Source organism: Pinus tabuliformis, chromosome J, assembly GCF_031772625.1.
Source record: "Pinus tabuliformis cultivar Carrire ecotype Pingquan chromosome J, CPIR1, whole genome shotgun sequence".
NCBI lineage: Eukaryota > Viridiplantae > Streptophyta > Pinopsida > Pinales > Pinaceae > Pinus > Pinus tabuliformis.
In genome coordinates, this window is record NC_142295.1 from 1,461,634,462 (window position 1) to 1,461,922,819 (window position 288,358).

Here is a 288,358-nt window from a genome sequence, read left to right on the forward strand (position 1 = left end):
TACTAGATGCAGAAGGACATGGAGCATCCTGGGGCACATTCAAGGAAAGTTACAAGCCCGAAAGATACTCTGCATATGCAACATACATGATAAAGTTGATAAAAGCAAAGCCATCCATCTTTGAAGAGGTTTTCAAACATAAAGAATGGAAGGATGCCATGAATGAAGAGTATCAATGGATAATGAAAATTGGAGTTTGGGAAATCATATCAAGCTCGTATGTAGAAGTTAGAGCAAGTCAAAGTTCAGATTTGACTTGCTTACATGGCATGATTGGATAGTGTGACAAGGTCTTTCAACAAATGAGGAAGCACCAAGTGGAAAGCTTCCATTGGCCGCCGCATGTCACAAATCACAATCGCAGGTAGGTCGGCATTAAAAATCGACCCCCGAGCAAGGAAGGGTGCAATGTGATAAGGCGGGCGAGAAGGTTTTCAAGAAACTGCTGGGGATGCAATGCGATGGACCACAATCGTAGATCGGCAAAGGGTCAACATTACAGAATCAACCCCCAACAGGTTTGGGTTGTGATGCGATATTGAAATCACAAATTGCAACATGGTGCAATGTCTCGCATATATAAGACCCCGGTTTTCTGTCGATTAGGATATCCCAGATGTAATAAGTTATGAATTCTGGTTAATACTCCCGTCAAGTCCACCACATCGTAATCGTACATTGTCGCCTTTTTCACAGACCATAAGCTCGCAGAACTTCACAGATTGCGATTTGCGATAAGACAGTCAGTGCCGACGAATTAAGGCCCACCGCATGGAAAAATTCTCGCTCAGTTAGCGAATTTTTGAGCAAAATTGTGGGTTCCTATCAGATGTGGAGCATTCTGTGGAACGAATAGTGGGAAAACAACGAAAAGTCATAACTTCTTTAGTTTTCCACCAATTTGGTTGCAAAAAGAGGCTAGAAAGCTATTTTTTAGTATTCTGGACTCATTAGAGCATATTTCATAAGCATTTGAGCATTGTAAACAAAGATTTTTACACTTTTGAGCATAATAGAGAGGCCCAAGCCATTGGAAGCTGGACCAAGGAGACGTAGCCCAAGAGGGGTGAACTCCTTTATCATGTGCTTGTTGTAATGTATTTTTGATGATATTCTGTACATGTTTATTTTGTTGTTCAGTTTCTGGTTTATGTTAAATTGATCATAAAATTAACATAAAAACTCTTCACTTTACTTGCAAAAATTTGATGAATCCTTAAGCAAAATGAAAGTATTTTATTTATAATATGAGTAAGATCTTAGCACCATAAAATAATATTCTAAATCAGATCAATTTGGTATCAGAGCACTAGGTTTGCTTTGTGAAAGAAGGATTTAATTGTTTGCAAGTTTATGTCATGCTTACAAGGTTAAAACTCAAAATAGGTGAAGGAAAGCTAGTTGGAAGCCCTGAAGTTGGGTCAAGGGGAAGAAGAGCAAGGTTGCCACAATCTTCAACACCAGTTCAACCTCAAGTTGCAGTTGAGACTCCAAAGATCATGTCTCATGAAGGAGAACCTACAAACATGACAGAAGATGAGAAGACCTTCAGAAAGGATTTTTTTGATATGACAGAGATGGTGAAGGTCCTCTATGAAGAGAGGAATAGTAGGTTGCAAGGAGAAACTTCCAAGCCTCCCAACAGAGAAGGCACTTCAGGAGGATGTAATGGAAAAGGAGGCAATGGTAATGGAGACAAACCTCCACCCTCTCCACCATCTTCTTCATCTTCTTCTTCACAAGCATCTTCACACTCTTCCACTAATACAACCCTTACTCATACTCATCATCATTCTTCAAAAGGAACTGGTAAATCACCTTTTTTAAAACTTGATGTTAAATGCGAGTTGCCCATGTATAATGGTGAAGTGAATGCAAAGAAGCTTGATAAATGGATTCATCATTTGTAGGTCTATTGCGGGATTCAAAACCTTCAAGAGGATGACATAAAAATTTAGTTAGATTCCTTTAGAATGGAGGGTGCAGCACTAGTATGGTGGGAATCAAAGACCCAAGAGGAGATTAAAAAACACGGTAAGATCTCTATTTCTTGGAATGATTTCTACCCTCTAGCTTATATGTAGAAAGCCATCATGAATTGGCAGAACTTTAGACAGCTTGAAGGTCAAAATGTGCAAGATTACACCCAAGAATTCAGAAAAAGGTCTTTGATGTTAGGTGTAGATTTGCAATCATAGGACACTTTGCTAAATAAGTAGGTGGTTTACACAATTACCTTAGGCATACTATATTAATGTTTAATCCCAATAATCTAGATAATGTGTGTGTGCAAGCCACTCATCTTTAGGCAAGAGGGAAAAACACCCCAGAAGAAGGTAGTAAAAATCCATTTAAGGGTAAACAGAAAGAAAAGGGATTCAAGAGAAAGAAAAAAGCATCCATTAAAAAGGAAGGAGAGAAAACAATATGTAAACATTGTTCCATAGAGGGTCACGATGAAGCTCACTGTTGGAAGCTTCATCCTGAAATGAAACCAAAGAAATTCAACAACAAAGGAAAAGAAAAGACAGTTGTAATCACTCAATAAGAGGATTTGGGATCCGAATCAGGTGATGAAACAAAAATCATAGCCATGGGGTTTCAAGGAAAGGAATCCATTGCCAACACTATTTCTTCAAACTCGCATAATGAAACTCCAAATGAAAAAAGGATAACATAATTGTTTCACATAAGGGTGATATCGAAACATAACAAGATTGATACATTGTTTGATAGTGGCTCTCAAGACAATCTTATCTCTGAAAACATTGTCAAGAGTTTAAATCTGGAAATTGTTCCACATCATAAACTGTATCCACTTGGATGGATATGTGACAATGCGCAATTGCAAGTTACTAGAAAGTGTAAATTGCGATTCGCTATTACTACAAATTTCATAGATGAAGTGGAGCTTGACGTTGTGTCGTTAAATATCTATGGCATGGTTTTGTGCAGCCCGTACCTTTATCACAGAAAAGCTATCTTCCATCGACATGAAAATAAATATCATTTATTAAAAAATGGAGTAGAATATATTGTGAGAGCTCATAGCAAGAAAACAAATCTTTCACTTGTTAATGCAGGGAAGATGAAAAGACTGGTGAATTCGAGCAAGAATTTTGTGCTTCTCATGATCAAACCCAAAAATGATATTGATTATGAAGTGTTTGATGGTTGTAATTCGAATTTGAAAACTGATTTGGTTGATGTTGTTAACCAATCTGATGAAATGTTTCAGGAATCAAAGGGATTACTTCCCAAGAGGGGAATCCAACCTGAGTTATAGTTGCAACAAAAGTGTCTTCTTCCTAACATTGGCATGTACAGGATGTCAGTGATGGAAAGCACAAAAATTAAGACGCAAATCCAGGGATTGTTGAATAAAAGGATCATTCAGCCTACTCCTTTACCATGTGGTGCACCTCTTGTTTTGGCACCCAAGAAGAATGGTAAGCATTTCCTTGAATGGGATTCAAGAAGTGGTTATCATCAAAGTAGAGTTATTGAAGGAGATATAGGGAAGACTACATTCAAAACCAAGCAAGGTTTGTTTGAATGGCTTGTTATGCTTTTCAGTCTTTGCCACACTCCTACTACTTTTACGCATATGAAGAAAGATGTGTTGAATCCATTTCTAGACAGGATAGTCTATTTGGATGACATTTTCATTTTGCAAAAAAATTCATTATGAACATGTCATGTATGAGAAAAAAAATACTTGATGTCGTATGTCAAGAACATTTGTTTCTGAATATGTCAAAGTATATGTTGGATAAAAATTCTTTGATGTACTTGAGCTGTGAAATTGGTTCTGCCAAGCATGTTTAGGTTCCCAAAGGCTTTTTGGCAGTCTGTTTGGGACGTGGAGAAGGTGAGCTGAAGTTAGACCTCTCCAAGATTGATGTTGTAACAGTCTGTGGTGGTATTGACTCCATGATCCGGATTTAAACAGGAACGCAATAAAATACAGAGATAACCATAAAGACAAATATGCAGCGGAAATAATACTTCATTTCATTACTGTAAAATACTGAAACATGCTTACAAATAGAAATGGAAATAACCCAGCTAGGGCGATGGTAGCTTATCTATGAGAAGAGATGTGTCGGCTACATGCCTCTGAACTGTTCTCCAAAAAATGTGTTACAATGAGGCTCGAGGGCCTATTTATTGTTGAGAAACAATGGAAAACCCTTCACATTCCAAAACGTAACCCTAGAAGATGAAACGCCAAATTGTGGGCCCCGTTTTTGGGTAAGTTGGTACATCAACTTCCCGGGGTCGCGAATTGGTCGTACTATCTTTGTTTGACGCGCATGATAGCCCGTTGGAAAGATCTCTCTGAGGACTACGACGAAAAAGGTGATTTTTAGTCAAACAAATAATTGGTGGTGGATTTCCCAAAAAATGTCGTTTAGGGCCTCAAAACGGCTCCGGAAGTTTAGGACCCAAAAAACTGCTAAAAATAGTAAATTGTGCTATAATTAAGGAAACAGAAAAACTGAAAGAGACAGTTGTGGGGGTCCAAATGGGATAGGTGGGTGGCCACCAACATCCACCTGGATCATTCCTCCCCCCTTAGGAAGCAATGGTCCCCATTGCGTTGAGTTCCTCCCTGAGATGAGGAAGCTTCTGCTGAGCTGGGTCTTTGGTGAGCTGTTCTGCAATCTCTGATGTGTCCAGAAATGGTGGGGAGCATGGTCGGCGATGGTCCACATTGAACACTCGGTGAAGGAATGGAGGAATGCTGTGCTTCAAAGCATTGTTTCCCGTAGCCTTGTTACTGGTGTAAGGACCATGTCGAAGTGGTCTGAGTTTCTGATGGGTTCTGGTAAGGCGCTCCCTCTGCAAATGTAACCAAACTTTGTCGCCCACCTGAAACTTGTGTGGTACCCCTCCGGGTAAGGAGAAGTTGTTCCTGTGTTCTGTCACGACTGTATCCCTCTGTTGCTGCTGTTGTGTGGAGGAACCCTTCGCGGGGGTCATGGATGTAGCAACGATCTTCCCCTTACTTTGGGAGCGAACCAGACATAAAATAAATTTCCTAGTCTGTGAGATGAGCTTGCTGCCTTTATTAGCAGTGATCAAAGAGATGGCGGTAGGTGGGGCTACCTCCGGTATCTTGTATAATGAATTATCCAAAGAAATGATGACAGCGCGAGGCCTTGACTCATACACAGCATGTCGCCTCCACAAGTATGGCTGGCCTAATAGTACATCACAAACATCCACAGGTGTAACATCACACAATACCTCATCTGTGAAGGGCTTGATGCTGTAGGGAAGGCGGCACTGCTGGTGAACTTTGAGATCTCGTCCTTCGTGAAGCCAACCGATATTGTACGGCTGTAGGTGTGGTGTAGTTGGTAGGCCCAACCGCTTCACGACCTCTGTTGAAATGAGGTTCTTTTGGCTGCCACTGTTGACAATGAATTGCAGCGGCGAACCCTTCACCCACATCTGTGAGTGGAAAAGACGTTCCCCCTCCTCTGGATCTTCGGGCTCATTTTTCTGGATCTTGGCAGTAGAAACAGTGGTGCTGGGATCTGCATCAATGATCTGCTTCCCTTTGTCATTCCCCTTGTCGGGTTCTGACTTAGAGTCAGAACATGCATCTGATTCGAAGCCTTCAACTCGGCCACCAGCGACTGCTTGGTCTGACACTCACTTGTGTTATGAGTGGGACCCTTGTGGAACTCACACCACTTTCCTGTGTCCTTCTTCGGCTTCGTGGTGTTGTTCTTTTCCTGCAGCTTCGACGGGTTGTCTTGGGTCACCCCACCTTGGCTTTGTCCTTTGGGCTTTGGATTTGCAGATCCAAAGTCTCGCTTTTTCTGTTTGAACTTTTGCTCGATTTTGACAGCGTATCGGTATGCTGTGCCGAGTGAGGAGATGTTCAAGAACTCCATCTCTTCCTGGATGTATCTGTGTAGGCAGCCGCGGTATTTGAGTACCAGATGCAGCTCAGAATCTTTGATACCCAATTGTGTGCGAAGGGTATGAAAAATGTTTGTGAACTCCGTCACATCTTGGTCTCGTCCTTGCCGCAGTGTGGTCCATTTGATGTATTTGTCCTCATAGCTTTTGACAGGGTAGTACTGCTCCTTGATGGCATCTCGGAAGTCATTCCAAGTGGGTGCGGCTAAAAACAGTGAGCCTGTACTTTCATCCTTCTGTTTGCAGTGGGTTTCCCACCAGTCCTTGACGTGGGGGGCTGCTTTGAGAAGAGCGAAAACAATCTTTTCCCGACTTGAAAATTCATGTACAGAAAAATACCCATAGAGCAGATTTAACCATTTATCTACGGCATCTGCACCTATTTGACCCTCGAAGATGGGGATTTCAAAATTAACTTGTACCTTAAACAGTGTGGCATTTCCAGAGTAGCTGTTGGAAGTCGTTGCATCGCCTCTAGGTAGCCGCTGAAGGATTTGGACAAAGCTGTCCATCATCGCGTTCTTTTGTCACTTGAGGGCTTCTTCGAGCAAGATTTTGATGGGATCTCCTGCCCCCTCGTTTTTCTTCTCATCCGCCGTGGGATGTCGTCGAGATTTGCGAGGCTGGTCTTGCAAAGGTTCGACCAGTTCCAGACCTAACGCCTTATATCCCGACCTCGTTGGGGACATGCAAAGAAAAACAGAGAAAAAGCAGACCGCTCTGATACCACTGATCCGGATTTAAACAGGAACGCAATAAAATACAGAGGTAACCATAAAGACAAATATGCAGCGGAAATAATACTTCATTTCATTACTGTAAAATACTGAAACATGCTTACAAATAGAAATGGAAATAACCCAGCTAGGGCGATGGTAGCTTATCTCTGAGAAGAGATGTGTCGGCTACATGCCTCTGAACTGTTCTCCAAAAACTGTGTTACAATGAGGCTCGAGGGCCTATTTATTGTTGAGAAACAATGGAAAACCCTTCACATTCCAAAACCTAACCCTAGAAGATGAAACGTCAAATTGTGGGCCCCGTTTTTGGGTAAGTTGGTACATCAACTTCCCGGGGTCGCGAATTGGTCATACTATCTCCGTTTGACGCGCATGATAGCCCATTGGAAAGATCTCTTTGAAGACTACAACGGAAAAGATAATTTTTCAGACAAATTGCTGGTGGTGAATTTCCCAAAAAACGTCGTTTAGGGCCTCAAAACGGCTCCGGAAGTTTAGGACCCAAAAAAGTGCTAAAAATAGTAAACTGTGCTATAATTAAGGAAACAGAAAAACTGAAAGAGACAGTTGTGGGGGTCCAAATGGGATAGGTGGGTGGCCACCAACATCCACCCGGATCACTCCATTCCTGCAGAAACAGGTGAAAGAATCATACATCCCAGTAAAGCCGTAGATGTCTTTTCTATGCTCGTAATTTACGCAGGCAGGCTCAAGATAGTCATTTGGATAAGATGCTTTTTGGGAGCAGCCCAATGTTGGAGGAGAAATTTTGTTAATTTTTCTTCTATTGTAATTCATTTGCATTCATTGGTAGTTGTGCAAAAGGTCTTCTAGTGTGGAGGCAAACAATGAGAGGCATTTGATGATTTAAAACAAAAGATCAGTACAGTTCCAATACTTGCTTTTCTAGACTTGAGACAACCATTTAAGTTTCAAGTTGTTGTATGTGACTATGCCATGGCCGCAGTCTTTTTGCAATGTGGTAGGCCCAGTTCTTTTGATTCAGAAATTTTCAATGATAAAGTGTTCAAGTTGCAGCGACAAAGGCACTTCCATTGGATGGGTTTTCTTCCACTATTCCACTCGGTCAAAAGGTATAAGAAAGGTGTAAGCAACAAGTTTGTTGATGTACTTTCTAAGCATATAGTTTGTATAACTACTTTCCTCAAGAAACATTTTATTTTACATGAAAGTTATGTTCAGAAAAATACATATTTTCAAGATGTATATTCAAGCTTGAGTCAAAGGAATCAAGTGGAGGAATTTGCTTTCCATTTGCATCATAATGTATTGTATCATCTTGTTAAGAATTATCTTGTTGATAGTAACATGGACGAGGCCAACGAGTTCATTGAATTACTTCAAACGGTACATCAAACAGTGCAAGAACAACTTGAAAAGGTTAAAGGCAAATACACAGAAAGCACGACACGAATCGTGGAGATCACAAGTTCCAATTCAGTGATCAATGGATCAAGATTGGAAAGGTGAGGAAACTGTACCCTCACCTGTTGGTCAATTGAAAGTGATCTTTTGGGGTCCAAAAGACCACTGGGGAGGAGTGATCAGGTGCTCAAAATTATGCTCAAAATAAAAGTGTTAGAATTCTGTTAAACTTAACTTCAGATCAAATAGCTCATCATTCTGATTCCAACGGTGCAAGCGAAACTCAAATCCGATCTCGTATGCAGAAGTTAGAGCAAGTCAAAGTTCATATTTTGACTTGCTTACATGACAGGATTGGATGAGCGACAAGGTCCTTCAGTGAAAGAGGAGGCGCCAAGTGGAAAGCTTCCATTGGCCCATGCATGTCACAAATCATAATCGCAGGTAGGTCGACGTTAAAAATTGGCCCCCGAGCAGGGAAGGGTGCGATGCCATAAGGTAGGAGGGAAGGTTTTCAAGAAACGATTGGAGCCACGATGCAATGAATCGCAATCGCAGATTGGCGAAGGGTCAACGTTACAGAATTAGCCCCTGAAAGGTTTGGGTTGTGATGCGACATCGCAATCGCAACATGGTGCAACGTCTCGCATATATAAGACCTCGGTTTTCTGTCGATTGCGATATCCCGGATGTGATAAGTTATGAATGCCAGTTAATACTCCTGTCGGGTCCGCCACATCACAATCGCACATTTTTGCCTTGTTCACAAACCATAAGCCCGCAAAACTCCGCCGATTGTAATTTGCGATAATACAGTTGGTGCCGACGGATTAAGGCCCACCGTGCGGAAAAATTCTCGCTCAGTTAGTGGATTTTTGAGCAAAATTGTGGGTTCCTGTCAGATGCGGAGCATTTTGTGGAACAAATAGTGGGAAAACAATGAAAAGTCATAAATTCTTCACTTTTCCACCAAATTGGTTGCAAAAAGAGGCTAGATAGCCATTTTTTAGTATTATGGACTCATTGGAGTAGGGTTCAGAAGCATTTTAGCATTATAAACACAGATTTTTACACTTTTGAGCATAATAGAGAGGCCCAAGCCATTAGAAGTGGACCAAGGAGACAAAGCCCACGAGTGGTGAACTTCTTTATCATGTGCTTATTGTAATGTGTTTTTGAGGATGTTCTGTACATGTTTATACTATTGTTCAATTTTTGGTTTATGTTAAATTGATCATAAAATTAAAATAAAAACTATTCATTTTACTTGCAAAAATTGATGAATCCTTAAGCACAATGAAATCATTTTGTTTATAATCTGAGGAAGATCTTAGCACCGCAAACTAATATTCTAAATCAGATTACCTGAAGACTAATACGTGGTAACTTCCAAATGGATCTATAAGATTAAACATGCGATAGATGGAAGTATTGATAAGTATAAGGCAAGATTTGTGGTTAGGGGCTTCTCTCAACAAGAAGGCATCGATTATGAAGAGACATTTGCTCCTACAACAAGGTATATAACTATACATTCACTGGTCTCTTTGGTAGCGTCGATGGGATGGAACATTCATCAAATGGATGTCAAGACTGCATTCCTGAATGGCACGATTGATGGAGAAGTCTATATAGAGAAATCTTGGGATTTGAATTCAAGAATAGAGAGACTTATGAAGGTTGAAGAAGGCATTATATGGCCTTAAGAAAGCACAAAGGGCATGGTATGCAAGGATTAATGCATACCTACAAAGATTGGGCTTCACAAAGAGTTTTGTTAATCTGAATCTCTATATCAAGGTTGTGAAGAATGAGCCTAAAATCATTCTTCTATATGTGGATTATCTTCTCTTGACAGGTGTGGAAGGTTGAATCGAAGAGTGCAAAAAGCATTTAGTAGAAGAATTCGACATGAAGGATCTAGAGTTGATGCACTACTATCCGGGACTAGACGTTTAGTAGGGACCTGATGAGATTTATCTAGGTTAAGGAAAGTATGTGATGGAGATGATGAAGAGGTTTGACATGATGGATTACAAACCTATGACAACCCCCATGATCACAAACTTGAAAAGACTAAGGATTTCTTAATCGAGACCAGTAGATCCGACCAAGTATAGACAATTGATTGGCTCACTAATATACTTGGTGAATACTCGACCAAACATATGTTTTTCAATGAATGTTCTCATTAAGTTCTAAGTTGATCCAAAGCATGATCATTAGATAGCATCCAAGCACATATTGAGATATCTTCAAGGTACAAATCACTACTTCTTAAAGTTTGACAGGAAGAATGATGTTTACTTGATTGGATAAAACAAATTATCATTGGGGAGGCAATGAGCAAGATGGAAGAAGCACTACAGGAGGATGTTTTAGTTTGGGATCTTCCATGGTCTCATGCATGAGAAGAAAGCAAGAATTGGTTGCTTTGAGTAGTACCAAGGTTGAATATATTGCAGCCTATGAAGTAAGTAGAGAAGTTGTCAGGTTGAGGAAGTTGTTGTCTGACTTGTTTGAAGGACCAATGGATCCTATAGTGATACATTGTGACACCACCAATTGTATAAGGTTGTTTGAAGACCCAGTGTTTCATGGAAATACAAAGCATATAAACAACAAGTATCACTACATTCAAAAATTGGTGTAGGACGGTGTTTTGTAGCTACGATGTATCTCCACTGATGAACAAGCAGCTGACATCTCGACAAAGTCTCTTCCTAATAAGTAGCTTGTGTATTTGAGGGACAAGCTTGGATTAGTTGATATAACCTCCCTAGTTGAGAGAGAGAGATAGACACATCATTCTTTTCTTCACTTGGGAAGAAATAATGGAGGATTGGGTAAGCATATGACATATGATACTCTTTGAGGATGAGGTAGGGCATCCAAGATAAGATTAGTCATAGAATATCGATATTATTTGAGGACTAGGAATCCAATATAAGAATAGTCCTGGAAAGTCAAACCCTGTGAACACCCGGGTGGGGTATGTACCTTGAGAGACAATTATTAAGGTGTCTATAATTCATTGTTCTTACCAACATTGTGTTATGATATTTTGGATAGATAGAGTTGTTAGTCAAGGCCTTTCTATGTGACAATGTTGGTTGTTATGATGCTAAATAGATGGGTTACCAATCAAACTCTTCTTATACGATCTCTCAGGTTGAGAATGTCCATGTACCATTTATGAATACCTCACTAATTAAAAGGGAGTGTTGAAAAATGTATAGCTAGGTTCAGTCTTCATAAAGATGAAATGTACTTTTTGATTCTTGTATATTGTAAAATGAAAGAAAAAATATTATTGTTATTTTTGGTGCATGGGTTTCATGCTCAAGGTCTTTTATTTTAGAGGTCAAGCACCCATTGAGTGCTTTTAGGGTTTGTCTTAGGTCAAGAAGTCAATAGAGTCATTGTAATATGTTGAAGACCACATCAAGCACATTGTCACTTATAAAAAAGAATTATTTTTGTATTTAAAAGTGTCAAAATACCCTTCAAGGCCAAGTTGGCATGCTAGCTAAGAAGTTGACCTATTTTGAGGATCTTCATCCACCTTGGAAGCCTATATATAAGAGGGAACTCGACCTCCTAGAGACACAATTCATCTCTCATCAAGCAAGCAAAGGAGAAGAAGAAAGAGGCTACTAAAGAAGGAGAAGGACAAGGATCAAGTGTTTGGGATATTTTCTCTTTGTCTCTCTCCACATGTGTGAAGAAAGGAAGCTAGGGTTTTGTTGTTGCGGTATCAAACTTGGAAAAGGAGCAGGAAGAAGGTTGAATTAGGTCATCCTCAAGCCCTAGAAGAAGGAGAAAGTTAAGTGAAGGTCTGAAGAAGTCTTGGAAGCCCTAAATAAGATCACACGTGTGGAAGCTACTATTGTTGGGAGGGTTGAAAATTTCATACATGCAGTAGAGGCCGAAATTCTGTTGTTGGGGTCGAAGTTGTGTTGCTGGAAGAGATTTGAATAGGTTTAACTTGGAAAAAAAGAAGAACATCATCAAGGAGGTTGGACTTGGTCTTGGAAGGGTATTGGTCATGGTCTAGAGGCCTTGGAATTCATCAATAGAAGAATCTATAAGAAGAGAGGAGATTTACGGGTTTTCCTCTTAGGTGGAGAAATTTTGGTCCTGGCTTGCAACCTATATCTTTTGTTCTTGTGTACTACTATTCTTCTTGTTTTGGTAGTTGTTTGATGATAAGAACGAACATTATAATAAGATAAGAAGCTAATAAGTAAGAAAAAGTAAAAAGATATCACAAGAAGTTATCAAGTAAAGAAAAATTATCCTAATGATTTCCCTATAGATTTCTCAACAGGAGGCCAAGAAGGGCTACTAAGCAGGTCATTATCACTATAAGGAGCCATGCATAAGAGGCCCACATACCTCTAGAGGATCTGAATCAGCTAGAAGAGGAAGGTAGTTTTGTTCTTTGTCTTGAGTGTTGGATTGGACGAGTTAGAAGGTTTGCTCGTGGAAGGGTCCAGGCATAAATATGAGCATCAACTGGCCACATCCATTCATATTTGGAGAGGAGGACTGAGGCCCTGCTATAGGAAGTCTAGAGGGTCGTAAGGCCTAGTTTTGGAGGCCCACAAGGCCTAACCTATTGCAGAAGTGGAGTTGCAACTCCTATTGGAACCACACTAGTTTTAAGGGAAACATATGATGTGACTGAGGTTAAAGAATGACTAAAGTGACCCTACCAGAGGGAGGTCGTAGAGATATGAGTATTAGGCATGGTCTTCTGTCTATGCTTGTGCCCAAAACTATGGATACTTGGAGATGTGTTGAAGGCTTTAGGAAGGCTAGTTTGCATGCTTCATGATGGTGAAATTTGTTATGGAAAGGAGTTGTTCTTAATAGGTTTAGGACAGTAGGTCCTTGATGCCCTAGTTAGGATTTTCTAAATGCAAGTACAATCTCCATAGATGAACTGCTAAGTCTATCCAAGAAGTATGTATAAGGGGACAAAAGTAGAGTAAAATGTGGATTATGATAAGGTGAGGAGAAGTGGGTAGAGTTAAGGAAACATTGAGGGTTAATGAAGTATGTTCAAAGTGTTTGAACAATAGTCTTTGATGCCCTAGTTAGGGCTTCTCTTTATGCACAAAATCACCCTTAGATCTATCTCATAAGTCTGGTATTATACAGATGTATAGATGGTACAAGAGGTTGCAATAACAATGGGAGAACGGCAAAGTGTAGGGTTGATCGTGCTAGGAGAAAGTGTTTGTTTGAAGAGTTGTCCATAGGAGTGTTGAACAATGGTTATATGTTCCCTACATCAATAAATGAGTGATTATATGTGGGTAGATATGAAAGTCGTAAGAGGGGTGACAAAAGCAGTTGATATTTCATAGAGGTAGGGTAGTTTTGGAGGCCCTAGGATCAACATTTTGAAGTGACAAAATTGTTGACAAGTGGGAAGATCTAGAAGGTTGAGCATTGTTCACAAACGAAGTTGTGAACAATGGTTTTTCATATGCAGTATGTAGCAACTTGAAGTCCTAAAGTACAATGTTCATGGGCCATGGTTAAGGAGTTGCAGATGGGAAGAATTTAGTGAAGGGCAGTTCCAGAAGACCCAATGAGCAAGAGGGCTACTAGTGGGGATATCGTTGAGCCAAAGTTCAATGAAGTAAAAGGAGTTGTGATCATTGATAGTGGCAAGATAAGCAACTAAAGATGTAGTTGCAGTGATCAACAGATGGGGAAGGCAAGAGGACCCGTTGTATGTGTTCAAGGTACGTGGATTGAAAGGATTGTGTGTGACCACCATCAAATAGTTGTTCAAGTGTACTTTGGTCAAGGTAGATTGGTGGTCAAAATGGCTAACACCAAGCCCTAGTTGTGTCCTTTTATTAGGGTTTTATGTAAGGTCCAAGATCCCCGGTATGGGAGCCCTAAGACTATTGTATTATAGATTGTAATATAGCATGTAGTGGGTTTAAAAAGTTAAAAATGGTCTTGTGCACTAGTAGATTCAGTGATGGTTGTTGTTATGTTGTGCAAAGTAGTATTGTTGTGACATTTGAGTAAGTTTGTGTCAGAGATTTTAAGACTCAAACTAGATTCTTGAGTGTCGTGGAAAATCAACAATTAGCGATCCATCTCAATATTGCAAACTTAATTTTTCCTCCCCCAAGGTTTAATTTGGATACTTGTCTTATAATAATCATTGGGTCTCCTAGAACCACCATTCTCTTTATTCCTTTGCTATTAGCTAATTCCATTCATTTCCAAAGAGCCAAAAATTTAGCCTAGTTGTTTGTTTGAGTGCCCAACCCCCAGGAAAAATGAATCTCATTATGTTCAATGAGGCAGAAGATCACCCCTCTCGTTCCTATCGCCCCTTAAATGATATGAATTAGTTAAAAAGGATTATATAAAAAAAATTGAGTTTATATTTTTTTTTTGTCAAGTTGTATGAGTTCTCCATACATCATGTCAGACTTGACCCATGGCTTGAGAAACCATGACCCATGGGCATCTAAGCCGTCAAAATCACCCGAGGATCGCACCCAACCTGGCCCACATCAACCCTTAACATGGTTGGATTTTTTCTCATGGAGTTTCGAACAAGTGACCTTCACATCATGGAGTGACTTGATAGTACACCCCATCACCATCTATTCTACGGCCCATGGGAAATTGAGTTTATATTTTTCTAATAAAGTTTTAGTATGTCTTTTTTTAAGTAATTTGGTTTTTTATTTAATTTAATTAAAATTTCAAAGTCAATTTTTTATGGTTAAAGTTCTCATCAATTAAGTGAAAACATAATTTTTGGAAAAAAAAGTATATATCATATTTAGGGAGAATTTTGATTGGAAAATGGTTGAATTTATATACTTTTTACTTTGCTTTAAATTTGCTACTTTCTTAATTGTTAAAATTTATTAGGAAGTTGTGTAATACTAGGAGGCGAAATCTAATTTTTCTATGTTTTTACTTGTTTCATCAAACTTCAATGATATGATTCATGGTGAGATCACTATTTTTCATTACTTGGAATGCATTTCTGAATTCATAAACAAATTTAGAGCCCCCAAAAACCCTGATGGCATGCAACCTATACAATTTTAACAACTCAAATATGTTATTCCAACAATTTTTGGCCAGATATTAAGCAAAAATCATCAGAAAATATGACCGTAAAGTAGTTTTAACATAGAATGTTTTGACTACGCGATAAAAAGATCACCACTGTGTGGTTCATGCCTTTGATATTCTGGTTAAGTTCCTAGCTTGGAAGGTAGATAATAATAGGGAGGTGGCATCATTTTTTAGAAGGATATGTTTTCCTTAGGCCTGGGTTTTTCTACTATTAGGTCCTCTACAAAGCATACACTTCCTCACTGTCGATTTTCCTTTCGGGCCTTATGTTCTTGTTATTGGGCACGAGGGATGAAAAGCTCATTGTTTTTTCTAAGTATCCTTTCTGCAAGGTCCAAACATGGGCTATAGACTGCCCACATTGTTCACTGATCAAATCACAAGGATTCTTGTGGTAGTTATGATCTATTAGTTCGGGCACAGACTCAAGAGAAAGGACATTCCCGTTTTCATCATTGTCTACTGACAAGCCCCATTTGGGCCCTTTGCATGTTAATTCCCCCTTATCACAATCATGTTGGTGTGTACCATGTCCCATCATAATCCTACTCCCATTTAGGTATGCTTTAGAGTTTTTCCCCTCCCTTAGACATGATATCTTGTAGTGTTCCTCGCACCATTTCCATAGTTGCTCCTCCTCCACCATATTCCATCATATAATCCTTGTTGACCCCTAACTCTTAGATAATTTTATTAGCAGTTTCCCAACCTTGGCCATGTTTACCAACAACATTGACATAGCATTGCACAACACGCCAAAAATTGACTAAAAGGTTTCGCTTGTCAAGGCCCTAGCTCAAAATAAGAGGAAATGTGTAAATTGTGAAGTGAAGGAACTAAGCCTTGTCTTTAGTGATGGAATGGACCAACCAGATTTTTTCCATTCTCCTAGGTTATTCTCCCTATTATATAATTCTTGCTAGAGGATAGATGGCATGGGTTTTGACATCGAGGGAGGACACTCAAAAAATTATATAGAAGTGTTGGTTTTGGGGCACATAAGCATTATTCATGAAACAATGAAAAATCAACTTTGACACCTGCTTAGAAAAATTGGAGGTAATATTGATATGGGTTTGATTGCCTAAATTACCAATGTCATTTTGCTATGAGGTTTTTTCCTGGGAAATTGACAACACCCTTGGGATTTATTATGAAGCTAATTTATCCTTCATGGAGGCCGAGGAGATGGGTATGGTGTTTATTCTTGTTGGAATGAACCTATATGAAGGGTTTGCATATTCCATTTCCATTAAAGGAGGGAGTATCTCCCTTCACTGGCTCATTGACTTTGAAGGCATGTCATTCAAATGTGGAAAATTCCATGCATGTGGACATTTATGACTATATTTCCTTCTCCTTTCCAATTGAAAACATTGGGTCAAGAAGGATTCATTATAGCAACAATAATTTCCCCCTCAATCGTCATTGGACTTAGATCCTTAGCTACCGACCTATTCTCTAGTAGGTTTCTCCTAAGCTCCATAGGCTAGACTCATCCCCCCTTTGGTCATCAATGGTACTTTGCCACCATCTACATCAGTTTTATCCCCATATCCTCTTGTTGCTTCATCAAGCATGCTCCCCTCCCCTATTTTTCCTTCCTTCATTTTAGTCCCATCAGTCACTTCTACTCGTTTGAATGACTCATAATCATCAACTTTGCTTATCAAATACCCCAATTTCCTATCAAAACTTGGGGGATATCCATGTCACTCCTCCCCCTGAACATTCCTCTTTCACTTTCCCCTCTAAGGGAGAATCCTATGCCCCCCTTAGTTGTTCCCCCCTAATACCTCCTTGCAATTCTAATGACTCCTCAGAAACCTCAGGCATGGGATACTAATACAATATATACTAAAAAAGGAAGGGGGTCTCTCTCTTAGATCCTAGTCATGTGGACGACTTACCCCCAAGACTTAACATTGTTGGGGGCCTAAGGTCTTTGTATGGCTCAATCCCAAAATGCATAGTTCAAGGCACAAGTCACTTATCACTTTAGCTCAACAACAAGCAAACACGAAAACTTGAGTTGGAAAACAAAAATCAATCTTTGGGGCCCTACGAGTACCTACTCATACAGGGGGTTCCAAATGAAACTTATTTATCTCAATTGCAGGGGCCTAGCCAATGCCAACAAAGACTGGTAATTTGGAAGCTAATGGAGTTGCATAGCCCTCAAATTGTATTCCTATAGGGAACTATGCTTGATGGGTTCAAAGCATCTTAGATATTATCACAATCCTTACCTGGATGGCATTTCCTTGTGATTGACGCAAATGGAATATTAGAAGGTTTGGTCACCTATTGATGGCAAAATACCCTGAAGCGTCATAATGCATGGTTGATCAGATCTAGTCAAGATGTATACCTTTTTGCCAAAGAATAGGATATGAATTTCCTTTGTTTGAACATGTATGGCCCACATGTGGACTAAAAATATTTATAGGAGAACACTTTACAAAACCCACTTCTATGGGAATGTAGAGTGATTATCGAAGGATGTTTAAATTTTACTCTTTGGGCCAGTGAAACATGGAGGCTAGGAGCATACCTGGACCCCCTCATTGATTTCCTTCTCAATCTCCTAGAAAGGGTGGGGTTGTAGACATCCATCTTATAAAACTTACTTCCACTTGGGAAAACAAAAGGGTGGGACAAACTATGATTTTTAAGTGTTTGGATTGATTCCTCTTTTTAAAATCCCTCCTCAAATATAATCTTAGAATCCTCCACTGGATATCAGTGGGAGGTATCTTAGATCATTGTCCAATATTATTGGAGATAGATCTCTTCAAAAATAAGCCTCCAAACACCTTCAAATTGAACCCCCATTGGTTTGAGGACCCTTTTTTTTACAAACTTTAAACACGTATATAGATATCTTTCAACCCATCTGAAAAGGCCTCCCCTCCAATCTAGTTCCAATAAAACCTTAAGCATGGTAAAGTCGTAGCTATATTTTGGGAAAAGCTCAAAAAATAGAAGGATTCAAAACTCCCCAAGGATATTGAAAATAAAATCAGAAAATTCATTGAAGGTGATGGTCACAATTACTCATTCATCAATAGTAGGGATATACTAAGATATCTGGAGGACAAAAGACAAAAAAAAACCTACTAGATAGAGAGAAATAGTGGCAAATGAAAAGGAAATTCCTTTGGCTATATATTGGGGATGATAAAACAAAATTTTTCACCACCTTTCCCATCATAGGAAGGCTATAAATTCTATATGGGAAATCTCGTAAGCTAACATATTTGAAGCTACTTCCTTCTAGGATATAACAGTTGGGGGAACCCTATACTTTCAAAATATCTTCAAGGCAAAAGCAAGGGCAACCACAAAAAAATCCAAATGGACTCACATTTCCCCAACTTCATAGACTAAGAACGAAACAACCAAATGATGTCAAAAATTATAATGAAGCAACTTGAAAGGGTTCTTCATAGTTTTAGTAAGGATAAAAACCAGGTTCAAATAGGTGCCCAATTGAATTTTTCCGAGGTTGTTTTGATTTTTTAGGTGGCAACCTTCTAAAAGTGGTTGAATATTCCAAGACCTTGGGATCAATTCTTTCCCCTCCTCAATTCAACCTTCATTGCCCTTATTCCAAAATTTGACAACCAAACTACCTTCGAATAGTTTAGGCCAATCTCCCTTTGTAACTCTATATACAAGATCATCTCTAAAACTCCCCTTCACATCAAGGATTTTCCTTTTGATCATATCTATCCATGAAATTTGGTTTCTTAAATTAGAGGCAAATACATGATGTTATTAGCCTAGCTCATGAAGGCCTTCACTCAATTCAAACCCATAACCAGAAAATTATGGTTTTTGCATTTGACCTCTTACATGCTTTTGATAGATTCGACTTGTCATACAATCATTTGATTCTCATCCATCTAGCTTTATGACATCACTTCATTTCTTGGCTATTGAACTGCGTTAGTTTTGCTTCTTTTGTATATTAGATTAATGGAGAAACCACCCTTTCTTCCATGTGGAACAAAGTTTGAGTTAGGTATGCCCTCTCTCCCCCCTTATTTTCTTCTCATTGTTGAGGGCCTTAGCAATCTCACCAAGGTTCCTTCCTCTAGGAATGTTTGCAAAGGTACTTTATTGGGAATAAACATCATCCTCTCCCAAAAACTTTTTATTGATGACATTTTGATATTCTATGGGGGAAATCTTAGATATCCAGAGCATTTAGAGACCCTTGTGGGCATTTTTTGCTCTACTATTGCTATTTCTATTAATAAATCAAAATAGTCTATCTATTCTTATGGCTTCACTCATGAAGAAAAACATTTTGTTTTGAATTTCATCTATATTTAGTTAGAGGATATTGGGAATGAATTCAAATACCTAGGATTCAATCTAAAACCAAACAACTACTTGGGGATAGATTTTGGGTTCTTGCAAAAATAGAAAAAAATAATTCATACCTAATGTAATCGATGGATTTCTGGTGCACGTCATCTAGTCCGAGTAAAATCTATTAGAGAAGGCATTCTAATTTATTGGTCAATATTGGCTTAGGTTCCAAAAGGAATCTTGGATGAAAACAACAACCTTCCACCACATTCCTCTAGGTAGAACGTGAAGAAAGGAGTCCTCTAGTTCTAGCATATTGAAAATAGATTGTTGTTTGAAAGGCCTAAGGCATATGGGGCCTCAAAAACATTTTCATTTTCTCAAAATCCCTTGTTGCAAAAATTTTGTGGCATTTGATCCAAGGGGAAGGCCTTTGGGCTTTGATGACCAAGGAAAAATACATTAAAGAATCCCCAATTTTGGATTAGATAAGATCCCCAATTAAATCCTCTTGGAATGGCTTTATTTTTTGGAAAGAAATAATTTGGGATTTTCCCTTAATTGGCCAAGCCCGCGCTAGAAAATAGGGGATGGTTCTCAGGCTCTCATTGGGAAGGACCCATGGATTGGGAGCTTGGACAATCACCTTCTCCAGTATGATGTTATCCATGGGATGAATAGGGGTGGTTTTTATTTTCTCAACCAAGTGACCAAACAATATTTCTTTGGTGGCATCACTGAATGGATGACAAGTATAGATCTAAGCCTAAAAGGAGACATGGACAGATTGTGGGACCTATACACCCATGCCCTCAAAAACTCATTTATTTCTCTGATATATAAGCTTGACATATTAATTTAGGACCCAAATCCTGCTAGTATATACACAACCAAATCAAGTTATATAACTCTAGTTGTGGAGAGCTTTTTGCTCCCCCCCTTGGTGGGGAAATAATTTATGGAAACCTAAATGCCATACACAAGCCAAACTATTCACGTGGCTCCTACTTAGGAACAAAGCACCGACTTAGAACAATTTGCATAAATGATCCTTTCAAGCCCTAAATTTTGCATACTATGTGGACAAGATCCAAAGTCCATCTACCATTTGTTTCTTACTTTCCCTTTCATCCAATCAGTTTAGTCATAAATTTGCAAAGGCCATGGCCATAATTATACTTGGGAAGGGCCCTCCATTGACATTTCCCTCTCAAACTCGTTCTCTTCTCATCATAAAAAGTTTTACAAAGCACTTCCCCTCATTATCACGTGTGGAGTTTGGCTACATCAGACTCATGCTATATTTGAAATAAGGAGCCTTTTGCACTCAAAAGAGTCATTCACAGTGGAAACAATGTTTGACTCTTTCAAACAAATCCCAAAACTCCTCTCTCGCTCTCACCAATTTGACACTTAGATTTAAAGAGACTCCCCTTTGACGTTTTTTAATGGTGTTACACAAAGAGACTCATATTAGGGAGGTGTTGATGGGATTCTCTTCCTCTTAGATTCCTATTCCATATCTTTATTTATAGGCATTCCAGCAACCACAAATAATTTAGCTCAACTTATGGCTTTAAAATTGTTACTTCACATTGTTTAGGAATAGGGCCTCATAAAATTGCCCATACATGGAGATTCAATGTTGGTCATAAAATGGATGAAGGGCCTCTTACAAATGCACATGTATCATATTTAGCCACTTTCCCAAAACATTTAGTATTTATGCCATTCCTTTACTCACATCACTTTGACTACATTTTACAGGAACATGAACCAAGATGCAAACACGCTCTCAAATGATGGGTTTGCACTGGACAGAGGCATATGGAAAATCAAAGAAACCCATGATGGTGCCTAAAGAAATATATATTTAGGATGCTTGGATCCACATAGTCTCTTAGCAATTGATTGTATACATACACTTTTTCATAGGGGAAATTTTAGGGGATGATATTCACGAGTGGGTTAATTTTCCATGTTAAAAAAAAGATTCACTAATTTCCAATTTTCTAGAAATGATTCCCCAAAATTTATAGTATAAAATTATTTTACCTTTAAAATCGCAAAAAAATTATAGGTACAATACAAAATCATTAGAAATTTGAATATTTTAACAAAAAAATTGCTAAAATGTTCACAATTTGCATAATAAGGACTAGTAATATTCGCCAAGGTTTATAAACATAAAGATAAATTTCCATCCTTAAAATTTTCCTTGCTTTTTCAGCAGATTTTTGTTCTTAAATAGCCTAATATAAATGTGTCAACTTGCGTTTGATTCTTATTATGGTTTTTTTGTTTTGTTTTCTGTATTTGTATTGTAAATATCGAGGAGATATATTGTATCCACTTTTGTTGGACTTTGTTTGGGAACCAAGTTTCTTAAATATAATTTTGTCATCTATGATTTAATAAAATTATGAACTTTTTTTAAATGGAAAAAAGGATCTCCACTATGTCACTCTTATTTTTATTAGGTAATCATATTTGCGAATGATAATTATACATAAAATAATTTTTGTATAGATATTTACAATGGTGTAATAATTTGAACCCCAAAGTTTGATGTCGAGTGGAAATGAGTATGGCTTAAGCATAACAAATCAAGGAAGAACATGTCCACTAGCACCTTGTTCACAAAGCTTATCTTTGCTTGGGTACTATGTCAAGGGGGGCGATCATAATGGATCCCAAGGGTAATATAAAATTGTCCTTTGCTTATGGTTTAGGGATTGCATCTAACAATGAAGCTAAATCTCGAACCTTGCTTCAAGTTTTCATATTTGTGGAAGGTAGACAAATAAGTCAAGTATTCATAACTGGAAACTTGGCCCTAATTATTGATGCTCACATAGTATTGATAGGTGGAGATTTGGCCCTAATCATTAAAGCTTTCACAAATAATTTGAGTATTGATTGTTGAAGACTTCACCCTAATTGTTAAAGCTCTTCATCTGCAAAACCCATCAAACATGATGTTTCCAAAAGGGCTTGTCCAACGAATTCTCATCGAAGTTCAACAAGGAATGGATTATATCAAGTTTCTTCATATACTTTGAGGAAAAAACAAATATGCTACCATTTTAGCATATAGGGAGCATGTAGAAGGGAGTTGTGAGGTGAATGATTAACTCATCTCATTACCGCCTTTACAACTTTGACCTTAAATTTGGAGAGTGCTTAATCATTTAATACATGACAATTCATGCACACAAGTCTATCTAAATAGATAATTAATGTTTTTCCATGCTTATTAGTCATTTCTATATGTGGCTTGACAAGGATTTGTGATAGATAGTAGTACGGTGACGAGAACGATACATGTCAAACATTAGTACATAATTTTTTGGGGAAAGTCATAATTTGTTTATTCCATTAATGTTGTAAACATGTAGATAAGCAATCCTTGGGAGATTCATTGTTATTATGGTGTTAGTGCCTCTAGTGAAGGTTGATAATTTGGTTTGTGGTTTTTATGGACAATAGTTGAAATGTGAAGTCAAGAGTCAAGCCAATGTTCTTGCCTTTACTTTCATTGAGGAGATAGTGCACAATGATCCTTGGATGGAAAAGATTTTTTGGGAGAATATTTTGGAATATGTAGGAGGTATCCACTGGTGTAAAGATATGATGGCTCATTATCATTGCCAAATATGTTGTTGTGTGCTATGTGAACTAAACACGGTGCAGAAGGATGTAAGCAACAATAAAAAATACATTGTGAAGGCATAATGCAGTGCGCTAAGTTGGATGGTGCACTCAAATTCTTCGAAGGACAAGTTCAGTAAGTAAAGAAAAACATAGAATAAGGCTTGTGATATTTATGTATTAAACTCTACCAAGCATATTCTACAACTTTGAGATTGGGAAAAATGGTGGAAGATTTATGGATATTCACCTAATGTAGCATTTTGAAATCAAATTAAAGGTTGGTACTCTATGGCGACAAGTCATGAGACTCTTGGTCCACCTTGATTTGCATATGATAATTCCTTCTCCTCCTTCATCCAAAGAACCAAGTTTGTTTGAGGACTCACTTTGGAGTGACCATGATGTGGGCTTGACAAGAGTAGTACCATTGCATATTCATGGCTTAATGGCAAGTACAAAAGGCTCAATATTTATTTCCAATTATGGAAATATATAGTTGGCATTTGGGTTTGGGTTAGAGACACTGGAAGAAATACAAGGTGCCTAGTGGGCTGCTTGTTTAGTTTTTTCCCCTTTATTATGACTTATTATGTTGTGTAGGGTTATTTTGTTGCTTAATCAATTTCACCAATGATATCCTTGCTAAGTTTTAGTAGCAATTATAGGAAGGATAGAGACATCAAGAGCAAGGATGAATGATGTTGTATTTTGGACATGTGGCCACGACCATGTTTAATCTCAAAGTTTACTTGTATTGCACAATTGATTGGCTACACAGTTTACTAATATAAAACTAATTGTTATAGAGGAAAAAAACAAAAGAAAAAGGGAAAAAACTAAAAACTTATTTGTAAAATAGTGGTAAATATTTATATTGGGGTTTTAATTCTTCAAAAATGATTTTAAATAATATTATTGGAGAATTGGTTGTGTTAATATATAAATTTCAATATACCATGGTCTTTATGTTATATGGGTTTCTAAACAAGCTAATCAACCTTGTACCAACATAATGGTTAATTAATTAATTGCAAGGTGATTAATATTGTTTGCTTGATGCTTGCCTCTTCCTTTACATGGCCTATATGTTTATTTATTTTTTTTCCAAAGGAAAAAACAACAGACTCTTATTTGAAAAAAACAAAAGTTGTTACATCTTTCAAAGTTCATCAGTGACCAATATCTACCTACAGTGATCACACCCTCAAAGCCAAAAACTCGGGTCCAAACAACCGAGCACATATATACCTCTCAACGTGGATGGGCGGACCCCAGAAAATGAAAACATCCCGAATCAAGATAACATGCAGAACAGTGAATGCAAAAATCAGAAACAAAAACCATCATCGCATCCCAGAGGAGAGAAAGGTAGACAAATCAAACCATAATGCAAAAAGAAGGAACCCGAGTCGATGAGAGAGCCCTGTTCCAGGCACTCATATTGAAACTGCCTAGGCAGCGCAAATATCCCTTGCTTGGAGAGTTAAATCTAAGTTTATTTAACATAGCCTTTGCTGCCTAGTTCCAGAATCTCTCAAAGAGGCTAACGTTTGGCTTGAATTTCTGAAACGCCTTGACACCTGGATGAAATCAGTTGTTGCAAGAATAGAAACTTTTTGGTCCAGAAATCACTTAGCCATGCTCCAACTGTAACTCTCAGAGACAGATCTCTGTAATACGAATTTTAAGGAAGTTATATTGCCAGCCAATGCAAAATTTCTGAGGTTATTCTTCTCCATGGAATGCAAGTTAATCCTTGTGCTATAACAATGACTGATGATGCTAGTAATACCTCTGTGCAAGAAAGACCAGATCTCCTATTCCACATAATCGTTGGGTGGCTTGAAGAATTCATCTAAGGTGCATTGCGGTCCTTTTGATTCCATAAAGACAGTTTGTTACATGTCCTGAACTGAAGTTTCTTTGAAATAGTGTGAACCCTGGTAGTTCCTTGGGAATGATGCTTGATCCTTTAAGATAGTTTGGATCTCCCATAAGAAGCATATCAGTTCTGATTGGAATCTTGTTTCTCCGCCTGGTCCTGTGCCATATCCTCTGCACAAATTTGAGACAACTTGTGGTTTAAGCATTGATACACTTACATTAAAGGATTCAACCTCCATATACCATGTAGATCTGATGTTGGGTGTTATTAAATAAAGTTGTGGTTGTTTTCAGAATTGCAAACAAATTTGCTTACAGTAAGGTTTTCAGTGTGAGACAATAAAACATGATCTATGTGACACTTGCTTGAATAATGATTATCATATGTATGTTGGTGTCCTTGTTGCCTTATACCGAACCTGGTACACGATGATAGCAACCCTTGAAATCTGAAGGTTTGATCCTGCAAAGAGATTGCTATAGAATTCACCTCGTTGTTAGTTGTATGTATTCTTGTGATTCTTGCTTGGGCAATGATATTGCATAGCAGAGACCCTTGATGAATGCAAACTGTTATGATATATGGTGCATGGCTATGGAAGATGGCAAAGATCAGTGGTTTAGCCCTTGCAACTACAATGATATATACATATAAGTGAAAGAATGACAGTAACACTTTGAGTTTATGACCCTGAGATACAACAGTGACACTTTCGGAAATGACATGTATGACAGTGGCAACTTGATGAGCATGAACCCTTGGCTGTGATATTAGCGACATTTATGAAAAATGACCCAGATATATATGACAGTGATCATCACAGTAATAAGAGTGAATGGATAGCAGTCACCTTATAAGGTAATCACCCTTAACAATGACTTTGGATTATGTTGGTGACTTGAAGGCATGACAATATTGCGGTCACACTGTGAGAGTGGTTGCAACAACAGAGATAACGATTGTGGAGCAGTGGTAAGCTAAGCTAGCAGTGAAGAAAATGAAGAGTATTACGGTGGCAACAATAATTAGTGGAGTAGTAGACAACAGGAGCAACATAAGCAACATACAGTGGGGGCAACATACAAAGAGGCAGTAGTGGAAACAAATGTGGCAACAACGACAATAACATTGTTGATAACAACAATACAGTGAGTGTGGACACCAACAGCAGAGGTAGTGAGAGCAACAACAACAGTAACATCAATAGTTGTAGCAGTCGGAGCAAAAACATTGGTAGTGGTAGTGACTTGAGTGCAACTCATTGTAACTGGGCCATTATCCTTGGTAAGACAACCCAACCTTCAGGGAGCATTTGTTTCCTTCCAGATTGCTGGAAAAAACCCTTTGGGAGTCTTATACTACCTTCTAGGCTTGTTTGGTAAATGTTATATGTACATTATACCATGGTTGCGGGGGAGTGGCTCCCCCTTCTCGAATCCGCTCCCGAAGCGTGCTCCTTTCAGGAGCGGATTGGGAGCGACCCTGGGAATGTGCTCCCAAAATTCGCTCTCTTGTTTTTTTTGCAATTTTTTTTATGCAAACACGTTCCAAACACAATTTTTTTTCAAGGAAACAATAATTTTTAAGTGGGGCAACCTAATGATCAAGCCTATGGCCCTAGTATTGATATGCAACATTCTCCTTTATCTTTCATTTTCATCATTTTACTTAAATTTTTAGCATTACCATGAAAGGACTTAAGATGTTTGGGAGTGGTTCTAACCTCATTGGATTTCATATGGAGAATATAGAATTTTGGATCTCACTCAAAATCAGGTAGACTTATCTATTTTTTAGGATTTTAGGATTTGGGGGATTGCAATGTTTCCATTGTATTTTGTCATGTACTAGGATATGGAACTCATCAAGAGCACCAATCCCTCTATGTACCTTGATGTTAGTGACATTGGTTGTCGAAATCCTCTATCATGACCCTACTAAAAATGTACCCATCACTCAAACAAAATTTTGACTTGACATGCTACGTTTTTTTCTATCTTATGGTAATGCTTAGAGGATGATATTAATGACAAAGATCCAAAGATATGCAATGATTTTGATGATATGTAGTTATTTGTTGTAGCATGATTTTTTTGGATGATAGAGGCCATCTAGAGCTTGTTTATTGATGTATTTTCGGTTCAGAGATGGATTGCACTCAATGCTATTTTGGTTATATGCACCCTTACATGCTATATAAATCAAAACTTGTATCTTATGGACTTGTGGTTGACGAAGATTGTAGCTACTAGATGATTGATGCTATATGGTTTAATCCATTTTTTAATGCTTTTTATAACTAATTCATCATTCTACATGCTTTCTCATAAATTATAAATTTCTCATGGCGGAAAGAGGCCCAAGCATTAGCAATAGATAATAGATTTACTTGTCTTTTCTAGTTTCTAGTAGTTTTTATAACTATTGACTCTTTCATATTTATTATGATATTTTTTGTAAACTATATATGACAATTTAAGTTTGAAGTTTGAAGTTGGCAATTATAACTCATTGGTGATGAATTATGAATATGATGCTTTGTGAAAGTTGAAACATTTCATTTCATATTAGATATTCTTTGTTATTGTTTGGTTACTTGGTAATGGTAATGGTTACAAGTACAAGCTACAAATTTAGTGATCAATGATGATAAATGTTATATATCGAATTTTAAAATCTTGAAAATTTAAGATTGATGAATCATGAGACTCGATATGTTGTATGTTACTAACTTGTAGATGTGGTTGATGATGATTATAATTTCTAGATGATTGATGTTATATGTTACTAACTTGTGGATGTGGTTGATGATGATTATAATTTCTAGATGATTGATGTTATATGTTTTTTTTTTTTGTTATATCTAATTCATCATTCTACATGCTTTTGTTGACATATATGCATCAAAATATATAAAAATATACATTATATAAAAATTCACTCTCGATTCGCTCCCAAACTGGAAACTTTTGAAAAAATTTCTCCCCGCTCTTGCTCCCAAGTAACCTTGCGTCATACATAACACAAATTTATTTGGACATTAATTTTGGTGTACTATCTTGATGTGATGTGGCTTGTTGTTTTAATCCGATGCTATGAAGTTTTAATTATTAAACTAACCTAATTATGGAGCATTGAGGGAAATATTGATTCACCACCCACTCAGTATTTCCAACAATTGGTATCAGAGCAGGTCCTCCATTTGAAACTTAACCGCTTGAAGGCAGATCCATAACATTTAGAGTTAACTGGTGGAGTTTGATAAGATGGTTGTTGATTCAGAAGATGTTAATTCCCTAAAGGACAAGCTTTGAACAATGACATTGGACAGGGATAGGACCACGAGGATGTATAATAGTCTTTATAAGGAACATGAAGACCTAAAGGACGAGAAGACAAAGTATTACGATAGATGGATATTTTCCATACTTGATATCAAGCGACTTGAAAAAGAACTACAAACATCAGGAAAGGATCAGGAACTTGATGAAGCAAAGAAGGAAGTAGAGCATCTCAAATGCATGTTGGAAGAGGCAAACAAGAGAGAAAGCACGCTGACAAGCCAACTCAAGGAAAAGGAAAAAGAAAAGCCAAACAAATGGAACAAGCAAGATAAAGGGAAGCATATCACCTCTTTGAAGAGGGAACTTGAAGAAGCCAAAAGAATTGAGGATGTCTTGAGAAGTTAGATGAAGCAAAAATAAGAAGATTGCATAAACCTTGAATAGGAAATTGTCATATTGAGAGCAACAACAAACAAGCTGAAACATAAATTGAGGAGTTCACATGTATTGGATGACATTATCAATTGCTAGAGATCACCACTTATCAAGATAGGTCTTGGATATGTTGGTAAGTCCTCCTGCTCCAATAATGAAGAGCAACCACATGTCAAAGAAGAAGAGAAACCTCATCCCAATGATGAAGAGCAACTACATGAAAATAAATCTCATCCCATAAATGAAGAGTAGTCACATGTCAAGGAAGAGAAGAGAAGAGGTCTCATGAGAGGAAGCCTCATGCCAAAAATGGAGAGAAGCCTCAAGTCAAAGTCTTACACAAATCAACCAACACCAAAAGTTGGAAGACCTATGCCAAAGAAATCAGGATGAGGCATTTAAGACACCAATTCACGATAGAGCATTTAGAAGTGGAGAGCAACAAAGATACTCTCAAAGGCGAGACACCTTCAACATATCTTCACCCTATACACCTAAGTATATAGGCACATTTTATTGTTATTGTTATACATGTTTCTAACTATGGACATAGAGCTGCAAATTGCAAGAGATATAGCAGAAGTATCAATAGAGGGTTTCATCAAAGCCGTAGAAGAAAATTTTCTGGAAGACAAGACAGAGTCCCTTACACCTATGACAATAGAAGTCACAACACCTTTGCTCCATTATTGAGGTAAAACATAGAGTGTTATTTATGCCATAATCTTGGCCACTTTGCTTGAGATTGCAGAAGTGGCTTGATGCGGACCCCACAGAACCAGAAAGGAAGGACCTTCACTAGGGAGGAAGACAAGACAACTAGGGTATGACAGAGAAAACAAGTTTCTCAATGATCTTTGATACGTTTGGTAGATGCACAGAGATAGTGGTAGTTTCAACACAGGATATGATGATGTTATATGGTGCAATAGGAAAGCATGTTGACAAGGGGAGTTAGATCATAGGTCCATAGGATCAGGAAGATAGTTAGGGGGAGTAACAATTTGCCATTACTGTCAAAGGGGAAGAGAAACTTGGAGGAATCGAGGGAGAGAGAGATGCAAGATGCAACATACCTCATCTTGCTAGGTATGTTGACATCAATGACAAAGGGGGAGATTGTTGAGTATGTTGTCATTGATGTCAAAGTAGGAGCAGGTGCAACAGGTACAAGCTAGTGTAGGACACATAATGAGTGAAGATATCATCATTGATGTTAGCATTTGGAGGTCATTGATGTGAAGGGTTCACAGGATGATGCAGGTTGACCATGAAATCCTAATTGCTTGGACGAAACCCTAACCCTAGGGTTTGACCTTCTTGATGTAGATATTGATGATACAACTTGATAAGGCAAAGTGTTGAGGTCATGGATATTGTTGCAGATGGATGATGGATGATGGATGATGCAGGTAGTTGAAACCCTAGCTATTGAATTTAGGGTTTGGGTTCATTGGACAATAAGGATACTCCACAATCGTTGGAGTTTTTGGAGTAGTAGGTTGTCAGTATTCTTGTGAAGACCCTTGTCATTAGATTCTACTCATCTTGTTGATTCTAGTGGTATGTGGAGTGTGCCGTGGGCCTTCACGCTTTGTGAGAAATGCTTAGTCAAAGTGAAGTTACAAATTAGGGTCCAAAACCCCAAGGCTGCTGAGGTGGCAAAGATGGATGATGTGGCATGACAAGTTTAGTTGTTGTTGTGGCATAACTATTGAAGAACTAAAATTAACTTAAGGAGATATGTCCAAATTTAAAGTTGGAAGGGTAATGTTAACTATCACAAGAAGAAGAGGAAATCATTAATTAAATTTAATGCTATAAGGATATAACAGGCTACCCAAATTTTTAGCTCAATTAGATTACAAATTTAAATCTGATGGGTTTCCCTCTAAACCCTTAGTTAGTTGGGCCCATATGAAATCTATATAAATAAGGCATTTGGAGACCTTTTGAAGTAATCGAAGTAGATGAGCATAAATAAGGCATTTGGAGACCCTTTGGAGTAATCGAAGTACATGAGTTTTTATCCTTGTACATTTCGCTATATGTCTGTGACTTCCACCTATTTTGGTGATCTGATTGTGAAAGGGTTAGCGTGTTCAGTTGAGGATTATCTACGCCCTCTTTAAGCATGAATAAATATGCCATCTGATATGATTAATTTGTTAACTGAATGTGGCCCTGGTGGAAGTTTTGTTTGGTTATGTCTGAGTTGATTGGATTCGTTGTTTCGAAGTAGCCCTCGTCACAAAATCTAAGTTAACATAGCCTCTGTTTTCTATTTCCATAATCTCTTAAAGAGGCCGTAAGTTTGGCTTGAATTTCTGAAACATCTTGACACCAGGATGAAATCAATTGTTGGAAGAATACAAACTCTTTGGTCCAAAAATCACTTAGTCATGCTCCAACTGTAATTCTCAGAGACAGATCTCTATAATAAGAATTTTGAGGAAGTTATATTGCCAGCTAATGCGGAATTTTTGAGGTCATTCTTCTCCTTGAAACGCAAGTTAATCCCTGTGCTATAACAATGACTGATGATGCTAGCAATACCTCTGTGCAAGAAAAAGTGGACTCCTATTCCACATAATCATTGGGTGTCTTGAAGCATTCATTTAAGGTGCATTGTTGTCCTGTTGATTCCATAAAGACAACTTGTCACATGTCCTAAACTGAGTTTCTTTGAAATAGTGTGAACGCGGGTGGTTCCTTGGGAATGATGGTTGATCCTTGAAGATACTTTGGATCTCCCATAGGAAGCAGATCAGTTCTGATTGAAATCTCGTTTCTTCGCTTTGTCTTGAGCCATATCCTCTGCGCAAATTTGAGACAACTTGTGGTTTAAGCATTGACTCACTTACATTAAAGGATCCAACCTCCATATACCATGAAGATATGATGTCAGGTGTTATTAAATACAATTGTGGTTGTATTCAGATTTGCAAACAAGTTCGCTTACAATAAGGTTTCATTGTGAGACAATAAAACATTATCTCTGTGGCACTTGCTTGAAAAATGATTATCATATGTATGTTGATGGCCTTGGTACAAAGTGATAGTAACACTTGAAATATGAAGGTTTGATCATGCAAAGGGATTGCTACATAATTCAGCTGGTTGTACCTGGTTGTTATATGTATGTATTCATGTGATTCTTGTTTAGAAAATGGTATTGTATAGCAAAACCTAATTAATATTGTGGGAGGAAAGAGTATGCATTTTTTGTTCTTCTCGAAAAATGGAAACAGAAAAATATTTCATTTTAGAATGTGAAGCCTTAAAAAACAACAGGGAAAGTTATGAAAGTACGCTGACAACTAGCTCTTGGGATAATCTCTTTAATGAGGAGTTTGTAGAGAAGCTCGGAGCATTTATTTTGAAGCTTCACAGAAAAATGATTGAATACATCAAGTAGATGAAGAAGCAATTTGTCCCATAGGCTATCTTTAACCTCATGAACATTAAAAAAATTTATTTCTTTCTTTTTTCTATAAATTGTTGAGTACAAATAACTCACCGCTCTTAAGTCAAATTGCTTCACATTAAACATCACATTACTATACCAGCTATAAAACATTAGCTTATTTTATGGATCCTCAAGTTACTTTATGATGAGACATTTTTATTTTTTGGCTCATTAATTTATACATTGAGAATAACATCTTTATTTTTATAGCAAAATCAAATTAAAAAAAATAAATTAAAATAATCTCAAAAAATAATAAATTTTAATATAAAAAATTAAACTATATAAAAGTACAAATTTTTAAGTCAACCCAAAAGTAATATGATATGAGTAATATGATAAAGCTTACTACTGGTATTGAAGTTTGGGGCTGGCTTTCTCAACAGTATAAGCTACTGTCATTGCAGGCGATAGACGTGTGGGCGCAGACACGAAATTGAAAATGAGGGAGGTGGTGAAAGATGCAGAGGAACTTGTTCATTCCGTAATGGGCAAGTGGGACGCTTCTCACGATGCATTCCATGCCCTCAGAGTTCGTAAACTTGCCCTCACTCTTGCTGCTGAAGAACAATTACCTCCCGAGAGCATGGAAATCGTAAGCCCTTTAATTTACTTCTCATCTTCTTCTAATGGACTTACCTCGTATTTGGAATTTTTTTTAATCTTTGCCAATGTTGTAACAGGTGGAGCTCGTATCCTTGTTACATGACGTTGGTGAGTCTTTCCTCTGCTCCATCATCATTAGTTTTTTGTGATATCCACAGTTTGTATCAGTGCCCAACGTCTCAATATTCTTATTGTGTTTTGATCCCATTTATGGTTTTCATTGCCCCGCTCTTCACAGGTGATCACAAGTATGCCAGGTGAGTGTTATCACTTTTTATAAATGCAGTTTTCTGTTCTCATGTTTTACTGCATTCATGGCACTTTAGTTGAAGACAGTGCACTGGTTTTGTGCAGGGTCTAGGGTTTAAGGATTGATGGTTGATGCTCATTTGTGCAGCGATGAATCCGAGTGTAAGGTGGTTGAGCGGTTTCTGGAGAGCCATGGAGTGGAGTCTGTGAAGAGAGACAAAATACTGAGCATCATAAATAGAATGGGTATGGTTGTATTTTTATATACAACGAAGCATGAGGCCTATGTCGAATTTCATGTCAAATTCCGAGCTGTTGTTTTCTTATTTGGACTTTCATGGTTATATTCTTAAGCAGTTTAAGGAATTTATATTTTTCCACTTGTGGACGTCGTTTGCCTAACAAAACGACTAATTCTTGGTTCTAGTAATCCTGGTTTGAAAGTGTCAGATTCCTTAAACAGAGGGCTTCTCCTGCTGCAATTGGGTCCTTTTATGTCTAAATCTAACTGGAAAGAAGAAATTTCTTCAAACGGGTATATTTCCCAATGATGCCAGTCTGTATGGTGTATTATTCAGAACAGGACTAGTGCTCTCGTGTTGTTGACAGTTTGATTTTCCTGAAATTTAAACCCACTTTGTTAGTCCTCTAAGTTATCTGTAACTTGACTGTGCCAGGCCCATTCCCGTTTTCCTTCCTTTTCCGTCTGGACACTACATCAGTACATTACTATTCAGTTTTGTTTCGACATACAGAATATGCTGTTGGAGGGGAGTTCATGTTTCTTATCCCTCAAAACTCTCTAGCCCCAATTTTTTGTGCAGTTCCCATTTCTGATAACGTAGTCAGTTCATTCTGTGGTTGTCTAGCTTTTGTTAGATTTTCTAGACCACAGTAAGACTGTTGATTTTACAAGTACAATAGACACAAACACTTATTTCTGAAACTGATAATTACTTCCATGATATGGTGATTATCGTTAGCACTTATAGTAAATTATTAAGCAATTGTACTTCAAAATTTCAACCATAAAGCAGTAGGACAGTAGAGATCTCAATGAAACAATGATACACATCCTCTGCACTGTTGCTTCTTGTACTGCTGCCCATGGTTCTGCCACTGCCACTGCCACTGCTGCATTTGTACGAAAGCTCCCTCTGCATCCGTGCTGTTGCTGGTCCTTTCTCCCAGCACTGCATCCGAACTGCACCTCCTCTCATCATGCTGCATCGTGCTTCCACCGCTGCACTGCAACTCAGTTACTGAGAATTAAGTAACTGATCTCCCAACTAACCTCCCTGTTGGGCTAGAAACACCCATTGATGTTGAAACTCCCTCTGCCGCTGACAAGTGCTCCCTATCTCTGACCTCTGCGCTGCTGCAACAACTCCCTGCATCTCGCATCGTTGCACACCTCTTTGTGCCATCTTGCACTCGTGCAACACTCTTGTGCCTCTCGCATTACTGCAGCCTGCTAGCTCTGCACTGTCTCGGGACTCCTGCATTGTAGCTCTCTCTACCGCTCCATCCGCATCTGTCTCTACCCACTCATCCAGTTCTGCTACTCCTCGTCGGGGCTCCCGTAGCAAGGTCTAATCCAAGAGGTTGTGTTAAAATTGGCAACCAGGGCAAAACTTCATGTGGGTCATCTTATTCATGGCTGATAATATTTTTATTAGATTCCTCTCGTCGAGAGGTGTAGGATTGATATAAACATCATCCGATTCCGATAAGTATTCATGGAGATATGAATTTATTTTGATTATGGAATTATTATCAAGCCGACCTACAACTCATGTAGGCTCAGAAGCCCAACAGTCGCATCTATTCACCCACCAACGTTGTGTATAAATATAAGAGGACCTTTTCTCATTTGGACTCACTAATCTCATCACATCTCTCTCTCTGTACTACGCATAAATGAGTCTCTTCTCTACTACGCTGAAATGGGTCTCTCTCTCACACATGTGAAGCCGGAAGCTGTTGAATTTGAAGCTGCAACTGCAGAAGTAAAGATTGACTTGCGTGGCCTAGAAGATTTCCTCTTTGGAATTGCACTGTAGGTTCATCTGAACCTCCTCTAAAAGCCGCAACTTTTGGTGGTGGAATGAAGTCAATCTGATGAACGGTTTGCAAGATATCGACTGCCCTAGTTTGAAGCCGGAAACTGCTGAAACTGAAGCTGCAACTGCAGAAGTAAAGATTGACCTGCGTGGCCTAAAAGATCTCCTCTTTGGAACTGCGCTGTAGGTTCATCTGAACCTCCTCTGAAAGCCGCAACTTTTGGTGGTGGAATGAAGTCAATCCGACGAACGGTTTGCAAGATATCGTCTGCCCTAGTTTGATAATGAAGCCGCTAATGCTGATGCTATTGATCTAGGGTTTGCTACTGCTGATATGAATCCGATTTATTGTACTATTTCTCTCTGCTGAATTATTGAAGATAAAAGAAGATTTGATCAAAGGTTTTCCCCACACATTGTGGGGTTTGTCCCTAGCTAGCCGCCACATCTTGTGTCTCTTGTCTTGGCTTGTTTTCTGTCGATCGTTTAATGTTCTATCTGCACTTTACTTTATGTACGTGTGATTGCTAATCTTTGGAATATAATAAGGAAAAGAAGTAAACTGTTATAAGCATAGAGCATACCATAACTTAACAGGTTGGGTACCTCAAGGATCTTGCTCCTCATCGTCTGTAGTCCGCCTGACTACAGCTCGATGTCTCCCCACTTCTGCTTAAGTGGTGTGTGCGCACTCATGGCACAGTCATCATCTGTCAAAACTTCCTTCTCTGCTCGTGCTGGCGTTGCCTTAGTCTCGGAAGACTCTCCCTTGCTCTTCTTCCTTCGGCATTGGGTCACATAATGACCCATCTCCCCACAGTGGAAGCACTTGATCTTGGAGAGATATTTCTTCTTCCGCTTCTCCTGCTTTCCCTCAGATGATAGGGCCACATCCTCCTCCTCCTGCTTGACCTTGATCCCTTTGCTGCTGCTACCTGTCTTCGACTGCCGTCTGATCTCTTCCTGGCGAAGAGTTGCCCACATCTTGTCCCAAGGTAGGAGAGTCACTTTGCCCAGGATACTTTGGACAAACACTTCCCACTCTTCTGAGATAGCATTCAGGGCTGTCCTCACCATAAGCTCCTAATCTGGTGTCGCTCCTACAACAGTTAACTGGTCTCAGATCTCATTCAGTCCTCCTAGGAAGGTGTCAATCGATTGACCCTTCTTCATTTGATACGACTTCATCTGGTTCTCAAGCAACATTCTTCTCTGCACAGAAGTATGCTAGTACAGGTTCTTGAGAGCCTCCCACATCTCAACTGCCGTTTCCTTCTCGGTTATATGTGGTACCACATGATCCTTGACCCCGTCAAGGATAATGCACTTGGCCCTCGCCATCGCCTCTTCGTACCTTTCATTTTCATTGGGGTCGACTGGGACAACTATAACCTTCAAGGCGAAGTTCTTGACACGATTCCTGTCAAGCACTGATAAGATTTTGGCCTTCCAGACTGCGAAGTTCGATGCTCCGTCCAGTCTATCCTGGTCTCTTACCCCGTGTAGTGCCATGATGCTCCTCTACTTCCCTCCTGGAAGTTCTCTGTTCGACTCCTCTGAGTCTCTACTTCCCGTCTAGAAGTTCTCTTCTGGACTCCCTTTGAGTCTTGATTTCCCTCCTGGAAATCCTTTTGTCGCTTGTCGAGATGTCCCTTACTCTGATCGTCTTGTGCAATTGCACTGCTGATCCAGGTTCCTCTGCTAGAAATCCTTGGTAACAACTTCTCTGGCCCTGCTCTGTCAGGTACTGTTCTGACTACAGTACGTCACCAGCTCCACTCTGCAATATTTCTGCAGCCTTCTAGACTCCAACAATTGCCTCTCTGTGAACTGCGTCAACCCCTCTGTGCCTCACGCTGGCTCTGCGTCAACTTTGGAATGCCCTGCGTCAGCCCTCTGGACCTCTCGTCAACAATGCTGGCCTCTCTGAGGCTCTGCGCAACTCCCGACTTCTTCTGCGTGGCTTTGCGTCACATTTCTTGGTCTTTGCGCTGCTAGAAGCAACTTTTGTCACCTCAGGGACAACTGTTTTCTGCTGCTATTGCTCCGCTCGGCTGATGTCTCTTAGTCCTCTTGTGATCTGCAATCACGCTCTGATACCATGTTGAAGTTTCTAAATTTACTTAGTTTAGAAACCCTTCATGCACTTTTTTTGATTTATTCCTACCTACTTGTTATTTTTCTTTAACAAGTTATTTACAAAGTAAATATTGAAAATAAACACCAGTGCATGCTCAACATATTACAGATCAACAATTAAAAGAAACAAGAACAAACACACCACATAACACCATTATTTCCGGACCAATGTCCCCAGAAGAACCCAATGCGGGAAAACTAGTGCAACTATTCTGAGGGTTTTCTTATTAAGCAATATCAGAGTACAATCTGAGTGCCGAAATTGGCTTACCCAAAAGAGAATTTCCTTAGCAGCTATACCTCACAGTTTGAGAGAAATCTCCTGGCTGAAACAATGTTGCATGAAGCGGGAGCGAAGCGGAAGCGTTTTTTGGAAGCGGGGACGCCGAAGCGTCATTTTCCAAAAATCTAGGAAACGAAGCGTCCGCGGAAGCGTCTGCTATATATATATATATTTATATTTTTTTGCATTTATACTCAAAACAAACATCCCAAATACCAAATTAATTGTAGAAGACATGAAAACATGCATATTTTTGCATAAATCAAGATAGATATGGCATCCATGATTCCATTGTAGTTACTAGTATGTACAACAATCATCTATATTCTAGCTATTACAAACATACATCAAATTTTTAAGCATATTATAAAACATAAAACATTTAAGCATATTATAAAACATAAAACATAGAGCATATTATGATTTATCTAGCAAGTGAGCAACTGTCAACATTTGTCATGTCCAAAATTCAAATAATAATGTTTACAAAAATATGTCACTTGGTCACCGCCAAGCCAAAAAGGTTCAAAATTCAAATTCACAAGTCTACAAGTCTAATGAGTAATCTATGACAAAAAGTAGTAGATTGTGAATATATCTACTAATCTCTCCTCCTTCCACCACGAATAGAACGTGGTGGCGGGCCTCCACGTGGTGGCAATGAAGAAGATGGTGCCTGTGGAAGTCGTGGCACCGAAACTGATGAAGAAGAACCCCCTGTTGTTGGTGTTGAACCATGGAACCTAGGAACCAAGGGACCAGATGGGGGTGGGGGTGGCATATCAACACGGTCATCATCATCCTAGAATCGCTCAAAAAATTCATGCAAAAAAAAAACACTAGTTAACAAAAAAATTAAAAACATGAATTAGAGAAATGCTTTATAAGGGAAAATTGGAAAATTCATACCACAATGGACATACCTGGATAAGAGCATCCTCTAATTGCTCTAATCGCAACACTTCATCCTCCAAATTGGGCTCCTCTGGATTCTTGTCCCAAATCAACAAGTCTTTATTAGACTTTGCATCTTCACAATAATGGGACAACAATCGCAAGTTGTAATGAACATAAACCAAGCTCTCTTGCCAGTCTAAATTCAACCTGTTCCTTTTAACACTGTGGATGAAAGAATAAGAGCTCCAACACCTCTCTGTAGAAGAAGTGTTTACCACCTGTGATAGCACCCGCAATGCCAAACTCTGTAGAAGTGGAGTACCCCCTCCATGCATGTTCCACCACTCAAGAGCAGAAAAAGTCTCTCGATCTTTAATTGCATGCATGCTCCCAAATGGACCAGTGTTGAGCGTATAGTTGCTCATCTGTCTCTGTACCAATGCAGCCTCCTCCTCATCAGGGATTAATTTACTCAATGCAGCCATATATTTTTTGTGAACCTCTTGATCTTGGTGTGGTTTTCTCCTGCTTTCCCCCCCCAGGTGTTGGTGTTGAAAGCCATGATGGATGATAGTATTTAGGTGTCAAAACATATGCTAATGCATGCAATGGAACATTTAGCATTTCCCATTGGTTTTCCACCTCTACACGAATATAATTGTACAAGGTGGTATCTCTAGGCTCAACAATGTCTTTAATCTGCCCCAACATGCTATCCATTTGCTCATACACCTCCCCAATTACTGGTCGATCTGAATCTGCAAACTTGATCATGTAATAAATCGGTTTGGTGAATTGCAAAACATATTTAACCTGTCCCCAAAAGTAACTGTCAAGAACAGTGTCCTTGACTGCATTAGCACCATCTATGTCAGTGTTAATTTCATCCCATGTTTCAGCACACACCAGATTAGTTAAAGCTTGTCTCACCTTCACTAGCCGCCTAAAGGTGAGGTAATAACTAGCAAATCTTGTCTTTGCAATTTTAAGCAATTGCAACTTGGAGTAAGTGCCATAGAAGTAGTTTACCCTTGTATGCCCTGTGATGAATTTAATGAGCTGCTTCCCTCTTCTGTAAACCTCAACAATCCACCCACATTCTTTGTGTTTCACAATATCATGCATCAAAAGGTTCAATGTGTGAACCAGGCACCCAGACCAAAAGATGTGTGGATGAGTACGCTCATTAATTTTTTCTGCTGCCTTACAATTTGCTGCATTATCTATGATCACTTGAACCACATTATTCGGACCAACATCTTTGATTGATTTCAATAGGATATCTGCAATGTTTTGTGCAGATGCAGTGATGGAGGAGGAGTCATGACATGCAATAAATACTGCACCACTAGAAGAAACACCAAGAACATTTATCAAATGTTGGTTTCTAATATTTGTCCACCCATCTGATACAATGGATACCCCAGAATCTACCCACTCATTTGTAAAACGTGTCAAAGCTCTTTGAACCTTAGCTTTTTCTCTTTCTAATAACACTGTTCTAGCTTTCTCATAGTTGGGGGCCTTGTATCCTTTTAGGGCTTCATTGATGGCCTTTACCATTTCATGCCAATAGGGAGAGCGAAGCACATTGAATGGTACACCGCAAGCACAAAGAAAACGGACTATCTTTCCATCCACATCATCCCTCCCAGCAACATTAAGGAAATCCCCTATCGTTCTTCTACCTCCAGAGCTTGCAGAAGTACCATGAGGAGATGAGCAACTACCAAATTTAGAGGTTGCACTTGATTGAGAATGAGTTCTTTGTTTCTTGTTTTTTTGTTGTGCAGCCATCTCTATTTGGATGTATTTTCTTCTTTCTTCAGTTGAAATGTTTGGGCAAATTTGTACCCTCACAAGACCCTTTTTTTCATCACTGTCCAGCACCCCACAAAGATGCCTCCTCAGACGGGTATATGAACCACAATATGGTTTTCCTCCATGACAACCATGAGGGCACACAAATTTGTAAGATCCACCACCCTTTCCCCCATCAAGTTTGGTCACATAGTTCCACAAGGGTGTTGATGTAGCTTTCCCATCTTGTGTTTCAGTGTCCCCTTCAGGTTCATCCCCTTCCTCTTCAAACCCTTCCTCCTCATCATACATTGGGTCACTCATATTGGGACCATCACCACTGTCCTCTTCTGTTTCTTCCCTTCTATTCCTATTCACCTTTGCCATCATTAAAACCAAGAGTGGAATGATATATAGAAGCCAAAAGAACACCATCTTGGAATATGGATATAGGTGGTGGACAACCTGTAAATAAAGGAGCAAGTAGAAACAATGGGAAAGAGTAGGAGAGGGAGGAGAAAAATACAAAAAAATTGTCAAAAAAATAAGGGAGTTTGGGGTTTGAACTTACCTCTTTAGCTCTTGTAGATGAAGTCCTCCAAGCTCTTGCTCCAAGCTCCTCCTCCTTCTCCTAGCTCCTCCTTCTTCACTCCTCCAAGCTCTCCTCTCTTCTCCTCTCCTTTCCTCTCTTCTCTTCTCCTCTCTTCTCTTCTCTTCTCCAACTCTCATAAACTCAAAGTGAGAAAATGAGGAATGAATGGGGGCTTTATTCTTTTCATTCCTCACCTTAACCTCACTCTAACCTCACCCTAACCCACCCCCTTAATGCTAAGTTAACATAACTTAAAAAAAAAAATTAAAAAAAGAGTGTCTTTTTCCCTTGCGCGCGCCCTGTTTGCCCGAAGCGTATGGAAGCGTGCGCTTCCTCCTCCGAAGCGCCGCGCTTCTGAGGCCCGAAGCGCCGTACGAAGCGCGCTTCGGAGGCATGGAAGCGGCGCTTCCGTCCGGCACTTCGGAAATTCCAAGAAGTGGCTAAAAAAGCTGAAGCGCCGCTTCCGAATTCGGAAGCACCGCTTTCGATGAAGCTTCCTAGGCGCTTCTGTACGGGACGCGCTTCGGGGCTTCGAACCGGGGGGGGGGGGGGGCGCTTCGTGCAACACTGGGCTGAAACCTCGGAAGACCTTTCCGGCTGTTCCTCAGCACAAAAATGCTCTGCAACCCCAGCATCTGCGCAATCTGGACGACGTCAGCCACTCCTAGTCCTAGCCCAGCGCTGGCCCTGCGTCAGCCTTCCTTGGCCTGCGTCAGCGCAGGGGGCCTTGCGTCAGCTCTGGGAGCCTCTGTGTCAGCTCTGGGAGCCTCTGCGTCAGCCACGCTGGCCCCTCTGGTGCTCTGTGCAGCACTTGGCTGCCTCTGCGTGAGCCCTTGCTGGCTCTGCATCACTCTCCTTGGCTGCTGCGTTGCTCTCCCGGCACAATCTCTGCCTTCTCTGTTTCTCTGTACTCGATGCCCCTCAGTTGCTCTCTTGATCACTGATTCTATCTCTCTTCGCAAACCCCGCTCTAGAGAATAGAATGACTGATCACTCTGGTGTATTCTTTAAGTGACCCTCAAGCCTCCTCTTATACTTTTCCTGTTAACATCTCAACGGCCAAGATTAAGTCCCTAATCAATGACTAGGATTAGATCTGGCGTGATCCATGTCTTTTGGACCATTCTAACACAGATTTATATTAATACACATTAATATTTTATTTTCCTAAGTTTAGACTTAGGGACTCCATTAAAAATATTAATTATTTTAATATCTCCTAATCTGTTTAGAATATGCCCAAACCCTTTCTAGGTATTGGAGATCTCATGTGCCTTAGCCTCTCCCCCAATTTTTATGGCTAGAGCACATCCGATGCTACCCTAAATCAACAAGCACCCTAGCTGCGTTTCTAGAAAGCAATTTCCGAACAAAATTTCTGTGAAAGCCAACGGTTCATTTTGACCATCAAAGGGAGTAACATTGTGCTTCATATACCTCTCAGACAACACTCGAATTTGGTTGCTTCTGCCCTGATATGGAAGCCATAAATGTGACCAGTCTGTAGCAAAATATCCTTGCAACTTGCTGGACCAGTCTCTACTGAGCAGTAAGCCATATGCTTCCGGTATGTCCACTATCACAATGTTGATGCATTGGTGAACTCGTCCGTTGGACAATAACTGGATGATCACATCCTAGAGTTCACCAATGGCTGGTACACATGTTCGATCAAGTTGGATGATCTCTGCGGTTGTACTGCTCCATTGCGCATTGATCCTTTTAGCAATGGAGAGTGGCATGACATTGATTGATGCACTAGAGTCAACCAAACAGTTGTGGACATTGAAGTTGAATATTTCGAAAGATAACAAAAATGGTGGGCAAAGCGAGTTCGCTTCTTCTCTGCGAAGCGCGTTGAGTACAGATGCGAGTGATCCAGGAGACTTACTTGATCCCTTGCTGGAAGAGGCAACATTGTCTGTGGAGGTTTGCCCCAGTGCGCGCAACAAAATATCCCGCTGACCCGTGAGTTTGGTGAGTTCGTATAAAGAGATGTTCGCACGGGTCTTCTTCATGTCTTCAACAATGTTGTAGTCCAAAGCGGGAAGACTCACTGAGCTGTCTAGGGGAAGACTTGTGTTTGTGTTGTCCGGTGGAGTGTTCTGAAGTGAGCTGCTCATGGACATATCTTTCGTTGGAGCTGTCTTCCCGGACTTGTTTTGTGTTTTCTGTGTTGAGGGTGGTTCAACTTTTTTGAACATTTGCTTGAATTTCTCTTTCAGTACGTCAATCACAGTAGGAGCCCCTTGACTTCTTAAGTTATATCAACTGTTCTGTTTTGGGGCCTCCTTCTCGGTGGTTGTTTTCTTCTGGGCAGCGTTTAGACACTGATACATGTTAACCACGTGCCCAAAACTTGGGGCTTCATCAGATGCAACATCCTCTTCATCATCTTCATCTTCCGGCTGAACCTGCTCACTGGCATTAAGATGATCATTCATTCTTGAAGCCACAGAGCCCACAACTCGGTTCCAATCTGTACAAGTCTTCTTTGAGTGCCGCGCTTGGTGGAAATCACAGAAGTTATCCTTACCAAGCTGTTCCGCTTGGAACACAACATTTGAACTCTGTGCAGATTTAGCTGGGTGACTACTGCTGCTACCTGATGTCCCATTCTTTTTTGCGCGCAAAACTGGAAGGTTTGCTGCTCACTGCTGTCTCGTTTGTTTGTTGCTTGAGTTTTGCTACTTCAGTTGTCAAGGACTTAAGGAGACGAGTAAGGGTCTCAATTTCACTTGTTTCTTTTCCTTCACCTTACTCACAGCAGCCTGGGACTTCTTGCCTGCGTCTTTGGAGTCCTTCGTTAATTCATCATTTACAATGAGTCCAATCGCGCGCAGGTGCTTCTCCACATCAATTGTTTCTTGGCAATTTTCAGATAGCGTTGGTTTCGCAGCTCGCTTGACGAATTGCGCAATGTTGGTTGGCAGTGTAGATGTGTAGTAGTCGACTGTGATAGAGTCATGAGGTTTAGTATCTGCAATGAACTTGTTCAGGATACGGTTAAACCTATGGTTGAAGTCTTTCACTTTCTCTTTTGGTTCCATCTTAAGACTACCCATCTCTTTCAACAACACGGCAGGGGTTTTGTCGTCAACAAATTTTTCAAGGAAAATTCTTTTGAACATACCCCAGTTTTGAATGGAGTTGACAGGAAGGCTGTGGTACCATAGAGTTGCTCTACCATCCAAAGGACATGGAAATAATCTACATGCAGCATCATCATAACTTACCTCGAGTGTCTGCAGATGTAGGTAGAATGTGTCTAGATGATCTTCTGCCTTCATTGCTTTGTTAGGGTCATATTTTGTTAACATTTTCTCCGTGTGCCTTGGCATATTGTGCAAGGCACCGCGGAGTGCCAATGGGCCCTGGGTCATCCATTCCAAATTTTGATTGGCCATGTCTTCTTCTTCTTCGTACTCCTCTTCTTTTGAATTAGACGGTTCAGCCTCCGAATTTGTTGGTTCGTCTTCGCCTCTGCCTCCTCTGCTGCCTTAGCCGGAACTTGAGCCCAAGAGTGGGTTGTTAACTTCTTCTCCTTGTAAGAAAACATTGGGTTCCGCTTCATTCTCGACAGCTTCAACCTGTTCTTCAAGAGTGGCGAGGATTACTTCTTCAATAGACGAGACTACCACTCCTGTGGGTGTAGTCTTTTGCTTCCTCTGCGAAGAGGGAAGATTATGTACTTCTGGGATCAGTTCAATCGCTTTGGCAAACTGACGGGTGATGGGACAGACTGAGCGAAGGTGATGATACGAGATTTCTTGTTCGGGTTTGGGAGGCGAGGAGTGACCAACTTTAGAGTTGCGCGTGGGAGGGAGGGAGTTGGTGTTATTGCCTTGACCAGATTATAGATGCATGGCGTTGAGAGGACATTCAGCCATAAACAACTCGTGGCCCTCCTTTTAGCGCCAAAAATGTTGATGGTGCTGGACCCGCCAAAATTCAGGTGATCTCCCCGGTATGAAGTCCCAACTAGACCTCACACCGTTTGGTGTAGGAGTCCCATTCGGTACGATGGCCCGATTGCCTTTATCTTAGAGATTTGCCTTGGCTCTTGCTGTTCAACACATGAGAGTGTTATGCTTGTAACTTCAATAAAGTGAGGTGAGTGTCCCTGGTGAGTGCTTAATGTAACTCTGTGTTTGGGTTCTCTTACTGTTAAAGGGGGGTGGGGGGGTAAAAGTGAGCCTCTTGATGAGAGGGAATAGTCCCAACCCAGGAAGAAACACAGGCGAACAACAAGAAGGGTTTGTCCAACATCCAACAAAATAGTCCACAACGGATATGTTAGTCGTGAAAACCAAAGCTAAAGGGAAAACAACTACACCATCCATTGGAATAGTCCACACGGTGGTGATAGTCATTAACACCAAGAAATACACAACGATGGTCTGTCTAATGTCCGTCAGAGTAGTCCACACGGATGGGACAACAATGATACACAATACAACACATCTTCAACAATATGAGTACTAAAATAACTGAAGTAGTTCAACTATCTTAGTATAGGTTAAGCAAACATGCATTACAAACGTTTAAAGAATAGTCTTACAAACGGATACAAAACATGCGTGAAAACGTGCTGGCCTGAGACAAGCTTCTAAATTAAGCAAAAGATCCAAGACACATCTGTACATCATACATCACTAGTCCTAGTATGTGAGAAGGTCACCCAATGGGTATTCTGAGGTTAGGGTACGAGGTGACACAATAAGACTTTCCACAAAAAAGGCACAATTTAGGTTCAAGGCTCCAATGGGAGAGAATTTGCTTTCTTGGTAGAGGCCTATTTGATGAAGCAACAGACTTAGGGTTTGATTGATGAGTTGAGTGTTGGTATAACCAAAGGTCAAGGCTAGGAGAAAAGTTTTCCAACAATGTATATTAGTAAGTCCAAGGTTCATGAAACCTTCAAAGAAACCCCTAAGTTGAAGCAAAACTAGTCTAGGGTTCCCCCTTAGGGCAAATAACTAGGGCAAGAAAATTTACGGACAAAAATGAAGTGGATGCCCACCAAAAGGATAGATTTTGGGGCAAATGCAATCCCCTTGATGTTTAGGCTCTCCAATCCAACAAACTCTCCTTGCATAGGGATTCACATCAAGCCCTAGGTAGCTCACTTGGCCTTGAGGAGGCCGAAATTAGAGAAAGAGAAATTGTGGATTAAAAGAGAGTTTGATCACCAACCAAATGGACCAATCCCTTATTCCTTGGGAGCATGGAGTCTATGATGTGTTAGATCTACCAAATAATCACCAAGAAGGCTAAAATTTTGATGCCCTAGCACCAACACTTCAAGCAATTATCTACGCAATGGAAAAATGGAATTTTCATGGGAGGGCTAATGAAAGATCACCACTAGTACATTCATTCACATGTTATATATGAGTAATGCATGCAATAGATCATCTAGAATGACATTCAATATATCTTCAACAAATCAGGGCACAATTGCAAACCCTAGAATCAACAATATCCCATAATTAGACATGTAAATGATAGATATTCAACAATTAGGTGCACTTACAATATGACATGCAAAAGATCCATTCATTCATCCAAAGAATAGCTCCAAAGCATAACGATTTAGCTCAAAATATCAAAATGCATGAATAGATCCAAATTCTCCACAAGTACAAGAGGCTGAAAATGCACAAGAAGGCCGAAAATCCAAGTGTGATGTGATGAGTTATGAGGATGAACGATTCCTTTATTTATATGAGGAATTTGGATCCTAAGTTAGGCCCACTAGCCCCCAAAACAATAAAATAATGTGTCATAACATGTCTAGGTCACAAATTGACCTAGTAGCCAATGCAATGAATCAAATCTAACTCACACGTGTGAGCCAAAATAGTAGATATGTTGATGTTATGCATGCATGAGCCTTTTAGGGCTAGTGTTGAGGGCTAAGGGTGCCATATGATATGTAGAGGCCTTTTAAAATGATCTCCTAGGGGTTGGCCCTTAGGTCTCTGTCAATCTCCCTCTATGGACCCCAATTTTGGTTTTGGGGCACAAAAGTGGTCTCATGGGTCTCCAGGTGGTCAAAATGCTTATCTCTACTCCAACGTTGAGGGCTCTCAAGGTGGTGCTAGCCCTCCCATGTCTCAAGGTATGAGACCATCCTCCTTTGGGCCCTAGATTCAATTGCCAACCCTCATGAAGTGCTAAGCTGGATGGGCCATGCTTGGTCCAAGGGCATCATCATAAAAGTCATCAATGTAGGGCAAAGTGTTGGAATGTTGTGGGTTTTGGAAGTGCCCATGGCTATGTGCAATGCTCTGTTACAGCTCGGAAGCCCATAGCTCTCAATGTCTCACCTGTGGGTGTGAATATGCTCCTATGAACGACTGGAACCCTAGTTAAGTTGCCCAAGCCATGGTGTGGAACCATCTGACAATTACACACAATATCCAGTGCTAGCATCTACATCATCAGGTAGATTTAATCATTTTTGCAACTAAGTGAACCAAGCTTGCTATCAATGGGCAATTTGACACTTCAAACAAGGCTCCCCTTCCAAAATTAAGGCTTTGAAGTCATTTTAGTGTTAGTTCCCTAGGTAGGAGTGGCTAATAGACCACCCTATTTGGTGTTTCCAACCCTTAAGGGGAAATGACATGTTCTTGGTCCACCTTTCATTTGTTAGGTGTCATGTGAATAATGATGGAACAAAGGGGAGAAGACTTCATGGCCAAGTGCCATGGTCAAAGGGCCAACTATGATGGGCTCCTTATTCCAATTGTATAGATGTGCCGAGGGAGCAATCGTGGATGCATTGAGTTACCGACTCTGTCTTTGTTTTTCCACCCCTCTTGTGCTCCTTTTACTTTTTCTTTGTATCACTGCTCGCAACTCAAGGGTTAGAGCTTGTTTTGTATGATGTATAACAATGATTACGCCCTCAAGGGTGAGGCATCTCATTGCCCACCAGGGGTTGGGACATGCAAGGGTTCCTTCTTATAATATGACGAGCAACATGTGCTCAGGAATTGGGTGATGGCGATAATGAGTGAAGTAGAGCTCATGCTAGGCTTTTGCCCATGTGCTAATGTGTATGTCCCGACCATCTTTTGCATTTTGATCTTCTTTTGTTTTTTTTATTTGTGGCCATTATTTGCTTTTTCCTTCTCTTTTAGTTGGATCCACCTCCAAGGGCCAAGTTTTGAGCCTTATCCAAGAATGAGGATGTATGGTGTTGATCTCAAAGAACCAATGGTCAGTTGAACCTAAAGAAGGGAGGTGGAATATGAGGCTCGTAATGTAAAATGGAAAGTAGTAAGTATGGAATACAAAGAGATAGGACTACTCTATCTCAATCGGGGTCTCCCAAGTAGTGCCCCTCCTATTCCCATTGGGCCATTAGGGGAGGTCCCACTGGAGTAGGATGAAAGATTAACCCCCCATATAAGGTGAGGGAACAAAATGACGGTCAAAACCCCTCCTCCTTCCAAGTCACCCCATGATCCATGTCAAATGCCCAAAATACAAACAAGCATAAGCACCCGATTGCAAAATGAATAAAGTACCTTTTGATCAGAAGCCCACCTTCCAATGTGCGCTCTTGCCAAATGGGTGAGGAAACATATGACTGATGCATGTGGCAGAGAAATGCATGGCACATCATCATCATTGACTAGTGGCTCTCAGGGGTTGCTGGCTAGAAGAGATGGAAGGAGAAAAAAAAATTCTCCTATGGGGTCACCCACTTTTGGTGGGTAGTACATACCATCCAACAACTAAAATTGTGTTGGTGGAAAGACATGGCACCATGGCAAAGGTGTTATCAAGCCTAATAGTCATCTTGTCCACTCTTGACTTTAAAGGCTTCTAAAAACTGTATTTGTAGGTGTTTCTTACCCATTCCTTTCTTCTTCTCAGACTTTGAGATTCATAATGGCCATGCTTGTTGCATTTGAAACACTTGGCTTAAATTCTTTGTTTTATTTATTTATTTTTTATCCATGTTGCAGTAATTGTTATTGGGATATTATCGGCGAGGGGAAAAAATCGGAAAAAAATCGGGAAAAAATCGTAACATACAAAAATATTCATTTTTTTTTCCAATTTTTTTAATATCTAAAGCATCTACAACATAAAATAAATACATTGACACATAAATATGATAAAAGAACTAATATATAAGATGTGTAATATCATTTCTAGTGCTACATCACACATAACAGTGAAGCATGTCCTGCATAGTAAGTCTTGACTCCTGAGTCCCAACTCAGCCTCAAAATATCAACAAAAAATATAATAATGTATCTCATATCATGAGTCATAATGTCATATACAATGAAATGAACCAAATAACTAAAGTGTAATACTATTGATTTCCTCTGCCCCTTTAGATGTAGATGCCGGTGGAGTTGGCAGTGGACTCTGCTGTGCTCTAGAAGCTGAAGAACTAGGAGCTACAGGAGGTAGACCACGTCCTCTACAGGTGACAGGGGTAGCCTGGGTAGGTTGTGTCACCTCCTCATCAAAAAATTGGAGAATTTTTATTTGTTAAATTATTTTTTAATTTTTTTTTTCTTCATCGCGATTTTTTGTGAAAAAAAAATTTAGCGTAAAAATCGGATGATAATATCGACAAACTCAAAAAATCGCGATTTTCGCAACACTGTTTTTTATTTTGTTGACTGGCGGAATTGGCAGCTGGTCTGGACTTGTACTCACATGACACGGGGTTGATTTCGATTGCTACCTCTATAACCTCCAACTGTATCGACACAGCCCCACACATGATGCATGAGATAGTCGAGGTTTGAACTAGCGATGTTGCAAGGAGTGCCTTAATAGTGCATCTTGTCGCCAATTGATCTACACCCCCAGGACCAAATCCTTTGTTTGCTTGTTAGAAGACACTGCTATATTATTATATGTTTTATTAGTTACATGTTTATATTGTTTGCTTGAAGCAATGAACATTTTATTGTCCAAAAATATGTTAATCAAGAGTCGAATCCATAATTAGTAGGGCCGATAATTGGGAGGTACGGGAAATGTGTTTTTTGAATAACAGTAAGGTAGCATCAGCTGCCCTGATTTGCTGAGATATGCTTAAATATCTTTGCATAATTAACAAAGTAGTGATCCATAGCTTGGCAGGGTATATTTTCAGAATGAACTTGGGATAAGGAGGTAAAAAATTATCTCAAACTAGGATTATCTTAGGAACTGTAACTGTCAAACCGTTTGAACAGTTCTTTCAGTAGTAATTGCCAACATGCATGTGTGAGAATTCATTTGGAGTACACATATTGTGGCTGAAGAATATTGGGGTCTCAAATGATACAAATTCAATTATAGGAGATGAAATATTTTTCGAAGTTTGAAACACTGACACCACTGGAATGCTCTAGTACTAAAGAAAATTCAAAACATTTTGTTATAGACAATTAACTTAAAATGAGGCTTCTCAAAAGAAAGTTATTTCTTGTAGTTCTTTATTCTTACTAACCAAGATACGTTGTACTTGTTTACCAAAGGGTGCATAGAATTAAAACTAAATAGATGCATATTTTTTGGTATAATTACTATTGCAGGTTTTAAGGATGAACTGGCAGGAGTTACACCTTGTGAGTTTGTGCCAGAGTTTGGGGTGGTTCAAGATGCTGATCGTCTTGATGCTATTGGGGCAATTGGTATGTATATAGAAGCACGTTTCTGCATAGTTAAAGCCATTCTTCGCTTTCTTATTTTTGTAGTAGCATTTTTTAACTTTAATTGTTGTCACCCTTTTTGGCATTATTTCTTTTAGTTCTTGCCTATATCATTAAACAATTGAACGGTCATTCTTACATTCTCAATGAATTTTTACAATTTTCATGAATTCAATATCTGTCATTGTTATGTTTATTTCTCTATGACACTTTTATGATTTTCAAACTATTTTGAGTCATATTCCCCTCTTCTAAGGATGCAAAAAAAATATTATTAGTTGACATTCACATATTAATGTTATAAATGGAGGCAAAATATAGTCAGGCGTTAAAACATTTGTAGGAAGAGAATCATCATTAAAGTGCGCAGAGAGATCTAGTAAATCTAAATTTGTCTATAAAACATCTCTATAGAACACAATGTGAAAGATCCTGGCGAATGGTGAGAAAAGACTTCTTTGAATACCACATCCCTTTGTTATATCACTGTGGAGGGATCAAACAGATGACATGCCTTTGAATTTCACTGTAACCTACCAGAATACAACGGTAAATTTGGGTGTGTTTCGCTTCACCTTGGAAATATGAGCTGATACACTAAATATTTTCCACATCGAGGGCAATTAATGCAACTCAGAAAATTTCACCTTTTTCCTAGAGGCTGTACTACTGTAGAAAATGCACGAAAATTCTGTTCTTGAATGAACAAATGTGAGCCTAACTTGTAACCCAAGACACAGAATTTTCTCTACTCAATTTGCAGTGGAATAGGAATAGAAATAACACAAACACAATATAAAAACACAAATTTTCTAGGGAACCCAACTGGGAAAACCCTCTGCTTGATTGAGAATTTTATTGATATAAAAATGAGCAATAAGATCTCTTACAAAAACAATCTTGTTTCAATAGAAACCAATCTAGCTTTCTCTGCTTGTACTACCCTGAAACACCTGCAAGACTCGGATCCCTGCTTCCGTATTTCCTTGCACAAATCCCGAGGAAATTCTCCTATAAATCTGCGCACAAGCCTCTCTTGGTACGCTGATCCTCTGACAAGCTCACACACAAACAGAAATCTGTGTTCTCTACTGCCTTGTCTCACCAACTCGTGCTCACAAGACAATGAATAACAATGTGCCTTGATCCTCCTTTCAAGCTTTTTGAATAGGCTAAATCTGACAATTCTTTATTTTATGAAATTGAACTGCTGGTTGAAGAGACAACAAAGACTATCAAGCTGTTGTAACTCATCCTGCCTTCATTTAGAAGTAAAGACTCTCTTAGCTTGTCCTTTCCCAAATTAACTCGCACTAGAGGACAACAACTGAGCCTTCCACATTTGCACTAGTCAAATTGCTTCATGCACATGTCCTAACTTTTAGGAATTTGCCCTAAATTTTAGGAACTCGTCCTAATTTTTAGGAATTAGCTCTTAACTTATAGGAATTGGTTCCTAACTTATAGGAACTTGTGCATGCTAAGGAAAAACTGCTTCTGGTCTCTTTGACTAAGGCACAAGTCAAAGGAGGACCTTTCTCGCTACTATTTTCAACACTCCCTCTTAGTGAGGAAGGTGCTTCTGGAAGAACCTCGTCCACTTGGATCTGTCTCCAACACTATCACGTTCACTGCGGCTGCAACTGTTCCCACTGAACTTGGAGACTTCCCTACTTTGTTTTGTGGAACCTGATCTAAAAACTTGTTCTTTCCCACCATGCTCTGAGTCTATCACCTCAGTCATAAGTGCCATGTACCCTTTGTACCTCTGTGGCTGCTTCTTCTGACTGAAGGTGGTATTGGGAGATTCAACTTTCTTCTGATCTCACTTAACCAAATCCTATGCTCACTTGGCTCAAACTCTCCTTATACTGGGAGTCTCTGACTGAGTGGATGCCTCCACTCGTCATGGGCTTTGACTAAGGCAAAAGTCAAAGAAGGACCTTTCTCGCTACTATTTTCAACACTCCCTCTTAGCGAGGATGGTGCTTCTGGAAGAAACTTGTCCACCTGGATCCGTCTCCGACACTACCACGTTCTCTGCTGTTGCAGCTGCTCCCACTGAACTAGAAGACTTCCCTGCTATCTTTTGTGGAGCTCGATCTGAAAACCTGTTCATTCCCACCATGATCTGCGAGTCTATCACCTTAGTCATAAGTGCCATGTACCCTGTGTACCTCTGTGGCTGCTTCTTCTGTATGAAGGTGGTATTGGTAGATTCAACTCTCTTCTGATCTCACTTAACCAAATCCTCTGCCCACTTGGCTCGAACAGAGTCTCTAACTGAGTGGATGCCTCCACTCGTCCTGGGCTATGCTCCTCATCATCTTGTTGGTCAACACAACTGCCTAGTAGCTTAGACTAAAAGTGAGATACTAGTTGAGGCTCCATCTTGAGAGCTCTATTCTGCTCTCTCTCAACCACCACTTCTCTACTCTGAGCTCTCCCTACCTTACTGCTCAAGGCTGCACCTGTCTCTACCTACAACTTGTAGAGGTTCTTCACCCTCACACCTATCTGCATCTTACATTTAGAAGCTAAGTGCTGGAGGTATGCCTTACCTCTACTGAAGATGATATCATATCCTTTATCCTCAAGGGTAGCTACCAAAACTAGATTCTGCCTCAATCCTGGAACATAGAGAACATCTCTGAGATGAAGAGGATTACTTGACTCCCTCTGAAAACCGACAATACCAACTCTAACTGCATACTGACCATCATCTCTTATTGAAACTGCATGTCCTTCTCCTTCAAGTGGCTGATGTTGAAAAGTGTAACTAGGTTTGGTCTTCATAATGTCTAATGTAATCATTATTCTATGTATTTGATGAAAAGAGATTTTTTTTATTATTATTACTTTGAAGCATGGGTTTCATGCTCAAGGTCATTTTTTGTTTTGTTTGTCAAGTTGTCTGTGATCCTTCAGGCTTGACCTGTGGCTTGAGAAACCATGACCCAAGGGCATCTAATTTGTCAAAGTCACCTGGGGATCACACCTGGATTGGGCCACACTAACCCTAATCTTTTAACATGTCTTATTGTTAAATTATGGTATGTTCTATGCTTATAACAGTTTACTTCTTTTTCTTATTATATTCCACCGATTAGCAATCACATGTACATAAAGTAAAGTGCAGATAGAACATTAAACGATCGACAGAAAACAAGCCAAGACAAGAGACACAAGATGTGGCGGCTAGCCAGGGACAAACCCCACAATGTGTGGCGAAACCCTTTGATCAAATCTTCTTTTATCTTCAATAATTCAACAGAGAGAAATAGTACAATAAATCTGATTCATATCAGCAGTAGCAAACCCTAGATCAGTAGCATCAGCATTAGCGGATTCATTATCAAACTAGGGCAGACCATATCTCACAAACCGACAGTCGGATTGACTTCATTCCACCACCAAAAGTTTCGGCTTCCAGAGGAGGTTCAGATGAACCTACAACGCAGTTCAGATGAGGAGATCTTCTAGGCCACGCAAGTCAATCTTTACTTCTGCAGTTGCAGCTTCAGTTTCAGCAGTTTCCAGCTTCAAACTAGGGCAGTCGATATCTTGCAAACCGTTCGTCGGATTGACTTCATTCCACCACCAAAAGTTGCGGCTTTCAAAGGAGGTTCAGATGAACCTACAGCGCAGTTCAGATGAGGAGATCTTCTAGGCCACACAAGTCAATCTTTACTTCTGCAGTTGCAACTTTAGTTTCAGCAGTTTCCGACTTCAAATTAGGGCAGTCGATATCTTTGCAAACCGTTCGTCGGATTGACTTCATTCCACCACCAAAAGTTGCGGCTTTCAAAGGAGGTTCAGATGAACCTACAGCGCAGTTCCAAAGAGGAGATCTTCCAGGCCACGCAAGTCAATCTTTACTTCTACAGTTGCAGCTTCAGTTTCAACAGTTTCCGGCTTCACATGTGTGAGAGAGAGAGACCCATTTCAGCGCAGTAGAGAAGAGACTCATATCTGCGCAGTAGAGAGAGAGAGATGTGATGAGATGAGTGAGTCCAAATGAGGAAAAGTCCTCTTATATTTATACACAACGTTGGTGGGTGAATAGATGCGACTGTTGGGCTTCTGAGCCTACATGAGTTGTAGGTCAGCTTGATAATAATTCCATAATCAAAATAAATTCATATCTCCATGAATACTTATCGGAATTGGATGATCTTTATATCAATCCTACACCTCTCGAAGAGAGGAATCTAATAAAAATATTATTAGCCATGAATAAGATGACCCACATGAAGTTTTGCCCTGGTTGCCAATTTTAACACTCCCTCTCAACCATGGAGAACTTCATCTGCAATCTGTCTATCGGTCGTTACTATTCATCCATCAAATGCACTGCCTTGTACAGCCTGACCCTTGCCCTGCTCTGCTCTATTTTGCCTGTTCTGCTTTGTCTTGTTCTGCCCTGCACTGATCTGTACTGTTTTGTTCTGTTCTGCTCTGCTCTTGCATTTTTCTGTTCTACTCTGCTTTTGTCCGAATTATGAAGAAGAAGAAATGATCGAGGATGTATCATACTGACTCAAAGTCAGTCTCAGAGTATGTACCACTGGTCCCAGACCAGTCTCAACCAACCCAAAGTCAGCGTCATAGTGAGTACAACTCCAATGGTCCTAGACCAATATCATCCTCCACTGACTCAAAGTCAGTCTCAGAGTATGTACCACTGATCCCAGACCAGTCTCAACCGACCCGAAGTCAGCGTCATAGTATGGTACAACTCCTACCACTGGTCCCAGACCAGTATCATTGATCCCAGATCAATGGAGGTCATCCTAGCGTAGGGAGTACGGTAGTTACAACGATGCGTCCATCGGTACTACTATGGTCCCTAACTTCATTTCCCTGCTCATTGATCAGATGAGAGGTACTTCCCATGAGTCCCAGACTGCATGGGTAGGATGCCTCGACAGGAGAACTAATCAATCCTGTCCTCACAGGAGAACACATCAATCCTGCTACAATTGCCATGGAGAACACATCAATCCAGGCCTCACAGGAGAACACATCAATCCTGCTACAATTGCCATGGAGAACACATCAATCTAGGCCTCACAGGAGAACACATCAATCCTGCTACAATTGCCATGGAGAACACATCAATCCAGGCTGCCATGGAGAACTCATCAATCCAGGCCTCACAGGAGAACACATCAATCCTGCTACAATTGCCATGGAGAACACATCAATCCAGGCTGCCATGGAGAACTCATCAATCCAGGCCTCACAGGAGAACACATCAATCCTGCTACAATGTCGCCATGGGGTGTACATGTATACCACCAGGGGATAGTGAATAATCCTGTGGTCATATGCTGCTCCAAGAAGCACACTGCACCCCCCTGGAGCTCTCAGAGCTCAATGCATCATACATGACCCTCATTGGAGGGTCTTTGAACAACTCCAAGTTGTTCACGGAAAGTCAGAAATTTTACTTTCCCAAGGGGTTTTGTCAGAATGTCGGCGACCTGTTCATCTGTACCGATATGATGGAGTCTTATAGCTCCCCGTTGCACCATATCTCGTATAATGGTATCTGATATCAATATGCTTGGAGCGATCATGGAATACGGGATTCTCTGACAAACGAATCCCACTTTGGTTGTCACAAAGGATCACAGTGGTATCCAATGTGAATCCAAACAACTCACTGAAGAGCTTTCGCAACCAAACTGCCTCACAAGAAGCCATGCTAGCAGCAATATACTCTGCTTCGGCGGTGCTCAAAGCCACCGACTTTTGTTTCCTGCTCATCCAGGATATTGAAGCAGATCCCAAGGAGAAACAACACCCGGAAGTGCTCTTACGGTCCTCCACATTGCCCGCCCAGTTAGCATCTGTGTATCCAAATAGTCTCACATCTCTGGCAATGTATCTTAACCCATAAGTGATAGTGCCACGAAGATATCTCAGCAGATTCTTGGCACCAATCCAGTGTATGTGGTGGGGTTCAACCATATGCGGGCTCAACGTGTTGACTGCAAAGCATATATCTGGACGGGAGTTCACTAAGAACATTAATGCTTCGACGAGTTGCCGATACTCGGTAGCATTTCGTAAAACAGGTCCAGCAGCACTACCGCTTAACTTCTTGAAGTCAAGCTCCATCGGAGTAGTTACAGGCCTGCAGTCCACCATTCCGAATCTTTCTAATATCTTCACCACATATTTTCCTTGAGATAGGAAAATTTCTCCTGGCTTTTGCCACACTTCAAGTCCTAGGAAGTAGTGCATCAGTCCTAGGTCTTTCATTTCAAATTCAGAGGCTAGCTCCCTCTTACATTTGTGAATGAGAGGGTCTGCACCTGTTAGAAAGAGGTCATCCACATACAAAACCAGTATGAGAGGCTTGTCATCTTCAACCTTAAAGTAAAGGTTAGGATCGGCTTCACTCCTAGTGAATTCCAGCTTCATCAAATAGCTATCGATCCTCTCATAGCATGCTCGGGGTGCTTGCTTCAGCCCATAGAGAGCTTTCTTCAACCTGCATACATGAGATTTTCGATCATAAATCTCAAATTCTTCGGGTTGCTCCACGTAGACCTCTTCTTTGATCGAGCCATGCAAGAACACAGTCTTGACATCCATCTGATGTAGGTTCCATCCTTGTGAAGCGGCAAGGGCTATGATCGAGCGGATGGTCGTATATCTGGCAACCGGTGCAAATATCTCATCATAGTCTATACCTTCCTTTCGAGCAACAAAAACGAGCCTTATACTTTTCCGTGCTTCCATCTGCTGCATGCTTTATCTTGTAAAGCCATTTGGAAGTAACAACAGTCTTGTCTTGGGGTCTGGGAACTACTTCCCAAACATCATTCTTTATGATAGACTCATATTCTTCGGTCATAGCATCCTTCCATACTTGATGCTTGACGGCATCTGAGAATGACGAAGGTTAATTTTGTATGATTGTGCTCATGATGGTCAGGTATCCTTGATACCTATTAGGTTTCTTACTTTCACGAAAGGTTCCTCGGGGTGCAGCATGTCCTTCAGCATCATCAAGTAACCCCATAAGCCATGAAGGCCTCTTCCTAGAAGAGGAAGGTTCATATGGAGGAGGATCAATCGGATCCATGGGTTCTTCTACATCAGGCATTGATTCATCATCCTTTTCTTTCGGTTCCCTAGTGTCGGCTTTTTGAAAGCTCCTCAAAGTTGGAAGATTGATCACCTTGCTGAGAGCCATATCTTCGTCAAAGGTGACATCATGACTAATTATGACTTCCCTTTGACCGGCTACATAGATTCTATAGCCTTTAGTATTTTCACCATAGCCCACGAAAATTCCCTTCTTTCCAGATGCTCCCAATTTATTTCTTTTCTCTTTCGGCACATGAAAGTATACAGGGCTTCCAAAAATTTTAAAATGAGAAACATCAGGTTTCTTACCGGTGAATTTTTCTTCAGGAGTCTTGGAACCCAATGCTTGATGAGGGCATCGATTTTGTACATATGCGGCAGTGTTTGCAGCTTCAGCCCATAGAAACTTAGGAAGACTTTGATCATGTAGCATGGCCCGGACAGCTTCCATAATTGTGCGGTTCTTCCTTTCTGCCACACCATTTGTTCAGGAGTATATGGTGTAGTAGTCTCCCTCTTGATGCCAGCCTCTTTACAAAAATCATGGAACTCATTAGATTCATATTCAGTGCCATTGTCAGTTCTTAAGATCTTGATCTTCTTTTCGGTTTGATTCTCGATTAGGGCTTTGAAGTGTCAGAACCAAGGGAACACTTCATCCTTCTTTTTCAAGAAGTATATCTAGGTCTTTCGAGAATGGTCATCTGTAAAAGTGAGATAATATGAGTATCCTCCCAAGGAGTTCATAGGCATCATACCTGATATGTCTGAGTGAACTAGTTGTAATATATCGGAGGTCTTGCTTTGACTTGAAGGGAATGGACCCCTTTTGAGCTTTCCTTCGGCACATCCCGGACATGCACCTTCTTTCTCTACTTGGAATTCAGGCATCCCTGTTACCATCTGTCTTACATCGGGTAGAGCTTTGTAATGAAGGTGGGCAAACCTCCGATGCCAAAGTTCGGACTGAAGTGTTGTGTCACAAGACATGACACCTAGCGGACTTCCACCGACTTGATATAAAGAATCAACTCGAAACCCAAGAGTGAAAGCATCTTTAACATTATTTTTCCATATGCGTACCTTACCATCGCTGAAGGTTACCTTATAGCCTTTGTCTTCCATTGCCGAGATGGATACCAGGTTCTTTTTGAGATTAGGTACATATAATACATCTTGTAAGTGAATCGTATTACCTTGATTCAGTTTAAGAGAAACATTGCCTACACCTTTCACTGGGTATTTCATGTCATCTCCAAGGACAATTTCCAGGTTAGTTTCTTTCTCTACCAGATTATAGAGTACTTCTTTGTAACCAGTGAAGTGTCTCGAGGCACCACTATCAATGAGCCAAATTCCCATTGAGTCCGAAGGAGCGGAGGTAGATAGAGCAACTGGTAGATAATATTCAGCCTGCTTATCGTCAACAGTGTTAGATTCATACCTGGAATTTCTAGCCTTCTTGAATTGTTGCCCTCTTCCTTGATTTCCCGCATCACTTTTTCCTTTGTTGTTGAATTTTCCATTCCTTCAATTACCATGAGAGGGATTTTGATCATCGTCATGGTGAGAGTCCTTTCTATCAAGGCATTCCCTTGCATAGTGACCTGCTTTATTGCAAATGAAACATCGTCCTTTTCTTCCACCCTTAAATCTAGTCTTTCTTTTTGATTTAGACCCAGAATTATTTCTTTTCTTAGCATGAGAAGAAAAAGCAGCAGGAGGACCTTTAGGCAAGGGCATTTCCTGCTCTTCTACCCTTGTTTGTTCTTGAATGCATCTAGCCATTAATTCCTTGAAACTAGGAATTACATTATTGTTCAGAAGAGTAGTCCTGAACACATACCATTAAGATGGTAATCCTCCGAGAGTTGTGAGTGCCATTTCTCTGTTAGTAATGGTTTCCCCAATAGATAGGAGATCGTTCTTGATCTCGGTGATTCTTAAGAAGTATGCTTGCATACTTTCATCTTTACCCTTCTTGATTTCCCTCAACTTATTTCTAAGAAACAAAACTTGATTTGCATCATTAACTTTAAATAAACTCACCAGTCTGTCGTAGATTTCCTTGGAGGTGTCTAGATCAGAAATGTAGGCCACCAAGTGCTTGTCGATAGAGTCCCGGATGATCTTCTTTGTTTTGACTTTTCCATTTTTCCATTTGTTCCAGGCAACAACAGATGCATTTGATGAAGGCTCAACAATATTGCCTCTTACTTGGTCCATCACTCCTTGATTTTCAAGGGTTAGATCGATAGACATCTTCCATCCGTGATAGTCAGCTTTCTCACGGAGCTTGTCTTCGGCAGGAAAGAGTGTTGAGGACCCCATAGTTCTTTTAGGATAGCCTTGCCAATCTTCTCTTCAATGATTGCTCTTGCTCTTGCTCGGGCTTTGTCTTCACCTCAGCTCTGATACCATGTTAAATTATGGTATGTTCTATGCTTATAACAGTTTACTTCTTTTTCTTATTATATTCCACCGATTAGCAATCACATGTACATAAAGTAAAGTGCAGATAGAACATTAAACGATCGACAGAAAACAAGCCAAGACAAGAGACACAAGATGTGGCGGCTAGCCAGGGACAAACCCTACAATGTGTGGGGAAACCCTTTGATCAAATCTTCTTTTATCTTCAATAATTCAGCAGAGAGAAATAGTACAATAAATCTGATTCATATCAGCAGTAGCAAACCCTAGATCAGTAGCATCAGCATTAGCAGCTTCATTATCAAACTAGGGCAGACCATATCTCACAAACCGACAGTCGGATTGACTTCATTCCACCACCAAAAGTTTCGGCTTCCAGAGGAGGTTCAGATGAACCTACAGCGCAGTTCAGATGAGGAGATCTTCTAGGCCACGCAAGTCAATCTTTACTTCTGCAGTTGCAGCTTCAGTTTCAGCAGTTTCCGGCTTCAAACTAGGGCAGTCGATATCTTGCAAACCGTTCGTCGGATTGACTTCATTCCACCACCAAAAGTTGTGGCTTTCAAAGGAGGTTCAGATGAACCTACAACGCAGTTCAGATGAGGAGATCTTATAGGCCACGCAAGTCAATCTTTACTTCTGCAGTTGCAGCTTCAGTTTCAGCAGTTTCCGGCTTCAAACTAGGGCAGTCGATATCTTGCAAACCGTTCGTCGGATTGACTTCATTCCACCACCAAAAGTTGCGGCTTTCAAAGGAGGTTCAGATGAACCTACAACGCAGTTCCAAAGAGGAGATCTTCTAGGCCACGCAAGTCAATCTTTACTTCTGCAGTTGCAGCGTCAGTTTCAGCAGTTTCCGGCTTCACATGTGTGAGAGAGAGAGACCCATTTCAGCGCAGTAGAGAAGAGACTCATATCTGCGCAGTAGAGAGAGAGAGATGTGATGAGATGAGTGAGTCCAAATGAGGAAAAGTCCTCTTATATTTATACACAACGTTGGTGGGTGAATAGATGCGACTGTTGGGCTTCTGAGCCTACATGAGTTGTAGGTCGGCTTGATAATAATTCCATAATCAAAATAAATTCATATCTCCATGAATACTTATCGGAATTGGATGATCTTTATATCAATCCTACACCTCTCGATGAGAGGAATCTAATAAAAATATTATTAGCCATGAATAAGATGACCCACATGAAGTTTTGCCCTGGTTGCCAATTTTAACACTTATCCCCCTAGGACAAGCACAACCACCCTGTTGAGGTTTGATCCTGGGCCGCCTTGCTAACGAGGCCCATCCTCAACCGGTTGTGCTAGTGGGACTTGACATGCTCAAGGTCATTTTATTTATAGGTCAAGCACCCATTTAATGCTTCTAGGGCTTTGTCATAAAATCCAGGAGTCAATTGAGTCATTGTAATATGTAAGACCCCTTTGGGCATCTTGTATTATGTAAAAGAAATTTATTTGAGTCATAGAAGATCCTCCAAGACAAGTCGACCTTGTTGCAATAAGTTGGCCTATGTGAAAGATCAAATCGGCCTTGTTATTGCTCAAACTAGCAGGGGACCTAAAAGGGATCCCTAAAGGGCAAATGCTAGACCAATGGCAACAAATGGAGACTTAGCCCACTGCCACTTCAGCTAAGGCTCCCTTCTATTTACGGACTTTCACTAATGGAAGGAGATCCGATATATTATGGAGTCATCGATGAAGGATAAATCAATGAATTGATATGGAGTGACCCAAATAATCCCCTTTCGGGAAGAGTTTGAAAGATGGAGCTTTCCAGAAGAGTTTGAAAGATGGAGCTTGCTTACTTTCTAAGCAAGGTACAATGTCTTTTAGGAAAAGGAAGGGAGGATTTGAGGGTTAGGTTTATGGGATACAACTTGTGAAGGATTTTCCCAATCCCTGAAATCCTTGTTGAAATTGGTATCCTGGATGGTTCTTTAAGAATTGTCTTCCAAAGGAACGAGACCACACAGGACCAAGTGGACACAGTCTAGGTCAAGAGGAAAGAGTTTAGCAACCAATGGTGTCCTTAGCCTAGACACGGTAAGGGAAAGGATCAAAGAAAGAATATTCACTCAAAGGTGTTGAATTGATCTATTAAGGTACTAGCCTTTGGGGATGCTAGGGAAAAGTTTGATGTTGGAGCTAGGGCTTGGCTTTTCTCACAATTCCACTACCAGAATGGCCTCAAATTTGGAGGAGTTCTTGAGGAAACACCAACGCAAGAGGGGCTAGGAGATCAAACTTTTTGGAGGGCTAGTTCATTGGGAAAATGATGTCCTAGGTGACCCAACTTGGCTAGATCCAGGAAAAGGTGAAAGAAATTGGTTTAAGGTGACCACCTTTTGGTAGATTATTGCCTTTAGTCCTAGGAGAATGGAGTCTATGATGAATATGAGTGAGGAGCTTTGGTTCTTGGTCAAGGAGGCCTCAAAACTACTTCTTAGCCTTCTTGGTCAAAGAGAAGCAATCTTGCAACTCTTATACTTCGATGTGCAAAAGGTGATGGCTTATCAAGATCAATTCATTAATAGAATTACCCCTAGGAGATTTCGTTCACATTACATGGCCCATACATTAAGAGGTGCTATAATAGAGACAAAATTCCACAATTTAAAGCCGTTGATGCATGCAACAATTAGCCCTAAGAATAGCGAAAATCCCAGTCCAATGTATATGACAAAGTAAAACAAGAATAACATTAAAAGAATGTACTTACATGTAATAGAATATATCCAACCATCCACAATTGACAAGAGAGAAACTCCAATATAAGATAGACCCAATCCACACATCGAAATTTATCCATAAAGCTCCAATTCATCCACTACGAAAAAGTGCAAAATTCTCAAGAGAGAGAAGAGATCCAATCCAAAGTGATGATGAGCAAATGAACTCATCTCACTTGTATTTATACACTAATGAGGAGTTCGAATTAGTCTCCTTGGCCTACATAAGCTCCAAAAATAAAATAATGTTCTAATAATCTAACTTTTGGTGACAAGCCCTCTAAACTAGCTCACAAATGAAAGAATAAGCCTCTTAAGAGGTCAAATAATAATCTATGCATGTCGTAGGGCCCTCTAAGAGGCCTAATGAGGCCCATGGGTGCCATAATGAAGAGTAGGACTTGCAAAAGTGATGGACAAGGGGTTGGCCCCTTGTTCTCCAAACAATAAACCTATGGTGCTCCCAATGGGTGTGGGGCACAGTGATGACCTCATGGGTCTCCAAATGAGTCGAGGATGCCTGCAGATCGTCTGCAAGGGCTTTGATGATGGGCTAGGGGATGCCACATCGTCTTACAAGTCCTGGGTCAGCTGCCAAGTGCACGGTACATCTGTGGGGTCGACTGGGCAAAGGTGAACCAGGTGCATCTTCCTCGTCCAATGGGAGTATCTTGAGCATCTCTGACCATTGTTGGGGATCCATGGAGTGGTCTATTGCGGTGGAGGCCCATGGCTCTCGACACACACCCTGCATGTGTCAATGTAGCCCTCCAGAGGATTAAGACGTCGTATAGGGAGACCAAACCCAAGATGGAGACCATCTACAATCTTGCATAAGATTCAATGCATCCCATAGCCTTCTAGTACAACAAGTCATTAGAGAAATCGAGTAAATGAGCTTACCAACCATGGACCACAAGTGGGGACTTCATAATGGCCCAGGCCTGCCCTTCCATAATGGGCTTTGGGATGTGCCAATGTCTTCTAAACTCCAAATAGGGTTAACCAAGTTCCTATTAGGTGGTTTCTACTTCTAAAGGGGATAATATGCTCAAGGTACATCCTTCAAAAGGTGGTGGTGTTAAGTAAACTTGACTCGGGATAGAGTCAAAAGAGGTGTTAAACAGTGATGGTTTTGGGGCACATGGTATTGTGCCCCCATGGTATTCTGCCCGTGGTATTATATGTAATGGAGCCTATAAAAGGCTCGAAGGACTTCATTGTAATGTAAAGACCTGGAGGTAAGCGGTGAAAGCTCACTTGATTGGATTGGCCAGGGTTTTGGCCAATGCTAATGAGATCTTATTAGGTTGGGTTTTTCCCCAGATTTGGGGTTTTCCCGAATAAATATTTGTGTTTATGTGTTTATGGTTGTTGTTGGTTATTTTTATATTGTTCCTCTCGGTAATTATTTATGTTATGCAGTGAATTTCTTAACAACTGGTATCAGAGCCAGATATTGGCTTCAAAGGGATTCTTTGATGCCAGGGGTTTATAGTGCCTGATGAGATCAATGTAGCCTTTTTACAGATCTGGGTTTGAAAATAATGGTGGAACAATCGTACGCGGAAGAACCTCGAGAAGAATGCGTAGAAGATAGTGCCGTAATTGCCAGGGATCGCAGTGCATTTGCGATATTTACCAGTTTGGAACACGCTGACGAATTGTTCGGGATTCATGTGGCTATTTAAAAAAAGGTCCCGGAGGTGAGCGGTGAAGGCTCACTTGGCCGGATTGGCCAGGGTTTTGGCCAAGGATAATGAAATTTCATTATGATTGGGTTTTTCCCCGGATTTGGGGTTTTCCCGGATAAACATGTGTGTTTATGTGTTTATGGTTGTTGCTGGTTATTTTTATATTATTCCTCTCGGTAATTATTTATGTTATGCAGTGAATTTCTTAACTTGAGCATCTCTGACCATTGTTGGGGATCCATGGAGTGGTCTATTGCGGTGGAGGCCCATGGCTCTCGACACACACCCTGCATGTGTCAATGTAGCCCTCCAGAGGATTAAGACGTCGTATAGGGAGACCAAACCCAAGATGGAGACCATCTACAATCTTGCATAAGATCCAATGCATCCCGTAGCCTTCTAGTACAACAAGTCATTAGAGAAATCGAGTAAATGAGCTTACCAACCATGGACCACAAGTGGGGACTTCATAATGGTCCAGGCCTGCCCTTCCATAATGGGCTCTGGGATGTGCCAATGTCTCCTAAACTCCAAATAGGGTTAACCAAGTATCCTATTAGGTGGTTTCTACTTCTAAAGGGGATAATATGCTCAAGGTACATCCTTCAAAAGGTGGTGGCATGTGATAGATAGGTGAATGAAGTAGGGGATGAGAAGGGGCAACCCTGGGCCACATGCTAGGGTACAAGGGTGGCTAATAAAAGGGAAGCCCACTCTTGGGTTTATAATAAATAAGTGGGAGCAATCGTGGTACATGAGGTGCCATGGCCTTGATTTTTCCACCCTTCTTTATATGCCTTTTGCCTTATGATTTTTTTTGATTAATTGCTCGGGGCTGAAGGGGTAAGAGCATGATGCATAAGATATAGCAGTGAATACCCCCTTTTAAGGTAGGGCGGTTCATTTCCCTCCAAGGGTTGGGACAATCATGGGTTCCTATATGATGAAGGAGGCTCATACAACCTGTAGGAACCAAGGTGATGGCCATGATGATGGGGTAGAGCTCATGTATTGGCTTTTGCCCACGTTCTAAACATGTTTGTCCCAATCATCTTTTGCATTTTGTGCTACATTTTCCTGTTGAATGTGGCCAAATATGCTTTTACCTTTCCTTTTAGCCGCATCAACTTCCAAGGCATCATTCTAGGCCTCACCCAAGGTGTGGGCAAGGGGAAGGGGTGAACCAGCCCTATGTGGACCTAGTGGAGGAATGTGGACCCAAGAAGGAAACATGATGAATGGGGTAATAATGAGTGGCAAGGGGGTAATATATGCGGATAAGGGAGCATGACCACACAACCAAAGTCAGGGTTTCACGTGAAATGCCATCCCTAAAGCCAAATGGTTAGTAAAAGAGATCCCACAGGACTAGAATCCAATGTTAATATCCAAAAGGGGTCTAGGGGACAAAAGCACAGACCTAGCCCATTCTTTTCGCGAAATCCTCCCATTAATCCATGCCCATAAGTGTCCATGATAAGCAAACTACAACACTGAATTACCAAATGACAATGCATACCTTTAGGTTCAGGAGGCCAACCTTCAAACATAAAATCATGTCAGATGGGCAAGGGACCACATGGCTAGCTCAGGTGGCGGAGAAATGGCACAATGAGGTAGCTGGTGGTTGCCGGCTGAGGACCATCTTGGAAATTTTTTTCTCGTAGGGATATCACACACAAAATGGTGGGTAATAGGCCTCATGGAGGCAATTTGTACCCCTGGAAAGCCTATATATAAGAGGCATTCGACCTCATTTGGAGCACACATCCAAGACATACGAAGAAAAAAGAGAAGAAGTTCGATCTTAAAAGGAAGAAGTACTAAGACAAGCAAAGTTCAAGAAGGAAGTTAGAGTTGAAGTTTTTGGGTCTATCTCTCTCTCTCATGTGCAATGGAATTCTGAAACTGCTAGGTCAAAGTTGCTAGGGTCAAAGTTGTTGGGGAAATTGCTGAAATCGAAGTTATTGGGGTCAAAGTTGCTGGAAGGTTGAAGTTTGTTGCTATAAGCTGTGTAAGGAAAGCTCATTAAGAAAGAAGGTTGACTTGGTCTTGGAGGGGTCATTGTCAAGGGTCATAGGTCTTGAAATTCGTCATCTAAACATTATATAAGAAGAGAAGAATTCTTCTGGGTTTTCCTCTCAAGAGGAGAGGTTTTGGCCCTGGTTGGCAACCTATATTTTGTGCCCTCTTGTCTCATTGTTTTCAATTGTTTGGTAGTTGTTTGATGATAAAGAACACAATAATAATCAAGTGAAGGAAGAAGTTAATAACAAGTACCTCAAGCTAAGTAAAATAACATCCCGAGTAGTTATCAAAGTAAGAGAAATCGCCTAATCTTGCTGCCCCTAGATTTGTCAACAACTGAAACTCTTCTTGTTCCCGGTCATGTGGAAGGATGCTCCTGAACCAATATACCAAATACTACTATCTATTGAGCTTGCCATGCAAGCAATTAATGAGAAATCTTTCTCGAACTAGGCAGAAAATGTATCTACCTCCTGTTGGGTTGTGTTATATTCTTTCCACGACTAGCCCACGTAGTTAATCGGGGGGTTAGAAGGGGGGCGGAGCCCCCCTTTGTTGTGCCGATTGCGTAGCGAGGGGAGTCATAAGGGGTTTGAGAGGTGCAGGTAACCCCACTCTATGGGGTCGTGGCTATGGGGTCTGGGGCAGCGCCTGAATTTTTTTGTTTTTGGACCCTATATTAGGTTGGGCGGACCTACCTATGGTTTTGTGTATGATTTTTCGCACATGGTTTTGGACGCGATGATTTTCGGTCCATGGTTTTGGACGCGATGGTTTTCGGTCCATGGTATTGGATGCTTCGACATGTATAAATATGTATTGTAACATTGAAAGGAACATAATGAAAAATCAAGCTGGTAGTCCCGGTTGTGGGATTCAGGGGAAAATCTCTGTGTGTATGTGTTTTATGTGTTATGCTCTCGCATTGTTTATTTTCTGTGTTATAAAATTTGTATGCAGGGAATTTCTGTACGGGGTTAAAACCTACATTTGGTATCAGAGCTATTTTGGTTTCAAGGGGACGCCTTTGCTGTTGAGGGGTTTTGCTCGGGTCTGTGGTAGACCCTGTTCAGTGGGAGATCTGCGGGATCGATTCTGGTGGTGAAAGAAGATGGCGAGCAGTGGAAAGATAGAGATCGAGAAATTTAATGGTTAGAGTTTTGAGTTATGGAAACTCAAGATGAAAGATCTGTTGGTGGATAAAGATCAATGGATCGCGGTAGATCCAGGTACTAAAGCAACGGGAGTGTCCGATGAAGAATGGAAAAAGTTGGATCGGAAGGCAAAGAGCACAATACGATTGTGTGTCTCAGATTCAGTATTGCTGAATGTATCAGGGGAACTACGACAAAGGCTTTGTGGGACAAGTTAGGGACTTTATACCAATTTAAGTCTCTGGTGAATAAACTTTTCGTACGGAAAAAGTTGTATAACCTGAGGATGAAAGATGGAGGCTTGATGACAGAGCATCTGAACGCATTTAATACTGTGGTAAGTCAGTTATCATCTGTTGATATTAAAAGTTCAGATGAAGATAAGTGCATCAGTTTGTTGTGTTCTCTACCAGATTCGTGGGATAGTCTGGTTATTGCAATAGGTAGCAATGCAACTACCTTGCAGTTTGATGAAATAGACTCATCTTTGCTGACGAAGAAAATGAGACGGAAAACTATGGAGAGCCAGAATGTTGATGCCTTGTTTGTACGAGGACGGTCCCAGAACAGAAACAAAAATAAGTCATCGAGTGGTAGGTCTAAATCTAGAGGGAGATCTAAATCTCCAGGAAAAACTGTAAAGGTGGTGTGCTGGAAATGCGGAAAAGAAGAGCACTACAAAAGGGACTGTAAATATAAAGCTCCTGATAAAGGAAAGGGATCTGATGATGCTTCTTCTGTAGAGGCGAAAACCACCTCAGATGAAGGTGGGGATGTGTACTTGGCTTCTTCAAGTACACATGTAGATCACGAGGTATGGTTGATTGACTTAGGTGCATCTTTTCACTTCACTCCCTATAGAGAGTGGTTCTGCGAGTATGAGAAGTATGATGGTGGTGATGTCTTCTTGGGGGATGATAGGAAGGCTAGAATCGTTGGTCGCGGGAAAGTAAAGTTGAAGTTGCAAGGTGGAAGGGTTAGAACACTTCTGGGTGTTCTGCATATTCCTGCATTAGCCAGAAATCTGATTCTGTAAGCAAGATGGATGATGCAGGTGTAAAAACAGTGTTCGAGAAGGATACCTGCAAGATGGTTCGGGGGGCACTGTATTGATGCGGGGAGTTCGAATTGGAACTCTGTATAAGATGCAAGGTAGCACTATTGTTGATGGGTGCAACAGTTCAGTGGTTCCTGAAAGTGGAGCTGAACATCTAGTGGTATCTGGAGAGAAGACCATGCTGTGGCATCAAAGGCTTGGACATATTGGAGAGAAGAGCCTTCGAATACTTCATGGTAAAGGTATGGTAGAAGGTATTTGTAATAGCTCTCTGGATTTTGATTTCTGTAAAAATTGTGTATATGGGAAGCAAAATCGGGTGAATTTCCCCTCTGATGGTAAGAGGGTGAAACAGATATGAGAGCTTGTGCACAGTGATGTGTTTGGACCTGTGAAGGTTCCATCACTCGGGAAGTCTGTGTACTATGTATCCTTTATAGATGACTTCTCAAGGAATACATGGATATATCTCCTTAAGAAGATATCTGATGTCTTTGACAGGTTTAAAGAATTTAAGGCTTTGGTGGAAAACTAGACAGAGAAGAAGATAAAGGTGCTGAGAACAGATAACGGTGGAGAGTTTTGCAGTAAGGAATTTGAAGAATTCTGTAAGAAGTGTGGTATAGCACGATAGAAGACTACTCCATACACTTGAGCAAAATGGAGTTGCAGAAAGAATGAACAAGACGTTGATGGAAAGGGTAAGAAGCATGCTCAGTGGTGCTGGGTTAGGACAGGAATTCTTGGCAGAGGCGGTGGAGACAACATGTTACCTGGTCAACAGATCACCTTCATCAGCGTTGGAGGATAAGAATCCACAAGAGATATGGACTGGTAAGAAACCCTCTCTTTTACATCTGAGGGTATTTGGATGTGATGCATATGTACATGTTCCAGAAACAAACCAAGTTGGATAGTAAATCTGAAAAATGCATCTTTATTGGGTATAAGGATGATTAAAGGGTTATAAGCTTTGGAACCCAGTAACAAGGAAGGTTGTGTACAACCGAGATGTGGTGTTCAGAGAGGTAAAATATGTTATTAAACATGAAGTCCAACCAAAGGAACCTGAGAAGATAGAGTTTGAGCTAAAGGAGGAAGAATTAGACTCTACAACAGAGGAGGAATCAAAAGATGAAGAGCTATAAACTCCGGGTGTGAGAAGATCAGTTTGAGAAAGAAGGCAGCCAAAAAGGTATACTCCATCTGCTTTCTATTCAAATTTTGCTTTATCTATTATTGATGATGATCCCAGAACTGTGAAGGAAGCACTAGATTCAGAGGATGGAAAACTCTGGAAAGAGCCCATGGTTGATGAAATGATATCTTTGCACAAAAATGAGGCTTGGGATTTGGTGGAGTTGCCTATTGGAAGGAAACCCATTGGCAACAAATGGGTGTTCAAGAAGAAGACAAATGCAGAAGCAAAGGTGGAGAAATACAGAGCTTGGTTGGTAGCAAAAGGTTATTCTCAGGTGTCGGGAATTGATTTTGGTGATATTTTTTCTCCTGTTGCGAAGGTAGGTTCTATTAGATTACTTTTATTTGTTGCTGCTGCTTTTGATTTTGAGGTAGAATAGATGGAGGTAAAGACAACATTTCTTCACATGGATCTGGAAGAGGAGATCTACATGAAGCAACCTGAAGACTTTGTGGTGAAGGGTAAGAAAGAACTGGTATGAAAGTTAAAGAAGTCTCTGTATGGGTTAAAACAATCACCAAGGATGTGGTATCAAAAATTTGATACATTTATATGGGGACTTGGCTTCACCAGAAGCAAAGCAGATCACTGTGTGTATTTTAAATTAATTGGTGACCGTGTTATTTATTTGGTCTTGTATGTGGATGATATGTTGTTGGTTGGAAATGACAAAGAAATTATCTAGGATTTGAAGACCCAATTGTCCTCCAAATTTGACATGAAAGATCTTGGTGCTGCAAACTATATTTTGGGCATGGAAATTAAAAGAGATCGGACAAAGAGGAAGCTCTGGTTAAACCAGAGGAAGTATGTTGAGATAATATTGCAAAAGTTTAATATGCATGATAGTAAACCGGTGAAGGTTCCTATTCCTGTAGGTGTAAAGTTATCTACTGAACAATGTCCCAAGACACAAGAAGAGGAAGAGGACATGTCCCGTGTTCCATATGCAAGTGCAGTCAGTAGCCTGATGTATGTGATGGTCTGTACTAGACCAGACATTGCACATGCAGTGGGAGTATTGAGCAGTTTTATGTCAACACCAGGGAAGGAGCACTAGACAATAGTGAAGCGGGTTTTCAGGTATTTGCGTGACACTAGTGATTATGGTTTGTGCTACCAAGGAAGACCAGGATGGGACAGAGTGTTGGATATTCGTGGCTTTGTTGATGCAGACTGGACTGGAGATCTGGATCAGAAAAGATCTACAAGTGGGTATGTGTTTAACCTCTTTGGAGGTGCAGTCAGTTGGATGAGTAAGAAACAATCTGTAGTGGCACTATCAGCTACAAAGGTAGAATACATGGTAGCCACTCATGCAAGCAAGGAAGCAGTTTGGTTGCAGAGATTGTGTTCAAGTATGGGGTTAGTATAGGGAGCTATAAGGATAGACTGTGACAGCCAAAGTGCAATTTTCTTAGCAAAGAACCCTGCATATCATTTAAAGACAAAGCACATTGATGTTCAGTATCACTTTGTGAGGGATATGATAGAAGACAAAAAGGTGTTGCTGGTAAAGGTGGACACTTTGAAGAATACTGCAAATGCATTGACAAAATCTGTGAGCTCTGAGAAGTTCTCTTGGTGTAGAGAAACAATGGGCGTTGCAGCGCTGGATAAATGACTAAGCTCTCTTGTGGCCCCCTATGGAAAGAAAACAACAAGTGGGAGAATGTTGGGTTGTGTTATATTCTTTCCACGACTAGCCCATGTAGTTAACCAGGGGTTAGAAGGGGGGGCGAAGCTCCCCCTTCGTTGTGCCGGTTGCGTAGCGAGGAGAGTCACAGGGGGTTTGAGGGGTGCAGGTAACTCCACTCAATGGAGTCTGGGGCAGCGCCCTGGAAAAATTTGTTTTTGGACCCTATATTAGGTTGGGCGGACCTACCTATGGTTTTGTGCATGATTTTTCGCACATGGTTTTGGATGTGATGGTTTTCAGTCCATGGTATTGGATGCTTCGACATGTATAAATATGTATTGTAACGTTGAAAGGAACATAATGAAAAATCAAGCTGGTAGTCCCGGTTTTGGGATCCAGGGGAAAATCTCTGTGTATATGTGTTTTATGTGTTATGCTCTCACATTGTTTATTTTCTGTGTTTTAGAATTCGTATGCAGGTAATTTCTGTACGGGGTTAAAACCTACACCTCCGCTGATGCAGCGACATGATCCTTACTGGACTCCTTCCGCTTAGGATACTTAGTGGCATAATGTTCAAACTCATGGCAATGGAAGCACTTGATCTTGCTTAGATCTTTCTTCTTTCCATTCTGACTAGACTCAACCTCTCCTTGGCCCTTCTTGCCCTTGGCCTTACCTGCAAGAGAAAAATTCTCTTTGTTATCAATCTTGACTGATCTCCCTTCTATGGTTCCTCTTCAGATCTCTTCATATATGCAGTCAGTCCAAAACCTTTCCCAATTGGGAAATTTGTCTCTCCCACTAACAACATCTTGGAACCCTTTCCAAAACTTGTGAAGTCCAAGTAAGGCAAGACTCACACGGGCATGATTAGATATAACTTCACCCACACCACCTAGTTCATCTTGACCTTGAGTGAACCTTGACAAATAGGTGACATTGGGGTCATCTTGTCTCATCCGGATACTCCTTAGCTTCTCCTTGAGAGAAAGGCTCTTGGTATCGCTGTTACTCTGATACAACTTTAAGATGGCTTGATACATATCATAAGCTATCTTCTTTTCATGGATATGAGGTACTATATGATCTCTGACCCCTTCTAGAATAATCCTCATGACATTGATATCATTCTTATTATGCTGGGCGAATTGCTGAGGATTGTGAGGTGGTGCTATCGCCTGCTTGATGAACTCTCCCACCCCATTATCTTCCGACACTATTGTGATCCTCCCTTTCCAAGAGATGAAGTTCGATGCTCCCTTTAAGCAATAATCAACTCTCTGTCCTTGACACGCCATTCTGCCTACTTAGAGAGCTCTCCAACACTTGCCCAATAATAACCTTGTAATCCTTCACAAGAAGCTGTACTTAAGGCTCAAATAATTTTGCCTCTCCTATCAGTCTTGTAGTCCTTCACAAGGACTGAACTTAGGGGCTAAATAGGGCAACTACTAACAACCCTCCAACCTATACATAAGCTGCCCACAAAATAGTCCCAAACATGGACAATCAACCTAGCAAACAACACCAACTTAGAACAAGATTTACCATACCCGAGACATTAACTTCTGTCCCAAATCTCAGGTATTGTGCTTGCACTTGAGACTGCAATTTTCAGCCCTCTGGTTAGGATTGACTATAGCACTACAAAACAACAATAACTCGACCTTGAATTGCCCAAAAAAAGCTTCGCTCCTTCTCTCTTAACAAACGTTTGTTCCTGCGATGCCCTTTGAGCTCACTTGACCACTGTTCCAGCTCCCTTTTAGCCTTGCGGCCATTCCAAACAGAGCTATAGGAGTCGACCTCCTGCATAGAACCATGCGACCTATTCTTGAGAGAATTAACCCACAAAACTATGCACAAAACTGTCTAGAACTCATCCTCCAACCCTCTTCCTTAACTCGGCGTAGTCCGATCATAAGAGAGACCAAAATAATAGACTCCTCAATTTTGGATAGACTCCTTGAGGTTGTGACTGATCAAATCTCCTTCTCCTTAGACATGTTGCACTTGTGATGTGCTGGTCCTTATTCTGATCCATGCTCTAACACCATGTAGAAAATCCACGAAATTTTTGGTTTGCTTTAATGAACAAATCCGTACCTAACTTATAACCCAAGATGCAAAATTTTCTCTACTCAATTTGCAATGGAATAGGAACAAAAATAACACAGTGACACAATATCAAAAACACAATTTTTCTAGGGAACCCAATTGGGAAAATCCTCTGCTTGATTGAGAATTTTATTGATAGAAGAATGAGCAATAGATCTCTTACAAAAACAATCTTGTTTCAATAGAAACCAATTTGGTTTTCTCTGCTTGTACTAAGCTGAAACACCTACAAGACTCTGATCCCTGCTTCCCTATTTCCTTGCGCAAATCCCAAGGAAATTCTCCTATAAATTTGCGCACAAGCCTCTCTTGGTATGCTGATCCTCTCACAAGCTCACACACACAAACACAAATCTGTGTTCTCTACTACCTTGTCTCACTAATTCGTGCTCACAAGACAATGAATAATAATGTGCCTTGATCCTCCTTTTAAGCTTTTTGAATAGGCTAAATTTGGTAATTCTTTATTTTAGGAAATCAAACTGCTGGTTGAAGAGTTAACAAAGGCTATCAAGCTGTTGTAACTTGTCCTGCGTTAATTTAGAAGTTTAGTCTCTCTTAGCTCGTCCTTTCCCAAATTAACTCGCACTAGAAGCCAACAATTGAGCCTTCCACATTTGCACTAGTCAAACTGCATCATGCACACATCCTAACTTTTAGGATTTCTCCCTAAATTCTAGAAATTCATCCTAATTTTTATCAATTAGCTCCTAATTTATAGGAATTGGTTCCTAACTTATAGGAACTTGTGCATGCTAAGGAAAAATTGCTTCTGGTTTTTTTGACTAAGGCACAAGTCAAAGAAGGACCTTTCTCGCTACTTTTTTCAACAGTGGCTTCACGGATGTTAACCATGTGAATTTCAACCTTAGCAATGTGAAGAAATATACATAAAACAACAACAACAATAGACAATATTTCACCTCTTAATGACCCTAATCCACTAGGAAATTCATGAGAAAAGATATCAAAGTGTGCCAAAGCTTCAATCCTACAGGGTAATCTTATCTTGTATTAAATGGAGCTGAAATTCACTTTATACCATTTGTAAATACAACAACAAATCTACTCTATCCTCTTCAGTATTAATGTTAAATCACTTCACAGTTGTAGCCTTAATTTATGTCAAATTAGCGAGACATACAAGTGCTAGAAATTATAAAACCATGAAGAAATAGATCGTTGAAATTCAAATCTGGAATAGGGACAATATTGGGCTGTTGAGAACTTAATAAATATGTATAAAAATGAAGTCCATGTGCATATTGTTGCCTCAAAATCTAGCAGGTTTTGTTAGGGGAGCTCACAATGTAAGAACTAGACTAAGGGACAACAATAAGAGGTGTGGCCCACTATCACCACAACCACTACCTTACCAGTAAAGAGGCTTCCTTCTAGAAGGTCGCATAGAAAGATATGCTAAGTACAAGGGGTAAGTGTTGAGAAATCTAGGGCATGAATAGTTAAAAGATTTATCTACTTGATAATTGCTTGTGATATACTTTTACTTCTTAGCTTATAATCTTTTCTTTGTTATGTTATTATTGTGTTCTTTTCATCAAGACAATTACCAATATGCACAATAAATGACAAGTGACACATTATGTAGGCTTGTCAGTCAGGGCCAAAACCTCTCACCTCTTGAGAGGAAAACCCGATCAAAATTCTTCTTCTAGATCTTCAATTGATGAGTACCAAGACCATGACAAAGACCCTTGACTCTAGTATCATCCCAAGAACCCTGTCACTAACCTTGATGCTCTGTGTTGAAGAAATCTAGAGCATCGGCATTAGGAGATTTCTTCTTCATTAGTAATTGCTTGTGAATGCGTTTTTAACTTCTTTAGATTAGGTTCTTCTTCTTGTTTAGATTATTAACATTCTTCTTCATCAAACAGTAACCAATGCATGAACAAAAGTAGACAAGAGACACAACATGTAGGCTATGAGCCAGGGCCAAAACCTCTCACTCTTTGAGAGGAAAATCCACACAAATTCTTCTTATAGAGATTCCAATTGATGAATACCAAGACCATGACCCTTGACCTATTAGGCCACTCCAAGACCAAGACACCAATCTTCTTCTTTGTCACTACTGAGATCATCATCATCACTATTGCAACACCGAGATCATTACTATTGCAACCTCACCGAGATCTTCACCATAACAACGAGATCTGAGATATATATGTGTATGAGAGCTGCACTTATATTCACCGAGATAATGATTTTCTCCATCAAGGTCATGACTGTATCTCTACAGATGTTATGAATAAAATATATAAATAATATAAATATAAGTAACGAGGAAAATTGTAATAATGATTAGTTAATGATAATTAGTAGTTAGGTTGAAGAGGCATTTCTAAATGAGACATGAATCTCTATGAAGAGACACTTGCTTGATATATAAGCAAGCCTCTCGTTCTCATTGTAAATCATTCTTATTCTTATTCAGATATTTTAATATATAATATTTGTATCCTCATGGATATCTTTATATTCCAAGTCTTCTGGAGCATTTAACTCGAAGAACGAACTTTGTTCATTTCATTTGGTATCAGAGCAGTCGACCCTTTGGCCACTTCACTGCTGCACAAAGCTCGTTCTCCGGTCACAGACCCTTGGTCATCAATCGTCATCAACCTTGTTGCTGTCAAAATTGAAGCGTTTTGATACACATTGGGAGATTCTCCATTTTTCAAGCCTTTGGCCATTTTTAAAGAAGAAGAAAAAAAGACCTCTATTAAAGAGAAAAAAAGAAAAATAAATAAATTAAATTGATCATATCTAAAGGAAGTGACGGATAGTATTAAAAAGGGGATTTATTAAAAGTACATGCAAGTTAAATAAAATTATTAATTTACTATATATATATATAAATAAAGAGAAGGAAAAAAAAAGGGTGAAAAAAAAAGAAGTTAAAAAAAAAACTAAGGAAAAAGGTATATAAAAAACAAACCTCGACATACTTGTGGTCGTGACCATCTGCAGCCATCATCGACGACCCGATAGCATGCAGACGTTGATTCTGCCCCCTCCTGCAACCTTGTCGTCAATCGAATTTGTCCTTCGCTGAAGACCACCGTTCTTAAGCCACCGCATCTGCAACTACAACAACCCCGCACAACCACTCATCTGCCATAACCATAACCTCCAATTCGTCCAACACTAGTCGTTTCCCACGTTAAGTGCCGCTGCCATCCAACTAATCAAACAAATAGTCGTTGCTTAATCTATCTTTCAACTACCAACAATGTCATTGTATAACTACACCACAACTATCCCCACCTGATCGACATAATATTTTCAGCACACTTGAAATTTGTGTCTACAAATCCATACAATTGGTTTTAGTAAGAAAAAAATAATATTTGCAAATTTTGTACCAGCCGCCTTCAAAAAGTCGTACACTATTTAAGAATTGAAAGGTTGAAAGGTTGCGTTGAGTTAAGGAGAATGGGCATGACTTTTCATGCATTAAGACGTGACTTTTTTTAGAAGTAAAGAAAGTTATAAAGTGAAAATAATAATTACTAAAGTTATTAAGGAGGGGATCTTAATATAAAGAAAGGTGAAGAATTAAGTAAAATAAAATTTCCTAGTCACAAGTTTGGGGAACTATAAAGAAAGTTATATTAAAAAGTGAAAAATCAACATATCAAAAAAGATTAAAATTAAATAATATTAAAAATATATATATAAAATTTTGGAAAAAAAATATACGAATTCATATAAAAAAATTGGAAGAAAAAAAAATTGAGAAAAAAAAATATAAAAAAAAGGGAGCATAAAAGATAAGTTTTGAAGGAATAATTAAGCCTTGAAGGTATTTAAGAAAAAGGAAAAAAAAAAAAAAGTGAAAACGCTGATCTATATATTCATATAAAAAGAAATAATTAAAAAAAAAAGAAAAAAGAAAAAGGGTTTTGTATTAAAAGAAATATATATATATATATATATATATATATATATAGATTAAGAGGAAATTAATAGAGTCAAGGCTATTTAAAAGAGGAGAATATTTGAAAAAAAATATATAGAAAAAAGGGATTTATTTAAAAAAAGTGATATAAGTATTTAATATTCAAGAAGCAAAAATGGAGTCTAATACAAAAATGAAGGCCATAAGATTTCCAGAAACCTTACACAAAGACGGTAAAGCGTTATTTAACAGTAAAGGAAATCTCACAGAAAAAGATGTTATTATTTCTGTTTCTTCGGTAGAAGATGCAAATTATATAACACTTAAAATCGCAAACCAACTAATGATTCCGGAGTCAAATATGACTGAAAAATTAGACTTTTTTGCAATAAAATATATGACATAGCCAATTTACAGTTAAACATTGAAGATTATACATTTGTATCGCAATTCTTAGTTCAGACCCTATGGAACAATCAAGGTGACATTATTTTGGGATCACCCTGGATGGAAACAGTAGGATCTGTCATCTTAAATACGAAGAAAAGGTTTTTAACATTTTCTTACAAGAAGAAGAAAATAACACTGCAAGATGTTACACTGAATCCAAATTCAGTAATGCCAGAAGATATATTAGATATTTCAAAAGTAATTTCTCAAGAAGGTAAAAAAGTATTACAAGTTATGCAAAATGAAATTGACAAAATCAATGTTGACAAAAATGAAGAAGTTTCTCGACTTAAAAACCATAGTGAAAAATTACTGACGCAAATTAAGAAACTTAAGAAGGATAAGAAGTCATTAGAAAACAAGATACAATAACTTATCGAGAAGGAAGCATCAAATGTAGGAATTCAAGTTGATGACAAAACAACAGATACCAATCCAGTGAATGTCACAACTCAAGAAGAAGACAAGCAAGTTGAAGAAAAGACGCGCTTGGATGTTGCAGTTCAGATGATAAACACCCCAAGTGAAGGTTTGGTAATGAACTCAACAACATCATCCCCTGAAGTAAATCAAAAAATTTCCACACACCTAATAAGGGAAAGTAAAGTCCCATATCGACATCCGAATCATGAGAGTAGACAACTCAACCAAGCTATGTATCGGGACCATTCAGACCAGAAACAACAAATTGATGTTTCAGAGAATAATGACGTAAAATCAATCTCGTCTTATGCTGACAAGTCGTTACAAAATTCCAGTGATCAGAATACTACACAGAAGATTAATCTAGGATGGTCTGATCCCTTCTCAGTGCGACAATTTTGTTTGTCACTTAGAAGATCATATCAACTTGTATCGACAAAGATGATTGTTTCGAGAGAGAAAGTCATTTGAAGCCGAAAAAGAGATCAAGCCTTTTTCATCGACAAGCTTTGAGGACAAAGCTTTTTGAGGAAGAAGGCAATGTTACGAATAAAATATATAAATAATATAAATATAAGTAACGAGGATAATTGTAATAATGATTAGTTAATAATAATCAGTCGTTAGGTTGAAGAGGCATGTCTAAATGAGACATGACTCTCCATGAAGAGACACTTGCTTGATATATAAGCAAGGCTCTCGTTCTCATTGTAAATCATTCTTATTCTTATTCAGACATTTTAATATATAATATTTGTACCCTCATGGATATCTTTATATTCCAAGTCTTCTGGAGCATTTAACTCGAAGAACAAACTTTGTTCACTTCAACGGACACCATGATAACATCTATGGCGAGATCATGACTTCATCTAGAATGTAGGTCGAGACAGAGTGTTTCCTGTGAGATCACCGAGATCTTCATCATCTGAGACTGTGACTGTGTCTAGAGATTATGCCGAGGGTGTATTACTCTTCATTACACATGAGACTGTCACTGTGTTTTTTAGTATGCTGAGGCAATATTCACTATGAGGAGGCCGAGACATCATCTTCTGTGATACCCATTCAAAAAACATAGAAATGCTCCTTCATCCGAAACACTGAACCTCACTGTAATGCATAGAATCTCAGATCCGTACCTTCCGAAAATTATAGAGAATCTGAGTTGTTGCGACTGTACTTTTGCACAGACCCTCGCTGGGTATTTATAGTAGTTTCAGCTCCATAATAAGCCGACTTGACCGAGTGAACCGATGTGTCTCCTTATATGAGCCGACATGACTTCTTTTAATTCTATTTGCTGGTCGACTTCTTCAAGAGGGATTGTGCTTGTCTTTGGAGGGCTATTAGACATTTCTATAGACTTGTATACATTTAACATAGGCTTAAGAAGAGCTCTTCATTCATGACTTTGACTCTTTGACTCAATAATAAATCCTAAGGCTCTCAATGGGAGCCACTAATATATAAACCTCTTGCTCATGAAACCCATGCAGCAAGGCATACAAAAATAATTTTATTCCTTTTATTTCATCATTTACAAAGATCATGTCATTATAAAGACTGAACCTAGTTACACTTCAACACTCTGTCTCTTCCCTTTCTTGATTTTCTTCTTGATCTCGAACTACTATCCTCGACTCCTAGAGAAACTTGGTCTCCATCCTTCACACTGCTTGTTCTCGACTTCCTTTAGAGAAACTCGGTCTCTATGATCTCACTGGCTTCCGCTAGAGAATCTCGGTCTCTAGATCTTTATCTCTGTCACCTAGAAGAAGTATCCCAGAAGAACCCGTCCTTCGCTGACCCCAAAAGAACCCTTCCTTCGCTATCCCAGAAGAAACTCTTCCTTCACTATCCCAAAAGAAGCTTCTCCTTTGCTCTTCTTGACACTTCTCTTTGTAGCCTTCTTCTTCGCACTTCTTCTTCACCTCTTCTTCACACTTATGCTTGATCTCTTCTTCACACTTCTACTTGTCGAGTTACTTGCCTCTAAGTGAGGCCGAATGTGGCTATATATACACCTTTCCTCATGTCCTTTAGGCCTACATGATCAGAAGTAATTAGGTTGACTTCTTCTAGCATGTTCTTTCATCGTTGTAGGCCGACTTGAAGAGGATAAGTGACAAGGTCTTGGAGGATACTTTACATAGACAAGTTTGACCTTTTACAAAGTGTAACATGACTTCATTACATGACAGTGACTGTAACATTTTATGACTAGATGACGAATAATTCCTAAAGACTCTCAATGGGAGTCGTGACTCAAAAATAAAATCTCTTGCTCATGAAACCCATGAAGCAAGTAATACATTAATTTTATTTATATCTTCTACATCTCTTTACATAAAATCATAATTACATGTCATTATGAAGACCGAACCTAGTTACACTTTTCAACAGTAAGGTGACAAGAACGGCTTATGGAGGACAACTCTTCTTAAGAACAAGGTTTATCAAGCATGATATGGCAATTCACATCCTCCAATATGCCTAATTAGGGCACAAAGCGATCTAGGGTTTGAGAAATAGCAAGTCAAAAGGATTCACCTAGAACCACGAGGCTAAGAAAATACTTCCAAACAATGTATATCTTCAACCCATGGAACAAGAAGCCTTCAATAAGCCCCAAGTTGAAGCCTAGGGTAAACTGAAGCTTTTCTAGGGCAAAAGTCCATCTAAAGCAAAAGACTTTAGCCTTAATATAGATGGATTAACCACCATAAGAAGTAGATTTTGAGGGAATCAACCTTCAAGTGTTGAATCCTCCCACTAGCCAACAACATTAACCCTAGTTGAAATTCGTGCCCTAGCCCTAGCTAGTGGCTTATTCTTGAGGGGTTGAAAATCATATTTAAGGAGAAAAAGTGAGATTTTTGTGGGAGTAAGTGGATGACCGGCAAAGTGACCAAGGCCAGTGCCTAGTCCTTGGGTGATGGAGTCTATGGGATTGTAAGGTTTACTCATCTTAGCAAGGAGTAAGGGAATAATGAAACACTAGGTTTCAAAACCCTAATTGTCAGTTTTGTGATGGAGCAAAATCAACTGGGAGAGTTAGTTTAATGGATCACCAATGGGATTTCCATTCACATTCTATAAGTGAATAATGCATGCAATACTATCATCTAGAAGCCACCAAATAGATTGTTTAGACAAGATTGAGATAAACCACCAAATAGATTGTTTAGACAAGATTTAGATAAACCACCAAATAGATTGTTTAGACAAGATTTGCTAGCTATGTCATCTTCAAGAGATTGAATAGTAGGAGCACTTCATCTTATTAGAATATATCTCTATTTAGTAATGCTCAGTCTTTTAGATGTTTCTATTCTTATTCTTTTAGCAGTTTCTTAGATGAAACTGTTTGTTCGATATTCTACATAGAAACCTGATGTTTCTATTCTTGTAAATATCTTTGTATTATCATTGAGCTGTTTGCTCCATGTGAATTAATTCATTCAACATTCTTTTATGGTATCAGAGCACAGGGATTTTTCGAAATAATTTTTCATAGTTTGAAAAATTCAGGAGTTCATTTCGAAACTGCTCTCAGGGTTTGTAGATTTCTTGATCAGCTATCCTCTTCATTTCTTTCTAAGGTCGAGCCCTCTGTAAGCCAGGTAGCCTTCACTGAGTCTTAGCTTCGGCTTTGCTCATTGTGATAAAAGCTTACAGTCGTCAATCTCGATACAGAAAGGGATTCTGCTTCTACATTATCTTTATTATGAGGAATTAACTTTGTGGCGATACTCGGGATCGTGAAATTCTCTTGAAATTAAATCCGGCATTTTGAATCTGGGGACAGCAGTCGATTTGTAGGTTGAACAGTTTATCTGTGTTGAAGTCTTGTTTATTTTTTTTTGGCCCGTGAATTCTCAGTCTCGTACCAGCGTTTTCAGTCAGTGAAGTATTGTGAATCGATAACCACGGGAACATAGCATCTTAGTATTTTTCTGTCACGATATCGCACGCATATCCGGTTATTTTCGTGGGAGCGGGATTCTGTTTTGGCTGGCGAATCCGGTTATTTGCTTTGAAGTTGTGGAACCTGTATTCAATCAAGCTCTCGTATATTGATTTCTAAAACCCTCACGGCTTCCAGCGTTTTGGTATCTGCGTTCTCGGCTTCGAGTGCTTCAAATTCTCGCCTCGGTATGCTCAAACCCATCCATTTTTCATGGTCAGCTATCTTAGAAATGCGTGGATGAACATTCAGTTAGTATATACCTCCCATATCTATGCTGTTTGATATTCGATTTAGAAGAAATTGTTTATCGATTTAATATTCCGCGGCACTGTGGACGTGAAGCCGGAACAAATTAAATCAGAGCTGCGACGTGAAGACGTGGGTTCTTTTCTTGTGGTGAGCCGTGAGCAATTAAACCGTGGCTGAAGACGTGGGTCCATTGTGAGCCGTAAAATCTGAAAATCATAACTGCTTTACCTTAGAACTGTGGACGTGAACCGTTGAAGCAGACGTGGGTTCATTTTTTATTTATTTTGTGAGCCGTAAAATCTTAAAATCATAACTGATATATCTTAGATCTGTGGAAGTGAAGCGTTGAAGCAGACGTGGGTCCCTTTCCTTGTCTCAATCTACGTATTTTTCAAACAGTTTTTGTCTGCCGGCAGTTGTTTTCCAGTCAGCAAATTTTTGTCCCATAGTGATCCTGACAGCCTCCAGTACAACTCAGATTTGAAGGAAAATTACCTGCTTATAGCCTGGACATTGCAGCAGTCAGACCTGTGCTTCCCTTAGGAAAAATCTCAGAACTGGACAGAGAAAGGAATCTCGAGCTTTATCTTATGATTTGGACCTGTTACATTCATTAAATTTCTGTCCTGTGGTATTTGCCTAAAGAAGGATACAGCTACAGCCGTATTGCTATTTTTTTAGACAGGGAGAGATATTTTTGCTGGGTAATTTTTTTTCCAGAACAAAATCTGTTTTGATTTACATCAGGATAAAGAGGCAGCTACAATTTTTTGTGTATCAGACTTCTGTATTTTCTTTAAGAAAATGGCCACGCTCACCAATTTGATGTTAGAAGGAAATCAACGCTTTAATGGCAGCAACTATAACATTTGGAAACAAAGACTGCTGACCATTTTTGAGTACAGGCGTCTTGATCAACTCATTTTGGGCAAAGAGCTTCGTCCAGGTACAGCCGGGACCGATCAAGATAAATTTGATGATAGAAATCGAGAGGCTGTTATGCTTCTCAAGCTCTCTGTCGCTGATGATCAGTTACCACAGATCCCTTCTGGCAAGACAGCTGCTGAAATCTGGCAACAGTTGAAAGAATTGCATGAGACATCTGATAAAAGCAGAGCTTTTTTTCTCAAAAATCAGTTGTTCTCCATCATGATGGATGAACATATGTCTTTACAGGAACATCTCAACAAAATTAAAGACATTCGAGATCAGCTCGACGCCATTGGTCGGACCATGGAGGAAGAAGATATGGTAGTCATTACCCTGAAGAGTCTACCAAAATCTTATGAACACTTCATTGAAACACTCAACATTACAACCACAAATGTTGATCTGAAGTTTTCAGATTTATGTACCAAACTTCTGCAGCAAGATAGGTGGAAACAGCAGTTTGGTAGTGGTACTGCATCAGTGCCCTTGGAGAATGCATTTGCTGCAAAATATCAGTCCTCTCAGTCTTTTCAGCAGAGAGGATCATCTCAGTCTTTTGATCCTAACAGGAAGAAGAGTGTACAGTGTAATTACTGTCACAAGTTCGGTCACATGAAGAAAGACTGCAGGCAGAGGATTGCTGCTGAACAAAAGAAACAGGGAGGGTCACGTCAGACAGCGAATGTTGCAGAACATTCCGAGCAGACAGATTCTGCCTTTTACGCCTTTATGGCTAAAAGGTCTTCAGAACATGTTCCTTCCTCTGCATGGTACATTGATTCTGGTGCATCACGCCACTTCTCTCACAGGCGTGACTGGTTTATTGACTTTTCACCTTTCAGTGATTCAGTTGTATTTGGTGGAGGTGAAAAGTACACTGTTGCTGGCAGGGGTACAGTTCAAATTCAGTCTGGTGGACGCACGCTCATATTTCTAAATGTATACTATGTTCCTGGTATGGAGATTAATCTGCTCTCTGTCAGTCAGATTATGAGGAATTCTCCTCAGCTTGATGTTGTGTTCAGTGCACACAAGTGTTCCATCATTGACAGGGAGACCAGTCTGACAGTTGCTACTGGCCTCGAGGACCATGGTCTATACAGGCTACTTGACACCGGTGACTTTCCAGAAGTGGCACTAGCAGCTCGTGTCTCTCCCATCAGTACTCTATGGCATCAACGATATGGGCATCTCAATATGCAGTATCTCTCTCAGCTCTCTCGGGAGGGACTTGTGTCAGGATTACCTGATATTCAGACTCAGCAGTTGGGGGTATGCAGCGCCTGTCAAGCAGGAAAGCAACATCGGTCGTCATTCAAAAATGGCGAATCTTGGCGCGCATCCCAGGTACTTCAGTTACTTCATGCTGATATTTGTGGTCCTATGAATACAGCTTCTATAACTGCTTGCAAATACTTTTTACTTATTGTAGATGACTTCAGTCGAAAGATGTGGGTGTATTTTTTAAAAAATAAATCTGATGCTCTTAGTACCTTTCAGAAGTTTAAAACTTTAGTTGAAAACGAATCTGGTTGTAATATCATGACCCTTAGGACCGACAATGGGGGGGAATTTTGTTCCTCAGCTTTTGCCAACTTCTGTGATATTCATGGCATCAAACGTCAATTCACCACACCTTACACTCCCCAGCAGAACAGTGTTGTCGAGCGTCGCAATCGCACGGTTGTTGAAATGGCTCGTTCCATGTTACAACACCGGAGTGTTCCAAACAAATTCTGGGCTGAAGCAGTATTTACTGCTGTTTACCTTCTTAACCGATCCCCTACTCAGGCTGTTAAAGGGAAGACTCCTGAAGAAGTGTGGTCTGGTCGTAAGCCTAAAATCAGTCATCTCAAAGTTTTTGGCTCAGTTGCATATGTTTGGATTCCATCTGCTAAGCGATCTAAGTTGGATTCCAAAAGTCAGAAACTCATGATGACAGGTTACAGTGATCATCACAAGGCTTATAGGCTGATAGATATAGCCACTGGTCGACTTAGCTTCAGTCGAGATGTAGTATTTGATGAAGACAGAGGATTCTTTCAGTCTTCTTCTTCTGAGCAGCGTTCTGAGGATCCGCCTCACAGTGTTCTTCTTCCAGTCAGTCCATCTGATGGGAGGGATGATGTAGCATCAAGATGTGATACTACTCTATCTGAGCTTCCTCCAGAAGCTAATCCCCCTCTTGCTGTCCCTATTGCTCTTGAGCCTGCCTCTCTTCCTCCTGATATTGGTCCCTCTAATCCTGATATTGGTTCTTCTTCTCTTCGGCCAAAATGGTGGGCTAAAACCATAGGTGATCTCCGGGATGATGAGCTCCTTGAAGGTAGAACTTCTAGGCATAAGAACAGACAACAGTCTACAGTCAATTTTGCTCTTATGGCTAACCTTCACAGTACTTTTGAGCCTCAAACATATTCAGAAGCTAAGGGTATATCTGAGTGGGAACAGGCTATGGAAGCAGAATTTCAGAGTCTTCAGAAGAATCACACATGGACTCTTTCTGATCTTCCTGCAGACAAAAAACCCATCGGCTGCAAATGGGTGTATAAAGTCAAATACAAAGCTGATGGAACCTTAGACAAGTATAAAGCTAGGCTTGTGGCTCGAGGATTTTCACAGCAGGAAGGCATCGACTATGAGGAGACTTTTGCTCCTACAGCCAAGATGAGTACTATCAGGCTTGTGCTTGCCCTAGCAGCTCAGTTCAATTGGAAAGTTCATCAGATGGATGTAAAAAGTGCTTTCCTAAATGGTGATCTCCAAGAAGAAGTCTACATGACGCAGCCTCCAGGATTCAAGGTTGCTGGTCAAGAACAGAAAGTGTGTCGGTTAGTTAAAGCAATCTATGGATTGAAACAAGCTCCTCGGGCTTGGTACATAAAAATTGATCAGTATCTGACAGATCAGGGTTTTCAGCGGAGTCCATCTGATGCAAACCTGTATATCAAGCATACTGATGATGATATCTTGTTTGTAGTTGTCTATGTGGATGATCTTATCATTACTGGCAGCTCTGCACATTTGATCCATGGGATCAAACAAGATCTATGCAGAACTTTTGAGATGACAGACTTGGGACTTCTTCATTACTGTTTGGGGGTTGAAGTGTGGCAGACTGAAAATCAGATCTTTCTTTCTCAGTCCAAGTATGCCAAAAATCTTGTGGAAAGGTTCAGAATGCAGGATTGCAAACCGGCCACGACTCCTATGGAACCAGGGCTCAAACTTTCAGCACAGTCATCCTCTCCTCTTGTGGATGAAACTTTATTCAGGCAATTAGTGGGCAGTCTCATCTATCTTACTGCTACCAGACCTGACATCAGTTTTGCAGTAAGCTACATTTCTCGCTTTATGTCAGCTCCTAAAGCTGATCATTGGATAGCAGCAAAGCGGGTGCTACGATATGTGCGTGGTACTTCTGATTATGGCCTCTTATATACTCACAGCTCCACTCCTATTCTCAGTGGCTACACTGACTCTGACTGGGCCGGTTCGGTTGATGACCGTAAATCTACAGCTGGGTATGTGTTTAGTCTAGGATCTGGAGCTGTTACTTGGACTAGTAAGAAGCAACAGGTAGTGGCTCTATCCTCAACAGAAGCAGAGTATCGGGGAGCAGTTAAGGCCGCCTGTGAGGCAGTTTGGCTTCGTCGTATGCTTGCAGATATGCATGTTTTTCAGACAGGGCCTACTTCTTTGTTTTGTGATAATCAGGGAGTGCTCAAACTTGCCAAGAATCCTGTCTTTCATGAACGAACAAAGCATGTGGAAACTCACTGCCACTACATTCGACAGCTGGTTGAAGACGGCTCAGTTCAGTTGCACTATGTTCCCACCACAGAGCAGCCCGCCGATATTTTTACCAAGCCTCTTGGTCCTGATAAATTTGTAAAATTTCGCGGGTCTATTGGTGTTGTAAATAGATTGAGCATTAAGGGAGGGTATTAGAATATATCTCTATTTAGTAATGCTCAGTCTTTTAGATGTTTCTATTCTTATTCTTTTAGCAGTTTCTTAGATGAAACTGTTTGTTCGATATTCTACATAGAAACCTGATGTTTCTATTCTTGTAAATATCTTTGTATTATCATTGAGCTGTTTGCTCCATGTGAATTAATTCATTCAACATTCTTTTACATCTTCCATTGCCCCATTTATCATGAGATCCATGGGAGATTTCATTGCCTGTTTAGGGGGATCTAGATCCTTTCCAGCTTCTTCTAGTACTTAGACTAGACATGTCTAGCACTTTACATGCAGGAGGTCCTCATATTTCGTGCACATACTCTCCACGTGTGATCTTGAGGTGACCCAAATTTCATATAGTCTCATGATGGCTACCAGAAGGGTCTCAGATATGCCAACATATCGAAGCCTCCAGAATAATGCCTGCTTAGGCACAATATCAAATTCTTTCGGAAAGTGAACAAAGCAACAATAAACATTCGAAGAGCAGTGGTGAGCCTCCTCAATAATCGTTCAAAGCGTGAAGATGTGGTCAATCGTCTGGTAATTAGGGTAGAAGCCCTCTTGTCCTCTAGCTTTGAGATGTTGTCTCTCTGTCTCCTCAAAAAGCCACTGATGTAAGACTGTTGCATAAAACTTAGACATGTGGCCACCATGATAGTCCTGTAGTTGTTTGGGTCACACAATTGCATGGATCATATGGACAACGTGTTTGTGCGGGGGTGGGGGGCGCGGGCAAACTACATGGTTGAATAAATCGACAATATAGGAATCGAGATTGGATGCCATGCTTTATGAATTTAGCTTGAAAGCCTTACTCTTCCGCTCCTTTGTTGGTGCTCATAGCTTTGATTGCTCTCTTGATATCCCACTTAGAGAAAATATGACATGAGGAGGGCGAAGAGGGAATATGTATTGGAGGTTGTCTAGAGATGTCGTCAAGGGAGGTGGTATGGGAGAACATAGCCTGAGGGTCAAGGTGAGATGGGGTATCATGGTGTTTAGGAAATAGGGCACGCCATAATGCTTTTGGAGAGTGGTAGATCACTGCAAAAAGTTCACATCTTCCCTAGGAAAGAAATGCTTGCTTTTTATAGCAAAGAAGTTGTGGTAGGCGGTGTGGAGGTGAGGAGGGGACGGGGAGTCATGCGTGAGAGTAAAGTGGAGTCACTTATGGAAGGATTTGCATTCATTGTCAAACCAACGGTTCATGGGATAGGATCTTGGGATAGGTTTATGGACATACTGATGGGTCGAATGGGGGTAGGAACTGAGGGCAACCTCCTTAAGAAACGTGGAGGGGCCTCGTACTTGGTTGTGGGCATGTCCATTGATTTGAAGTGGGAAATGGGGTGAAACAACTCTTTAAGGCAGGTGGTGTAGGAGATGATGTAGTCTCGGTCAAAAAGGAAGGTGGTATGAGAGGGGCGTGGACGGTGGGGGGGGGGGATGTAGAGAGGGAGAAGACGAGGGGGGCATGTTCAACCAAGGGAGGGTAGGATATGGAGAAATATTTTATGTGTGGGAGGAAATCATGGCTAGTTAGAACATAATCCACCACATTGGCCCCCCATTGTGGGGGAGGCAAGTGAAGTCCCATGAACCTGGGAAGTAAGGGAGCCCATTCTGAATCAATAGGTCGTGGGATTCCCATAGTTGTAGAAGATGCCTCCGATAACCTGTGAGGGGCCTGTTCGTGTCTTGTGAACACCTATGGAGACCCATGGACTTTGGCTCTATCTTTTAGGGTAGAGTGTATCCTGAGCTTGATAATGGAGGGATACATAAAGGCTTTTGGTGCAGGAATTGAAGTCACCTAGAAGGATGATCTCCCCAAGAGTGGAATAGTGAGAGATGTTTGCATAAAGATCAAGAAAAGGGTCCATGTCAAAGTCCCCATGGAGCGCAAAGTGTGACAAGGTAGGGGGAAAGTAGCAAACTGCAATGTAGCTGTCTCAAACCAGGGAACTCTTCTGATGGACCCAGACCCATAGAAATCTAGCATGATTGTTCGATGACATCATAGTAATTTGACCCTTAAGGGAGTCTCGTACAAGACAAGCAACCACCCTTGAACCTCTAACACTATTGGATCGTGTCTCTTGCCTACATGACCATATCCAATGATGCCCTTGAATTGGGGGTGGTGTCCTCATGTGACTCACATATGTCTTGGTGAGGAAGAGGAACGTCATGCAATTCGATAGCATCATGAAGTGTACCTAGTGAAGACCAAAACATACCATTGTAGTTCCAACAACCAATGGAGATGGTGGGGCTGCTCCCCCTAAAATGTCCCCCATTTGAATGAGACTGTCATTTGGCCCAAGGTCAGCAGTATCTCGCGCGGGGGGGGGGGGGGGGTGAATCACAAATGACTGCTTTAAGATCTCAAATAACTACCCACTTTCCATCTTTTCGTGCAACTGCAACCCGATCTCTAGCTTTCTTGAGTTTCGCCTGGTTGGTTGTGGTGTGGTTAGCATCTAAGAAGATCCTTTGTGCGGATGGGGGCAAAGTCAGCTTTCTCTTAGCCCAAAAGGGCTTTGAGCCAGTTTTCTAGTGTCTGAAAATGGAGGAAGAGTGTGGAGTTGGGTCCCATCCAAGCACGCTCAATAGTAAGGTCCTTTAGGTCTAGGGTGTTGTGGAGGAAGGCGATGCCTATTTGAAGGGGATCTTATGGGGTCACCGAAGGTGGGAGCCCACATGCTCCCAGATTGAGTTCGCGAGATTTATGGAGGCGCTCATTGTCCAAATTTGCTTGTGCCATTCAGTTAACCATAGTGAGTGGGGGTGGTTATTCCCTTTTTTGGACCACCTCAACCTAGGAATTAAGTGTTGTTGTCGCATTTTGTGTTTCTTGGTTAATGAAGGCTTGTTGCGATCTTCTTTCTGTAGACTTTTAAGGATCATAAATTTTGTTCAGAGTGTAGGGGAATCTATAGTTGGTTGCTGTAAGTGTAATATTTTCATGTTGTTTCATTTCAAAGACCAGAGGCAAGATGATATTGAAATTTGATCCTACTATTGGATTTTTTTTCTATTGCAACTTCATCTCTTCTAATGTTGCAAGGTCACCTCTGTTTATTGAGCTATGCCAAGCTCTAGCTTGATGGGCTCCAATAGGGTACATGCCTCCTATTTTAGAAAAGCTTTGAGCACATAGTTGGTTAAGGCAAAGAAGGAGGTGGATAAAATGTTAGATCCTATTAAATCATCATGGCCCTCATTTGGTATTGTTTCTGATGGATGGACATTATGCAACACATCAACATGCATCGACTTCAGACTGTCTTCCTTGAATGGACTGGTCTTCTTGAAAGCGGTGGGTGCGCTTAGAAAATAAATGGATACACAATATATAGGTGAGTTGTTTATTACAATTATTGAAGATGTATGTGTTTATTCTTGTGTGTGAATTATTACAGATAATGCACATGTTTGCAAGGTTGTTGGCATGATTGTGGAAGCTAAATATCAACAAATATTTTGGACACCTTCCATTATTCATTCTTTGAATTTGGCACTTAAAGTCTATTTCTTTGGATGTCACATGGTTTGAAAGTTTTATTGAGGATGCAAACTATTTCCGCAAATTTGTACAAAACTATACCAATGCCTTCACAATCTATAAAGAGTACACACATCTATCATTGTTGAAGATTGTAGATGTGTGGTTTGCTGCTCCATTCATCATGCTTAAGAGGTTGAGGGAGGTCAACACCGCTCTCAAGTTCATGGTTATTTCAGAGTTATGATTATTTTGGAGAAAGTTAGATCAATCTTCTTCACAAAGGGTCAAGGATACAATGCTAGATGATTGTTGCTGGGAAAGGGTAGATATTACCATTAAGATCATGGACTCTATCATCTCTTTGTTGCGGTTTGTAGACACAGACTAACCCATCTTAGGAGAGGTTTATGAGGGGTGAGATTCCATGATTAAGTTTGTGAAGATTGTTATTTTACAAAATGAGTGACTTGAGTATGGGACATGAACAAAGATTTTTTTCATCACCATACATGATATTCTTGACAGTAGGTGGGATGAAAAATTGCACACCTTTGCATTGGTTGGATTGCTCATTGAATCCCAAAACTACAATAATGGTTGGCTCAATGGTGGGGCTTCATATAGATTCCCAGCTCACATGGATGGTGAGATTTTATAGGGGAGGTAGGATGCATTTAGATGGATATCTCAGGATAGATCATCCCTTAGTGAGGTGGAGGAGGCCTTCATAGAGTTTTCCATGAAGATTGGGGGAATTGGAGGCTATGATATGCTCAAAGATAGGGGGGCTAAAAAACCTTATGCTTAGTAGGCAACTCATGGGGCAACATGCCCTCTTCTATAGTAGTTAGCCATGAGGCTCCTCTCTTAGGTTATTTCATCATCTTGTTGCAAGAGGAGTTGGAGCACATACGGGAATTTGTACAATTTGAAGAAGAGTGGGCTTGAGCAGTCCACAACAGAGATAATGGTGTATATAGGCAAAGGGAGGAGTGGTTGAAGGGAAAAACAAAGATATGGGATGTGTTTCTTGATGATATAAGTTTGGACAACAGTGTTGAGTTGGCATTGGCCAACTTGGATCTTAATGAACTGGTGATATAGCCGGTCACTTTTGATGACGATCATCCTCTTGAGGGGCTATCCTCCCATACTTGCAGATGAAGATATTGGATTGGATATAGAGGAGGAGGATCTCGATGCAAGAGAGAGCAGGGGTATTGATGTTGATGACGTGGAGGGCTACCGACAGTCATGAGCTATCAAATTTTTCCATCTACGAATCTAGTGTCTACCCTATTTTGTGTTTTCCATCAACATTCCCACCTATAGTAGCAATAATTTAGTATCTATGTAATACATTTTGCTTTTGATGGCCTAATTAGAAAACTGGAGTTTATGTTTCTAATTTCTCATGTGTTTGTCATTTTTCATCATTGATGTAGTACTAGTTGTATGATTAAATTTGTCTCATCATCATGTAAAATTGTAAATGTTTTAGTTTTTAAATTATAAAGAAATTTGAATCTTTGTCTATATTTCATTTTTATATATGTAATTCACTAATGTGTTATAAATAATATATATATATATATATCCTCAGTGTCCTATTTCTAGGATTACTGTGTCCCATGTTGGATGCTTGTATTTCCATGTCCTATGTCATCATGTCATCTCTCTCTCCCTCTACACTTACATATCTTGAAAATTTTAATAGTGGAAGGTAAATATTTATACAAAAAGGGGCCACAAACATAGCCTACACAAACACTATCAAAACACACAATTGCATTAACCATGGTATATTGGTTTGACCTTTGTTAAACTTTTTCAATCCTCATTCTTCATCATATGTCATATTTTAATTTCTTACAACTAATTGTTATTATTTATACCTTGTACTTTGTGTAGGAATTGCTCGATGTCTCACTTTTGGTGGAAGTAGGAATCGAGTGCTACATGATCCAGAGGTTAAAGCACGGATAAATTTAACGAAGGAAGAGTACAGCAAGCAAGATGGTAAACAAACTACAATGAATCACTTCCATGAAAAGCTTCTCAAACTCAAAGATCTAATGAAGACTGAGGTAATCTAGTAGAGATATTGATAATTTACTTTGTTAGGTTTAATGAATTATATATCATGGTTAACTTTCACGAAATTAAAGTTTAAAAGTTGAAAACTTGAATATATATATTTTTTATGCTTTTGTAAGAGTGTTGTGATATATAACATTTACTAGATGTCTTTGAGCTAACTGGCCTAAATCATTAGAAGGATTTATATAATGTGCAAACTTAACGTATGCAGAAATTTGGATGAGTTAAGAGATTTAGAGAAAGAATAACTCTAAAGTCATTGGAGAGGAATTTTAGGAATTTAAGATCGAAAAGAAGCTAAGAGTGTAGGAGCATTGGTTTTTGGCAAGGTAGCATGCAATATAAGCCCTAAAATTTAGCTAAGTGAAATCATCCACCTTGCCTTTGGAGCCAATTAGGGTTTCAATCCATCAAACCCTTCAAACAATATAGTTTGATGGGTTGAAAACCTAGTTTCTCCAAAGATGTAAACTAGGTGATGGTTTTAATGGGTTTCCATGTTGACTTAGTTTTGCACAAGTAACTCTAGACCCAAGTCAATGAGGAAACCCCACATGGAATGCTCTACCATACATGGATGACAAGTGTTACACTAGGGTTTTACTCAAACCGAAGGTGGTGTTCCTTGGCCCCGAAGTGCATGATGCCTCTTCTTCAAGATGGTGTACCATCGAACAAGTTGTTAGCCCAACACTCCCTCTTTCCTATGTGGTGGTTTGTTCTATAAGTGTCCTCAATCAAAGTGCTCCTCTTGTAGTTGTGTACCATACGTCCTCTTATGCCCAATGCTCCTTAGCATTTGTTCTAAGGTAGCTACTTGTGTAATGTTCCTAATTAGGAAATACAATGAATATCAAATACATGCACTAGCCACAACAAAATAAAGTTTCAAATAACATAGCCACAATCAGTTCACACAAGAAATAGAGCCAAAAATCCGAGCCATGGCATTAGTCTAAGAGATAGTACATCAATGGTAGGAAATGGAATTTGGGCTTGCTACTGCAAGCTATGGCAAAACCTAGGTGTCAATACAAGAAATCCTAGTGTCATAAAGATGCCCAGAAGAAATTGTGGATTCCCTGGAAATTCTACTACTGTTGGTTGGAATCAACCTTGCGTTTTGGCCCTAAAAAACACTCAGAAAATTCTACCAAATTAATTGGAGTCTTCCCACATAAAACCCACAAAAACCCAGAAAGGGTTTATGCTAGATCCACAAGTCACTAGTGACCCCAAAACTGCATGTTGCTCCCACCAGTCTACCAATGAAGCTACAAAAATCAAACTGCTGCAAAAATGCCCAAATCTCCCTCAATGGTACTTGCTCCAACTCTTGCGAAATTTTTCTCCCAATCTCCAAGTGATTTCCAGCTCCAAAGGTCTCCTAAGAACCTAGTCTCAATGAGTGCGCAAAATTTGCCAGTAAACCCCTGCTCATGCCCTGGAATAGACAAATTCGGCCCTCCAAATGGCAGCTCTTTCAGCCCTGCAAATATCCAAGAGAAAACTCATTCTCCTTGTGGGAAAATATTTAGAAAACCTCTCACCCAAACTCCACTGTTTGCTTGCCTCTCTCAGCTCCAAGAATTTCTTTTGCACCCTCATGGAAGCTCGCACCAGCTGGAGAATATTCTTTCACAATGTTCTATGCTGTAGCAATCACTTTTCCATTTTTTTTTTCAATCACCCAATAGTAGTAAGCAATTATAGATAGAACAATAAACAATATGCACAACAGAAGACAACCAAGATCAATGAGACATAAAGATTTAGGTCAAAGATCAGGGAAAAACCCCACAAGAGGGAAAACCCATCCAAATTCTTGTTGATTTGGGGTAGCATTGGATGTGCTCTAAGCCTCAAATTTTGCAGGGAGGCTTGGGCATAGGTATTCCAAAGAACCTAGAAAGCGTTTTGGGAAATTCCACCTAGAAGTGATTTTATTAAAATAATTAATATTTTTAATGGGGTTCCTAAGTCTAAACTTAGGAAAATTAAAATATTAATGGGTATTAATCTAATTAGGGGTGAAACTTCTAGAAAAAGCCATGGATCAAGTCAAATCGATCTGAGCCTTTGATTATGTTTTAATCTAGGCCGTTGGTTGTCCAACAGGAAGATATAAGAAGGGACTTGAGGGTCATTTGGAAAACACACAGAGAGATTGAGAAAATCGATTTTCTGAAGTGAGAAGTTCTCAAGAGGAAAATCGATTGAGGAGATCTTGCAGCAGAGGGGCAGTGAGAATCCGGGAGAAGGAATTTCCGGAGAGTACAAGGCAGAGAGAGGACAGAAAGACGTCTAGAGGAAGGCTGACGCTGGCCTACGCAGAGGCAACGCAATCAGTGAGGGGAAGTCGAGTTCCTGCTGAGGGAAGTCAAAGTTCAGTTGCCGGAAGCCAGGGTGTGAGTTTGGGAGGCAGAAAAGTCGATTTCTCAGCCAACAGAGGATCCAGAGGAGAGGCAAGCGTAATACCCAGGAGAGGTGACGCAGAAGCTGCCTAGGGTGACATAGTTCTGCGTAGAGGCCACACAGAGGGTGATGCAAACCCTCCAGAGTTGAAAGATCAGTCACTAATTCTCCAGTGACAGGGTGAGAACACTTCACTAGTCTTTTGTTCAGTATTCTCTCTGTATCAGATTACTAGTTCAACATCCTAGAATTGTAATCAAAATTTCTCCTGCATAATAATAAACCCTCAGCACTGTTGCATCGGTTTTCCCGGGGACTATTTGTCCAAAAATAATTGTCCTATGTGTTGCATTGTTCTTTCTTTCTCAGTATTTTGTTTCCGCATATTTGTAAATTAAATGAAGGCTGCAGATGTATTTACTTTGAAATTTACTGTAGAAGGCATTAAATAACTTGTATGTTTTAATCAAGTAGGAGAAGTAACATCAGTTTGCTACAGTAGGGATTCTAGCTTAGGAATTTTCACATGGTAGCAAAGCTAGTGCAGGAGAAACAAGAGGAGCAGAACCATAAACCCCAGTGCTGAGCAGAAGGGGAAATCGAAAAGCTGTAGGAGGCAGCGAGTCGAAACCCCAGAGGGTTTGCGCATTTCTAGCCGGAGGAGCGAAAATTTGAGGCAGTCTCTCTCTCCGACTGAGTTGACGGAGAGAAAAGAGCTTCTAGTTCGAATTTTTGTAGTGGCAGAGGGAGCGACGCTGAGCCTCAGCGTGAGGAGCAGTTGATGGACACAGATTTTTCAGTAGGCAGCGTTGCCAGGCTGAAAAGACGTTAGAAGAAAGAAGCAGCAGAGCATAGTGAGGGAATCCTTCCTCAGTGATTTCTTACTGAGGGAATCCTTCCTTAGTGATTCCTTACCAAGGAGCAGAGGAGCAACAACTTACCAGCTCCATCAAGGAGTGCGTAAGTCAGCCCAGGAGCTACGCAGTAGGGAGAAAGAGGGAGCAGTTCGATAGTTTTCGGAGGAGATGGCAATCCGTGGCTTGAGAGATCAAGACAGGTTGGACGGGGCTTCCAACTATGCCATCTGGAAGGCTAGGATGACCTTCCTGCTAGATGAGCACCCCCTCAAGATGTACACTGATAATGTGGTGGCTAAAACTGCAGATGCAGATCTGCTGAAAGAGTACAAAGGTGAGATGGCTAAGGCGAAAAGGATGATCCTGGATGGAGTCAAGGATCACGTGGTGTGCCACGTTGCAAGCAAAGGGACCATTAAGGAAATGTGGGATGCCTTGGCCACATTGTATCAGGGAGCTTTCAAGTAGCGAAAGATGTATTTGGAGCAGAAGTTGAGATCTGCTCAGATGCAGGGCGGGAGCGAGTGGATCCGTTCCTTACGAAACTGAAGGAGACCCGTGATGAGTTGTCAGTTGCGAGACATACTCCTCAAGACTCTGAGTTAGTGAGATTGGCTCTAAATTCAGTCTCAGATGATTGGCAGATCTTTGTCCAGAGTATCCTAGGCAGGGCAACATTGCCAAATTGGGATGAGATGTGGACAGCTCTGAAACAAGAAGAGTTGAGGAGAGACCTACTCAAGGTCAAACTTGACGAGAGCAACAACAATAGTGGGTTGAAGCCCAAAGTGGAGGAAGAGGATAACACAACCCTTGCATCGAAGGGATAGTTGGGGCAACAGAGACGTAAGAAGGATGTCTCAGAGGTGAAGTGCTTTAGATGTGGCGAGATGGGCCACTATGCATCCTAGTGTCCTTTGAAGAAAAAGGACAAGGATGAGAAGAATGATCTGAAAGTTGCAGCAGCGAAGATCGACGAGGAGGAGTTCGCCATGACAGCTGAGATACCTTTGGGGGGGAGATGGGCTGATATAGAGCTGTAGTCGGGAGGATTGCAGATGGTCAAGATCCTTGAGGAGCCCACCTCTTGGATCATCACCTTGCTATGGGTGCCCATGATCAGGAGTAGCGGGATGGCGGAGTTTCAGTTGGTGCCATGGAGTGTTGATTCGACAGATGCAGTGGCTAGGAGAGCCAGAGACTGAGTAGCACAGTGCAGAGAGGCAACTGTGCGAGGAGGCGTAGAGCAGAGCTTCAACAGCGCAGTGGCTTCAGAGGCAGCATGGATTAACGGGAGTTAGGATTTCAACACCGAGGAGTATCCATTGGATACTTATCCAGTAATAGGTATTTTCAGTTGCTTCTCTCAGCAATTGAGTTGCAGTACGGATGCAGTGTTAGCAACATAGTAGATGCAACATTTGAGACGGAGCTGCAGTGCAGATGCAGTGTTGGGTAGCAGGACCAACAGCAACACAGATGCAGAGGGAGCTGTGATACTGATGTAGCATTGGAAGTGGCAGTGTCAAAGGAAACAATACAATAGCAGCAACAACATAGTGGTTGATGGACAACATGTCAGGCATCAACAATGCAGAGACGATGCTTCAGAGTCAGAGCAGTATGCATAGAGGCAGTGTATTGCTAGAGCACATTCCTCGCTAAGAGGGAATGTTGATTTGGGGTAGCATCGGATGTGCTCTAACCCTCAAATTTTGCAGGGAGGCTTGGGCACAGATATTCCAAAGAACCCAAACATCAAATAGGGAAATTCCACCCAGAAGTGATTTTATTAAAATAATTAATATTTTTAATGGGGTTCCTAATTCTAAACTTAGGAAAATTAAAATATTAATGGGTATTAATCTAATCAGGGGTGAAACTTCTAGAAAAAGCCATGGATCAAGTCAAATCGATCTGAGCCTTGGATTATGTTTTAATCTAGGCCGTTAGTTGTCCAACAGGAAGATATATGAAGGGACTTCAGGGTCATTTGGAAAACACACAGAGAGATTGAGAAAATCGATTTTCTAAAGTGAGAAGTTCTCAAGAGGAAAATCGATTGAGGAGATCTTGTAGCAGAGGGGCAGTGAGAATCCGGGAGAAGGAATTTCCGGAGAGTACAATGCAGAGAGAGGACAGGAAGACGTCCAGAGGAAGGTTGACGCTGGCCTACGCAAAGTCAACACAGTCAATGAGGGGAAGTCAAGTTCCTGCCGAGGGAAGTCGAAGTTCAGTTGCTGGAAGCTAGGGTGTGAGTCTGGGAGACAGGAAAGTCGATTTCTCAACCAACAGAGGATCCAAAGGAGAGGCAAGTGTAATACACAGGAGGGGTGATGCAGAATCTGCCTAGGGTGACATAGTTCTACACAGAGGCCATGCAGAGGGTGACGCAGATCCTCCAGAGTTGAAGGATTAGTCACTGATTCTCCAGTGACAGGGTGAGATCATTTTACCAGTCTTTTGTTCAGTATTATCTTTGTATCGGATTGTTAGTTCAACATCCTGGAATTTTACTTAGAATTTCTCCTGCATAATAATAAACCCTCAGAGTTGCTGCATTGGTTTTCCCGCTTTGGGTTTTTCTGAGGACGATTTGTCCAAAAATAATTGTGTCTTATGTGTTGCAATGTTCTTTCTTGCTCAGTGTTTTGTTTCCTCATATATGTAATTTAAGTGAAGGTTGCAGATGTATTTACTTCAAAATTTACCGTAGAAGACAATAAATAACTTGTATGTTTTAATCAAGTAAGAGAAGTAACATCAGTTTGTTGCAGTAGGGATTCCAGCGTAGGAATTTTCACAATTCTTCTATTAGATGTTCATCAAATGTTCAAAAGAGATACATAGTCCAAATACATCCATCAACTAGTCGAAGGTCAAGGCCTTGACCAACCAAGTCAACAAATCAATATCCAATCAATGATGAGCATAAAAGTCAAATATGGTCAAAGTACAAGTCTTGCAATTTCCGGCCCTGTCAAAGTTCAATGAACAACAATAAACAACAATCCTAACTAGTCAAAGTCAATGGTCAAAGTGCTTAGAAAAGTTTGGTCAAAGCAACAAACAATTCTGCCTGTCTTGCTCAGTAAAACCTAGTCAAAATAGTCCTCAAATCTACTTGCAATTTCGGTCAAAGTCAACAGTCAACCTATGATAACCCTAACATTAAATATGTGGTCAAAGATGGTCAAAGTTCCCAGGTCAAATTGGTCAAATTCTCCCTGAATTCAACCTTCCAAAAAAGATCAGGAAATTTGGTCAACCAAGACAAATCAGCCCCAAGTCAACGTTGGTTAAGGATGCCCAAAACATAAAGTCAACACAATCAAAACAAAAGTATCCTCTCTCATTCACACATGTGAACTCGACCCTGCAATTTCAGAAGTGATTGAAACAAATGAAGAAGATTTGATGTGTGTTGAGATGCCTCCAAGTGATGTCAACTTAGGTCTATTTATATGTGATCTTGTGGGTTGAATTTCTCTCTCTAGGCCGACTTGTACTTTTCAAGTTGACTTGGACCAACATTAAAAACAATATTTTTCCATGTGCAATTTTTTTTTTTTTTTCAATTGCAAGAGGGGTCTCGTTAGGGGTTGTTGGGCTTCTCCAAGGAGGGAATTGCTCTCTTAATTACCAATATTCAACACTCCCTCTTAGCTAGGGAGGAATTTCCTATTGCATCATAAGTCTTTTTGTTGCCTGAAGTGTACACCTAAGGTGCAACACTTAGAGTAGGGGCTGTCACTCTGATCCCTACTCACTCCGTTTAGATTTTCTCCTAGCTAAGTCATGGGGGGTAGTCCCTAAAGGTGATAACGAGGGGAAAACTTGTTGTAACAAGAAGTCCTAGGAGACTAAGGGCAAGATCACTACCTCTTTAGACAACTTGAATTTAGATTAGCAAGTGTGATTATTAAGTGAGCAATGTATGAACTCAATTAGATCAACAAGATTAGCAAAGATAGACCAGTGTCCTAAAACAATGCTCAATAAAGATTAAACCAATTGTAAAATGGAACTATTTCAAGTTAAGAGATAAGCAGTGTTGCAAGGAAAGTGTTAGTGCAAGAAAATGACACAATATTAAAATATGAGCAATGATATATAACTTGCAAGAGCAAAAGGAAAATTGTACTTGTTTAAAAGGGAAGTGCTCAAATAAAGATGACGATATTAGAGACAATGAGCGATATGATTAAAAGACAAGTACAAGAGCAATATTATAACTTTGCAAGTGAAATAAATATGCTCACAATTTAACAATATGCCCAAGATAGATGCAAGTTAGGTGAATGAAATGTAAGCCTATCTAGGTGAAATGCAAGATCTTGGTTACTTTTAGTTTAATGCTAGTCTAGATGAATCCTTCTTTTCAATTGTTATGAAGTTAGTCACAAACACAAGTTGTAGAGAGAAGGTCCGAGCAAGAAAGCTGGGGATTTATTAATGATGCCTCCCCTTGCTTCTAACAACCCAAGTGGATTCGACGCTGCAGGGACTGTGGCCTTGATGACTGCAAGGTCACCTGTGTTAATCGTGAATGAGGGTCTAACTTCTCAAATTAGATGAAGAAAGTGGCCCTAAGAATTTCTATACAACCAAGATTATGCTAGGAGGTTAATATTATGGATTCACAACTAGATCTAGGATGGAAATGAAAATGCTTCAAGAAATAATTAAATTAACATGCTTCAATTAGAGATGTAAGATACACCATTCTACTTATAACCAATACTATGATAAGTGCTTAGAACATAAGATTATAGTTAGACCAGTTTGTAACAACGATTTATGAAGCAAATGAGGATCACTCAATGAAACAAAATCAATAACACAAGTGCCTTAAATAGAAATTGCTCTTTGAGTGAAATGTTTATTGATTAGATTTAGGATACCACGTTACTTATGATATGACTTCAATATCGCCAAGAGCATATATGGATCACAAAGGCACAAGTAATTATTTCAATGATGATAAGCAATTTCAATAGATATATAACTTATTAGATCTATGAGCCAAATGGAAATTATTCAATGATAAACAAGGCTATTTAGACCAAAAGAGTGACAATGAAATGAAATGCTCTAATTAATGCAAATTAGACACAATGATGCAAGCTAGAATCAATGAAAATTAGATCTAAAAGCGTTAGGGAACTACTCTAACTAATGCAAGAAAGGAATTAGTGCAAGATAAGAGAGGCTCCTCCTAGAAAAGGAGATAGGGATACCAACGGGTTGAAACCCTAAGCTCCCTCAAAAGGGAAGATATTTTATTATTAATGTTACAAAGATGAAAACCTCCTTAAGACAAGAGAAAGGGAATTTTTTGAGACTTTAAGGTTTACAAATATAATAATTTAAATACCCCTCCTCAAAAAATAATGAGATAAATTCTCTTTATAATGATTTTACAATGTATTTCAAGTTAGAAAAATTTCTTCAAAAAAAGGGAAACGACTTCCCAAAGTGAAACCGCTCCAAAATTATTACGTCTGAGCTCAAGGAGCAAATTAACGGGAGATGTGAAAGAAAATCCCTGCGGCAAGAATAGAAGCGTCAAAGATTTAAATTTTAACTTTAGTATTTTTCTATGCAGATTTTTACGCTAAGACGTCAAAGGAATTTCAAAATTCGTTTAGAATATGAAGGTCCTTCTTCAGTCCCGACACATATAAGACATCATGTAGATGTATAATTTGACCATAATTCAAATGAAAAGAAACAAATCCGAACCCCTTCACAGGATATGTAGAATTGTCTCCAAGTATTATCTTCAAATCAAACTCCCTCTCAACCAAGTTTGAGAGGACTTCTCTATAGCTAGTGAAATGTCTAGAAGCCCCACTATCTACCAACCAACTATCAAAAGAATTCGGAGGAGAGGAACTAGAAAGAGAAAAAACAAGAAAGTACTCAGATTGAGTTTCAACTACATTATTATCATACCTTGGATTTCTTGATCTCTTTTGAGGACAATGACCTTCTTCATGAGCAACAAGAGCTTCTCTTCTTCTTCTATTGTTAGACCTGTTGTTGTTGCAACCACGATTATTGTTTTTTGACCTTGGAGCACTTTCATTTTCTAGATAGTCTCCGACATGATTACCATGCTTATGGCAATTGTAGCATTGAATTTTTGACATGTCCCTTCTAAATCTTCTATTGGAGTCCTTGGATGCTGGAGCAGGCTTTTTGCTATGAATATAATTCATATAAAATTAATAAATATAAATATAAATATAATAATAATAGTTAATAGTTAATTAACTAATGGTTAGTTAGTTAGTAATAAAAAGGCATGTTTTAGAGACATGACCATTCATGAAAGGGCACCTGCCTAGGGTATATAAGCAGGCCCTCATTCTCATTTGTAATCATCTTACATCAATTCAATATACAATATTGAATATACAGTTACATGTCTTAGAATGGACATTTACATCTTTGAAGTATTTAAAGATTTTCGCTGCGTATACAACTTTTTGTTGTTACATTGGTATCAGAGTCATGTTGGCAGATCTCGACCTTTGGCCATCAACTTGTCATCGCAACTAAAGCGTTTCGCTACACGAGTTGGAGTTTTTTCATTTTCAGTTAGGGAAAAAGAGTTAAAAAAGAATTGGAAAAAAGATCCTAAAAGAAAAGAGTTTAAAAAAAAGTTATTTAATTAAAAATAAAATAAAATAAGGCCTTTGGCCATTGACATTTCAGCGATTCTAGTAAAAAAAATAGTTCGATGTAAATTTTGAAGAAGAACATTCATATATATAAAAAGGTTCTACATTATTGATAAAAAGAGCATGGTAAAGTCAAAAGGGAATCTTTCCAAATATCTTTAAAACTATACGTAAGAGAAGAGTAGATAAGATTATCTTGATTCTTCATTAAGTGGTTTACAAGCTCCTGGTTTTAGCAACCCATGGTAATTGCCCATGGTATTTTCAAGGTAAAAGAAGAACAAAAGGAATACAAAATCTATTTATGTGAATGGTGAGTTTTACTTTTTACATGGAGAAAATTAATCGAGTCAAAGGGACATAAGTGGACATATATTTTATATTATACCCTAAAGAGGCGAATAGCGACGTTTCACTAGGGTTGTAATTTTTCAAAAACAAATATATATAGAAAAAAAAGTTTATAAAAAAATAAATAAAACAAAATAAGTTAAAAAAGAAAAAGAAAATTAAAAAAAATTATAAAAAGAAGAAGAAAGCTTAACAAAAAAAACAATTGTTGAGAATTTAATTTGAAAAAGAAAACAAAAATAAATTAATTACCCTGGAAGGTTATCAAGTCAAGAAAAATAGAGCCTAATTCGAAAATAATGAAGGAAGTAGTCAAGATGAGTCCCACACAACAATTGTTATTTTGGACTAAATGTCCATTTTGTTTAAACCAGTGTTGCGAAAATCACGATTTTTTCGCTGAAACGATTAAATCGGTGATTTTTTCATTTTGAAAAAATCGTGTTTTAATCTCAATTTTTTCGAAAAATATCGTGATTTTTTGGGGAAAAATCTTGATATATATATAGATATTTTTAAATTTTGCCGATTTTTATTGATTTTATCCCGATTTTTACGATTTTTTCTGATTTTAGAACCTCGTTGATTTACTCCTGATCGCGATTTTCGCAACATTGGTTTAAACGAAATTGGATATACTTATATTAAAAAAATGCAATCTAAGATGTCCAAGTTGTGGTCAAAGATGGTCAAAGTGCCCTAGCTTCAGATATGCAGTCAAAGATGGTCAAAGTGCCTAGGTCAAATCGGTCAAAGTCTCCCTGAATTCAGCCTTCCAAAACAGATCATAAAATTCGGTCAACTAAGTCAGATCAGCCCCATGTCAATGCTGATCAAAGATGCCCAAAATAGAACGCCAATGCAGTCCTTAGAACATCTTAGTGTTTAGTATGACTCTAAGGTCAGCATGAACCTATAGTCAATTGGGAGCTCTACTAAGGCTAAAGGCTAGTGTCCGTATTTGCTAGTGAAACAGGGTCCTTTCTTAAGGGCAGGCTCCGACAACCAATTTTCATGTGGAAGCATTAGCCAACAACAATAAGAGTAATTTGAGAAAGAGGTCTTCTGCTTTGTTGGGGTGAAACCAGACAGGTTGAGCGCCTCCTTAATGTATGACGTTGAGGGGCGGGACCAGACAGGTTCGGTGCAGACACAATGTTCGCTTGGTGCAGATTCAGGAAAACCTTCTCAGTTCACGTTTCGCCTTTGTCAAAACCTATTTTTGAGGGGTACGAGCTCATCAATTGATTTTCTTATTAATGAACATAGCCTTTTCCAGATGTTTACCTATGATCGGGGGGATGCAATCGATTGCCTTTTAGGTCGGGCGCCTTTATGCTTTCTTGCTTTGCAGGCTAGAAGAAGACGGATTTTACGCTTGCTGGCGGCCGGCTGGAAGAATTGATTTGGTAGGGCCAATGAAAATATGATTTTGAAAAGGGGGAAAAGTCAAGTTGCTTAGCTTATTTTGTGTGTATATTCACGTATATAATGCAATAAGGAAGGAAGTAGTTTGAGTGAGGTGCACCGACTCTCTCTCCTTCACATGTGTGAACTTGGCCATGCAATTTCAAAAGTGATCGAACCGAATAAAGAATATTTGATGTTTGTTGAGATGCCTCCAAGTGATGTCAACTCAGGTCTATTTATATGTGATCTTGGAGGTCGAATTTCTCTCTCTAGGCCAACTTGTACTTTTCAAGTTGACTTAGACCAACATTAAAAAATAATAATTTTCCATGTGCAATTTTTTTTTTTGAATTCAAGAGGGGTCTCCTTAGGGGTTTCTGGGCTTCTCCAAGGAGGAAATTGCTCCCTCAGCTACCAATCTTCAACAATATGACAAATGAAAGGAAATCTAAGCATATCTTTATAAATGGCCAAATTTTAAATGTGCTAAGTTTCCACAAAGCACAAGAATAAGGGTTAAAATTTTTGATGCCATACATTAAACTTATATAGTTTCTAATGTCAAAGTTTGAAAACCTTTCTTGTAAGCATCTCCAATGCAATTTCACATTTATACTATATTGTTTTGTTTCCTATGGTCAAACACAATCACTGCTGGAGAGTTTTGAATGGTTACATAACACTTTTATATGGTTTTGTGGTCGTAAGTTTATACACCCCATGCATAACAAAGGTTGGCAATGTTTTATGCAATACTTATGGTTACAAGGTTGGGAGTATTGTTTATATAATCGTATTATTGTATAAAGTTTGCAAAGCACATATTGCATGTCATAACACATTGTGGTGGCAAGATACATATCTGAGTGATAAAATATTGGAAGCATTGACATGTCTACAGGTAAAACGATATATCTCTTTACAAGGCTTAATATGTAGCAAATGATTCTGGTGAAAAATTGAGAATTCATAGCATACGTTTGTTTGGTTTTTACATGGCACCACTTGGTAATATAACCTAAGGGTTTGGCTGGAGATGACTGTGTTCAAGCGGACAAGTTATAATTCTGACATGCCTTTCCATGTATGCTAGCTTACATGGCGTCGAGATTTTTTTATTTATGATGCTTATGATAACTAATCCTTCCCATTATCTTTATCTGATATTGGTTTTTAATGTCATATTCGACCCTTCCTTCGTTTGCCGACATAATATAACAATAATTTAGCTCATGTCAATTCCTCATTAAAAGAGAATGCCAACATATCACCTTGACTGTGTGAACGTTGCCTATGTGGTACACCCATGTTTGTGATAACCAGAGGTCAGTGCTATTGTGAATCCTACGTGACATTCTTATTATGATTGCCTTGAGAACATAACCATCCATGTTGGCGATCCTTACACTCGCCATTACACCCGTCATTTAGTCTCCATCACTCGTCGAGCCTCGATCATTGCATGACATTTTTCACTGCTCGCGAGAATTCAAGGACGTATGCATCTAGCCATCCTTTGTTCAGTTGTTCCCTCTCAAACTGTCTCAAACTACTGTTGGAGGCTGAGTAAGGAAAAGAAGATTCTTGGACCATAGGGTAATTGTTCTTTGACATGCGAAACCTCTAGGTATGCCTACATACGAGTAAACTATTTTGGTTTTTAATGGGTCGAATTTACATTGAGTTTTATCATCCTATCCTTGTTCTTCCTTCAGTTTGTTTGCTAATTGCTAAATGCTATCTTAGAACTCGTCTGAAATCCATCTATTGAGAATAAAATCCCCTTCTCTGTTCATTCAAATGCATCGTGAAATTTAGAAAATTAGCCTCTGTTAATTTAGACTTTCCACTCCGTTTGCTTTCATGAAGTCAATATTTGTCAAATTCGAGCTTGCATGTAAAAAAGAAACATTTTCACATCTATGATTGAAGTATTTACATGAACTTGTGTTGGAGATTGTAACTAGTCTTGGTCTTCATAATGTAAGTTTATCATTAATGTATTTATTGTATTTATCATATTTTTGTCAAAGCATGTTCTTCATGCTTAAAGAGTCAAAAAGAGAAAATAAAATGTATTTGAGTCATGTCCCATTTGGACATTTGTAAGAAAAAGAAAATTGAATTTTATGTTGAGTCATAAGTCCACATGTTAACCAAGTCGGCCCTCCTTGGACAAGTCGGCCTAGTCCTCCAAAAGACACCTATTTGACTTGCCTAGACAACTATATATACGAGACAAGTTCGATCTACTTGGAACTCATTCATTCGACCAACAAGAAGAACATCTGAAGCAAGTGAAGGAGTAATAGAATCCAAGTCAAAGGAGAGAGAAGAAGAAGTCAAAAACAAGAAGAATATTCCTTCATTTGATCAAATCTTTGATTGCTAGAATTGACACATGTGAAGACTTTTGATTTCTGTGGAAGAAAGGCCAAAATTTTTCAGGTGACCATAGGCAGAATTTCATCTTTCTTGTTGCAGATCCAAATTTCAGAACTTTGACCAGTGTTGACTTTGACTGTTTGAAGTTGACTTGGAGGAGCATTGGACTTGCTATCTTGGTGGTAGTTTGGTCTTGGTCTTAGTCTTAGATATCTCTCATTTGATCTGATTCTATAAGAGAAGGATTGTTGGGTTTTGCCCTAGCTAGTAGCCTAATTTTGGCGTCTCTTTTCTCTTTGTGATCTCTATAAGATTGAACATTTGTATAATTTCTTGATGAAGAAAACATAAGAAGTAATGAGAAGATATCTAGTATTCACAAGTAATTATCAAGAAAAAGGGAAACAAGCATTGAACTATATTGCACTTGATTTTCCAACACCTTGTTTTGCCCTACGATTGTTTGTATTCAATATGCTTGGGCCATGCAATGCAAACCCTTGAGACTCTAGGGTTTCTAGCACAAAAGAACTTTGTGTTCTTCTCGACTTCCTATGTATATGTCTATCCTCCACGATTTCAAATGAATCTTATTGATATAATTACATGTATCGTTTAAACTTTAAGCAAGCCATGCAAATTTCTTTTGCCGTGACCCATTAGGGCCATATGCATCTAATGCTACCAGTCTAAAAAAATATCGTTTTTTTTCACAATTCCTAGAACTGGGCATATTGGCTTGTTTTCTTATCACGCTTGTTTTATAATGGGGGTCCTTTCATTCAAACTTGCGACAAGATTAATATAATGAATGAAGTTTTATCTCTTTTTATGATGGTGCAGTCGCAAGGATTTTCATATATTCAAGGTTTATCATTGTCTTTTGTTTGACCTACAGTCTGCTGGTTCTTTGTAATAAAGGGTAATTCCTCCAATGTCAATTAAAATACCTACAGTCTGCTGGCTCTTTGTAATAAAGGGTAATTCCTCCAATGTCAATATGAGCATATTGTCTATCCTTTGCCACAGGCATAAAATAAGACCCTACATTGCAAATTTATTCCTTCATTGCATAATAGATATCGCAGTGGGAACCCTCAAGACCTTAGGGTCTTGAGCACAAAACCACGTCGATGTTAACATGGTGCTAAACCAATGTTTTTCTCTTCATGGCTTGGGAAAAACAAGTTTCCCATAACATGTATCTGTTTACAAGTCCGAAATTTCCTCATTACATTTTGCTACAGGACAAAAGAAATTGTGGTTGTTTTTTATGTCTTTGGCCGCCCAAAGTAAAATGGAATTCATTTGTCTTTAATTGTTTCGATGCACTCAACGCTTTTTTCTTTGGTGAACCATTTTAAGTCTGTATCACTCTAGGTCCACGATTATAAGAATACGATCCTCGCGTCGCTTCCAAGGGTTTTTACTTGTTATGTTTGCATAATTATATTCACCTCTCAATGTCATACTCAACTCGTGTCATATGATTTTTCCTACTAAAAAGAGGCCTTTGTGTATGCACAATCACTCTTAGTTCATTAAATCTAAGATTTATTCTATCAGTAATTTGCTATTACGATGCACTAGACCTCTGTAAGATTGAAAAGGATACCTAGAATCTTTCTTGATATCACCACCCCATCACTCTTTTTTATATAATGATAGTATACAAACTTTTTTTTTTATCCGATTGCCGATGTGTTTTGATGATGCATTAAGTAGTTATCCCTTCCCCTGCGAATTTCTTTTTCCCAGTTGTATGTTATTTTAAAAGCTCATGTAATATTAGATTTATTGATATAGAATATTTTATCTTGTCATGCCCTGCATAATATTTCTTTTACAACATGAGTTTTTATAATCAAAACAGAGGAAGGGGAAGAAATAATAGAGATAGAGGGTTGGGGATAAAAAGGGATAAAATGCCTATATTTCGGTGCATTTTGATGGAAACTCAGAGGAGTTGAGACAACTACTCCAAACTAGTATTGTGAATTTAACTAGTCAGCCTGTTTCTTAGCCCCCACAACCATCCTCGTAATAGGCCTAGTATCGGTATTCTAATGCCACCTCATATTTCAACCCCACTTGCCGTCCTTGCCAATGATGGTTGGAAAAACATCATTCAGCCACAACCATTACAATCTATCCAGGGATGGCCAACAACTTCATTGCATCCTCCTCCACCCCCTCCTGATGCTCATATCACATCAACTACAATCTGTTGCCTCATGTGTTGTCCCCACTTCTCAACCAACAAGTCAACCTTCCAAGCCTGCTAACCAACCTCCATAATCTGCTACTCAACCTTCTAAGCATGTCATTAATTCTCCTCAACCCTCTGCCAGCCTTAAGAAGCAAAAGGCTCAAGTTACGAGATCAAACTCCTCACATGGCTTTGCTCACCCTATTACATCCCATCCCCGCCAGCAAGAGAAACAAGTTGAAAGTGCACCTTCTCACAGGGCAGAATGACAATTTATGTGTGTTTTAAGATTGAGTTTTATTTATGGATGAACCATGCTTCATTTTTTCTATTGTTTTAGTTTATTTTCTGAGCTCTTACTCACAGCATGACTACAAACTTGTGACATGATTTTGTATGCATATATGGATGGTTAGACAACACTCTTCTTTGGATAATGTTGAAATATGTAACTAAGTTCAGTCTTCATAATATTCTGTTTTATGTAAAGAGAACAGAAAAAAATATTATTATCATTTTTGGCATGGGTTTTGTTGTAACTTAATTTTACCTGTGCATTTGATTCTTTTAAATGCATAAGTTTCTTTCAAAAATTTAGTTAAAATTTATTTTCTGCACTTTGTAATAAGCGAGCAAGTCCAAATGCCGCTTTTAAAATTTGTATTGGCGTGAAAAAAAATGGTTTAAATTATTATTTTATGCGAATAGTGAACTGTCGCTGAAGGAATTAAAGGGCAAGCACCTTCCAATGACCAAGATTGTGCCTGCCCAGATCAACGGCTAACAAGCAATTGTGGGACCCCCTGCACTCTCGACAGAGAACGAAGGGGGGGGGGGGGGGTCTGCAAAATTGTTTTACCTTTACCGCCTTTCATTATGTGGCGCACTTCCATGCATTGCAGGACCTCCCCCATCCTAAATCACTTACCCCCTACCCACCCCCGCACACTGCTTCTGCCGCCTGCCAATACCTCCGCTATCACTCCCGCTAAAATAACCATTGCCAAACCTTTCGATAACTTAGCAGATTTAGTTGTTAAGCTGTTTAATGCTCCTGCCAACGTTCTGATTAATAAATGTTGACGCGCTAATAACAATAATTTGAATTAAACCGTTGAAAGCCATTCCAAATTTAATTTCTGCTATCGCTCCATTACTCATCCTTTCGCTATTTTTGCCCAAAGAGCTCAGACAGATCAAATAACAACCAGTGCAACAACCGTTTGTGCTATCAACCATCAATTCGACCAGGTAATTTCTTAAGTTATCCTCTGTTCTATTAATTTCTTGAAATGGCTAGTCAAAAGGGAAATCGAAATAGTTGTAGAGAGTTCGACCCTACCCCTTGTGATTAACCTGGATGAACTCCCTTTGATCGATACACAGTACAAAATTACTGAAACCCAATGTGAATTTGATCTCTACGAACTCCATAATTGGGCATATCAAAAATTTGAGGATGCCAGTGATGAATTTTGCTTATGGGAGTCAATGTTGCCCCAATTTTTTCTTCCCCAAACCTATCATTTTCCCGAATTCATCACCTGGTGCGAGAGTCGTTACTTACCAAGCCAAAGAGCCATAGTGGCTAGAAACAATGAAATTTTGTTCTCAATAACCCTTGAATCCATTTTTCAAGCATTGTAGATCAATCCCCAAGGCCCCCTTCATCCTTTTTCGACTGATTCCCTCATGGAAATTTACCAAAATCTTACCTTTCAGTAGGAGCCCCCACATATTTGAGTCTTTTATGCTTGAAAAGTCAGAATTGCCCAGAACCAATCCACCATATTCTTCTGCAATTTTTCCAGAGATGTCTAGGCAAGTTATTTCTATGGTTTCTTGTCTTTTAGGGTATCAAATTGATTAGTGGGTAGATGAAGTCATCCTTGGATTTCTGTTAGTATTTTCATCTGGAAAGAAACCCTCAGTTCTTTTTAATTTTAGCCAATTTTTATCAGATGTTATCCATGACCAGTTCCTAAAATTCAGTGTTGAAGAGCCTTTCAAACATCAGTCTGTTCTAGTCTATTTGTTTTTGTATCATCAGTTAGAAATGTCTAAATTTCCGTTACAAAAGATCTATTCGCAGGGCAAACCACAATCCGTCATCCACTGGACCTCTTTGGTTAGAACAAACATAGAGGAATACTCTTTCAGTGATTTTGTTAATCAATTTTTGCATATGGTATTATGTCTTTTGAGCAGTGATGCAGTTCCTAGAGTCTCCACAGAAATCAAAAGAATTTTGCATGTCAGTTAACAATCTAAGTTTCGAGATTTGGTATCTCTATCAAAATTTTACAGAAATTAGATTTTATGGTTGTGAACTTTCTCCTTATAAGCTGCCAATTTTCCCACCTATGAGGATTTTTGCTTTAGAATTCATTAGGCAGAGGATTAAGATGGATGAAATTCATTTTGTGTCAAGGAAACTAAAAGCTCAGTTCATGTTAAAAGCACAGATTGGTCCATTTGTTCTTAACGTCAGAGCAACAGAGAAGGAAGTGGACAATTTACTCAAACAAATGAAATTCAAATTAAGTTTCAGTTGGCCTTATGACCCACTAGGAATAATTTCAAAGATAAGATCTGAGCAAAAGTCAACGCCTTATGTTCATATAGCAAAGCTAGAGATTGAGCAGTTTGCAAATCGAGAAGAATGGGAAGAAAACACACTGCAAGAAACTAAAGAACAAACCTCCACTCAAACAACATTGGAAACTCCAAGATTAAAGGAAAAGGAATTGAAAAGACCAAGAGAAAGTGTGTCACCTACAAGTTCAGGACTTAAAGCAGTTGGTTTCAAAGTTTTCAAAAGGAGGAAGTCAATGAATATAGAAGAGGAGTCATCAAAAGGTAGAAATTCAGAAGAACACACTACAATAGTATTATTAGGCAAGCTTGTATTCTCTTTTCAACAAACTGAAGAAACAACCATTGATTCTCCTACTTCTCATGTTTCTCATTCTGCGGGACAAGAAAGTATATTTTCCAGATTTAGAGAGATGAAGAAAAAGAATGAGGCATTGAAAACTTCCACCTATATTGAGTTTTGGAAATAGTCATCCACCACTCAACACAAGCTCTTATCTGCAATAGACCCTGATAGAGGGCAATTCCAGTTGGCATTAATTGAGCCAAAAGAACTAGTTCCTAAAAGTGCAGATGACTATAAGACTTATGTGTTTTCTTTTGATACCACACAGATACACCCAATAGATCAGATCGATCTCCACAAACAGACAGGGGAGATGATTTATTCCTCACTAACAAGTTCAGCGATGGCAACTTCTAAATTGCAAGCATCTTTAAATAATATGTTGAGAAATTTTTGGCATTAGGATTAGGAGATTTCTCTTCGATGATAACTGCTTGTGAATGCTTTTTATTTCTTTAGATTAGGATCTTCTCTTTGCTTAGATAATTATAGTGATCTTCTTCATCAAACAGTGACCAAATCATAAACAATAAAGAGATAAAAGACACAAAATGTAGGCGATCAGCTAGGGCCAAAACCTCTCCAACTTGAGAGGAAAACCCAAAAGATTTTTTTTTCTTATAGAGACTTCAATTGACGAATAATAAAACCATGACCAAGACCCTTGACACAACAACCTCTCCAAGACCAAGTCACAAGTTCCTTCTTTTCTGCTTCTTCTTATTGCTCAGGTCAACACAAGTCAAATTGCCTTTATGCATTGCACTTCTTGGCTATCCTGAAATTTATGTCCCTTTCCACAGACCTGCAGTCCGTACTTCTGCAATTTCGCATGTGGGAGGAGAAAGATAGAGTTTGGAGATGCTTTCTTTCCTTTGCTATACTTGGAGACTTCTCTAGGTGAACTTGGCTAGGAATGGGGCTGATTTGGAGACCTTTTGGTGACTTCCTCAAGGACTGTTATAACGCCACTGCAGAAACCATAGTTTTCTTGCCACACATGTGAAGAGATTAGCTCAAAAATAGTGCCAAACAAATTCGATTTGGTTCCCGCTTCCTTCGCTTGATGATGATCTCTTCTTCTAGTGATTTTCACACTCCTTTTCTGTTCTATATGCTTGACCGAAATTCTACCCTTAATTGAGGCCAAGCTGCCCTATTTATAGTGGGTTGTCCATCAGAAATAAACCAACTTCTCCTAGTGACAAGGCCGACATGCCTTTCTAGAATTATCTTTATGTCGACTTCAAGGTGAGCTTGTGACACAGTCTTAGAGGATTAACAAATTTTCTTTTACAATGAATTACATGCCCAAATGGGTCTTCAAACTTTGACATTGACTCAAGAGACCTTTATGACATGATGACCAACCCTAAAGGCTCACAATGGGAGCCTACTATAAAATAAAATTCCTTGAGTGTGAAACCCATGACTCAAGTATTACAAAAATAATTTTATTTTCTTCTTTACATCAATTACATAAAATCACAATTACACGTCATTATGAAGACCGAACCTAGTTACACTTTTCAACACTCCCTCTTAACTAGGGAGGTAATCATAATCCATACAAGGTACTTGGACATTCTCAATCTGAATAATTCTCATAAGAAGAGTCAGATTGGTAACCCATCTATATAAAATCATATCAACCAGCACTGTGTTGACGGTGCTGGTCTCGACAACATTAAGGGGATCTCCCCTGTATGAAGTCCCAACTAGACCTCACATCGTTTGGTGTAGGAGTCCCATCCGGTATGATGGCCCGGTTGCCATTATATTAAAGGTTTGCCTTAGCTCTTGCTTGTTAGCACATGAGAGTGGTCCGCTTTGTCTTCGAACAACGAGGTTCGTGTGCGTGGTGAGTGCTAGTGTTACTTGTGTCAAAGTTCTTTCACCGCAAAGGGAGAGGGTGGAAGTGAGTCTCTAGTCGAAAGGGAAGAGTCCCAACTTTGTTAGAGACACACAACACAATAGGACATGTGTAGCTTCCAGCGGAGTAGTCCACACGGATGCGGCAGTCACAAACACACAATGAAGAGATAGCACGTATAACACTCAATGAAGTAGTCTGCGCGAGTGCGACGATCATTATAACAAGTTTATGGCAAAGGTTCTGTCTAGTGTCCGGCGAAAACAACATTAACAACTTATACAACACATTTTCATAAACATATGTATTAGAACAACCAAAATAGTTCAACTGTTTTAACACAGGTTAAAGCAACATGCATTACAAGTGTTCAAAGATTAGTCTTACAAACAATTACAATACATGTGTGAAAACGTGCTGGCCTATTATCAGGCTTCTGAATTAAGCGAAAGTTCCAAGACACATCGGTACACCATACATCACTAACCCCATAAGCGGGGCATTGGAGCCACTGCTCGCTCCTCAAAGAAAAGACTACAAACTCTCAAGGCTATGTGGGAGGAGCCAAGGTGAAAAGTCTTTTGCATGTACAAATGAGGGGTATTTATAGCCAAGGGTAAAACTGGCCCTTGTGACTATTCGACTTCCCTCATGACTGTTTGACTTATTTGACTCTTCAACTTTACATGACTCTTCAGATTACATGTGGGTCTCTTGGACTTCCACATTACATTACATTAATTACAATAGTGTGATCCACAGTAGTGATGTGGACGCGATGACTCATGACACGACTCGACACGATAGTTCTGGTATGTTCATGCTGATGGTGGTGTGCATGTCGAGTTGCAGTGCTGTTGAGTGATGGATGTGCTCTTGGTGTATCATGGCTTCACCTCTGCATGGCAAGGTGTGTGGAGTTCTCGATGGTCTTGGTGTTCGCTTGATGTTGCATATGGACGTTGCTCCTTCGCTTGTACCTTGGCATGCTTCATGTGTTCGTCCATTCGTGAAAAATCTCCTCGCATGCATTCGTTCGTCCGTTCGCAAACAAATTTTCTTGCATGCATTCTTCGTTCATTCGTTCGCAAACAAATTTTCTTGCATGCATTCTTCGTTCATTCGTTCGCAAACAAATCTCCTTGCATGTGCTCCCCTTGTTCATCCTGTTTGTCGTCGCATCATGTCTCATCCATGTACTTGTATCTGCAATTACTCATGACGAGACGACATCAAATCCAAAAATCTCCTAGTCTACCTTGATGCATTATCTTTCACTTTTGAATGTAGGTGACCGGGAGAGAGGACAAGGCCCTTGAAACTGCGCAAGGCAGATTTCAAGCCTGGATGCATGGTCCGGGCACTGCCAGTGAAAATTGCGCAGAAATTACTGTGAGGCTGAGATGGACAACCCGGATCACTAGTGACTGTCTACGGGATTTGGCTTGGCTGGATGGTAGATCTGCGCAATTTTTTGAGGGAAGCAGTGCGGGTAGCAGAGGGGATTGGTAGCAAAAACTGCGCAATTTCTTCAGGGGGCTGGCTGCAGGAGTGTTGTTGGCAAAAAACTGCGCAATTGCTAGGAGGCTGGCCTTTTGAACATCCCTACGCAATTTCTGAGTTGAGCGGGATGCTAGGCAGCTGGGTGACTGCTCGTGAAAACTGCGTAGTTTTTCGGGTGAGTAGCAGGCCGTCTAATTGGGTGACTGGCTCGAAAAACTGCGCAATTTTTTAAGGGAGACAATGACAGACACAGGGTGTCTGTTCGACATGTCTACGCAATTTCTTCAGTCAGTGGAGCGGGCATGCTTTGCAGCTTTTGTGCAATTTTTTGGGGGAGTGAGTCTCGAGGTCACTTATCGGTCAAATTCTCCGATTGACTAGCTGGAGGCTTGGTTGATGTGCTTGCGGGCAACGCAGATTGAAATGGCTTGCTGGGAAACTTTTGTGCTATTTTGGGTGACAAGTTGACAATTGGTCAAGTTGATTCCAGGGTTACGTAGTGCAGACTGCTTGGGAGGCAGCCTCAAGCTCTGCACAATTTTGGGCAGCAGTACATAATCACTGAGAGCTAAAACTGCGCAATGCAGCTCAACGGATGTCCGACTGTTGCAGGATGGTCAGGTCGACAGAGCTTCAACAAAATGACCAAGTGTGTGAACGAGTGACTTTGCACATATGCGACCTTGTGAACACCCACTCAACATGACTCGACGACAAGACGCCTCAAATCATCAAGACAACATATACCTAGTGTGATTGATCGACGGTGTAAGCGACAAGCGTGACACTTGTGATAGATTGTTGAATGACCGCAACAACTCTTGCGCGACAGTCCATGCAACTTTGTGTGTGAGTGCGACATATGTTTACATAACGAATACAACTTGTACACATGAAGCGACACCTTGTGCATGCCCAGAACATGGCTGCAAGCATGACATTGTGACAAACTTGCTAAAAGATGTCCATTGAACGGTCAAGCGATGAGGGTGCAAAGACTCAACACGAGCTCACAGGATGAGCCCGAATGCTTGCAAACATCAAGGGAAAAACCCAAGGAAGGCTTCGAAATTGGATGCAGGCTAAAATTTTGGAGGGTGTTGCAGCCGCTATAACACTTGGCGACACATTGGTTGAACTCCAACTTGTCTATTTTGGTCCATTGACAACATAGGCCCTTGGTCTTTCAAGGAGTATTGAATCGCTGAGTGGGTTACTTCGGCTTCCCCACTTACCCCATGGACAAACATGGTTCAACTTTCGCCAACTTAGTCAAACACAACAAGAAGTTTCAACTTGATCACAATGTTTCGAAATCGGGAAGGGTAGTTTGGTTCGCGAGTTAAAATTTTTTAGAGTATAAGTTTTCATCTCTGGTGTTGCTCTGCTGCCAGTAGGCATGGACAATACCCTTGACAGAGTCACGCAGGAACACATGCATTGCTCTACTGCTAGTGAGCCTGGTCAGTACCCCGGTGGAGTTGCATGCTTCACCTCTTTGCGTATGAAGCCTTTCTCTTCTTTCGCCTTTGCATTTTTTTTAAGAGGATTGTGCATACACTTATTTATTTTTGGTGCGGAAGAGGGATCCTGACTTATTGAGATCAGAAGAGGTTGTTCCTTCAGAGAAGCATGTAAGGCCTTTGACATATGTTTTTTCGTTTAGATTTTCCCCTTCTCTGTTTCTACTAGTTGGATGAGCTTGAACACATAGAGCGAAAGGCTGAGTACATGCATGGGGTTTCTCATGCGTGGGGTTTCTCAGGTTGGACCCAAGCTTCCCTTGCAGATGACTCGTATTTTCCAATAAGACTTCATCAGCTGAAGGTTATAACCAAGCACAGAGAAGATAGATGCAGGATTGGCCAAGTGTTGTAGTGTCACAAGGCTCTTTAAATTTCAGCCACATACTCATTCAAAAGCCAAAACTCAGTAGTGGGCAACACTTATTGGAAGAATAAAATATAGCAGGACACTATACAAACAAAACAAAACGAAACAAAAATAGTAAGCAAAGCGAACAAACAACAAGCAGTAAACAAACTATGTACATGGCGCGGGGCGCGTCCTGGCCTACTAAAAACAGAGTTTGAGATCTTGGCCATTGACAGGAAGGTTATCAATCCTCCCGTTAAGTGATTGCAGATGGTATGTGTGAGGGCCAAGCTTCTCGTGAACCAGTATCAGACTATCAGGTTCCACTATCGGAACCTGGTGGTATCCCGAAAGACCATTAGGTGAAGACAACATTCCTGCTCCAGATACTGCGTGTAACATAGGTTCCGATGATGGCACGGGGTAGTTGTTTTTGTTTCGGGAGCAGTTCAAGTTTCTGAAATCAATGCATAAGCAGATTTCCCCGGATTTCTTACGTACAAAACTTAAATTAGAAACCCATGTAACATAACGAACTTTGTAAGTGATCTGAGCATCCAACAACTTAGTCAGTTCTTTCTGTATAAGGGGTTCAAGCGATAGATGTATTTTACCCAGTTTTTGCTGCAATGGCTTGACTCCTTCTTTGATTGGAATCCCGTGTTGGATCATTCATGTATCGTATGTACTCAGGTCATCATATGCCCATGTGGACACATCCCGGTACTGTTTGAACAACCGAACACAAACTTGCCGCTCCTGCGATGTGCAACACGTATCGAGACTTACAAACTTCGGATCGTGGTCTGTTCCCAGGTTGATCTGTTCGTTCATCATGGTGGAACTGTGGGTTTTGCTATTTCTTGACCCTTGACAGCGGTTGTACAAGTCATAGAGCTTGTTGAGAGAAACCACACCCTTGGGGATGAAGTTTCCTTTCTTGTCATCGGCTGCAGCTTGCAGGGACTGCTCGTGCTTATTTTCATCAGCTGTTGTGGCCTTGAAGGCATCAACGCTGTCCATGAAGCATGTAGTATCTGTTGATCATCATAAAAAACACATAGATTAGTTATGTTATCAAGGATAGAAGGCTTATACAAAATTTCAACAGTAAATCTATTAGTTGCTGTGTTTGCTAAGGTATCAATAACTGCGCTGCGCGTTCTTGGCACATCAATGATATTGAATGCTTGGAAGTTAGAGATTAGTCGCCATACCTCTCGCTGGTAACTTTTGAGATGAGGTGATAAATAGTGTATGGTATTACGTACCTGCCGTACCACGAGTTCTGCATCACTTACCACTTTGAGTGCAACAACGTTGAGGCTAATGGCTTTTTGGAAGCCCAACACAAGTGCTTCATATTCAACAATGTTGTTTGTGCACTCGAACTCCAACAATGTTGTTCGTGCACTCGAACTCCTAGCGACTCGAGATCAAGTGTTTCTTGTGCTTTGGGTCAATCAAGACACACTCGGCCCCAGAGCCATCCTGTGTCTTTGGTCCGTCAAAATACATGGTCCATAGCTCATCTGTACACAGACTGTTCAATGCATTTGTACTACTGCTACTACTGCTACTAGTGTTACAATGTACTGTACAAGTTTCATTTCCGTCAGTTGGGCAAGGAAGGAGACCCAACTGCATGTCTAGTGGGGTTGAAGCTGGTTGTGCAAGATAACACCCCAACGTTGCTTCCAAGAGGCAGTGGCATAACATGAGCTCTGCGAAGGCCAACGGTTCGTTTTCGCCGTTGATGGGAGTGACATTGTGCCTCATGTATCTCTCGAATAACACCTGGATTTGATTTCTTTTGCCCTTATATGGAAGCCACATGTGTGACCAGTCTGTAACAAAGTATCCATTCAACTTGCTAGACCAGTCTTTGTTGAGTAGTAAGCCATATGCTTCCGGTATGTCCACAACAACAATGTTTATGCACTGGTGAACTTGACTGTCATGAGATAGTCGGATGATCACATCCTGAAGTTCACCAATGGTTGGTACGCATGTCCGATCGATTTGGATGATCTGCGCATATGTCTTGCTCCATTGTGCATTGATCTTCTTGGCAATGGAGAACGGCATGACGTTGGCTGACACACCAAAATCAACCAAACAATTATGAACATTGCAGTTAAAAATTTCAAATGAAAGCAAGAATGGAGGGCAAACAGAGTTTGATTCCTCCATCCAGAGTGTGTTTAGCACAATTGTGAGTGAACTGGGAGATGTGCTTGCTCCTTTGCTGGTAGAGGACCAGAGGTTGCACTGTCTGCCCTAGTGCGCACGACAAGATGTCCCGTTGACCTTGATGTTGGGTTGTGTTATATTCTTTCCACGACTAACCTACGTAGTGAACTGGGGGGTTAGACGGGGGGCGGAGCCCCCCCATTCGTTGCGCCGATTGTGTAGCGGGGGGGGTAGCCCCACCTATTCGGGGGGTTTGAGGGGGGCAGGTAGCCCCCCTCTACGGAGTTTGGGGCAGTGCCTCGGGAAATTTTTTTTGGACCCTATATTAGGTTGGGTGGACCTACTTATGGTTTTTCGGTCCATGGTTTTGGACGCGATGGTTTTTGGTCCATGGTATTGGATGCTTCGGCATGTATAAATATGTATTGTAACATTGAAAGGAACATAATGAAAAAATCAAGTTGGTAGTCCTGGTTTTGGGATCCAGGGGAAAATCTCTGTGTATATGTGTTTTATGTGTTATTCTCTCGCACTGTTTATTTTCTGTGTTTTAGAATTCGTATGCAGGGAATTTCTGTATGGGGTTAAAACCTACATTTGGTATCTGAGTTGTTTTGGCTTCAAGGGGACGCCTTTGTTGCTGAGGAGTTTCGTTTGGACCTGTGGTAGACCCTGTTCAGTGGGAGATCTGCGAGATCGATTTTGGTGGTGAAAGAAGATGGCGAGCAGTGGAAAGATAGAGGTCGAGAAATTTAATGGTTAGAGTTTTGAGTTGTGGAAACTCACGATGGATGATCTGTTGGTGAATAAAGATCAGTGGATCGCGGTAGATCCGGGTACTAAACCAACAGGAGTGTCCGATGAAGAATGGAAGAAGTTGGATCGGAAGGCAAAGAGCACAATACGATTCTGTGTCTCAGATTCAGTATTGCTGAATGTATCAGGGGAAGCTATGGCAAAGGCTTTGTGGGACAAGCTAGGGACTTTGTACCAATCTAAGTCTCTAGTGAATAAACTGTTCCTACGGAAAAAGTTGTATAACTTGAGGATTAAACATGGAGACTCGGTGACAGAGCATATGAATGCGTTTAATACTGTGGTAAGTCAGTTATCGTCTGTTGATATCAAAATTTCAGATGAAGATAAGTGCATTAGTTTGTTGTGTTCTCTACCAGATTCGTGGGATAGTCTGGTTATAGCAATAGGTAGCAATGCAACGGCCTTGCAGTTTGATGAAATAGTCTCATTCTTGCTGACGGAGGAGATGAGACGGAAAAATATGGAGAGTCAAAATGGTGATGCCTTGTCTGTATGAGGACGGTCTCAGAACAGAAACAAAAATAAGTCATCGAGTGGGAGATCTAAATCTCCAGGAAAACCTGTAAAGGTGGTGTGCTGGAAATGTGGAAAGGAAGGGCTCTACAAAAGGGACTGTAAATCTAAAGCTTTTGACAAAGGAAAGGGATCTGATGATGCTTTTTCTGCAGAGGCGAAAACCACCTCAGATGAAGGTGGAGATGTGTACTTGGCTTCTTCAAGTACACATGTAGATCATGAGACGTGGTTGATTGACTCATGTGCATCCTTTCACTTCACTCCCCATAGAGAGTGGTTTTGCGAGTATGATAAATACAATGGTGGTGATGTCTTCTTAGAGGATGATAGGAAGGCTAAAATCGTTGGTCGCGGAAAAGTAAAGTTGAAGTTGCAAAGTGGAAGGGTTAGAACACTTCCGGGTGTTCTGCATATTTCTGCATTAGCCAGAAATCTGATTTTTGTAAGCAAGTTGGATGATGCAGATGTAAAAATAGTGTTCGAGAAGAATACCTGCAAGATGGTTCGAGGAGCACTGGTATTGATGCGGGGAGTTCGGACTAGAACTTTGTACAAGCTACAAGGTAGCACTGTTGTTGATGGGTGCAACAGTTCTATGGTTCTTGAAAGTGGAGCAGAAAATCTAGTGGTCTCTAGAGAGAAGACCATGCTGTGGCATCAAAGGCTTGGACATATTGGAGAGAAGGGCCTTCGAATACTTCATGGTAAAGGTATGGTAGAAGGTATGAGTAATAGCTATTTGGATTTTGATTTCTGTGAAAATTGTGCATATGGGAAGCAGAATCGGGTGAGTTTCCCCTCTGGTGGTAAGAGGGCGAAACAGATATTAGAGCTTGTGCACAGTGATGTGTTTGGACTTGTGAAGGTTCCATCACTGGGTAAGTCTGTGTACTATGTATCATTTATAGATGACTTCTCAAGGAATACATGGATATATCTCTTTAAGAAGAAATCTGAAGTCTTTGACAGGTTTAAAGAATTTAAGGCTCTGGTGGAAAACCAGACAGAGAAGAAGATAAAGGTGCCGATGACAGATAATGGTGGAGAGTTTTGCAGTAAGGAATTTGAAGAATTCTGTAAGAAGTCTGGTATAACACGGCAAAAGACTACTCCATATACACCTCAGCAAAATGTAGTTGCAGAAAGAATGAACAAGACGTTGATGGAAAGAGCAAGAAGCATGCTTAGTGGTGCCGGGTTAGGACAAGAATTCTGGGCAGAGGCGGTGGAGACAGCATGTTTCTTGGTCAACAGATCACCTTCATCAGCGTTGGAGGATAAGACTCCACAAGAGGTATGGACTGGTAAGAAACCCTCTCTTTCACATCTGAGGGTATTTAGATGTGATGCATATGTACATGTTCCAAAGGAGAAACGAACCAAGTTGGATAGTAAATCTGAAAAGTGCATTTTTATTGGGTATAAGGATGGTTTAAAGGGTTATAAGCTTTGGAACCTAGCAACAAGGAAGGTTGTGTACAATCGAGATGTGGTGTTCAGAGAGGTGAAATATGTTATTAAACATGAAGTCCAACCAAAGGAACCTGAGAAGATAGAGTTTGAGCTAAAGGAGGAAGAATCAGACTCTACAGCAGAGGAGGAATCAGAAGATGAAGAGCCACAAACTCCAGGTGTAAGAAGATCAGTTCAAGAAAGATGGCAGCCAGAAAGGTATAGTCCATTTGTTTTCTGTTCAAATTTTGCTTTATCTATCACTGATGATGATCCCAAAACTGTGAAGGAAGCAGTGGATTCAAAGGATGGAAAACTTTGGAAAGAGGCCATGGTTGATGAAATGGCATCTTTGCACAAAAATGAGGCTTGGGATCTGGTGGAGTTGTCGGCTGGAAGGAAACCAATTGGCAGTAAATGGGTGTTCAAGAAGAAGACAAATGCAGAAGGAAAGGTGGAGAAATACAAAGCTCAGTTGGTAGCAAAAGGTTATTCCCAGGTGCCGGGAATTGATTTTGGTGATATTTTTTCTCCTGTTGCCAAGGTAACTTCTGTTAGATTACTTTTATCTGTTGTTGCTGCTTTTGATTTTGAGGTAGAACAGATGGATGTGAAGACAACATTTCTTCACAGGGATCTGGAAGAGGAGATCTACATGAAGCAACCTTAAGGCTTTGCGGTGAAGGGTAAGAAAGAACTGGTATGCAAGTTAAAGAAGTCTCTGTATGGGTTAAAACAGTCACCAAGGATGTGGTATTAGAAATTTGATACATTTATACAGGGACTTGGCTTCACCAGAAGCAAAGCAGATCACTGTGTGTATTTTAAATTAATTGGTGACCGTGTTATTTATCTGGTCTTGTATGTGGATGATATGTTGCTGGTTGGAAATGACAAAGAAATTATCCAGGATTTGAAGGCCCAATTGTCCTCCAAATTCGACATGAAAGATCTTGGTGGTGCAAACTATATTTTGGGCATGGAAATTAAAAGAGATTGGGCAAAGAGGAAGCTCTGGTTAAACCAGAGAAAGTATGTTGAGACAATACTGCAGAGGTTTAATATGCAGGATAGTAAACCGGTGAAGGTTCCTATTCCTGTAGGTGTAAAGTTATCTACTGAACAGTGTCCCAGGACACAAGAAGAGGAGGATATGTCCCGTGTTCCATATGCAAGTGCAATTGGTAGCCTGATATATGCAACGGTCCGTACTAAACTAAACATTGCACATGCAGTGAGAGTATTGAGCAGGTTTATGTCAAAACCAGGGAAGGAGCATTAGACAACAGTGAAGCGGGTTTTCAGGTATTTGTGTCGCACTAGTGATTATGGTTTGTGCTACCAAGGAAGACCAAGATTGGACATAGTTTTGGATATCTGTGGCTTTGTTGATGCTGACTGGGCTAGAGATTTGGATCAGAGAAGATCTACAAGTGGGTATGTGTTTAACCTATTTGGTGGTGCAGTCAGTTGGATGAGTAAGAAACAATCTATAGTGGCACTATCAACTACAGAGGCAGAATACATGGCAGCCACTCATGCAAGCAAGGAAGCAGTTTGGTTACAGAGATTGTGTTCAAGTATGGGGTTAGTACAGGGAGCTATAAGGATAGATTGTGTGAGCCAAAGTGCATTTTTCTTAGCAAAGAACCCTGCTTATCATTCAAAGACAAAGCACATTGATGTTCAGTATCACTTTGTGAGGGATATGATAGAAGACAAAAAGGTGTTGTTGGTAAAGATGGACACTTTGAAGAATATTGTAGATGCATTGACAAAATCTGTGAGCTCTGAGAATTTCTCCTGGTGTAGAGAAACAATGGGCGTTTTAGGGTTGGAAAAATGATTAAGCTTTCTTGTGGCCCCCTGTGGGAAGAAAACAACAGGTGGGAGAATGTTGTATTGTGTTATATTCTTTCCATGACTAACCTACATAGTGAACCAGCGTGTTAGAGGGGGGGCGAAGCCCACCCTTCGTTGTGTGGATTGTGCAACCAGGGGGGTTTGAGGGGGGCGGATAGCCCCCCTCAACGGGGTCCGGGGCAGCGCCCCGGGAAATTTTTTTTGGACCCTATATTAGGTTGGGTGGACCTACCTATGGTTTTTCGGTCCATGGTTTTGGACACGATGGTTTTCGGTCCATGGTATTGGATGCTTTGGCATGTATAAATATGTATTGTAACATTGAAAGGAACATAATGAAAAAATCAAGCTGGTAGTCCCGGTTTTGGGATCCAGGGGAAAATCTCTGTGTATATGTGTTTTATGTGTTATTCTCTCGCACTGTTTATTTTCTGTGTTTTAGAATTCGTATGCAGGTAATTTCTGTACGAGGTTAAAACCTACACTTGAATCTTGGTCAACTCGAACAAACTGATGTTTGCGCAAGTTTTCTTCATATCTTCTACAATGTTGTAATCAAGGGCGGGTAGATTCACCGAGATGTCCGGCGTTAGACTTGTGTTCGTATTGTCGGGCGGAGTGTTCTTCAATTTGTTGCTCATGGACGTACTCTTGTCTGCCGTTGTCTTGCTGGACTTGCTTTGTGTTTTCTGCTTTGGGACGACTGGTGTATCAACCTTCCTCATTAGTTCAAGCCTTTCTCGCATTTCCCCAATTGTAGGGGGAGCCCCTTGACTTCTGAGATTGTAACGACCATTTTGCTTTTGGGGTTGCTTCTCGGTGTTTGTCTTCTGCGCTGCTTGCGAGCACTGATACATGTTGATCACTTACCCAGTGCTTGATGTCTCATCAGGCTCAGCATCTTCGTCATCGTCTGTGTCTCTCGGCTAGCATTGCGTACTGCTCACTACGTTTGGCATATGTTTGCATTTTGAGTTTGCAACTTGTTTCCAATCCGAACAAGACCCTTCTGGGTGATCATCTTCATGAAATGAGCAAAATTCATTGTACGCGCATTGTTCTAACTGGAACACTGAACTAGAGCTCTATGCAGTTTTAGCCGAGAAGCGGTTGCTGCTTGATGACATGCTTCCATTTTGTTGTCTGGGCGACTGGATGCTTGCAAATGTGTCAATCGTTCGTTGTTTCAGCTCAGACACTTATGTTGTCAAGTTCTTGACAAGACGGTAAGGGTTTTAATGTCACTTGTTTCCTTGTCTTTGCCCTTGCTCGTTGCAACCTAGGGCCTCCTACTCACATCTCTAGAGTCTTTTGCAGGTTCATCATCCTTGATGAATCCAATCGCATGCAGGTCTTTCTCTATAGCGATTGCCTCTTTGTAGTTTTCTAATAACATTGGTTTCGCAACTCACTTGACGAACTGCACAATGCTGGTTGGTAGTGCGGACGTGTAGTAGTCGACGGTGATGGAGTCATGAGGTTTCGTGTCCGTTACAAACTTATTCAATATGCGAAAAAACCTCTGATTGAAATCTTTTACCTTTTCTCTCGAATCCATTTTCAAACTGCCCAACTTTTTGAGCAACATGGCCAGGGTCTTGTGATCAGCGAATTTTTCCAAAAATATTTGTTTGAACATAACCCAGTTATGGATGGAGTTAACAGGAAGACTGTGATACCATACTGCTGCGCAGCCATCCAACGTACATGGAAACAATCTGCATGCAATGTGGTCGTGCCGCACCTCGAGTGTTTGCAGCTATATGTAGAAGTTGTCCAGGTTGTCTTCTGCCTTCACTGTGCTGTCGGGGTCATACTTTGTGAGCATTCTCTCCGAATGCTTTGGCATCCTGTGTAAAGCACCCGGGAGAGACAATGGTCCCTGAGTCATCCATTCGAAGTTTTGGTCAAATCTGACGGTTTCAGCTCCGAGTTTGTTGGTTCGTCTCTGCCTCCGCCTCCTCCGCTGCCTTCCCCTCCACCTCCTGTACTGCAATCTAAGCCCAAATCACGAGGGTGTCTCGTTCTCCCTGTCAGAAGAGTGGAGGTTCCTCTCTGTTCTCAATAGCTTCTGCAAGACCTTGAAGTGTGGCAAGAACTGCCTCTTCCACTGATGATACAACAACCCCTGTGGGAGTGGTTTTTGGCTTTCTTGATGCGTATGGAAGATGTTGCATTCCTGGGATTAGTCCGACTACTTTCACGAACTGACGGGTGATGGGACAGACGGAGCGGAGGTGCTGATACGAAATTTTGTGTTCACATCTGGGAGGTGAGGAGTAACCAACTTCAGAGTCGCGCGTAGGTGAGAGGGAGTGCGAGTTATTGCCTTGACCAGATGATTGATGAGTGGGGGTGAGAGAACATTCAGCCATAAACAACTGGCAACCCTCCTAGCACCAGAAATGTTGACGGTGCTGGACTCGCCAACATTCAGGGGATCTCCCCGGTATGAAGTCCCAACTAGACCTCACACTGTTTGGTGTAGGAGTCCCATTCGGTATGATGGCCCAGTTGCCATTATCTTAAAGGTTGCCTTAGCTCTTGCTTGTCAGCACATGAGAGTGGTCTGCTTTGTCTTCAAACAACGAGGTTCGCGTGCCTGGTGAGTGCTAGTGTTACTTGTGTCAAGGTTCTTTCACCGCAAAGGGAGAGGGTGGAAGTGAGTCTCCAGTCGAAAGGGAAGAGTCCCAACTCTGTCAGAGACACACAACACAACAGGACATGCGCAACTTCCGGTGGAGTAGTCCACACGGATGTGGTAGTCACAAACACACAATGAAGAGATAGCACGTACAACACTCAACATAGTAGTTTGCGCAAGTGCGATGGTCGTTATAACAAGTTTATGGGAAAGGTTCTGTCCAGTGTCCGACGAGGCAACCCACACGAGCAAGACAACATTAACAACTTATACAACACATTTTCATAAACTTATTTATTAGAACAACCGAAATAGTTCAACTGTTTTATCATAGGTTAAAGCAACATGCATTACAAGTGTTCAAAGATTAGTCTTATAAACAATTACAATACATGTGTGAAAACGTGCTGGGCTGTTATCAGGCTTCTGAATTAAGCGAAAGTTCTAAGACACATTGGTACACCATACATCACTAACCCCGTAAGCAGGGCGCTGGAGCCACTGCTCGCTCTTGAAAGAAAAAAATTATAGACTCTCAAGGCTATGTGGGAGGAGCCAAGGTGAAAAGTCTTTTGCATGTACAAATGAGGGGTATTTATAGCCAAGGGTAACACTGGCCCTTGTGACTGCTCGACTTCCCTCATGACTGTTTTACTTATTTGACTCTTCAACTTTACATGACTCTTCAGATTACATGTGGGTCTCTTGGACTTACACATTACATTACATTGATTAAAATAGTGTGGCCCACAATAGTGATGTGGCCAAGATGACGCATGACATGACTCAACACGACAATGCTGGTATGTTCATGCTGGTGGTGGTGTGCATGTCGAGTTGCAGTGCTGCTGAGTGATGGATGTGCTCTTGGTGTATCATGGCTTCACCTCCTCATGGCAATGTGTGCGGAGTCCTCGACGGACTTCATGTTCGCTTGATGTTGCATATGCACGTCGCTTCTTCGTTTGTACTTTGGTATGCTTCACGTATTCGTCCGTTCGCGAAAAAATCTCCTCTAATGCATTCGTTCGTCCATTCGCGAACAAATCTCCTTGCATGCATTCTTCATTCGTCCATTCACGAACAAATATCCTTGCATGTGCTCTCCTTGTTCATCCTGTTCGTCGTCGCGTCATGTCTCATCCATGTACCTGTATTTGCAATCGCTCATGACGAGACGACATGAAATCCGTAAATCTCCTAGTCTACCATGATGCATTATCTTTCACTTTCGAATGCAGGTGACTGGGAGAGAGGACAAGGCCTTTGAAAATGTACAAGGCAGATTTCAAGCCAGGATGCGAGCTCCGGGCATTGCCGTTGAAAATTGCGTAGAAGTCACTGGGAGACTGAGATGGACAATTCAGATCAGCAGTGACTGTTCGCGGGATCTGGCTTGTTGGAGGGAAGATCTGTGCAATTTTTTGAGGGAAGCAGTGCGGGTAACAGAGGGGATTGCCAACAAAAACTGTGCAATTTCTTTAGGGAGCTGGCAATGGGCCGCAGGAGTGCTGTTGGCAAAAAGCTGCGCAATTGCTGGGAGGCTGGCCTGCTGAACATCCTTGTGCAGTTTCTGAGCTGAGCGGGATGTTGGGCAGTTGGGTGACTACTCGTGAAAACTGCGCAGTTTTTCGGGTGAGCAGTGGGCCGACTGACTGGCTGGAAAAACTACGCAATTTTTTGAGGGAGACAATGACGGACACATGGTGTCTGTCCAGCATGTCTACGCAATTTCTTCAGTCAGCAGAGCGGGCATGGTTTGCAACTTTTGCACAATTTTTTGGGGGAGTGAGTCTTGGGGTCACTAACCGGTCAAATTCTGCAGTTGACCAACTAGAGGCTTGGTTGATGTGATTGCGAGCAACACAGATTGAAATATCTTGCTGGGAAAATTCTGCGGTGTTCTAGGTGATAGTCGGTCAAGTCGATTCCAGGGTTGCGCAGTGCAGACTGCCTGGGAGGCAGCCTCAAGCTCTACGCAATTCTAGGCAGTAGTACATAATCACTGAGAGTTGAAACTGCGCAATGCAGCTCAACGGATGTCCGATTGTTGGAAGATGGTTCAGTCGACAGAGCTTCAACAAAATGACCAAGTGTGTGAACGAGTGACTTCGTACATATGCGACCTTGCGAACATTCACTCAACATGACTCGATGACAAGACGCCTCAAACCATCAAGACAACATATACCTAGTGTGACCGACTGACGATGCGAGTGACAAGCGCAACACTTGATCTTGCTCTTGCTTCTCTTGGATGAATAATCTTCAAGATACTTTGATTCATAAGTCTCTTCAACTTGAGTAGGGTCTTTGTGGTCTTTTGAGGATCCCAAGACTTCTTTAGGTGTAGACTTCTTCTTTGATCTAGGGTTTTGACACTTCTTTGTAGATCTTGACTTTGTGTTGATATCCTTCGAGATTTGATCCTTGAGTGCTTGCATGTCCCTTGATGAGATGCCCTTTCCTTGATTTGTCACCTTAGCTTTGATACCATGTTGAGAAATCTAGGGCATTAGGATTAGGAGATTTCTCTTCGATGATAACTACTTGTGAATGCTTTTTATTTCTTTAGATTAAGATCTTCTCTTTACTTAGATTATTATAGTGATCTTCTTCATCAAACAATTACCAAGCATAAACAATAAAGAGACAAGAGACACAAAATTTAGGCGATCAGCTAGGTTCAAAATCTCTCCAACTTGAGAGGAAAAATTAAAATAATTCTTCTTCTTATAGAGACTTCAATTGATGAATACCAAGACCATGACCAAGACCCTTGACACAACAACCTCTCCAAGACCAAGTCACAAGTTCCTTCTTTTCTGCTTCTTCTTCTTGCTCAGGTCAACGCAAGTCAAACTGCGTTTATGTACTGCACTTCTTGGCTATCTTGAAATTTCGGTCCCTTTCCACAGACCTGCAGTCCGTATTTCTGCAATTTCGCATGTTGGAGGAGAAAGATAGAGTTTGGAGATGCTTTCCTTCCTTCGTTATACTTGGAGACTTCTCTAGGTGAACTCAGCTAGGAATGGGGTTGATTTAGAGACCTTTTGGTGACTTCCTCAAGGATTGTTATGACATCACTACAGAAACCCTATTTTTCTTGCACATGTGTAAAGAGATTAGCCCAAAAACAGTGACAAACAATTTTGATTTGGTTCCTCCTTACTTCGCTTGATGATGATCTCTTGTTCTAGTGATTTTCGCACTCCTTTTCTGTCCTATATGCTTGACTGAAATTCCACCCTTAAGTGAGGCCGAGCTGCCCTATTTATAGTGGTTTGTCTGTCAGAAATAAGCTGACTTCTCCTAGTGACAAGACCGACATGCCTTTCTAGAATTATCTTTAGGTCGACTTCAAGGTGAGCTTGTGACATGGTCTTGGAGGATTAACAAATTTTATTTACAATGAATTACATGCACATATGGGTCTTCAAACTTTGACATTGACTCGAGACTTTTATGACATGATGAACAACCCTAAAGGCTCACAATGGGAGCCTCTACTATAAAATAAATTTCCTTGAGCATGAAACCCATGACTCAAGTATGACAAAAATAATTTTATTTTCTTCTTTACATCAATTACATAAAATCACAATCACACGAACCAAGTTACACTTTTCAACATAATATTCATTCACGACTCAAGTTAGAAAGAATGTCTTCTTTAGCCAAGGATACCAGAATAAAAGGGGTTGAAGATCTGGTGATAAAGCTAGGATTGGATCCTAATGATGTCAACGCTGTTGAAGGAATAATCAAGAGGAGAAATTCAGATATACAAGCGCTTAGAAAGCAATTGAAATTACCTACAACAGAGCATCCACAAACTAAAGAAGTAGGGCAACTTGAGAAAGAGAAAGAAAACATGTTGAAGATGATTGTGGAGCAGAACATCCAAATACAGAAAATGGAGGCTGATATGGAAAGCTTGTTAAAAGAAAAAGAACAACAGACAAGTGCAGGGACCTCTACAGTATAGACAGAGACAACTAGTGAAGAAGCCACAAAAAAATTATCAAAGGCCATGGGAGATTTATCCCTCAGAAATGTGGAGATAGAAAAGTTGAAAGCAACACTGCAGAGGATGGAAGAAAATAAAATAAAATTAGATAATGCATATATATCTAAAATACAGAAAAATTTCAAGCTAACCAAGCAACTTGAAAAGTATGCAGATGAATCACTCACAACACAAACATTATCTAAAGCAAAGGAAAAGATCTGGGTTGATATCAATTCAACCATTTCAGAGCTTTGGACATCTATTGAGATTATCTTTGAACAAGAAGAACTGGTAAGAAAAGCAAAGGCAACCATAGGGGAGGCAACGAAGATCATCAAAGTGCTGAATTCAAAGACCAAGGATGAATTGGAAGACTTAGGAATTGAAGATAAGACTGACACAGTCCTAGAAGTCAGAAAAGTTTTGACTAAAAGAAATTTAATGTTACAATTAGAAAATAAATGTCAAAACTTAGAAATGTAGATAAAGAAATTTCACAGGAAATTTACCATCCTACAGCAAAAAGGGCTTCCATCTTTGAGAGATTCTAGTGGCCAATTAACTCGGATAGAAAATTACAAGCATAAATTGCATGACATTGCAGCAGACAGGTCAAAATTTGCTAACGTAAAGGGAGTCATAAATGGTAAGGCTTTTCTAGAAGGTATAGAATATGATTTATTTATCCAACATGAATTTAAACATTTATTTATTACTAGGCCAACTTTTGAAAAGTACATAAACTTGGATGAAGCATACAGAAGAGTGGTTAAATTCTCAATTCTAGATGATGAAAGATGCGACAAGTTACTGGAGCTTATTGAGTAAACTAAATGCAACATTTAAGGGCAGAAACACAGGAAAACAAGAGATGAATACATATTTTCAGGTGCCAGTATAGCGAAAGGAGCATAAAGAGCAGAAACAGGTTTTCAGGACGCAATTACAAACAACACCCACGAATAAAGTGTTGATTATGCAAATCAGTTGCAGAAAGTCTATTTTTATATTGTATTAGTGTGATATATCCAAATCATTTTGGATAAGATTTTATTTTGTAAAAGATTGTAGTAGATTAGATATTTTTGAATTACACTCTGTAAATATTTTGTAATTCGAAGTAAGAAGGGTTGAACTCTTGTGATAATCCATATACATTATTGTACTCTTCTAAATTTTTTTGAAGATAATCAAAGGATTCTGACTCCGCGTTAACAATATTTGTGTTCATGTGAGTTTTTCTGGTATATTCATGTCTATTTTTCATCATATATTCAAGGTAACATAGGAGTTAGGGTAAGGCTAAGTTAAGTATTAACTTCCTTGACAACCCACTACAAAGTTATCATCATTATGGAGATTAGCTAATTGAACAGTTTGTTTGAATTAGTTCCTCTGCACCTTTAAATTGTTGCCTTTTGTCATCTCTTGAATATATATTTGTTTGGCTGTAGAATTCTTCTGCACACATCTACTATATCTGGTGGATTAAGTATTCAATATGAATGTTTAATTTTCATATATCTTCTCCCTTTTCCACTTTCAAAATCAATTCAAAGATTATATGCTGTTATGAATGAAAATCAACCCTTTGAATTTCTTAGGAGTTTTTGGATTATACAAGTGTTAATGGTTTAATGCATTGGTCATCCAATTCAATTAAAATCCTTACATAGATGCTTTGGCACAGTTCTTAAGCCTAGAACTGCCTACAAAGATACAACATGTTTCATGCTCAAGGATAATTTGTTTTAGGTCAAGCAGCCATTGTGTGCTTTTAGTGCTTTGTCATAGAGTCAAAGAAGTCAAAGAGTCATTGTCATATGTAAGAGACCCTATTGGTCATTTTGTATCAAGTAAAACGAATTTATGTAAGTCAAATTTGTGTCATAAAGTCCCTCCAATATCAAGTCAGCCTACAAGAAGGCTAGTTGATGAAGTCGGCCTAGTTAGGGCTCCCTAGAAGCTTATATATAAGAGGCACTCGACCTCATTTGTGACACATCCAACAAGTTCGATCAAGACAAAAAGGAGACCTAAAAGGAGCAAAGAAGGAGAATAAAAAGAAGATAAATTTGAAACTTTGAAGCTTGTTTTTGGGCCACATAATTCCATACGTGCGAAGATCTTAGGGCACATATTACAGTTGCAAGAACGAAATTTCAGTCCTCTAAAGAAGTCGAATTTTGGCGCCATAAAGATTAGGTTTGCACGCTGAATTACCAAGGAAGAAGAAGCACCCTAAGCGACGGAGAGAGAAAGACTATTTTACCATCTTCTTCCACACATGTGAGTTAGGGTTTCTGCAGTATAGGTTGAAAATTGCAAACTTGAAGCAGTTGTTGAAAATCTGAAGTAGACGCTGAAATCTGAAGGTTTGGAGTGGTTTGACTTGGGTTGACTTTGTGAAGAAGAAGTTCATCTAAAGAAGTTGACTTGTTCTTGGGTGGGTCTTTGTCTTGGGTCTATAGGTCTTGGAATTCGTCATTTGAAGATTCTATAAGAAGAGAAGGATTCTTGTGGTTTTCCTCTCAAGGGAGAGGTTTTGGAGCTGGCTAGCAACCTATATCTTGTGTCTTGTTGTTCTGTTGATCTTCATAGTTTGGTAGCTGCTTGATGATAAAGAACACTATAATAATCAAGTAAAGAAGAAGCTAACTACAAGTACATCAAATTGAACTAAAGAACATCACAAGCAATTATCAAAGTAAAGAGAAATCACACTAATCTAGCTGCCCTAGATTTCTCAACATGGTATCAGAGCTAAGGTGACAAGGAAAGACAACTTGAAGATCATCCAATTGAAGAAGGATACATAAGGACTAAGCATAAGGAGAGCATCAAGGAAATCAAATCATCAAGGAGAACTAAGAAACATCAAGGAGATCTAAAGACCCTATCATCTCGAAGAAAGAAAACTCTTGGAAAAAGACCTCAAGGACCCCACCTCCATTCAAAGAAAGGACTCTACATATTTGAAGTTTTTTGGGAAGTCTTCCAATTCTACATCATCAACCAAACAGAAGCAAGAAAAAGCACTTTAACATCATCAAAGAAATCAAAGTGATCTCCCTCTCATTGAAGAAATGATCACACCTCAAACATCTCTCCTTATATTGAAGAAAAGGCATTGCCATTCTTGAGGAAGGAAGATCATCATCAAGGACGCATCTAGTGGAAAACATCATCAAGTAGGTATCTTCATTTGACAAGTACTTTATTTTTTATGTCTCAATCTATAAACCAAATGACTTCTTTTTGCAAGGAGGACAATAAACTTGTTGTGATATCAAACTACCTTGCATGGAAGAAGAGAATAGATTTAATTCTCATGGAAAATGAAGTTATTGAATATGTCAAGGGCTCAATCTCCAAACCACCACAAGCACAATCTCAAGCACCATAAAAGTATATGAAAGCAGATTTAAGGGCTCAAAGAATCCTCATTGAATCAATCAAGGATTCTCTCATCCCCTATGTAGCAAAGTTGAAGACATTGAAATAAATCTATGACAAGTTGGTGGAACTGTTCTTTGTTATTACTGCAGGAGAAATAATATCGTTAAGAACTGAATTATACAAGAAGAAAACTTCAAGGGAAGAAGGGGTAGCCTCACATCTCATGAAAGTATCTCAAATAAGAGATCAACTACAAGAGCTGGAGAAACTATGTCAAATCTAGAGATGATCACTCTTGTACTCAATGCATTACTAGATGAATGGGGCAACTTTGTATCAAGCATCTATGGAAAGAAGGAAGCTGTTAGAAAATCAAAAAGGCAATTTTTTTTCTTATGTTGACAATTACTTGTGATATCTTTGTGTTCTTATTAACTTTTTTATGTTCTTCTTTTATCTCTGTTTCATCAAGTAATCATCAAAACAAAACAAAAAGTTCAATGACCCAGGGATAAAACCCCTCTATAGGGGGACACCTAGTCAAACTCTTCCACTAGCAAATTCAAGTTGAGATAGACCAAGACCCTAGACTAAAAGACCTTCCTCCTCCACCAAGTCAGCCCTTCCTTCCAATAGATGATCTCTCCCAAAGTCACCAAATGTCAGCTTCTCAAATGTAGCTTCAACCTAGAGTTTCGACCCCTAGCATCAGGACTGCAGTTTCGACCCTTCCAGTAGCTCAACAACTTCACATGTGTGAGAGAAAGAGAGAAAATTTCGACTTCTTGTGCTTGAAAAAGTCCTCCTTTTTTGCTAGCCCTCTCCTTGTTCCTTGAATTTCACACTTTTTCTTGTCCCAAAAATTGCAGATCGAACTTGTTGAGTGAGTGCTCCAAATGAGGTCGAGTTGCTGCCTTTATATAGGAGATTCTGCCCCTCAATTAGGCCGACTTGTCCAGTTTGAGGCCGACTTGGTGGAGGAGGCCTAGAAGACCTAATTTACATCAAAATAAATTTGTTTCTTGATTGACAAAGCCCAAGAAGGGTCTATTACATCATGACATGGACTAGGACACTTGTCATAAACCCTAGAAGCCTACAATGGAGGCTTTGACCTAGAAATCATTGACCCAAGCATGAAACCCATACTTTAATAAGTCAATTTCTTTGATAATAAAAATCATTTTTCTTTCTTTTGATTAATACATTAAATCATGACTTAAATACAATTATGAATACTAACACTAGTTACATTTTTTCAACAGAAACCACTCCATTCAGTGATCTGTGGTCATTATGTAAGAATGAAGAAACCGGATCAAAGACAAAGAATGATGTTGGGTCAAATGAACAAACACAAGCATGTGCAACTATGACAAGGAAGAAATGTAAATTTGGAAAGTTTGAGCCTCGAAAGAAATTTCAGAAGAAAATTGACATGTCTAAGATCCAATGGTATGAATGTAATGAATATGGGCACTTCAAAAGGAATTGTCCTAAAGTCAAGAAGTTAAACAAGAAAAGAAAGGAAAGAAGTGAAGCCCATGTGACCAAGAAGTAGAAAAACTGAAAGAGAAGAAGTCAAAGAAGGAAGTGAAAAAACTCTATTATTAAAAGGTCTCTCACACATTTAGTTTATTTTCAGTATATAGAAGTTAGCAAGTCATGGTAGGAAGCATTACGATCATGATAAGATGCAGTATGACAAAATTGAGATGACATCATATTAGAAGCATGGAAGGATAGCCGAAGTAGCAGTCTGTATGGTTGAAGCAAGTCATCTAGCAAGAATGGAGTTTGTCAAACCTCATCATCATTAGGAAAAAACATTTGCAGAATAAGGATCATCAAAATCCTCCATTGGAATCTTTGTTAAAAGGTTCACCTCTATTTAGAAGAAGCAAGTGTGACATAGATAGTCCACATTCGACCTAGTGTGGAATCCATAGTTTAGAAGGATGAAGGTATGGTGATAGAGAAGTGCAACATGCCAAGTTGGTTGAAGCATTTTCATCTTCAAGCAAAGTAAAGGGATGTTGCTGAAGGAAGCCTAGGTGACCACATGAAGGAAGACGTATGCATATATTTGTTAACTTTAATAGATGGATAAAGTCATGTCATCACTTGATTGTATAGAAAATGGTTAGAATGCTCTATCTCATGAGCATGATTAAAGTAGAAGGGACTCTTCCTTATGAATAATACATGAAGGCATAAATACAATATGCCTTGAACTCTTCTATAAAATGACATGCTGGAATCAACATATCATAGGACCTCATAAAGAATATGAGGTGGTGGGCAACAACTGCTCCTTTGCAAGAGGAGCTATGTATAGATATCCCAAGAAAGCAGTATGTGAAGAAGCCGAAAGAAGAGTTCGTAAAGATATACCTATAGCCGCCTGAGATAGGATGAGTAATCAACATCTAAGGACGATTAGAAGGATTAGCTATGACATCTCCATGGGAAAGGTATGAAGACCCTAAGGAAGGAGGAGAACCTTGATAGTAAATGTCTTGGAGATGGATTTGTACAATATGCAAGATGTTGATGTTGTGAAAGCAGAAGTCATGACGAAAGGCCATCATGAAGAGGTAATTATATTTTTGAAGTTTGCTTTTTGATTTTTGAAAGAAAGCATCTGGTTGGGTTGAAACATGGCTATCGGAAGAGGGTTGTAGAAGTTCACTTACAACTAGTACACATAGAATTGGATGAAAAACTCTAGAAAGAACACAACTTAGAAAGAGGTAGTAGTATGAAGGATAGCCATATGATGACAAACAAGGTCACTTCCCGATGAAGAGAAGGATGACATGACTATTGGTTCAACACTATGTTTCATTGAAGGGAAGCATTGTAGAAGATGTTGAAAAGTGTAACTAGGTTCGGTCTTCATAATGACATGTAATTATGATTTTTGTAAATGATGAAAATAAGAAAATAAAATTATTATTGCAATGCCTTGCTTCATGGGTTTCATGAGCAAGAGGTTTTATTTTAGATGGCTCCCATTGAGAGCTTTTAGGATTGGTCATAAAAGTCATATAGAGTCAATGCCATTTATGAAGAATGTATATGAGTTTATAAAAGTGTCTAGAAGCCCTCCAATGACAAGCACTAGTCCTCCTCTTCATGTCGGCTCACCTATTTGGAGACACACCTATTCGATGTATAGGTCGGCTTATTTATGGGACAACCACTATAAATAGGCGTGTAGAGGATTCACATTTCTACAGTGAAATTCACATATATCTCTGAGATTTTTAGGTGAACAAAAGCAGTGATAAGTGCGGATACAATCATAGAAGGAACTCGGGTAAGATGATGATGGAGTAGTGTAGACGTTTAAGGGCTAATTACAAGAACAGTGGTTCGGATTTCAGAAGGAAAGTCTCAGTATCATCGCAGAAGATCACAAATTAGAAAAGGGTATATAAGCACAGTTCGGTGCTATAATGATACCACAATTAGGTGTTATGTGTTGAAGAATCTAGGGCAATTTAACATTAATGATTCTTCCTTCAATGATAACTGCTTGTGATGTCTTTTTCTTACTTGAGTTAACTTCTTTATGTTAGTGTGTTCTTCAATCATTAAACAGTTATCAAAACAAGAAGATCAACAAAATGCAAGTACATAAGAAGTAGGCTCCAAGCCAGGGCAAAACCTCTCCTCTTGAGAGGAAAACCCTTCAATCTCTTCTTATATATATTTAATTGATGAATACCAAGACCCTTGACAAAGATACTTGACACACGATTACCTTCAAGACACTTGTCACTATCTCATGCACTCTTCGACCTTCATATCACAGTCTTCCTTCTTCGCACTGTATCACTTCAATCCTTCTCCTTCTCACTGTTATGTCACTGCCACTTGGAGATTCTCGGTCTCCTTTTTCTTCACAGTCCTATACACAGTCCTCGACTTCCAATGATCTCTTCCTCTGGCCCAAGAGAGCTTCTCTGACTTTGGTCTTTTGTTCAACGATTAATATAACCCTTAATGTCTTGTGACAGTCTTCGGTCCTTCGCTAATGTGACGATGATAAGACATACTTAGCTCAAGAACTTCTTGAGATATGTACACACTTCCTTACTCACTATAATACTCCTCTTCTTCGCTATTGGATTAGAGATGTCCGAGATTACTTGTCGTTTATGAGGTGAGGTCACTCCATATATATAGTGACTTATGTTTGCAATTTAGGCCGACATGAGATCCTAAAAATAAGCCGACATTTCCTTGAGGAGAATATTGTCTTCCTTTTAGCCAACTGCAAGAGGGATAGTGACAATGTTTTGGAGTGCAATTTTGACATGTGTAACATGACTTCATGACTTCTCTATTATATTTATGACAAGACAACAAATCCTAAAGACATCAAGAAGAAGTCTTTGACCTACGAAAAACACTTCTTGCTCATGAAACCCATGATGCAAGGAATACAATAAATATATTTGTTTCTTCTTTACATAAAATCATAATTACAAGTCATAATGAAGACCGAACCTAGTTACACTTTCTTCAACATTATGTATACCATAGTTCTGTGTAGTCATACCATAGTTTGGTGTTACACAGTAAAACAACCTCTATACTTACACGAAGAAAAGGTCACAACTAATGAGATCTCAGTGCCTCTACTATGATAAGATCAAGGTAGAATTATAATGATAAAGATCTCAGTTTAGTGATGAGGCTTTCAATGATACAAAGAAGTAGTCCTAGTGCTCAGAAGGTCGAATGCGAAAGAGGAGTCACAAAGAAGAATGGAGCAAAACACTGTGTCTTGGTCTTGGAGTGGCTAATAGGTCAAGGGTCTTGGTCTTGGAGTGGCTAATAGGTCAAGAGTCTTGGTCTTGGTATTCGTCAAATGGAATCTCTATAAGAAGAATTTGTGCGGGTTTTCCTCTCAAAGAGTGAGAAGTTTTGGCCTTGGCTGATAGCCTACATTCTATGTCTCTTGTCTATTTATGTTCTTGCATTAGTTATTGTTTAATGAAGAAGAACATTAATAATCTGAGAAGAAGAAGATTCTAATTCAAAGAAGTAAAAAGCATTCACAAGCAGTTACTAATCGAAGAGAAATCACCTAATGCTAATGCCCTAGATTTCTCAACATGGTATCAGAGCTAAGGTGACTAAGTCAAAGGAAGGGCATCTAATCAAAGAGACACTCAAGGATCGATTTTCAAGAAAGGCATCAAAGCAAGTCGAAGGATATCAAAGTGAAAGTTCAAAGATCTACATTGAAGAATCAATTCCTAGATCAAAGAAGAAAGTTTACTTCAAAAGGAAGTCTTGGGATCATCAATCAAATCAAGGCAACTAGAAGTCTACACCAGCAAAAGTGTTGGATCCTCTAGTCATCGTCAAAAGACCACAAAGACCCTCATCAAGTTGAAGAGATCTACAAAGCAAGGTAGCCCAAAGTATAGACATCCAAGAAAGGCACTTCAAGGACAAAGATCACATCATTTTGGAGAAAGTCAAAACATTTCTAGATTTGCACACATTCACCACCAAAGAAGTCGAAGTATCTTGAAGGTTGTTCATCCATAGAAGGATAGAATGCCAAAGGCATTATTATCATCTTCTAAAAGGTTCCAGGGCAGTCTCCCCCTTATTGAAGCAAGGATCTCCTTATCCTTAAAAGGGATCATCCGAGAAGCATCAAGTCATATTCATCGATCATCATCAATGAAGAAATCAAGTTGAAGATTTCATCTTCACTTAACATGTAAGTATCTTTATTTTATAATCAAAATCTGGTAAAATGACTTCGTTTTGCAAGGAGATCTATAAGTTGGTTGTGTCATCGAAATTCCTTGCATGGAAAAGGAAGGATAGACATATTCCTTGAAGAAAATGAAGTCATTGATCATATCAATGGAAAAGTCTCCAAACCATCTAAGAACAAGCATTATCTGAATACATGGAAAGGGATCAAGGGGCTAAAGGGATTCTTATGAAGTTAACCAAAGGTCCCCTCATTCCCTATATAATAATATTGGAGACATCAAAGAGATATATGATAAGAACTATTCTCTGAAGATGCGATAAAGGAGGTCATATCACTTAGATCTGATCTACACAAATTGAAGGTATCAAAGGATAAAAGGTTATTTTCATTAGATCTAAATTGCAAGATCTGGGATGAGATAATCTTCATTGTTCTAAATACACTAACTGATGAACAAGGTAACAAATGTCTATGAGGATAAGAAAGCTATTCCATTCAACAACTTGTGATTTCTATGCAAGATAGAAGAACACAGGTTGAGGACAAAAATTATTCAAACAATTGTCGAAAGGAAAAGAAGAACATAGCTAAGATTCAATGCTATGAGAATTTAAAGAAAGATTGTCCTAAGCTAAAGTAGGGCAATAACAAAGAATATAGAGAAAGAATCCTAGAAAGAGGAAAAATCATTAAAAGTAAGAGCTCGTGATATCATCATAGAGAACATGAAGGATGTCTGGAACAAAGTCTATAACATCCAACTATGAAGGATATAGCTCTAGGGAACCTCATTGAAGGTTCAAGGAAACACTTATGGGAAAAAGGTAGTCATCCGGGACAAGGCTCATCATTCACCAGTCAAAAGGTAACATCTGTTGGATAGGGATATGCAAGATCCTCAAGATTTTCTGTTGGAATCTTCATCGGAAGGTTCACCAATATAGAGAGGAAGCAAGTGTTTCATCAGGAACTCCATCTTTTGGAATTCATGGGATGATGTTATGATGACATAAGAGATGAAGTAGATCAAGGGGTTGAAGCTCTTTTCAATCAAGGAAGCTGTTGAAAGAAACCTAGATGACCTAAGGTAAATGTGGTATGTATGCTTGTATTCAATATTATAAAGTCATGTTGTTTTGGTTGCAGGTAACATGGATCACTGCTCTATCTTGAGAAGCATGATCAAAGGAAAGGAATCTCCTCCTATGAAAGGATGTCGGAAGGCATGGGTCACACTAGATGAAATCAACATAATATGTCCTCATATGAAGTATGAGGTGGTTGACTACAATTGAGGGACTCTGAATGAAAGCTCATGGGGATGAAATGTGTGAAGAAAGGAAGGAAGAGATCATGAGATATGCAACCATGGTAAAGGAAATCAACGTCCTGAAGGCCAAGAAGATTTGACTAGGAAATCTACTAGAAAGATATGAAGACTCTGATGGAAGTCTGAAAAAGATGGAGACCCTTGACAATGGATATCTTTGGGAGATATGTCAACATGTATGTAGGATGTTGATGCAAATTGGAAGATGTGATGACAAAAAACCATCACAAAGGTAATTTTGATTTAAGTGTTCATTTCTTATTTTTGAACAAATATTTGGATGGGCTTATGTAAGATTGCCAAAGGAAGAATTGTGGATGTTTTCCCAGAGGACCATGTAGAAGGATGTAAGATCCTTTCGAAGAAAATGGTATGAAGAAGGCAGCATGACATGAAGCAAGGCCAGATGTAGAATGATGGATCACTTTATGATGAAATGAATTATGACATGAATGAGTCTTGAATGACTCATGAATGAAAGTGATGGATGGTCTATGTGTGCCCTATGAAGAAGTCCCAAAAGATGAAGACTCTGTGACAAAGAAATTCATGACATCGAAGGAAGGAGTTCTTCAAGCAACTGGTTATGAAGAACTGTTGTAGGTCCCTAATTAAGAGGGAGCATGGAAATAAGTTTCTTATTTGGAAGAAACTTGGAAATTCCTAGAGGGAGCTTAGGTACATTCCTTCCGTAGGAATGAGTACATTCCTTTATTGGAATTGATATGTCCTCCCTAATTGAGAGGGAGAGATAGACACATCATTTTGGTCTTCACCTGGGAAGACAGGATGGAGGATTGGGTAATCACCTAACATTCGATACTCTTTGAGGATGAGATAGGGAATCCAAGATAAGAATAGTCCTGGACCAATATTATTTGAGGACTAGCTATCCAAGATAAGAATAGTCCAAAGAAGGTCATACTTAGTGAACACCCGGGTGGAGTATGTACCTTGAGAGACAATGATTATGGTGTCTATGAATCACTGGTATTGCTAGCATTGTGCTCTGATCATGTGGATAGAGCTATTAGTCAAGGCCTTGTTATGTGACAATGCTGGTTGACATGATGTTGTACATATGGGTTACCAATCCGACTCTTCTTATGAGAAATTCTTCAGATTGAGAATGACCAAGTACCATTATGAATACCTCCCTAGTTAAGAGGGAGTGTTGAAAAGTGTAACTAGGTTCAGTCTTCATGATGACATGTAATTATGATTTTTTCAAAATGATGAAAAGAAGAAAATAAATTATAATTGCAATGCCTTGCTTCATGGGTTTCATGAGCAAGAGGTTTTATTTTAGATGGATCCCATAATATTGGTCATAAAAGTTATATATAGTCAATGTCATGTATGAAGAATGTATATGAGTTTATAAAAGTGTCTAGAAGCCTTCCAACGACAATCACTAGTCCTCCTCTTCATGTCGGATCACCTATTTGGAGACACACCTATTCGATGTATAGGTCGGCTTATTTATGGGACAACCACTATAAATAAGCATGTAGAGGATTCACATTTCTACAGTGAAATTCAGATATATCTCTGAGATTTTCGGGTGAACAAAAGCAATGATAAGTGCAGATACAATCATAGAAGGAACTCGGGTAATATGATGAAGGAGCAATGAAGAAGTTTAAGGGCTAATTACAAGAATAATGGTTTGGATTCCAGAAGGAAAGTCTCGGTATCATAGCAGAAGATGACAAATCGGGCAAGGGTATATAAGCACAGTTCGGTGCTATAATGATACCACAGTTAGGTGTTATGTATACCATAGTTCGGTGTAGTCATACCACAATTTAGTGTTACACAGTAAAACAACCTCTATACTTCCATGAAGAAAAGGTCACAGCTAGTATGAGATCTCAGTGCCTTTACTATGATAAGATCAAGGTTGAATTATAAGGATAAAGATGTCAGTTCAGTGATGAGGCTTTCGATGATACAAAGTAGTCCCAGTGCTCAAAAGGTCGAAAACGGAAGAGGAATCAAGAAGAAGAAAGGAGCATAAGACATCGTCTTGGTCTTGGAGTGGCTAATAGGTCAAGGGTCTTGGTCTTGGTATTCATCAATTGGAATCTCTATAAGAAGAATTTGTGCGGGTTTTCCTCTCAAAGAGTGAGAGGTTTTGGCCTTGGTTGATAGCCTACATTCTGTGTCGCTAGTCTATTTATGTTCATGCATTAGTTACTGTTTGATGAAGAAGAACACTAATAATCTAATAAGAAGAAGATTCTAATCGAAAGAAGTAAAAAACATTCACAAGCAGTTACTAATCGAAGAGAAATCACCTAATGCTAAGGCCCTAGATTTCTCAATAGAAGATGGCTGAAGCCCTATGAAGAAGTTGGCTCCATGATGAAGAAGTTGAAGTTCATCCATGACATGATGATGCAGAAAGGAGAAGCCCTACAAGCAGTGGATAATACCATGATCTCCACTGAAGAAGCAAATAGTTGTTGTTGGATACAAGTCCCTAGTTAAGAGGGAGCTTAGGTATATTCCTTTTATAGGAATGAGTAGATCCTCCCTAGTTGAGAGGGAGAGATAGACACATCATTCTTGTCTTCATGTTAGGAAGAAAGAATGGAGGATTGGGCAAGCATCTGAATTCTGATACTCTTTGAGGATGAGGTAGGGCATCCAATAGGCAAGAGTAGTCGAAGAGGAAATTCCACGAGGATGTGTAAATCCAAGATGGGAATGGTCCTAAAAGGGCATACCTTGAACATCTGGATGGGGTGTGTGCCTTGAGAGACAATGATGAAGGTGTCTGTAAATCATTTGTCTCCCCAACATTGTGCTCTTATTTAGTGGAGAGATAGAGCTCTTAGTCAAGGCCTTGCTATATGACAATGCTAGTAGATATGATGAGATGTACTGACATAAGTTGATAAGATAACTTAAGAGACGGCTTACCAATCCGACTCTTCCTATGAGAATTCTTCAGTATGGGAATGCCCATGTACCTTGTATGTATTATGAATACCTCCCTAGTTAAGAGGGAGTGTTGAAATATGTAACCAAGTTCGATCTTCATAATATTGTTGATTTGGGGTAGCATCTGATGTGCTCTAGCCGTGAAAATTGGTGGAGAGGCTAAGGCACATGAGATCTCCAATACTGAGAAAGGGTTTGGGCAGATTCTAAACAATTTGGGAGATATTAAAATAATTAATATTTTTAATGGAGTCCCTAATTCTAAACTTAGGGAAAATAAAATATTAATGTGAATTAATATAAAACTATGTTAGAATGGTCCAAAAGTCATGGATCAAGCCAGATCTAATCTTAGCCGTTGATTAGGAACTTAATCTCGGCCGTTGATCTATCAACGAGAAAAGTATAAGAGGAGGCTTGAGGGTCACTTGGAGAACACACCAAGACATCAAGATTTCAACTTTCTGGGGCTGGGTTTGTTGAGAAAGTTGAGAGAGTGATCAAAGTTGCAGCTGAGGGGCAGTGAATACAAAAGCAGAGAGGCAGAGATAGCAAGGGGAGGATCAATGCAGTAGCCGGAGAGAGGGACACAAAACCAACCAAGGGTTCATGCAGAGCCAGCTAGGGCTCACGCAGAGGTAGCTAGGTCTCACGTAGAGGCAGTCAGGAGCTGCGCAGTGCCTCAAAGGGCGAGCGTGAGTGATGCAAAGGGCCAGAGGACTGACGCAATGCCTCCAGAGGTTGACACAGGCCAAGCCAGAGTGACACATCACGCTGGGCTAGAAAGAGCTGACGCAGTCCCCGCAGTCCCTAGACTTTGACGCTGGGGTTTCGTGGGGCGGATTGGAGCTGTAGAGCTGCCAGAGTGTTTATTCGGGGTTTCAACCGGAATATCTGCTTCCGAGTAGAGAGGTACTACTGCCGAGATTTTTCTCTGTTGGGTCAGTCGGATTTGGCACCCAGATTGTATTCTGAAACTGCTTAATAAATCAAACCCTCAGATAGCTACACCGATTTTCCTGCGTTGGGTTTTTCCTGGGACATTAGTCCAAAAGCAACGGTGTCACTTGTGTGCTTGTTTCTGTTTCCTTCAGTTGATGATCTGTAATGTGTTGAGCATGTACTTGTATTTATTTCCAATATTTACATGGTAGATAACTTGTTAATTAACAAAACAAGTAGTTAGGAATAAATCAGTAAAGTACATGAAGGGTTTCTAATAGTTAGACTTAGAAACTTCAACTAATACTCTATTTTATGTAAATAGAAAAGAAAAATTTATTATTATCATTTTTAGCATGGGTTTCATGCTCAAGGATAGTTTGTTTTAGGTCAAGCACCCATTGTGTGCTTCTAGAGCTTGTCATAGAGCCAAGGAAGTCAAAGAGTCATTGTCATAGGTAAGAGACCCTATTGGGCATTTTGTATCAAGTCAAAATAATTTATGTAAGTCAAATTTGTGTCATAAAGTCCCTCCAAGACCAAGTTGGTGTGTAAGAAGACTATTCGATGAAGTTGACCTAATTAGGGCTCCCTAGAAACCTATATATAAGAGGCACTTGACCTCATTTGTGACTCATCCAACAAGTTCGATCAAGGATGAAAAGGAGACCTAGAAGTAGCGAAGAAGAAGGATAATAAAAAGAAGAGAAAGTTGAAGTTTTGAAGATTTTTTTTGGGCCACATAATTCCACACGTGGGAAGATCTTAGGGCACATATTGCAGCTGCAAGAGCGAAATTTTGGTCCTCTAAAGAAGCCAGATTTTGGTGCCATAAAGATCAGGTTTTCAAGTCGAATTACCAAGGAAGAAGAAGCACCCTAAGAAAAGGAGAGAGAAAGCTTATTTTACCATCTTTTCCCACTTGTGCGAGTTATGGTTTCTGCAGTATAGGCCAGAAATTGCAGACCTGAAGCAATGGCCGAAAATCTGAAGTAGAGGCCGAAATCTGAAGGTTTGGAGCAGTTTGACTTGGGTTGACTTTGTGAAGAAGAAGTTGACTTGGTCTTGGAGGGGTCTTTGTCTTGGGTCTATAGGCCTTGGAATTCGTCATTTGAAGATTTTGTATGAAGAGAAGAATTCTTGTGGGTTCTCCTCTCAAGGGAGAGGTTTTGGCCCTGGCTAGCAGCCTATATCTTGTGTCCTGTTGTTCTATTGATCTTCATAGTATGGTAGTTGTTTGATGATAAAGAACACTATAATAATCAAGTAAAGAAGAAACTAACTACAAGTACATCAAATTGAAGTAAAGAACATCACGAACAGTTACCAAAGTAAAGAGAAATCACCCTAATCTAGCTGCCCTAGATTTCTCAACAAATAGCACTTTTGGGATTTTATTATACATGTGTTATATATTTTTTGAGTATACATATGCATTTTTTAGAGTATATTTATTTGTGGCTTTTTCTGATTATTATAATCCTTGATGTAGGCACAAGGGGGGAATTATGGGAGACAAATTGTTTATCATTTTCTGTTTGATGGTGATTATTTTTGCATGGATATACGTGGATGATGTTGTGTTGTTTTCGTATTGGAGGCATGAGGGAAGCAATTACTTATGCAGCATGTTTTATGACAACATTATTTAATCTGTTGTATTTTGATTGGAAGCATATGGCGCATGTGTTGTTAATGATTATTTAATTACTTCTGAACAAAAAATTTATGTCGGGAAGTCAAATGATGGATTAGGAGGGTCTTACCTACTAGGAGATTAAAATATAATAATTTGTAAAGTTAATTTAATTTAACTTTCCCTTCAGAAACCCCATACTCGTATTTCAATCAACATTTGATTAGAAAATAAAACATAATGAACCCCAAAGGTGGTTCTTCCAAACTGCTTTGAGGAGGCATAAAAGAGGAGGGGGCCTATGAAGGGAGGGGAGAGAATACTACACTGAGAGGTATGCATTAAATCTTAAGTTGTCATTCTTTTTTTCTTATTTCAATATTCGAAGGGAAAATATAGTCAAAGGAGCAACTCCTCTCAACCTTTGGACATGTAGTTTTAGGTAACTTGAATTTTTGTTATTTTATTCGCTATTTGAATGTCTGGTGTTGATTTAACCAGTGCTAACAACCATTAATCTTGCAGAGAAAACACACTATCTATAATTGTGTCGGATCATTTGAAAGTGTTTGAAGACTGTCTCATGATTTATTGTCTTTCCAGAGTGTCTGTATATGACCTCTTTGTATCACAGATACTTAGAATCTGATCTGGTCAAGATTCTTCTCAGGAATCTGCCCTTTGATTCTGCTGCACTCATAGACATTCAATTAATAAATCAGCCTATTTTTCTCTATATTTGTTGTGCATATTTCTAACAGAAATTTATATTTTTCACAAGCAGTTTATTCTATTTTATTGACAAAATTTAACTCAGTTGAGGCTCTACAATTTTTGAGGCTGAAAGGCTTCAAAATACTAATTAGTTTGCTGCCTTTTTATGTCTGATTTTATTTCGATTCGCTGATTTTTGGTATGTACAGCCTTTTATTTCCGATTTTTCATGAAATTTCGGTTTGTAAATATTAGATTTAGTATTAATTTTCTGTTTTAAACCCCTGTAAATAACTTTCTTTCATCATAAAAAATCATAAATTCTTTTCAAACCAACCACAGCATTAGGGCATAAAATATTGTTTAGACTTGCCCCATTATCTCACCTGCCCTGTGAGATTTGTGTTGAAAAAAGTAACTAGGTTTGGTCTTCATAGTTGTATTTGAGTCATAATGAAATGTATTTTCAAAAGAAAAGAAAAAATATTTTTACTATTATTGTTATGAATTATTAAAGCATGGGTTTCATGTTTGGGTCACCATGTTTTAGGTCAAAGTCCCCATTGAGGACTTCTAGGTCTTGTCTTAAGTCATTAGAGTCATTGTCCATTAAAAGAGACCCTTTTTGGGCTTTGGAATCATTTAAAATAATTATTATTGAGTCAAATAAGCTATTTGTCATCTCCACACCAAGTCAGCCTCAAATAGGGTAATTTGACCTCACCAGAAGCCTATATATACAAGTAGTTCGAATTCATTTGGAGATATCACTCACACAAGTTCGATATCAAAGAGGAGGCAGAAAAAGTGCGAAATTCCAAGGGAAGGAGAATTGCTGGAAAGGACAAGATCGAAGTTTTTGGGTCATCTCTCTCTCACACGTGTAGTTTTTCTGGTCTACTACTGGAGGATTGAAGTTGCTGCTGCTAGATCGAAGTCTTTCTGCTGGGTCGAAGTTGTTGCTACGTCAAAGTTGTTACTGCCAGTTGTTGCTACTAAGTCAAAGTTGTTGTTGAAAGGGTTATATCTACAAAAGGAAGAAAGCGTTGATTTGGTGTGGAGGAAGTTCGTGTCGAGGTCAAGAGTCTTGGATCATCTCGTGAAATTATTAAGGAAGAGTTGTTGACTGGGTTTTCCCCTAGATAGGGGATTTTCCATGGCTGTCCGCCTACATTTGGTGTCTGTGATCTTTGTGCTATTGTTTTGGTAATTTCTTGAGGAACTTAAGATAAAAGAGGAACATAAGAAAACATAAGAACATCTCAAGTAATTATCAATATAAAAAAAATCTTTCTGCCTATTTGATTTTCTAACAGTTTGAGGGGTTGGTTGAGAGAAGTATAAAAACTTCTCCTCGGTTAACATGACCCTAGGCTTACCATGGTGGTGAATGATACACTGAAAAGTCTATGTACTCTCATTGATAGAGGGGTAACAAAGGCCATTTCTTAATTGCATGTAGTATGACCAACATTTCTTTTTCGTGTAAGTTCTTTCCTTTAAGTTGGCTACATTCAAATGCAAGGGGCTTTCCTTCTTGCATAAACCTTGCTTTAATGCCATGGTTTGAGGCATTGTTGAGAAATCAAGGGCAGCTAGATTAGGGTGATTTTTCTTTACTTTGATAACTGCTTGTGATATTCTTTTACTTTTCCTTATTATTAGCTTCTTCTTCTCTTATTATTATGTTGTTCTTATAATCAAACAACTACGTAAACATGAAGATCAATAGTACACAAGGACACAACATGTAGGCTGCTAGCTAGGGTGAAAACCTCTCTTAGAGAGGAAAACTCACAAGAAATTCTGTTCTTCTTATAGAATCTTCAAATGACGAATTCCAAGACCTTTAGACCCAAGACCAAGACGCCTCCAAGACCAAGTCAATCTTTCTTTCAATGTACTTCTGCTTCAACAAAGTCAACTTATAGTCAAACTTCTCTAAGTCTTCAACTTTGACCCCTGCAACACCTTTTTGCTTCCTTCTTTAGACTTGCAATTTTCAGCCTTTCTACAATACTTGCAACTTCGCATGTGTGGGAGTAATATGGTTAAATAGGTCTCTTGCTTCCTTCGCTTAGGGTCCTCCTTTATCCTTAGTAATCCGGCCCTCAAACTTGATCCTTATGACCCCAAACTTCGACTCCTTTAGATGAGTGTAATTTCGGTCTTGTAGCTGCAATGTGTGCCCTAATTTCTCCGCACCTGTGAGACAATGTGGCCCAAAATCAGACTTCAAAACTTTGATCTTTCTTCCTTTAATTCTTCTCTTGTTCACTGGCTTCTTTTTCCTTGTGTGCTTCAACGAGCTTGATTTTTTTTTTGTCTTCCAAATGATGTTGATGGCTTCTTATATATAGGCTTCCAGGTGGTTTGAATTGCCTTTATGAGGCCAACTTCTTCTATGTAGGCCGACTTGTCTTCTTGCTGGCCGACTTGGTCTTGGAAGGAGACTTTTGACACATTTGACTCACAATAGATTCTTTTGACTTGATACAAAATGCCCAATAGGGTCTTTTACATATGACATGTTGATTTGGGGTAGCATTGGATGTGCTCTAGCCATGAAAATTGGTGGAGAGGCTAAAGCACATGAGATCTCCAAGACCTAGAAATGGTTTGGACAGATTGTACCTTGTTTGGGAGATATTGAAATAATTAATATTTTTAATGGAGTTCCTAAGTCTAAACTTAGGAAAAATAAAATATTAATGGGTATTAATATAAAACTGGGTTAGAAGGTTCAAAAAGTCATGGATCAAGCCAAATCTAATCTCAGACATTGATTAAAGATTGAATCTCGGTTGTTGAAGGACCAACGAGAAAACTATAAGAAGAGGCTTGAGGGTCAGTTGGAGAATACACCAGAGTGATCAGTCATTCGATTTGCTAGAGCAGGGTTGTTAAGCAAAGTCGAATCAGTGATCAACAGCGAGGGGCAGTGAGTACTGGATTGAGAGGCAAATATAGTGCCGAGAGATCAACGCAGAGGCAGAGAGGTAGACACAAAAGCCAGAGCAAGCCACACAGAGCCCAACAGAGACAACGCGGAGGCCAGAGGGCTTGCGCCATCCATGCAGAGGGCAGCAAGAGTGACGCAGAGGGTCCTAGAGGCTGTGCAGTGCCTCAGAGGGTCCCAGAGGCTGCACAGTGCCTCAGAGGGCTGACGTAGAGGGTTCTGAGGTTGACGCAGAGGGTTCTGAGGTTGATGCAGAGGCTAGAAGGGCCAATGCAGTGCTTCAGAGTTGCTGGAGAGGGTTTCGTGGGACAAGTTTTCTGAATACCTATTTCCAAATAGAGAGGTATTACTGCCGGTTGTTTTTCTCTGTCGGGTGAGCCAGTTTGGCACCTAGTTGTACTCAAGGAAATACTGCATATTAATATAACCCTCAGAATAGTTGCACCGGTTTTCCCTCATTGGGTTTTTCCGGGGACGAGTTGTCCAAAAATATCGGTGTCACTTGTGTGTTTGTTTTCTGTCAGCTGTTGATCTGTAGATGTTGAGACTATATTGTGTTTATTTTGTTATTTATATGTTGTAAATAACTTGTTCGAAATTAACAAGTAGAAGAAATAAACCAGAAGAATATAGATTAAATTTCTAACAGATAGACTTAGAAATTTCAACATGGTATCAGAGCGTGGTTGCAGATCACAGGAAAGTTGAAGGCATCAGCTGAGCATAGCATTTGCAACAGATTCAGCTGTCCCGAGTGACAACGCTAATCCTTGTAGAAAGCGACATAGGAAGGGTTGACGTAGAGGCACTGCGTCATCAATCTGGGCTAGAGAGAGGCCAATGCAGAGGCTGAGGAGGGCAGAGAGAGGCTCATGCAGAGCCACGCTGAGGCTAGGAGGGCTGACGCAGTTGGCTGAGGGAGCTGTTTTGCTGGTGCTGGGATTGCGCAGAGCCTAGAGGCTCAATCCTTCAATTGCTGGGGCGAAGGAAGCTATGGGCAGTTTGTGGGAGCGAAGCTGGTGGGTACTGTGGTTAGAATATTACCTAACAGGGCAAGACCAAGGTAGAGGGAGTTGCTGCCGAGGCAAATTTCTAGCCACGGAATCCAGATCAGCGTTGCAGTTGCATAAAAGATCGGAGAGCAGCAACTTGACAGTTGGTAGGAAGATTTCTAGGAGGGAAATCGGGACTCAGAGGGAGTCCAAAAGAGAACTTCCAGACGGGAAGTAGAGAGACTCGGAGGAGTCGAATCGAGAACTTCTAGACGGGAAGTAGAGAGACTTAGTAGGAGTCGAACTGAGAACTTCCAGGCGGGAAGTAGAGAGACTCAGAGGAGTCGACAAAAGAGCAGTGAGATGGAAGTGAATGGATTGAGATATCAGGACAGGCTGGACGGAGTGTCCAACTTTGTGGTCTGGAAGGCCGGGATCTTGTCCATTCTAGACAGACATCGTATTAAGGGCTTCGCCTTGAGAGTGATGGCTATCCCAGTTGACCCATAGCTAATGAAAGGTATGAGGAGGCAATGGCTAAGGCAAAGTGTATCATCCTTGATGGGGTCAAGGATCATGTGGTCCCACATATTGTCGAGAAGGAAATGACAAAGGAGATGTGGGACACTTTGAAGAAATTGTACCAGCGTACTTCCGTGCAGAGGAAGATGCTCCTGGAGAATCAGCTAAGGTCATACCAGATGCAGAAGGGAGAGCAGATAGATGTCTTCCTCGGTCGATTGAGGATATCTGTGACCAGCTCATAGTTTTAAAAACCGGCCTAGCTAACCGGTTACTGGTCTAACCGGCCGGTTAGTAGGCCCACCGGTTGGAACCGGTGAAAAAACCCGGTTTAATAGGCTGTGTGGTGGAAAATTTGACCTAACCTGTCCTAACCAGTCCTAAACTGGCCGGTTACCTGCCATGCCCACTGAGGACCCACAGTGCAACTTTTCCAAGGTAGTTTAGGGGTTTTAGAGGGAAATTAAGGGTGTTTTCCCTCCAAAAACACCCTCTCCAAGCCTTTAAGGAACAAAAACAGTTAAATGATCTTGTTTTCGTGCAATACAACCTTCGACTGAGGAGGAACCAAATGATGAAAAAAGAACCTGATCTAGATCCCATTGTGTTGGACGATATTGATCCAACATCAAAATGGGTGGAGGAGATTGATGATCCTGTGTTTGAGGCTGATTTTGATATTGACATGGCTTTAGTGGGGGATGAAGCAGATTTTGTGGCGGCATCAGAACCAGGATCAGTAGCGGCATCAAGGAAAGGCAAAGAACCAATGGAAGGCACTAGTCGTGTAGGTCGACAAACTCGTGCTTCCATTAGGTCCACTTCTATTGTTATTGGTGGCATTGCTACTGAGGTTGCAGATTAGGCTGAGGCATCCTTAGACTCTAAACCAGATGATGTCTATGTAGCTCCCGATGATGATCCTGTGGCTAGTAGTGGTGATGAACTTGATGATTGATCATGTGTACCCCATAGACTTGTAGTAGGCCAATGGCCTCATAGCTTGCAACATTGTTTTTGGACTTTATAGGCCATTTAGAGCCTCATTGCTTATGTATTTTGCTATTTTGTCGATGATATGTATTGCAATCGGTGCCATTTCGATATATTCACCTTTACATGGTATATAAGTGAGCAAAATTTGCGCATTTTGTCTCTATTCGCTTGGAATCATGGTTTTAAATCTTAAAAATAGTTTTGTTTCATTAAAAATTAACTATTTAATGTATTTTTCTAAAACCGGTTCGTTTAGACCAAACCAGTCTCGGTTACACTGGTTTCGGTCGGTAAACCGATTCATTAGGTGGACTGGTCCGGTCACAGGTTCCGGTTTTGAAAACATTGCACTAGCTAACTTCCATAGGGGCCACGTCGGATCAGGAGTTGATGGTAAGGACCGCACTTAACGTAGTCTCCAAGGATTGGGAGACATTTGTCCAGAGCATACTGGGTAGGATGAGTCTTCCGGATTGGGAAGAACTGTGGGCAGCTCTTCGTCAAGAAGAGATCAGACGGCTAACCAAGGCGGGGAGTAGCAGAAAAAGGGTTAGCATCAAGAAGGAAGAGGAAGAGGATGCGGCTCTAGTATCTGCGGGAAAGCAGGAGAAGAGGAAGAAGGACCTCTCCAAGGTCAAGTGCTTCCATTGTGGGGAATTGGGTCACTATGCGAACTAGTGTTTGAGGAAGAAGAGTAAGGGAGAGGTTTTTGACCCAAAGGCAGCACGAGCGAGGGTGGAGAAAGAAGTCTAGGAGGATGACGATTGTGCCATGAGTGCTCATGTGCCACTTGAGAAGAAGTGGGGAGACATCAAGCTGTAGTCAGGAAGACTACAGGCGATGAGGGGCAGGATCCTTGAGGTACCCAACCTCTTGGATTATACCTTATGGGAGCCCCGAAGAGGAGTAGCAGGACTGGTGGATGTAGGTAGAGACAGATGCGGATGAAGCGGCAGAGAGTGCTACAGTGTAGGAGTCCCTGGGCAGCACGAGGCTAGTATGCCGCAATAGTGCGAGAGGCACGGTAGTGTTGCAACAGTGCAGGATGGCACAGACAGGTTTGCAGTGGTGCGAGATGTAGGAAGTTGTTGCAGCAACGCAGAGGTCAGTATAGGGAGCACTTGTTAGCGATGGAGAGAGCTTTAGCATCGAGAGTGTTTCTAGCCTGACAGGGAGCTTAGTAGTTGGGTGGATCAGTTACTTATTTCTCAGTAACTGAGTTGTAGTGCAGTAGCAGTATGCAGTAGCACGATGCAGCATGATGAGAGGGGGATGCAGTGCAGATGCATTGTTGGGAGGATGGACCAGCAGCAGCATGGATGCAAAGGGAGTTGTCGTACGGATGCAGCAGTGGCAGTGGCAGGGCCATGGGCAGCAGTACTGGATGCAGCAGTGCAGAGTATGATGGGCGGGGAGGCCTAGCATCAGCACAAGGACTAGTGCCGGATAATCAGTGTGATACTCAGTGAGGAGTATTACTAGAGCACAATCCTCGCTAAGAGGGAATGCTGATTTGGGGTAGTATCGAATGTGCTCTAGCCATGAAAATTGGTGGAGAGGCTAAGGCACTTGAGATCACCAAGACCCAGAAATGGTTTGGATAGATTGTACCTGGTTTGGGATATATTAAAATAATTAATATTTTTAATGGAGTTCCTAAGTCTAAACTTAGGAAAAATAAAATATTAATGGGTATTAATATAAAACTGTGTTAGAAGGTTCCAAAAGTCATGGATCAAGCCAAACCTAATCTTAGTTGTTGATTAGAGATTTAATCTTGGCTATTGAAGGACCAACGAGAAAAGTATAAGAGGAGGCTTGAGGGTCAGTTGGAGAATACACCGGAGTGATTGGTTATTCGATTTGCTAGAGCGGGGTTGCTAAGCAAAGTCGAATCAATGATCAGCGGCAAGGGGCAGTGGGTACTGGACAGAGAGGCAAAGATAGTGTCGAGAGACTAGCGCAGAGGCAGATGCAGAAGCCAGAGAAAGCTATGCAGAGCCCAATAGAGACAGCGTAGAGGCCAGAGGGCTTGCGTTATCCACGCATAGGGCAACAGGAGTGACGCAGAGGGTCCCAGAGGCTGTGCAGTGCCTCAGAGGGTTGACACAGAGGGTTCTGAGGCTGACACAGAGGCTAGAAGGGCCAACGCAGTGCTTAAGAGTTGCTGGAGAGGGTTTCGTGGGACAGGGTTTTTGAATACCTGTTTCCGAATAGAGAGGTATTACTGTCGGGTGAACCAGTTTGGCACCCAATTGTACTCAAGGAAATACTACATAATAATAAACCCTCAAAATCGCTGCACCAATTTTCCCGCATTGGGTTTTTCCTAGGGACGAGTTGTCCAAGAATAACGGTGTCACTTGTGTGTTTGTTTTCTTTCAGCTGTTGCTCTGTAGATGTTGAGACTGTATTGTGTTTATTTCGTTATTTATATGTTTTAAATAACTTGTTCGAAATTAACAAGTAGAAGAAATAAACTAGAAGAATACAGATTAAATTTCTAATGGATAGACTTAGAAACTTCAACATGACGCTGCACTTCTCTGTCACCATACCTTCGTCCTTCTAAACTGTGGATCCCACACCATGTGGAATGTAGACTATCTATGTGATGCTTCTTCTAAGTAGAGGTGAACCTTTTCAACAAAGATTCTATGGAGGATCTTGATGATCCTTATTCTGCAAATGCTTCTTTGTAATGGTGATGAGGCATGATGATCTGTTATCTTCCTATCTTGCTCTATGACTTTCTTCAACCATTCAAAGTGCTACTTTGGTTATCCTTCTATGCTTCTAATGATGATGTCATGAGCTATTTCCTTTCTATCATGTAAGATCACTGCTTCAATCATATAAATTGTTGTTTCTTCTAATGTGATTCCATTCAGTCACTACTAAAATGCATCTTATCATAACTGTAATGCTTCCTGTCATGACTGCTATCTTCTACAAATTGAAAAGAACAAAATGTATGAGAGACCTTCAATAGTAGATGTCTTTCACTTCTTCCTTCTTTGACTTCTCTTCCAGTTCTTTAACTTCTTTTGTTACATGGGTTTCACTTCTTTCTTTCTTTTTCATGTTGCCCTTCTTGAGTTTAGGACAATTCCTTTTGAAGTGCCCATATTCATTACATTCATAGCACTGAATCTTAGACATGTCAATTTTCTTTCGAAATTCTTCCAAGGCTCAAACTTTCCAAACTTACCTTTCTTCCTTGTCATAGCTGCATAGGCTTGTGCTTTTTCATTTTATCCAACGTCATTCTTTGCCTTTAATTTGGTTTCTTCAATCTTACATAATGACCATAGGTCACTGAATGGAGTAGTTTCTTTCTTTCCATAGATTCTTGATACAAAGTTGCCCCATTCATCTGGTAGTGCATTGAGCACAAGAGTGGTCATTTCTGGATTTGACATTGCTTCTCCAAGTTCTTGTAGCTAGTCTATAATTTGCTAAGAAACCGGATTCGCTTAAAACCCCTACCGTTACCCGAATCCCACGAATCAGACACGATTCATTGGGATAGGTGTCCTCCGAGCATGTTCGACTTGTGGGATTCGACAAACATGCGAATCCTCCGAGCGTGGCCAATGTGTCCCCTAGAAATGCGTGCCATGCGACCCATAAAGCCCGGTTTTGGCTCATTTCTCTCTCAGTATTTTGTGTCTCTCTTGCTGTGGGTGTGTGGGAGCGACTAGCAGAGGGTTTGGGAGCATTTTAGAGGCGATTCAAGCAACAGGTAAGTGCATTTTGCTTCTATTTTTTTGCATTTTTATTGCAATAGTTTGCATGTGCATTTTTTCTTTATTTTTTTACAACATTCATGGCTCAATCAAATGCAGCAGGGAAGGGACAGAGGAAGGGGAAGAATGTCCCCATTGGTGATGCCCCTCCTATTCCAATTTCATCAGGGTCTGTAAGTGTTCCCTTAATTGGAAGTGGGGCTGCAACAACAACTTCAAATGTTGAGGGAAGAATTAATTTAGAAAGACAACAGGCTCAAGAAAACAAATATCCCTTGTGGAAGTATGTCACTAGAGATCAAGGGCCAGACAACAAGTTGAATGGAGGAGGTAATGTTGCTAGGAAGAAATGAAACCATTGCAACAATCATTTCAAGGGTAGTTATTACCATGTGAAAAGTCTTTTGTTGGCTTTACCAGGTTGTGGAATTGGAGCATGTACACATGTGCCTTTAGCTAAGAGGAAAGAAATGGAAAAAGAGGTCAATGTTGGTGTGGCGAGGGTGGCTGCATCATCTAAAAAAACAAGAATGATGATCCCCTTCCATTCTTGAGTAAAAGCAACAACACATTTCCTTTTGAGAGTTTTGGTGGGCATTTGGGTCAAGCAACAAAAACAAAGGCAATGGCACTTGGTCCAATGGACAAGATTTTTCGGAAAGAGAAGCGGGAAGAGCTTGATCTCGCCATTGCATTCTTTTTCTATCAGAACTTCATATCTTTTAATGTTGCATGCTCACCTTTATTTATTGAGATGTGTCGAGCTCTAACTCAAGGGGCTCCATTAGGGTATGTGCCTCCTGGGTCAGAGAAGCTTAGAACCACATTGTTGACTAAGGCAAAGAAAGAGGTGGACAAAATGCTTGAGCCTATTAAATCAACATGGCCAACATTTGGGGTTAGTATTGTTTTTGATGGATGGACAGATCCAGCATGCCACCCACTCATCAACTTCATGGTGTCTTCCTTGAATGGACCGATTTTCTTGAAATCAGTGGATGCACTTGGACAATACAAGGATGCACAATATATGGGTGAGTTGTTCATTAAAGTTATTGAAGATGTAGGTGTTGATTCTTGTGTGCAAATCATTACAGATAATGCACCTGTTTGCAAGGCTGTTGGCATGATTGTGGAAGCTAAATATCCACAAGTATTTTGGACACCTTGCATTGTCCATTCCTTGAATTTAGCACTTAAATCTATTGCTTCTGATGTGCTTTGGATTGGAAGTATTATTGAGGATGCACGACATATCCGCAACTTTGTACAAAATCATACAAATTCCCTCACAATCTACAAGGAGTACACCAATCTATCATTGTTGAAGATTGTAGATACACGGTTTGCCTCTTCATTCATCATGTTGAAGAGGTTGAGGGAGGTCAAGACCGCTCTTGGGGCCATGGTTATTTCAAAGTTTTGGTCTTTTTGGAGAAAGACAAATCAAGGAACCTCAAAAAGAGTAAAGGAGACGGTGTTAGATGATGCTTGGTGAGAGAGGGTAGATCTACTTATTAAGATCATGGACCCTATCATTGCTTTGCTACGATTTGCAGATATAGACCAACCCATCCTAGGAGAGGTTTATGAGGAATGAGATTCCATGATTGAGCTGTGAGGATCATTATTTTATAGAGTGAGTGCCCCAAGCATGAGACATCATCAAAGGCCTTCTTCACCACCATACATGATATTCTTGTCAACAGATGGGGCAAGAATTGCACACCTTTGCATTGTTTGGAATCTGGATCATTCATTGAACCGAAAATACTACAACCATGAGTGGCGGAAAGGTGGACCTTCCCACATTTTCCCTCCTCACATGGATGGTGAAATTTCACAGGGGAGGAAGGATGCATTGAAGCAGATTTTTCATAATAGAGCATCCTTGATGAGGTGGAGGATGCCTTTGCAGAGTTTTCCACTGGCACTGGTCGATTTGCAGGATATGATGTGATTAGAGACAACGGGGTTAAGAAGCCCTATTCTTGGTGGTCAACTCATGGGGAAACAAGCCCTCCTCTACAACAGTTAGCCATGACGCTCCTCTCTCAGGTGACTTCATCCTCTTGTTGCGAGAGGAATTGGAGCACATATGGGAATTTGTATAGTGTCAAGAAGAGTAGGCTTGAGCAGTGCAGGGCAGAGACAATGGTGTATGTGCACACCAACCTTCGTCTTATTTATAGGCAGAGGGATGAGTGGTTGAAGGGAAAGACAAAGATATGGGATGTCTTTCCTGATGATATGGGTTTGGACAACAATGTTGAGTTGTCATTGACCAACTTGGATCTTAATGAGGCAGTGCTAGATCCTGTCACTTTTGATGATGGTGATACTGTTGAGGGGTCATCCTCCACACCAGTAGATGCAGAGATGACATTGGATACAAAGGAGGAGGATGCAATAGAGGAGAGCAATGGTGACCATGACAATGATGCTGATTTTGATGATGATGATTGATGACTCATGAGCTACCTACTGCCTTGTATTTGTTTTGTATTTTCTATTAGCCCATTTCTATTTTCCGTTGGCATTGTTACTACCTATGTAACACATTTTGATATTTATGACTTAATGAGAAAACTGCAATTTCTTGTCTTTCTCATGTTGGATCATTAATGAATCTGTCACAATTGTATTTGTATGCATAATGTTACTTTGTAAAACTTACAAATTTTAAATTTACAATGTAGAATCTAGGTCTATGTCTGAATTTGTGTCATGAATGAGAATTTCTGTAAGAAATATCTATATATATATATATATATATATATATATAACGTGTCTTATGTGTCATGTTCTGGGGGGTCAACGTGCCCGTTTGGACACTCAAATTTTCGTGTCCTGCGTGTCCCATGTCCTATATATATATATATATATATATATATATATATATATATATATATATATATATATATATATATATATATATATAGATATATATATATATAACGTGTCTTATGTGTCCTGTTCTGGGGGGTCAACGTGCCCGTGTTGGACACTCAAATTTTCGTGCCCTGCGTGTCCCATGTCCCCGTGTTAGGTGACTTAGCTAATATGAGATACCTTCATGAGATATGAATTTACCCCTTCTTCCTTTGAAACTTTCATCTTGTATAATTATGTTCTTAACGATATTATTTCCCCAATTGTATTTACAAAGAACAACTCTACCAATTTGTCATAGATCTCCTTTGGTGTCTTCAATTTTGCTGGATAGGGAATGAAAGAATCCTTGATAGGTTCAATGAGGATTCTTAGAGCCTGCCCTTCTCCTTTCATATATTTTTGATAATGCTTGAGATTGTTCTTGAGGGGGCTTTGAGATGGAGCCCATGACATAGTCAAGAACTTCATTTTCTATGAAAATTATATCTATTCTTTTCTTCCACGCAAGGTAGATTGATGTCCCAACAAGTTTATTGTTCTCCTTCCAGAAATAAGTCATTTGGTTTGTAGATTGAGACATAAATATAAATTACTTACTTGAAAAATGAAGATGCCTCCGTGATGATGATGTCTTCCACTAGATGCTTTCCACTAGATGTCTTCTTGAGGATGTCTTCTTGTGAGCTTTACAAGAAGGGATGATCTTCCTTGTTTCAAATGACAATGCTTCTTCTTCAAGGTAAGGGGAGATGTTCTTCTTCTAAGATGCTTGAGATGTGCTCTTTTCTTCAATTTGAGGGAGATCACTTTTGATGATGAATTGCTCTTCTAGCTTCCTTTGGATGATGATATAGAATGAGGAGGCTTCCCAAAATACTTCAAATATGTAGAGCCCTTCTTTCTTTGATATGGAGGTAGGGTCCTTGAGGTCTTCTTTTTCTTCTTCTAAAAGTTTCTTCCTTCAAGATGATAAGGTCATTGTGATTTAATTACTAGATCTTCTTGATGCTTTTCTTATTTTCGACCCTTATGTATCCTTCTTCAATTGAGTGATCTTCAAACCTCCTTTCCTTGTCACCTTAGCTTTGATACCATGTTGAGAAATCAAGGGAAACTAGATTAGGGTGTTTTCTCTTTACTTTGATAACTGCTTGTGATATTCTTTCACTTTTCTTTATTATTAGCTTCTTCTTCTGTTATTATTATGTTGTTCTTATCATCAAACAACTATGAAAACATGAAGATCAATAGTGCACAAGGACACAAGATTTAGGTTGCTAGCTAGGGCCAAAACCTCTCCTAGAGAGGAAAATTCACAAGAAATTCTTCTCTTATAGAATCTTCAAATGACGAATTCCAAGACCTTTATACCCAAGACCAAGACCCCTACAAGATCAAGTCAATCTTTCTTTCAATGTACTTCTGCTTCAACAAAGTTAACTTATAGTCAAACTTCTCTAAGTCTTCAACTTCGGCCCCAACAACACCTTTTCGCATCCTTCTTTAGACCTGCAATTTTTGGCTTTTCTGCAATACCTGCAACTTCGCACGTGTGGGAGTAATATGGTTAAATAGGTCTCCTTCTTATTTCGCTTAGGGTCCTTCTTTATCCTTAGTAATTTGGCTTTCAAACTTTATCCTTATGATCCCAATCTTCGGCGCCTTTAGATGACTAATTTCGGTCTTGTAGTTGCAACGTATGCCCTAATTGTTTTGCACATGTGAGACAATGTTGCCCAAAATCAGACTTCAAAAACCTTTTGTTGGAAATACTGAGAGGGGGGTGAATCAATAATTCTTTTCAATTGTTATGTTTACTAGTTAAGATTCTTCACAATTATAATTAGAAAAATAAATAATAAGGATTTTAGTATAAACAAGTGAGGACATCAATCCTCTTTTACAAACAATTGAGTACAATGATGTTTGAGGGCACCAACCCTTCAATCTTCCAGGCTCTAACCTGTTGCCAAGCACCAACTTGGACTTTTGTGAGGCTCCAACCTCTAGGGCTCCAACTCTATTCTTTTCAAGGCTCCAACCCCTAGGGCACCAACCCTTCAGTCTTCATAATAAAAATGAATAATTTACTTACCTGAATATCTTCACAAGATTCTGCATTGTTCAATGCTTCACATGTCTAATAACTCCAAAAACTCTTAATGCTTCACTTCTCACTTATTTTTACTTCACTATTCAGAGTTATGCCTTCAAGTTCATCATTGTCTCAACAGCTATGCACCTTCATCGAGATATCTATCACAATAAGGAGAACATAGCTGTTGCACCATATCTCCATCTTCTCTTAGATCATTATCATGGAGGCCCTAGAACTTGATAGTATTTACTTGTCATGACTAGCTGAGAATAAATCACTATGGGATTACTGAGCTCCTTCTTAATAGAGTTTGTGAGAGTTTGTTGAGAGTGTTTACCCTTGTAATGCCTGCTCGAAACCACAGGGATCCTTCTCCTAACTGAAAACACTGTACTTCTTCATCCGAGATTTCTGTGCCTCTTAACTTGACCGAGATTTCAGAGAGATATATGCGAAGTTGCAGAGGCTTATGCGAAGTTCTCTGCACTCCTGTAATGCAGATTTTAGACCTTGTAACTGACCTTCGAAAATCTCAGACAAAACGAGTTCTTCACTGAGTTTTTGCAGATACCCCAGCTAGGTATAAATAGTGGTTATGTCTCCATTTTTGAGCCGACTTTAACAAGTGAACCGTTGTGTCTTTTATATGAGCCGACATGACATTTGTATATATATTTGAGGCTGACATGATGTTCTCCTTATCGTTTTGCTTGCAAAATTCTTTGTGCTTGTTTTGGAGGATTGTGCTTGGTCTTGGAGGGTTGCTCTAGGCTTGTATACATTTTACATAGGCTCATGAAGCTCTCCCTATTCATGACTTTGAATCTTTGATCTTAAATATAAATCCTAAGGCTCTCAATGGGAGCCATCTATAAAACCTCTTGTTCATGAAACCCATGCAACAAGGAATAATAAATTTATTTTCTTGTTTTACAAAAACACTCATAATTACAATGTCATGAAAATCGAACCTAGTTACATTTTCTTCAACACCTGTGGTGTTCGAGCCCTTGTAGTTGCTTCAGAGGTCAAATGGTCTGTCCTTTTTCTAACCCAATCAAAAGATTTTCTTCGGCTCCTAACTCTCCTATCTTTTATGCCTTCAAGTTCACAAGTTGTGAACTATATGTATCTTTCTGTAATAGGATGACCAAATTGGATGGTGTTGAAATGAATACCGAGTTCTTATTTATATGGATTTGACTTAGAAATGAAGGGACGTGACCTATGGAGGGAGGCCGACTTGAGAGACAGAGTATAGGTTGGCTAGACTACAAAAATAGGATATGTGACCTTCAAAAATTGATTTCTCTTAGAGTATTTGGAGTTAGGAGCTGAGTGAGGGCTCGTTGGAAAGAGGAAAGAGTCCTCTACAAGATGGTGAGGGAGCCATTGTGATAGGATGCCTCCAAGATGACAAAAAATAATTTTATTTGTGACTGTTCTTGAAATAAGAGTGCCCTTCAACAATTATCCATGATTATCCATTTCATCTATGTCATCAAGTCCTTCAATAGTGCTCATCAAGTGTCATCAAGTCCTTCAATAGTGCTCATCGAGTGTCATCAAGTATAGTCATCCATGCCATCAAATATAGTCCTCCAATAGTGCAACATCCATCAAGAGTGCTTATATTTTCATCAATGACAATTATTGACCAACAATCTCCCCCTTTGTCATTGATGGAAATCTTCTTTCTTCCAACATTCTCTCCCCCTTTGACATCAATGGCAAATGGGGTGCCCAAGTACTCCCCCTATCAAGCTGCTTCTTGTCATGTTGCTCCCCCTGTCATGGTGCTTCTACCCTTGTCGATGTGTTCTCTTAATGTGATGCAAGAGCAATGACCCCCATCTTTTGGCGAAGATATTCAAATGCTTCTCGTGGTAGGGGTTTTGTAAAGATATCTGCAATTTGCTCCTTTGTATTGACGTATTCCAACTTGATATTTTGTTCAACAACTTGTTCATGAAGAAAGTGGTATTTAATTGGAATATGTTTGGTCTTTGAGTGCATTACTAGATTCTTTGAAAGACTGATGGCGCTGGTGTTGTCACAATAGATGATGATTGGTTGATTAGTCTCTATGTTGACATCTTTCAATGCTTCCTTCATCCATAATATTTGTGTACAACAATCTGCAGTAGCTATATATTCGACTTCAACTGTGGAGAGAGATATAGAAGATTGTTTTTTGCTGAGCCAAGATACTAGACAATCTCCCATGAAGAATGCATTTCTGCTGGTACTTTTTCGATCATCTACGCTTCCAGCCCAATCAGCATCGATGTAAGCTGTCACGGTAAGAGTTGTGCTTTTGGGATACCATAGACCAAAATCTGGAGTACCTTTCAAGTATCTGAGAATTCTCTTCACAACCAACAAATGGGATTGCTTAGGAGCTGATTGAAATCTTGCCACCATTCTTACTACTTGCACTTCACAACCAACAAATGGGATTGCTTAGGAGCTGATTGAAATCTTGCCACCATTCTTACTACTTGCATAATATCGGGTCTTGAAGCAGTTAAGTATAGGAGAGCTCCAATTATTGACCCATAAAGAGTTGCATCTACGGAAGAGGATTCATCATCTCTTCTTAATTTGCAATCTATAGTCATCGGTGTGCTCATAGGAGCGCATTCTTCAATCCCATATTTCTTAAGCATGTCTTTAAGATATTTTGCTTGGGATATGAACATTCCTGCTTTAGTTTGAGTCAATGTTGCGAAAATCGCGATCGGGATTAAATTGACGAGGGTCGGAAATCGGAAAAAAATCGTAAAAATCGGTAAAAATTGGCAAAAAAAAGGCAAAAAATCGGCAAAAAAAAAACAGAACTACAAAAAAATACAAAAATCAAGATTTTTTCCCAAAAAATTGCAATTTTTTCAAAATGAAAAAATCACTGATTTATTTGACCGATTTAATCGTTTAAGCAAAAAAATCGCGATTTTCGCAACATTGGTTTGAGTTACTTGAAGTCCAGGGAAGTAAGATAGATCACCAATCATAGACATTTCAAATTCCTTCGACATGTTTTGAGCAAATTCATGACTTACTTCATCATTGTTTCTGGTAAAAATTAGATCATCAACATATACAAGGGTAATTAGTAATTTATCCTTGTCTATTTTCATGTAGAGATTACTTCCTGCCATCTCTTTTTGAAGCCTTCTTGTTGTATATAATGATCCAATCTTGCATACCAAGCTGTAGGAGCTTGTTTCAATCCATACAATGCCTTTTTTAACTTACATATGAAGTCTTTTCCTTCAGCTAGATCAAACCCTTCCGATTGCTCCATGTAGACTTCTTCCTTTAGGTCACCATTCAGGAATGCTGATTTCACGTCCATTTGATAGACTTTGAATCCTTTTGAACAAGCAATCCAAAAACATCCTTATAGCTTCCAATTGAGCTACTGGGGCAAAATTTTCTTGAAAGTCAATTCCCTCAATTTGTGAGTATCCTTCACAGGCAAGCCTTGCCTTATGTTTGATAATCTGTCCATCTTCATTCATTTTGTTTTTGAAGACCAACTTGGTTCCAATAATATTTCTATATTTTGGATGAGGTACAAGTTCCCATGCTTCATTTTTTTCGATTTGAAACATTTCTTCTTCCATAACATTTACCCAATGAGGATCCTTACCAGCTTGAGCAAATTTTTATGGTTCTATCATGGATAATAAGGCAACATTATATTTTCTTGGTGTATTTGTCATCCTTCTTTGGGTCTGTATTCATCTGTATTCCCAATAATCTGTTCTTCCAGATGGTGTTTTTGAACAAATTTTACTTTTGATGGAGTCTAAGATGGTTCCTTTTGATTTTCTTGACCCTTTTCTTCCTTTGTTGTATCTTCTTCAAAATATTCAAGAATAGAATCTTCTTCAGAGACTTCAATTTCCTTTTCTGGGAGTGCCTTGTCAATCGTCACATCAATGCTTTCTACTATCTTTCGTAGCTGATTGTTGTAGCATTTGTATGCTTTGCTCTTTGTAGAATATCCAAGAAATATTCCTTCATCAACACGAGAATCTAACTTTCCTGGTGAGTCATCATTGATCTTCATAAAGCGTTTACTTCCAAAAATTCTGAAGTATTTTACCGGAGCAGGTCTTCCTTTCCATAATTCATACGGAGTTTCGTCATTATTTGGTCTTAGTTGAGCTCTATTCAGGGTATATACTGTTGTCCTGACTGCTTCTCTCCAAAATTTAGCCTGCAAATCAGCTGCTAGTAACATTGTTCTTGCCATTTCTTGTACATTTCTGTTTCTTCTTTCTACAACTCCATTTTGTTTAGGAGTTCTAGCAACAGAGAGCTCTCTCTTGATTCCATGCACTTTGTAGAAATCATCGAATTCCTTTGAAGTGAATTCTCCTCCTCTATCTGTTCTAAGACATTTAATATTTTATTCTTTTTCATTTTCTACAAGGGCTTTGAAATTCTTAAAACATTCAAATGCTTCGGATTTGAATTTTATAAAGAATACCCACATCATTCTAGTATAGTCATCCACAAATAGAGCAAAGTAGCTTTCGCCTTGTAGAGATGGTCTTCTGGTTGGTCCACATAAATCTGCATGTATGATCTCCAAAGGTTTTGATGATAAGAACTCCTTAGTCTTGAAGCAAGTTCTAGTTTGCTTTCCATGTTGACACGAGCCACACACAACTTGATCTGGCTTTACAATTTTGGAAATGTCCCTTACTGCATTTGTTTTGCTGATATTAACCAAGTTATTTGTTTTGCTGATATTGACCAAGTTATCAAAGTTTAGATGTCCCAATCATTCGTGCCATAACCGGCTTTCATCTTCTCGGCTCATATAGCATTTATCTTCTTGAATTTTACTCAAAATGTATACATTATCAGGTGTTCTTACTCCTTTTCCCACAAGTTCTCCTAAAGAGGATTTCCTTATCTCACAGTGTTTAGTACTGAAGATAACATAATGCCCTTGGTCACAAATCTGGCTAACATTTAGAAGATTGTGTTTGAACCCTTCCACCAGCAATGCATGTTGGGCTTTTCCCTTTCCATTAACAAGAGAAACCGTTCCTTTCCCGGCAATTTTAGCAGACCCACTTCCAAAGGATACATTTCCATCCTTTTTATTTAACGAGATAAACTTCTTTTGGTCACCTGTCATGTGTCTTGAACATCCACTATCCACAAACCATTGATTTTCATCACTATGTGCACATAAAGCTAGACCACATTTATCAGTAGTGGGTTCCTTCTCCTTCAATTCTTCTTTTTTGAATGGACAATTTTGTGCATCATGGCCAAAATCATTACATTTTGAGCAAACTAGATCATACTTAGCCAAATGATCAAATGAATTGTAAGTCTTGATTTGTCCTTGTTCCCTTAGGCTACATAACTTGCTTTGATAATTGATCTTATATCTTGAAGCATTATCCTTATGAGCTTTGCAATGCTTACCTTGATGACCAAAGTTTTTACAATGGAAACAATAACCAAGAAAGATAGTTTGATACCTGTTAGGATAGCCTTGACATGATGTAGTATTCTTCCTTGGAGGTAACTTCCTTAATTCCTTGGGTTGTTAAAGGTGGACCTTCGCTCTTGGTGGGATGACTTCTCCTCTTTTGGATGATTGCAAAGGATGTCAGCATAACTACTTTGGATTTTTCATTTACATTCTCCTTTGTACTTGATGATTCTCCTTTGAAACCAATTCAGGACTTGTCATGTTGAGGTCTTTGAGTGTTAAGGATGTTATCAAGAGTTTGAGAGCTTTGCCAACTCTTTTTAACTTGATGGAGAGGCTTTTGGTATATGCAACTTTTGGTAATGCATGTATGCTATTTTTGATAAGCGTCACCAATCTTATAAGCTATCCATTTTTACATGAGTACTTGGTGTGTGATTTGTGTGTGAACATATGTATTTCTCGAATATTCTCCCAACTGATTCAAACCCCATATTATCATGTGAATAGGCACTATCATGCAGTTTGGAATGTGCAGCAACACATTTTGATTGCTTGGGCTCTAAATATCCATTTTCTATAAGATTCCCTCTTTAGAGTCAATCGTTGAGAGAATATGAAAAGGTGTCAAGTTGTCAAGTAATTAAAAGCGATTGTTTACAAAATTTTCCAGAGCTTTCTGTTATACCTGTCACTTCACTACTATGTAAATAACAACTTTGGGTTGAAACGTTGTCTGGAATAAAAATGGGGGCATTGTTGTTGCTATTCGTGGTGTGAAAGAGGTTTATGCAAGATACTTATCTCTCTCTTTGTTTTGAAATAGGCTGGCAGAAGACGGGCAGAGAGGAGGCACAAATTTATGCAAGACTTTCTAACCGAGTTTTATGAAGAATGGGAGGGCAACTTGTGATTCAAAGTTTCCATTCTTGTGTTTATTGTGGTTAAAATGTTGATAGCTTGTCGAAAATACTCCATTTTTAGCAATTGTTTTAATTCAGGCTTTTTATAAAAGCGGTAACTTATTTAATATGCTTATTATACCGAGGAGTTAGATGGTATTGGTGCTAGGATTCATTCATTTGAAATTTCGGATTTTTCTTTTGCAACGAGGGTAATCAATATAAAAATATTTTGTTTCAGAGAGATTTTTAAAGAATCAATCTGACTATTTATAGGAAAAATGACTTTGGATGATCACAATTTTTTCTCTGGTCTTTTCTATATTGCTTGATTTTTATTCAAAGTACAATAACTGATTCATGATGATGATATCTCTCAATTGAAAGACGCGTAGTGAATTACTTTGGGTACTAGATTAATAAGATAGGTTATCCTTGGATGTTATAAAAAAATATTTTGAATATATTCAACTATTAATTTTAATATACTTTTCTGGCTGAAAGCCTGTCCATGCACTTTAATAAATGATTTAGCGTTAATTATATATAATTTCAGTCATAAAGAAAGATAATTACACTCTGGATTCCTGAAAAAAAATCACATGAGCAAAAGACTATTACAGATAAGCATTCCATGATTCCTGAAGAGGAATGACATGACCAAGAGGGTCATATAAGACATACAACTCCTCAAAATCCTCAGAACAGTCCGAAATATTACATCAGAAATTTATCCACCAGGGCATCCATAAATAATTCCTATCCTCTATCAAAATTGTCTAAAGTATCCATAATCTGTCCCAATGTCTGTAATACATAAACCTGAAATGCATCTGTATAGAGCATAACATAACCAGCATTTAAAAGCTGAAGATACGTATGACATACTGCCCAAGCAGCCAACCATAAGGCAAACTTAAAACTGAATCGTGAAAGTACTTAGAGAACTGATCCTCTATAATCTCCTGAACATGCCACACATTCGGATCCATCGATAATCCTGATTAAAGTTGATACAGTTGTTTATTTATCTAATAAATATTAAATTATTGTCAATAAACTAGTAAATATTTTTGACATTATCTAGGATGTTGATCTTTTAACTACACACATTAACTAGACATGAACACATAGCCTAACAAGATCAAATTACGAGGGAGGAGGGTAAACAAGTGCATATACCCAAGAAATTAACTTATTGCATTCAAATCAGCCATGAAAACAGACCCAAGCACAAGTAAACTCCCCGGTGATCATCAACTTGGGGTTAAAAGGTGAATAGTGAAATCTTAGGGATTTCCATATGTCATATGATTTAACCTTATTCATTATTTTTCCTGGAGTAATATGAGAGATTCTAAGAAAAAAGATGCAAAAATCACCGGAAACATTAACTTTACTTGAAGAAAATAATAACCATCAAGAACAAGCACCCAACGAGCTTCACCAAAAGAGAACAACAAGAAGTGAGTCAATTTGGGCAAAAGAAGCATGCAACAAATTTGATGCATGTCTATTTTTAGATGATAGAGTTCTCAAATTACCTTCACCCTGAGTGGGCCTAATGGTCAAGCACATGTTTTACCTTCTCTGAGATCAATGGTTGAAATCCAGAAAGAGGTAGGTTATGCACACCTGCATAGACTTTAATGGTCAAATAGCTATGTAGAAGGGGTTCCTTGTCCCACAAACAAGGGGATCTCATACACCAATTTGTGTATGGCTTGACTATGACCTTCAAATTACATTATTATTATCATTATTATTATTATTGAAGTGTCTTAGGGTAATGAAGGAAAAATACTTTATAGAACGGATGAAAGAAGAAGGGCAGCCCAACCCAAGTAGTGCCAACAATGGAATAGAGGAATAGTCAATAAAGTCTCCATATCAATGTTCAAGAAACTTTCGATGGATGCTTAAGGAGGAGCTAATAATATGCGAGATTATGAAAGCAAACAAATTTTAAAATGATAGAAAATAAAACCTTAACTTCTACTTTTAGAAGCACACAGATAGCATAAAATTAAGCCATCAAGGACAAACACATAAAAAAATTCACTAAAAGATAACAAGGACGGAGTGCACCATGCAAAATAAGAATGAATGTAATATATTTGATGCATGCTACCTCATTCTAGAATGGTGGAGTCTCCGCATTGTCTTCAATTAGTCAAATATAGGGAGGTATGGTAGGGTGGACAAGGAAAATAATTTTCATGAAATCGATGAAAGAGCAAGGTATCCTTTAAGTTGGCTACTTTTGAAGGCAAGGGGTCTTCCTTGCATAAAGACTACACCAATGCCATGGCTTGAGGCATCACACTCCACAATGAAGGTTTTTGTAAAGTTATGAGTTATTATGATGGGAGTTATACGTATAGTGTCTTTAAGTATTTCCAAAGTTATGGTTGTTTTTTTAGTCTAATGCTTCATTTTTCAATAATTTTGTTAGAGGTGTTTCTATTTGACTATAATTCTTGACCAATTTGCGGTAATATCCTATCAATCCTCTGAGTTTATTCAACATATTCGGGATTGGCCATTCCTTCATAGTCTTGATGTTGTTAAGATCCATTTTGACACCCTCATGGGATTTAATATGACACATATTCCACTTCTTGAACCCCAAAGGAACAATCGGAAAGGCTTTGCATATAGTTATTGCTCTTCCAATAGTAGACCCTATCAATGTGTTGTACATACCTTTCCCAAGATTTGTTGTAGATTATTATGTAATAAAAAAATAACACAAAATTTCCAAGGGTGGGTTTGAAAATAGAGTTCATTAAGCTTTGAATTGTTGAAGGTGCAATTGTAAATCCATGTAGCATAACCAAAAATTCATAATGAAATTCATTTGTTCTAAAGACTATTTTGGGAATGTCTTCTTACCTCATTATAATTTGAGGATATCCTGAATGGGGATCCAACTTATTAAAAGAAAATGCTCCATGCAATTCGTCTAATAATTCATTAATGACATGAATAGGAAACTTATATTGGTTGTCATTTTGTTGAGCTATCTATAATCTGGGCACATATGCCATGAACCATTTTTTTATAAACACCACCATTGGTAAAGAGAAAGCATTGGCTAGGTTGAGTGATGTCAGCATCTAACATTCCTTGAACCATACACTCAATCTCACTCTTTTATGCATATGGATACATGTAAGGCCTAATTTGAGGTGATATACTTCTATGTTGCAAATGAATAGCATGTCATGATCTAGAATAGGAGGAAGACCTTTAGGCATCTCTACAAATACCTTGGAATGATAGTTGATAACTTTTCGAAGTTCCACTGGAGTAGAGGATATAAATGTTTGAACAACTAGTGAACACAATTGTGCAATTACTCCTTGGTGTTTTTTTAAATCAATTTTGTCATGCTAGTAGAACTTATCACTTTACTAGGTTCCCTTAGATACCTCTAAGCTCAATTTCCTTTCCTTTGGAGGAAAATCTTATGAAAAGATCTTGAAAAGATGAGCCACTATTTGTTGAAGAGTGTAACTAGGTTCAGTGTTCATAATTGTATAATGTGATTTATTTGTCAAAAGAAATTTTATAATGGCTTATTAAAGCACGGGTTTCATGCTTGGGTTGCCATGTGTATAGGCCAAAGCCTCCATTGTAGGCTTCTAGGTTTTATATTGAGTCAATAGAGTCATTGTCAATTTTATTATACCCTTCTTGGGCTTTTGTATTATGTAAAAATAATTATTTATGAGTCAAATAGGTCATTTGACACCTCCACACCAAGTCGGCCATATGATGATGATGAAGTCAGCCTACATTAGAGCAATTCAACCCATAAAAGAGGCTATATATAGACAGGCAACTCAATCCATTTTTTCACTCACTCAACAAGTTCGATACACAAAAAAGAGAGGTAGAAAAAGGTGAAAAATTCCAAGAGAATGAAGAAGACAAAATCGAAGTTTTGGGCTATCTTTCTCTCACACATGCGAAGTTACTGGGCTATTGCTAGGGCTAAAATTCTGAATTCTTCTACAAGTTGAAATTTTGTTGCTAGGGTCAAAGTTTTGCTGCGGGAGAGGTCGAAATTCTGCTGCTGTGAAGTCGAAATTCTAGGTTGAAGTTGATACTGGGAGAACATAACTTCAAGAAGGAAGCGCTGACTCGGTGATTGGGGGAAGTCTGTGTCTAGGCCAAAATAGTCTTGGACTATCTCATTTTGTCTTTGAATCTATGGAAAGAAGAGTTATGATTGGGGTTGCCCCTATAAGGGTTTTTCCCTAGTTGTCCACCTATACCTTATGTCTCTTGTTCTTGTGATCTTCATATACACATAAATTGATAATTGCTTGATGAAACATAATATAATAATCAAGTAAAAGAAACCAATATAATTCACAAGTAATTATCAAAGAAGAGGAATCAAACCCTAATTACTACTGGTATTGATTTCTCAACATGGTATCAGAGCTAAGGTCAAAAAGGGTTGGAGATCACTTTGTTGGCTTGAAAAGGAACGCTGCTACCTCTATGACAAGTTACTTGAAGACGGGGTTCAATACCATAAGAGTTGTAGGAATCTAGATTGGAAGGATCTTCTACAACCTATCTAATAAGGCCAAAAGCGAAGGATTCTTGGTTGCACTTACAAGTACTCTTGATGATGCCAATGCATAGATCTTCGATTGTGGAGCATCAAGACATATAACAAGAGAAAGCGGACAACTTCATACTCTATCAAAGGAACAATCGTCTCATACAGTGGGGCTAGGAGTAAATAACAATTATGCAGTCAAGGGCCTTGGATCTACATCTTTGAAGCTAGAGAATGAAGCAAAACTACACCTCAACAATATACTCCATGTTTCAAGTTTGAAAAAGAATTTACTTTCAATTTCTGGTTTAGAAGATAAAGGAGATAGGGTTGCTTTTGTACATGGTAAAGTCTTGGTTTGTGGAAAGGATTCAAGCATTGAAAAGGCAAAAGTTATTGGAGTTCAGGAAGGAAGATTATATATAATTATAACACCATCTCCTCAAGCTCTAGTTCACATGGAAATCAATCCCATCAAACTATGGCATAGAAAATATGGGCATATACACTAGAAGATCATTCCCTCTCTCAATGAAATGGTAAATGACATCCCTAACATCAGAGAAAATCACGAGGGAGTATGTAAGGGATGTGCCTTGGGAAAGAATACAAGGAAGCCTTTCACAAGCAGTGACACAAGGTCTAGAAAAATATTAGACCTCATTCATTCCGATGTGTGTGGGCCTATGTCTAACATATCACTTGGAGGCCATCTTTATTACGTGACCTTCATTGATGATCACTCTAGAAAGACATGGCTCTACCTTCTCAAGACAAAGGATGAAGTATTTGAAAAATTTAAGAAGTTTAAATCTAAAGTAGAGACCTTAATCGAAAGAAAGATAAAGACCTTGAGATCTGACAATGGTGGGGAATACACTTCAAAATAATTATTTCATATTGTAAAGAAACAAATATGAAAAGGGAGCTCATTGTTCCCTACAATCCTGCACAAAATGGAGTTGCAGAAAGGAAAAATAGAACAATTGAAGAATGCATGCAAACTATGATATTTGATCAAGACCTTCCAAAGTTTTTGTGGGGTGAAGCAACTATGACAACAATATATATACAAAATAGAAGTCCTCATAGAATTCTTGAGCATATGACACCTGAAGAAGCATTGACAAGGAAGAAGCCAGGATTGCATTGTCTTCAAATCTTTGGGTGTCCCACATACATCCATGTTCCGAAGGATAAGTGAAAGAAACTAGATTCTACAAGCATCAACGGGATCTTCATTGGCTACAATCTTTCTTCAAAGGCATATGGAATCTACATTAAGGAAGGAAGCATTAGGGGATTTTTGAGGTCTAAAATGGGCCTCCTAAGAAAAATGTACAACCAAAATAAACTTTATAAGAACCAATAGGATTCAAGATGATGACGTCAACCATGGGGGATGATTCACCATTTTTGGAGTAAAAAAGTAAAAAGATTAAAAAATAATAAAACTACTTTTTCAGCTCGTATTTTCAACTTATCTCCCTAAGGTTTTACTCAAATTTTGAGTGAGTACTCGTTGGATACAAAATTTAATTCCTCATCCAAAGAGTGCCCATGTTGCATACTTTCGATGGACCTTGCTACACGAAAAATGAGAAAAACATGAAAAAGCGTGATTGAGAAATACATGAAAAAGCGTGATTGCAATCACGTTTTTCATGTTTTTCTCATTTTTCGTGTAGTAGGGTCCATCAAAATTATGCAACATAGGTACTTCTTGGATGAGGAATCAATTTATGCATCCAACGAGTGTTTTCACTCGAAATTTGAGTAAACCCATAGGGAGATAAGTTGAAAATACGAGTTGAAAAAATAGTTTTTTCTTTTTTTCCCTCTAAAATTTGATGATGTCATCTATTCTTATTTTATTATTTCCACTATTATTTTATAATTTCCTTAGGAGGCCCATTTTAGACCTCAAAACTCCCATAATGACAAATTGAAGTAAGTAGGGATGTTATATTCGATGAGAATCATGCCTACAAGAGATCCAATGATATTCCAATTGATTCCGATCACAAAGATTCACCATTATTGAAGAAGAAAAATATCATTATGAGTCAATTCCTAACCAAGAAGAAGAAGATGAAGGACCAAGTGAACTGATTCAGCCTATGATCATACCCGAAACAAGGAAGAGGCCAAATTGGTTGAAAGCTACTCTTGAAGATGTCGAAGGACATGGAGCTACTAAAGGAACTTTTAGAGAAAACAAAAGACCAACAAGATATTTAGGATATGCAACATTCATGACAAAATTGATACAAGCTGAACCAACTACTTTTCAAGAAGTTGCTCATCAAGAAGAATGTAAGAAGACAATGCAAGAAGAATGTCAATCCATCATGAAGAATGGAGTCTGGGAAATCATTCCTAGGCCAAGGGACAAATCAATTGTCACTTAAAAATGGATTTATAGAATCAAACATGCGATTGATGCAAGTATAGATAAATAAAAACCTAGATTCGTTGCAAGGGGTTTCTCTCTAAAGGAAGGTATAGACTATGAAGAAACCTTTGCACCTATTGCTAGGTATACTACTATAAGATCTTTGGTTTCGCTAGCTTCTGCAATGGGATGGAATATTCATTAAATAGACGTAAAAACAACTTTTTTGAATGGGACCATTGATGAAGAAGTATACATTGAACAACCAGAAGGCTTTGAAATAAATAATAAGGACACACATGTTTGCAGACTCAAGAAATCCCTATATGATTTAAATCAAGCTCCTAGGGCTTGGTATGCAATAATGGATGCATATCTCTTAAGAATTGGGTTTGTCAAAAGTTCTACAGATCCAAATCTCTACATTAAGGTAGTAAACAATGAACCAATCATTATACTACTTTATGTAGATGATTTTCTTATTATAGGCGTGGAGCAAAGAATACAAGAATGCAAGAAGATGTTGGCAGTTGTATTTGAAATGAAAGATCTGGGACTTATGCACTATTACTTGGGTTTGGACGTTTAGCAGAAACCTGGAGAAAGATCTTTGGTTCAAGTTAAATACATAATCAATATTTTACAGAAATTTGGTATGATGTATTCCAAGCCTATTACTACTACCATGATCACTATCTCAAGAAGTTGAGAATCTCTGACTCTAGTCTCGTCAATCCTACTAGCTATCGTAAGTTGGTGGGGTCTCTAATGTATCTGGCACATACAATACCTGGTATATGTTTTGATGTAAATATTCTTAGTCAATTTCAGTTAGAGCCTCGTCATGACCATTGGATAAATGCTAAGCATATTATTAGATATCTTTGTGGCATTATACATCACCGCGTAAAATATGATGGAAATAAAGTTAAGTTGATAGGTTTCATAGATTTAGATTAGGGTGGCAATGAGACTGATGGCAGAAGCACTATCGATGGATTTAGTTTGGAGCTGTGGATGAGTAGAAAACAAGATCCTTTTGCATTAAGTAGTGCCAAAGTTGAATATGTTGTTGCATGTGAAGTAGGAAAGAAAGTTGTTTGGTTAAGAAAACTCTTGTCAGATTTGTTTGGAAAGTCTTTGGATCCTACTATAATAAATTGTGATAATCAAAGCAACGTCAAGATGTCTGAAGACCTTGTATTCCATGCAAGAACGAAGCATATCAACAAGAAGTACCACTATATTAGAAGTTTGGTACAAGATGGGGTCATAAAGCTACAATATATTCCAATGTTCTGACAAAGTCTCTTCTAAATCAAAAGTTTGAGTATTTTAGAAGCATGTTTGGTTTGGTTGACATTGCAGGTTTGGTTGATAAAGAGAGATGAAGCATCTAATGGTGGATGCTTGGGAGGACATCCGGTCGACCTATGTGTGTTTGATGTCTTGATCCCAAAGAGGGAGGGTGGCGTTTCTCTTGGAGCTCTGACCTTGGATACACAACTAGATCTTTGGGTTGATGGTTAGTTAGTAAGCCTGATGGTACCTAGAATGGCTGAAAATGTTAGTCCATCTTAGTCCCACCCGGATAGATAACCCTAGTCAGGTATCTAGTCCGTAGCACTGAGTGTGCGTGAACTCTTCATAGTTCATGTGTTTTTGAGATCTTCCATATATATATATATATATACCTCCCTCGTTAAGAGGGAGTATTGAAGAATGTAACTAGGTTTAGTCTTCATAATTGTATAATGTAATTTATTTGTCAAAATAAATTTTATAATGACTTATTAAATCATGAGTTTCATGCTTGGGTCATCATGTTTATAGGTCAAAGCCTCCATTGTAGGCTTCTAGGCTTTATATTGAGTCAATAGAATCCTTGTCAATTTTATTAGACCCTTGGGTTTCGTATCATGTAAAAATAATTATTTTTGAGTCAAATAGGTCATTTGACACCTCCACACCATGTTGGCCCTATGATGATGAAGTCCACCTACATTAGGGAAATTCAACCCATAGAAGAGGCTATATATAGATAGGAAGTTTGATCCATTTGCTCACTCACTCAACAAGTTCGATACACAAGAAAGAGAGGCAGAAAAAGGTGCGAAATTCCAAGAGAATGAAGAAGATTGAAGAAGACAAAATCAAAGTTTTGGGCTATCTTTCTCTCACACGTGCGAAGTTACTGAGCTATTGCTAGGGCTAAAAGTCTGAATTCTACTGTAGGTTGAAGTTTTGTTGCTGGGGTCAAAGTTCTGTTGCTTGGGAGGCCTAAATTCTGCTGTTACCAGGTTGAAATTCTAGGTCGAAGTTGCTACTGGGAGAACATCACTTGAAGAAGAAGGAAGGGTTGACTTGGTGATTGGGGGAAGTCTGCATCTAGGTCAAAAGAGTCTTGGATTATCTCATCTTGTCTTTGAATCTACTGAAATAAGGGTTTTGACTGTGTTTTTCCCTTTATAGGGGTTTTTCCCTGACTGTCCACTTATATCTCGTGTCTCTTTTTCTTGTGATCTTCATATACACATAAATTGGTAATTGCTTGATGAAACATAATATAATAAAGAAGTAAAAGAAGCCAACATAATTCACAAGTAATTATCAAAGAAGAGGAATCGAACCCTAATTACTACTAGCATCGATTTCTCAACATTGTTCCCAATGATTGTAAGCATTGGACCCCTAATACAACATCAACACCACTCATTTAGATTGCAATGATGATACTATCTAATAAATACTCCCTCATATTTAGTTTAATATTATGGCACTTCCCTTGAATAATTTATGATACCTCTTTGAAATTTTGGTGCTGGATATACAAAGCAATTAATAAGTGTTTCCACCCATGAGGTGTATACAAATTGGTTTGTGTGGAGTTTAGTCCTCACCAGATCACAAGTTCAAATCGCACGGGAAGTGGTTGACGATGGGAGCTACCTTTGTTGGAATGAAATTATCCCAAGAGGCATCCAAGCTCAAATGAGTTTTGCACAATCTTGGTGATAACATCCCATTGGTGGGTAGATCATTCTTCCATCCAGCATTGGGGTTGGCCCTGGTCTAGGCTCAACCTAGTTTGGAAAAATAAAAATAAAAATAAATAAAGTAATAAATCAATAAGCATTTCAATTTGTAATTGATGAAGTTATGGATGCTAACTAAATCAATCAATATTTTTCCCTTTTCTTTTTGATATATCCTTATATCTTGAGGATTTGTGGAATATTTATGTTGGCCAATGCATGACAAAATAGTAATAGAGTAGCCTCTTCTAGCTCTAGATCTTGTGATGGTTCTGCTTGATCTTCTTCATTTTCACAGTTTACGTAGAATAATTTCTCGTCTTTGCATTAGGCCCCTTACTTTACTTTCTATCACAATTAAAACATATGCCCTTTTCTCTTATTTCATCCATTTGTTAATCACTGAGCCTTGTCAGTTGGGGAGAGGAAGCACAATTTTCTCTACAGTTATTAGTGACCAATTTTCTAGTGGTAATATTTTTACTTTCAACTTTCCTTTCTAGACTAAAAGTATGCTCTAGAGATCTAGGTTCAAAGAGATGCATCTCATCTTGGATGCATTCCTTTAAAGTTTTCATAAATAGGTCTAACAAATTATCCTCTGAAATGTTTTTTACCCTGAGACTTAACTTTTAAAATTGTTAAATGTGCTTTGTAATTGGATCTCTTTGTTAAAGATTTACCAATTTAATAAAGAATTTATTTCTCTTAATATCCCCATATTGTGCTATCAATTCCTCTGTAAAAATGGACCAAGATATAGCATAATCCTTTTTCTTTTCACAAAGCCATTGGTACCATAAATGTTGGTTTTTTTCTAAAAACGTTGTTGCAATATTTTTACTTTTTGTAGGGATGCCAATGATTGTAAATCCAAGTATTGCTCAATGTAAGATATCCATGTTATAGGATTGTTATCAGCAAATGATCTTTGGAATGTAGTAGTTCCTTGGTGTTGATCTTGGATTGAAACTTCATGATTATCATTTTGTGATTAAATATTCGTGCTCTCCAATTGTGATAACATAATCCCTATATGTGATTGAGTCTCATCACCATGCTTCTTCTTATGTTCATGATTACCTTAGATCACCACTTCCCTTTTAAGGAGATCTTTTAATAGAATGGTTTGTAATTTTTGTATTTCATCTATATATATATATATATATATATATATATATATATTTATTTTCATCCATTCTCTTTTCCATTTCATCCATCATTTCTATTTTAAGTTTTCTTGAGAACTTGATAAATCCACCCTTTTCAACATACAATCCATTTCATTGACTTTCTTCTCTAATTGGAGAACCTAAATTCTAAGTTTTCACTTTCTTTATAAGTCCTAGATGAGCCTTTAGGAAGTTTAATTGATGTAGTATTTTTTGGATCTTTCGTTGAATCCATGTGAGAAAATAATAATAATACTTCTCTTTATCACAATTTATAGTCACCCTAAAAATATATCTTATAATCAAAAGTTATGTGAATTATAAGTTACGTACCTTTAAAACCTTAATTTGGAAAATGTTTAAATGTCTGGTTTATTCTTGATATATTTATAAGATTTGAATCTTTATAAATCTAAAACTTTTTTTATAATATTCTGATGTCTTATTTTCAATTCCATAGGTCTGACCAGAATTTGATGTGCCGAGTGAAATTTCTTGAAATTTTCCCAATAGTTGTTGATTTTTGGTCTCTTCCCATGAACAAACTTGTATAGCATGCCACATGTCTAATTCTTCAAATATAATCTTGAAATTTTTATCCAACGTACTTTTGTATGACTTCTAAGATATTTGAAGATTTTAGAGTCTGAAAAGCCCCATGAAGAAGTTATGGCAAAAATATCAAGCTGACCTGCTTGAAACTGATTTAAGGATCCTTTACAAATCCTAACTTCCACAAAGTATATCTCAGAAATTATAGCCAACCAAACTCTCAAATTTTAACCAAATGTTTTCCAATATCTTGCTTCAAGGTAATCCAAATTTCACCATAAAATATGTCCCAGGAAAAAATATTGAAAATGCCAAATTGATTTGTTTGACATTGATTTCAGGAACATTCAAAAACCCTAAATTCCTTAGAGCATATCTCTAAAAGTATAGTGAATCAAGATCTAAATTTTTAACCATATATTCCACTAGATCTCACTCAATATGGTCCAAATGTCACCATTTAAAATGTCCCAAATAATAGCAAAAATGTTAAACTAACCTGCATGAAGTAGCAAAACCCTAGGTTCGTAGGCTCTCATACCAAATGTTATGAACCTTGCACCTTAAAAATGATAAGAAACCAATAAGTACAATCCTCTTTGGGGGTTAAACCTCCTTTTATAATGAATACAATGTATATGACAAGATTGTGTGATCATAATATTTAGTCTACTTAGTATACATATAGGGGGAAAAGGGTACAACTATAATGAAATGGGGCCATGCAAAGTTCTAGCCTACATAACAATATAACAATAAAAATGTAATCACTCAATATCTAGGGCTCAATATGGGGTTTTAGGTTAACATGGGGCTTATATAGGGCTTAACATAAAAATTTCTTCATTATTCATTATTTAATACTCACTATATTTGTATAATGGTTTGAAGGCCATTTCATATGATACGTATATTGTATCATACCAAATCAGTAATGAAATGAATAGTGTTTTCTATACTAGTCACTTAAATGCAAGAAGGTTGTGGTGATGACATGGCACATAATGGTTTGATAAAGTGGTTTGTTCCATTTGGTTGAGTATGATTCTTTGGTGTGATAGGTAGTTATGCAATGAGTGGAGTAGTGTTTTTTAGTATCATGTATGTGGTGTCAATATTGGCAACACCTACAATATGTGGAGGTCTCATAACTTATTGTGCACAAAGCTCATATTTCTATTGTTATAACTTGCACATTCACTTGGGTACAAAGTGTCTATTATTTGTAGCATTATTTATTTTAGCTATGCAGACAATCCTATACTTTTGAAACCTTGCACATTATCTATGCATTGGATTTGTGCATGTTATCTTTTTTTTTTGTAAGCTTCATGCATTGATTTTTATTAATAATAAAAAAATGTTACATTGATAGTTGTTCATGCTTCAAGAAAAACCACCCTGGGAGGTCAATGCTTCAATCGGGGTAACCAAAATAACACCATTTCTACCAGTGAGATCCAAAATACAAAATTTTGACTGTCACAGAGACATAGCGACCCTTATATGCTTGCCAAACTTTCCCATTGATGCCCTGAGACTTTTACAAAAACTAAGGAAGATGATATTGAGATGAGGGCATTGAAAAACAAGCCTACAAGTGCTATACCATCCTACAAAAAGCAAAAACATATATTTAAACACATTCGAAGAAAAGAAAATCAACTACATTCCATCTGCATCCATAATACTATGAAGAGAACGAGGAAAAATCAAACTGTGTTCCAAAGTGCCATGTATCAACCTACTATAAAAACTAGTTGCAAATAAATCGAATGCCCAATTGTAGAGGCAAGTGCGTAAAACGTCAGAGACCATTAGTAAAAAATAATGACTGAGGAGAGGGGAGATGAGTTTTCTTGTGGAGAATTGCTAGTGGGAGTGTTAATAACTTCCAGAGCTTCATGCGACTCATCAAACTCAATACCTGAATCGAATACCACACACCGTTGCACCCTTTCTAGTCTGGACATGATGTCATCTAGGCTATAACAAATGTTCCAATGAATTCGCTTAATATCTTCCCGACCTGCAAACAATTTTTGGTTGTCTACCTGCTTGTTGCGAATAACTATACAAAGAAATGTTTCCATCTGTTGGTGCAGACTAAGTGAATGAAGAAAGTGAAGCCTATGCTTCCTGAATTTCCCTGGATCAGGAATCCACTTGAGGCTATTGCCTCCAATCTCAGAGTCAAAACATTATATACAATCACCAAACTCCTTTGCCTCTAAGAGGAGAATTTCACTCCTCACTTCAAGAGGGACTGAGTCAAAGTAGTTCGCCACTGACTGCCATCCAAACAAATGATGAGAGAAATATGAACCAAGTGCACGACGATGAAGACTTGGCATTATCTAGTGAGGATCCATAATTACATACAGAATGAACTGATAGAACAAATAAAACAAATACACTGAGGCAAGAGGTAAGCACTTTGAGAGATATGTTTTTAAGTGAGGGGTAGACACTTGAACAAGAAGGACATCATCTGCTATGTAAAAGAGAACGGAGAGCATATTCAGTCAAGAGGAGAGATGTACGAAAATTCCATAGGATTTTAACAAAAAAGCCAACCCTAACTCCTAGTAAACCACAATTTGTGTGTGAGAAAGAGAATGTTATATACCTAGGGGGGATAATATGGGGTACCAAGGGAGTTACCCAAGGTACTAATGTAATAAGGGGATGGGCCATAGTAATAAATGAGGTGGTTAACCCATTACATTATTACTAACTACTTGTGGACCAATGTTATATACCTAGGGGGGATAATATGGGGTACCAAGGGAGGTACCCAAGGTAATAATGTAATAAGGGGATGGGCCATAGTAATAAATGAGGTGGTTAACCCATATCATGTAAGGGTCCACAAGTAGTTAGTAATAATGTAATGGGCCCATGGTATTAGTTTGATGGTATGAGGGAACCATGGTAATAACCCATGGTATTGTATGTATGAGGCTTATATAGAGGCTAGAGACTCCATGTCAAGGAATAATTGTCAAGGATTATTGTATGAACATGCATATGGCTTGTGAAGTGTTCTCCTTCCTTAAGGAGTGAATGTATGGTGTTGCCCTACCTTAAGGGTTTGATCAATAAAGAATCAATTCATATACTTTCTGGGTTCATTTGCATTATCTTATATTTTCATATCAGATCTATAATATTTATGGGTTAGATCCATAACAAGTGGTATCAGAGCTATAACAATTGGTATCAGAGCTATAACAAGTATCAGAGCTATAACAAGTGGTATCAGAGCTATAACAGGGATCTATAGGAAGGTCCTCTCCGCCGGGAGTGCAAGGTTTTAAATAACAAAGACAACAGAGTTCAAGAGTACTTCAACTCTGAGGGCACAAGTCAGACTCTCAAATAGGATCGGTACAATCTCCCCATCTCATCATTATGATTTCCTCCACGAACATCATTCCTAATAATCTGCATGAGGGAATGAAATCCACAATCGTAATTATCTCCCATAACTGTCACCTCGCTAACCCCTCGACTAATAACTTCTCCTCGCTCTCTCATGACTTCTATGTACCTTGCTACGGTCATAATCAATAGCACATCCATTGCTGCCTCTTTCCCTCCTCCCTCGGCCACCCACTCTTCCTATAAATACCATGACCCTCTCGCGTATCCTCATCATTCTCTCCACCCTTGAGCCTCTACTGCCTTCTTTTCCCCTTCCCCTATTCTATATTTTTCTCCTGATTCCCTTCCCATCATCATGACTCCTCATCGTGGTTTGGATCCTTCCCACCACCGCGGTCGAGGTCGCAATAATGGAAGATGGGATAATCCCAGTATGCAACCTCAAAATCGCTTTGAGGCTTCGACTAGGAGAGTCACCCTCAATATCAATGTCGCAATGGTCCCTAAGAACTAAGAACGCATCCAAATTTTGGAGCTCCAGGCGCACAACATCAGAAGGAGTGTGACCATAGAGGAGGTGGATGCTCATTTTGAGTGGATACCTGATCTCGACCTCACCAGGGCTAGGGATAAATTTTACAACTGAACCATAGAGCTCTCTTGGAATCTCAAAACTATTCTCGTCCTTGCGTTACAGGAGCAAGAAGAAAACACCACAACCCTGGAAGCCAAGTTAGATATGTTGAACGATAAAGCTCTCTTGGAATCTCAAAACTATTCTTGGCCTTGCATTACAGGAGCAAGCCGAAAACACCGAAGCCCTAGAAGCCAAGTTAGATATGTTGAACGACAAATTTACAGTATATGTGGAAGTTGTTCATCACCAACATTTTGTCATCAAGGATTTTCCTCACTATGCCTTGCTAAAGCGCCACACTGCCACCATGCAGGCCAGCGGAGGAGGCTCACCAAGAATAAAGAGAGAGATAGTCGACACTTCCATCATCCACCACGCTGATGGGGATTCACCTGCAGGAAAGACTCCTAAGAAGCCTATCAGGCTGCAAGAGGATCCTTCCGATGACCAAGTTTAAATTTTTTCTACATGTTTTTGGCACTCTCTGTGTTTTGGGTTCTCGACGAATATTAGTCTACGACAATTTCTAGTAATATCTCTCTCAGTATCTTCAATGTAAAAACCAACACAATAATCTTATTACATGTTGTTGTTGGGACAAACTTTCTCTATCTCACCACTCAACCCAGAAGGAGGGGCACCTTTTGTAAATTTTATAAGAATTGTTAGCATGGACAATTGTGAACAATGATAAGGCGAATCAACTTTATTAAATAACTTAGCATTCCTACCTGATCTCCTGAGTGGTGGGGTAGCTTCAAACCTTGTCTGATCATCATTTTTTGGACTTGACTTGACAGCTACATCATCTTCTTTCCCTTCCTGCTATTGTTGTTGCTGCTCATTGCTGTCACCTAATTCATCACTTCCTTCTTCCACCAACAAGGGCACATGCCATTCTTCCTTAGCACTCTCATGGCTTCCATCATTAACCTGCTCATGAAACACTACATCTCTGCTCACAAACACTTTATGAGTAGAGGGATTAAACAGTTTGTAAGCCTTAAATTCTGTACAATACCCAACAAAAATACATTTGATGGCCTTTGAGTCAAGTTTCTTTCTATCTTCCTTTGGGATATGAGCAAAGGCTTTGCTGCCAAAAACTCTCAAATGCTTAACTACAGGCTTATAACCAAATAAAGCTTCAAAAGGAGTTTTGAAATCTAAACTTCTTGTTGGACTCCTATTCTTTAGATATACTGCAGTATTAATCGCTTCAACCCAAAAGCCGTTAGAAAGATTCTTACCTTTTAACATATTGCGAGCACACTCCACAAGGGTTTTGTTTTTCCTCTTTGCAACCCCGTTTTGTTGAGGAGTGTGGGGTACTGTAAACTGCTGTTGTATCCCATTATCTTTGCAGTATTTGAGTACAAAAGCTTTCTTGTACTCTCCCCCTTGATCCGAGCGGAGAATCCTGATGCATTTACCTGTCTGCTTTTCAACCATACTTCTGAACTCCTTGAAGTATTCAAAAGTGTTGCTCTTCTTCTTGAGGAAATACACCCAAGTAAATCTAGTACAATCATCAATAAACAATAAAAATAGTATTCACCGCTTAGCGATCTTGTCTGCATAGGCCCACATAGATCTGTGTGTACCAGCTTGAGTATATCTCTCTTCTTTCTATCAGGATTCACAGGAAATTCATCTATGTGCAACTTTCCCAGTGCACATGCATCACAATCAATATGAGTAGATTTTAAAATAGGCAGACCTTTGACCATACCTCTTTTCTGTAAAAGAAGCAAATCATTGAAGTTAATATGGTCTAACCTCTGGTGCCATACGTCTACTGTAGTCATGGCAGATGATGCCAATGCTTGATGTGGTGTGCTTTTGACATTTAGCTTGTACAATCCTCCCACATGAATACCTGATGCAATAGGCTCCATATAATCCAACAGGTCTTTAATGACACAATATGATTTATAAAACTCTGCCTTGAGGTTCTGATTAGTTATAATAGAAACAGAGATAAGATTCTTTTTTATCCCCGGTACATACATCACATTGTGGATATGTCTAGTATTTCCATCAGGCAAAACAAACTGAATATTACCATAACCTTTGATTTGGTACCCTCTATCATCTCCAAGATAGATGTTTGCTCCACTGCTGGTCTCTTTGAAGTCTTCAAACCACTGTTTGTTCCCTGTCATGTGGATGGATGCACCTGAGTTGACAAGCTAGGTATCTGCTTCATCTTCCTTGGTTGAAAGTGCAGAGTTAGATATGAACAGTTTGATGTTTTGACTATGTTCCTCGTCAACAAAATGACCTGCATGCTCCTTATGTCTCTTCCGACCGTCATCAAATTTCTTTTCATACAATATCTGGCTATATGGCCGATTCTACCACAATAAAAACATTTGGTCGTAGAGTCATTTGTATTGAAAGACGTACCTTGAGGTTAGGAAATCTTTCTCTGTGGGGCTGCGTTGCTCTTCTGTGCTGGATTTGGCTTTCCTCTGAAGGGCTTCTTCTTCGCCATTAAGGCCAGATCTGAACTTTGGGGTTTATGAGTCAGTCACCTTTCCTCCTCTTGCATGAGGATTCCTACCAATTCTTCAAATACGGGGCATTTTCTCTTGCATTCAAGCCAGTGATGAACATCTGATACTCGTTAGTCATACCATTCATGGTAATCATGACCAGATCTATATCTGACATAACTTCACCGATATCACCCAGCTTGTTCTTGAGCTCCTTGATCTGCAAAATGAATGCTACAACTGTCTCATTCTCCTCCATCTTGATGGAGAGAATCTTGCTCTTCAAGAACAACAATCGATTGGTGTTCTTGACCTCATAGAGATCCTTGAGCGTCTTCCAGATCTCTGGTGCAGTCTTGCAATCACGGATATGGGGAATAATGCAATCTTTGACTAACAATTTCAGGAGCATTCTCGCCTTAGTCTCCCGCTTGTCCCAGTCTTGGATTGTTGCTGTTGTTCCTCTTGCAACGAGGTTTGGCTTCACTTCATCATTGTTCACAATCGTCCATGCATTGTGTCCCTCAAGCAGGGTTTGCAGCTTGAATTTCCAACCAAAGTAATTGGATCCATCCAGCTTGTTGTTTTCATTGAGGTAAGCTTTTGCTACTTGATTATTCATGTTGAATGAATAAAAAACTTCAACCCCAACAATTAAAAAAAACAACCCCAATATTCTTAAAAATAAACTGTCTGAAATGCCCGATAAAAAAAAAAAAAAGCCGAAATCCAAAACAAAGAAAGCCCAAATCTCCCTTTTCTTTCAATCCCCTATTTCAAATGAAGAACCCCTCCTTATTTTAATTCTTTAATTAAGGAACTTTAAATTAAAAAACCCCATATTCGTTCCTTAAAAACAATGGCCCCTTTTCTTTAATTAAAGAGTTAAATTAAAAAACTTTAATTAAACTCCTAAGAAAACATCTCATTCCCTTTTATTACTACCTTATATCGCTCCCTTTTAATTAAACTTCATACGAATGGCACGTATGAATCAAGGGAGGACCGTATCAGGCCAAATGTCACGCCGTTGTATGAATCAGGCCAAATGTCACGTTACTCTATGAATCAGGCCAGCAGAATTTACAAGCAGCAAACAGCTTCACTCCTCATGGCAACCAATTCACGTTCCTCATGCCAACGAATTTGAAGAAATAAGGTGCCCCAATCGCAGCGGCTTCCTCCTCGGTGCCCGTCGGTCTTCAACTAGATTCAATCTTCTTTGTCGCAAATAGCAGTTATACCTCCTCCACGCGGCCTCCGACTGATCGCCTTGGTGCCATGGGATCTCCGTTGACAAAGTTGTCTCAATGACAAAGCTTTCACATTTTGCTCGACGCAGTGCCTTCAAACAGGCTACGGATCACAAAAATACGAATCAGACTCGATTCATCTCTACACTGCCCCGAAAGCACGCCTCTTCCACGGCGATCCGACAACGAATCACCTGCAGCAACGATCTGCCACCTCTTCTCACTCAGATGGCAGCGTTGTGGACATGACCCAGGCTCACATTAATGTTTATGATCTTGCCGGCTTGAATACCCACCAAGTTTCTCCATGGATCACGCAGGCTTCATTTTCACGCAGAGATCTACTTTGGTGCTGCGATCAACGGGGACTTCAATTGCACATGGCTTTGGATCGCGCTTGCAGCTGTCCTTTTCCCAAATGGCACCCCACCACATTAAAAAAAATAAACGCAGCATGCAAAGACAAAAAGAACGTAGTGTTTTCACCTCACGCAAGGTCGGCGTGATTTTCCTCCGAGCACTCGCGCCGATCTGAAGATAAAAAATAGCATAAGTGTAGAAGTGAAATCAACACGGTTTTCTCGCCAGAGTCCGCGCTGATTTCGCCTCGTCGGCCTATTTCCACTTAGGCACAGGCTTCCTCGGCCTCTTTCCACTTAGGCACAGCCTTCCTCATTCCTCAGCTATGTAGCTCTGATACCAAAGGTAATCAATTTTATTAAACAACTGAGCATGTCATTCCTCAGCTATGTAGCTCTGATACCAAAGGTGAATCAATTTTATTAAACAACTGAGCATGTCAAAATAAGGTGAATCAATTTTATTAAACAACTGAGCAGCTTATAGGTGGTGTTTCACACCAGATGTAAAATTGCCTCTGCAGCCTCTGCAGTACACACTCTATACTTCATACATTACATGCGGAATATATATAACAATCACACATATAAGGAAGTTAAACTGAATGCCTCTGCAGTACACACTCTATACTTCATACATTACATGCGGAATATATATAACAATCACACATATAGGGAAGACTTAAACTGAATCCTATAAACTAGAAACAAAATCTTAATCTAGGGTTCAATTTTAACAGTTTCTACATTAATCTCAACATCTTGTGTATGATCTATGCGCTCAAGACACCCCACTCTGACTATACTCATACCCCACTCCGACTATACTCATCATATTTTGATATAATAGAAACTTTCTTATTTACAAAAAAAGATATCCCTGAAATGGATTTAATTCATTGTAATGGCACACATTCTTGAAAAATGCAGTTTTTAATACCAATTATCACCTTCATGTGAAATATGAATATGCATACAGTGGCTCTTAATGATGATATCTTCTTGTTTATGCAACAACTATGCTAACCGTAAGACTTTATTCCTTTTTGAAAATAGTTCTTTATATGATGTCAAGGATGCAAAAGAGACTATGTATGGAATGTGGAATATGGAGAGTGAAATATGGATGTTGCGGAATGTGAGGATGTGAAGATGTGTGGAGAATATTAAAAGTGAATGTTCACATTATGCATATAAAAGGAATGACTAAGTGAAAGTAAAATATTGGTAAGTGAATGGAATTATACATTCTACAAATCATAAAATGACTGACAAACTATTGAGAGAATGTAAAATATATAGATGCAAGAAATTTACAAGGGAAAAGCATGTTTTACATTTTTCAAATCATAACATTGCCTAGGAGTTGAGGATTGCAAAGATATGTTAATATAGAAGAAGTGAATGCAAAGGATTTTCATTATGATTCCCTTTTCACACTATAGATACTTTGAAATAAATTAAGGGGAAAAAGAAGTAGGTATTTAATAAAGAGAAATAATTATAGGGATTTCATATTGATCAATAAATGTTGATTGATAGTCACTGAGATCAATATTTTGACTTGAACATTGGAAAGTGGACATAGACATAACATTGATATGCCCCAAAAAAAGGAGATGACAACATTTAGAGATGATAGGAATGACTTTCTAAGACTCAAAATTCTTTCACACCATAACCTTAACCATCATAACTAACATGTTTCTATTATGCGACTACATTTATTGAAAAAAGGATTCAAAAGCTCAAAACCATAAAACATGAATGTCAAAATGATAATTTTAATAATGCAAGTTACAAAGGCGTGGATTCAAAATCATATGTAGATATTTGAAACATAATTTTTCATCATGAGGATTAAGGTTATTCTTTCCTAAGATAACCTACCCTAGCCTATGAATGACCATGAAAGCTAAGTGAAGCAATATTTCTAGCATTACCATTCAAAGGAAAAACCAAAAACATATATTCAAACCTTATGCTTGATGATGAACTAAAATAACGATATTTTCAAATGAATCTAGATATAAGCATGTGCTTCAATCAATCTACTTTTGAGAATTAAGAGTGAAAATCCACATTCCATACTTCTAAAAATCAATGCTATAACTTGCTTTTTGTGTTGATATTATCCCCAAAAATGGATTCCCTCCAAACTAGAATAGAGATATAACTCTTATTGCTTGCATCATGACTAATAAAACAACAACATCTAACATATTTCACCATTAATATTAGTACAATATTTAAATATCCATTTATTGATGGTCATTGAAACTAGGAAACAAATTATCTTTGATGAGAAGACAAATTTCTTTCAACATGGAAAAATGAACTCATGAGAGAAAAAAATACCATATGTGAAACCCCATACTCTATTGTTCTAGGTGATCTCTTTAGAACTCGATATTACTTAACATATTATGCTACTTACAAACAATAAGTAAACAAAAGTTTTCCATATTTCTTTATGGGTGTCATTATCATTTACTCTCCTTTGCCAGTTTTCCATGCCCCACGCTATCTAAGTAAATAATAATATATCTTGCATCCCTTGCTTTTCCTTATAATCAAAATGATTTCACTCTAATGTATAAGGTACATATAAGGAGGTAGTAATGCATTAGTTCAATTATATTTCTCTAATTTTTTTAAGAGAAATCCTTATAAAACATTCTTTTAACATCTATATTGATATCAAATTTATAACAAGGAAGAGTACTGCAAATTAAAAAATGTATAACTTGATCTATAGGATCATCAGCAAGATCATTGACTACTTAACATGTTGAACATACCCGTTTGGGAAGTTGTGTTGCTCATGTAGGTTCATGCTCAATGGACTCATCTAGATGAATGTGAGTAGATAGAGGTGGAATTTCATCCTCTATGTCATCATTTGAAGAAGAAACCATATTATGAAGAAAAGGTGGCACAAATTCGAAAGATGGCTCACAAGCCAAAGAGGAAACACCTACCAAATTAGGCCCATAGGCCAAGATATTTTCATCAAATTTAGCATCTCTTCTAATGATTATTTCATTGGAGTGAGGTTGAAAAAGTCTATAATATTTTAAATATCAGAGTAGCCAACAAAAATACACTTCCCACTTTAGGTTTTAAATCTTTCCTTTTTTCACTAGGAATGCGATCCCATGCTACAATACCAAAGATCCAGAAGTGGATTACATCTGACTTAATGTTAGTCCATGCTTCTTCCATTGTATATTGCTTAAAGTATTTGTGGGAGTGTGACTTACTATGTAATTTACATAGTTGATTACTTCCACCCAATAATGAAGACTTAATCCCTTAGATTGAATCATACAATTATCCATTTTCTTTAATGCAAGATTCTTTCTTTCAACAACACCTTTGTTGCCATGTATATGGAATAGTATGCTGTAGTGGCATTCCATGTGTAGTGCACTAAGTTGTGAATTTATTGTTGACATATTCACCTCCATTATGTATTATTAACCTTTGTAGTTTATGTCCAAATTGTCAAGTCAAAAACATTGTTCTTAAGTTTTAAGAAATAAACGCAAGTGCATCTAGAGAAGTCATCAATGAAATTCAAGAAGTACTTGAAGCTAAAGAAGGAAGGAGAAGAAATTGGACCATTTAGATCACTGTGAACAAGCAACAAAGGGGTTGAGGCGTTCCAAGAGGCATGTTTGTCAAAATTGTCCCTAATGGTGTTTACTAAGAACACAATCAACACAAACACCATCTCTGCAAGAAAAGAGAGGAAGACTAGTCACCATATTTTTATTACATATTTGTTATAGTGAGAAATAGTTTAGATGAAAAAATAATTGATGTCAATGTTTGCTCAAGTTATCACTATTATAAATAAAAAATAATGGAAAATATGATGACCTAAAGTAATCCAACTTGTACAATTGAGTAATATCATAAACTATTCCAATGGCAAGGACATGCTTAAAATATTTTAAATCCTTAATTACAACTTGGTGAGATGAAAACTCTATTGTTTCACATTCACCTGAATGAGTGATCTGATATATTGATATATTGTTACAAGAAATATTTGGAACACATCATACATCATTGAAATGAACATTATCTACTTGAACTATTAAGGACCCTGCAACACTAAGAGATATATCATCACCAAGAAAGATTTGTTTGGTGTTATAATCATTAAGAGGAGAAAAAATGGCTTAATTCTTAGCCATATGATAATATTATCTAGAATCAATAAGACATAAATAAGAAGAAGAAGTAGAGGTTGCATCGAAGGAGAAACCAAAAGAAAAAAGTGGATTCCCACGAGAAGAAGTGTTAGGAGGAGAATCAAGGTTAATGTTGTGCTTCTTCGTTGGTGCTTCCAAGACTTCCATATTTTTAAAACATTTGGACTCTAGATGACCATTTTTCGCACAATATTTGTAATGTTTGTAAGTCTTATTACTCCTTAATTTTGGTCCTTTGTCAACATTAGTAGTAGAGGCTGGTTGAGAGGGTTTGGGGCCTTTATTTTTCTTGTTGTTTTGAGGTTGTTTCTTCTTTGGATGCTAGGTTTTATCTTTATGTTGGGCTATTGGGGAATTATTAGAGGTAACTATAGTTCTAATTGATCCAAAAGGCAAGAGCCTGTCTTTTTATCTAATCAAAGAGTCACAAAAATATTTAAGATAATGCTTCTTATCGGTAGCCCCTAAAGCTTCTCTACTGGCATAAAATGTAGATAAAAAAAATAGCATATGTAAAACCAAGATTTGAAAGAATAATATATATGCAATATTCCTCATCTAGATCATCATTACAATATTTAAGAAAATGTGTGAGTGTTTTAAACTTCAATAATTACTCTTCCATGCAAGAGAACTCATTAGGACTTAAATACATGATCTTATTTTCAAGCTAATGAGATATAATAATAGGAGGCTCACCAAATATATATTTCAACTTTTCCCATGATTCATTTGGAGCATTGATTCCTTAAATATGAAATTACAAATCATGAGAAATGGACATTCTGATTAATCAGTGTGCTTGTTCATTCCTATTATTCCATTTTCCTCTCTTACCAACATCAGAGGGGAACTTTTCTCGTCCCAAGATAATCCAATACAATTCTTTACTTTTACTACATCCTCCATGTGGGGTTTCCATGAGAAGTAATTAGCACTGGTAAGCAAAAGTTCACTTGTAGTGGCCACATTAAACTATGTAGACAATATGGTTTATGTTGTAGTCACTACAACACTTGTTGACACACTAGTAGAACTCCATCTTCTCTGTTTTGGTTAACTCTTTCATGTAGGGCCTTGGTTCTCCAGGGAGTATTGATTCATCGTGCAAATTATTTTGGCCTTCTCAAATTACCCCACGAACAGACATGGTCCCCTCTATACCTTCCTGGTTGACCACAACATAATATTTAGCATAATCACAATGTTTCGAGTTGGGAAGGGTAGTGTAGCTCACGAGCTTAAGGTTTTGTGAGTATAATTTTTCATTTCTTGTGTTGCTCCGCTACCAGCAGGCCTAGAAAGTACCTCGACGGAGTCACACAAGAACACAAACATTTCTTCGCTTCCAGCGAGCCTAGACAATACCCCGACGAAGTTGCTTGCTTCACCTCTCTATGCATGAAGCCTTTCTCTTCTTTTGCCTTTATTTATTTATTTAAAGAGAACTGTGCATTGGAACTTATTTATTTTGGGGTGGAAGAGGGATCTCGACTTATTGAGAGAAAAAGAGGTTTTTCCTTCAGAGAAGCATATAGGTACCTATGATTTAGGTTTGCTCATTTAGATTTTTCCCCTTCTCCATTTCTACTAGTTGGATAAGCTTGAACACACTAAAATAGAAACACCGAGTATAGGCATGAGGTTTTTGGACTAGACATAGGTTCATGGTTGGACCAAAATTCTCCTTACAAATGGATCATATTTTCCATCGGAACTTCATCGACCAAAAGATGTAACCAACACAATGAAGACAAACAAAAGGCTAGCCAAATGTTGAAGTGTCACAAGACTCTTTATAGTTCACCCACTCACATACTTAGAATCCACAACATTTCCAAGCATGACACTTATTCACATGATGGAAACAAAAATATATAAACAACAAGGAACAAAACGAAGGAAAGACAACACACAACAATGGATCAAAATAAAAATACAAACAAAAGGGGTTAAACCAAAGCCTAATGCAAGAGAAAGAAAGAAAATAAAAGAGAGACTAAAGAGAGCAACACGGGATGGGTGCAAGAGAAGGAAACTAAGGTGCAACTATTCCTACTCCTAAAACTAACATCTAAGAGGTCAGGGTCACATATAATGGAATTTTCAATGAAGCCACTGTAGTTTTTCCTGACCTACATCCACAAAGATATGAACAATTAAAACATATACAAAGTAATGTGCAACAGAAAAGATAAAAACTTGAATAACTTGCACAATCATTTGAAGGTCTTTCCTATGGGTAGAAAGATGTGTCACAACCACTACTTTCATCCAATCCACATTCGTATGTCTATGAAGGATAGCATAACCAAACAAACCTTGAAGACTTCTTGTGAATGTTAGGATATTCCGACACATAGGAAATAGTTAAGTACAACTTGGTCTAGTATAGAGTTAGGTATAGAGTTAGGTAAAGTGTGTTTCTTTACCGTTGTACATTTTTTAACTTACAATCCGACGGTCACGATATGAAGTGATCCGACGGTTCATTCTCTCCTCGGCATTACCGACACTTGATCCGTGGCTTGACACCCGATTGGTCCATGAATTCTATTTAAAGCGCATGGAGGGTCATTTGTAGGGTAATCCGTGCATGAGAGAAGCTTATGTAAATTTTCATTCTTTGATTAATAAATTGCCTGAAGTGGCCGCGTTGGCTCAGGCCGTGGACTGTTTCCCTCTTTGAGGGTTTTAACCATGTCAAAAATACTGGTGTATTGATCTGTGATCTGGTTGTGAGCGGTGTCCTTTTGGTGTTCTTTCTGAGGAACTTACCCTGTACATTCCTACATGGTATCAGAGCTATTTGAGGGCCGCGTCCGTTGGTGATCCAAATCTGAAGCCAGTAGAACTGCATCCGACTGCCGTTTCCTAGATCTGTTGTTTCTGACTGCTTTCGGGCCGAGAGGACTGCTCTGTTGTGTTCGGAGCATCTGTTCCAGTGACGAACCCCTTTCGTTTCACGCGAAAAGGTTTCCGGTAGCCCTAGCTGCGTCATTTTTAAGATCTGGAGGTATACAATGTTTATTTGCAGTTTACTGTTATTTTCTCTCTGTTTATTTCGGTTTCGGTTTAATTAGCCTTTTTATTACCGGATCTATACCTTTCATTTCTGCGTATGCTCTTTGCCCTGTGACTCTGTGCGATCTGGGCAAATCAGAAACAGAAAGGAAGGATTTTTCTCATGCGTATGCTCTTTTCCCTGCGCCTTAGGGTGATCTCGGAAAATCAGAAACATTGAGGAAAATATTTATTTTCCGGCCAAAGCTAACTTTGAGCCGCAAGGTTCATTTTTGAAAATATTTAGTTTTTCGGCTAAAGCTAACTTCGAGCCATAAGGTTCGTTTTCTTTGCATGTCCGTGTTGGGTTTTGTGTTTTTTGTTTTGTAGGGAAAAAGAGCTTTCTCAAAGCAAGCATGCAACCCAAAGCCCCCCCCCCCCCCCCTCTCTCTCTCTCTCTCTCTCAAATTTTTTGTATAGATCAATTGGTTCAAAGCTATTTTAAGAGAGTAGAGGTCTTGGGTTCAAGTCTCCATTTTGTGGGGGCGGACTTTTTCATTTCCGCACATTCCCGCACTTCGTCGGCAACTTCAACAACTTTTTTTCAAAAAGCCATAACTTCTTCATCCGGAAGCCTTTTTCAGAGCCCTTTTTTTTAAACCAGCCTAATTTTTCGAGATCTATCCATTGGAACACTTACTTTCAGCATCTTCAGCTTCAGTTTCTATTGAAATGGAAAGTCAATACCAAGTTACCCTTGACAGCACCAACTACTTCCAATGGTTGTCCTACATTGAGGATTTACTTAGAAGTAAAGGTCTCTACAGAATAGCCACAGGCCAAGAGAAGAAATCGAAGGATGAAGATAAGGTTGCTAAATGGGAAAATAGACAAGATCAAGCATGTGGTTTGATAGGGATGTCTATTTCTCCTGATCTTAGATTCCATATTGCAGAACTTGATACTCCTAATGAAGCATTGGAACAAATCACTAAAGTTTTTGGGATTAAAAATGAAATTAGAGCCCATCAACTTGAAAATGAGTTGCTTACATTGGACCCTAATAATTTTTCTTGCATTGAATATTTCTTGTCCAAGTTCAAGACCCTTAGATATCTCTTGGAAAGTGTTAAGGTTAAGAAAGAAGATAGTAACCTTATTTATTCCATCCTTACTAAGTTGGGACCAGCCTACTCTGTATTTGTTTCCACCTTCCATTCTACAAGAGAAGCCTTCATTTCTCAAGGAAAAGACTACAAGCCCCCTTCCTTTGACTCTTTTTGTGATTCTTTAATAAGAGAACAAGAAAAACTCTTACACCTTGGTCTTCTTAATCTTGGAAACTCTTCCAAGAAAGCGTTAGCCGCCCAACAGCAACCAAATTCAAAGAATCCTAAGAAGTCATATCCTAAAAAGAATGGTCCTAAACCAAACAAGGGTCCTAAGCAATTTCAGCCCCAAAATGAAAAATCATTTCAACAAAATGATAAGACAAATAAAAACAAAGGGAAGAAGACTGATAGACATTGCAATTTTTGTAATCGAGATGGCCACTTAGAATCAAAATGCTTTAAAAAGATGGAAGCCTTGGAAGCAACAATGAAGAAGCATAACATCCATTTGGGGCAATCTTCAACTTCAACTTCATCTTCAGGAATGGCACTTTCTGCATGTGGTTGTCAAGCATCTCGGTCTGGCTATGCATTAAATGTATCTTCTTCTTCTCATTCTCATGAGTGGCTCATTGATTCTGGAGCTTCTTATCACATGGCCAAAAACAAAGCCATGTTTTCTTCTTTAAATGATTGTAACACCAAAAATATATATGTTGGTGATGATAGATCTCTTAATGTTGTAGGGACTAGAACTGTTCATCTAGACAATGGTCAGTTTAATGATGTATTATGTGTTCCAACCTTATCCTGCAACCTTCTATCTGTATATCAGATAACTCATTCAGGTGAAGGTAAAATCGTTGAATTTTCACCTCATGATGTTGTAATCAAGGACTTAAAAGATCCTAAATAGATTTTGGCTACTGGCATTGCTGATGATTCTACAAGGTTGTATAATTTTCACAACTTTGGGTCATCAAATCTTCCCTCAGTATTTGTTGCTCATAACGATGAAGTGAGCAAACTTTGGCATGAGCGATTTGGTCACTCAAACTATCACTCCCTTCAGCATCTATGTAAAGAAAATATGGTGACAGGTCTTCCTATGGTATCTTGCAGAGATGGTGTTTGTTCCGAATGTGTACTCGGAAAACATCATCGGGACAATTTTGAAAAACGTGCCTCTTGGCACGCCTCAGCCCCTTTACAGCTTGTGCATAGTGATTTATGTGGTCCACTTCCAGTTGCTTCATTCTCTGGCTGCAAGTATTTCTTAACTTTCATTGATGATTTCTCCAGACGCACTTGGGTATACTTCTTAAAACTCAAGAGCGAAGTATTTAACACATTTTTGGCCTTCAAGGCCTTTGTTGAAAAACAATCTGGACATCAAATTCTTAAGCTAAGATCTGATAATGGTGGAGAATATGTTAAAAACACATTCATCAACTTTTGCACTGAGAATGGAATTCAAATGCAACATACTGTTCCATACACTCCACAACAAAATGGTGTAGCTGAAAGGAAGAATCGCACCTTAAAGGAAATGGCTAATTGTATGCTACAATCTAAAGGACTTAGTCTTAGTTTTTGGGCAGAAGCAATTAACTGTGCAAATTATATAATAAATTGTACTCCTACTAAGGTTCTAAAGAATATCACTCCAGAAGAAGCATGGAGTTCAATTAAACCAGATGTAAGCCACTTTCGTGTTTTTGGAAGTGAAGCATGGGCCCATATTCCAGATGAAAAGCATAAAGCCTTAGAACCTAAGAGTGAAAAATGTACTTTTGTTGGATATTCTGAAGATGTAAAAGGCTATAGACTTATTCCATTTAAGTCCAAAAATGTTATCATTAGAAGAGATGTAAAATTTGATGAAAATATATCGGCCTGCGAGCCTAGTCCGGCGGATGTGCCACCTCTCTCTATCTCTTCTACTTTTGAAAACATTTCTTCTTCAGATGATGAAAGTGAGGATGACAATCCTCCCCCACCTTCTCAGGATCCTCCTTCAGCTCCTCAGCTTCCAAGATGGGTCCGTACTACTCGGGATGCAGCAGGTGATCTTGCCGGTGATCCTACAGATCAGCGCCGTACACGTTCTCAGTTTGAAAGAGCCTCTTCTTTACTGGCTCAAGCTCCAGTGAATTCTGATCCTGACACTTTTGCAGAAGCTTCAGGACATCCAGATTGGGAAGCAGCTATGAATGAAGAATATCATTCATTGTTGGCAAATGATACATGGGATCTTGTTCCTCTACCAAAGGGACGAAAACTTGTTAGATGCAAATGGGTTTACAGAACCAAGTATGGACCAGATGGGAAAGTTGATAAACATAAAGCTCGTCTTGTTGCTAAGGGTTTTTCACAGGTTGAAGGCATTGACTACACTGAAAGCTTCTCCCCTGTTGCCAAAATGAACTCTATCCGCCTTGTTCTTTCCCTTGCTGCCTCGTTCAAATGGGAAGTCCATCAGATGGATGTTAAATCTGCCTTCTTGCATGGAGACTTGCATGAAGAAATCTACATGGAGCAACCCATTGGCTTCATACAAACAGACTCCAGCCTTGTATGTCGACTTAAGAAATCTCTTTATGGTCTCAAGCAAGCTCCTCGGGCTTGGTATGCCAAAATGGATAGCTTTCTTTTAGAATCTGGCTTTTCTAGGTGTCATTTTGACAATACTGTATACACCAAGAAAGTGGGCACCTCTCTTCTCATCCTTGTTCTTTATGTTGATGATCTTATCCTTACTGGTAGTGATCCCAACCTTATAAACCATGTGAAGTCCAGCCTTAAAAAGAAATTTGAAATGACAGACTTAGGACACTTACACTATTTTCTCGGTCATCAAGTCTTGCAATCCAAGGAGGGTATTTCCCTTTCCCAGTCCAAGTATGCTTGTGATATTCTACGTCATTTTCACATGGAAGACTGTAAGCCAGCCCCTTCTCCCTTTCAGTCTGGAGTCAAACTTTCAGTCACTTGTACTTCTCCTGAAGTTGATGCTACATTATACCGTCAACTTGTAGGAAAACTCTTGTATTTAACCCATACTCGTCCTGACCTTTCCTTTGCTGTTGGCCTTGTTGCTCGGTTTATGCAAAACCCCCGTGAAAGTCATTAGAAAGCAGCTAAAAGAATACTTCGTTATGTTCGAGGTACAGTTCAGTTTGGGATTCATTACAGTGTCGAAGCATCTCCTCTATTGGTTGGTTTCACTGATTCCGATTGGGCTGGTGACCCTGATGATCGGAAGTCTACTGCCGGTTATGTGTTCACTCTTGGTTCAGGACCTATTACATGGGCTTGTAAGAAACAAGCTGCCATTTCTCTTTCATCAGCAGAAGCAGAGTATCGTGGTGCCGTAGAAGCTAGTAAGGAAGCCTTGTGGCTTCGTCAGATCCTGTCAGAGTTTGGCTTTCAGCAGCAGCATCCGACTACACTTTGGTGTGATAATCAAAGTGCCATTCAGCTATGCAAAGATCCAGTTCAACATCAGCGCAGCAAACACATTGAACTGCGCATGCACTTCATCAGAAAGCTCATTCACGACCATGTTCTTGAAGTGCAATATTGTTCAACAGATGATCAAGTTGCAGACATCTTCACAAAGGCTCTCACAGAGGCGAAGTTCACTAAACTTCGATTTATGGTTGGAGTTCAGGAAGTTGTCACTAAGGGGGGATAGGCTCTAGTGCCTCCTTCCTTCTCCTATTGTGTCATATTTGTAAATCCTTCAATCCTATCCCAAGTTGTTCTTAAGGGGGGATGTTAGGATATTCCGACACATAGGAAATAGTTAAGTACAACTTGGTCTAGTATAGAGTTAGGTATAGAGTTAGGTAAAGTGTGTTTCTTTACCGTTGTACATTTTTTAACTTAAAATCCGACGGTCACGATATGAAGTGATCCGACGGTTCATTCTCTCCTCGGTATTACCGACACTTGATCCGTGGCGTGACACCCGATTGGTCCATGAATTCTATTTAAAGCGCATGGAGGGTCATTTGTAGGGTAATCCGTGCATGAGAGAAGCTTATGTAAATTTTCATTCTTTGATTAATAAATTGCCTGAAGTGGCCGCGTTGGCTCAGGCCGTGGACTGTTTCCCTCTTTGAGGGTTTTAACCACGTCAAAAATACTGGTGTATTGATCTGTGATCTGGTTGTGAGCGGTGTCCTTTTGGTGTTCTTTCTGAGGAACTTACCCTGTACATTCCTACAGTGAATGCACCTTATTCTATGTCATCTTTCTTAGCAAGCATGAGAAAAGGATGAAACATGTTTACTGTAATCGAGCTTGTCAAGTAAGATTGTTCTCACCATTGAACGATTGGATCATAAAATACATGATGATCCTCTTGAAAACCCTGAAATCTTTGAAAAGATGGATTTTCAACTAGAGGCACGGGATTATAACGAGAATCATGTGAGGGAAAATAGATCTGATCATATTCAGTAGTCATGTCGAGATGACAAGAACCTGACATAACCATCAGTAGATACTAAAGTACCTCAACCGCTTGACAAAAATATGAATAGTAAGATGTTGAATAATGAAGATCGAAGGATGTAAAACAACTGCCATTGGATATACTGGTGGGAAAATGATAACATGAATGACAGTCATCAAAGACAGAATAATGATCAGATGAACTAATTAAAGCATTAGATTCCCAGTTTGTGATGAAGGAAGATAAATCAATTTGAACAGCTCTACGAATGCTCTGAACAATCAAACTGAGTTCCTCGCAAGCCAAATGTGATACATTGTTTTCCTGTAACTGGTGATAAACCGTGAAAGCATCGTAATCATGAAATTAATTTATAAGGGATGTCAGCACAACAAATACATGAAACCATTCAAGACATGGTGAATGGAGAAGAACTTAATTTGTGCGATAACTCATGCATTGATTATTACTAAAGAGGAACTCGAGTGTGATGAAGACAATTATTTGCGATATGATATTCGTAAGGAAAGCCAGATTATGCTCATCATGAAATGAACCTGATAGATATGATTCCTTCAGCCGAAGATGGTCTTTGGAATGATCAACTTTAGAATTCCATGACTCTATGATAAAATGCACATTCCCAAGCAAATTTTGTTGGGAGATATTTTCTTACTAGAGTTGCAAGATCCTGACATAACCATCAATAGAAGTTGAAGTGCTTCGACTCCCTAGAAGGTCCTGAAACTTTCTAAAATTGTAAAAATGCATTTTGAATATTTTACCAGATTGTGCATGGTGTGAGGGAAGCTGCTACTACCAGTTTCAATAAGCCCAATGCTCACGGGATGGAAACCATCTTTGTAACTGGTTTGACCGGATTCTTCAACTTCAATAACCAGATTACTCAAGTCGAAAGGTTCTTCTAATCATGAATTCAAAGATAAATGAAACTAGGAATTTTCATGAGAAAGTTGATTTGAAGAGTTGTCTTCATGCAAGTGAAGAGATAATGAGGGATGGGAAGAGTACTCAAATATTTTTTTGTTTTCATTTGCTTCATATATAATCTCACCGACTTGGGCCAATTGAGAGGTTAACTCATCGAATGATGGACTTGAAGAACATCGATTACACTCGTCGCAAGTAGATGCATCGCATATGGTAGAGCATAAAGGATAGTGAGATGAAGAGGAAGCTTTGATAAGAAAATATTCTTTGACTGAATCAAATTCTGGATCCAAAGTAAAATACTCATAAGAAGCTAAGAGATCAGTGGATGCACCTGGGCAATCATGATCATGTACATTAGCAAAGTCATCATTTTTTGAATGAATGTTGCTCGAGGCTACGGATTGATTGAAAGAATTGATTTCATTTGAGAGATTATCATATTAACAATCACTAAAGAATGGAAGCGCATAATATTGACACAGAGGATCTTGAAAAAAATAAGAAATATTAAGAGAATATTCACCTTCCTAATCCTCTTCATGTGTAAAGTGATTGCCTTGCACCTTATCGTAGTTTGGACCAGCAACGCATAAATCAAGAGAGTGTGAAAGATCAACCGATGGAGCAGATTGATTGGGGGGGTCACAATACAAAGAGTCAAGGCATGTAGATGAGAAAGGATAACAAGAATTCAGACTAGAGTTATGAATAGTTAGATCACCTTGTCGAATGGAGGAGTTGTTCTTCACCATAGGCTTCATGAACCATTCTAGAATTTCCCCCATTGGATCTAAATCATGAATTGAAGAAGAATGAGAAGGTGGATTAGGAATTTGATTTGTGAATTTTTTAACTTTATTGCTATCACACAGAGGCACCCACATTGGGACTAGAAAAGGAGGAGAACAAGGCACAAAAGGAGTAGTAGATTCCTCCTCTGAAATAAGAGGTGTCTCATGATTCACAAGAGTTGGGGGAGTAGAAAAATCAGGGGGTTCAGGTTCGTCATGTAAAGAGATAAGAACTAAGAGCTCAAACTCTTGTTTCAAGAAATCCTGGTTCATGTCTTCTTCAGAAACTTCACAACAAAGGTAAAGGAATCGATCAATAAAATCTTGAACTAATCCATTAGGCTTCATTCTTAAGAGATTGATTCTTTTACAAACATCTCGGTAATTATACCTGTCGAAGGCTTGATGGAGCTTCCTAAGGAGCTGATGAAGGAAATGGATGGAAGTAGGCGGCAAGGTATGGCACCATCAATTAACATGACCTTCAAGGGTGAGGAAGAAAATTACACAAGCAAACTTTTCATCATCGATTTCGTAATATTCACAAAATTTAAGAAAATCAGAAATGTGCTCGGTTATGGGTGTTCCATCCTCACCATCAAACTTTAACTGGGACAAGTGATTGAGAGGCTCATTGGGGATTGAAAATTGATAAAGGGAAAAATTGGAGAAACACCTCAGGAATAAGATTTGTGTATGAGCCATTTTAGATAAGAGGTTCAAACCAGATTCAACAGGATCATCTTGTCATCCAACCCTCCTTCTAGCACCAAAGTGTTATAGAGGTTGTAGCACCCTCCAAAATTTTGGCCTATGCTTAATTTCAGAGCCTTGTTTGGTCCTATACATTGTTTTCACAAACACTAAGACTCATTTCATGTATCTTTTTGGAGTGTTTTGGTCTCGTTTGTTACTTAGGAAAAATGTTGTGTTTTCACATGTGGGTTGTAACATCAAGTGTAAAAGCTTATTCTGTGGGTTTCAAGGGTCCATATTTGTGTTTATTAGTTTTCCTAACCATATAAACACTTGTCTCACTCGTTCACAAAGTTTTGAGCATTGCTGCACAAGTGTCGTCACGGTCGTCGTAAAGTGTATTTGCGGTCTCACACTTGTCCTAATTGGTCATAGAGTAGTCACACACAAGAAAATGTATTATTTATCTATCATAGTGATATATTTTGTTGATTCATCAAGTATTCTAAGTGTTAGGTCACAGTTGAAGCTTTATCACTTCGCACATTAGTCTCATTGGTCTAACACTTAACCATTTCCGAAGAGGCTTCCTGAACCAGCAACTTGACCTCACCCAACCTGCCTGGATTGTGTATTATGCAGTTCCAATCCTCTAGATGTTACCTTAAACTTTGGTTATATGCAATACACAGTTCCTGCCTCCTAGGACTACCGCATTATGCAATTGTTGAGCCCAAGACCCAGCCTTCGCCTCCAAAATTTTGTAATCCTCTCAGACAACCTGGCCTTAACTACGTATTGCGTAAACACAAGACCCAATACCTCTCCCTGAGCCTCTAAATTGCATAATTCCATAGTGGACTAGCTTCCCTTACCTCTTAGAATTGCGCAGAGTTCTCCCATAGTGACCATCCCTCAGCCTGTCCCACTGGTTGCCAAAGCTATGTAGATTTGTCCCTCAGCCTGTCCCACTGGTTGCCAAAGCTATGTAGATTTGTCCCTCAGCCTAGCTTGAACTGCGCATTGTGCAGTTCCAAGACTCAAGCCACAACCCTGGCTACTGGAACTATGCAATGTGCAGAAGACCAGTCTCCCTTGACAACCAAAACTATGCGGTTGGATTTCCCAATGTCCATTCCCTCAGGTAGACCCCACTGTCTCCTGAAACTGCATAGTATTGTCCTTCGAGCCTCCTTGAGCTATGCACTGTGCAATATCAAAGCTCAATCTCCCCCCTGACTTTTGGAACTGTGCAATGCACAATCCTAAGACCCTCTCCCTAGCCTGTCACTTGTCCTAGGCTCAATTGATGGATTAGAATGCATCATCTTATACTAGGAGGTTTTCCAAGGTGATGTTGTCTCCTCATGAGTGAACCACAGATGAAGGTATATTATCATACGATGGCATGATGATGAAGAAGGGGATGAAGGAGGAGGACACACAAAATACATTCCTATAGATAAGCATGCAAGTTGATCTACCAAGGCAAAGCAAAGGGACACCAACTCGCGACCACAACTCAAGACGTGAGATCATTGAATATTCCTATCACCAAGCCACGAAGAGGTGGAAGAAAAGAGCACTCTCAAGCAGACATCATTCACAATAGCAGTAGTGGATTAACATTTCCACATCATTCAAGAAGTTCATATCAGCAGTGCCATGTCATGTCTTGTCATGAGTTGCATATGCCACATCATCATTTTGGACCATGTATAGTGTATTCATTGTAAAGTGAAATTCCAAAGGATACATATGTAATATGGAGAGTCATGTAAGCTGAAAAGTCATAGGACGTCAAATAGTCATGAGGGTAGTCAAAGAGTCACAAGGATGGGAAGCATCACCCGTTGGTTATATATACTCCCTCATTGTATGAGAAAAGGAATTTTCACCTTAGCTCCTCCTACAAAGGCATCAGAGAGATAAGCTAGTTCTTTGAGGAGCAAGGAGTGGCTCCAATGCTCCACTACTGGAGCTAGTGATGTACATTGTAAACATGTGTCATGGAAATTTTACTTAATGGCAGAAGCCTCTAAGGCCAACACATTCTTCATGCATGGATTATGAATGTTTGTAAGACTATTCTGCATATGTTTGTATTTCATGTTTGCTTTCACATGTGCCAAGATAATTGAACTATTTCGGTTATTTTAGTACTTAACTTATTAATAATGTGTTGTAATGGTTGTTATTTTTGTCCCGTCCTTATGCACTATTTTGCGGGATACTACATAGACCTTTCTTCATTTTTTGGTTGTAATAGTTGTCGCATCCTCTGTGGACTATTCTGCTATATGTTATACAGATCCTCTGATTCTTGTGTGCCTCTTCTTGGGTGGTAATACTACCTCTCACTTATAGGCTTCCTTTTCTCTCCTCTCTACAGTAGAAAAACCTTGTCACATTTACAACTAAACACTCACTGGGCACACCTCCTCGCTTTTCGAAGACACCATTGCATCGCTCTCTCATGCGGACAGTTAGATCCAAGGCATATCTTTGAGATATATGGCAACCGGGCCGATATTCCGAATGGGGCTCCTACACCAAAAATTGTGAGGTCTAATTGGGACTTCACATCAGAGAGACCCTTTGGTTGACGGATTTCCAACACCATCAACAGTTTCAAAAATTGAAACTACCTATATAGAAAGCTATGGAAAAAATAGGCTATTTCAAAAAACATGGTACTGAAATGGATTTCAGATGTGAAAGTGATGCCCCTTAAAAACAAGGAATTAATGGTAACAAAGAGCCATATGGAAGGTGTAAGTTGATCCATGTGGTGATGGATGTTGATTAAAAATATTAATTTCCCTTGCTAGCTTTTCCTATAAACCCACTTTTACAAATAAATTGCTTTATGAAGTGACCCACTTTTATAAAACAAGTGGAAAATACTTTTACAATAAAGTTTCTTTATAAATGAAAGTTGCATGCAAAAAAAGAGATTAAAGTTATCATATAGTGATTCACTTTTATATGACAAATGAAATACACTTTATAATATAGTTATGAAATGACTTAAGTTTGTGTGAACTTTTCCAAAAAGCAACTTAAAAGAGAGAGAGAGAGAGAGAGAGAGAGAGAGAGAGAGAGAGAGATTTTAACTCAATACATTTTACTAAATAAAGTAGCATTTAACTAAGTAAGGTAGTGCAAAAGACATAAAAATAATAGTGGAGGGTGGGGATCATGGTGGTGTTGGATCCCTACCTTGAACTACACAATTACTAGAAAAGATGTAATCAACCAAAAATGAACAATAGTTTGAACAAAAAATTTCAAAACTCAACAACAATGGGATTAGATCTAGGTCGGTTTACCCAAGAAATGCAGTTTTTCATTGTCTTTTTATTTTTCGAGATCACATAAAGCACGTGGTAAAGAGCATAAATAATCAATAAAACATTTCCCATCATTTATGATTTTTTGAGATTGCATAGAGCATAAGGAAAAGAGCATATGCATACCAAAAAGAGTAGAAAACCAAGAATATAAACAAAAAAATGAAATATGAACTCTGTAAAAAAAGATAAAAATAAAAAAATAAAAAAAATAAATCAAAAAGGGCCTATTTTCTCTATATACCTCTAAATCTGACAAAAAATGTTGTATCCTGGGCAAACGAATACCCTTTAGGATGAAACGAGAGGTGTTATTAGTTGAAAAAAAAATTCAGACAAAATGGAACAGCTTTTTGAATACAAAATAGTATAGAAATAAGAGATATATGAAATGAAACAACACAAGCTTCAAGATCTCGATCACCAATCGGAGCAACTCTTCAAACGAGTTGTGATACCATGTTCAGAGAAACATGGTATTCCACACAAGATGACCACCTCAAGTAACCACTCACACAACAAGATTAAAGATCATAATGCCAATATTTTTACGTGGTTAAAACCCTTTGAGGGGGAAACAATCCACAACCACATACAACATGACCATTTGAGGTAATTTTATTAATCCAAAAGAAAATATTTTACTTAAGAGAGTTCTCACAATCAATCATCATGCATGACCCTATATTCCCTTTAAATATAGATCATGGACCAATTTAGTGGTAAGCCACAGATCATTAAATATTAGTACAGAGGAGAAATGAGTCGTCAAGTCACTCTATGACTAGAAGATATCATGACCATCAAATTATACTACAACTAATGCATACTAATGAAACACCTAGGAAACACACTTTTACCTAATTAGACAGATTATACAAGGTTGATATTAACTAACTCCTATGTGTCTAAATATCCTAACATCTTTTAGTACAAGGATATATCATTGTTGCCTCCCATGTTTGTTTTAGACAAGTATTTTGTTAAAGTCAGTAACTAGTATCATTCCTGGTCAACTCTACTTGACAGGAAAAGGAAGAAATAGTTTATTTCATTACCATTTACTATCGAAGATATTATAGTAAAAAAAATACACATCTCATATAATTTTATAAAGTATTAAATCCTTTCAATTTAAATGAAGTTGAAGCGACCCAAGGATTCAATCTTGAGGGCATATTTTCAATGGATTTGGAAACTATACAATATTGCAATTTACTCATAAAAATTACTAAAGTAAGTGGAGAAAATTAAGCACGGAAGAAAATGTAGGTAAACCACTGTATGAATGATTTTTCTGCTTTTCTTGGCCTGGCCATACCTAATGATTATGTAGTAGCTTAAGTGATGACACCAATTCTGAAGAAAAGACCAAGCAAAGAAGGAAAAATCCTACTAAATAACAACCCTTTTAGCCCCACAAACACATCAAAGTTCCTCCTTAACCCCAAAAAGACTTGAAAAAATTACAATCTAGGGAGACAGTAATGAAATATGAATGGATGGAGATGATGGAGAAGAACCACCCCCTTGTGTCAACTTTGAAAGGTATGGTATTCTTACTTCTTCCAAAAGCAAAAGTTTGAGTAAAAAAGGGTCACAACAAGCAAAGGGACCCACAAATATGGAAGTGGACAATGCTACCATCCCAAAATGGGTAGCATCACATTTGGCTAAGATTTAGAAGTTAGTTGAAGAGCTAGATGCTGAAAAGATAGTCATTTTTGAAGAACAATAATTAACCATGCATAACAATCATTACAACAAGGTCAGTAGACAAATACAATTTGAAAAGGTGCATGTTAAAAAAAAAAAAATTACTAAAATGTGGAAGTCATAAGTTGATGTCTTAGGAGTAGGACCTATTGGACTCCTGATGTTATACATTACCACGAGAGATGCACTTTCTCACTCTGTTACTAAGCAAGAGGTTTAGAATATGACGTTAAAGAGAAAGACAAGTGAGTTGGAAGAAGCTCTTAGTCACAAAACTCTATTTATCTCCTTTAGATCTTCAAACACTTGAAGCTACAACGGTAATCACCCTCAGAACACCCCACAGAGTTAAGAAATAATAAAAATTGTTAAATGGTATGAGATCTTATGCCACAACAAATATTAATAAGCGAGTAGAAATAATCGAGGAAATGTGAGAGATTTATTTACACTTAAGAACTTTTTCTTAAAGAATTACTTCAATTTCTGAATATTTGAAGAAAGATTTGGAGCATGATGAACAATTTGATGGAAATATTTAATGACCTTTATTAATAAAATAAATACTCTTAGTGATCTCTAGAAGAACAAACAAGGCCTTCCATCAGGGAAGATAATTAAGCATATCAAAGCAGGTTGGCACGCAAGGATTAAAATGTTCAAAGATGTTATTTATAAATATTATAGTATTGGTGACTGTAGGAGAAATAAATTCTTCAAGGATATAAAAGTTTTAGATGAATTACACGGGCCCATAATGATTAGAGATTCTATGCTTATTCCAAATGACATGTTGCAATAAGAGTTGAATATTATTAAAGCATCATTAGCTAACGATATTAACTACTTTACTAATTGTTTAGAGGATGAGATCAAGGAGTGGTTTGGTTACATTCATTAGTGAAAATGAATACCAACTAGCAACTATTCAAAAACTATGGTCAGATGCAAAGTACATAGAGGAGCAAATATTAGTGCAAAGAGTAAAGCAAGCCATAGTCATTCCACCAATGAAGGAGTACATTGAAGAATGGCCTAGAAAATATTTAAATGAAATTGTTAATCCTAAATAACTATGTTAGCAATTAGATTAACAAAACTTTGAAAGCTAATAAATAATCTGATAGTAGTTGTTTCTAAGAGGAGGAGAAAATTCATTCCATCAGTCATCCTTCTATAATCTTGTAAGTGTCCTTTACCTTGTTCTGAAGAAATTCCTTTTTTTTCTTCCTAGTCTTTGATCATCCAACTTTATAAGTTATATTATATATTTGTAAACTCGATGTATAATTGAAATTTCTCTTTTTCTTCAAGGTAACCTCATATTATTTGGTCCATATGAACTGAATCTCGGTCTCTTATGGAATAACTCCTTTACTTTTACACTTAATTCTCAATATTTTATAAAGTGTTGTAGGTAGTTACTTTAGTCAAAAGCTCAAGTCTGTAAAATTACTCTTTGACTCTCATAGATTGTTATTTTTGGGGGTGCATGTCATTTGTGGTTTGTATACTTTTAAATGAACAATGAGCTCTTGTGAATGTTCTCCTATGACTCTTTATGATTTTTTAATGTATGCAATTATTTTAGATTTCTCTGGATATCTAGACCATTTCTCTACTATCTATCTATTGATTTGCTTCAAATGTGTTTTCCTCATAGTGTACGAATGGATTTGTAATGTGGAATTAATCATCAAATTATATTTATTTCTAATATTATTAGTTTAATTTCCTTTTAAAACACTTGTTCCATTCATAGGTGAACGTGTTGAATGATTATATTTCTATGCTTTGAGTTATTTTGAATTTCTAAGAGAATGAAAATAGGAGTACCACTTTTGTAAAAAAACACAAAGGGAAATTGAACAAAGCCCTATATGGTTCACTATTTTTCTTGAGCAAAAAGACATCAACAACCTACTACCTTGTGTATCAAGAAAGGAATCAACTCTAGGCATCTTCAAATTCTTATTTGTGTGGAGTAGCCACAAGGTATTCTTAAAAGGGATAGAACTCAGTGGAACAAGGATCCTCTCCTAAATTTGTACCACCCTTCCATTTTTATTGAAATTTTATGCACACCAAGGTATTATTCCTTGAAATCACAAACTTTGGGCATATAACCAGTTTTAGCAATTCCAATAGTCCAAATCTTATTAGAATTTTTCCTTTTTGTTGTAGTTCTAAGTACCATTTGTAAGAAACTTACTTGTGAAATTTAGGGATCTCTTGTATGAAAGTGTTAATACTATCTCCACAAAATTGTTCCCTTCTTTTATTCACCATTATTGTTTAGTTATTTTCAATAACATTTGGTGGTGGCTATACTATAATATCTTTGTATGAGGCTTTTTAGAAGCATTTAAGTATCCATGAAATGGATTTAATTCATTTCAATGGGGCACGTTCTTGAAAAAATTGAGTTATTAATACCAATTTCCACCTTCATGTGAAGTATGAGTATGCATATAATGGCTCTTAATGATGATTTTATCTTATTTGTGCGCAAATTATGCTAATGGTAAGACATTTACATTTTGAAAACAGTTCTTTATATGACTTCAAGGATGAAAAAGAGACTTAGTATGGAAGGAAAAAATTGGAAAATGGAGAGTTCAATGTGGATGTTGCAGAATGCAGGAATGCAGATGTGTGTGGAGAATATTAACAACAAATTTTTGCATTCTACAAAGTATAAGGAATGACTAAGTGTTAAGCAAAAAGTGGGAAGTATAATATTGAAAAGTGAATGGTGTTTTGCATTCTGAAAATCATAAAATGAATAACTATTGATACAACACATAATATATATAGATGCAACAAATTTACAAGGGAAACTCATGTTTTGTATTCCATAAATCATAAAAATGCCTAGGTATTGAGGATTGCAAAGATATTTTGGATTGTCATTATAATTGATTTTCACACTTAAGAGACATTGAAAGAAATTAAGGCGGGGTGGGCGGGGGGGGGGAACAAATAAGCATTTAGTAAAAGGAAATAATTATAGGGATGTTCATATTGATCAATAAATGTTGATTGACACCTAGTGAGATTAAAAATTTTGACTTGAACATTGGAAAGTGGACATAAACATAACATTAGCTTGAATAAATGAAATAGGAGATGGTAAAATTTAGGGAAGATAGGAATGACTTTCTAACACTCATAACTCTTTCACACTATGACTTTAACCATCATAACCCTCATGTTTTTACTGTTCCACTACATTTATTGATTGGAAAATGACTCAAAATTTTAAAACCTTAAGGCATGAATGTTGAAATGATAGTTGTAATAAAGCAAGTCGCAAAGGTGTGGATTCAAAATCATATGTAGATATATGAAACATATTTTTGCTTTTTTTTTTTTTTTAACTTTATTTGTATTACCCGAAAATATCACATTACATGATTCTTTCCATAAGAACGTACACAATGATATATTTACTTCCTTCCTAGTTTTAGATCCCAGAATTGTTCATGGGTTTTTCCTTATTTCATTTTCTCTTTTGGATGTATATCCATTTTGAGGGTTTATTAGGAGAAGATGTAGATGAGACAATGATGAAATTTCCTTGAGACGCTTCCATTGTCAAATGTTCTGGCGTATTTGCTAATTCCTTGTCATTATCTAAGGGATCTAATTCATGGGTACATTTGTTCCCACTCATTGGTGTTGCCAAAATTATGGCTAAGTCTCTTTCCTTATTGGTCGAAGGATGATCTTCTTTCGCTGAGGGTTTAGATGGCTCTGCATGAGGCTGAGCTGAGTTTGAAGGTGTTTATTTGGCAATAGGTGACTTATGTTGTTGTGTGTTATCCTTCTTATGATCCACATTAGTCTTAGATCCTTTCGTTCCCTTTGGATCTTTCCATCCATGATTCTTTTCCTTAGCATCCAAGTGTGTATAGGTCCCTTATGAAAATGGGAAGGAATTTTGAAGATGACCATGCTACTAACAAGTCTTGTAGTGAAAAGCAGTGTTTTCATAGTCCACCAGTTGTGAATAAACCCTACCCATCCATTTTGAGAAGGACTTTTATCAAGCAATTCTTTACTAAGGTCCACTTCAACACATATGCGAACAAATGTGAGAATTCCCTTTACAATCCTTTTAGTGTAGATTTTTATGAAGTGGCTTAGTAAGTTTCCCACATCTTCTAATATATCTAGATATGACAGATGGAGGGTCAAATTATGGATCCTTACCTAAATGAGGATTGCCATAGCCATCATGAAAAGAGGATTAAAATCAGGAAACCAAGGCTTAAAGGAGAAACTGGAGTGCCCTAAAACCAAGGTCCTTGATAAAAAAACTTATGTTGATATTCTAAATTATTGAAGAGCATAACAAAAAATATCATTTTAATAAGAAATGCAACACAGTATTCTGAGACCAATTCTGGTGCACCCACTCCTGAAGAGCATATGTTGTGGGCCAAAAACCATTGAAATGACAAATAATTGCTTGTCGTTCATAATTGGTAGCCAAGAATCTACATATAATGTTATCCACTTCAAGAGAATGGGTTTTCACTGCCTGATCCACCATGAATGTAGGTCCAGAGAGATCTTTAAGGTATGGCAATGAAGATCTTGGTTTTAGTACATCCTTAAAGGATTTGGGTTGGGATGATGAGGTTGCACCCCAGCCTTTGGCTCCACTTCTTATTCTTGAGACAATATAAATCGATGCATCCTTGGATAATTCCGTACTCATTGAGGGATTTTTTATCCTGACACTACCAATCTCCATGTAGGAGTTGAATACTGCCATATGGGATTCTCACCCAATCCTGTATCTTGGATGCAAGTGAGGAGGCGAGATTTGTGGCATTGACCTGCAAACAAAAGGAAACCCTTGAGATTTGTTTCACAAATATCATAAAATTTGTCATATCTAGGGTAATAACCTCATCGTGGAGTAGAAAAAAACCTACAACAAACATGATTTCTCCTAATGACCACCATCGATTGCATATTGCTGAGAAAAAGTGTAGAATATATCAGTGGAGGTCTTCAATACCTATGGTAAGGGGGGCCTTGAGATATGAGGTTGCATCAAGCCCAACAAAAGGCCTCCAACACCTTTGATGGAAATAGCTAAGCATGATTGCAGATGAGCAGGGAGTATCATGGGGATTTCACAGTTGACCACTAGGCAAGGGTGGACCTGAAATTGTCACATATATCACTTCTTCCCCATGGAGGAGGACAGGACTGAGGGTTCGTCTCTCCTCTGGCTCCTCTTTCTTCTCTACTCCAGTTTTTCTCTGTGAAACCCCAACAAATCCCATGGCTCACACTTGCAGAGATTAATCTTGCAAATAAAGTCGAAATCAGATTTATTTCCATGTACTTTTATCCTCAAGTAGTATCCCACGATTTTTCCATTAGAGAGTGGAAATATGAATCCTAGGGGGGAATTCACCATTATCGTCTGTGTTGAGTTTTTCATTCTCTTCTTGTTGAAAACTCTAATTCCATAACTATTGTTTAGAATTATTAATGAAACATAATTTGTCTATTAATCACGAGGAGTAAGGTTATCCTTTATTAATATAACCTACCCTAACCTACAAATGGTCGTGAAATCTAAGTGAAGCAATATTTCCAACGTTACCATTCAAGGGCCAAAATGAACACATATACTCGACCCTAATGCTTGATGATGAACTAAAATAAGGATATTGTCAAATGCATCTTGATATAATCATGTACTTCAATCAATCTACTTTTGAGAATCATGAATGAAACTCCACATTCTATACCTCTAAATGTCATTGCTACAACTTGATGTTCGTGTTGTTATTATCCCTACAAATGGATTCCATCCAAACTAGAATAGAATCATAGCTCTTATTGTTTGCATCATGACTAATACGATAACGGTAACTAACATGTTTCAACATTAGTATAATTGATTATATAAATTAATTAATTAATATAAGTGAATTATATATAACAACATTGTCTCACATGCATGTGTGTGAGAGACAATGTTATCATTAGTAATGAGTGTAATCATAATTTACTACAATCCATAAATATAGGATGACTCATCACTATTACTCAAAGAAAATTACATCATCTAAAGTAACCTATTGATTGTTTATAAGAGGGTAGACTCTCTCTCTTGCTAGATACCTCTAAATCTTGGGCCATTGACTAGTTTCCTTACATCTAAGGAAGATGAACTCATAGTTAATTAGAAGTAGTATTAGGTCTTATTCTAAGATAAAAATACAATTTCAATGTGAATAATATTTACAATAAAGTTAGTGTGTCTTGTTGTCATCTTCAAAGTTATTACTAGTGGGGTCATATGTTTTCTTGTTTTTAATAATAATAATAATCTTGTCGTCAAAAGTAGCTTTAAGTCTTATTCAAAGATCAAAAGGCAATTTCAATAGTATTTACAATGAATTTAGTGCCCTTGTGGTCATCTTCAAAATTATTACCAATGTGATCATGTGATTTCTAATAAAATAAAAATAATTTAATTTTAAGGTCACGTCCAAACCAAACACCAAATTGGTATATGAAATCCTATATGTGTGAGACAAATGACTAATTTCTAGAAAATGATTTAACTACTAAAATCTACATATATATATATATATATATATATAGTCAAAAGTAGCTTTAAGTCTTATTCAAAGATCAAAAGGCAATTTCAATAGTATTTACAATGAAGTTAGCGCCTTTGTGGTCATCTTCAAAATTATTACCAATGTGATCATGTGATTTCTAATAAAAATAAAAATAATTTAATTTTAAAGTCACGTCCAAACCAAACACCAAATTGGTATATGAAATCCTATATGTGTGAGACAAATGACTGATTTCTAGAAAATAATTTCACTGCTAAAATCTATATATATATATATATATATATATATGGTAGATAGACTTTTATATATATAAATCTACCTACTTTTAGAATTAAATCTATAATATTTCATAAAAAATTACATATTCTTAACCATTTAAACCACTCAAACTACACTTATAACCTCTGACCATCAAACCCACATGTTATAATAACCTCTAAACATAAACATAAACATAATCATAATCATATACATAACACTAAATACTAATCCAAATATAATTTAACTTTTTGCTTTTCATATATATAGATTATATATAATATATATATTGATTAAAAAATATTGGTAAAGCACAAAGGTCAAGTCAAGTAAGTATCATGAATTAAATGCTGTACACTAATGCCACTGAAGTTACCTATAAAGTTGACTTTTGCAACGGTTGTGTACTTATATCTAACGAGCACCATATAATTTTGCTATAGCAAAATTTGGTGTTATCTATGAATTCGTATGATTGGGACTTGGTTTAATGTACGCCACTTCAGATGTCATTTGTTTCACTATCTTTGATGCGATGTACCATTATTGAACAAAGCCAAACATAGGGTTTCTCGTTGGTTTAAGTCAAGCTGGCCAATGAAATCGCCAAATTTGGAATCGATCCATAATCATCGAACCATGGAATGATTAACTAAATGCAACCTACGCACTTAGATTTCATTAGAAAAGATTGCTATGACACCTTGGATATAAAGGATAATGGTTGCACTTTACACTGTTTAATTTTTGAAAACCCTGTGGACAATTAAATATCAATATTGAGTTTAATCCAAAGTGTAGACCTTAGAGTCCATTTTTGTCCTAAAGTCCATTTTTTTCCTACGATGGATGGTAACATAGGTTTACTTATTCCATTACAACCGGTGACACTTTTAACTAGTATAAAAACATTTTATGTTTTGATATTTTTATGGTTATATTTTTAAAATATTTTTATCTATGAATTATTAAAATTGTAGATTTAAGTTATTAGATTTGCATAATTTTAATTTCTCAAATATTTTTTTAAGGGTGTTGAATTCATTTATGCATTCAAAAATGGAAATTAAAATAAAGATTTCTTGTCTCACAAATAATTATATTGCTAGATTGTGGTGAAAAAATCCAAAACATATAATGTTTAGACTTCACTCTTTGAGGTAATGAAGTTACCTACCTCAAAGGATAATTAGGTCTGCGAAAATGAAAATTATTCATTCTCTACTAAGTCTTCTTGTAATCATTTTCTAATTTTATTTGTCCATTTTCCCATATCAATACATTCCCCCCAAAAACTATGACTTGTCATCGCACTTTGTTGGTGACAATTTTGGTTAAGTAATTGAAGGTAAGTACTTGACATTTGTCCCTAATTATGGTGAAAAAAATCCAAAACATACAATGTTTAGACTTCACTCTTTTGAGGTAATGAAGTTACCTACCTCAAAGGATAATTGGCTCTGCGAAAATGAAAATTATTCATTCGATACTAAGTCTTCTTGTAATTTTTTTCTAATTTTATTTGTCCATTTTACCCATATCAATATATTCCCCCAAAAACTATGACTTATCATTACACTTTGTTGGTGACAATTGTGTTTAGGTAATTGAAGGTAAGTACTTGACATTTGTCCCTAATTATATTACATGCTACGAGCATGGCTATGCACCATAACTTGCAAAATGACCTTAAAAAGTGGTTTTATTGGTCACATTCCCACTTTTGGTTTTACCTACCCCTATTTTACCTACAAAATTTAATCACGATAAGAAAAGGCATATTTTTCACTCATCCTTCTTATTGACATTATCTTTACCAATAAATATGTTTATTCTTAATAGAACTATATGTTTTGAACCATTTACTAACTTGAATTATATTGCAATGGAGTTTTGTTACTTCATACCCACTTTTTTGCTAAGAGAATTGGTGTATGCCATCTATAGGATGTCATATCCTAACAAAGAGAATTTGAACTATGCGATGAAACCCTTTCATACCCACCTTTTTGCTAAGATAATTTGTGTATTCCATTTATAAGATGTCATATCCTAACAAAGAGAATTTGAAATATGTGATGAAACCCTATACAATACTAGATTTTGGATATTATAGTTCTAATTCTTATGTTTCATTAATAGATTAAGTTTTTATACAAATGCCATAATCTAACCTCTTGCAAGAAAAAATGTGGTTAGCAACAAAGCTTTGTTGTAGTACATTCAAATTCGAGGGTTTGGAATGCAACATTTATACCATAAATAAGATGAGAAACACAAATGGGATAGAGAACAAAAGCTCAAAATATTGAAGTTATGATTCTACTCCAATTCCGTAATAAATGTAGTGTTAGTGGTAAACATAAGTTTGATGATAAAATGGATGGTGAATAAAACATGAAGTGCACATGTCACTTGCGATACTACTTTTGGGTGAAGGATGCTTGTAATTAACAAAATCATTGAAAAATGTCAAGTCCTAAATTTAATTGTGCAACTATGCCTATAACTAACAAAAGAGCAAAGGTACACTCTAATTTCATGGAAAAGCTCATAATATGGGAAATAAAAAGGTCAAGAAATATTTCAATCATATAACAACTAGACTATGCAAGTGAAATGTGAAAGTAAAATAGACCAGAGTGATATAGAACAGACATTTGCCTATACACATGCATCTAACAATTTCATCTGAGAAATTGATTTCAAATAATCATATATCACAACACTCCATCCTACCTATTAGACATAACATAGTAAAACAAACATTATAAATTGCCAATTAATAAAATTTATATTTATATTTAATACAATGAACATTGGTCTTTATACTTTCAAAAGAGTAAAGCTAAATAAATATTTAACTAAAGACACATTGAAAGAAATACACATTAATAAACTACCTACAATACAATTTACATCATTCCTCTTACTTGATGAGTAGAATGATTGTATATCATGGAATCGTAGTGAAACATATCTAATGCTATTTGAATTATGACGTGTCATTCACAATTAAATATAATATGTGTGTATGTCTCCATTTTTTAAAAAGTTCAAAACTAATGTTTGTATTATTAAATTTAATAAATAATGTTTGTATTATTAAATTTAAATTTATTGCAAAAGAAATCAACAATGCTAGTTGTACCTTATTAGAGTTGGTGGTTTCATACACAACGGTATGATGAAAATCAATTGATATATAAACTCCTTCAACAGTATACCTAAAAAATAATAAGTGAATGAACAAGTTGGTATATACAAGCATAACGTAACAAAATTTGTGGAAAATAGAACCCATAGATAATGTCGACTATCACAAAGTTATAGCAAATGATGGAAAACAATAACATGATGTAGAAATATCGAGTGATGTACAATATACGAGGCATAAAAATGTATGCTAAATGTTGAAAAAACCATATGTATAGATAGATGGAAAAATTCAAATGCATATGCTCAGTATATAACTGCAAGAGCAACAAGCTAGTCAACCTTTTTCATGATAGTCACAACAATCATAATAATCTTAATTTAACAACTTATTCATTAAGGTAGTAAAGGATTCATGTTTATCATTTTTCCCTTAACATTAGTTCAAACAAGGTTTTTATAATGATGATGTTTGGTGTTTGTTTTCTATCTTTCTTTATCCCCTTTTACAACGTTTATCTTTCTTTTTTCGACATTCTCCTGTTTTTTCTTATTTTGAAGTTTTGTTTCCTCTTATGTACTTTTCTCTCCTATTTTCTTTGTCTCTATTAATCTGGGGTTCCTTGATCACTAAAACAGAATGTCAAAGTAATATAGAAAAAAATATAATTATGAAAATAAAATATAACAAGATTTAAGTATTAAAACAATAATAGTAGGAAAACTTTTATTGATATTTTGAATAGGAACAATGTTCACTTGCCTCTTCAAGGGGGAAACCTCCAATTAACCAAAGATCCAATAATGTATTAGTCACTTATCACCTGATTACATAAATTATAATACTATAGATAGTTTCTCATTGATCAAAACCCTAACCACCAAGTGGGCCTTCATTATGAGGTCACAATAACAAACATGTGGACCTTGTTAATTAGGCCACCTTACATTTATTAATTACACACTATAACTTCCAAGTCACCTTATTTGATAGGCATGGACATTGTACATTAAGTAATAGTCTATCCCCATAACTAGGGGAGTTAAGGTGGGACATTAACATTCACCCTCTCTTAATAAGTAGTGTTGTCCTTATGGTTAGAGATGAGGAAATTGGTCGATAATTATGATTGATTCCCACATCAGTGTTTCAATTTTGTATCCTTCCATTGGATAAACATATTTTGGATAGTATATTGGTTCATAAAGCACTCTTTTTTGTCCAAAATGGCATTGAGTTGAAACCAAATGGACCCTTCATCATCCAATGTTAGGAAGATGGTTTGAATGCATAATTGTTACCTACTACTTCAAGCATGGCACATGAAATACTTAGTGGATCTTAGAGTGGGATGAAAGATCCAACTTTATCCAATATGTTTGAGTATAGTATAGGGTCCATAAAAACAAAGGTGATAAATTCTAGTGGCTCTTCACCTTGATAAATGACTTCTTATAGTGATGGAAATGAAGGAAAACTTGATCCCTTTCTTTGAAGTGTCACTCAAATATATTTTGATCAACTTGTTGTTTTATTATAATATCGGATAACACCAAATTATCTTTGAGTATACGGAGAATGTTAACATGGTTTTTCATTTTTTTCCCACTTAATGAACCTTATAAATGCTTAGTAAGTAGGAGATCACAAAGTGGGAATTTTGTCGATACACTACATCATAGAGAGACATTTTGGTAGCACCATGATAGGTGGCGTTGTACTACCATTTGAAAATGGGTAGCCATTGTACCCATTGGATCTACCATTCCAAGGAAAAACAACATGAACAAGTTTCTAAACACTTATTGACTACTTAACCTAGCCATCTATTTGGGGATGATATGTCATGTCAATTTTCAACTAGGTACTTTGAAGTCAAAATATCTCATAACAAAAATTACTTTTGAGTGTAGGCTCATGATCGATCATAATTGTTTTAGGCATGCATTGCAATTTAAAAACGTTGTCCATGAAGACCCATGCTACTATATAGGTCTTGAAGGGGCGTTGTGGGAAAAAAAGTGAGCATATCTAGAAAGGAAATCAACAAAAGCCATGATGGATATTTTGGTAACCCCACAATGAAATCCATGGAAAAGTCAATCCATAATGCAGAAATTGGTAAATATTTTAAGGTTCCTAGTAGCTTCACCATCCCCCTTATGTTTTTGGCATGTGTCAAATTATACCATAAAGGTGTGGATGTAGATCTTCATGCCTTCCCAACAAAAGGAACATTTTATCCATTCATATATTTTATAAAACCCCAAATGACCACCAATGGAGAAACATTTAATTCAACTAACATTCAAAATTTAAATGTTGGATTCTAGACTAAAAAAATACACCCTTTATAGCATAAGGCATCATTATACTAGGTGCACCCAAAATTTGCATGGAAGTTAGCATGTAGTTTTTGTATAAATTGCACCACATTTTCACCCATTAACCATTTTTGACATACTTCCTCTATGAAATCAAACACTAGAAAATAAAATAAGGGATCTTCCTCTTCACACTTCCTAGATAGAGAATTAGCATTGCCCCAATACTTTTATTGGAGGCATAATATTCCAAGATGAATGTCTTATTGAACTCAAATTTTGGAGAGGATAGGGGTAGTACACATGCATTATTTTAAAGCTTGAAAAGCATGTCCTATAGCATCATTCTAGCTAAAGACATTTTCCATGAGCAAAGGTGGTAAGAGGATCTACAATTTTACCATAATTTTGCATAAAATTCCTATGGTAACTAATGAGGCCAAGGAAGCCAAGGAAACTTATAAGAGGCTTTAGATAAGGCCATTTTTCATTAGCTATTTTTCTTAGGATCAACTTGTACTCCTCCCCCTGACACCATTGACAATGTGCCCTACCTATTCTACTTTTAAGACACACAAAATATATCTAAATTTTTAAGAAACAATTGGTGATCGTGAAGGAATTGCAAGACCTTATATACGCGTGCCAAATGGGTCTCCCAAGTTTTGTTGTAGATCAATATGCCATCAAAAATGACAAGGACAAATGACATAGAAGGGAACAAAATATTTTGTTCATAAGGCTTTGAACTATGGAAGGTGCATTAAAAAGACCAACTAACATCATGAAGAATTTACAATCAACTTCCTATGTGTAGAAAGTAGTTTTGAAGGAGAATATCAACTTCTTGCATTCTAATTTAGTGATAACTAGCATGAAGATAGAAACTAGTGAAGAAATGAATGTTGTGTCACTCACCCAAGAGGTCATCAATGATTAGAATGGGAAATTTATCAATGATTTTAAGTTTGTTAAGAGCTTGAGAATTGAGACACATGTGTAAGAACCGTCTTTTTTAAGATATGTGATGATTGGAGAGAAATAAGGGTTGGTTCTAGGATAGATTACACTTACTACCAATGTGAGGATGATGATTTCATTTTTCTGTGAAAAGGGATCGTAGTATGGGTGCACATTAGGAAATTTTCTATCCAATATTAATGGGATAAAATCATCATGCTCACCACATGAGGGTGGGAATCCTTAGGGAAGTCCAAAGAAACATTGGTGCCTATCCAAAAATAATTGTAAGTATGAATGAACTTACTATGAATCATCCTAAAAAATTTAAATAGCATGGAACTATGCAATAATTCCTAAATGAAACTTCTTCAAGAGCTTTTCCATAAGTTGGGAACTAACTATTTTTGAAACACCCACTTTGAGACCTTTGAAAGTGTAGAAATGTATGTCCTTGAAACTCATGAAATTCCAAGAAATATATGGTGATGGGGCCTAATTTACTCAACTACTCAACACCCAAAATAATATTATAGCCACCCATTTCAATGGAAAACATGTGGGTTTTCGAGAAATAGTCACCAATTTGGAGTTGCACATTTTCATACTCATTACCACATTTCCAATAAATCCCCCATTTGCAATCATTATATATAAATTACATTTCTTTGGTAATGTAACAACGAATAAAATTATAGGTGTTATCGTTATCTATTAAGGCAATGAAATTGTTATTCTTGATATAGTTGACAACTTTAATTTTTTGAGGATATGAAATGTTGATCAAGTCATGAAGGGAGACACAGGGTTATTCATAATGTTAGTCTAGACTAGGAACTTCTTCCATAGGAGGTGTGATTTTATTTGGAGTCATCCAATCAAATTCATCATCATTAGAAATGTCCATATAAATGGCGATCAATAATTTATATTCCTTACATTTATTCCTTGGTAAATATTTTTCATTGTGGTTATAAAAAAGAACCTTGAGTTGATGGCTTTCCATTTCAACACGTGTCGACTTGTGGACTTTGAGGGGTGGAGAAAGTTGTGGGGGAGGAAAAATATTGGGGTGTGAGTGTGGAGAAAAGGTGGGGATTTTGGACTAGGAATATCACACAACTTGTGCATATCGAGTTGGTTAAGTTTCCTCAAACAAATTTCAAGGTGATTCATCTAAACTTGGGATGTCATTTCCTCCTTAATGTAGGAATTTATAGGGTAAGTTCCTCAGACAGAACATCAAAGGACACCGCTCAAAAACAGATCATAGATCAATACACCAGTATTCTTAACGTGGTTAAAACCATCAAAGAGGGAAACAGTCCATGGCCTGAGCCAACGCGGCCACTTCAGGCAATTTATTCATAAAAGAATGAAAAATTACATAAGCTTCTCTCATGAACGGTTACACTACAAATGACCCTCCATGATCTTTAAATAGAGATCATGGACCAATTGGGTGTTAAGCAATGGATCAAGTGTCGGTAATACCGAGGAGAGTATGAACCGTCGGATCACTTCATGTCTAGAACATATCGTGACCATCAATTTGTATGTTACAAAAGTAATAGTAAAGAAACACACTTTACCTAACTCTACACTAGACCAAGTTATACTTAACTATTTCCTATGTGTCGGAATATCCTAACATCCCCCCTTAAGAACAACTTGGGATAGGATTGAAGGATGTACAAATATGACACAATAGGAGAAGGAAGGAGGCATTAGAGCCTATCCCCCCTTAGTGACAACTTCCTAAACTCCATAAATAAAAGTTTAGTAAACTTCACCTTTGTGAGAGCCTTTGTAAAGATGTTTGCAACTTGATCATCTATTGAACAATATTGCACTTCAAGAATATGGTCATGAATGAGCTTTATGATGAAGTGCATGTGCAGTTCAATGTGTTTGTTGCGCTGATGTTGGATTGGATCTTTGCATAGTTGAATGACACTTTGATTATCACACCAAAGTGTAGTCAGATGTTGCTACTAAAAGCCAAACTCTAATAGGATCTAATGAAGCCACAGGGCTTCCTTACTAGCTTCTACGGCACCACGATACTCTACTTCTGCCGAAGAAAGAGAAATGGAACTTTGTTTCTTGCAAGCCCATGTAATAGGTCCTGAACCAAGAGTGAACACATAACTTGCAGTAGACTTCCGATCATTAGGGTCACTAGCCCAATTGAAATCAGTGAAACCAACCAATAAAGGAGATGCTTCTGCACTGTAATGAATACCAAACTGAACTTTACCTCGAACATAACGAAGTATTCTTTTAGCTACTTTCAAATGACTTTCATGTGGGTTTTGCATAAACCGAGCAATAAGACCAATAGCAAAGGAAAGGTCAGGACGAGTATGGGTCAGATACAAAATGTTTCCTACAATTGACGATATAAGGTATTAAAGAGAGAGTCCATACAGGTTACTGGAATTTTTATTTTTGTGGAAAAACCTGTGAACAGTTTTGAAACCAACGTTTCGGACTAGCTTAGTGAGCCCATCATCAGGGCAATGGGATTTGTATTTTGAGAGGAGAGAGCATGAAATTATGGAGCCTATTAATAGTTAATTGAAAATTTTTTGATGTCTTCTTTTATAGTCGACTTATAAATGATTAATTAATTAATTTATTTATATACGTATTTATTTTATTTATTATTATTATTATTATTTATTTAATTCCATTATTATTTATTTATTATTTATTATTTATTTTATTTTATTTATTTTTATATTATTATTATTATTATTTTAATTGAAATTTATGTTATATATTTAAGTTCCTTTGCTATAAATTAAGTGTTTTACTAAACTGTATATAATTTTTATGTTAAATTATTTATTCTGTGATCTTATTAAATTTTATTTAAAGGAGAGTTAGATAGGGTGCTAGCTCTGTTCAATAATATTTATTACTTTATTAATTAAATAATTTTATTTATTTGTTTATTACTATTATTTTTATTTTATTTTATTTATTTATTTTTTATTTTTTATATTTTATTTATTTATTTATTTATTTTAATTTTTATTTTTTTTAAAGAAAGTGTGTAAATCTGTGTTTATTGCTTTCTTATTTTACTTAATAAGGGTTTCCAGGTATTACTTAATTTTAGTCCATCGTCTCTATTCATGTTGTTGGAGGATTTTTCGATTTCAATTGCTTCTTTCACCCTTCTTTTTAAATAATGGTCTTCCTTGTGAATTAATTTTGCTTGTTCCATGCAAATATAATGTGAGGAAGAACATGCATGTTCTGCGAGACTTGATTTTTCCGACCTGTTTCTTGAAATATCATTAATATGTTCTTTTAACCTTATGCCAAAGGATCTCCCTGTTTCACCTATATATACTTTGCCACATGAGCAGGGAACCGAGTATACTTCAACTTCAGGGGAAGTACAAGTGACTGAAAGTTTGGCTCCAAACTAAAAGGGAGAAGGGGTTAGCTTATAGTATTCCATGTGAAAATGGCATAGAAGATCACAGGCATACTTGAACTGGGAAAGGGAAATACCTTCCTTGGATTGCAAGACTTGAAGACCAAGAAAATAATGCAAGTGTCCTATGTCTGTCATTTCAAACTTGTTTTTAAGGATGGACTTCACATGGTTTATAAGGTTGGGATCACTAATAGAAAGGATAAGATCATCAACATAAAGAACAAGAATGATAAGAGACTTTCCCACTTTCTTGGTGTAGACAATATTGTCAGAATGGCACCTAGAAAAGCCAATTTCTAAAAGAAAGCTATCCATTTTGGCATACCAAGCCCGAGGGACTTGCTTGAGACCATAAAGGGATTTCTTAAGCCAACATACAAGGTTGGAGTCTGTTAGTGTAAAGCCAGTAGGTTGTTCCATATAGATTTTTTCATGCAAGTCCCCATGTAAGAAGGCAAATTTAACATCCATCTGATGGACTTCCCATTTGAAAGAGGCAGTGAGGGAAAGAACAAGGCGGATATAGTTCATTTTGGAAACATGGGAGAAGGTTTTAGTATAGTCAATTCCTTCAACTTGTGAAAAACCCTTAGCAACAAGACAAGCTTTATGTTTATCAACTTTTCCATCTGGTCCATACTTGGTTCTGTAAACCCATTTGCATCTAACAAGTTTTCGTCCCTTTGGAAGAGGAACAAGATCCCATGCATCATTTGCCAATAATGAAAGATATTCTTCATTCATAGTTGTGTCCCAATCTAGATGGCTTGAAGCTTCTACAAAGGTGTCAGGATCATAATTCGCTAAAGCTTGAGCCAGTAAAGAAGAGGCTCTATCGAACTAAGAACGTGTACGTCGCTGATCTATAGGATCACCGGTAAGAGCACCTACTGCATCCCGAGTAGCACAGACCCATTTTGGAAGCTAAGGAGCTAAAGGAGGATCATGAGAAGGTGGGGGAGGATTGTCATCCTTGTTTTCATCATCTGAAGGAGAAATATTTTCAGAAGTAGAAGGGATAGAGAGAGGTGGCACATCCACTAAACTAGGCTCATAGGCCGATATATTTTCAACAAACTTTACATCTCTTCTAATGAGAACATTTTTGGACTTAAGTGGAATAAGTCTATATCCTTTGACATCTTCAGAATATCCAACAAAAATACATTTATCACTCTTAGGTTCTAAAGCTTTATGTTTCTCATCTGGAATATGAGCCCATGCTTCACTTCCAAAAACACGAAAGTGACTTACATCTGGTTTAATTGAGCTCCATGCTTCTTCTGGAGTGATATTCTTTAAAACCTTAGTAGGAGTGTGATTTACTATGTAATTTGCACAGTTAGTTGCTTCTGCCCAAAAATTAAGACTAAGTCCTTTAGATTGAAGCATACAATTAGCCATTTCCTTTAAGGTGTGATTCTTCCTTTCAGCTACATCATTTTGTTGTGGAGTATATGGAACAATATGTTGCATTTGAATTCCATTCTCAGTGCAAAAGTTGATGAATTTGTTGTTAACACATTCTCCACCATTATCAGATCTTAGCTTAAGAATTTGATGTCCAGATTGTTTTTCAACAAAGGCCTTAAAGGCCAAGAACATGTTAAATACTTCACTCTTGAGTTTTAAGAAGTATACCCAAGTTCTTCTAGAGAAATCATCAATGAAAGTCAAGAAATACTTGTAGCCAGAGAATGAAACAACTGGAAGTGGACCACATAAATCACTATGCACACGCTGTAAAGGGGTTGAGGTGTGCCAAGAGGCATGTTTTTAAAAACTATCCCGATGATTTTTTCTGAGTACACATCCGGAACAAACACCATCTTTGCAAGATACCATTGGAAGACTTGTCACCATATTTTCTTTACATATATTCTGAAGGAGTGATAGTTTAAGTGACCAAATTGTGCATGCCAAAGTTTTCTCACTTCATCATTATGAGCAACAAATACTGAGGGAAGATTTGATGACCCAAAGTTGTTAAACTTATACAACCTTATAGAATCATCAACAATGCCAATAGCTAAAATCTGTCTAGGATCTCTTAAGTCCTTAATTACAACATCGTGAGGTGAAAATTCAACGATTTTACCTTCACCTAAATGAGTTATCTGATATACAGATAGAAGGTTGCAGGATAAGGTTGGAACACATATTACATCATTAAATTGACCATTGTCTAGATGAACAGTTCCAGTCCCTACAACACTAAGAGATCTATCATCACCACATATATATTTTTTGTGTTACAATCATTTAAAGAAGAAAACGTGGCTTTGTTTTTGGCCATGTAGATCAAATTGATATATGCAATGTACTAAAGCATAATACTTGATCTAGTTCTACAAAACATTAAGCGGAAGCATAATCGATTTCATGAGCAACATCAAGCATAAACACATATAACTGATCAAGAGAAATAATCAACCATAACACAAGATATATCACTGGGGAAAGCACCAGCATAAAACCCCCATCACCGTATCATCAATCAAGTGGAAATCCTATTCTGTTTACAAAAAGAATCAGCTCAAGAGCTATCCTGTACTCTCTGAAATCAAAAGATGAAAATCATGGACTACCTAAGCCTCAATATATAGGCTATAAGTTGGCCTAATCATACCTTCTGTCACCTCAGGTCCAACTACGTAGTCATAGAAGAAAATATATTCCTTCCTCATGCAAGGAATACTTACTAGAAATATCCAAGCATCTGATAGTACACTGTCCCTCATCTGATCTCAACTAGGTCTCTGTTTGAACTGCCATGCATCAGTTATCCATGAGAGAATACTCAGTTATCTGAAAATAATAGTTGTCACATGCATGCAAGCATCAACAAACTATCACTCATTATTTTAACAACTTGCTAAATAATATAACTGGACTTGACTAAATTAAACTAAGTCAACTGATTCTCTCATTATAGAACTCATACTTAATTCCTCAGTCAGTGGAGAGAATCAAGGATAAATTCCTCAATCAGTGGGACAACTAATTGCATGTTCTCACAAAGACTTCAAGTTTAATTTTCCATAACTAATTAACTTATGGAGATTAATTAATTAATATTTTAAACTGCTGTTAAGACCAAATTCGTTTTTACTTCCTATAGTTAGACCAGGGACTGCTAAAAATAGGAAGGGACCCAGAAATGCTATTTTTAGAAGATTCTATTTTTAGCAGTTTCACCTCTCACCCAAGGTGATCAAAATTCTCATTGGTCAAACTGCTATTTTTAGAAGTGCTATTTTTAGCAATTCTATTTTTAGCACTTTCTAAATTTAGCATTTCTTGTTGCACACTTTTCAACAGTCCCTCTCAACAAGAAAGGGATTATCAGCAACCCCAATCCTATCTCTGTGGAACTCAAACTTGCCCTTTGACAATGCCTTTGTCAAAATATCTGCATCCTGTTCCTCGGTCGGAATGTATAGCAACATCATGATCCTCTTGACCACACAATCCCATAGATGATGATAGCAGATATATATATGCTTGGACCCGTCATGAAACACTGGATTCTCAAAGAGTTTAATGAAACTCTGATTATCACAATATATCACGATAGGATCCATCATCTGACCAAACAATCCCACTAGAATCTTCCGCATCTAGATGGCCTCACATGTAGCCTAACTTGCAGCCATGTATTCAGCCTTCGCTGATCTAAGTGCAACTGATCTCTGTTTCCTACTATACCAAGAAATTGCAGCTGACCCAAGGTTGACGATTCCTCCAAAAGTGCTCTTCCTGTCTGATGGATTACCTGCCCAATCTGCATCCGTGAAGCCTTGGAGCTTCACTCCCTCTGTCCGCCTGTACCATAATCCATACTATGTAGTGCCTCTGAGATATCTCAGCACATGCTTTGCCACCTTCCAAAATAACTTGGTTGGTTGAACCATAGCTTGACTCAGCTGGTTCACCGCAAAGCACAAATCCGGTCATGTGTTCACCAGATACATGAGTGAACCCACAAGTTGCCGATAAATAGTAGCAGCTACTACCTCACTTGAAGTAGCATCCTCCTTCCTCCAGTTACCTGCTAGAGGAGTCTCCATGGGCTTGCACATCTCAATGTGGAAGCGCTTGAGTATCTCATTGGCATACTTGCTTTAAGACACAAATACTTCCCCATCTCCCTGCCACACCTCCATGCCTAGAAAGTAGTGCATGAGGCCCATGTCCTTCATCTCAAACTCTCTTGCAAGGTCCTCCTTGCAAGACTTGATCAATTGATCATCACCTGTCAAAATCAGATCATCGACATAAAGTACAATAATCAATAGCTTACCTTCTACCATGATGTGGTAGAGGTTCGCATCCGCTTCACTCTTGGTGAAGCCCAACCTGGTGAAATAGCTGTCGATCCTGGTATACCAAGCACGAGGTGCTTACTTCAGCCCATACAATGCTCACTTGAGCTGGCACACATGCGACTCATGATCGAAGGTCTCAAATCCCTTAGGCTGCTCTATGTATACCTCTTCCTCAATCTCCCCATTGAGGAAAGTTTTCTTCACATCCATCTGATGGATATTCCAACCCATATGTGCTGATAGTGCTAGAATCGATCTGATCGATGAGTACCTTGCAACAGGAGCAAAGGTCTCATCATAGTCAATCCCCTCAACCTATGAGAAACCACGGGCAACAAACCTTGCCTTGTGTTTCTCAATACTGCCATCAACTGCCTACTTTACCTTGTAAAGCCATCGGGAAGTAACCACTGACTTGTCCCCCGGTCTAGGAACAACATCCCACACAATGTTCCACATGATAGAATCATACTCCTCTACCATCCCATCCACCCAAACTAGCTGTTGCACTACCTCCTCAAAAGAAGAAGGCCCGATCACTCCACACTCCCTAACCAAGGCCATGTAGCCAATTTATCTATCGGGAGATCTCCTCTATCTGCGATGAGAGGATGGCTGCCCCACATTCTCTCTCGCATCTTCCATTAATCTGTCAGCTTCCCGTGAGCGTTTCCGCCCATCTCTAGAAGACTCTCCAGCAATGGTGATCTCCACTACTAGAATCTCTGCATGCGGCTGATCCGCATCATTAGGAGGCTCCTCCTCCTTAGGAACTAATAGTTCCTCATCATCACCATGCAACTTGAGCTCCCTCTCAAGTGACACTCGCATGGCTCGCTGCTCATCAAACTTCAGATCCCTACGCACTACGGTCCTCTGACTGGCAGGCAGAAACACATGATAGTTGTGAGGTGTATCTGTGTACCCCACAAGTATTCCCAACTCGGCTGTTGGGTCTAGCTTCCTCTGAGCATCTTTGGTCACATAATATAAGACTGGTGATCCAAAGATGCGGAAGTGACTCACATCTGGTCGCTTCCCCGAAAAAGCCTCAATAGGTGTCTTCATCCCCAAAATACGATGAGGACTTCTGTTCTGAAGATACACTGTTGTATTGCATGCCTCAGCCCACAGATGAAGTGGTAGGCCTTAGTCATACAACATCGCTCGAGTTGCTCCCATAATAGATCTGTTCTTCCTTTCGGCCACCCCATTCTGTTGTGGGTTATGAGGTGCTGTGAGTTCCGTTTAATTCCTTCTGAAGCAAAGAAGTCCTTAAACTATTGGGAAACATACTCTCCACCGTTATCACTCCGCAAGGCCTTTACTTTCTTTCCTGATTCTTTCTCTGCCAAAGCTTTGAACTCACAAAACTTCAAGAAGGTTTGATCCTTCTTTTGCATGAAGTAGATCCAACATCTACGAGAAAAATCATCAACAAAAATAACATAGTACCTATGCTTTGTGGTGGAGGCTGTAGAGAAGGGCCCACATACATCTGAATGAACTCGCTCTAGAACTACTCCTGCTCTACTATCCCGATCATGAAAGGAAGCTTTTGCATACTTACCCAAAGTGCAACCTTTGCATGTGCTTGTTTGCTCCAGCTTGCACTTGGGTAATCCGATAGAAATCTGATGCATGATCTTCAAGGCCCCATGATACAAGTGGCCTAGTCTCCTATGCCATAACTCGAATTCCAATCTGTTTGGTCTGTCCAGTGCCGATATGCCTTAGGAAAACCTTTCCCAAATTAAAGACTACATCATAGCCTTTATCCTTAATCATAGCAATAGACACAAGATTCTTTTTCAGCCCTGGTACATACATAACATTAGAAAGAGTGAGGGGAGAACCATGCTCCCTCTAAAACACAACTGTACCTTCACCTGAGACATGGTACTTTCTATCATCGCCCATCTCAATCCATATCTGGAGATCCTTCTCCTCCAAAGTGATGAAAATATTCTTGTCACCTGACATGTGGAAAGAGGCTCCACTGTCCAAGTACCAAACACATCCCATGCTGGATGAAACCATGCATGCAATAAGTGAGAAATCCATCTCAAACTGTGAAGCTAGTGCATCACCATCAGATTCCTTGGAGGAACCTTTCTTGGACTTCTTCTTTGGGCAATTAGTAGCATAATGGCCCAACTCATGACAATGAAAGCATCTCACCTTCGACTTGTCAAACTTCTTCCCTCCTTGAGAAGACTTGGATTGGGATGCCTTCCCTTTCCCTTTCTTAGCTTTAGATGCTAAAGCCAAGTTCTCTTCATCATCATGTTTTGATGAAGAAGCTCCATCCCTAGTGCTTTGTTTGATCTCCTCCTGCATCAAATCCGACCATAGTTGTTCCCAATCTGGCAGTTTTTTCCTTCCATTCACTGAGTCTTGGTAGCTATGCCAGCTCTTACGAAGGCCAAGGAGTGCTAGACTCACCATATCATCATCAGCTTTAGTGACCCCTACACTTGCAAGCTCATCTCTGCAGGTGGTGAGCTTGTTCAGGAACGTAGAGATAGTGTCACCCTTCTCACACTCGAAGTTTTCCCTTCAGTGCCAGCTTCCTCTAATCACTGCTATTCTGATATAAATATTTCAATGTTTTCCACATTGCATGCAGAGTCTCCTTCCCATGGAGGCTCGAAATTATGTGATCTCGAACTCCCTCCAGGATGATTCTCCTAGCTCTAGCCACACACTTCTTCCATTCCGCCAGTTGAGTAGCATCAGTAGGCTTAGGGACTTCTTGATCAATGAAGTCCTTAAGGCCATTATCTTCCAATACTGCCTCCATGCGATCCTTCCAAGCTATGTAGTTTGAGCTTCCATCAAGGGCATACTCAAGCCTCAAACCATAAAAATCCATCAATGAAATGGATGTGATAAGAACTGAGATCTATATCTCGAATAATAAACTTCAAATTTCTCTTGACTATATATTGTTCTTCCTTGATCACCTGTGCTCTGATACCATGTAGAAATTTCACCTATAGATCAAACTGATATATGCAATGTACTAAAGCATAATACTTGATCTAGTTCTACAAAACATTAAGCGGAAGCATAATCGATTTCATGAGCAACATCAAGCATAAACACATATAACTGATCAAGAGAAATAATCAACCATAACACAAGATATATCACTAGGGAAAGCACCAGCATAAAACCCCCATCACTGTATTATCAATCAAGTGGAAATCCTCTTCTGTTTACAAAAAGAATCAGCTCAAGAGCTATCCTGTACTCTTTGCAATCAAAAGATGAAAATCATGGACTACCTAGGCCTCAATATATAGGCTGTAAGTTGGCCTAATCATACCTGCTGTCACCTCAGGTCCAACTACGTAGTCATAGAAGAAAATAGATTCCTTCCTCATGCAAGGAATACTTATTAGAAATATCCAAGCATCTGATAGTACACTGTCCCTCGTATGATCTCAACTGGGTCTCTGTCTGAACTGCCATGCATCAATTATCCATGAGAGAATACTCAGTTATCTGAAAATAATAGTTGTCACATGCATGCCAGTATCAACAAACTATCACTCATTATTTTAACAACTTGTTAAAATAATCTAACTGGACTTGACTAAGTTAAACTAAGTCAATTGATTCTCTCATTATAGAACTCATACTTAATTCCTCAATCAGTGGAGAGAATCAAGGATAAATTCCTCAATTAGTGGGACAAATAATTGCATGTTCCCACAAGGACTTTAAGTTTAATTTTCCACAACTAATTAACTTATGGAGATTAATTAATTAATATTTTAAACTGTTGTTAAGACCAAATTCGTTTTTACTTCCTATAGTTAGACCAGGGACTGCTAAAAATAGGAAGGGACCTAGAAATGCTATTTTTAGAAGATTCTATTTTTAGCAGTTTCACCTCTCACCCAAGTTGGCCAAACTGCTATTTTTAGAAGTGCTATGTTTCGAAGTTCTATTTTTAGCACTTTCTAAATTTAGCATTTCTTGTTGCACACTTTTCAACAATCTGATATACAAATAGAAGGTTGCAGGATAAGGTTGGAACACATAATACATCATTAAATTGACCATTGTCTATGAACAGTTCCAGTCCCTACAATGCTAAGAGATCTATCATCACCAACATATATATTTTTGGTGTTACAATCATTTAAAGAAGAAAACATGGCTTTGTTTTTGGCCATGTGATAAGAAGCTCCAGAATCAATGAGCCACTCATGAGAATGAGAAGAAGAAGATACATTTAGTGCATAACCAGACCGAGATGCTTGACAACCACATGCAAAAAGTGTTATTCTTAAAGATGAAGTTGAAGTTGAAGAGTGCTCCAAATGGATGTTATGCTTCTTCATTGCTGCTTCCAAGGCTTCAATCTTCTTGAAGCATTTGGATTCTAAGTGGCCATCTCGATTACAAAAGTGGAAATATCTATCAGTATTCTTCCCTTTGTTTTTATTTACCTTATCATTTTGTTGAAATGATTTTTCATTTTGAGACTAAAATTTCTTAGGACCCTTGTTTGGTTTAGGACCATTCTTTTTAGGATACTGCTTCTTAGGATTCTTTGAATTTGGTTGTTACTGGGCAGCTAAGGATTTCTTAGAAGAGTTTCCAAGATTAAGAAGACCAAGATATAAGAGCTTTTCTTGTTCTCTTATTAAAGAATCACAAAAGGCATCAAAAGAGGGGGACTTGTAGTCTTGTCCTTGAGAAATAAAGGCTTCTCTAGTAGAATGGAAGGTGGAAACAAACACAGAGTAGGTTGGTCCCAACTTAGTAAGAATGGAATAGATAAGGCTACCATCTTATTTTTTAACCTTAACACCTTCCAAGAGAAGTCTAAGGGTCTTGAACTTGGACAAAAAATCTTCAATGGAAGAAAAATTATTGGGGTTCAATGTAAGCAATTCATTTTCGAGTTGATGGGCTCTAATTTCATTTTTAATTCCAACAACTTTAGTGAGTTGTTCCATTGCTTCATTTAGAGTATCAAGTTCTTCGATATGGAATCCAAGGTTTGGAGAAATATACATCCCTATCAACCCACGTGCTTGATATTGCATATTTTCCCATTTGGCTGCCTTATCTTTGTAGGTTTTAACCTTGTACAAAAATTATCTGCATACGAATTCTAAAATACAGAAAATAAACAAATGTGAGAGCATAACACATAAAACACATATACATAGAGATTTTCCCCTGGATCCCAAAACCAAGATTTCCAGCTTGATTTTTCATTATGTTCCTTTCAATGTTACAATACATATTTATACATGTCAAAGCATCCAATACCATTGAACAAAAACCATCGCGTCCAAAACCATGGACCGAAAACCATCGCGTCCAAAACCATGTGTGAAAATCATGCACAAAACCATAAGTAGGTATGACCAACCTAATATAGGGTCCAAAAAACAAAATTTTTCGGGGCGCTGCCCTGGACCCCATAGAGGGGGGTTACTTACACCTCTCAAACCCCCTATGACCCCCCCGCTACACAATCAGTGAAACGAAGGGGGGGGCTCCGCCCATCCCCCCTCTAACCCCCCAGTTAACTACGTGGGCTAGTCATGGAAAGAATATAACACAACCCAACATTCTCCCACTTGTTGTTTTCTTTCCACAGGGGGCCACAAGAGAGCTTAGTCATTTATCCAGCCTTGCAAAGCCCATTATTTCTCTACACCAAAAGAACTTCTCAAAGCTCACATATTTTGTCAATGCATCTGTAGTATTCTTCAAAGTTTCCACCTTTACCAGCAATAACTTATTGTCTTCTATCATATCCCTCACAAAGTGATACTGAACATCAATGTGCTTTGTATTTGAATGATATGCAGGGTTCTTTGCCAAGAAAATTGCACTTTGGCTGTCACAATCTATCCTTATAGCTCCCTGTACTAACCCCATACTTGAACATAATCTTTGCAACCAAATTGATTCCTTGCTTGCATGAGTGGCTGCCATGTATTCTACCTTTGTAGTTGATAGCGCCACTACAGATTGTTTCTTACTCATCCAACTGACTACAGCTCCATAGGTTAAACACATACCCACTTGTAGATCTTCTCTGATCCAGATCTCTAGCCCAGTCTGCATCAACAAAGCCACGAATATCCAACACTCTGTCCAATCCTGATCTTCCTTAGTAGCACAAACCATAATCACTAGTGCCACGCAAATACCTGAAAACCCGCTTCACTGTTGTCCAATGCTCCTTCCCTGGTTTTGACATAAACCCGCTCAATACTCCCACTGCATGTGCAATGTCTGGTCTAGTACAGACCATTGCATACATCAGGCTACAGACTACACTTGCATATGGAACAAGGGACATGTCCTCTTCCTCTTCTTGTGTCTTAGGACACTGTTCAGTAGATAACCTCACACCTACAGGAATAGGAACCTTCACCGGTTTACTATCCTGCATATTAAACCTCTACAGTATTGTCTTGACATACTTCCTCTGGTTTAACTAGAGCTTCCTCTTTTCCCAATCTCTTTTAATTTCCATGCCCAAAATATAGTTTGCAGCACCAAGATCTTTCATGTCGAATTTGGAGGACAATTGGGTCTCCAAATCCTAGATAATTTCTTTGTCATTTCCAACCAGCAACATATCATCCACATACAATACTAGATCAATAACAGAGTCACCAATTAATTTAAAATACACACAGTGATCTGCTTTGCTTATTGTGAAGCCAAGTCCCCATATAAATGTATCAAATTTCTGATACCACATCCTTGGTGATTGTTTTAACCCATACAAAGACTTCTTTAACTTGCATACCAGTTCTTTCTTACCCTTCACCGCAAAACCTTCAGGTTGCTTCATGTAGATTTCCTCTTCCAAATCCCCGTGAATAAATGTTGTCTTCACATCCATCTGTTCTACCTCAAAATCAAAAGCAGCAACAACAAATAAAAGTAATCTAATAGAAGTTACCTTGGCAACAGGAGAAAAAATATCACCAAAATCAATTCCCGGGGAATAACCTTTTTCTACCAACCGAGCTTTGTATTTCTCCACCTTTCCTTCTGCATTTGTCTTCTTCTTGAACACCCATTTGCTGCCCATGGGTTTCCTTCCAGCCAGCAACTCCACCAGATCCCAAACCTCATTTTTGTGCAAAGATTCCATTTCATCAACCATGGCCTCTTTCCAGAGTTTTCCATCCTCTAAATCTACTGTTTCCTTCACAATTATGGGATCATCGTCAGTAATAGATAAAGAAAAATTTGAAAAGAAAGCAGATGGAGTATACCTTTCTAGCTACCTTATTTCTTGAACTGATCTTCTCACACCCAGAGTTTGTGGCTCTTCATCTTCTGATTCCTCCTCTGTTGTAGAGTCTGATTCTTCCTACTTAAGCTCAAACTCTATATTCTCAGGTTCCTTTGGTTGGACTTCATTATTAATAACATCTTTCACCTCTCTGAACACCACATCTCGACTATACACAACCTTCCTTGTTACTGGGTTCCAAAGCTTATAACCCTTTAAACCATCCTTATACCCAATAAAGATGCACTTTTCAGATTTACTATCTAACTTGGTTCTTTTCTCCTTTGGAACATGTACATATGCATCACATCCAAATACCTTCAGATGTGAAAGAGAGGGTTTCTTACCAGTCCATACCTCTTGTGGAGTCTTATCCTCCAACACTGATGAAGGTGATCTGTTGACCAGGTAACATGCTGTCTCCACCGCCTCTACCCAGAATTCATGTCATAACCTGACACCATTGAGCATGCTTCTTGCTCTTTCCATCAACATCTTGTTCATTCTTTTTGCAACTCCATTTTTCTTAGGTGTGTATGGAGTAGTCTTCTGTTGTGCTATACCACACTTCTTACATAATTCTTCAATTTCCTTGCTGCAAAACTCTCCACCATTATCTGTCCTCAACACCTTTATCTTCTTCTCAGTCTGGTTTTCCACCAGAGCCTTAGTTCTTTAAACCTGTCAGAGACTTCAGATTTCTTTTTAAATAAATATATCCATGTATTCCTTGAGAAGTCATCTATAAATGATACATAGTACATAGACTTACCCAGTGATGGAACCTTCACAGGTCCAAACACATCACTATGCACAAGTTCTAATACATGTTTTGCCCTCTTACCACCAGAGGGGAAACTCACCCAATTCTGCTTCCCATATACACAATTTTCACAGAAATCAAAATCCAGAGAGTTATTACTCATATCTTCTACCATACCTTTACCATGAAGTATTTGAAGGCCCTTCTCTCCAGTATGTCCAAACCTTTGATGCCACAGCATGGTCTTCTCTCCAGAGACCACTAGATTTTCTGCTCCACTTTTAGGAACCACAAAATTGTTGCACCCATCAACAACAGTTCTACCTTGCAGCTTGTATAGAATTCCAATTCGAACTCCCCGCACCAATACCTGTGCCCCCTGAACTATCTTGTAGGTATCCTTCTTGAACACTGTTTTTACACCTGCATCATCCAGCTTGCTTATAGAAATCAAATTTCTAGCTAATGCAGGAATATGTAGAACACACGAAAGTGTTTTAACCATTCCACCTTACAACTTCAACTTTACTTTTTTGCGACCAACGATTCTAGCCTTCCTATCATCCCCCAAAAAGACATCACCACCATCATATTTCTCATACTTGTAGAACCACTCTCTATGGGGAGTGAAGTGAAAGGATGCACCTGAGTCAATCAACCATGCCTCATGATTTACATGTGTACTTGAAGAAGTCAACTACACATCCCCACCTTCATTTGAGGTGGTTTTCACCTCTACAGAAGGAGCATCATTAGATCCATTTTCTTTATCAGGAGATTTAGATTTATAGTCCTTTTTGTAGTGCCCTTCCTTTCTGCATTTCCAGCACACCACCTTTATAGGTTTTTCTAGAGATTTAGATCTCCTTCTATATTTAAATCTCCCACTCGATGACTTATTTTTGTTTCTGTTCTGGGACCGTCCTCGTACAGACAAGACATCACCATTCTGGCTCTCCATATTTTTCCATCTCATCTCCTTCGTCAGCAAGGATGAGACTATTTCATCAAACTGCAAGGCAATTGTATTGCTACCTATTGCATTAACCAGAATATCCCACGAATTTGGTAGAGAACACAACAAACTGATGCACTTATCTTCATTTGAAATTTTAATATCAACAGATAATAACTGACTTACCACAGTATTAAATGCATTCAAATGCTTTGTCACCGAGTCTCCATCTATCTTCCTCAAGTTATACAACTTTTTCCGTAGGAACAGTTTATTCACCAGAGACTTATATTGGTACAAAGTCCCTAACTTATCCCACAAAGCCTTCGCCGTAGCTTCCCATGATACATTCAGCAATACTGAATCTGAGACAGACAATCATATTGTGCTCTTTGCCTTCTGATCCAACTTCTTCATTCTTCATTGGACACTCTCGTTGGTTTAGTACCCAGATCTACCCTGATCCATTGATTTTTATCCACCAACAGATCCTACATCTTGAGTTTCCACAACTCAAAACTCTAACCATTAATTTATTGATATCTATCTTTCCATTGCTTGCCATCTTCTTTCACCACCAGAATCGATCTCGCAGATCTCCCACTGAATAGGGTCTACAACAAGCCCGAGCGAAACCCCCTCAGCAACAAAGGCGTCCCCTTGAAGCCAAAACAGCTCTGATATTAAATGTAGGTTTTAACCATGTACAAAAATTACCTGCATACGAATTCTAAAACACAGAAAATAAACAAATGCGAGAGCATAACACATAAAACACATATACACAGAGATTTTCCCATGGATCCCAAAACTGGGACTACCAGCTTGATTTTTCATTATGTTCCTTTCAATGTTACAATACATATTTATACATGCCGAAGCATCCAATACCATGGACCGAAAACCATCGCGTCCAAAACCATGGACCGAAAACCATCACGTCCAAAACCATGTGCAAAAATCATGTACAAAACCATAGGTAGGTTCGCCCAACCTAATATAGGGTCCAAAAAACAAAATTTTCTAGGGCGCTGCCCCGGGCCCCATAGAGGGAGGTTACCTGCACCCCTCAAACCCCCTGTGACCCCCCCGCTACGCAACGAAGGGGGGCTCCCCCCGCCCCCCCAGTTAACTACGTGGGCTAGTTGTGGAAAGAATATAACACAACCCAACTGAGGTTTGGTTTCTTGGCTTGAGACTATTCTGTAAAGACCTTTACTTCTGAGTAAATCAACAATGTAGGACCACCATTGGAAGTAGTTAGTGCTGTCAAGAATAACTTGGCATGGAATTTCCATTTTAACATAAACTGAAGCTGTAGATGCTGAAACTAATTGTTCTAATGGAAAGATCTTGAAAAAATAGGCTAATTCAAAAAAACGACTCTGAAAATGGCTTCCGGATGAAGAAGTTATGGCTTTTTTAATAAAAGTTGTTGAAGATGCCGACGAAGTGCGTGAATGTGCGGAAATGATTGATAATGTTATATTTAAAAAAAATCTTCCCCATTTCCAAACTTAATCTAATTAGCTGACCTTAAAAAAAAATAAAAAATAAAAATAAAAATAAAAATAAAAAATTACGTGACTCACTTTTATAAATAAGTGAAAGCCACTTTTACAATGGCACTTTATGAGCTACCCACTAAATTGTAACTTAAATAAAAGATAAAGAGACTTTAGAATTATAAGTGACTCACTTTTTATAATGGGTGAGAACACTTTTACATAAAGTAACTTTAAAACATAAGATACATGTGCTTTTTGAAAAAGTAACTCAACAAAAAGAAAGACTTGAACTCAAGGCCCGTATTCTCATAAAGTAACTTTGGACCAAGTGAGCTAGTTTAAAAGGTTAGCACTTTTTGGAAAAAAGGAAGGGGGGTTTTTTTTTTTTTAGTCACTGAAGCTTTGGAGTGCGTGATTACTTGAAAAATCTCTTTTTTTCCTACAAAACAAAAAACACAAAACCCAACATGGACATACTAAAAAATTTCCTCAATGTTTCTGATTTTCCGAGATCACACTCAGGGGCGGCGGAAAAGAGCATACGCATGAGAAAAATCCTTCCTTTTTGTTTTTGATTTGCCCAGATCGCACAGAGTCACAAGGCAAAGAGAATATGCAAAAATGAAAGGTATAGATCCAGTAATAAAAAACAGAGAGCTAAATAAACCAAAATAAACAAAGAGATGAATAGCTAGAACTGCAAATAAAGACTGTATACCTCAAGATCTTAAAACTTACGTAGTTAGGGCTACCAGAAACCTTTCTGCATGAAATGAAAGGGGTTCCTCACTGGAACAAATGCTCCTAACACAATAGAGCAGTCCTTTCGGCCTGAAAATAGTCAGAAACAGTAGATCTAGGAAACGATAGTCGGATGCAGTTGTACCGGCTTCAGTTTTGGATCACCAACGGATGCGGCTCTCAAATAGCTCTGATACCATGTAGGAATTTATAGGGTTCCTCAAATAGAACACAAAAGGACATAGCTCACAAACAGATCACAGATCAATACACCAATATTCTTGACGTGGTTAAAACCATCAAAGAGGGAAACATTCCACGGCCTGAGCCAATGCAGTCACTTCATGCAATTTATTAATAAAAGAATGAAAATTTACATAAGCTTCTCTCATGAACAGTTACGCTACAAATGACCCTCCATGCTCTTTAAATAGAGATCATGGAACAATCGGGTGTTAAGCCATGGATCAAGTGTCGGTAATACCGAGGAGAGAATGAATCATCAGATCACTTCATGTCTAGAACATATCGTGACCATCGGATTGTAAGTTACAAAACTACATAGTAAAGAAACACACTTTACCTAACTCTACACTAGACCAAGTTATACTTAACTATTTCCTATGTGTTGGAATATCCTAACACTTAAGACCATTGATAAAGAATTGCTCAAAAAATTCATTGGTTAATTTTTTTGTTCTAACCACCAAGCACTTAAAAGAAACAATATATTATTACATTGCGAGAGGCAATGTATCCCAAATAGGTTTTCCTATGCCATTGTTACCACTACCATCATTCTTGATCTAGATATAGAACTCCTCTTTGAAGTTTTAATACATCATCCTTTATAGAATTTAGGAAAAATTAATGTTGCATTTGATAAGCCCAACATGTCAAATGGGACCCATCAAACATATTCATCTCAGCCCTATGGAAGTGTCAATGTAGCATATGGGGGAAGAGTTAGGAAAAGAGTTGCTGTTACTAGAAAAACCACCACTAAAATTTTCATGAGAAATGTACTTACCGTCTCTGAGAAATTCACCTAATAAGCAGGAATGATCATCATGTTTACCCTTAATTTACACAATTTTATCTAAACAAAGTGATAGTTACCCATTAACTATAGTCATGTTGGTATAAGTTTGGTTCACTTTCCAAGTGAGAGTTTGGATTTATTGCATGATGTCTTCCATGGATGTCATATTTTGATGGTGGGTCATGTTGGAAATATTGTTTTCACTAATTTCAAATATAGGGGGATACTACAAACGTTCAAGATTAAGATTGTTGGAAATATTGTTTTTGGACTTTGGATGCCCAATTTTCATACCCTATCATTGAAGGCCTTTCTACTCTAAAGACCTAGATCAAATGGGAATAGTATATATGGTTGAAAATTTTATTCCAATATTTTTCAAATGGTATATGACACTCCCTCTAAGTCCATAGGAAGGAGGAGATATGAAATATTCTATCAGGTTGACCCAACCAAAAAGTATAGGTTGACTTAACGAGTTTTTACAAGTCAGCCCCATAAGTGAACACATAAACATTATAAATAAAGTATATATGAGCACACTTGAAGTGTATACATCCAAGAATATGAAGTAGAAGTGCTTGAACGACATATGAGGTGAGCAAGAGGAGTTGAGGAGTATTCCTAGGGTTCAAAGTTGCGCAAGAGGAGTCTAAGGAGTTTTTTTTAGAATTAAGGGTGCACCATTAAGGATTAAGGTCTATGATGACGTGAAGTGCATTGTTTTGGGTTGTTATGTTATGAGGTGCACTATTTTAGGATTATATTATGGGGAATGATACTATGAGGTTTTCTTGGGTATGAAAGCTAAATTTGACTAAGGTTTGAAGTTATTTCTAGGTTATGAAGCAAGGAGACGCATTGAATCATGAAATTTAAGTGTATGATTATGTTGTGAAATGCAGAAAGTATGAATCATGTAGGTGAATTCATAAGTACTCTATGTATGAATACCTTAGATTGGTGCATATGCAGATATTGTTAACTTGATGCTTATAAGCCAACAACATTGGTGTCTAGTAGGTTGGTGCCTACAAAATATCTTGCTAAGTTAGTGCTCAACTAAGGAGATTGGCATCTCTAGTAGGTTGGTTCATATAAGCTTTGTAATAGTGAGTTGGTGCCTAAATACCTTTATAAATATAAGTTTTGTGATTTTCTCCCATAAGGGTTTCCATGTTAAAATATGTGTATTGCGATTTGAGGTTACATGCATTTAATCTTTTGAATTTAATGAATGATTGATGAATTCTCTTTTAAAATAAAAAAAAGGATCTTATATTGATTTGTCCCAGACTCAATATAAGAAAAAGTTCAACAATTGGTATCAAATCAGGGCCTTTGAAAACAGTCTGAAGGTATATTTTGGGAACACACGTGGTTATTCAAGAAGGTTTCTCCCCCAGCAAAGACCCATTGTTTAAGAGAACAAACTATGCATTTTGGACTATAAGGGTGTGGGCTTATCTTTCTTGGGTTTGATATCTAGAAATATTTGTGATTATTTATACAACCCCAAAAAATCCTTCAACGGATACATTCAAGAAGATAGCAAGTAAAAATAATGAAAAAGTCATGAATGTTATATTGTGTGGTCTATCGGAATTAGAATTTTTCAAGCTGATGCATTGTGAATCAACAAAAGAAATTTGGGACAAAATTGAAATTTTTTGTGAAGGTGGTGACAAGGTGAAGAAGGCAAAGCTCCAAAATCATAGAATATAGTTCAAGAGCTTTAAAATGAAAGAAAAAGAAAATGTTTCGGCATCTTTCCTCCATATGAATGAAATTGTCAACACCATTAGAGGACTTGGTGAGAAGGTTGATGAACAAATGATTGTGCAAAAGGTGCTAAGATCACTACCCTTGATATTTGATGCCAATATCTTTTGAATTGAAGAAATGAAGGATCTGGAGAAAATTATGATGGATGAACTAAAAGGGATTCTTATTGCATATGAAATGAGGATAGAAAAAGAAAAGCCAACAAAAAGGGAAGTAGATTTCAAAGCATTAAAGAAGACAAAAGCACACAAATCATGTTATTTTTCTAGCCATAAATTATATATTAAATAAGAAAATTTTATGAATTAGAGAAATTTTGAGGTCTAAAATGGACCTCCTAAGGAATATTATAAATTAATGGTGGAAATAATAAAATAATATTATATTACCTCATCAAGTTTTGGAGAGAAAAAATCTACTTTCTCAACTCATATTTTCAACTTATCATGTTTTTTCATGTATTTCAATTGCTTCCTATAGTAGGGTCCATCGAAAGTATGTAACATGGGTAATAATTGGACGCAAAATTAAATTTTGCATCCAACGAGTTTTCCTGCTAAAATTTGAGTAAAATTGTAGGGAGATAAGATGAATGAGTTGAAAAAAGTATTTTATATATATATATATATATATATATATTTTTATCTTTTTACCTTTTTACTCCAAAAATGGTGAATCGTCCCTCATGGTTGACATCATCATATTGAATCCTACTCGTTCTTATAAAGTTGATTTTTGTTGAACATTTTTATTTCGAAACCCATTTTTTACCTCGAAATTTCTCTAATGGAGAAAGCTCGAAAGCAGGTCTAGCAAATACAAAGGTATTCTAACTTTCAAATGTTTTCATTTTCATAAAGTAGAAAATTTTTCTACTAAATATACATATTAAAAAAGGGAATATAGTGATTATTAAGAAGAACATAACAATAAAAGGAAACCGTATAGACAAAAAAAAAATAAAAAAAATACTAAGAACACAAATTTTTACTTTACATAGGACAATAGCTCGTCCGAAGAGAGTGATGGATATGTTTTTGATATTGACAAAGAAGAATTCATCTTCATAACCATGGATACAAAGTATACTAGTAAAGAAAATGAAGACAATAAAAAATAAAAATCAAATTCAAAAGAAGAATACATTAATGGGGAAGTGAATCTTGAAGCAAAATGTGTTAGTGCCTTATAATAAGTAGACAGGCTCAAAATCCCCAAGGATTAGCTCAATTGGTTGAGTCCCTGTTGTTAAGTACCTCGTCGATCGGGAGGTCATAGGGTCAATTCTCCTCAATGCCCTTGGGGTTAGAACCTACTAGTATGGCCGACGGACTTTAAAAGATTCCCTTTAGGGTTGATCTGCCCAGATTTTCCTATGGGAAAAAAAAAGTAGACAGGCTCAGGGGAAAGAATAAGAGGGAGGAGTAATTATAGAAATATGAAAAGAAGGATCATGATTTTTATGAAATATATATGAATATTTATCATCCTAAAGACTCTACTAGAAGAGGAAAAAAGGATAGAAGAATTGGTGAGACGCAGTTGAATGAAAAGGAAGAAAATTGTGAGAAGCCAAAAGCTAAAATCATTTCGTTAAGAAAAGAACCAACGAAAACAATTGATCAATTGAATAGAAGATTAATTTTTGGAAAGAGTGTTCAATATTAGATAATATTCTTAGTTTCCAAATGTCACCACTCATCAATGCAAGTCTTATCTACAATGAAAAACAAAATACCCATGAGGGAGTTGCAAGCACTAAGGTCACAAAGCCATCAAAAAAGGAAAATCAATAAAATCATAAAAGTTATTCTAACATTCTCAAATACTCCATCAAAAATGAAAGAATAAATAGGCAAATAAATGAGGACCAATAGAAACATGATTATTCTCACAAGAAAAAGAATAATGAGTTCAAAAGAGTTCTTCCACTAAGAAGGCCTTTCACAACCTAGTACTAAAATCTCTTCCTTAGCTATTTATTTTCTTGCAATAACTTTGGCCATAAAGTAATGGATTGTAAATCTTATTCAAGAAGTGATCATGTGAAAGATAGAAATAGAGGATTTTATAAGACCTCAAATAACTATTATGATAAAAAAAACCAAAATTTCTCATGGGTTTATTGATATAAACTAAAATTCATTTTCTCCCCTAATTGATCACAATATTGAATGTTATAAGTGCAATAACTATGGGCACATAGCACGTGACTATAGAAGCAACATAATAAAGTATCCTAAACAAAAAAAGGAAGAAGATGTTCTTAGCAAGCATAAAGAAGAATACACAAAGGTGTGGAAAATGAAGCAATAACAAAAAAAAAGGAAGAATGTGGACTATGCTCAAAACAAAGGAATCCAATGGTACATTGATATCGGATGTTCTAAACATATGACAAAGAATTAGAACAAATTTCTCACCCTAAAGGAAGAAAAAGAAGGTAGTGTTACCTTTGGAGATAATGCTTCTGCAAGGATAGTTGGAAAAGGTATGGTTATTCTTGATGATGGAAAGACTAGAACACAAAATGTCTCGTATGTTGAATGGTTAAAACATAATCTTCTAAGAGTCAATAAAATGTGCCATCAAGTTTACAACCTCACATTTCATTCTAAAGGATGTGAAATAAGGAAAGTAGGTTCAGGAAGATCAATGTAAAATGAAAACAGAACCTCGAGCAATGTATGTGTCCTCGATGAAGTCAAAGGAGAAAATTGTTGTATGGAACAAGAACAACAAATTTGGTTATGGCATAGAAGGATGGGTCATATAAACTTTGACAATATAGTAAAACTCAGCAAGACACAAGTAGTAAGAGATATATCAAGGATCTCAAAACCTACGGAAACTATTTACACTCCATTTCAGCACAAGAAGTAGAGAAGAGTTAGTTTCAAAACAAAGGAGTACTCAACATCAAATCCATTGGAAATTGTATACATAAGTATCTACAACCTAGAAAGAACAAAAAATTTAAAACATGAGAGTTATTTTATGTTTCTTATTTATGATTACACAAGAATGACATGGGTTACATTTCTTAAAGAAAAATCTGAAGCATTTGAGAAGTTTAAAGATTTCAAAGTCCTAGTTGAAAATGAGATTAATTTAAAAATAAAATGCTTAAGATCAGACAAAGGAGGTGAGTTTACCTCTAATGAACTAGATGCATTCTTTGAGAATAATGAAATCAAGACACATTTTTCAGTAGCAAGGACTCCACAACAAAATGGAGTTGTAGAAAGGAAGAACAAAATTATATAAGAAATTGCTAGAACAATGTTGAATGAAGCCAAACTACCAGACACCTTTTGGAGAGAAGCAGTTGGCACAGTAGTCTACAATTTGAATAGAGCACAAATTAGAGTGAAGAGTATCAAGAAACCTTAGGAATTATGGAAAGGTAGACTAACTACAATCAAATACTTCAAATTATTTGGGATCAAGTGTTATGTGCTATATAATGATAAATGAATATAATTTAGGAAAGTTTAATTACAGAGAAAATTTATTGCTTATGCATAAGGAAGCAAGGCCTACAAATAGTACTAAGAAAAATTGTATAAGGTTGTATAAATTATTGATGTAATAGTGGATGAAAAAATATCTCAAAAAGCAAAGTCACAAACAAATGAAGATCTAAGGATATAAACTATACAGAACAAGAAAAGGAATAATAAAAGGAAGAACAAGAAGAAATAAAACGCAAATATCCAAAGACACTACCTGGATTTGTCCAAAAGTATCATCTAAAAACTTAGATTTTTCTTCTTTTTTAATTCTTTCTTTCCTTCTTCATTTTCATATTTTTTCTTGTTCTTTTTTTTCTTCTTCCTTTTTATATTTTTCTTGTTCTTTATTTTGCTTCTCCTTCTTCTTATTCCTTTTCTTATTCTTAGTAGATTGTCCCATCTCGATATATATATATATATATATATATATATATATATATATATATATATATATATATATATATATATATATATATATATATATATATATATATATATATATATATATATATATATATATTTTGTTTACTTTTTGAATTATTGATTCATCCACTCATTAGAGGAAGTTTCAGCCTAAAAGTGCCCATGAAATTTCCATGTATATAATATGTAAACCAATCAAAATCCTTTAAATTTTAAATGAGGTACACGTAAATATTTTGGAGGGAAAAAGAAACTATCTTTTTAATTGCATTTTGGCTTATCTCCTTATATTTCTACTCAAATTTCAAGTGTAGACACTCGTTAGATGCGGACTTAAATTCCACATCCAACGAGTACTCATTATGCATACTTATGAGAAGACCCACATTGATAAAAAGTGAAGATACATTAAAAAAGTGTGTTCAAACAAACTTTTTTAATACATCTTCATTTTTTTATCAATGTGGATCTTCTCAGGAGTATGCATAATGGGTACTCGTTGGATGTGAATTTAATTATGCATCCAACGAGTGTCAACACTTGAAATTTGAGAAAAACTATAAGGAGATAAGCCAAAAATACAATTAGTAAGTAGTTTTCTTATTTTCCTTCCAAAATTCATAACTCTTATTTTATTATTTTAACTATTATCTTATTATTTTTCCTTAGGAGGCCATTTATAGGTTAAAATTTCCTCTAATGCCTAAATCAATACTTTCTACAACCTTTCGCATTATTTTGTTGTATCATTTGTAGGCCTTGCTTCCAGATGCATATCTGGGAAAGATACCTTCATATTTTCTAGAATCAAACTTGCCTAAATTATCCTCATTCATTATTATATAGTGTTGGAGACCTAATCCTCAATGGGTTAGTGTGGAAGCTGAATAGACAAAAAGAAGTCCAAGAGACCTTGGGATGTGAAACCCAACGGTCAAACCATGTACTATAAATGTATATCTCTTGTTAATAAAAATGTATTCTCATGTTTTATCTTTCAAATTATGTTGTTGCCCATGTGTGTTTAACATGGTATCAGAGCGGGCGATTGCTAGTCCTGCTCCAATTTGAGCCACTTGTTTTGTGGTCTCTATATACATGTCAGTTCTGCCTTTCTCCTAATCAGAGTTGATCAGAATTGCCACATCATAAAGCGTTTTACTATGTGCATACATACCTATTTCATGACTAAGCAGATTTCACAGGGTATTTGTCCATTTTCCTTGCCACACGCATATGGATCTGACCTCTCAACATGAATCTTGCTGAGTTCTTTTCCACACCTGTCAAATATGCCTCTAAATTGGTTAGATTTTTCTAGTCCAACAGCCTTCTTGACAACATTAATTAATGCCGTATCTACTTGTCAGAATTGAGCATTTTATTCCTCATTTTGCGCCATATTCCTTCCTTTCCTTTCCTTTCTGCACTCTGTGGGCTCTCTGCCATAACCGTTGTCTGCCATTGTCTGCCATATTCCATATATTCTCTGGTCCGACCTGCCGGATACGAACCAGAGATTCAATATTGTTCAAGCTAAACTCAAACTTCTGTGAAACGTGATCCAAATGCTCTACTGCTAACTTTGAAGCCATTTCATAACCTTCTGCAATCCTTATGAGGTGAATCCCCTGTTCCAATCTCATAATCCTGACTGTGTGATAGTTCTACCATCAGCTTTAACGCTGCTCCCATATTTTGTTTAACGTTGTCCCATATTTGTTTAACGCTGCCATCGAAGCCTCGGAATTGCAATTTTTGCATTCGGAACATTGCAGGTCTTTGCATTGCTCCTGAGGCCAAAGAAAGAGCACAAGTTTCGAAGGTACTGGAATGTATATCATCACAGTCTTGGTTATACAGTTGTTGTTTTAAGTATACTGAACATGTTCAAAGGATTTGATATTCTGAGACCTGATAACAAGTGGAAGCGAGCTTTGGACTGGTGCGCATCGGTTGCCTCCACGCTGGAACGAAGAATGCTGCTTCGATGAATGCGAGTTGAATGTGTTGAATTTGAAACCTGTAGTGTGTTGAATTTGAAACCTATGGTGCAGTGAATTTGAATGTGTTGAATGTGTTTAAGCGTTGTCTTACATTGAAACCTGCCCATACATTTAAGCGTTGTCTTCGCTTTTGAATGTCTTCACATTATTATGTATGCATTGTCCATTTACATTGAATATATGCGTTGTATTACATTTAACACTTAAGCGCAGCTCCATACTGCTGAAAGGAACGAGTTCTGAAGGAGAATGTGAGGTCAAATCTCTGTGTGTGTAGCAGAGATGAGTTTGATGTTTGCTGGCCCTTCATCTTCAGTCAAGGGGTCGATTTTTCCATGGTCAGAATCTGAAAGAAACAACGTGTTTGTTGCCAAACATGTAATTCAACAAACTACAAACGTATGTCAATTTTTCACTGTACGTCTCAAATGTAGTGACAACGTTCCATGGGCTTCTTTATGGCTGATATTTAAAGACGAAGAACCCTTCAAATTGATCTTATTACACTGAGCTGAGTATCTGACTGCTGCTCATGATAGTGCTGAGGGCTACTAAAATTTGATGCCTTGAATCCTTGCGGTCTTTATTCTAGAATTTTATACCTTTCTTTAAATGGAGTGCAAAATGACAATTAAAACTCTCTCCTTTTAGGCCGAGGAGCACAAAAGATCTTCTGAAATAAATGTCTTAATGAGGGCCATATTGGTGTCCAGAACATTGAAGATATGCCGAGAATACAACTTGGGGATATATGCGAAGTTAGTTTTGGCACTAATCAAGTTATTTCCATGTGAATTGATATATTGTGCATTGGTCATTTTGGTGTGGCTCCATATACTGTGTGTTTGTTGTTTTGGTATGGTTCCATTAACCATGCATTGATTTCCCTTAAAACCGATGCTCCTATGTTCATACATGCATTAAAGTTTTGAATAACCGTAGTTCACACATGCGTTGAAATTTATTGGGTTGTAGATGGCATGTGTTGAATAGACTAAATAAAAGAGATGGAAAATAAAGGTGGGAAAGTGGTATCTTTCATAGCTATAGGGTCATAACAGAATTAGGAATCGAATGAATATGTGCTGGGCTCTAGCCTCTTTGAAGGATCCAAGCAAGTTTGCAGTTGCTGCTGCCCCAGTGTGGCATTGTATTTAAAACTCATTATAGCACATTGATTCCTTGATTCGACTACTGCATAAGATTTTGGTGGGTTGTATAAAGGAAATGACTGTTTTTACAAATAAAAATAATCTTTTGTGGAGAAAATTTTAGTCGATTGTATTATTAGAACATAGTGCTGATCATGAGTAAACTCTTATTTTGGTGCTTGTTGGTTGCACACTGATCATTTGCTGCACATTTACAAAGGATATTGCTAGTGGGTATTACTTTTCTGCTTTGAGTAGTAGTTGTGATCAGTTTTTAAGGTGTAATTCTGACAGTAAAGAAAAAATGGCCAGAATCAATGAAGTATTAGAGTTCCTCAAAACTCTCATATTGTCTACTACTCATGATACGTTAAAAGTCAGCAAAGTTTCTCTCACAGACATTCAGGTTTGTCTACAAAATGCACAAGAGAAGATGGAATTTTTGCAGCTCAAAACTCAGCTACAGCAAGAAGAGTTAAAACAGAGGAGTCATCATTCTGAACCTGCTTCTATTCAGAAATGAAACAGACTCTCATAAACAACAAGACAATATTGTTGAAGTTCATTTAGATCCAGTGCCCAATAAAGTAGCACTTGTACATGCAGATGCAGAAACTCAATCTGCACTTCCCAAGCCCATCATCAGACCTTGGGAATAGCTTGTCCATAACAAGCACAGAACCGGTCTTGGATATGACAAAGAATTTTCCTTTCATATTCCAGACTACTCTAAACCAATCCAATTTCAAAGTGCTAGATTTCTTCATGACGGTTCATTTTCACCTGCTCCTCATGACAATTTACCTCCAGCTGTTCTAGATTTTGCTCGTTTTCCACATCAACAACAACAAATGTGAAATGCCAACACTGTGATCGAGTTGACCATTTAAAAGATCACAGTTTTGATCTTCATCCATGTAAGCACTGTCATAAAACCAGTCATTCTTCAAACAGAGGCTTCAAAAACAAGTCTCCTGCAAGAACAGAGATTCATCTAGGATGGATCGCTTCTTGGCAATGGGCATCAATAGCCAAGAAGATATTTCAGTCACATGTTAGAACTTGTTCCAGAGTATTGAATAGTCTTGTAGTTGAGTTTTCTCCATCATCTCACCTTGTATTTGACAGAGGGGGAAATGATGGTCATCTACAAAATTCAAAGCCACATCAAGCGAGTCTGAGCCACAACATGCCACACCATTTTCAGAGTTGTATCCAGAGACAAAGATGCCCCTGAGCATGCCTTCAGTTGGTAATCTGGGACACTTTCTCTAGCAGAAGACTTCAGCTTCTTGCCAGTTTCGGAAGAATTCCAAGAATAGAATTGGGGACACTTCCTCTAGCAGAAGACTTCATCTTCTTTCCAGACTTGGAAGAGTTCCAAGAATTGAATTAAGCATTTCGTTGGTCATCCTTAAACCATCACAGGTTGAGACTTCCCTTTTCAGGTTGAAGTTCTCCCTTTTATGCGGGGTGAGACCTCCCTTTCAAGGTTGAAGGTTTCCCTCTTCAAAGAAATAGGAGCACTTCCTCTAGCAGAAGACTTCATCTTCTTGCCTGTTTTGGAAGAGTTCCGGGAACTACACTAAGCGTTCCAGCATTGGTGGTCATCCTTAAACCACCACCCTTTATACCAACATGGTGCTGCCATGCATTTTTGCACATTTTGTATTACAGCTCTCTTCTTGGACTCATACATAACCCTTCGGATTAAGGGGGGGAATGTTGGACACCTAATCCTCAATGGGTTAGTGTGGAAGCCAAATAGACAAAAAGAAATCCAAGAGACCTTGGGAAGTGAAACCCAACGGTCAAACCATGTACTATAAATGTATATCTCTTGTTAATAAAAATGTATTCTCATGTTTTATCTTTCAGATTATGTTGCTGCCCATGTGTGTTTAACATATAGAACTTGCTCCCAATTACTTTGAAGTGTTTGATTATAGCTAGTCTACCTTTCCATAATTCATAATGTGTCTTGCTATTGCTCACTCTAATTTGTGCTTTATTGAAAATGTAGACTATTGTGGTAATTGCTTCTCTTTGAAAGGTGTCAAGTAGTTTTGCTTCATTCAACATTGCAACATTCATTTCTTGTAGAATTTTTTTCTTCCTTTCTAAGACTCCATTTTGTTGTGGATCCCTTGCTACCAAAAAATGTCTCTTGATTCCATGATTCTCACATAATTCATCAAATTCATTAGAGGTAAACTCACCACCTCTGTCTAATCTTAACCGTTTTATTTTTAAATCAATCTCATTTTTAATAAAGGCTTTGAAATATTATAGCTTCTCAAATGCTTTAGTTTTTTCTATAAGAAATGTAACCCATGTCATTCTTGTGTAATCATTAATAAGAAACGTATAATAGCTCTCACCTTTTAAATTTAGTGTTCTTTCTAGCCTACAGAAATCTATTTGTACAGGTTCCAATGGATTTAATATGGAGTATTCCTTTGTTTCAAAACTAGCTCGTCTCTGCTTCCTGTGCTAACATGACTCGCAAATAGTGTTTGTAGGTCTTGAGATCCTTTGCATATCTCTTATTGGTTGTGTCTTGTTGATTTTTACTAGATTGTCGAAGTTTATATGACCCATCCTTTTATGCCATAAACAAGCTTTTGTTTACGTGTCTCATACAATCTATATGACCTCAAATTTGACAACAAGGACTCCACAACAAATGGATCTTAGTGATGAGGCCACTTATCCTATGAGAGGATTTGGACCCATTTATTTTTTTATGCCTTTAGGTGGTGTTCCTGAGTTGAGTTATACTATGTTGGTTCTTAAAATGATAAAGAACCTCCTTTTAGTGTCATGTATGATAGATGTATTAAGGGACAACAATACACCATCAATTATTATAATCTAGCTAGTCCAGGGACTTTGGTTATGTGGATGAGAGAGGGTGGCCATTTTAAGTTACTAATTTATTTAATGGAATTTTTATATTCGAAAGAGAGCTTAGATAAGTCCTCTAGATCTTTGGAGGCTCAAGAGCATGTACGTGCACCTAGGTCCTCAATGGGAGCGAGCGCATCTACTAAGAGATATGTTATTCATGATGAATTGGTATCTTCCATTGATATGACTTATAGTTGTCCATTAGAGAAGAAGTGTGATACCCCGATGAGCCATGACATTGATATTGATTCTAATTTTTCAACTAATGGGAATATTGTAGAGTAAAGACACAAGATTGATATATCCCTTAGAGATAGGGAGTTTCCCATGAATTCTCTTTGATAAAGGGGGTTTCCCATGATGTTCCTTTTGCTTTAGGATTCTCTCGAGATGAAAGAGTTGACCTAGTTCAAGTTGGTTTATTCACCAAGGGATTTGATTTGTATGAAAGTGGTTCTCATATTAACAAATTGTTAATGGCCTTGCATGAATTGTTGCCTATACCATGAGCATTGCATTCCAAGATAGAGAAGTTGAATTGTGTAGATTCTTATTTTTGGAAGTTTGGGATTTTGGATTTTCTGATAAACTCCTTAGGAACATTTTGTGGAAAAGAAGAAGAGAAGAGGATGTCTTGCCTTGGAGGACTTGATGGAGATATTTTTTCATGTTGTAGCTCCTTGATTGAGCTAGGGTTTTCATTTTCTTCCCTAGCAATGGTTTTGAAGAGATATTGGTTTTGTACTAACCATGGAAAAAGGATATTGTATGTATACAAACTTCACATTGAGCATATTAATGAAATTTTCAACTATCGGCCACGACTTTTGCAATTTATGTATTTGATTTTCAGCCATATATGTTCTTCATTTGTTGTTATTTATAACTATATAAGTCTTGATGATTTAACATAATAAAATGGAATTTTTTCCTAATTAATTATCACCATCATTGAAGAATCTAAAGGTTGTTTTGTTTTTGTCTTATTGCTATTGTAAATTTTGTTATAATGAATTTCCGGGTCAAGTTTATGTGGGAAAATTTTCCCTAAAGGGATAAAACTTATCAAGATAGTTTGATTTCTTTTATCCTTAGATTTTCTAGAAGATTGGATTGTTATAAAGTGAAATATTTTGTTTTTATTTTATACTCTCTTTAATAGAAACCATAATCCTAGAAATTCACAATGTTAAGATTTAGGAAACCTCTACTAAAGAGGTGATATTTTATGTTTGCACTAAAACTAAATTTGAAAAAAAAATCAACAAGAATATGAATAAAAATTAATTGCATACAAAGTATATAACAATATGTTTTTTAAGGTTGAAACCTTTAGATTATATATGAATAGGAAACTAGTTAACCCAGGTCGGCCGCACTAACTTGTAAAATTCCCCTTACTTCTTTTCATTCAACTAAGTCATTTTACTACAATTGTTGCATACCACAATGTAAGTCCAAACATCACTTGACATCCTTGTCATCATTTTAGCTTCGAAAAGATTCCAACCATTAAAAAAATTGAAAAATAATTTGGAATATTTTTCATTATACAACCTATATGACCTCCTTACCACCTCCTCAACCTAATAGTGATAAATCCACATATAATTGACCAACATCCTCATTCAATTACTTATATATGACAATTGAGCTATAAGGCATTACTTTGATTAAAAAATGATTTGAATTTTGATTCCTAAGATATGCAATAAATTCAATGCCATATCCTTCAAGCATAACGAGTCCTTCAATATTCCTGTTGGAAATACTTGGGGGGGGGGGGGGTGAATGAATATTTCTTTCAATTGTTATTATTATTCTAGTTAAGATTTTCCACAATACAAAGAACTATTAATTTTAGAACAAAAAATAAATTTATTATGGAAAATAATAATGAGAACTCGAATCCTCTTTTATAAAATTCAAGCTCCAACATGTACAACAATATCTCCAACTTCTTTAAGGCTCCAACCTTGAATGAAGACTTCAATCCTCAAATATAAATCTAGGCTCCAACTTGGTCTCTCACAAGGCTCCAACCTCGAATGAGGACTCCAACCCTCAAATATAAATGCAGGCTCCATCCTATACAAATACTTCAATTTTCATAAGGCTCCAACCTTGAGAAACTTCATCAAAATGATTCAAAAGTAATTCCTTCAAAAAGTAGTTAAAGTTTCTCTTTAAGGCCTTCTCAAAAGTGGTTCAAGATTGCTTCAAGAAGGGCCTCAAAGGTCTGCACAAATTTTCTTTAAGTCTACAAAAATTCTACTCCAATTTTACTTCAATTGGCTTCAGGCATGCTCCAAAATACTACTTCAGCATCTTCTCCAAGGATTGCTTCAAGAAAGACTACATAGATTTGCTCTTGCTCCTAAATTGTTTATTGCAAGTATGCTCAAAGAATTATTCAATTTTCCTCTAAAAGGTGTCTACAATTCTGCTTCACAAATGTCCTTAAGTCTGGTCCATGAAGGTCTTCAAAGATATGTTATTATAGCTAAATATGCTTTAGAAGAGAGCCTGAATTTTTTCTTTTTCCATAGTTTAAAAATTGTCACAGAGTTCCCCAAGTGCAGGCTTGAATCTACCAACAGGAGTCTAAGATCTTCTCATAATAGGGCCAAGGTTTGTGATGACTCAAGTCCAAAATTAGTTGCAGAAAGTGGGGGTGGTGAAAACACAAACCTATAATCTCCATAGGTCTAAGTCATGTCCAAGTTCTAGGTCCACAGTTTGAGTTTTCTTCGGGTTTACATAAGATGATGTTTTTCATAAACAAGGGTTGAAGTTTATGCACAAAAGGGACACAAATATCTCTGGAGTTGATTAAAGAATTACCATAAATCCATGACTCAAATAACCATAATCAGAAACCAAGTTTTCCTTCTTAAACTTGTCCTAAGTCTCACAAGATATGAACTTGTCTCCTCTTACAGCCCCAAATTTCCTTTGTTCTTGTTTAACCGAGATGGTGGTAAAATGGAAGATGAATGACTTGTATATATACTAGTTCAACCTTATAAAATTGAATCAACACATATTTCTAAGAGTTGACCTGTCAAATTAAATTAGAGCCAACTTCATTTATCTTAGTGTATGATTGAGACCAACTCAAACCATCTCTTCATTGATATTTTATTGTTTTATCTGGCAACATTCTTGAAAATTACAACATGGATACTTCAATCTAGCACTGAAGTTTTTTTGTTCTGAAGTGCCATTCCCATAAATAAATCTCATATGGACTATTATTTGTGTGTAATCATTTTGCATATGAAGGTAAACAGATACTTTTGATCAATATACAAGGAATATTATAAACATCGCTATACAAGAAATGACACCATGAAGATGAATGTGGTGCTTGTGCCAAATCAGCCCATAATGCTGAAACAGAGGGTGGTGGTCATGGGCCACATTCCAAGTTGACTTGAATCTAAACGTGCCAGAAGACTTAGGCCAACTCAACATATTTCATCCCAGAACTCAGTCAACTTAGCTAAAGTATGACTATTGTTTGTATTCACCATTGAGGGTGATGTCACTAACTCAGACCCTTGCTTTTCCATCAATGAAAACACCTCAACAATCTCCCCCTTTGACATTGATGGAAACATCCCCATCATAATGCTCCCCTTGTCTTCATGCTTCTTCTCTCTTTCTCCCCCTTTGACATTGATGGAAACATCCCTATCATAATGCTCCCCTTGTCTTCATGCTTCTTCTCTCTTTCTCCCCCTTTGACATAAATGACACAAGGGGTGCGTTGGAAATACTGAGAGGGGGGGTGAATCAGTATTTCTTTTGAATTGTTACTTTTACCAATTAGATCACTTATATTTAGAACAAAAAATTAACAATAGGAATAAATGATTTTATTAATATAATATTTACAATGAATCAAGTATAATATAGGTAGGGCTCCAACCCTAGATGAATACACCCGTCTTCAATCTCTCTGGCTGCAACCTGTATTTTCTAAGCACCAACTTGGACTTCGAAGGCTCCAACCTTGTCAATTTTGAGGCACCAACCTCAAGGGCTCCAACCCTATAATTGGTTCAGGCTCCAACCTGGTTTCTTGAGGACTCCGATCCTATAGGGCTCCAACCATATCCTCCAATACTCTGATATTTTTACTTTGAGGCTCCAACCTCTAGGGCTCCAACCCTATCTTGGTACAAGCACCAACCTAGTCTTCTTGAGGACACCTATCCTCTAGGGTTCCAACCCATAACTTCAATTCGTCAATATAAGATTACTAGTTCTTCATGGATCCCAATATCATCTGCAATGAGCCCTTAAAAAATATTCACCTTTAACTGTGCCTTCACTTAATCTCCAAATCACTTCATCAATGACAACTTTATCTTCTCAAAAGCTATCACTGCAACTCTTCATTTCACCCAAACAAATTCTCTAAGGTCACCTCAAGATGACTTCAGCGATGCATCATGGTATCCAATTAATTTCTCCAAGAGGCTTCAATAGGTCTGCATATATGTCCTTCAATGAGTTGCTTTACCAAGACTTCAGGGATCCTTCAATAATGCTTTGTTGATGTGTCAACCAAAGCCTAAATTTTCTTCATATGTCTGCTCCAAGGTATGCTCAAGTATATCTTCACAACCTAATACCATACATACCATAAGGAATAAAGGACAACCTAATACCATACATATCCAACACATACTTTGCTCAAGAAATGTATGAAGCTCTCTCCAAGTTATTCACCATCAAGAAAATTGGTTAGATAGCTAGCCTCAAGAATGAACTAAGGACAATTAAGATGAAAAAATATGATACTGTGTCATCATATTTTGTAAGGATATGCAGAATAAGAGATGAAATCCAAGCAATAGATGAAGTTGTACTAGAAAAAGAACTTGTGATTGCTACTCTTCTAGGTATACCAAAATCTTGGAGTGTTTTTGCATAAAGAATTAGCAATTAGAAGGATACTCCAACTTTTGAACAAATGTGGCATGCATGCAGTTAAGAAGAAGTCTGAATATCATTAATAAATAACAAGAAGGAGGATGAAGAAGAAAACACTTCAAATGCCTACTATGCTCATCACAAGAATGAGGGAGTATACAAGAAGTTCAAAGGACCAAATAAAAAGGTTGATATGTCAAAGTTTGAATGCTACAATTGACATAAGATGAGACACTACAAAAGTAAATGTCCTAGAAATCCAAGGAATAAGAAGAGAGAAAGAGAACATGAAAATGTTATCGATGAGGCTCCACCCAATAAAACAAAGACTAAAGAATTCAAGGTCAAAGACTTATTTGCTAAAGTCTCTTAGGGATACTATCCCTTTCATATCCTTCTACTTTAAAGTTTTTTAATGTTTTTCTTTTGTGTTTCTAGAGTTCGTAGATCTAATATATCTTTTAAGAACTTTTTGAATTGTTTTGATAAGTTGTAGGTATCCCTCAAAAGGATTGGATTAAGAGGAAGCCTTCACCATTTTACCAAAAGATAAGTATATTGTTCTTTGTTTCATTTTTATGTTTGGTTTCCTCCTCACATCAAGATTTTTTTGTATTGTATACTAATAACCTTTTCTTTAGTTTTTCCTTGGTAGGAAAGCTTACGGATTTCACAGAGGTTATGGAGGAAACTTCAAAGGATAGGCTTGAATCATGAAAGAAAAGCTTTTGCAAACTAATCCCTTCAAGAATTAATGTCCTACAAGGTTTGTTAAAGAACAACTCAAGGTATGTCTTAGAATACAAGTTTTGTTGCAAAGTTTTCTTCATACAAAAGGTATGCTCATTCTTTTGAAATTTGTTTTATATTACAGACATCGTTATGTTTAAGGTTTTGAATCATAGAGATTCTTGTTAGGGTGATTAATAATTAGATTGAATATACCCTTGTTATACTATCTCTTGTCATTTATTTATTTTTTAGGAAACCTTAACTCTTAGGGTTCAGTATAAAACCCTAGCCTTTTGATGCTAAGGGTATGTCAATGTTAATAACGAAACAATAGTTTTTTTCTTAGGGGTTGTTGATAAAGTCTAGAACCGATAATGATATCCTATTATTTTGAATTTTAGGGTTTTGATAATGTCATGGAAAAACCTTAGTTATTTAGGGTTTGATGTTAATGTCCAAGTTATATAACAAAACCCTATATTTTTAGGGTTTGGTGAATTAGGGTTTATGAACAAAACCCTTGTAATAAAGTAAGAACCTAAAAATGAAACCCTAGGTGTATATTCATCTATATGATCGAATCCCTAGCCTGGTGTAAATTGTTGTATAGCTAACTTCAATGTATTGATGTTTGTATCTTAAGTTTACCTAGTAGATATTGATGTGAAATGCTAGTACTTCTTAGATATGTATATGCGAGTATGATAACTTAATTGTTGATATTCATGTTTTAGATATCTAGGGTTTATAACAAAACCCTAGTAGAGATTGATATTCTACAGCATAATAATGAAACTCTAAAAGTATATTGTTTTCGATTACTGAGATGATTTATTTTTGGGTTTGCAACAAACCCTAGTAGAATGTGACCTTATTTTTGGAAACCTTAGATGTATAATACTATGATTAAATTGATATCTTGATTAAGTTGCTAATATCTGAGGCTTTGTGTATCAATGATGGAGTCTAGGGTTTATGACAAAACCCTAGCAAGATATTGAAGTATAGTATGCAAAATGTAACCCTCATTGGTTATGAACCTAACCAAGTTTAGGTATTTAATACTTGAATGTTTTGAATGTTTTGATGCTTCCATTATACTAATCTTATTTTGATATAGTTAACTTCATGCTTTTGTATATTTGTATTTGGTTGTAGTTGCTATTAAAGTTTTGCAGGTACATGATCTCAAGATGCGGAAGATGTTCATAATTGAAGATGATAAATAAGCATGATGAAGGAAGCTATAAAATTTATGATAATCAAATATGACCTTGATGTGATGAAGCCTTGAAAGATAAAGTTACTCGGATGTTATAAAAGAAGGAATTTGTTGAATTGAGAGGGGGCTTGGATAGAAAAAAAGGTTTATATCCCCAGTTGAGAGTGAGGGCATATTATGACAGTCATAATGAATACCTTGAAGAAATAATGAAATCAAAGAATGAATAAAAGAGTTACAGATTAATGTTCATGAAAAAGACTTGCGAAATACTAAAGTTGTATTTGGTGCTACTGAAAAAGTGAAAGAAGAAAGTTTCTGACAAGTTGTATTTGGATAACTTGATGATGATATAAGTAGCATCAGAATAATTAAGGACCCCGAAGTTTTGTGTTTACTTGTATATATATTTTTGAAATTTTATTATTGATTGGGGTTGTGATTGTGAAAGATCTCTCCATAAAAATATTGAACGTTTTTAAGCATGATTGGAGTGGTGGATATATATCTGATTTAGTTGATAAGGAGAGATGAAGCATCTTGTGGAAACAAGATGCTTGGGAGAACATCTAGTTTGCCTATGTGTTGATGTATAGATCCCAAAGTAGAGAGGGTGGTGTTGGTCATGGAGCTCTGACCTTGGTTTCGCACCTAGATCCCTAGGTTAGTGTTAGATCTTAAAAGCTTGATGGTATCTAGAGTGGCTAAATCTTGAGTACACCTTAGTCCCATATGATTAGAGTACCCTGGTCAGGTATATAATCTATAGCACCATGCGTGTTGTGACTCTTCATAGAGTATATCACTTTGATATCTTCCATGTAGCTATGTATGTATGTAATTATGAATACCTCCCTTGTTAAGAGGGAGTGTTGAAAAATGTAACTAGTATTGGTCTTCATAATTGTATTTAAGTCATGATGTAATGTATTTTTCAAAAGAAAGAAAGAGAAATATTATTATAAAATAAATTGACTTATTAAAGCATGGGTTTCATGCTTGGGTCAATGTTTTTAGGTCACAGGCTCCATTGTAGGCTTCTAGGGTTTATTTCAAGTGTCCATGTCCATGTCATAATGAAAAAGACCATTCTTAGGCTTTGTCAATCCAGAAAGAAATTTATTTTTATGTAAAATAGGTTAGGCCTCCTCCACCAAGTCGGCCTCATCAAGGGAATTTGACCTCACACAAACGCTATATAAAGGCGACAATTCAACCTCAATTGGAGCATCAACTCATAAAGTTCGACCTATAATTGTTGGAGGCAGAAAAGGGTGAGAAATTCAAGGAAGAAGGAAGAAGAAGGAAGTCTTTGTCAAGCATAAGAACTTGAATTTTATCTCTCTTTTTATAACACGTGAAATTTTTTTGGGTTGTTGGAAGGGCCGAAATTATGAAGTTGTTGGGGGTAAAAATTTTGGATTCTAGCTCGGTCGAAATTCTAAAGTTATTGGGGGTCGAAATTATGGATTCTATTTGGGCCAAAATTCTGAAGTTGCTAGAGGTTGAAATTCCAGGTAATTGCTAGGTTGTAGCTATTGGACAAGAAGATACTACTCAATTTTGTTGAATCATATTGGAAGTTTGACTTGGTGGAGGAGGAAGGTCTTTTGGTTAGGTTTAAGGTCTTGATATATCTCAATTTGATTAGTGGAAGAGTTTGACTGGGTTTTCCCCTAGAGATGGGTTTTAGCCCTGGCTGAGTGCCTACATCTAGTGTCATTGATATTCATGGTTTTTTATTTGATGATTTCTTGATGAAAGAAGATAAAATAAGAACATAAAGAAGATAATAAGAAAACAAGAAAAATACAAGTACTTGTCAACATAAGAAAATATTTATGCCTCTTTTATTTTCTAACAGATCCATCCTTCTTTCTTGAAAACTAACACAATTACCTTATGCATTATCACTTGCATCCATATTATTAACACAACCTACAAAGTTGCACAGTTTTTCCCTTATTACACAAGAATTTTATAAAAGTTCCCAAGCAAGTGTGAGTTTTCCATTTGTTTCTTTGATGCAAATTAGCAACAACAACAAGTTATAATAGAGTCATATGATCATAGGTTTTATTGAAAAAATTATTGCAATCCCAAACCATGAATATGTTTGTCCTGTAACCACATCTAGATATTTGTTTAAAATTAATTTTGCTTTCCATGCTTAAGGTCTTTATAATTCTCATAGATTCCTTTGAAAACTGACGCAGAGGCTATTTCCTTCAACAAATGTGGAAATGTCCTTAGTTTCATTCTTTTACCAAGATGTATATTTCTACTATCAATTTGCATTTTCATGTGCCCTTTATGATGCTCTTATGCAAGACTTGTATTTATCATTAATTACACCCCCCTCAACATAGATTTTTCCTCACATACCTAGATTATGTTTGCATATCTTCCATAGTTCTTCTAATTTGTTCTCCTTGTTTTGGGAAACTTTACATTCTTCTCTTTCTATGACTTTCTGAGGATGGATAACTTGAGCAGCTTCATGTAAATTCAATGTTTCCACAGTCTTATCTTAGGTGGGTATATTGGTCAATGACATATTACCTACCAATCAATCCATGGCATAATAATCTAGCTTGATATGAAAGTCTCAAAAAATAAAACATAATATATGACCCAATAAACATTGAAATCCAATCCAAAAAAGTTGAGCTTGCTTCCAAAAATCCTGAAGGATTTTACTGAGGCAGGTCTTCCTTTCCATAATTCTTAAGGAGTCTTCTCATTATTTGGTCTTAGTTGAGTTTGATTCAAGGTATAAACTGTTGTCCTAACTGCTTCCTTCCAAAATTTTGGCTACAAGTCAACTGCTAGTAACATAGTTCTGCCCATTTCTTGAACAATTCGGTTTCTCCTTTCAACTACCCCATTTTACTTAGGTGTTCTAGTAGCAGAGATAACTCTTTCGATTCCATGTTCTTTACGGAATTCATCAAATTATTTTGATGTGAATTTTCCTCCTTTATCCATTCTAAGACATTTAATTTTGGAATCCTTTTCATTTTCTACAAGAGCTTTAAGATTCTTAAAACATTCAAATTCTTCATATTTATATTTTATGAAATATAACCACATCATTCTAGTATAGTCATCAACAAATAAAGAAAAATACCTTTCTCCTTGGAGTGTTGGAGTTCTAGTTGGCCCACATAAATCTGCATGAATGATCTCTAGAGGTTTTGATGTGGAGAACTCCTTAGTCTTGTGGTTGGTTCTAGTTTGCTTGCCATGTTGACATGGGCCACATACAACTTGATCTGGTTTGGACATCTTTGGAATGTCCCTTACTGCATTTATTTTGTTGATATTGATCAAGTTATCAAAACTTGTATGCCCCAGTTGCTTATGCCACAACCAGCTTTCATCTGTTTGACTTAGATAACATTTATCTTCTTGAATTTTGTTCAGAATGTAGATGTTATCTGATGTTCTAACTCCTTTTGCCACAAGTTATCCTGAGGAAGAGTTCCTTATTTCACATTTTCTATTGTTGAAGACAACATTATGTCCTTGATCACAGATTTGCCTAACACTCAAGATATTTTGCTTAAGGTCTTCAGAATTCTCATAGATTCCTTTGAAAACTGATGCAGAGGCTATTTCCTTCTACAAATGTGGAAATGTCCTTAGTTTCATTCTTTAACCAAGATGGATATTTCTACTATCAATTCGCATTTTCCTATGCCCTTTATGATTCTCTTATACAAGGACTTGTCTTTATCGGTAATTACGCCCCCCTCAACATAGATTTTGCCTCACATACCTAGATTATGTTTGCATATCTTCCATAGTTCTTCTAATTCATTCTCCTTGTTTTGGGAAACTTTACAATCTTCTCTTTCTATGATTTTCTGAGGATGGATAACTTGAGCAGCGTCATGTAAATTCAATGTTTCCACAGTCTTATCATAGGTGGGTATATTGGTCAAGGACATATTATCTACCAATCAATCCATGGCATAATAATCTAGCTTGATATGAAAGTCTCAAAAAATAAAACATAATATATGACCCAATAAACATTGAAATCCAATCCAAACAAGTTGAGCTTGCTCAATCTCATGTGAATGACATGACATGAAGGGAATCCTTGTTACATGAATAGGCACTCTTCTTTGGTTCAAGTTTTATCATGTATTTTATATTCATCATGATCTAAACCCCTTTTTAGGACTAGAGGAAAGAAAACTGAACTTATGCTTACCCTCTTGTACCTGAAAGGGGCCAATTACTCCTTCACATCAGTCTTGGATTCTTCATGGAGATTCTTGATTGACCAATCAATTGGAAAATTACTTGCACAACAATAGATAATACTTATAAGAAAAAGTTCCTACACCCATGTAAACCAATCTTTGTAGAAGGTTCAGACTCAGTGATAATTAAGCTCATAATGTTGGTAAAAACTTGCAGTGGGATCATGATTATAACAATATTTTACTCTCTTTCCTAACAGTAAGGCTTAAAAAAAAACATGTACCAATAAGAACTATTACATTGAAGAACAAAATGTCCTTAAAAATGATAGAATGTTATATCCCAATCATAGGAAGTCCTTGTACAATTTACTCTTGGATACACAAATCAAATTTAGTGCTTTGAATAGGAGCAATAGGAATAAAGATTCCATGCACCGTGACCTTCTGCAGGAAGGAAATCCTTCACATTTCCCTCCAAGTTTTACATGTTGGTGTGTATTTTTATTGTAACCATGTACCGAGTATGAAAATTTTCAAAGAAGAGAATATGCATTGGCATCTACAATAGGGCATGAGTTATTATATTGTCTACACGCAACTCCTTCAACCTTCTTAGGTATGATCTCAATATGTAGAGATCAATGAATCTTAGATTTTTCCTTATGTACATAATTAGTCGACAACTTGAGCTAGTGTTTGGATCATTCAAGGAAAGTTCAATTTTTGGTTTAACTTGTCTTATTTTCCAAAAAAATTAGGCTTCCTAGATAAATTTTTCTCTTTGATTTTCTTAGGAGCCCATTTCATGCCACTTCTACAGTCTCACACCATATGTCCAAAATTATGACATTGATAGCATTCTACATTGAACTTGAATAATGGAGCAACTGAATTATAATAGCCATTGGGGATTTTGTCTTGTATGCTTGCAATCTCCCTTCTAGGTATTTGATGATAACATTTCCAATCATCCTTGCAGTATGCTCTACAATCTCTAGATTTATGACCAAAATTAGTCCAATAATAAAAATAACTAGAGAATAAGGTTTGATACTTGCATGAGAAGACGTGCCTTGATGATCTTCTAAAATTTGTTTTCCTTAGAGGGGGTTCAATCCTTGGTTGATCCTCATTGAAATGTTGGAAATGCTGAGAGGGGGGTGAATCAGTATTCCTTTTCAATTGTTATTATTACAAGTTTAGATTCATTACAATTTTAATCAAAGAAATGATTTTATTAAATATAGAAAAATATTGAATACAATATTTGATGAATTTTGCCAAGCACCAACTTGGACTTTGATGAGGCTTCAAATGCTAGGGCTCTGACCCTATATTACCAAGGCACCAACCTTGAATTTAGAAGCACCAACTCCAAGGACAACAATCCTTCCAATTCTGAGGCACTAACCCCAAGGGCTCTGACCCTATAGATTTACTCTGTCAAGAAATTTTTGTTTGTATTATATTGCTTCCAAGGAATTCTTTACCAAATCCTATCCTTGTAGTCTTTGCAACAAGTTGTTGTCTATGGTATGGCTTCACTTCGGGTCTGAACCTTCTAAGTTGAATCAAGTCAAAATATTGTTCTCCCACTCTATTTTTTGCTTCCTTCTTCGCTCGGCCTTCGACTTCTGCTGCACCTTCGTCGTCTACTAGAACTTCAGCTTCCTCTGTCTCTTCAAGTTCACAAGTTGTGAACTTTTAATTCTTCTCTCCCCCTGATGCCCGAGATCGATACTTAAGGTGAGGTATTATAACTTGTATTTATACGAGTTTCCCCAATACCCAAAAGAAACGTTCATTTTGAAGGAGAGTCCAACTTATGGATATTCATCCAATTACTCATAAACTTGTTTTATTTATGGAAAATTTCATAGGAGAGACCATACCCGCATGAGGTCCCACATCCACATTGTTGGGGCCCTTTAATACTAGTGATTACCCCATTATTATTGTAGTTGTATCCCTTATTAATATTGTTGTGCCCCTATTTCCCCCATATTGTTATTACTGTGCCCCATAGAATCCCTCTATTGTTATTTTTGTGGCTTTATATTATTATTGTTAGGTCGACTGGGTTATATTGTGACTCCTTAGACTCCTATATATAGAAAGGAGGTTTTGTCATTTGAATCATCCAAGAATTGTTCATTTATGTAATGTAAAGGAGGTTTCCCCCTCGAAGAGGCTGAATTCTAAGGCGTGGATCTCTCTTTTCTATCTTTTTGTGAGTTGGTTTCATAACATTTGGTATTGGAGCTTTGGATTCTAGGGTTTCGCTGCTCCAAACAGGTCATCGTGGCATTTTCGCTATAACTTTTTTTATGCGACATTTCAGAAGCTAAAAAAAAACCCATTTGAGAAGAAATCACGCTGAATCTCAGGTCCAAATTTCAGTGCTTTTACCACTATATTTGTGGAGATATGATCTGAGGAAGTTGGTTTTTTTGCAGATTCCTGAATTACATTCCAAATAGGTGACCTGGGGAAAATCATCGTAACTTTCTCTCTGAGCATCAGATTGAAATTTCGTAAGAAGGTACAGAAAGAGAACGGACTTTAGTTTCTTGTATATCTTTTTCAAATCCAAAGGTTGAAACAGTGACTCGGGGCATGTCGTACAAGTTCGCTCTACTGAACTAGTCTATAATCAGGTCATCTTGGGAAATTGTGCATAACTCTTCCTTGGAGAATCCAATTTGGATCAGACTGGTGGCATTGGAAAGAGGACACAGAGGGCTACTACAGATCTCAATTTCAGAACTGGATGATCCGAAATTGCAGAGGTACATCAGATTCAATATCAAGCTTCTACAAAGTGAAAAAATGTGTGTAGTTTTTTTAAATTTTTGCATAAGCTTGGTTTGAAAAATTAGTTTGAATCGGTAATTGATGCCCCGAGGAAAGAAAATGAAAAAACCTAGTAATAAACCTGAAAGCTCTAGCATGACTTATGAAGAAGAGGAAGAAATTCAACATGATATATCAAAATTACGAGACCGAGTGCAACAAGTGTCACTTGCACAAAAAGCAACAGAATCTAAGATGGATGGTTTAAGGAAAGATGTAGAAGCTAAGATGGATGGTTTAAAGAAAGGTGTAGAAGCTAAGATGGATTGTTTAAAGAAATGTGTAGAAGCTAATATGGATGGAATGGAAGCTAAGATGAATGGCATGGATGCTAAAATTGATGGCATGGATGATAAGATGGAAGAATTGAAGATAAATATGAATAAGTTGCTACAAGAAATGGTCACTAATGGTGAAAGGGTAGTAAAGGAAACTCATGATGAGAACAAAAGAAATTTTAATCATGATTCCATAGACTCTAATGTTGGATCTAAGACCCACCATATTCCAAAAATCGATATGAGGAAGTTTGATGGCAAGGATCCTGCAACATGGATATTACAGATGGAGCAATTTTTCGATCTCAATAATGTGCAAAACACACAAAAGTTACGTATTGCAACTTTATATTTGGAACCAAATCAGTTTGTATGGCATCAATGGCTTTGCTCTTGCAAACAAATTATCACTTGGGCAATTTTTACAGAAGAATTGACAGCACATTATGAGGATACAAAAAGCAACACTTTTTTTAGCCAATTGATAAGTCTCAAACAAAAGGGTTCAATAATGGAGCACATTGAGGAGTTCCAAAAATTGAACATAAGGGTAAAAAATATTCCAGAGGAGCATAGGATTGATGTGTTCATAGGGACTTTAAAGGATAATATCCAACATGATGTTCACCTTTGGGAACCTGATTCATTAGAGAAGGCATTCAGGTTAGCAAGAAAAATGGAAAGCAAAATTATGGCAACTAGGAAGCATACCACTCACAACTATAAAGATGGAAGTGTTGTTGCCCCTAGTCTTCCACAACCTATAAGGTTGACACCACAAAAATTGGAAGAAAAAAGAGCAAAAGTGCTTTGTTACAGTTGTGATAGCAAATACACTAAAGGTCATAAGTGTGTTGAGAAGAAATTATTCTACATAGATTGTGAAGAGGAAGAAGAAAAGGAGCAAGAAAGGTCAAAAGAAGAGGATATACTCCAGGAACAAAGCCTAGATAAAGAAGAAATGAATATGACCATATCTTGTAATGCATTGGCAGGAATTACCACTCCTCAAACCATCAAGATAGAAGGACAAATCAAGAAGAAAAAGGTAATAGTGTTGATTGATTCAGGAAGTACCCACAATTTTATTCATTGTAAGGTAGCAAAAGAATTGAATTGCTTCTTATATCTAGCACCAGAGTGTCAAGTGATGGTTGCAAATGGAGGAACAATAAATTGCTCTGGAAAGTGCCATAATATCAAGCTATCCATGGGAGAATATGTATTGACTAGCCCAATGCTTTCCATTCCAATGGGAGGTGTTGATGTTGTACTAGGAGTCCAATGGCTACAATCCTTGGGTACAATAGCTTTTAATTTCAAGAACTTTTCATGAAATTTTTTGTGGAAGGAAAGGAAGTTGAATTAAGGGGTATTGCAGGGAAACCGGGAAAGATAATCAGCTCTAACTGTATGACAAAGCTTCTAAAAAAGGAACAAAAAGGTGTAATTGCACAATTATGTTCGCTAGATGTTTCCACATTGGAATCATCTATTTCTCCAGATCTCCAAAAAGTCTTGGACAATCATTCCAAGGTATTTGAGACTCCCAAAGGTCTCCCACCTATTCGTGATCATGATCATGCTATTCATCTGATTCCAGGAAGTGTTCCTCCAAACATCAGGCCGTACAGATATCCCTATGCCCAAAAGAGTGAAATTGAACGTATGGTTGCAGAAATGCTAGAGGCTGGTATAATTCAACCGAGTCAAAGTTCTTTCTCTGCTCCAGTAGTATTGGTGCACAAGAAGGATGGATCATGGCACATGTGTCCGGATTATAGGGAGCTCAACAAGCTCACTATTAAAGATAAGTTTCCCATTCCTGTCATTGATGAATTACTGGATGAATTGCATGGATCAATTTACTTCACCAAGTTGGATCTTCGTTCAGGATATCATCAAATCAGAATGAAGACTGAAGACATTCCAAAAACAACATTTAGAACTCATGAGGGTCATTATGAATTTTTGGTCATGCCTTTTGGCCTTACCAATGCACCTTCAACATTTCAAGGTTTGATGAATTCCATTTTCAAACCATTCCTTAGAAAATTTGTGTTAGTATTTTTTGATGATATACTAATCTATAGCAAGTCTTGGAAGGATCATGTTGAACATGTTGACAGGGTGCTACAATTATTGGAGGAGAAACAATTATATGCAAAAAGATCCAAATGTTTCTTTGGAGTACAAGAGGTGGAATATCTGGGTCATATTGTATCTCATGAAGGAGTTAAGGTAGACCCTAGCAAAATTAAAGCCATTAAGGAATGGAAAATCCCCACATCCATAAAGCATCTATGAGGATTTCTCGGGTTGATAGGGTATTATCGCAAGTTTGTTAAGAATTATGGGAGAATAGCAGCACCTCTAACAACATTATTGAAGAAAGATGCATTTTCATGGACTCCAGAAGCAACAAAGGCCTTTGAACATCTTAAAGAGGCAATGTGCCAAGCACCGGTCTTAGCTACACCAGACTTCACAAAAACCTTTATTGTGGAATGTGATGCTTCAGGAAATGGAATTGGCGCTGTTTTAATGCAATATGAAAGACCCATTGCTTTCGAAAGTCGTCCAATCAAGGGAAAGTTTTTACACAAAGCTATTTATGAGAAGGAAATGTTGGCAATACTCCATGCACTTAAGAAATGGCGACCCTACCTAATGGGAAGACACTTCAAGGTAAAACAGATCATGATAGCCTTAAATACTTTTTAGAACAAAGATTATCCTCTGAAGAGCAACAAAAGTGGGTCACAAAGATGTTGGGTTATGACTTTGAAATCATCTACAAAAAAGGGAACCAAAATGTGGTGGCAGATGCACTCTCAAGAAAGGATGAGGATGTGGAAGCATTGTTGTGCGCCATTTCTATTATCCAACCAGATTGGATAAACGAAGCAAGGGAGGAAAGGAAGAATGACGAAGAAGTGTGGGCACTTATTCGAAAGTTACAACAAGATTCCAGTACGTCTGATACATTTAGCTGGCAAAATGATTCGTTATGGTACAAAGATCGCTTATACCTCTGTAAGAATTCCCAACTAAAACAAAAGATTTTTATGGAACTGCACACTTCTCCCTTAGGAGGGCACTCAAGATTTTTAAAAACTTACCACAGGGTTAAGAAGGAATTTTTTTGGGAGGGCCTTTAAATCAGATATTCAAAAGTTTGTGGCGGAATGTTTGGTTTGCCAAAAAAATAAAGTTGAAACAATTAAGACACCGGGTCTATTACAACCTTTATCCATTCCAAGCCAACATTGGGAGGAGGTTTCAATGGATTTTATCACAGGTTTACCCAAGTCTGAGGGAAAGAGTGTCATCATGGTGGTAGTTGACAGACTTACCAAGTATGAACACTTTTGTGCATTATCACATCAATTTAAAGCCAGTACAGGTTCTACTGCATTTATGGAAACAATTCAAAAGTTACATGGAAACCCAAAGATTATTGTAAGTGACAGAGATCCCATTTTCACTGGAAATTTTTGGACAGAATTATTTTCTTGTCTTGGTACTCAGTTAGCTCATAGCTCATCTTATCATCCTCAATCTGATGGGCAAATTGAGATAGTAAACAAATGTTTGGAAGGATATCTTTGTTGCTTTGTATCTAATAAACAAACACAATGGGTCAAATGGTTGCCTCTGGCTGAATGGAAGTATAACACTTCCTTCCATACAGCAACAAAAATGACCCCATTTATGGCACTTTATGGATATCAGCCACCATCCATCACATCATATTTAAGAGAAAATTCTAAGGTTCAAGAAGTGGAACATCACATTGAACATCAACAACATGTCCTCCAACTCTTAAAGGATAACCTCGTGTTGGCACAGAATAGAATGAAACAACAGGCAGATCAACATCGCAGTGAAAGAAGTTTTGATGTAGGTGATTGGGTATTCCTACGACTACAACCATATAAGCAAATGTACCTCAACAAAGCTAAGAAGGATAATAAATTATCACCAAAGTATTATGGTCCGTACAAGGTGTTGCAAAATATTGGTACTATGGCATACAAATTGGAGCTTCCTGCAGCTTCTTGATTGCACCCAGTTTTCCATGTTTCATGTTTAAAGAAGGTTATAGGCGACAAGCTCCCAGTTCAAACAATATTGCCAGAACTTGACAAGGAAGGAAAAATTATATTGGAACTAGAAGCAGTCATAGAAACAAGAACTCGACAGTTACGAAATCGATCAATTTTAGAGTATCTTATCAAGTGGAAGAACTTATCCGCTGAAGATTCCACATGGGAGGATGAGAATTTTATACAGAAGCATCCAGAACTACTAAAGTGTTGAGGACAACACTTTTTTGAAGGAGAGGGGCATGTTGGGTCCCTATAATACTAGTGATTACCCCATTACTATTGTAGTTGTATCCCTTATTAATATTGTTGTGCCCCTATTGCCCCCATATTGTTATTACTGTGCCCCATAGAATCCCTCTATTATTATTTTTGTGGCTTTATATTATTATTGTTAGGTCGGCTGGGTTATATTGTGATTCCTTAGACTCCTATATATAGAAAGGAGGTTTTGTCATTTGAATCATCCAAGAATTGCTCATTTATGTAATGTAAAGGAGGTTCCCCCTCGAAGAGGCTAAATTCTAAGGTGTGGATCTCTCTTTTCTATCTTTTTGTGAGCCGGTTTCATAACACACGTCACCAATCGTAATCGCAACTTTCAGAGGTCCCGCAATTGCAACCTTTAACATTACCGATGTAACATAGCCGATACTCATATTTTCGATGAAGCAGATGTGGTATAACATTAAATAGTTGTCAATAGATTCGTCGAATCCACAACTTATATCGCAATCGGTGGTTCGGGGATTTATCGCAATTGGCGGTTTGGGTGACAACCCTTTATGATTTGTGTAACTTCTGATACCTGGACGTGATACTACATAAAGGTGTATTCTAATGGAGCTATTAGGTCCGCATATTACATCACAATTGGCATTTTTAATGGAGCATGATTATGCGAACATAGAGGTTTTTGATTATGCGATGGATGCGATATTATATTGAGTTGTATTGCAATGGCATAGTGGGTCTGCATTATTATCACAATCGCAGTTTTAGTGTGAAATTCCTTTAATACTTGCAATGCGAAGGTTCCGATACAGCAGATGTGATATTACAATAGGGTGTGTTATAATGGGACCATCAGGTCCGTAACTCATATCGCAATTGGGGATTTTAGTGTAATAAGGCTTCGATACTTGCGATGCAGCAGATGAGATATTGTATTGAGGTGTGTTGTATTTGAGCGATCGGGTCCGCAATGCATATCGAAATCAGCGTTTTTAACATGATGTGCCTTAATACTTGTGATATGACAACTCTGATACAGCAGACGTGATGTTTCATTAATTCATATTGTAATGGAGCTATCAAGTTTGTGTTGTATATCCCAATCAGGGGTTTTGAGTATTATATTACATAACTTAATATAATAGAACTGCCGATAAAGTTCCTCTAATGACACTGTTAACTCCTCTCGGCTCTTCCTTTTGGGAATATGTGTTTTAAAGGGTTTCTAGGGACTTCTTCCTCTTACTCTTGGGTTCTCGTTCCTGTGACTTCTCTGTGATTTTTTTTCACTCTTCTGCTCTTCTGATATATCTTCTTCTGATGATCTGTTCTTATTTGCTCCTCTGATATCGTTGTTGCTCCTGTGGCTTATCTTCCTATGACCTCTGATAACTCTTCTTTGATTGCTCTTGTTCTTGACTTCAATATCTTCCTTGATGGGTTTCCTCCTTGGCTTCTTGCTCCTGTTGCTTCATGGATCTGCTTCTCCTTGGCTTCACATCATCATTTGGTATCCCAGAATATTGCCATATTGACATCAATGATAATCTAGATCAACAATCTCCCCCTTTGACATTAATGGAAAAGGAGTTCACAAGGACTTCCCCTGTCAAATTTCTCCCCCTGTCAAACTTCTCCCCCTATCATGCGACATCTTAAGAATCAGTTTAGTGTGATGCTAAAGCAATAACCCCCATCTTTTGACAGAGATGTTCAAATGCTTCTTAAGGAAGAGGTTTGGTGAAAATATATGCAATTTGTTCCTTAGTATTTATATATTCCAACTTGATGTTTTGTTCAGCCATTGTTCATAGAGAAAATGATACTTGATTGGTATATGTTTGGTCTTTGAATGCATCACTAGATTTTTACTGAGACTGATAGCACTTGTGCTGTCACAATAGATGGTGATTGGTTGTTTAGTTTCTATGTTGACATCCTTCAAAGCTTCCTTCATCCATAGTATTTGTGTACAACATTTAGTTGTGACTATGTATTCGGCATCAGCTATAGAGAGAGATATAGATGATTATTTTTTGCTGATCCAAGCTACTAGGAAATCTCCCATAAAAATGCATTTCCATTGGTTCTTTTACAATCATCCATGCTTCCAAACCAATCAGCATCGGTATAGGTTGTCACTGTAGTATTTGTGCTTTTGGGATACCAAAGACCAAAGTTAGGGGTTCCTTTCAAGTATCTGAGAATTATTTTCATAACCAACATGTGGGATTGCTTAGGAGCTGATTGGAATCTTTCCACCATTCCCACTACTTGCATAATGTCAGGCCTTGTAGTATTTAAGTATAAGAGAGCTCCAATTATTGACCTATAAAGAGTTGCATCTACCGGGGGGCATTCATCATCTTTGTTTAATTTGTAGTTTGTGGTCATCGGTGTGCTCATAGGTGCACATTCTTCCATTCCATATCTTTTAAGCATATCTTTGAGATATTTTGTTTGAGAGATGAGCATGCCTATTGTGGTTTGCGATACTTGTAGTCCAAGGAAGTAGGATAGCTCACCAATCATTGACATTTTGAATACTTTTGACATTTTTTGAGCAAACTCATGGCTCATTTCATCATTATTGCTAACAAAAATCAAATCATCAACATATACAAGGGTGATTAGTAATCTATCCTCATCCATCTTCATGTAGAGATTACTTCCTGCCACCCCCTTTTTGAAGTTTTGTTGTTGTAGATAGTTATCCAATCTTATGTACCATGCTCTAGGAGCTTGTTTCAAACAATATAATGCCTTTTTCAACTTACATACAAAGTCTTTTCCTCCTGCTAGATCAAAACCTTTTGGTTGCTCCATGTAGACTTCTTCCTTGAGTTCCCCATTCAGAAATGCCGATTTTACGTCCATTTGATAGACTTTGAATCCTTTTGAGCATGCAAATGCCAAGAACATCCTTATACCTTCCATACAAGCTACTGGTGCAAAGGTTTCTTCAAAACTGATTCCTTCAATTTGTGAATAACCTTTACAGTCAAGTCTTGCCTTATTTCTAATGATTTGTCCATCTTCATTCATTTTTTTTGAACACCCACTTAGTTCCAATTATATTTTTATCCTTTGGACGAGGTACCAACTCCCATGTCTCATTTTTCTCGATTTGAGACATTTCTTCTTCCATGGCTTCCACCCAATGAGGATCCTTACTTGCTTGAGTAAAAGTTTCTGGTTTTATCATAGATAGGAGAGAAACATCATTTCTCTTTGGTGTACTTGTCATCCTTCTTTGGGTTTGTATTCCTTCATCTACATTCCCAATAATATGGTCTTCTGGGTGATGTTTTTGTAGGAATTTCACTTCTGAAGGAGTTTGAGATGGTTCTTTTTATTTTTGTTTTTCTTGATCTTTTTCTTCCTTTTTAGTTTCTTCTTCGCTTTCTTCAATAAAGGGGTCAACTTCATGATCTTCAATTTTCTTTTCTGGAAGCCTTTCATCAATATTTTCCACTATTTTCTGAGTTCGATTATTGTAGCACTTGTAAGCTTTTCTTCTGGTAGAATACCCAAGAAATATTCCTTCGTCAACCTGAGAATCAAATTTTCCTAGTGAGTCATCATTGATCTTTATGAAGCATTTGCTTCCAAAAATCCTGAAGGATTTTACTGAGGCAGGTCTTCCTTTCCATAATTCATAAGGATTCTTCTCATTATTTGGTCTTAGTTGAGTTTGATTCAAGGTATAAACTGTTGTCCTGACTGCTTCCTTCCAAAATTCTGGCTGCAAGTCAACTGCTCTGCCCATTTCTTGAACAATTCGATTTCTCCTTTCAACTACCCCATTTTACTTAGGTGTTCTAGCAGTGGAGAGAAATCTTTTGATTCCATGTTCTTTACAGAATTCATCAAATTATTTTGATGTGAATTTTCCTCCTCTATTCGTTCTAAGACATTTAATTTTTGGAATCCTTTTCATTTTCTACAAGAGATTTAAGATTCTCAAAACATTCAAATTATTTAGATTTATATTTTATGAAATATACCCACATCATTCTAGTATAGTCATCAACAAATAAAGCAAAATACCTTTCTCCTTGGAGTGTTGGAGTTCTGGTTGGCCCACATAAATCTGCATGAATGATCTCGAGAGGTTTTGATGTGGAGGACTCCTTAGTGTTGTGGTTGGTTCTAGTTTTCTTGTCATGTTGACATGGGCCACATACATATTTATCTGGTTTGGACATCTTTGGAATGTCCCTTACTGCATTGATTTTGTTGATATTGATTAAGTTATCAAAACTTGTATGCCCCAGTCGCTTATGCTACAACCAGCTTTCATCTGTTTGACTTAGATAACATTTATCTTCTTGAATTTTGTTCAGAATGTAGATGTTATCTGATGTTCTAACTCCTTTTCCCACAAGTTCTCCTGAGGAAGAGTTCCTTATTTCACAATGTTTAGTGTTGAAGACAACATTATGTCCTTAATCATAGATTTGGCTAACACTCAAGATATTTTGTTTGAGCCCATCGACCAACAAAGAATTTTAAGCCTTTCCTTTTCCATTAATAACGGTAACAATTCCTTTTCCAACAATTTTGGAGACCCACTCCCAAAGGATACATTTCCTTCCTTTCTGTTTAATGAGAAAAACTTATTTTTGTCACCTGTCACATGTCTGGAGCACCCACTATCCACAAACCAAAGATTCTCCACATTGTGAGCACATAAAGCTAGACCACATTTATCCATATTGGGATTTTCATCTTTTGCTCCTCTACTTTTGAGGGGGAAATTTTGTTCGCTATGTCCATTATCATTACATAATGAGCAAATTGGATCAAATTTGGCCAAAGGATCAAACGAGTTGAAGGTCTTGATTTGTCCTTCCCTTTGAGACTACATGGTCTGTTTGTCTGATCCTTCAATCTTAGTGCTTCATTCTTACGAGTCATGCAATGTTTAGCTTGATGACCAATTTTTTTACAATAATAACAATGTCCGAGAAATATATTTTGGTACCCATTATAATAATCATGATTTGAATAAACCTTATTTCTTGGAGTTGCTCTTTCTTCATTCTTTGGATTTGAGTCGGGCCTTTGATGAGATGATTTTTATTCTTTTAGAGTGTTGCAAAGTACGTCAGTGTAGCTTCTTGTATTATCCTTAGCACTTGATGAAAAACAGATCTCGGACTTGTCACTTTGATATTTCTGAGTGCTGAGAATGTGATCAAATTTTTTAGAACTTTGCCAAATTCTTTTGATTTTTTCCATTTCCTTTTTGATGGATATTATTTCAGCTTCATGTCTTTCACATATAATGTCCTCCCTTCTTTTAGCTTCCTCTTTGTCTTTTTAAGAGAGATAACCTTCTTTCGTAACTCCTCATTTTCTTCAATGGTACTTATTAGTAATTCATTTGTATCTTCTTCATTTTCCTGTCTTGGTTCATAATCTTCAGTGAATACCATAAATAGTACTCCCTTTCTTCTAGCATAGTCATTCTCTTCATCCGATTCATCATTACTTTCTTTGTGATGGAAGGTATCTTTGGATGATTTCTTCTTGATGACCACATATTCATACTCATCATGTTCATCTTGTTTAGAGAGGAAATTCTTCTTAGTAAATCCTTTCTTTTTGTATATCCTTCCTTCCTCATTATTACCGTCATTCTTATGAGGACATTTTGGAACGTAATGACCTATTCTTCCACAGCTGAAACAAATACGAGGATTATTACCATTTATCTTGGATCCTTTCTATAGTCTTCGTACAAATTGCACGAATTCGGATTCAACATCGAAGTCATCAATGTTGGTATTCCATCCTTTTCCATTTTTTTATTTTGAGGCCTTAAATGCTGCACCTTTGGAACTTGGGATTCCTTTTCTCATCTCATAGGTAGTGAGGACTCCATGAAGTTCATCCATTTTGAGAGTGTCTAGTTCCTTCATTTCTTCTATAGAACTTACTTTGGAGTCAAATCTGCCTAGAAGAGATCTTAAGACCTTTTGAACAACACTTCTTTCTTCAATCTTTTCTCCCAATCCTTTAAGAAAGTTAACTACTTCAGCTACTTAGAGGAAGTATGATGTAATATCTTCTTCATCATCCATTTTCAGATTTTTGAACTGCCTCCTATGAGTTTGAAGCTTTTCCTTCTTAACCTTGGAGTCCCCATCATATAAGATAACCATCTTATCCCATACTTCTTTGGCCAAGTCACAATTCAAGACTTTCGTAAACTCAGAATCAGTAATTCCATTGGTAATGGAATTTAGAGCTTTGGCATTGGCAATGTACACTTTCCTTTCCTCTTGATCAGTAGGAAGAGTGGGAGGGGCATTGTACCCATTCAGAACAAAGTTCCAAACTTCAGGTCCAAGGGACATTAAGTAGTAAGACATTCTCTTTTTCCAAAAACCAAAATTAGTACCATCGAACAAGGGAAGCCTTCCTGTCAATTCTTGATTCTTCATTGTAACTAAGAATCCATCTTCCGGTTGTTAGGCTAATTTTGAAGAAGTTGGCTTTGATACCAATTGTTGGAAATACTGAGAGCAGGGTGAATCAATATTCTTTTTCAATTGTTATTATTACCAGTTTATATTCTTTACAATTTTAATCAAAGATATGATTTTATTAAATATAGAAAAAAGATTGAATACAATATCTAATGAATTTTTCGAAGCACCAACTTGGACTTTGATGAGGCTTCAACCTCTAGGGCTCTGACCCTCTCTTACCAAGGCACCAACCTTGAATTTAGGAGCACCAACTCCAAGGATATCAATCCTTCCAATTCTGAGGTACCAACCCCAAGGGTTTTGACCCTATAGATTTACTCTGTCAAGAAATGTTTGTTTGTATTATACTACTTCCAAGGACTTATTTACTGAATCCTATCCTTGTAGTATTTGCAACAGGTCGTTGCCTGCATTATGGCTTTACTTCGGGTCTGAACCTTCCAAGATGAATTAGGTCAAAAGATTGTTCTCTCGCTCTGTCTTCTGCTTCCTTCTTGACTTGGCCTTCAGCTTCTGCTGCAACTTCATCGTCTGCTAGACCTTTGGCTTCCTCTGTCTTCAAGTTCACGAGTTGTGAACTTTTAATTCTTCTCTCCCCCCGATTCCCTAGATCGATACTTAAGGTGATGCATTATAACTTTCATTTATATGGGTTTCCCCAATACCCAAAAGACGCATTCATTTGGAAGGAGAGGTTGACTTATGGATATTCATCCAATTACTCATAAACTTTTTTTATTTACGGAAAATTTCCTAGGAGATACCATACCCACATGAGGTCCTACATCCACATCACTAATTGTAACTTTTGAAGGTCCTGCAATCGCAACCTTTAACATTACTGAGTAACATAGCTGATACTCATATTTCCAATGAAGCGGACGCAATATAACATTAAACAATTGTCAATAGATCCGTCGGATCCATAGCTTCTATCACAATTGGCAATTCGGGGGTTTATCGAAATCGATGGTCCAGAGTGACAACCCTTTATGATTTTCATAACTTCCGATACCCGGCTGCGATACTACATAAATGTCTATTCTAATGGAGTTTTTAGGTCTGCATATCTTATTGCAATCGACATTTTTAATGGAGCATGATTATGTGAACATAAAGGTTTGCGATTATGCAATGGATGCGATATTATATTGAGTTGTATTGCAATGGTGCAGCGGGTCCACATTATTATCACAATCACAGTTTTAGTTTGACATTCCTTTAAGACTTGCGATGTGAAGGTTCCAATACAGTTGATGCGATATTACAATAGGGCGTGTTATAATGGGACCAAGGTCCGTAACTCATATCGCAATCAAGGATTTTAGTGTAAAAAGGCTTCAATACTTGCGACGTAGCGGATGTGATATTGTATTGAGGTGTGTCGTATTTGATCGATCAGGTCTGCAATGCATATTATAATCAGCAGTTTTAATGTGACATGCCTTAAGACTTGTGATATGACAACTCTGATACAGTGGACGCGATGTTTCCTTAAGTCATATTGTAATGGAGCTATCGGGTCCATGTTGTAGATCACAATCGGGGGTTTTGAGCAGCGTTACATAACTCAATATAACAGAACCACCGATAAAGTTCCTCCGATGACACTATTAACTCCTCTCAGCTCTTCCTTTTGGGCATATGCATTTTAAAGGGTTTCCAACGACTTCTTCCTCTTACTCTTGGGTTCTCACTCTTGTGACTTCTCTGTGATTTCTTTTCACTCTTCCACTCTTCCGATAGCTCTTCTTCCGATGATGTGTTCTTCTTTTCTCTTCCGATATCGTTGTTTCTCCTGTGGCTTATCTTCCTGTTACCTCCGATAACTCTTCTTTCACTGCTCCTGTTCTTGACTTCAATGGCTTCTTTGATGGCTTTCCTTTTTGGCTTCTTACTCTTGTTGCTTCACGAATCTGCTTCTCCTTGGCTTCACATCATCATTTGGTATCCCAGAATATTTCCATATTAATATCAATGACAATTTATATCAACACGATAATTACATAGAGAGATGATTCCTTGAATTCATTAGCATAACTTTTAGGAGAGGGGGTACTGACATCATTTTAGATTTTTCTTCTCACTTATTCTTTGGAGATTCACCTATATAACCAAGTCCCCTTTTATCAAATGGTGATCTCTGATGGCTTAGAATGTCATCCAATGATTAAGAACTCTTTAGACTCTTGCATAGCTTGTCAACTTCATTTTTTAATGAGACAATTTCTTCTTCCAGTTTTTCATGATCTTCTTTTTTGTTCATTAATTGTATATTTTCCACTTCTTCCATTTTCCTTGCTTCATCTAGCTAAGTTGTCAGGGAGATGATTTCTTCTTCGTGTCTCCTTTCTTGTTGACCAATTTTTATCAAATCCTCATTTATTTCCTCTAAGTGGAACCTTCAAAATGAAAACTTCATCATCAAGGTCATGATTATTTTATTCAACATTTTGCATCTGTTTCTTAAGTTCTTCATTTTCTTTTCTAAATCTATTTTTTCCTTCTAGAGAAACCATAAGCTCTGCTTTAGGATCTACTTTAGTCTTTGTATCAGAGTCTTCTTTATTCTCATATTTTGTCATGTTCTTGGTGCCTTCATCTATCTCTGTTTAGTCTCAATCATATTTTTTCTCTTGTTCCACATATTATGGTTTTGGTTCAACTATGTCATAGGGGCAGATTCTTCTGCATAAAGCTTTTGTAGCTTTCCCAAAAACGTTTGGCTAAATAACATTGACCTATCTTGACTTTCACAGAGTCTAATAGACTACTCAAGATCGCCTTCATTGCTTTCTAATTATATTATTTTGACTCCTCTATCACTGAGCTTTCGATAACTACTAATTCCCATACCACGTATCCCTGAGCCATCAAATAGAACTGCATTCTTTTGCTCCATGACACAGTTTGTTCCATCGAACAAGGGATATTTTCCAATCTGATTTACTTATAATTTCATGGCTGAGGAGGAGATATCTTCATAGGGTTTGGAGGCTTTCCTTCTTGACCTTGTCATTTTTTCTAGGGAATCTTCCTTCTAGCTGTTAGGCTAAGACTGAAGGAATTGGCTCTAATACCAATTGTCGTAAAGACTGAGAGGAGGGGTGAATCAGTATTTCTTTCGATTTTTATTATTATTGTATTTAATATTTTCCATAACACAAAGAATTATTAATGTCATAAAGAAAAATAACCTTATATGGAAAATAATAATGAAGACTCCAATCCTCTTTACAAAATTCAGGATCTAACATGTACAACAAGATATCCAACTTCTTCAAGGCTCCAACCTTGAATGAGGACTCCAATCCTCAAATATAAATCTAGGATCCAACCTAGTCTCTCACAAGGCTCCAAACTTGAATGAGGAGTTGAATCCTCAAATACAAATCTAGGCTCCAACCTGGTCTCTCACAAGGCTCCAACCTATACAAATACTTCAATTTTCACAAGGCACCAACCTTGAGAAACTTCATCAAAATCCTTCACAAGTACTTACTAAAAAAGTATTTAAAGTTCCTCTTTAAGGTCTGCTCAACAGTGATTCAATATCGCTTTAAGAAGGGCCTCAAATGTCTACACAAAAGTTTCTTTAAGTCTACCAAAAGTATGCTCCAATTTCTACTTCAATTGGCTTTAGGAATTCTCCAAAGTGTTGCTTTAATTTCTACTCCAAGGATTGCTTCGAGAAAGGCTACAAAGAGTTGATCTTACTCTAAATAGTATCTCCTAAATTTCTTATTTCATGTTTTCTCAAAGAATTCTTCAATCCTACTCCAAAAGGTGTCTACAAGTCTTCTTCACAAATGTCCTTAAGTCCGGTCCATGAAGTTCTTCAAAGATCTATTATTATATCCAAATTTTCTTCAACAAAGATCTTGAATCTACTCCTTTTCCACAGTCTGAAACTTGTCATAGAGTTCCTCGAGTGCATATCTGAATCTACCTATAGGAGTTTGACGTCTTCTCATAATAGGGTTGAGGTTTGTGATGACTCAGGTCTGAAATTAGCCACAGAAATGGGGGGCCAAAAAAATAGGCCCGTAATCTCCATAGTTCTGAGTCTTGTTTGATTTCTAGGTCCATAGTTTGAGTTTGCATCAGGTTTCCATAGGCAGAGGTCTGTTCATAAACAAGGGTTGAAGTTTGTGCACAAAAGGGACAAAAATATCTCGAGAGTTGATCAAAGAATTACCAGAAATACATGAGTCAAATAACCATAATCAGAAACCAAGTTTTCCTTCTTCAACTTGTCCTAAGGTTCATGAGATTTGAACCTATCTCCACTTACATGCTTGCTCTATTCTTGATTGATCGAGATGGTGTTTAAATGGAGGAGGAATGACTTGTATATATACTAGTTCAACCTTATAGAACTGAACCGACACGTCTTTTTAGGAATCAACATGTCAAATTAAATCAGAGTCAACTTCATTTATCTTGTTTTATGATCAAGACCAACCTAAACCAGCTCTTCGTTGATATTTTCTTGTTCTGTCTAGAAACATTCTTGAAAAGTACAACATGGATACTTCAATTAAGCACTGAAGTATGTTTGTTTGTTCTAAAGTTTCATTCCCATATATAAATCTCATATGATCTTTTTTTTGTGTGTAATCATTTTGCATATGAAGGCAAATAAACACTTTTTATCAATATACAAGACATCTTCTCACCATCACTATCCAAGCAGTTACACCATGATGATGAATCTAGTGCTTGTTCCAAATCATCCCATAATGTTGAAACGGAGGGTGGTGCTCACGGGCCACATTCTAGGCCGACTTGAATCTAAACATGCCAGAAGACTCAATATAGCTCAATTGATTTCATCGCACAACTTAGCCAGCTTAACTGAAGTATGACTATTGTTTGCATTCACCATTGAAGATGATGTCACTAACTTGGGCCCTTGCTTTTCCATCAATGACAAACACCTCAAGATTCCAATCAAAATGTATTTTCACCACCCACGACTATGGGATGAGTTTACAGTGATCATTATTGATGGCTTTGTTGGCCAAGAAAGTGTTGAAGAATGTAGTTTGGTCTTCATATTTATATTTGGGTCAAAGAATGAAAAAGAAAATTTTATTATTATTACAATGACTTATTAAAGCATGGGTTTCATGCTTGGGTCATCATTTTATAGGTCAAAGTCCCCATTGAGGACTTCTAGGTTTTATATTGAGTCATTAGAGTCATTGTCCATTTAATGAGACCCTTCTTGGGCTTTTGAATCATGTAAAAAGAATTATTATTGAGTCAAATATGTAATTTGTCACCTCCACACCAAGTTAGACCGTGCCTGATGAAGTTGGTCTACAAGAGGACAATTCGACCCATAGAAGAGGCTATATATACAAGTGTAGTTCAATCTATTTGTACATCAACTAAACAAGTTTGATACACAAGAAGGAAGTGCAAAAAAGTGTGAAGTTCAAGGAGAAGAAGGAAGGATTGCAGAAGAAGAACAAGTTAAAGTTTTTGGGCTATCTCTCTCTCTCTTTTATGCGAAGTTACTGGGCTATTTGTATGGTCAAAGTTCTATTGCTCGGAAGGTCGAAGTTATGAATTTGTTGGGTCAAAGTTCTGTTGTTGGGAAGATCGAAATTTTGGATTTGTTGGGTCAAAGTTGCTGGAGAAGGGTTGACTTGGTGGTTGGAGGAAGTCAGTGTCTAGGTCGAAGAGTCTTGGATTATCTCATCTTAACTACTGAAGGAAGAATTTTGACTGGGTTTTCCCCTAGATAGGGATTTTTCCCTCGATGAGTGCCTACATCTTGTGTCTCTTGTTCTTGTGATCTTCATACATGCATAATTTGGTAATTTCTTGATGAAAGCTAATATAATAAATAAGTAAAAGGATCCAAGATAATTCACAAGTAATTATCAAGAAAGAGAAATCAAACCCTAATACTGCTAGCACTGATTTCTCAACATGGTATCAGAGCTAAGGTCAAGGAAGATTGGAGATCACTCTATTGGCTTGAAATAAAGGGCTACTCCCTCTATGATAAGATACTTGAAAATGGGATTCAATATTGTAGGAAGTTGGATCAAAAGAATCATCTACAACTTATTTAATAAGGTCAAAAGCAAAGAGTTTTTGGCTGCACTCACAGGTTCACTCAATGATGACAATGCATGGATTATTAATAGTGGATCATCAAGACACATGACATGAGATAGAAAACAACTTCACACTCTATTAAAGGACCAATCTTCTCATGCAGTGGAATTGGGAGACAACAAAAGCTATGGTGTTAAAGGCCTGGGATCACCTTATTTGAAGTTGGAAAATTGAGCAAAGCTATATCTCAACAATATACTCTATGTTCCATGTTTGAAAAATAATTTACTTTCAATTTCTTGCTTAGAAGATAAAGGTGATAGAATTGCTTTTGTAGATGGAAACTTTTTGTCTTGGGGAAAATATTCAAGCATCAATAAATCTAGGGTTATTGGAAAACGTGAAGGAAGTCTATATAGAGTCATAACACCATCTCCTCAAGCCCTAGTTCACATGGAAATCAATCCCATTGAACTATGGCATAGAATATATGGACATTTACAGGATAAGATTATTCCCTCTCTCAATCAATTGGTAAATGGCATTCCAAATATCAAAGAAGATTGTGAAGGAATATGCCTTAGGAAAGAATATAAGGAAGCCATTTACAAGCAGTGAAACAAGGTCTAAATAAATATTATACCTCATTCATTTAGATGTGTGTGGGCCTACGTCTGACAAATCACTTGGAGGTCATCTTTATTATGTAACCTTCATTGATGATCACTCTAGAAATACATCACTCTATCTACTCAAATCAAAGGATGAAGTATTTGAAAAGTTCCAGGAATTTAGATATGAATTAGAGACCTTAACCGAAAGAAGAATAAAGACTTTGAGATCCGATAATGGTGGTGAATACACTTCAAAATAAATAATTTTGTATTTCAAATAAGAAGGAATTAAGAGGGAGCTTATTATTCCCTACAATCCTGAATAGAATGGAGTTGCAGAAAGGAAAAATATAACACTTGAAAAATGTATACGAACAATGAATTTTTATCAATATATACCAAAATTTATATGGGGAGAAGCAGTAATGACCACTATATATATACAAAATATAAGTCCTCATAGAATCCTTGATAATATGACACTCGAAGAAGCATTCACGGGAAAGAAGCCATGTGTGGACCATCTCTGAATATTTGGATGTCCTGCCTATATCCATGTTCCAAAGGACAAGTGAAAGAAGCTAGATTCCACAAGCATTAAAAGGATTTTCGTTGGTTACAACCTTTCTTCAAAGGCATATAAAATCTACATCAAAGAAGGAATACATATTGAAGTAAGAAGGGGTATTATATTTGATGAAAATCATGCCTACAAAAGATCCAAAGGCATTCTTATTGATTCTTATGACGAAGACATACCACTATTCGAAGAAGAATTGCACCGCGAAAATCCTACTACAAATCAAGAAGAAGAAGGACCAAGTGAGCCTATTCAACTTGTGATCATACCTGACACAAGGAAGAGGCAAAATTGGTTAAAAGCTACTCTTGAAGATGTCGAAGGACATAAAGCTATGAAAGGAACTTTTAGAGAAAACAAAAGACCAAAAATATATTTTGGATATGCTACATACATGACAAAACTAATAGAAGTTGAACCAACTACATTTGAGGAAGTTGCTCATCAAGAATTATTGAAGAAGGTTGGGCAGGAAGAATATCAATCCATCATGAAGAATGGGGTTTGGGAAATCGTTCCTAGACCAAGTGACAAATCAGTTGTCACTTCTAAGTGGATATATAAGATCAAGTACATTGTTGATGGAAGAATAGAAATGTACAAAGATAGATTCATTGCAAGGGGTTTCTCTCAAAAGGAATGCATAGACTATGAAGAAACCTTTGCACCTACCGCAAGATATACTACTATAATATCTTTGGTTTCATTGGCTGCAACAATGGGATGGAATATCCATCAAATGGATGTAAAAACATCATTTCTGAATGGAACCATTGATGAAGAAGTATACATTGGACAACTTGAAGGCTTTGAAATAAATGGAAAAGACACTCATCTTTTGATCTAGGTGGCTCTAGAGACACACAGGACAAAGAGGGCTTATGAATGCTCGAAATTCAAAGTGATCAAAATGACTTTGACCCAAGACCAAAGCATAGATCTCGTCGTCCTGATCGTGGAGGTTCAAACGGTTTGTAAATCCGAGCTCTTATGAGGGAGAACGAGCCAGTCAAAGTTGGGTTGTTGGCCAGGTTTAAGTGTCCTACAATTTGACCAACCCCAAGGCATGAAACCTAGCTCCCGAAATCGGTCGAAATTGTGGCCTTGTTAAAATTCCCAATATCCCTTATTTTTGAAAAAAATAAATTAAAATGACTATATATATATATATATATATATATATATATATATATATATATATATATATATATATATATATATAGGTGTCGGGCCATGACCCCCGCCACCGCCGTCGCACCCCAAAAAAATTACATAACAAAAATTTATATTAAAAAGGTCGATGGGCCATGAACCTCGCCAGCCTAACCGCAACTGAAACCTTAACAAAAAGTAAGTTAAAGTTTGGCTCAACGGCCATCACCCCGCCGAGCCCTCCACCATATACAATACATTGTTATGGGGGTGGGCATGGGCCACCTCCGGTGAACCCGACCCACACCCCGAAACCCTTAAACGCACGCAATAACATAAGATACAGGGCCAACGGGGGTCAAACCCGCCCAGCCCACGTGGCCAGCCCCCAAGCGGGCGGTCCCAAAACATACGATCACCTTTAATTACAATACCATCCACAGTCTATGCAAACGGTGAGGAGGGCATGGAACAGTGTGGAGGGCATCGGGCGGGCCACCAAATTCAGACTCGAACCCCACCCCTGTAATTAATTCAGTTTCATAAAACAATTACATGCAAAAAATAGGAGGGGCGAGGTTTGACCACCAGACCCCTCCTCAACCATTTTCCATCTTTACCAACCTGCCAAACTACCTACATTGATTAATCCGCCCGAGATTTAATATAAATCTTCATCTCATCAGTGCGCTGGGGACAGAAGGAGGAACTAGGAGCGGACACGGATTTCGAGACAGAGGAGGCAGAATCTTCACACGTAGTTCGAGGCAGCATTTTGCAGGAGGGGTGAAATTTCACTTTGCCAGATTTTGACAAATTTTATATGGTTTCAGCACTTCTCGACGCCACGAACGCAATGTCATTGTCCTTGTATCCATCATAGTTCTGAATTTTTTGGCCATTTTCAGTATG

General features: G+C 38.2%; 1 protein-coding gene across 1 annotated transcript; it reads left to right on the top strand.

The window, feature by feature from the left end:
- The first annotated feature begins 32,567 nt into the window (after positions 1 to 32,567).
- LOC149232877 (Metal-dependent phosphohydrolase) lies at positions 32,568 to 168,829 on the top strand. Its single transcript, XM_089376597.1, has 7 exons — positions 32,568 to 32,836; positions 32,925 to 32,955; positions 33,086 to 33,104; positions 33,245 to 33,342; positions 50,434 to 50,532; positions 93,071 to 93,246; positions 168,493 to 168,829. The coding sequence occupies exons 1-7, from the start codon at positions 32,684 to 32,686 to the stop codon at positions 168,577 to 168,579; spliced, it is 663 nt and encodes a 220-aa protein (XP_089232723.1). The 5' UTR covers positions 32,568 to 32,683; the 3' UTR covers positions 168,580 to 168,829.
- Positions 168,830 to 288,358: the final 119,529 nt, after the last annotated feature.

Bases quoted from the DNA above. Each gene is read 5' to 3' on its own strand.
- LOC149232877 (XM_089376597.1), top strand. From the start codon at position 32,684: ATGAGGGAGGTGGTGAAAGATGCAGAGGAACTTGTTCATTCCGTAATG. The intron at 33,343-50,433 runs GTATGGTTGTAT...TTACTATTGCAG, and splicing joins GAGCATCATAAATAGAATGG to GTTTTAAGGATGAACTGGCA. The intron at 50,533-93,070 runs GTATGTATATAG...TACTTTGTGTAG, and splicing joins TGATGCTATTGGGGCAATTG to GAATTGCTCGATGTCTCACT.